The following is a 238212-nucleotide window of genomic DNA, read 5'->3' on the forward strand; positions in this document are numbered from 1 at the left end:
GGGGTAAGCGAAGGGTGACTCAAGCCATTCGGGCTGACCCCGCTATCCAGTGATCCCCCGCAGTGCTCGCACACACCAGACCCTCACCTGCCCAGACACCCAGCAGCTCCAAATTAAACAAATTATTTCAACCTTCTCCCCTCTGCTCCTCTCACACTTCCTCCCTCCTCTCTCAAAGGGGCACAAATAAAAAGCAGAGCAGCAGTGAAAGGCAGCACAATGAGCCGAGGACTGGCTATCATTAACAGGGTGAGCTCGTCTTTCGTTAATTAACACTTTCATGATAACGCAAGGCTCCTATCTGCACGTTGGTGAAGGAGTGAAAATTTATTTTTTATTTTTTCATTTCTTTCTTTTTTTTTCAGCATGACATTAGAGTATTTGCCTGTGCGCAGCCATGTCTAATTTGGAACAAATTGTCAATTTGTTCTAAATTTATGTGCTGACCAGCTAAATAGAGTGCTTTTTATATTCAATGAATTTCTCATCATTTATTTCAATAAACGAAATGTATTTAAACTGTAAAGAATGAGTCAATTGTGACTGAGATGTCTTTTCATGTATAAAACAATTACATATTCATGATTAAAAGAATAAAATATAATAATTTAATCTTTAATAATTATGATAATTATATTAATTATAATAATAATAATAATTATTATTATTATTATTATTAATATTTAATAGTCAATAGTGACCAATTACATTTAATTTAATTATAATTATATTAGTAACAAATGCCATACAGTTGTTGTTTTATTATTAGTAGTAGTAGTGAATGTATATTTTGTCATGTTAAATAAACAATTTTATTTTAGTGTAACTATATTATAGTAAAACAAACACTATACTGTTTATTATTATTATTATTATAATTATTATTATTATTATGTATTTCTTTCATAGAATAGGTATTTAAATAACATTTTGTTTTTAAAATTTTAGCAAGTTCATATTATTGGATAATAATAATAATAATGGTCATAACTGAAGGGTATTTTGCTGACCACGTGATACTTACAACAACTCTACAGAGATTATACAAGCTTGAATGTCTTAGCATTAGCTTTTTGAGGTTGGTCTGAAGGGAAACGGGGAAAAGAGAAGCCTACACTTCATTAACAGTATCCATATCTGTACTCCTCTGAGAGCAACAGCCCAATGAGAGTGTGTTGGGTATAACAGGATAGCTTACCTGTAATGTCAGTGCATGACAGTGTTAAATCATTGTTTAAAGGAAAAATGAGAGGAAGAAATCTGATACACAAGATCAGACGATCTGTGTCTCTTGTTGCAGTTTGCGTGGCTTTTGCCCTCATGTACCCTTATTCTAGTCAACACCACACACAGTGGTCATTCTGCATCAGTGCCTCACAGGAATGTTTGCCCTGAACACAGCGTGAGAGGAGACATTGGTGGTCAATAGGGCACAGTGCCACCCACAATCTAGCTTTCCTGCCCGAGGGACACTGACTCAAAGCACCATGGGTAATGTGAGGACCTCACATTACAACAGCCAGCACATAGAGAAAGGTAGAAATCGAGAGAAGGAAAGATCAGGGGCTTCTGGAGGGCAGCAAACAAACAAGTCACATTCTGCAGCTGATGAAAAGAAACCCCACACTGCTTTGAGACACTACAAGCTACATTCAAGGGCAAATGTATGCATCTACAATAACAGTAAGCTTTCATTTTGCCTCGCTGACTGAGGTCTTTCTGACTTGCAAACAGAACAGCATGAGCATGCTGATCAGTAATTACACACTCACAAGCTTTCACACACACTGCCAAACTGAAGGAACTCTCCAGAGGGTCTCAGCAACCCCAGAATCACACTTTCTATTGGTAAGCTGGTGCAGGCACAAGCCGCTTATGGACATCATTCATATGTTAAATGCAATTCACACAATGGCCATGTACGCTACTCCATAGGGTTGCTTCTGTTCTTCGTGTCACCCGTCATTCCAGTGGTCTCTCCATCACTTATTTAAAAATGCATAAAGCACTTCGGCTGCCTTTGCCTCAGTGAGGGTCAATCAATTTTGGGAACTTATTTTGGCATGGAGCGTTAATTATCCTGCCAAATTAAAGTGTGTTGCATTTTAGCTAATTACAAGTGCACTTTAAAGTTGGAAATATGCAAATTGCTATTCATCTTGCTCACCAATGTACTAATTTATGGCTTTTTAAAAATGTATATTCATACGGATAAAATCTCATTCACTGTCTCCATGGGTTGTGGGCCACATCAAAAAAAATTATAGATTCAGAATATTAAGATTCCTTTTTATTGGCAAGTCAAATCAACACAGTGTGTAATTTAGCAGGATATAAAGTGTGATCAAATCAAGCATGATGTCCAAATGTGTGCTTTTTCAGATATATCTTAAATTCGAAGAATTAATTTCACATTAATTTAACATGTGATACTAATTTTTTTCACCGCACCTGTCATATTATGTCTATTAGCAAATACTTGTCAAATTAGGCAGTGTCAGATAACGATGCAAACATGTTTTTCCATTTCCCTTATCATGCACCAAAGCTGTCCCATTTCCTTTTGCTTACATGTCAGAAATCACATTCATTGCTAAAAAAAAAAAAAATTACATAAAAATTACAATAATATATTATTTTCCCAGCTAGTCCAATTTTCTCTGCCACTACATTTTTACTATTTCTCCCTACTTTCTGAACTTAACAGAACATTTAAACTAGGTTTAACAATGTTGGCAGTCTACAGCTTAAATCCAGGGTAAGAGTGCATGTAAACAATTTAGGTAGTTAGTAAGGTAAAACAATCTCCCCAAAAATGTCAGCAGCTTATCAGCTTCCTTGATACATCCTACTTTGCTCTTTTAAAGCCACACCAACATTTCTAGCTCACTTCTCAGGGAAAGAGAGGAAGAGAGTAATTACATAAATATATAAGTTCAATTCAGTTTACATTTTATTGATCACATATACATTACTGCACATTATTTCTTTATTCTTCGCATATCCCAGCTTTTTGTTAGCAGGCTGAGGTCACAGCACAGGGTCAGCCATTTTTACAGCACCCCTGGAGCAGACAGAGATGAGGGCCTTGCTCAATGGCCCAAAAGCAGCAACCAAGCAGAGCTTCAGTGACTCAGAGCTACCACCTCTCCACTAGTACAGTATGTAGACTAGCAGGGCTCTTCACTCTTTAACTCCCTCACAAGCTATACACCCCTACCACCCGGAAACCCCCTGCATGTGACCAATTACCCTTCTTGACAAGAGATAAAAAATCAGCTTCTATCATCTGCAACCCTAAACTGTGAGTTTAAAAGGGTGTAACAAGTGTGCCATGTTAGCATCCGTCACATGGTGGCATTGGCTGGTTTTGGTCCAAATAGGTAGTGCCACAGTATGTAGTACTGGAGGACCACCAACTTGAGGACTGATTTTTTCGTAATGATATAGATTCTTAATGCAGATCCCTGAATGGTCACTACATTGGAGGTAAATAGAAAAAGAGCAAAGTGACGCAGGCCAGCAGATAGAGTGCAGCTTTATCACTCACAGGGATTCATTAACATTGGTCCAACAACTAGACCTGAACAGGTATTCATTTATCATCTGTAGGCTGGTCAGGTCCAAATAACAATGTACAAATGTACAAGAGCATACTTAAATTCCTAAAAACTGTCTCACCACCTTTAGGGTCTTGGATCATGGGCTTGCCACAATCCTAGGAATGTTTGGAAGCACAAATATACACAGCCCAAATGGCATTCACCCATCCAATTGCAAAAATTGCTTTGTTTGTTATGAAGATGGGTTGTTTGAAGGACCTTATTACTGTCCTAACAAGACAATTATTACTTTAGATATGATGGTTATTCAACAGTAGCACCTGATAGGCCAGTGTCCAAAACAGTTTGGTTATTTTTCTTCTAGCGGCTTCAACTGTTATCTGTTAGTTACAGCATGGGTTCAGTGTCTGTGTCTGTGTGTGTGTGTATAGGTGTTGGCGAATTACTAACTGTGCTGGACACTAAGCCTCCAGGCCTGTATTAGCAGACCCCTCCTCTAGATTATGTCAATTAAATAAACAAAGGAATTTGCAGGAATTTGAGACTAAAATCCAATCTGTTTTTTCTCACCAGATAACCAGGGACTTTTAACTGTTATAGAAGATTGCGGTGGTAAATGTGCTCTGCTCTTGTCTATTTGCAGCACCTCGTATTCAGTGGGGAGTAGTTCAAGTAATATTTATAGCTCCCTCTCCAGTGGAAAGGACCTATATTTTGGGTCCCCCATTCAGGTGTTAACCCACCCACACACACATGCTGTATGATGTAGAACTGACAGCTTATAGGTGAAAGTAGGCATTGACAAACACTTTAAGATTTATTAATATACTGTATTTTGAGAAAAAAGATAACAGGCGAGAATATATGGTTTACACTGATATAGTTTGATGTTGCATTATATGATCCTTTTAATGGAGCCATGCAATCTCTCCTCTCTCCCACTCTTTTCACAGCCCTGCCCCAATTTCCCTCTGCATCGGTGCATAAATCCATTCTCCATTATTTATTCTGCCCAGTGGGAGTATGCTATTATCCATGTGCAAACTTATAGCATTACATTCCAAAGTCTTGATGAAGATGATGACATGTAAAATATTCAATAAGGTGTTTAACTTTGTGCTGCAACCCGACCATAAAGCTTCCACAACCCAAAAGGTATCGCCCAAAAAAAAAGCAGAAGTTTCATTCATACTGCGGCGCCCTGGAGTGGCCCTTTATAAATGGAGCAGAGACGGGCAAAGTAAACAAATACTGCACTTCAGTGAAAGTAAAGATACCATGGGTAAAATATTACTGAAGTAAAAGTAGAAATCCTCCATTTACAATTCTACTTAAGCAAAAGTTCACAATAGTTACTTACTTTCAGAGCTTGTATTAGCTTACAGTTGGCACAATAAATGTATATTAGTAGTTTTCTGTATTTATTTAACATGGTTATCTTCTGTACTTTGCAATGCATTGTGGTCTAGTCATATTAATGTTTTAAATAACAGTACATTTCAGTATTTTTTGGGAACTGATTAGAGTGTATAAGTGCAAGGCTGATCAAATCTCATTACTGTTCTAGCGAAGGAATTTGTTTTGTGTTATTATCTTAAACATGACTTTTATGAGATGACTTTTAAAAGATAATTTTCAATCAAGTATATGTAAACTTGCTGCAAACAGCATTACTTATTTATAAAGCTTTTATTCTAAAGAGGACGAACGAGGAAGTCCTTAGTTTTTTAATGGCATCTGCACCAACAAACTAAACAGTAATTTAAAAATTTTTCCTTATTTTCTTGACAGTATTTTATTTATAAATGTTGTACTACCAAAAGCAATGCATAATGTTCATGTTTAGTAAGCTGTCGAGTTTGTGAGAATGTGTTTAGAACGTACTTCAGTGCTGACATATGAGTAACTCGAGCATTTATATTTTCATGGATTTTGCTCTCACCAAGCCTTATTACATTGTTTTAAATAGTTTTTTGTATGTTAAGTAGTGTTCATTGTTTCATGTTAAGTGTTAACAATCATTATCAACATTATTATCATAATTTTGGTGGCTTATGTTTAAAATGTAAGGGAGCAGATTGTTTTTGTGTATAATATATATAAACACGAATTTGTCATCACAAAATCCCAGACGTTATCATGCCCTTGAATGTAACTTTCCTTAGAATTGATCAAATATTGCATGTTAAAAGTTATTTACTATCTATATAGTGATTTATAACTATATAGTTATATACTATTATTTATGTTGATCAGGTACTAGTTAATCATATAGTTAATGATTTTTAATTATATTTGATTTCTCTTTTACTCTTTACATTTAACTGTATAAGTACTGTAAAATTGCAGTGGATTGCTGGCAACTTTGGTGCCAGTAATCTACTGTTATTTAACAGGAAAAAATTTTACACGAATAGTGGAGTAAATGTAAAAAGTTGTGCATTTACCATCTTATTAAAGCCTATCTAAATAACCCCATTATGTGGCTGTGCTACATAGACCCTCAACCCCCCTACCGCCAGCTTCTGGCGTGTGAGGAGTGCGCCCGTACTCAATTCAACTTACTGAGACTAAGCCAATTCTCCCGCCACACCACACACACTTACACACAGTCTATAATAATCTGTACTCGGGACATTTTTTGCATCCATACACTCACTCATCCAGTTTTGTATATTGTATATATTTTGTAAATATTTTGTTTGGTTTGGTGCACCCTTTGGTTAGGTTTGTTACTTAATACACTTTGTTTTTTTTTGGATAAGTTGTTGTTGTTTGTCTTTTCTGGTTCCGCTATACCTTTCAGATATGAAATATGTACCTGAATAAATTAACTAACAGTATTGACCATTAGAAATATATTGGCCAGGGCTTAAACCTAAAGCCAATTGGCTTAAAAGAAAGCCAATTATATTTTTCCCCAATTGTGGGTTCATATAAGAAGATATCCTCCACAGCTTGTTGTTTAGCTCCGCTGTTCTCTGGTTGGGTTTGGCTCCGCAGTAGCTTATTTACTCAACAGACACTGAAATGGGGTCATTTGGAGAAGAAGTAAAATAAATGTGGCTCGGTGGCATAGTGGTTATCACTTTAGCCGTGCACCTCCTTTGATTCCTGTCTCGGGTCTATACGCGTGGAGTTTGCATGTTTGCGGTGGGTTTCCCTTCTGCTGCTTTCCTCCCACGCCCCGAAGACATGCAAGGTAGGCTTATTGGAACTGGTATTTTTCCTGAGCTCTGTACAGAGAGCCACCCTATAAACTTTACTCTTTTATTGGAGGATGGTGCTGGTAGCCATCCTGTCAGCCTCTCTGAGCCCCTTATTAGCTGTGGTGTCGAGTACCATTGCAAAAGAGAAAGAGACTACACTCATTTTATCGCATAAATTCCCTGGGCTGGAATGTTGCTGTAAGATGATGATCTGTGACCATTAACGTGCTGCCCCTGGACAGCATATGAAAAATTCTCTGCTGCTTTTATGACTCATGATCCAGCAGTATTACAAATTCCATCGGAGAGAAGAGGGTCACAGCTGAAGGCCAACATCCCCACCCCAAACCCATTGTGTTCCTCCAACAAGTTGTCTGATGCACCCTTAAGTTGTTGGTCTTGTATTGTGTCAGAGAGACGAAGATGAGGCAACCTAAAAAATGACACAAGGCAAACTGAAAATGGGGCTAAAGACACCCAACCAGGAATAAACAAGACACAAAAAACATAAAGTAAACCAAACTATGAAGTTTGATCTACAGCTATAGAAGAATGCTGGGAAACTAAAGTTCATCTCAAATTAAAAGTCCCAAAGCAAAAATAAATAAATAAATAAATAAATCACATTGATGAAACAACGTGCCACCAAGGGAGACTACATTACGTACGTTTTAAATCCTAAATCTTACTCGCTCTGTGGACACCACGTTTAGGCTCCTTTAAGTAAGTCAAAGTCAAGAACAGTCTCACATCAGAAGACACTGACAAGGATAAAATGATGGTTGACATTTGTCACACCTGTCAAAAAGTCTTCTACCATCCATTCCCAAGATCTCACACACACTAATATTAAAAGCATAAGTGGCAAACGTGCCCAGAGTGGTGTGATGCAGAGCCCTTCACGGCTCTCAGCAGCTTACAGAAAGGCAAAAAACTGCCTAGATTTCCATATGGAAAGGTCGCAAATACCCTTCAGGCTCTGCTTTAATTAGTGACTAAATTAAATAAGAGAGAGAGAGAGAGAGAGAGAGAGAGAGATAGGTACAGTTATCAAGAAAAGAAAGAGTTACATAAGTTAACAGGAAGTGCACAGTGCTTTAGCCTTCAGGAAGTCCTTCTGAAGAGAAGGTGGAAAAGAAGAGAACAGGATGACAGGATGAGCCAGGAAAAGTGTGTTATCACAAGAAAAAAATATCACAACGCCCAGTGTGTGAAATGTCCTCAGATTTTATAGAATTTCTCTTTTTGCTGAGACTTCACAAGGCCTGTTTACCTTCTGTTGCCTCTCAAAGACCATTCAGTTGTGCCAGGCCTCTCTGGGCCTCTCTGGGGATGCTCACCGTATGATGTTCTTCAGATGACTGAGCTCCTATGATGTTCTTTGCCCAAACAAACAAATCAACCTTTATAATTCAATGTGACAAGCTGACATGGAAAATGAGTGCAACATTTTATACTTATATGAATTTTTGTGTCAGATCGCTGTCTGCTTGCTTGTTTCGCTCTTGCTCCATAGCCGAGGGCTTCAAAGTGCATATGCGAGTGCACTTTCCTTCCACGCCTTCAGACAGATCGCCCTTCGCCCTAGTGAATTTGGTGATTAATTTTGGACGCTTTCCCTAATTAGCTGCCCAAAGGAAAGGGGACACATACATAGGAAAAACAAACAAGGGATAGGAAAGATGACCCTGAGGAAACAGACAGGCAGCTGATGTCCGAAATAACATTACAGGAGCAATCTGACTCTCTTTAACTCACATTTGGGATATTTGAAACTAGATGCTTGTGATGCCCGAGGACCTCCAAGGCCTTTTAATCAGTGACTGGAAACAAGCTTCCTATTAGTTTAATTTCATTCTCATTCCTGCTGACAAAGACCATGCCACAGACCACACCATTACTGCATGTGTCTTTGCCAATGCTGGTGCCACTAGGCAGTAATTGGCGGCACTTGGCAGATTGGCAGTTGACAGACATGGATGAACTGAAAATGTGATATGTTCTCAGCATCAGAAGGAATTTTGGTAATTAGGTTTAGTGGACCACCTTCTTTCTCTCTGAAAACCAGCTCAAGTATACAAACAGCTTCAGGAAAAACAGACTGCTGCTTAACCATGGCACCAAGTGCAGACATTTAGAGAAGATGAAGAGAGAGAGATGGACAAGAATGACCAAAACAATCAAATTACTGACTATACTAAGTCAAGCAATGCTATAATTTTAATACTTTTACTGACTCCAGAGTAAAAATGGTGTTCATGGAAAAGGACTCAGCACTTAGATTCTAATTACATAAGCACATCAAAGGCATCATTGCTAAAGATTCCTTAAAGGCATCTTTGCTCATGCAATAGGCAAACAGTGCAATAGAAAAAAAGTAAACCTAATTCCATATATAGGTGTATGGTTTATCGTACAATTGTAGTTATGATGTAATTATGAGGTAATATGTTTATACCTGTGCTTAAGCCATTTTGTTTTCTACTAAAAGACTACAAACAACAAGATATCTAATTTAACACAAATTCTACAAGTGCAAAAATACATCAACGTCTCTGCACCGTCTCCTGCCAGCAAATCGGATCTTATACAGAAGCCATTAAAGGCCAGCTCACAGACAGCCATATAAATGACACTTTACATATCTCTAGGTCCATTACCGGCCTCTACTGGGGGCCATTAAAAGCTTGAGGTAATTATCCACACATGCGATCCCTTCAGTTTCCTGTAAGAACACCAGAGTGACACAATCATTCTCTTTGTGCTTGTGAGGGGGAACGTAAGCAAAATCCAGCCACAAAAGAACATGAAGTGCCAGTGTAATTGGGATATTTGGGAGCTTCCTGTTTCAGAGCCTGAAATGAAGACCGTAAGAGTAGAGGAGGCGGCTCACCTGGGTGACTCGCACCCTTTGGAGTGGCCATAGGCCAGGTCCAGGTTCATAAGCAAAAGTGACCATGATCAGGAGGTATGAGTAACAAATGAGGTCAATTAAGGAGCCGAAGAGGGGCACCTGGCTCGAGCTCTGGTTGCACTAAACCGATCTGCCTTCTTTGTTTCTTCCTTAAAGATTCCATTTTCAGGCCCATCACTTCAGGGTATAACAATGGCCTTGATTGTTCACGATGGATGGAGAGGTTTAGCAAGGTGGCCTCTTTCCCTGGACCTGAGTATCACTAGCATCAGAGCTCTCAGGGCCAAGGTAAGTTCAGATGCACTCTTTCTGAATCTCTCGCGCCCCTTCAGTGGCCCAAGGGCCCACAGTTCAAGAGCTTGACTAGCTGAATTTGCAACAAATTTGTAACTTCAACTTGCTTTAATTGAAGCAAAGTGGGCCAAACAAGGGACTGATTGAGGTGAATAATAGCACCTTTGGGGATTTCTGAAAGGACCAAAGGAGAGCAAGAGCGAGGCAAGAAAGAGATATGGAGAAAGAGAGGAAAAGACTGTATCATAGGCTGCCCTGTCCATCTACAACCTGCTCAGTGACCTGAGAATCAACAGCCAACGAAAACAGATATACACTGATAACTGAGAACCTCTACTGCATTAAAACTGCAGCCGTGATGATATCTAATGCCCAAAGTACACAAAAAAAAATTTATGCTTTTTTACTAGCTTTTACTGAACTTGGCAAGTGGTATACTGGGAATTGTGTAAAGGCAAAATAACAAATTATTATGTAATTATTCTTGATAATTATTTAAAAGCATGTTATGCGACTGTTTAGCATTAACAAGTAACTCAAATGTTGTTGGTCTTTCGGCTGCTCCGGGCAAGGGGTCGCCACAGCGGAATACCCAGTCCGCACTACAACTTGGTACAGGTTTTACACAGGATGTCCCTTCCGGACGCAACCCTCCCATTTTATCCGGGCTTGGGACCGGCAGTGCATCCAGTGGCTGGGAATCGAACCCGGGCCTTCCACATGGCAGGCTCAACACCTACCTACCTGTAGATAAGCTGGGAAATAAGCCTGGCTCGAGCTGACTGAAATGCTACAATAACTCAAACAGACACTTGTTACTTCTCAGAATGCACAACACAGTAGACCTTAAGGTGCATGGATAACAACAGCAGAAGAACACATCACCCTTCCAGCCAGGAACAGGAATCTGAGAATACAGTAGGCAGAGCTTAACCAAAACTGATCGGATAAAAACTTCAGTCTACAAGTTTTATAGCTATTACAATGTAGAGTTACCCTGTAATTCACCTAAATAAAGAATCAAGACAAGGTATGGTACTATTGAAAAAAAATTCATTCATAAAAAATTAAATAAAAAACGTCTGCATGTGCAGTTCTGAGACGCAGCAGCCAAGTTTAGCCTGGTGAAACCTTTCCTTGATTAGTGCTACTCATTTTTACTGTTATCTGGTATAATCGTCTAAATGGCCCATCTGGTAATTTATTATAGCCCATGGAAGTAGGGCCCAAGGAGAGCGAAATGAGCTCAGCTCACCCTCATCAAGCTGAACTGTTATTGATGAAGTGCTGTCCTGTTATCTTGTGGGCCCTTATTTGAGTTCAACAACTGTGATTTACATTTCAGTTGGCCGAATCCTTTTGAATGTACTGTATGTACCACTATGAAGTGTAGCAAACTGAAAAGACCCACCTCCTTCCTCCCACGATTACCTCCCCTCCTACCCTCCATGTTTTTTTGGCTTGGATTTCAAACGGTGCATTTGCAGTCCTTAAGTGGAGAGGATTACAATGACAATTAAAAATCAAAAGCGGCATCGCCCGTGTAACGACTGGACATCAGTCTTTGAGCTTTACTAAAAGAGGAGAAGGGAGGGAGGGGGTAACGAGGAGGAGGGGGAGGAGGGCGACACATCCAGATGCACCGCAGCTCCGTGTCATCATTAGGATGCTGCTCATCAGAATATTACGCAAGGAGTGTTATTTTAGATGAAAGTCGGGATGGTGAATGACATGTAAATGAAAATCATTTGGCAGCAGGTTAAAAAGAACACAGAGGCTGTTAACACAATACAGGACAGCTTGTTATTATTGATACTTGGATGCTTAAATAAAATAAAGTCAAATTAAATTAAATTTGGCTTTAAATATAAGAAAAATATTTATAAGTTAAATTATTTTTTTTAGTTTTTTTATGTATTTTTATTATGTTGATCCACCCTTTAGTAGCATTTACTGGTAATCAAATGATCTCCTTTTATATGTTTTTTTTTTTACACCAAAGTCTATAATGTATGTACAGAACATAATATTAATGTAAAACCTATATGCATTTCCAACACTATGATTTCTGCTATAAAACAGCAATTTTTATTATTATTTTGCAAAATTCATGCAAGCTGAGAGCTCAAATCAAGTCCATTTGGAAAAAAATATTGTAAGACCTTAACTAAACAAATCATTTAACTCTACTGTTGCTCTGTACTGCTGCAGTGTTATGCTTCATTTGCTGTGCAATTTGAAAATGAGTTGTGAACAGATACTGTCATTTATCATAAGTCTTCATGCCAGGTTGTACACTTATCATGCCATCAATGTTTCATCCCAGTATCAGTGTTTTATTCAGCAATATAATAAAAATATAGAAAATAAAAAAAGTTTATATACACTGCTTAGTGGTGCAAGATCGAAAAGAAAGGAACATAAAAGAAACGTAGTTAAGCGTATGTGAACGACTTTCATAACAAAGATAACAAAGAAGAAATGTCAAGTTAAACTGATGTACAGATTTCCCTGTCCTGTTCGTTTCATGGGCTGCTTAAGATTCAGCACGACGTCTTGTGAGGGGATCACACGGCAACTTCATATGCAGCAATAACCTATGATGGAAATCATGATATTTACTCTGCTGCTGATTATTCATGATCATTTTTTTTGTTACTAATTTCATTAGAAACAAAATGTCATTGAAAACAAAACGGATGATAGCATTAACATAATATTCAAATATGATGTTACTCTAAGGCTATTTCGGTTAAGGATGAAATTAGCAACGGCTTTTATTAAACTGAGACAATAAACACTACTGTTGTTTTCATTAGACTAAAGGAAGCCAGTGCATATTGTTCTGACAAATAGTTTCCTTTGGGGATAATTATTCATATTTCTGAGGTTGTACTACACATTTCAGAGAAGTAGTTTAAAGTATAAGCCTATATCATGAGTCAAGTCCAGGCAAGTGGTTTTTATTTAATATTTCCCAGGACAATAGTGCTACAGAAAGCAACATAAAAATATAAGCTACTCATAACTAGAGTACATAACAGAGTACATTCAACAAAATATGTGTGCGAACAGTGCAATACAATACAATCACTACTGGAAACAACACAATAGGCATTAAAAGGACAGTGCAGTGCTGAAGTTCTATGTACAGTAACAGTTACAGTAACCGGTTCTATGTGAATAAAGTTCCAGGAGATGTTGCAATATGGAACAGTAATAGTAGCAAATGAGTTACAGTGTAAAAATTATGTGAGTAGCAGAAATGCAGGTGGTACAGTAAATCGATAGATATATGATGTTTAGATGTATCTGCTACTCTTGCTCTGTTAAGTTTTTATAACGGCTCTATACTGAAATGCTGTTAATTAATGATTTATGAGGCTGGTAACTCTAAATGAATGTCTTCTCTGCAAAGTTAGTTTTGGTCTTGATGTCCTGGGATGGTCTTCATGAGAGCCAGTTTCGTCATGGTGTTTAATGGGTTTTTCAAATGCAGATTTTAGAATACTGTTTTTGCAAGAACTATTCCAGAAACTGGAACAACTGTTGTTGTTGTTGTTGTTGTTGTTGTTACGTAATAATTCCATATGAAATAACACATATGGAAAATTCCTTATTCCATATGTGTTATTTCATAGCCTTGAGTATTGTTGTAGAATATAGAAAATAAATTACAAAAACAAATACATTTGCAAAAATCCCAAACTTTCGGGCATTAATGTACATACATACATACATTCATACATGGAGTACTTTATTAATTCCAAAAGAAAATTATAATCATACAGCCGGTTCAAAAAAAATCTACAAGAAAAGATACACACCAATGCTATAGGGCTAAGGTTAAAAAAATGAAATTGCATAGAAAGATCATTTAAAGGATAATACCTATTAAGGTGCTTTAATGAGATAATGTGTTGCGTATTATAACAATCTAACAAAAGAATACATTTGTCCTTTGTATAGGATGTTCATATGTATAAGTTGAAACGTAAAAAAAAAAAAGGACATGGTGATCATATTGCATTCATTTGGATAATCTAGGAAACTCTGCGTTAAGGTGCATTCAAGGGATATTAACTGAGTTAATAGTATAGTTATTAACTATAGAACAGAATGTACAGGATCATATGTACAGTATAGTGATGATTTTAGAGAAAGAGATATTTCTCTCCTGAACCAGAGGAGAGTTATTGTAGCCGGAGATTGCGGTCAGAAGAAAGATTTTCTGTGGCATTCTTTGTCAGAGCTGTTTGTTGGTAATGTGAGGTGTTCTCATGATGTTCATTTATTTGTGCAGGATCCTTCTCTCAACACAGCAGAAGAGTGTCGTTTTTTTTCTCCCGTAAATCCCAAGTGATGCCAGAGTGAATGTAGCTGTTAGAATATACTGTGGGTGTACATCAAGCTTTTTTTAAGGATATATGATTAGAATAAGCTTGAAACAACTCGGAAGGGTGACACATGAGGGAGATGAAGGGATATCATCAATAAATGAAATACACATGTTACAAATATGGGCAATAGGTTTAAAGTTATAATGTAAATCATATTACTGAAAAAGCTTGATGGTAATTCATTGCTTTCTCTCTATCTCTCTCTCTCTCTCTCTCTCTCTCTCTATCTCTCTTTCCTGCAGTGATTTATGCAGTATCATTTTGTATACAAATGCATCTAAAGGTTACAACAAATTTGTGTGTGTGTGTGTGTGCGTGCGTGCGTGCGCGCGCGCTCTGTCTCTCAGTAGTGATATCAGACTAACACTGACTGGTATTGATGTTCTGCTGTTGCCGGTTCTGTCCACAAGAGGGCGTCTATAGTTTAACACCATCACAGGAAGATTATGACCTAACCATAAAAAATAAAATAAAATAAAATAAAATAAAATAAAAGATTTTGATTGAATGGATTTTTCTTTATTACAAACATTAGAATCTTTTACTGATAAATTATATTTAAAACAAGTACATATTTTGTGCTCAAATTGAATGATGTGTTTTATTAATGGATAATTTTAACAGTGACTCAAAGTGGACTTCACATTGTCCATGTCATGGCTTAACAAGCCAAGATTATCTTTTAGAGCCATCTAGTGGTTTAAAAATCATCTGGTCATCATAAAATTGATAAATCTAAATAAATAAATCTTATTTATACTCAAGGAGGCAGTTAGTGGCTTTTGACAATTATAATCACAGATGCTTCCTCTATCAAAAATCATGCTTCTTATTTTTATTTTTATTTAAAACATAATTAAAATAACATTAAATTAACTGGCTAAGAGTTTTTTATTATATTAATTGCATCAATCATGTATAACTGTTAAAAGACCAATGTCTGATTTTTAATTTACAAATCGTCTGTTTTATTTAATTTCTTTGAATTGTTGGCACAGACAAGGACCCATCTCTAACAACCAGTTTGATAATAATAATAATAATAATAATAATAATAATAATAATAATTCCTTTGGCCATATGAAAAAAGTGGGTGTGGTTACAGATTCAGAAAAAGAGCTACCTCCAGCCACCTCCTGCACTTGAATCGTATACCAAGACTGAAAGAACAAATGGACGAACTGACAGAACTTGTTCACCTGTCCAGCATGTACAGCTCATAAAAACGTATTTCAAGCATGAGACGAGAATGTAGGTATATGCCAAGGCATTTTTACAGACACATGGACATCCTTTTATGCAGAGGCACATAACCCAAAATGGATAAGAATGTTCTCAGACCACAAGCCTTGACCACCTACTACTGTAATAGTCAGACATTTTATTTATTCAATAACATACAGTGCTGCTAAAAGTTTTGCAAACCCTTTTCTTGAACTCCCAGAACACATTGCTACAAACCGATAAACATGGCTAAATAAATTTCCCCAGCACTCAATAGATAACTCACTTTTACAGTCACCTGATTACTGATTGCACACACCTCTTACACAACACTTAATCACCCACACACTACTTAAACACCAAACACATCAAACACCCCATTCATTACTCTGTAATGTTTTTTATTCCCTGGTTTTTGACTTTAACATTCTAGCTTTCCTGATTTGCTATTTCTTTTATTTTTTATTGCTAGGTCCAACTTTTTATTACATGACCTGTTGCCTGTTGTCAAAACGTTTTGTTGCCTTACATCTTTAAATATCTTTAAATATTTAACAAAATTAATGTATTTCTGTGTTTATTTAAATTACACTCCTAGAAGTTTCTACTTTTTTTCAGGTAATTAGTGTTAAACTGAATTAATTAAAAACTATAATGTTTTGACTCACTTTTTGAACTGGTCTCTTTTTACCTACTGTAGTTAATGGAGTTGGATAAATACAGAAATATAAAACATTATAAAGGTTTTACAAATGTTTTAGTCGCATTATATGTATATGTAACATTAATGACTTAACGATAAAAAATAAAAATAAAAAAATCCCTTTCCATTCAGGATCCAAGCTCAACTCTAAAATGTTTAGGGATTTTATTGGACTTTCTATCATAGAAGTGACATGAGTTTTGTCACGAAATGAAAATTGGTACACAATGGTACACATCCTGTCTTATTAACAGCACTGAAGTTAAACAGGGACTTTTGATTGTGCAAAATAACAAAGCACAGTTATGAGAGTAAATAATTCCCAGTTATACTAATGAACAAAATAAAAATTCTGTAAACACTGGCCTCCCAGGAAATCCTTTAATGACCCAACCATGTGGAAATGCTTGCAGCGACAGGACTATATGGGTGATGTGGCAGTAACTCTTAACCTTGTTTGCGTAAGGTGCAATGTGTTTGTGGATTCAATTCAATTCAATTTTATTTGTATAGCGCTTTTAGCAATTTTCATTGCCGCAAAGCAGCTTTACATAGTCAAAAGAATTATTTAGGTTTGTATGAAATGTGAATTTGTATGAATCAAAATGGTCAGTTTGTCCCTGGTGAGCAAGCCGAGGGCGACAGTGGCAAGGAAAAACTCCCTGAGATGGTAAGAGGAAGAAACCTTGAGAGGAACCAGACTCAACAGGGAACCCATCCTCATTTGGGTGAAACAAAAAGCAGTAAATGATCTGCATTTATACAGTGTGTAGGGTGGGAGGCAGTTCAGCTATAATAGCTGATGTTAATTGATGTTAATATGGAGTCCAGGTAGTTATTGAAGACCCAGGTAGACTTGTAAGAAGTTCCAGTCATGAACTATCGAACTGTCAAGTCCCCAGAGAAACAGTTGCCAACACCAGTCAAGGCCAGAACCATTTTCTAGGTAGAGAGAATCATTCCCAGACACCAGACGCATCCCAGAGAGACACACGGGGCATCCATGTGACGAGATCTTCAGCCAGAAGCATGGCACCAGGATGGGTCAGACAGGTCCGGGGGGCAGAGGAAGTCTGGATCACTGGCAGCTCAGGAACAACATGTGTAGCTCGACAGAGAGAGAGAGAAAGAGTGAAAGGGGGGGACAGGAGGAGAGAGGAAAAAGAAAGAGGGGGGGAAAGAGAAGAAGAGGAGAGATGGCAGTTAGGTATGGTCACAGTCACACAATGTATAATGTGAATGTATATTAACTGTAGCGTGCAAGCAGAGACTCCGGCAGGACTAACTATGACAGCATAACTAAAAGGGAGAGCCAGAAGGAAACACAATGTCTGACATGTAAAGCAAACAATCACCTCACCGTCAGCAAACCTGAGTGATCAATGAGAGTGAGGAAGACAGCATCCAAACATACCAGTTCACCATAATACTCTACGTCCATGAGTCCCCCAGATCTGCTCCTTTACCTATGGCAAATCTATTTATAAAAATGCTCGGCTAAATAAATAGGTTTTTAGCCTGGACTTAAACACTGAGACTGTGTCTGAGTCCCGAAGACTATTTGGAAGACTATTCCATAACTTTGGGGCTTTGTAAGAAAAAGCTCTGCCCCCAGCTGTATTTTTCATAATACGCGGTACTGACAAGCGGCCTGCATCCTTTGATCGAAGTAGGCGTGGCGGATCGTAAGACACTAGCAGTTCGCTCAGGTACTGCGGCGCGAGACCATTTAATGCTTTATATGTCAAGAGTAGTATTTTAAAATCAATGCGAAATTTCACAGGGAGCCAATGGAGTGAAGATAAGATAGGGGTGATGTGCTCATATCTTCTGGTTCTGGTGAGGACTCTCGCTGCTGCATTCTGGACTAGCTGAAGCTTATTTATGCATCTAGCTGAACAACCAGATGTGTGGATGATGTGTGCAGTTCCTAAGGCGTCTCTTCTGCAAGCTGGCGACGAGTTATTCATTAATTTTGAAGGATCAAGAGTATCTACTTGCTAAATGTTCATGTAACAAGCAAAACATTTGCACTATTCAAATGTTTCACTGAGGCTAAGAGTCTCGTCACCATACTCTGCTTGAAGTCTCCTGTAAATGTCAACCAGTTTGATGCCTTTATTCACATGAAATGTTATTACAAGTCCCAGTTTGACTTGAACACCCCTCGTACAGTATGTCAGTTGAATTCCTAAAAAATGCAGCATCTCTATTCTTAACTCTTTGAAGAACCTAAAGTCAGTCCCTCACTCGCGAGGATAAGAAGGCGCTCTCATCTCCACATCGCCTGTCATCATATTGCCAGGTTCGGGTTGGCTAAGAATAACATTGGCCCGCAACAAGGGTTTTAGAGAAAGTGAGAGGACAAAGCTCCTGCGGCTAGAGACGTATGCGTTAATTAAGGCTTTTTGTTACACACTTGCAGAGGAACAGGTTCAAAGAGACGCTTTGTGACGACATTGTTTGATGAGGAAGCACCGCCGCTTTGATGTCTGCCACTTGTGCATCACTTGTAGCTTTGATAGCGATGAGAACATGGGGGGGCGGAAGTGTCTGCCTCTCTGTGTGTGTGTGTGTGTGTGTGTGTGTGTGTGTGTGTGTGTGTGTGTGTGTGTTTGTGTAAAGACAGAAAGAACAAAGTAGATGAATAGCATACTCAAATACTCTTAAGCTGTTATCATGAAACTATTATTATTATTATTATTATTATTATTATTGGTGCAACATCTGTGGACATCTGAAATGCTCATCAGTTTGGCTTCTAATACCTTCTGGTCAGGGTGAGAGTGAATCCTGCTGCTCCCTTCACTTCATATATTATTATTATTATTATTATTATTATTATTATTATTATTAATATTAATATTATTATTATTATTATTATTATTGTTGTTGTTGTTTTTATTGTTGTTGTTGTTGTTGTTTTTATTGTTGTGAGTGGCACAGTGGTTACAAAGTAGCCTTGCACAGTGGCCTCACACCTCCAGAGTTGAGGGTTCGAGTTCCACCTTTTGTGTGTGTGTTCATAAAGTTTGCATGTTCCCCCTTTGCTTCCTCCAGGTACTCTGTTTCCGTCCCACAGTCCAAAAACAAGCAGATTAGCCTAACTGGTGTTTCTAAAATTGTGTGAGTTCCTAACTGTGTACCCTGGGGTCAATTTCAGATCCAATGCACCCCTGCTGAATAGACACTAAATTTACTAACTATGAACAGACTAATGGCCTGTGTAATATAATTCAGTAATTTGTGAAAAAGGGCTGGTGTGAGGTCAAGATTTTACCTATTCATCATAACTGTTTTGTGCTTGTCATACATTGTGCAGCGTTATGGTGGCAAAGGTGTGTACTGTAATTAGAGCTACACCAGCGTCGCCACCCGCTCTCTCCTCTCTGTGGTGATGAGCCACGCTGCTGGGTTTGTCTGCTATTGCTTAATTCCTGCTAACAGCAGCCGGTGTAATCACACACCCCAATTAGGCATCCCTGCTCCCTGCTTACCCCAATTGCTTCCTCTCCTCACCTCTTCTCACCACACTGCCTAATGAGCTTTCATCTATGGCGCTGAGCCCAAAAGAGCACCTCAGCCACTGAGCAGGCACTCGTAACCCAGCAAGAGCTTGATGAAACCCCAAGTCCTCACTTGCTCTCTGCTAACTGCTTACCTCTTCTTCTTGCACAAAGAGTACGACAAGAAAGAGTTTGCCGTGTGTCAGGAAGCTGTAACAAGAACATCAAGAGCTATGAAGAAATTGGGAGAAATAAATATATATTTAAAAAAAAAAAGCACTGTAGTAGTTCTGAAAGTATTTTGCTTGCTGTTTTTGATATGCAAATCATTGTTTTGGCCCAGCAGTAGTGAAGTGAGGAATAGTTTGTTGTCGAGGTTTGGTAAAATTGCCATCAGTAGTGCATCTGTGGCATGATTTGCAGTCTGTCGTTGCCATTTCAACTTCTCCATGACCTCAAAAAAAATATCTAAAGTCAAATATTCAGTTTGTCGTTTTATTCCACAGTACACCGTCTGACAAGGTCCGGGTGTATAAGATGTTGCTTTAGTATATGCTTACATTTTTGAGTTAGGAATGGATATAGGTTTAATATGGGATATATATAGGATTCCCTGCAACTTTTTTATCGTCAATATGTGCATCATACTGGCCAGCAAGGAAGTGTTTCTAACCATGTTTCTTACCATGTGTAAGTCTAAAACAATACCCATACTGTAGTATATGAAGGTCTCTCAATGCTGCTGGAAAAAAAAAATCATGATTTCTATTTAAGTGTAATAATGTTCTGCTAGGTTTTACAACCTGACAAGCACAGCACACTTTCTCTACCTGATATCTCGCTGATTAGAATCAATCCCCTTGAATGGGGTTATTGTAATGTACAGTATAGTTGATTTACATGTTGCTGGAAAGGATTATTGAGTAATCTCAAAGAGTTTAGATATCAATTACCATCAATTCACAATTAAATTTAGTCCATAGTTACTCCATAGTTTATACAGTAAATAGAAATAATTTGTTTAAATGCAACAATTTGTAAATCATTGAACACTAAACAAGTTTGGTGTCTATGGCAGGGCACCACTGAGGAAGCCATTGTTCTCCGCAGCATGTCCACACAATCCACAGCACTACTGGGAAAATGTTTTGTGGAAAGTGGAAATTTGTTTGAGAAGAAATCACAACAATTCGTATGGAGTAAAAAGAGCAAAAAATAAAACCAACCAACCTGAAAACAACATTCAGCCTCATCCATACAGCCGAGGAGGCTAAATGAGCATAATGTGAGGCTTCTTTGCTTTCTCTTGACCTGGACAACTCACTGTTGTGAAGGGGAAAATAAATTCCTAGGGTTCAATTTTCAGTATCCGTAAAATGTCAGGCTGGTTGTTTGCAAGCTGATTATCACACTGTAAACCCGAATAAGTTGGCAAAACTCAAAAAATTTGAGGTAATCAGTTACATCAATTTTTTTAAGTAATGATGTTTCCAGTTTTAAGTAAATGGAACTATGAGTTTTTGAGTTTGTTGTACTCATTTTTTTAGTTGTTGCAAATCAAATAAATTGTTGTTGGTCTTTCCGCTGCTCCTGGCAATGGGTCGCTACAGCAGACAATCCGTCCCGCACACAAGCTTGGCACAGGTTTTACACCAGATGCCCTTCCTGACGTAACCTTTCCATTTTATCTGGTCTTGGGACAGGCACTTCATCCAGTTGTTATCGAACCCGGGCCTTTCACATGGCAGGTGAAACACCTACCACTGAGCCACCAGTGCCCCATTGCCATGATGACATCAGACACAAAATCACTAGTCTGAAAGATTTTAAGTTGGTGGAACTTTAAGGTGACATTTACTGTCTTAAAAGATACATAAAATAAAATTTGTTCAGCTAACTTGAAAATTGTCATTTCTACAAACTCATAAATACCAAAAAGTTCTAAATACTCATAAAGGTCTATTAATTTGAACTAATTGTAATTATTTAAGTTAACAGTACTCAATATGTTTAATTACTTTGAGCATTAGGGTTTACAGTGCAGAAGAAGCTCAGTGATGTAGCAAGACAATGAACAATCTACTACAGGATGGTTTCAAAAACACTGAATTCACCTTTTGGAGCTGGCCTGTCTGAGCCGAGACTTCAACCCAAGATGCTGTAGAATGACCTCAAGAGAGCCATTCACATCACTCACTCATCGTCTATACCGCTTTATCTTGTATTTAGGGTCGTTGGAGGGGCTAGAGACTATCACAGGAGTACACCTGCCAATCCATCACAGGGCGGGCACGCTTATATACTCACACACTCATTCACACACTACGGGCAATTTTGGGAAGGCCAATAAGCCTAGACTGCAGGTCTTTGGACTGTGGGAGGAAACCGGAGGACCTGGAGGGAAACCACCAAGCACGGAAGAACATCTAAACTTCATGCACACAGAGACGGGAATCGAGTCTCTACCTTTTCTAGCCACAGTTTCCAAATGAAAGGTTTATATACAGTATATACTGTACAACTGATTTGACCGTTCGACAGCATTTATCTCATTTTGCTGTCAAACTGGCAAATCAGTTGTTCATTTAAAAAAAATCTCACCAGTACTCACACGTTTCCCAAACATTCAATGAATGGATGAATGAATTTACATTTAATGTCATTTAACTTAAAAAAGGGCAATGCAAAATGCCTCACGTTTGTGATAGGCCTGTCATATGCAGATTCACAATTACCAACTAATGAGCAATTTTAGCCTAAAAGTTAAAGTTTAACCATTTTAGGGTAAGAACAGTTTACTATGAAGAAAGTTATCTCAAAATCCATCTGAAGCAGTTAAAACTGGTTATTATGTTTGCACTTCTTCTGTTTTGGCATCTTTATGTCATGATAAACTGAGCCAAAAGATTTTTTTTTTTTATGCAGTTGTTCATGTCGCAATCTGGGATAACTTATTGGTTGTAACTGTATCTGTGGTCTGGCAAGCATCCAGAAAAGACAATAAATAGTTTTTTGGCCAAAAATGGGATTTTCTGCCAACAACAAAGTTTGACACCTTGACTTTAAAAAGCTACAGCTTTTTTTCAACTAAACATTGTGGAAATGGTTTTGTGTGTGTGTGTGTGTGTGTGTGTGTGTGTGTGTGTGTGCGTGCGTGTTTGTGTGTGTATGTGCGTGTGTGTCTTTTTTCACCTTGCGTTTCCAGAAGTTTAATAAATGAAAAGATTGAAAACACAGTGGAGAAGCAGAGACATTATGAAGCAAAGAACAAGTGATTTGTGTCAACAAGAGACATGCATGCACTGTGTGTGAGGCTGCTGCTCTGTGATGTCTGGTTCTGTTTGCTGTTACTGCGACAATACAGTATAAACCTTAGGGAATGACTGATAGACACATGGTTGGTTTATGCATGAACAGACGTCATACAGGGCACACATATACAATGATAGGCAGCTGTCATTTTTTACTGAAGTAAAAGTAAATCTGGTAAAGGAAGAAGCTGATGATGCTGAAAACTGAATGTTTTTTATTGCTTACAATGTTTGTCACAAAGTTAAAAAAAAATCAATTGAAAAGGATTACTTTTTCTTTGATCTTTCTTTTTAACTTAGTATAAAAATGACAATCAAAGCAAGCTATATTTTATATTATAAAAGTTATAGTTATAGTTCTTTGAAACATCATACAGAATTCATACTGATATAACACAAAAAAAATACTTTTATTTTTTATTTGTGCCTTTTAACACCATTGAAATTTCCAAGAAAAAAATGCACAAAAATATTATATGAGTTCAAAATGCCCCCTGTGCATCCAGAAAATTCCCAAAAGTGAAAAACTGTTTAAATTCATTGGGGAAAAATGCATCTGCCTAAAGATGTCGACAACCTTCCCAAAAACAGTAAGTGTAATCATTTCACACAGGAATAATCATAATGCTTTGATCAAGTTTTTTTAAACAAACATAAGGCAAATCAATTTTTTAAAAGTCACCAGCTGTTAACATGTTAATGTCCATGGTCAAAATGAAATCAAAAATAAAATCCTTATCTCAGAGACAGGGTTAGGAAACATGTGCAAGAAGTGTGATTAGGGAGACAAAGCTAAATTAAAATTGTTAGGGCAGGCAAACGTTACAATACAATCAGGAAATAGTAGGCCAAAGAATAAACCAAAACAAAGATGATAAGGCAGTCAGATATAACGAAAGCTCAGAACCTCTTCAGACATAACCTATGGCAATATTTTATAATGAGAATAAAAACCAGGGCTGCCTAAAACATTTAAAACAGGAAGTACTGTACTGTAGTTGTTAGAGGTCACACTCGTGCTGCATTTATAGTGCATTGTAAGAATAATTTGCAAGTTGTAATCACATCATTTCACACCTTCGGAGATTTGACGTGCAAAGTGTAGAAAATACACAGAAGTAAACACAAAGACACTGTATACTTTGCTTCCTTTTGTTAAAAGAGTGAAACATTAGGGAGTTTGCGGTATGAAATAATGGATTATAAGAGGAGTATTACAGCTGGAGCATTCACAGGCACACTTTGAGACCTATTATAACTTGTTAAAGAAATGAAAACTATGGGACCTTTACTTTTTTTTTTAAGTATAAAAGTGTTTTGCTTTGTCAGAGCATCTAAATCTCTTAATAAGCTATTTTACCCTTTTACAGTTATGGGCTTGAGTGACTTTTTGGACAGAATCTGCAGTAGTAACAATAACACAACATAGCAAGCATAGCATTACATTAGCAACAAAGTATGCTCTCTGTATGCATTGCCTGGCCAAAAAAATGTTTATTTTGATATTTTGTATTGTGTATAAAAGTGTTCAGGGGTCTCATTGCACTGATTGTTCAGTAGCAACAGGCAATTGTTTTGTGTATACAGTACAGTAAAGGGTTTTCTCAAGCCTTCAGGATTGAGCAACAGCCTCTCATTTGGGAACAGATGGAAACAATCCGATTCATAATTGAACCATATTTTTAAACTGGCTTAATGCAATCTTCTTATACTTATTCTTTTTCTCCTAAGTTGTCTAGATTTAAATCTAGTGCTCTCTAAACCATTCGGTGAGCCATCACATATGTTTCTAAAACATTACAACATTACACATATTGCCTTACACATCCAGGGTTGAGGGTTCGATTCCCACCTCTGGTCTGTGTACATGGAGTTTACAAGTTCTTGGTGCTTGGTGGTTTTCCTCTGAGTCCTCCGGTTTCCTCCCACAATCCAAAGACATGCAGATTAGGATAACTGGCATTTCCAAATTGCCCATGTGTGAGTGTGTGTATGTGTGTGACATGCGATTGGTTGGCACCCCATCCATGGTGTACCCTGTCTTATGCCAAGTGTCCTGGGATACATTAACATTTACATTTAAGTATGTTGCAGATGCTCTTATCCAGAGCGACTTACAAAAGGTGCTCTGATACTGTATTTCCATCATTGGATGGATCCTTATACTGGGTTACTAGTTTACTAAGGTTACTAACAAACTAATTATGGTTAGGCTCCAGTGACACAATATACTGTACTATAAAAAGCAATATAAACAATAATTAAATAAGTGCTATATATATAGTTTCCATAAATGTTCTTGTGTGCACCAGAAAATCCTCATTTTTACACATCCATGCCTGCACACCGAACGGCTAAACAGTACACTACAATAATTTCTACACAGATTATCTTGACGGTTATTACAGAAGTGTGCAGGAAGTTCAAAGCTTCTATAGTCACTGGTATTCAAAACACAGGTTTCCAGGCCACAGAAATCATAAGTTCTTCCCAAGTTTAGGATAAATTTTGTACAGTTCATAGTGGAGTCTTAGGTGAGTCATAAAGTCATCTTAAAGGTCCCATATTTTTCTATTTGTTTAACAAGTTAACATAGGGTTAAAAGTGTGCATGTGAATGCTCCAGCTGAAATACTCCTTAGATAATGCATGATTTCATACCTCAAAAAGGAACTACAGAGCTAAGCAACATCTGGAGTACAGTATTTGGATGAAACCCACCAAGCACATGGAAGACTTTTACTGTTAACCCCCTCGCATACGAGATACGCGAGATGGGAGTCGACTCTGGACATGCAAGGCCACTAACCACTATACCACTGCCACTGCAGATAATGTATTTTTACCAATAATTGTATTTATTGTTGTTTAACTTACTGATGCTATTGTTACAATTATTATTATATAAGCGATTATATATATATAATAATCCCTCTCTCTGAGGCACACAGCTGAGTTGTCATCTCAGTCACAGTAAGATTGATATCTGAGTCTCAATGAGTTGATAACTTTGTCATGTTTTTATCAAACCCCAGGTCATAAAGATCGACATCCTTTCACGCTGCATCTCTGAAATGAGACACAGGATGTTCGAACTGAAGGTAAAAGTAGCACCTCATAAAAAGCCAGAGAATTTGCAGGTGAAAGTAACACCTTGAAGGAATGAAAGGTGACTGATTTTTTTTTTCCCCCTGCCTAAAGTGGGTTGGCAGATGTACACAGGATGCTGGCCCTTAGATATCGCCTTGCCAGAAGTTTCATCAGCTGGAGACAGCTGTGTTCAAACCCATCTGAAAAACTCCGACAACTCAATAATAAAAGTGATCACATTAAAATGATATGCAAACATCAGACGCTGAAGGCATGTTCAGTGTTGGGCCAGGCGCTGCCATTTGTGTTTCGACTGAGTGAAATGATGCAAGAATCATTTTTGACAATGAATATGCATTTGGTGAGAGCGTTATTAACGACTTCTCATTACAAATTCTGTTGAATTTCAAATTTTTCTCTCCGTTTCAGTAATACTGCTCGCACGGGAAAAAGTTTTTTAAAAAGTGCATAATTGTCTGTCATGGGTAATGATGGCAAACAGATATGCACAAAAAAAATCAATGTTGTGGATCTGTTGCTTAGTAGAAAATATTTAGTCTTTTTTTATTTTTATAGACTATATAAGGTAAGGTTGTCATATCTGAGATAGCTGAAAATGTGAAAATGCTTTTGTTATTCATTAATTGCTAGTTTATTTTATTAAAAATATCCTCAAATAATGAATAATTTGAGACAAAAACGGATTACTTATGAATTTCAGAATTTATCAGTATTTGGTAATAATATTCAAGGGCATGGAAAACACTTTTTCTCCAATTGTAGGGTGGTCTACAAACATGGCTGCCCTAGACTGCAATCTTTTTCTGAAAAAAATATTAAACACAAAAAAATAGAATTAATAAAAATAATAATAATTAAATAAATGGGAAAAAAAACTTTTGCTGTTGAGGTTTCACGATTGGTCCTCAGTTTTCCACAGTCCTGTAATTTACGTCCAACAAATTAAGAGGACACAAAACTGTAAGACCCAATATAAAAAAGCTGACCAATAAGTAAGCGGCCTTTTAATACCTGCCAATAAAGTTTGGTTGTGCCAGAAGTACACATTTGCAATTACATATAATGTTAGTTTTTTGCTTTGAATTTATTTATTACTCACTTTCAATTTATTTTAATATATTTAGGTCTCTCATTTTTGTTCAGGTTTTTTTTTTTTACACAAATCTAATTCCATATGGCCTTGAAAACCGACAGATAATCAACAGATAGCTCTTCTACAAGAAACAACTTGGCTGGGAGTTACTGCCACATTCCTGCCCTGACCTCATTGCAAGACATTTCACATGTTTTGGCCATTTTAGGAGTTCTTGGGAGGCCAGCATTTTAGATGTGAAGCAGGAAGACCAATCATGGCTCAGGGATACAAAGACAACTTCTAATACCTTGGTGGTATTCAAGCACTAGTGAAACACTGGAGTACTTTAAGTGCATTAGTGTAGCAGGAGATTATATAAGGAAATAAAGGGAGTTTCTATTCTATTCCGTTCTATCATTTTCCACAATCAAAAGTCCTAGTTTTCTAGTTCTATTGGCTGCTTACCTGGCCATGTGTTTACATGCAATTGTTTATTAAAAATGTCCAAACTGCACCCACAGCAGCATACACACGGAAACCTGTTGATCCTAAACACATGCTTAAGTGGAAAGGATAAGTCTTAAGGATAGTGCCGAAAATCATCCTATTATTTAAAAAAAAGGCATTGAATATTTCTTTTTTTTTCTTTTTTTTTTGTAACCTTCAATTTATCCCTAGTTTAAATTGTAATAAAAATAAATAAATTAATTAAAAATTGAAACAAAAATGTACAAAGACCAAGGGCTTAAATTTTGGAGTTATGGGACATAGCTTTTTCCTTAAGATTAAATTTAGAAAATCAAGCACAATCTTATTTATCCTGTTTATCTGCTTTCTTTTCAGTTCAGATGTCTGAAGAAAATACACTGGTTATATTTTGCTCTGGAGTGCAGTTTTCTGACCTAGATTGAGTCTGCGTGTCCCCTTCGTGAAGTTAAGTCAATGCAAATCAATATCAAAACATCTACAGTAGTGTGGGAACATCTAATAGAAAAATGGAGTTTGTGTGCTGTTCCAGAGGCTTGTGGAATCTTTGCCAAGGACCATTAAATCAATTGCTTACTAAGACATTTTTTCCTACTTTAATTTGAAGAAGTGAATTTCCATATTATATAAAGAATGTTTTTTTTTTTTTTCAAGCACTGGATGCTATTGCCAAAAAGCTTTTGAGCATGCTTGTTTGACACCACTCATCACCATCAACAACTGAGGCACCAGGACATTACTAGCATCACAAGTCACTGACCTTACACTGCTAACCATACACACACTCACACACCCCCGTACACACGCACAGTCCCTGCAGCCTCTGCTGAGCTGTTTGTTTAGGAATCTCTGCCTGAAAATTGTATTCCATCGACCATGCTCGCTATCAACACACAATTATCTGGGTTAATCATGTGGAACAGTGGCAAATTCACCTGGGGCTTAGGAACTAATGACATTCGCGTCTGGCCTGCTTTAGTGAAATAGCCTCACACCTGCAGCAGGAGAGACGAGATTGGCAAAGAAAATTTGGTCTCATTTTGCCCCCTCCTTCTCTCTCTCTCTCTCTCCCTCTCTCTCTCTCTCTTTCTCTCTCAACCCACCCCCACTCCTTTCATTTTCTTTCCTCTCTTTAGATCTGCCTCTCTTGTTTTTTCTCTCTTTACTTTCTTATTTTTGTCCCCTTTTGTGTGTTCCTCCCCAGCCTCTTCTTAACTTTCCCTCTCTCTTCTGCCTTTCCGCCTCAATAAACATCTTTTTCTTTCCACCACCTTTCCTTATTTTTTTTTTCTTTTACATTTTTTTTTTTTTCATTTCACAGGGTGCTCTGGCACTTGTTTCGTTCGCTATCACTGGGTGCGTACCTGGACACATCTGATAAAACATGCATAGGATGGGGGCATCTCTGCATGCATAGACTGGATGCTGAGATGAGTTCACACTGCATAATTGCACAGAGATCGAGCGAGATGCTGCTAGAGCACCGTCGCTCGGGAGGCCCCGTGGCTTCACAGAGTCGTTTTGGCTACGTTGCCACCGCAGGAAGAAAGTATCATTGCTCATAATTATTTGTCGATATTGACAGGCTCTGTCATTTCACACTAAGCTGCGTCCATGTGTGAAATAGCAGCGTGAGGCTGGGACGAGAGAGTGCTCTGTGCTCTTTGCTTAGTTTGCATTGAATTGCGTTTCAACTTCAATCTTTAAGATTCAGTGACCTGCTCAGTTTTCCTGACTACCAAAGCACATGGTGTTAGTCTATTGTGAGCAAGCTGTATTTTAGCTTATGCTTAATTGTGTATAATCATTAAGTCCATGCATAAGAAAGTTAGTGTCCAACAGTGGTGTTGTTGCTTTACTTTGTACTCTGTATATTTTGTCATTAGGCTAGACTTGCTGTAGCTAATTATCCTATAGTAAATCAAAGAAGTATGTTCATAGTCAGCATAATAATGTTTCGTAACATCTTTTAATAAAGAGTATCCTAAGATCAAGTTGCATGCTTTTTGATTTACATGTGAACTATTAAATAAATTGGCATCAACATGATAGATAGTTGATAACCAATAAGTCTGTACAAAAATCTGAAAAATGCATCTATTGTGCATTTTTAAATGTAATACTAGAAGTTTTAATTGAATTTAATCAGAAATTCAGTTAAACCATGTCATGGACTTTGAAGCATAGAACGATGTCTCTTGTGCTATAAAATACATGCTTAAGCTTTTAAATTTGATTATTCCTCAGACATTCAATTAACAGGGTATTTGCTCTGGATGTGATTAGAGCCCAGGAAATTGCTGTATGCATGTGTGTTTTATCATGAAGAACAATTCATCAATCGACAGTAGGTCCATATATTAGGTGGCCATGGTTGCTCAGGCAGTTGAGGCTCTGGCTTGCTGATCAGGGGGTCAGGGATTCAAGTCCCAACACTGCAGGGTCACCACTGTTGGGTCCTTGGGCAAGACCCTTAACCCTATGCTCCATACAACAACTGCATGCCATGCCAAGTCCCAAGCCTGGGTAGAAAAATAGGAGGGTACAGGCAGGGCATCCAGTGTAAAACAAATTGCCAGATCTTGAGGCTCAAATGACCCAGTGTGGCTACTTCTAGAATAAAAGGGACAAAGACCAAAGCAAAAAGATAATAATCTAGGTCCATATAAATTGTATAAAAGTGTACTAGACTAAATGCCTATAATAATAAAACAGTTAAGTATGTGACAACACTTTTATTCCTATAACAATTTATTATTTATTTATCTTATTCTGCAGCATGTGGGATTCCCCTTGAGGTTTGAATAGAAAATAAAAGCCATGGGGAAAATCTCATCTTGAGACCTTAAGCATGAAACCCACCTTCTAATTCGCAAGCATTTGCCCAGTTTTTGCTTCCATGTAACATCAGATTTTTCCGTGTTTTATTCGATTTATGCTGTGAATTCTTTAGAAACCACACTGATTGTGCTACATGGAGAAGGATCATGTACTTATCATAGTCATTTAGCCTGAGTCACATTTATACACTTTTCTTCATGGACATAGACTGCACAGTGAAGATCCCCTAGAGTTCTCCAGGTTCTCTTGTCCAATCCGTTATAAAATCCTTCCTGTTGTCCACATGGAGAACAAGCATTCATCCACATGTTTGCTGTGCTCTGTTCATATCCAGAGCAAATACTCTGTTAATTGAAAAATGTCACTGAGGAATAATCAAATTTAAAAGCTTAAACATGGGATTTATAGCACAAGAAGGATAGAACACACAGCAGGGGCACGCTGGTGTGATCCTCCAAAGTCCATGACATGGTTTAACATTCTAGAAGAATTCATAAAACGCCCCTGAAGGCCCACATAATCTCTGTTTTTCTCCCCACTTAATGGGAGACAATGCAAGAGTGCACCAGATGAGTCAATGAGCAAGAGCGGCTTTAGTCTGATACTTAATACAGGGGGTCGGAAATAGATTCGTGATTCTTGGCAGCGCAGCGTGATACAGCCATATCCATGTCCTTTTAGTTAATTTCATTTCTTCAAAAGTGTTGATTCTTTGACTAAAGCCTGTTATCTCATTTAAGAGGCCTAGCATGGGATCTGGTGGCACCCTGACATCTGTATTCATTTTCCTCAAAATTAGTCCTGACACAAATTTAATGAAAACACACACACACACACACACACACACATACTACATAGGAGATTAGAAGGCAGGCCAAAAACATCTGAAAATGCAAGAAAAAAAATGTTCCACCATTATTTATTTATTAAGATTATTTTTATTATTTTAATTTACGGTTTATTTAAATATTTTAATGCTGCTTCTTGTTATGCTGTTTTCCAGTCTTCTGTGTATCGAGGTCAAATGTAAAACAAAGCAGCAAAAGTGTTGGTGAGACTTGTTCAGAGTTTTTGCTCGACAGGGATAAAAGGTTATAATAATTATATTGATCTGTTGCCTTATTAATATTCCAAACAAACCTAGCACAACAAAAGGAGCAGATGGCCAAACATCAATATCATCTTGCTCAGTACATTTCATCCCTCCTTCGTTTCTTTTTCATCGCATCCACATCCCTTCTGTAAAACACCATCCTCCCCTACATCAGTCGCAGCACTGATAATTCCCTGCATTGGAAAATAAAGACATGAAAGCAGTCAAGGATGAAAGATTTCATCTTTTTCGCTATTTCTTCTGCTCTTCCGCATACTAGATTTTTATCTGTTTGCCCTCCCTAATGCACACAACACTGATGAACTATGACTATGCATTGCAATTGGCACTTTTTCTGACACAATTACATCAAATACTCTAAGTGTTTAAATATTAATAAAGCTATTTTCTAATAAATTTGTGTTCTATATTTGACTCATCACAGCGGATCCATGGTTAGAGGTTTCCTACTAGGACCAAATGCATATCAAAGGCACCATCTTTTGTTTGTGATGTGTCAGGCGTTGAAGGAAACGAGGGTGTGCAAGTGCAAGCTGTACTTTATTTAACATCACATAACAAACACAAATAAGAACATTGCACAAACCTTAACCATGACTATGGGCATGAACTAAACATTAGCATGCGAAAACACAGACACGAGACAAAGCATAATGCAAAATCCTTAACCTTAAATGAGCATAAGCACAAATCAAGTGTACAATATGTAGTCTGGTGCCTCCAGCAAACCTGATTAGCTTTCTTTGACTATTATTACACTTTTATTACAGAACACTCAAATAAAATATTTAAAAATTTGTCAAAAAAATTTTAATTTAATAATACTTCAGAAATTCAGACATGTCGTCTGATCCTTCTTCATGCAGCACAATCAGTGTGCTTTCTAAAAGATACACAGCATAAATCCTAGCTTGTCCATCTATTATCAACTCACACATAAAAAATATATATATTCAAAAAATATTCCTATTTCTCCAGTTTTATCAAGATGGCAAGGAGATCGATTCTAAATCGAAAAAAAAAAAGATTACTATCTAAGTCTACTGTCTGCTCAGTTTTTCTCCTGAGACGAATGAGCCCAGTAATCTATGACTTTGCTTGAACTGCAGTAGAGATCTCTACTAAGTCACACACTGTTCTTCCAAATTAATGTCTCATGCAAATTCACACATACTACCAAGTTTATTCCAAGCACGCTTATCAATGCTCCAGACAAACATACATCTTTAGGAGCTTGGGCTACTAAACTTAAAATAGTAAGGAGAATTTAACCCTTTTATACCGCAACCAGGTGACCACATGTAGCCCGACTGATTTGTGTGTGAAGCCAGGAAATGGGGCTGTGGGTTCAATAAACCTAGTTACCTGTGCTTTGCTAGATGAATACTAGGGTGAGTGTCCTCGAAAACTTTCGACTCTAAAACTAACTTGTAACTTGTTAATGCTCATTGTCTAACGTTATCCAACTTTGGCTAGTTAGACAGCTGAGCTACGTTACATCCGTTATCACAGCACTGGGCAAGTTTCAAAAGACTTCAATGTCAAAATCAACACACACAGGGCAAAACAGATATTGATATCATACTTTAAAAAAATTTCGTAATTTTAACAGTAAAATACCGTATAAATGCTACAGAATAAAACCATTCACAAAACTTGGGACCTTAAATTTAACAGTTAAAAACATATGAAAATATGGTTTATTGCAGTAAAATTTATGATATACTGTATTTATAAAAAGGAGACTCTCAAAGAAGGTATTTGTTACTAATATCATGAAGCATCCGTTTATATTTTGTTGATAGATTTTAAAAATCAGAAAAATATCTGCTCTGGAAAAAATTAACTTTTTATAGTAAATTAAAAATTTTACAGTAAAAAACAGCATCTGTGTTTGCCAGAAATTTACCATAAAAAATACGGTAGCAATGTTATTGGTTGTACTGGATTGCACTCATTATACTGTATATTTTACGGTTTTTAATAGTTTTTTCTATGGTTTATAAATAAAGTGTAAATTTTACGGTAAAAAACTGGCAGCTGTGGTTACCAGAAATTTACCGTCAAAAATACGGTAGCAACGTTTTTGGTTGTACGGGATTGCACTCATTATAATGTATATTTTACGGATTTTAATAGTTTTGTCTACGGTTTATAGCCCTCTAATTTACATTAACCAAGGACTTCAAATTTGTGAATGGTATTCCGCCCCTTGATCACTGTGGCAAGGACAGCCGCTAGCATGCGACACTTAGCCCGCCACCACCGCTTACCAACCTGTGCCCACATGCCAGCATGGCACTGCCCACCAGATCTGCACGTGCACCTTTCCTTCCCTTTTTCCCTTCCTCCCTCCTTTAACCCTTTCCTTCACTAAGTAAAATTACCACTGGTATATGGGACCATGCTGATGTCCAAGTCTTTAATACATTTTGATGGGTTTTGATAATTTGATTTAGGTTTGTATTCATCAATACTCGATTCCCATCCCTATTTGCATGCGTTCTCTCCGTTCTTGGTGGGTTTCCTCCAGGTACTCCTAGGATAAAGTTGTATAGAGAGTGAGTTCTTTACTGTAAAACAGATGGAAATAAACCATTATTATTACAATATAAATCTAAAATTTAGACAGTTCTGAGCTGTAAAAAACATGGTTATGATCCATATTTGTTACAATGTAAATCCTGGAAGTTGACTGGTTTTTATAACAACATAAACATGTTAATTAGACAATTATAAACTGTTTTAAATCTGTAAAATATACAGTATAATGAGTGCAATCCCGTACAACCAAAAACATTGCTACCGTATTTTTTACGGTAGAATTCTGGTAACCACAGCTGCCGTTTTTTTACCGTAAAATTTACAATTAATTTTTTTTACCTTTGTGAGTAAAATGTATGGCGACTGATAGCAATAATATCCCCAGTATTTATCTTTAAAGTCCTATTCAACTGATCGTTCGAACTGAATTGGTTTCATCCAAATCTTAAAAACATGTAATCCTGAAAGTAGTGTAAACTTCAATCTAATCATGTTCTGTTGAAAAACAAAACAGTTTCCTGGCACAAGTAAATAGACCACAAATACTCTGCACATTTAAATATTGATCTTAATACAATACAAACGTGCTGTAAATAAATCTGTACTGATTTATTTATTTTTTAATTCATGAGAATACTTTGCTACAGTACCATTAGCATTTCTATGATTAGCACTTGTTTTTTAAGCATCTTTATTTCAAAGGGTGCTTCACCTAAAAAAAAAAAAGTTTTAGATAAGATGATATGTCACAAGAAATCATATAACTGTGTCAGATTTCCATCACTGATGTACCATTACATCTAGGTGAGTCCTTGAGTCATGATGACACTGAGTGTTTATTGTGACAGCAGGGGGTTGCAAAGGGGGACAATGAGAGACACCTGCACAGCACTGAAGATTTCTCCGTGCACTAAATAAGACAGGCAACAAAGAATGAAAGTGCACAGAGATAGAAAATTATACTAATTCTGGAAAAGGATATAAATTATATAGGATTAGATGCATAGGGTTGCAGTAAAGCAGTTTAAAATTGACTCTGGCGGTACAGTTTGTATGAAGGAGGGAAAAAATAAATAAATAAATTATGAAACTGCAATTCTATATAAATTGTATGGGCTGCACAAAAGACCACCATATGCTGACTGTCACCAAACAGTTGGCACAAAGTCATAAGCAAACAATATTATTTTGTACGCTGTTTATACTTTGCAACATCTGCCAGCATGGCAATACCCCAGTGCATAAAGCAAGCCCCATAAAGACATGGTTTGTTGAGGTTGGTATGAAAGAACTCTAGTGGCCTGCACAGAACCCTGACCTCATCCCAACTGAACACCCTTGGGATAAATTTGTTACAAAAATATCCACAGCCACGCCTCAAAATGTAGTACAAAGCCTTCTCAAAGAAGTGTAAGTTACAAAAGGGTTTTGTGGTGTCTATCAAAAACACATTCTTATGCTAGCTCATTAGGTCGGGAACTAAGAGCACCATCTGTCCAAAAGCCCTGTTGGGGAAATTACTGGAGTATGCAAAGAAGACGACATTGGGGTTTTTTTTCTTAATGGATGCTCATGGTGCTCATTCAGGTGCTTGATAAAGAGGTAGGTCTATAGTCTTCATTTATAAACAGCCAAGTGTCATTTTTGATACAGAATTTTAACCTTATGCCTTTCTCCTGTTTATATGAAAGCAGGCATGCAGCACTTACTCCTGGGATGACCTGAGGAGCTGACGTCCAGACACGACAGTGTCCCACAATGTGACCTCAAGAGGGCTCACTAATAAACAGAGAGTGCATTTCAAAAGGTGGGGGTTATAATTGTTGAAGGGACACTGGTCCAACAGTCGGTCCCCAGGTTGAGAGGTCCTGATTCTAGAAAGTATAATTTCTTCTGCTTGGCTGAGCATGGGTCGTGTGGTAATTGTACCCCCTGGGTGGCTCCTCGGGACCATCGGTGCCATCCAAATGAATTGCGGGACAGCAGAGTTTGAGCTGCAGGCTATCACAATAAAGAGTAGATAATCAAGGACATGACTAAGGGTATGAACTTTGTCACAGCAACATTCTTTTGAAACTTTTTGTTTAACTTAGGCTATACATTATTATTTCTTAACTGTACACTATGTGGTCACGATTAACCAAATAAATATATATATATATATATATATATATATATATATATATTTTTTTTTTTTTTTTTTTTTTTTTTTTTTTTTTTTTTTAAGAAAGCCTCCCAGAAAGATTCAAAGGGAATTGGATTCAAACCAATGGTGTGCATCAGAATTGGGGTGCAACTAAAATGGTGCATATACTGTAGTTGGGAGTGTTTAGTTTTAGATATGAAGGTGAAATATGAAGCAAAATAATTACCATAAATTGCATTTACAGCTTTTCTTACATTATTCCCTGGATCTGATCTGTAGCATGGTTTAGTCATAAAATGTAATTATTATTATTATTATTATTATTATTATTATTATATTTGAAAATACTCTAAATTTGTTAAACTAAACTTGAGCAGTGTAGGTGAGTTTGAGAAACTGAGTCAAAATCAGAGCTATTTTGTTACATTTAGCCTTAAGCAACAACTTAACCCAGATTTACACTAGATCTGGAAGTGATACATTTGGGCTGATTTGGACTTTCTTTTATTTTTCAGTCAATGGCTGTGTTGTTAGCAAATGCACCAGTACACTTTTATGAAACATTCCAGAAGTGGCTCTCTATGCCACTCTGTTACAAATATGTGCATAGTCTATTTTTGCTCGAAGCTACTTTTAGTACGCTTCAAACTGCAATTTAACCAACCAACCAACTCAACCATACAAACAAGAAAACACAATACAGATCAAATCAATCGTCAGATGAGAGGCATATTTTTCATGTTGAATAATATATATACAAACAGTTTCCATAATTTCTTATAGGAAAATTTGATTTGATTTACGAGTGTTTTGAAATACGAGCCCACTTCCGGAGCGAATTATGCTTGTAATCCAAGGTTCCACTGTTTATATATATAAAATTCATTTGTGCGCGCAGACGCTATGTGTGTGTGTGTGTGTTAAGCTACACGCGCACAAAACGGAATCACTGCTGTAAAGTAAAAATAAAACAAATTACCCTGCACTTTACAGTACCTTTAAAAAGAATCGCAGCAGAGCAGGGTTTCTGCTCTCAAACACTCTCAAACCATGTTACTCTCAATCTAAGGTTTTACTATATATTTCAAAATTTTAGGTAAAAAAAAAAATATATATATATATATATATATATATATATATATATATATATATATATATATATTTACCTCAAAGTAAAACAAATGTTTGCTGTGTGGCAAGATGGACCTCAGTAAGGGGAAAAGCAATGTTTACCTCCCCATGTACTCTCCCTGTGAGCTTTGTCAACTCTTTTAATAGCATCTTGGCGAGAACCTGTGAGAAGATTAAAACGCTGTCGTTAAAGCTCCTGAAGTAATTGTTCTGGACAGGTCTATCACTGCAGGACAAAGGCCTCAGTGATGAGGGCAAGCAACAAACGTGTGAGTGCTGCATGTGACACTCCAGCAGTGGGAAGGAAGCGCACAGAGAAGAGGGAGGTGTAGCGGGAGGGGGGGGTGAACCAGTAATGAATCTGCCAACGCATTCCGCACCACAGAATCATGGAAAAAAAATTTAATCTGAGAGATATGAGCGAAAACGAATATCCATATTCATTAAAAATCTACCTTAAGACACGATTCGTTTGGGTGGTTTGACAAGGCCTGTGCTGACAGAGATGTTCAGGTTGGTTTAAGCAAATGTGACAGGTTCAGGTAAAGGCCTGACTGTAGGCAGTTTGATGGTGGCTGTGATGAGGAGTGCACATATTAGTGGAACTTGAATGTTTTGCAATGAGCTATTCATTAAGACTTTGCCCTTACCAAACAACTCCTTTAAATTAGCCATCTAATCACTTTTTTTTTCCATTACCTATACACTAAACTCTGTAAGCTAAACCTTCACATCACATTTTATTGGATGTTATACAGTAGTTAGTTTTCTTTCAGGCTTTGGTTTGGCTCTCTTAGCTGAATTGTACTGTTGCCCATGTGTCATCTTCACAAAGTCTTATAAAAACATCGTACTGTACTGTACATATCATATGCGTGTGCATTAAACACATTGCAGAATAAATGCATCATTTGCAGTATTAAATATAATAAATCTTTAAATACATTCAATACTCTAAATGATAGATTTATTCTGCTATATGTTTAACATGTCTAAGGGTTGCTTATTTTATAATGTAATATAAATGTTCTTTCCTGTAAGTTTAAGGCAAACTGTTGGAAGATTTCTACAGATTTCTCCTAGAGTGACAAAATTGAAGATCCCATAAGCATGCTAGGAGCAAACCTTTCTGTTTCATATTTCCTGGCAGTGATTTGGACTTTCTTTTTATTTTACACATCTAGTAGATCCATATCCCAAAGCGTTCTTCAGTTTGTTGCTCTGGGGGACCCTGAAGGGCAAATACACTAGGACTGTAATGAGTTACAATCCGACTATCTTGAGTCACCCAGAAGAGTATGGGTTCCCTTTTGTGTCTGGTTCCTCTCAAGGATTTGACCTTAATTAGTGTCGGGAAGTTTTTCACCTGCACCATCACATCTGTAAACCCGCTTCGTGAAAGCACTATATAAATGATCTGGATTGAATTAAGTAAAGTAAAATTCGTTGAAAATGTCTTTACGAGGGTTTTTTGTCTCTTTAAAACAAAAACCTGGGATGGAAGGTAACTAAGTATGTTTACTTTATTACTGTACGTCACTTAAGTAGTTTTATTAGTAAATGCATTTTACTTTTTCCTTCACTACATCCAACCATAAATATCTGTTCTTTCTATTTCACTATATTTGTGCATGTTGTTGCATTACATAACCAGAGCGGTGATATCGCCACCTGCTGACTATAACTCCTAAGCTTGACTTGCCTTTCCTCTGGGAACCGCTTAATCATGTAGCAGGTGTTTAAAATCAGATGTGGAAACAGTTGCAGAAACATTACATCTATATTCAGGATAAAGGGGAAAAAGAGAGAGAGAGATTCTATTACTATATCTCTACTTTTACCCAAGTAAATTATTTGTGTATTTAGCCTACCTATAGGATCCATTTAAAATATGAACATTAAACCATGAACCACATTTTTTCCCCACTTTACTCATTAAAATTAGACTGAAGATGACAGAAGCATAACGTCTCTAGTACATTATCTCCTGATGCACAGTTTATGCTATCACTACTACTATACAACAGTGTTTAGGTTTACGGTACATATCGCTAGGTGTGTTGTTGAATAATTTATTGTCTGTATTCATTGTATTTATTGAATTTTGCATTTTTTTTCCTCTTGCCTATTGTTGCATAACACTGAAATTCTCGAGGAACTATATTTCCCATATGATATGATTGAGCATAAATCTTTTGATTTGAGCTGATTGTTAATAGTGATGTTGTACAAAAATAATCCACATGTTCATATTTGAGAATTGATGCCTGAGCATTACACCTACATGTGGAACTTCCTTAATCTTTTGCCCCAAAATTAGAAGTACACAAGTCTTTGTATGCTGTAGAATTAAACTTCACTGGAATTCCATTAATATTAAGGGGCCCAAACATGTTCCAGCAAAACTATTCCCCTGTACACATAGTGAGAGCCATAAAAATATGGTTTGCCAAGGTTGGTGTGAATGAATTGGAACGCCAAATGCATGCCAGGTCTCCCCGACAGACATCAGTGCATGACCTCACTAATGCATTTGTGGGTGAATGAGCGCAAATCCCCCGAGCCACATTCAAATATCTAGTAAATAGCCTTCCCAAAAGAGTGCTGGCTGTTATCCCAGGAAAAAAAGCATTGACTCCATATTTTCTATTTTATCCATCCTATTTTATTTTTCCTACCCAGCAGTGGTGGTGGGAATCTGGATACCTGGATATCACATATCACATGGTGGGAATCACATGGATACATTTTGTTTGTCCACTTGCATGGTGAAACCTTTGAACAAAAGACCTATAATGAATTCACCTGTCAAACCCCCATCCTTCTCTTATTAGTTTCTTCTTCTACAGATGCTGGACCACATGGAACTATTCACTTAGCAATCTAATCAGAGCTACAGTTAAATTGTGCACCAAGCATAGTAGTATTATATTGGTATATTACTGGTATATATTATATTAGAGGGCGCTGGTGGCTCAGTGGTAGGTGTTTCGCCTGCCATGCGGAAGGCCTGGGTTCAATTCCCAGCCAGTGCCCAAACCCCAGCCACTGGATGCAGTGCTGGTCCCATGCTCGGATAAAAATAGAAGGGGTTGCATCAGGAAGGGCATCCGGCGTAAAAACCTCTGCTTAGTTATATATATAGTTGAAATTCCTTCTAGTTAACAATAAGGTCACTTTGTTGAAATTACCAACTGTTGATGACTCCTATTCAAAACTGTCCATTGTAATGTTAGTGCTAAACTAGGGCAACTGCAGTCATAAGCCATCATTTCTTTAAGCTGACCATATGAGGCCATCCTCAATAGCAGGGTCTCCAAGAGATAATAACTCCACCCAGAATGTGTGGAAGCCACTTTTAGGATTATTTTAGATCAAATAAGATTAGCTAGGTCACAACGTGTGGTACCAGCTTCTTTAGGGGGGAAAATAGGATTGTTGACTATCAGCTGCAGAGGTAGTCCCAATGGTCTTGCTCGAGCTATAAGCTTTTTAGAAATGGGTTATCAGCCTACATCTGGACTTCAAACACCACAAACAGAGTAATGTCCTTGTTTCTTTAAAAGTGGCACAGCCTCTCGGTTTCTGAGGATGTCAAGCTTTTCCAACAGTTGGGGTCCAGTTAGGAATGGTGTCCCATTGAGAACATATTATTATCAAGGAAACTTTATTTATTCATAAAGGCCCACAAAAAGCTCTTCAGTTGTTGTTGTTGTCGTTTTATTTTTGACCTTTTCTGAGATTTTGCCACATATTTGTTTGATATATTACGTATTAGAGTGACAAATATTAAAGTGGTTGGATAGTTCTTACTGACCGCTAGCTGTTTGCCTCACAGCGAGCAACTCATAAATCTGGAGATTTATCTCCAAAATATACATTGGAGCAGTAGGAGAATTGTATTTAGTCCCAGTAGTATCCTCTGGGAAAGGTGCCAGGTCAGGGTACCTGTAGTTTTGGTCCATCTGAATGAATCAAAAATGCTCCTGAATGTCATTGACCATTATCCTGAAAAAGCTGTTTTGTGGGAAAGATGGCTATACAACAGTGATTCATTTATTCATTTATAGTCTATACTGCTTTATCCTGTGTATAGGGTTGTGGGGAGAGACTTAGGGCTCCAGGACGGGGTGCCAAACCATTGCAGGGCACACACATGCGCGCGCACACACACACACACACACACACACACACACACACACACACACACAAACAAACAAACAAACATTCACACACTAAAGAAAATTTGGGAACACCAGTTAGTCTAACTGGAGCTGCCAGAGGAAACACGCCAAGCATGCAAACTCCACACACACAGATCCTGGAAGTGCAAAGTTACAGTAACCAATAAGCCACCAATGACCGCGATGTTTATTAAAAATACCATCATAAGTCAAAAGTTTATTGAATGGCCTCAGTTCTTTAAAGATACCCAGATGATTCTGAATGACATTTTCTAAATGTGAATAAAATATGAAAAATTGATACATTTCAAAGTTCCCTCTATTTTTATATTAACCTGTTCCTACTTTGTTTTTAGTTTGTTTTATTGTAGGTATGATCATATCATCATTAATATGTGACTGTTGTAATCATTAGAGCTGGCCTTATTGTTATTAGGAACGATAACAATCAGGCCAGCTCACCTGATATTACGTGCATATACTGTATGATATATTTATATTCAGTTTATCACTTAAAAATATTGTATACAACTGTTACTGGCTTAATCAGGTACTTACTGGACATATAAATGTTTCATGGAATACAGTGTAACATAGATGGTAACAGTAAAATGTAAAAAAAAAAAAAAAAAGTGTAACAAAAAAATCTGTGATGTTTTTTCATTCTGCAATTCTAAAGCAATACTGCACCCTGGTGGTAGGTTGCTATAACAAAAATAAAAACAGTAGATCCAGTCCAGGGGTCCTCTGGTCTCTAAAGGACCACACACACACACACACACACACACTTGTGTTCAGAAGATTGTATTTTAATAATTAGCTGATTAGTTAAATCAGGTGGGCTGGAAGCAGAGAAAACACTAAAATGTATAGGGCAAGGGGTCATACAGGACCAGGGTTAAGGACCCCTGATCTACTCCACACACTAGAATAAGACAGCGAACACTATGCTCAGCTTTTGTCTACTCCATGCTTATGATTGCCTCCTACAGTTTGCTCCAAGTTATAGTTTTTTCTAAGAAATCTTCCTTCAGTGTGAATATCAAAAAGTGCAAACCAATAGAAAAACCTAACTGTTCTTTAACTGTTCAGTGTTGTTACTCCGGATTGTTCACTTCCTGTTCCTTCTGTACAGATAAGGGTTTGTTTTCTGCATTTGCTGATACTGTTTGTGAGGCAGCCTGTGTGAGTAGGAAGATGCCACAAAGGATGCTGAAGAATGAGGCAGGGGGTGCCAGCATGAAGGACGGTCCATAGTACAGACTAAGGTGCAGGTCCGGGCACACGGAGGACCTGTGCAGAAGGATGTAATGTTCCAGAGAGCCTGAGACCTGCACCCATACTACAAATGTCACCACCACAACCAAAAGCAAGAATCCTATAGAAAGACATGGAGGAAAAGTTTTAGACATCCTTTAGAATTTTCGGGAAGAGGAAGTGAGAAAGATGATGAAAATAAAAGTGAAATGATAAAGGTTTAGGTATGTGCTGATTTTTATATTGCAGTGATATTGTATGTATTAGCATAACTTTCAATGTATTTCTGCCATTGATTTAGACATATATTGCCCTGATATTGATAGCTAGTTCCAGAATTTCTTTACTCTTTCCATACATTTGTAAACAGCATCTTTCATGTAGTGACAGAATTAAGGTATTGTGGGGTTTTTTTTGTATGCAAACCATCTTAGAAAATAAAGTGAACAAAAATATCAATATTAGTGCGCATAATACCAAAATTCTCTATGGCCAAATATTATGGTTATGTTATACATCATTTTTGTATCTGTAATCCTGAATGCAAAGTAAGGAAGGAAACAGATATGATGAATTAAAGATCGCAAAACAGCCGGTATGCTAAAGGAAGAAGAAAGCAAATCTGAATGCATTATTAGCCAGGAGTGTATTTACCACCAGTCATGAAAAGAGCACCTCCAGCTTCATAAAGGCGGCGGTTGGCTCTTGGGACACCGCAGATGGTAACAAACACCCCAATCATAACCATGGTGAGTCCCAGAATAGACATAATGCACCAAAAGGTCCTATGCACTGGGAGAACAAATATTAGATGTAAATGTAAATATGTGATGGATGTCCATTAGGTTTATAAATCAAGTATGTTCCAGAAATGGGTCTTAAAGGGAAAATTCTATCTTGCTTTTATGCGCATGCAGGTTAAGATTAACTGAAATTCTCACATGTAGTTGTATCTGCATTTAAAGTGCTCCTTCTTTTCCCAGGTAGAGGATCTTGGTTAAGGTACACAGGCATGCAGATCTTTTCTGTGGGTTGATTTGCTGTTAGAGACGACATATAGCATGAAAATGAATCATTCATTTATCAGTAACACTTTTCATGTCATCAGTAAGGCTAAGGATCAACTTCCTTGTATGGTCACCTACTGATCCAGAAATCCAGTATGCTCTCCTCTACTTTGTCCGTTCTGTAGGAGCATCTCCAAAAGATGCCTTCATGGTAGGACAGGAGTGTGCTTTTAGCACCATCTGGGTCTTCTTTTAGGTCATCCTTCTCATTTTAAACAAAAAACAGTTATATGTAACAGAGGTCTGCTTATTTCCTTTGTTACAACTAAGCACACAGTAAAGTTGCAAAAACATGTTAAGTACACAACTGAACTGGATTAAAGTAAAAGTGATTGTAAAATGACTTTGGAATGAAGGGGTCTCAATGCGAAATAAAGTAAACAGAGGGTATAGTATAGATTGTGTCCCACTGAGTAAACTCACAAATTTAAAAATACACACAAAAAAAAAAAAACAATAAGGTGGTCAGCAATTAAATGGTGAGAAATGAAACACAGGAAATGGACAGTATTATGAACTTTACCATGACTTTACAGTCATATATTTGAACAAATCCAAACAAGTCTTTTACATTTAATAAGAAAAATAGCTCATAAAATCTGTCGCTTCTTTAAAAACCCGAAGGAGGTGGAGAACATGATAAGAACTAAGTCTAACAACATTTTTAAAGTCCTTTTGGTTGTAACACAATATGAAAATTTTCAATGACTCTTTCACTGTCATTTCCTTTCAGGCTTAAAAACTTACTTATAAGAAATTGTGCAAACAGAATGGCACAAATGCTAGACAGGTTTTTGATATCATTCAGGCAGAAAGTAAATTTAAGACTAGAGTCTAAGTAGCTATTAATAAATATAAGTAAATAGTGGCTTTAAGTATTATCACTTGTTAACTTAGACATCTTTTGTTATTTTCCAGCTGCTTAACACATGGTATGTCTGCAGAACAATTCCTGTTATCCGTTATCACCCAAATGAGGATGGGCTCCCTGTTGAGTCTGGTTCCTCTTAAGGTTTCACCCTATTGCCACCTCAGGGACAATCTGATCATTATGATTTATACCCATTTTTCTCACTCATACTTATTTCCATAATTTTCTTTTCATTTTGTGAAGCTTCTTTGAGACAATGACCATTATTAAATAAAATAAAATAATGTTTAAAAGAAAGTTACGTGCTGATGTCAAGGATATCATATTGAGTCTAATACCAACAATAGATTCACGCACAGCTGTTCCAGGATCTCTAAAGAACACAGTTACTATTCACTTTCTAACCCAACTTTAAGTAAATATAGTTTAGTCTCTTGTATTGGTAAAGTGTGTGTCTTTTAGTATATATTAAATACTAATATGCAGATATTGTTCCTACCTTTCTAATGACTTTTCTTATTTTTTCTTGTGGATCACAAGACTCTAAGAATAAAAGCCAATAGTCTGTACCAAGAGAAAACAGAAAAAACATGCATCCCAGAGCTCCACAGAAGCCAGCCATGAACTGAAGCACTGCTAACCGCATAACGAAAGACCTCAGACGCAGACGTGTACTATAGCAAGACTTGTGTTTGCCTTTCGATATCTGTTTGTCTGTTCATCTCCCATGTCTGAGAAGTGCAATGACAGCTTGTGATAAAGTTTCAGTTGTTGCCCTCCTATTTCTGGCACCCTCATCACATACCAGTCACAAAACCCACCCAGTTTAAATCTGAAGACTAGTTCAAAAATAACAACTTAAGAATGGAAGCAATAGACACACATGACATATGAGGTGTTGCATTCCTCATGGTGGGTGCTATATAAGGACGCCGGGTGCTAGAGATGAGGTAATAGCAAGGATTTTAGAATCTGAAACCAAGAACTGCCAACTTAGGTTATTGTTAATAGTCATTTTCCGCTATGTGGCCTATGTTACCATGTACTGTACACTGTATTTATTGAATAATAATGCAGTAATTAATTGGTGTACAACCCTGCTGTGTTATTGGCTTCATTAAGGGGATGAAGGAGGTGCAGAAGACACTGGGTGACACCAAAGACGCTCTTGGCACTCGATCTTGACCATGCTTTACTTGGTATTCCTTAACAAGAACTTTATGTACAGCATGGAACGCTTCTCCTCCTACAACACCTAGGACTAAACAGCATGCAGCCCTCTGTCCAACATGTGAGACAGCATAACAAAAGGAGAGAAAAGGCAGGAGAATACAACTGTGGGTCTCCATACAAGACCTAGCTGAAAGCCTGTCTGCACAGCTCTGTCCACTGGAATGGAACTGGTGCCCCTTTTTTAGTGAGATCAGACAGCAGGCTGGTGACATCTGAAAAATTTGCTGCAAACCTGTAAAAATAGCCAGCCAGCCTCAGGAACCACCTCGGTTGTTGATGTCTTATCAATTTGGGAAGGCCATGGCCCAAGCAGAATTCCTGTTAGGTTAGGTCTACCTGCCAATTTGCACAGTGCTTCGGGTTTTCTGTGAGTCTCTCTTGTTTAACAGATCTCAGGAACTGTTGTAAAAACTGCTGCATTTAGTGCATTTTTAACAGAAGATAGTAAAGTCAAGGAAATGTGGCAACTGACCCTGTTTAAGTCCAGTGCTGAATAAAAGCTAAAGCAACTAACTGATCAAGCAGTTCATCAATGACATTTATTGTCATATAGACAATATAGACAATACATTTTTTTTTTTGCTTAGGTTGAGTGGTTGTATAGGTGGCTGCATACAACATTTGGAGGGGTCTCTGTGCTCTCAGAAACACACAGGAAACAAATCTATTTCCTCTGAGAGAGTGAGAGGTGGAGCCTTTTTTCACCAGTTCCTTTTCTTATAGCCATCTGTCACTACAGCCAAAAGAATCACCTCTGTTCACATTTTCAAATGAGGCTTGTGGGAACTTGTGGGAACTCTGAGGTTTAATTCCATACAAAAATGTTATATATACAAATCTTTTTTTTTTTTTTTTTTTTTTTTTACATTTGTTTCATTTATTTGACAAGTTTGTCTTGGGATATGATGACGTACATGGGACAGAAGTGCCCTATGACTCTTCAGTACAAGAAACTTGGTTAGAGTTCTCTTCATTAGTGTCATGGATGATGCAATATAACCTATCCTAAATAATTAAAAAATATAGGTGGAATAGTTGAATATTATGCTGAAATTGCTGAACATCAGTTACTCTCACTTGGTCAAAGTTGTGTCTCAGGGTCCTATCACAAAACTGGTTTTTAATGAGAAATCCAGGTAGAACACTGGTGTATAAAGGTGTAGAGGAAGACTGTTTGCTGTGTGCACTATTTCAGTTTGCACTTTTCAATGTGCATTAAAAACTCAACAAGAACAGATCTGTCAGGTTCAAGCGGATGTTTGATGCTATGTGGGCATTCTTGCATTTCTTACAAATCATTCCTCACTGGAGTCATTAAAAGCACAAAGAAACACACAAAAGTAAACTCAGGGTAATAAGACATAGGTGACGACCATCATGGATTACTTTAAATTTTCAACCCATCACCACCCATTATCCAAAAAGGTCAGTCAAGATGAGGAGTACAGTATAAAAGAATATTAAAAACATATGTACCAGTGGAACACCATAAAGGTCATCATCAACAAGTGGAGAAAACGGGCACCATGCTGTGACATTACTAAGAACAGTACACATCCCTCCAAAAATTGGTAAAATGACAAAATGAAAAACTTTCTCTGCCAAGAGAGCAAATACGTCTGGATTATGGGGTATGATGGCTAGATGAGAGACTAACGTAGGACATTTTGGTCATAAAGATATTTTTGATTCAAAAGCAAACCTGATTAGCAAAGGAAACTATACTCATGTGGTTGCAGGAAGCCTTGTGCTATGGGAATGCTTTTCTTCAACTGTGACTGGGGTTCTATTTCAACATTAAATATTGTTGAGCTGCATGTGTTGAAAGCTGATGGCCGCAAGCAGATCTTCCCCCAAAACACTTCTTCTCGGACCCTTGAATCTAACAGATGGCATACAAACCTATCCCTATGTTATTCTGCAGGGTGCCCAACACTGCTCCCACATTTCAAGCATGTGACATGACGTGGGCCTATGATCAGGCCTATGATGGGCAGACATGACTCAAGCAGGCAGATGGTGATCTCCAAATGCATGTGAAACCTTTTTAATATACTGCATGATAATTTTGCAAAAATGTTTCCTCACAGCTTTAGGGTCTCTGGTTCATTCATGAGCTCAAAGTACTATCTGTGTTGCAGTTTTGTATGTTTTTTTGTGTTTGCATTTTGAATTTTCACATTGGAAATTTTTCTACCTTGTTCCCTTTTTTCCAGAATTAGGTTCTAGATCCACCATAGGCTTAAATTGGATATAAGAGGTTATTGAAGATAAATAAATAACGAAGGAAGGAAGGAAGGAAGGAATGTTTTTGGAGATCTCTGGAAGGAGATGTTTCAAATGTTTGGTTATTTTGACTCTCAGTGAATACACAAAGAAAATGATCAAACAAGGTGTCTAAGGCATGAAGTGTCCAGCAATCAGTAACTGAGTTTTAACCACGGAGACACCACTACAAAATCTGAAATGAAAATCTGAAATTCATGTAATTTTTATTGTATTTTAGTACAGAATTTTATTCTATTATTAATCATTTATCCAGGAACAATAAATGTGACAATTTCAAAGGTTAAAAAGCAAAAAAAAAAAAAAAAAAAAACAGAGATTAAAAAGGATGATGGTAAATGTTAAGCAAGCTTATTCTTAAAATGTGTTTATGGGTAAATAAATCTGATTGTGTCACATTAGTCCTTTAAGGCTAAAAAATTTCTTCACTATGTAAAATGTTGTTAATTTAAAACTTGGCCGAATACCCCAAAAGCATCAAATCACAGTATTTGTTAAATAGTAGAATGAATAAGTATTAAAATAACTCTCACTCAATCACTGTCTATACTGCTTTATTCTGTGTATAGGGTCGTTGGTGGGGGGGGTGTCCGGAGCTTATCCCAAGAGACTTGAGGCAGGGTTCACCATATAGGTGCTCATCCATCGCATGGCACACACACACTACGGGCAATTTGAGGACGCCAATTAGCCAGCTTCAAATTCATCCCAATTAAAAATTTACATTTTTTTATTTGAATTTCATGTTTTAATGTTTTTTTTTATATAAAACAGGTTACATAGCATATACCACATTTATTTAAGATGTTTAAAAACATTAAATACTTACAACAAGTAAACACATGATGGCAGCAGAGCTCTAACTCCTAAAATAGACATTATTCAGTTCATGGAGTTCATACAATTGATATTCAGGAGTCACATATAGGTCTGTTTATTAATGTACATTTATACATGTGTAGATCTGGTACAAGGTTAAAATTTTCTAAAGACCAAAAGCATAGAATAGAATAGAATAGAATAGAATAGAATAGAATAGATTTTTATTTTCATCTTTATCTTTTGACCTCAGGATATACAATAATAATTAACTTGTTTCTTATAAAAAGAAGACATATTTAAACATCACAAACTAACTAAATACACTCATTCTCTCGCTCATCGTCTATACTGCTATATCTCAGGAGACTTACAACACAACTTACAACTCACGACTTACTTACACCCTGTATGGAGTGCCAATCCATCACAGGGCACACATACTGTACACACACTCACATGCTTATCCACACAATATGGGCAATTTGGGAATACCAATTAGCCTAGCCTGCATGTCTTTGGACTGTGAGAGAAAACCAGAGCACCCGGAGGAAACCCATCAAGCCTCAGGAGAATATGCAAACTCCATGCACACAGACCTGAAGTGGAAACCCAGAACCCAGACCCTGGAGGTGCAAGACAACTGTATTAACTGCTAAGCCACCGTGCTGCGACTACATACAGGGACATTTTATGCCAAAAAGCATGTGGACACCTGAACATCACAGCTATGTTAGCATGTCAAACATATTGTTGCTGAACTAAGGCTATAAATATGGAGTTTCTCCAATAGTGCATGTATTTAAGTAAGGAAAAGCAAAGAAAATTATGGAAATTATTTGTTCAATAATTTTCCTGGTTGGGAAGTGACTCAAATGCAAACACAGCTCAGTCAGACTTTGCACTCTGACTCTTATACTGCAATCATAAGATGTGATGTGAGCTGGAGAGCTGTACTAAGTGCAGGAAATACCCTTTTTTAAAGCGGTCTTTAAAAAGGCGCCACGTCCAGTGAGAAATTCACTAAGGTGGCAGCAGCGAGCAGATTTTTACATTAAAAAAAAATCAGTGCAAATAAATGTAAATAAAAAAAAAAGACTTTTAAACCGTGAGTAAAATAAGACATGCAGAGAAAAAAATGTCAAGGCTTAGGCTCTAGGAGGCACGCGCGTACTCGCTGACTACACGTGCGCAGGAGGCGGGGTCAGATGACGAAACGTCACCCTGGAGGGCGGGGCTGGGTTATGCGGCGGCGCAGGCGGCAGAGCGGTCTGCGTGGTGGAACAACATCATGTCTTCAAGGAAATAAGAGGAGTGGGACCGTACTGGACTCAAACATGGACTGAGTGTGTGTCTCCGTTCAAACAAACAACCCGTAAGTACGTTCAGCTTACTGTGTGTTTTCGGTTAAAGGTCAGTTTGGGGAACGCCCTCTGCGTCACCGGACATTTTAACGGCGGTTGTGTTTACTTGGATGCTTGTAAATACAGGGGGATGTGCGCAGCGAGACTAAACTTGGTAAACAAGTAAACATCTAGGGCGATTAGATAACGCTTGATTATTTCACTTCGTATTGTTCAGACTCTATTTAAAGGCGGGGGAATGTGGGAATGTAAACGCAACTTTGTGCACTCAGCAAAAGCCTCGCTAACATGATGGAGGGCTGTGTTTATGATGAAGCATGATCAGATAAATAAACAGACGCCACGTGTTATGATTTGGTCAGCTAATACAAACATGGCACAGCATGCATGAGCAGTCATGCTTTACCACCATTATTTACTGGCAATTTAAGCACATTTTCCTACTTGGAAGAAATGACTCATCAGGATCCCACCTGAGGTCAACTTTATGCCACACAACACAATGAAACAGATATTATATGTGTATATATAATATAAAAAGTGTAATATATGTTTTATGGCAGAAAACACTCCTGCTAATACTGTGGATCTAAGCGAGGTTAGGGAAGCTGGTGATAACATCAAGGCCAATAGTTTCTCATGGCATGGATGTCAAAGTTCAGTGAAGCATTGCAGTTCATTGATCCTTTATAGTACTTATACTGCATATTAAAACGTAACAAGTATTAAAAACATTAAAATAATTCCATATCTCTATAAATAGCAAACGTAGAAAAATAATAATTAAAACACACTAAGTTGTTAATGACATCACATGTTGATCGATGTTGTTGTTGTTCGTCTTTCGGTTGCTTCTGTCAAAGGTTTTCCACAGTGGACCATCCGATCCACACAACAACTTGGCACAGGTTTTATGCCTGATGTCTTTCCTGACGCAACCTTCCATTCTGTCTGAGCTTGGGATCAGCACTTCATCCAGTGGCTGTGGTTTGGGCATTGACTAGGAATTGAACCCGGGCCTTCTGCATGACAGGCTGGGAAACTTACCACTGAGACTCTAATGACAATGCAATTAGTTGGATAATGTTTTTAAATAATTTGTCCTGAGCCCTAATAACCCTAAGAAAAAAAAAATAATCTTTTTAATATTTTATTTGTGCATTAGCAATATTTGACATAGAAATTATTTAATGCTGGCACACTTGCAAACCAAACTTCTTTTTTCATGTTTTGCAAAATATCACAAGCATCATGGCAACATGCTTTAAGACAGTTTCTGCTTTTTGCTCATTTATAACATCTGTGGTACTTCAGTCCACATCACACGCTTTCATGGCATGAAATACAGCGGTGGATAGGATGGATAAAAATCCCATCCAGTCTGAGACTGGTTCAGTGTTTTATGGTGTGGATCAGAGCAGTGAAAAAGATTTTTAATCAGGTTTACTGAAGGCTGGCAGGATGTTGCATAAACTTTAGATGAGAAATTTAGATTGAGAAATGTGGTGTGCTTGCTCTCACTCCACAGGGGAACCTGGCTTGGTAAAGCTGCTCTGAGTAGAAATTTGTATTTGAGTGCCAAAAAGTGCTTAGAAATTAGGTCTACGGATGGGAGCAATGCAGAAACATTCATTAGTACTGCTCTGTGGATATGTATTTAAAAGTGCTTCAGAGATTATTTTAATGCAACAACAAACTTCAACAATACAATAAGAAGCAGCGTAGGGAGTCATTAGGTTTCTCCGCAGTACAGCTTTATACAAAGCATTAATCGCCTCTGCTGTTTCATGGTAAACTGGCTTTCTATATACTCCCATCCATCCCTCCATCCATCCATCCATTATAAGTATTATTTTGGTATTTGGTAGCTTAAATTTGGTAGCTTATTAATTGTGGGTTATTTATTTATTTCTTGGACTTACATAAATGAACATGTAGTAGTTGTAGAGGTGGTAGTAATATTGGTGGTAGAGTTAGTGGTAATAGTGGTGGTGGAAGAAACCACCTTTAATTGTTACATATACATTACACAGTGAAAATGTTAGAGAACTTTGGTCAGCATGCAGGGTCAACCATCATCTGTCACCTGTGGAAAAGACAGGGTTAAGGGCATGGGCATCAACAATAACATCTTTGTGGAGCTAGGGCTTGGAACCACCAACCTTCTGACCAGTAACCGAGAGCCTTAACCCGCTGCCCCATAGTAGTATTAGTAGGAGTAATAGGTGAAGTAGATTTACTCCTAGTATAAACTTCTTTTCCTTACTAAGAGTTTCTTTGAGAACCTTCAGTCTAAAGAGTACTTACTCAAATTTATAAAGTAGTCTTGATGATTACTTATGGAAACTAAGCTTGTGTAAGCCTCACACACCACTAATTATGTCAGGAGTATATGAGACTATAAACTGTTTAGCTTGATCCACTGGTGGATTGTGAATGAGATTTGTGAACTACTAAATCAAGACCATACCTACAGGATGTTTTAGACTGCTGAAAAAGGGGGATGGAAGATTAAAATAAGAACTTGGTGAATAAGAAGTCAAATTCAGCCTCATAAAATGAAATTATTTTTTAAAGATGGATATGTTCATCAAGACAATGACTTTAAAGTTTCTGCCTTGAATAGCTTTTTCTGTGGCGACTAAACACGTTGTACCTTCCAAAAATCCCCAGTGTTGGTTTTAATACTTATAACATTTGTAATACTTACAAATGAATAACAAGTTTATTTGAGTCCAGTTAGACCTGTATGAACACTGTGCTGTGTTAATTCAACACTGGGGATTTCGCAAAGTATTAAGGACTTAATTATTAAATTAATAATTATGTGTTCTGCATATGGGGTGAAAAATAAGTATTTTATTTAAATAGAAAAGTTAAAAAATAAATAGAAAAAAAACAGTATAAAGTTTCCCTTGGAGTTCAGCCATCCTGACTTTTCTCTCTTACTTTGACAGAAGCTCAGAGTTTCATGGTAGGTTTGCAGTGTATAAACCCTACATTACAAAGAGAAACGAATTCACTAGTGACACAGTGACGGTGATTCTGCGTTGGTCTACAGAGATGTTTGGGTTGCGGGGAAGCAGTGTATTCAGATGAGTCATGCTTCACCATATTTTCAACAAGTGGGCTAATGTGAGTGCATGTTTACAGTGCATGCTTGACCCCTATAGTGAGAAGTATAGTGGCTGTACTTAGTTATGCTTGTGGGGGCTTTTTTTTATACATGTATATATGTATAGTTTTACTCTGATTTTGCACTTACAAGGAAGCACCGCTGCAATTGCATGACCGATTACCTTTGTTTCTATTTGGATGTGGGCGGCCTCTTCCAGGATGACCCTAACCAATTAACTGGGTGGAAGCTTTAATGAGTTTAAAATAATGTCAATCATATGCTTTGGTCTACACAGGTATCTGATTTCACCCCAGAAAAACAGCAGTAAGTTTGAGAGCAGTTTTTCACAAATTACTTTGGGGAATACCTTTTGGAAGAATCTGGTTTCTGTCTACAGTACAGTTTTAGAGATTTGTACAAGGGATTGCCCAAAATCTTATTACATTGCTTTGCATCTGGGGGGCGCGGGCGGGGGTGGGGGTGGGGGGATAGGGGGGAGGAGATCATTCTAAGCTGGGCAATCCATCCATGTCTCATGCAGGTGAGTGAAAGGTGAGCAGGTGAGTCTGGCCATAGAGAATCAGAGGTATTTTGCAATGCAAATAATTTTTTAAATAAGCCGGCACTGAGGCCTTGAAGCCTCCCAAATATACCTGAAACATTATTGCCTTTCCTTTGTTGTGTAAAATCTCAATAAAACTGTTTTCTCTTGTCTATGCACTTTTGGAGATTTTGGACCTTTTGAGATCAGTAGTGCTGCACAATTAATTGCATAAAACTTAAGATTTACTTAACCATAAAAGGCCTCAATTTATTACAGGAAATATATGCCTAGTAGTGTTGGTCAAAAATGTAAGTTTTTTTTGTTAAATAAATATTGGCCAACATGCTCTTAATTAGATCATTTATCCAATAATTTTAGTTTTATCCAGCTGTTTTTACTTACCTGTTAAAATCCAGGTGAAAGTTATAACACCAACATTGAGTTGAGTTGAATTTGATGGTGACCATTTGTGAACTGCAGTCCTCCACAAATTTTCAATGAGGTTTAAGTCTGGACTCTGACTAGGCCATGCAAGGACATTTACCTTTTTCTCCTTCAACTACTTTGTGGTCAGTTTTGTTGTGTGATTTGGGTTATAATCATTTTGGATGGTAAACCTTCTTCCCATTAACAACTTTCTGGCAGAAGGCAGCAGATTTTCCTCGAGGAACTTGACAGCATTTTGCCCCATCCATTTTTCTTGCCCCTGTGTAAAAGTGCTCTAGCCCCTGCTGCAGAGAAACACCCTATAATATAACCTTTTCCATGCTTTACTATAGGAATGGTGTTATTTGTATGGTGTGATAAATTGAAATTCTGCCAGACATATTATTTGGTGTTGTGTCTGCGTTTTTGCAAAGCTTAGTTGTGACTGCATGTGGTCTTTTTGGGGACTGGCTTTTCCTTGCAACCCTCTCATACAAGCCACATTTGTGGAGAATTTGTGATAATGTTGTCACATGCACACAACGACCACTTTTTTATCATAAATTCCTGCAACGGCTTCGGAGTTGCTGTAGGCCTCTTGGTACCCTCTTGGCCCAGTTTCTTCCTGGCACTTTCATTCAGATTGGAGCGACGTCCTGATCCAAGGGGAGTTGTGTTATACCGAATAACTTCTACTTCTTAATAGTAGAATTCACTGTGCTGCTAGGCAGTGATAAAGACTTTTACTTTTTTTTGTATCCATCACCTGACTTGCGCCTATGCACAACTTTATCCCAGAGACCTTTTGATAGGGCCTTGCCACCCACTCTCACTCACTCATAATCATTACTGCTTAATCCTGTATTTAGGGTCGCGGGGAGCCTGGAGCCTATCCCAGGAGACTTGGGGCATGAGGCAGGGTACACCCTGGACATGTGTCAATCTTTCGCAGGGGACACAGACATAAACACAAATTAGGGGCAATTTGAGAACACCAATTAACTTACCCTGTGTTGGTTAATAATTACCCTGTGTCAATTAACTTGGACAGTGGAAGGAAACCGAAGTACCCGGAGGAAACCCACCAAGCACGGGGAGAAAATGCAAACTCCATGCACACAGAGACGGAAATCAAGCCTGGCCGGGAATCGAACCCGGACCCTGGAGGTACAAGGCGACAGTGCTAACCGCTACACCGCCATGCCGCCCCTTGCCACACATAGTTGATTGTTTGCTTCAGTTGCACTACCAGGGACTGAAATGCTCCAGCTTTTTTAAAGCCAGTCAAATGGCTTTAGAAGGGATTAGCTTCACCTGATTGAGTTTACAAGTCATTTAAGATGAGGGGGTTCCTTTTCCAAATCAGTGACTCTTTCTCTTCTTCTATTTTTTCTGACATGATTGTGTTATTCATTTTTATTGGATGTTAAAAGTTGCACTGAGTGAATAAAGCTGAATAAAACAAAAACTGCCTGTCAGCCTGCAAAGATACAAAATATTAATTGTAATTAATTAATTTTTTAACTGAATATGAGTTTCAGCTGGGTAACACTCAGAGTCTTCACGATACAGACTGTTTTTTTTTTTAAATAATACATTTTATTTATCAGATTTTTTTTGTTTGTTTCATAGCTTGATCCATCCAGTAATAAGTTAGTTGTTTAAATGTTAAGTAAATTTAAGTAAATCAACTTTCGTAAATTGAAAGTTTGATTAATTATTTTAGGTGTTCTGTGTTTATAGTTGTTTAACGAGTATTTAAGGACCGTAATGGTGCAGTTCCATCTCCATCCACACCCGCTTTTGTAGTGTGCCTTTAAAGATGACTTTGCAAATTATCAGAACAATGTTACATAATGCTGATCCTGGTGCTTCCATGGACAGAATTCTCTCTGTAGTCACACGGTGTCTAGCTCACATCTTGGAAATTGTGTCTTGTGATTAATGGAGAACTGTCTACCAGAGCCAGAATGGACAACTAGGGGTGTGTTGAGCAATATGTATGGATGCATGTGTAGATGGGAAGTTCTGCCAAATGGGAGAACTTCCCATTTGGCAGAATAAAGACAGGAGACAGAAGCTGAAAGAAATTCTGTAATAAAGCAGTTATAGTTCAGTTTAACTACAAGATAGTCAAGAAGTCTTCCGTCTATGGTATATGTTTAGTTGTTCAGGTTAGGGGTAAATGGCGGTGTTAGAATGTTTTCAGTAGACTTAAAAAAAAATTTAAGCCTTATTATAGTTTGACATTTTCTAAAATGTTTGTTTGTATTATGACATAAATTAAGTATTGACCCAGTAATTGTCAAAATTTTGCCATATTGACATCTGACATCACCCTATTGACATCTGACAGCTTTTCCAAGATTGTTTATACAGTAGGTATCGTAGTAGTATGAATCATGTTTATCCTTTTGAATCATTTATTATATTTGCAATGTAATTATTGCAAAGTGTTAAAATTAAAATTGCATTCGTTTAACCCTATAGTTTGATTTTCTTTTTTTCTTTACCTTTGTGAATCAGGGTACAGCTTGAGTCAGTTTTTTGCATCAGTAATTTACTGTCTGTGTTCAGCTCCTACTTTGCATGTCCTTTTAAAATTGCCTTTTTTCCCCCTGGTTATTCATCATGTTTGCACTTCCGAAATGTAAAATCTGAATCTATAATTTTAGCCGAATCGTTGTATATATGATTAAAGATGCGCTTTACCGTGACCGCCATGCCTGCATTACTATTCTATATTTAAGATTTGTGAAATGTGTGATTTTTGCCTCTTTTTTATATATACAAAGGATTAGATATGTCTTACATCAAGCCCTCACTCAATTTCAGAAGAGCAGTTTAGTACATTTAGCCCTACATTTAGTAGGGTTTTATGCATCCTTATGCAAGGTTAATGATGCTAACCACAGCTCTAAAGTTGTGTCAGCAGTAAGCACAAGTCCCACATGCATCCGTACATCTGTGCTTCGACGGCTTATGTTATGATGACTGACCTGACCACATGCATAGGTAGGGCTAATAATAAGTGGAATCTAGTAGCCAAAATGGTAATTTGTGGCTGTGGGATGGCCAAGCTCATGCCCCTGAACTCCACCTTTCCAACCAGACTCTGATCTTAAAATAAACCTTGCAAGTTACTCTCAGTTATAAATGAAATAAAAATATTTACATTGTTGTGGATATTTAAAAAATCATATTGCATTTATTTTCTTGGACAGATATTGCGATTTAAACTGCAATATTTAACTATTAACTATATCATTTTTGTATTCAAACATATTTATCTAGTTGACCACCAAATAATTTTATCTTCAGCAAATACTCATGTTTTTCCAGAGTATCACTGCTTTGAGTTTATGGACAAAATGTGGAGCAGAAGACTCTTATGGAAAGAGAAATTAAGGCTTTGTACAAGATATTACATTTAAACTGACAGCAACATGTTACAGAGTTAAGGTGTTTATTAAATACTTTTAGCAGTTTTTAATGCTTCAAACCCTGTATAAAATATACCTGTTTGAGTCAAATCAGAAATAAACATTAGTGTAATCGAATTGAACATCGCAATGTCCAAAAATCAAATTGCAAAGAAATTATTGAACAGTTTCAGGCATTTAACATATGTGTAAAATGTTATTAAACATTTGGTAATAAAAAAATATAGAATTGTAGGTCTGCCACAGATTTTTAATTTTTTTTCGTTTTGATTTATTATTAGGAAGCCGCAATGTTTTTTTTAAATAGAATCTACTGTGTAAACATAAGAAATTCTCAGTGCTCGTTTCACTTCCGCTGTTGTAACAGTGACGGCAACGATTTCAAACGAAGCCAGAAACTTCCTGTTATTTTCAGACTGAGAGCTGAAGCAGTCAGGTTTCTCGTGTTTTTCCTCTTACCTACCATCTGAAAGGAACTCATATGACACCTTAGAGTTTTGGCACAAAACAAGCAAAGAAAAGCACACAAGTTTTTCTTTGGTCACTCATCAGTCACTTCCCAGATCGCCCCTACTCCAATACACCAATCGATGAGTACGTCTCCTTGATGCACAGCTATTATAGAACACATTTGTTGTGTTGCACTTTTGGTCAAGCACACAAAATGGCTTTGTCAATATGTGTCGCGGAGAGGCTTTTATCTATAAATTGATTGTAGTGTGACATTTCAGGTGATGGAGCTCATGTCAGATCTCTGCTCTTCATGGTGAGATAAGCTCCTGTGTGTCTGGCTGGCTATGGACATATTCTTATGTTTTGGGAAGCTTGTGTGTTTGTGTGTGCATGTAAAAAATACATAGAGAGAGCAATCTAAAACACATGCTGCTGTAGGAAGGATGACCGACGCTCATTTTCATGTGAAAGGGATGCCTCTTTTGAGGCTTTCTTAAGAAATTATGCATGCTCTACTTTGAATAACAGACCATGTGTCTTTTTTTTTTTTGCTGTTGCTTTCACAATACAAAGAGTGAGGGGTCCGGGATGCGTTTGTAGCACCAGCACATGATCGATGTCTGCCATCTGGAGAGTCTTCTTGTTGGAGGAACGGAGGCCTAACAATAGAGAGCTGCGGGCCAGACGCTAAGAGTTTTGGGGAAGCCGCCAAGTCGTTAATGTTGAGCCTGGAGCTGACAGGAAGCTTGCAGATGATGTAATGAGCCGATTTATGTTCTGTATATTTTTGGGTTTAGGCTCATCCTGATTTGTATTAACAAATGTAATAGCTAAACCACTGAGCAAGTCAAAGCTCTAATGTGCCAAGTCTAGCGGGTACTTGCTTAAATGTGGTCTATAAATTCATGTAGTAGCATACAGTAAGGCAGTTAAATACAGTGGGGCAAAAAAGTATTCAGTCAGCCACCAATTGTGCAAGTTCTCCCAATTAAAAAGATGAGAGAGGCCTGTAATTTTCATCATAGGTATACCTCAACTATGAGAAACTAAATAATAAAAAAAAGCCAGAAAATCACTTTGTAGGATTAATTGGTAAATTCCTCTGTAAAATAAGTATTTGGTCACCTACAAACAAGCAAGATTTCTGGCTCTCACAGACTTGTAACGTCTTTAAGAGGCTCGTCTATCCTCCACTTGTTTCCTGTATTAATGGCATCTGTTTGAACTCGTTATCAGTATAAAAGACACCTGTCCACAACCTTAAACAGTCACACTCCAAACTCCACTATGGCCAAGACCAAAGAGCTGTCAAAGGACACCAGAAACAAAATTGTAGACCTGCATCAGGCTGTGAGGACTGAATCTGCAATAGGCAAGCAGCTCGGTGTGAAGAAATCAACAGTGGGAGCAATTATTAGAAAATGGATAACATACAAGACCACTGATAATCTCCCTCGATCTGGAGCTCCACGCAAGATCTCACCCCATGGGGTCAAATAAATCACAAGAACTGTGAGAAAAAATGCTGAGTTGCATCCAAAGAACACCATACCTACTGTGAAGCATGGGGGTGGAAACATCATGCTTTAGGGCTGTTTTACTTTAAAAATTCTTTTAAAATCCTACAATGTGATTTCCTGGATTTTTTATTTATTTTGTCTCTCATAGTTGAGGTATACCTATGATGAAAATTTCAGGCCTCTTTCATCTTTTTAAGTGGGAGAACTTGCACAATTAGTGGCTGAGTAAATACTTTTTTGCCCCACTGTACATTATACAAACTAAGGATAATAAAGTAGTATGTTTTTGTTATCTTTGTCTAACAAAGTGTCTAATCATGTGTGTGTGTGTGTGTGTGCTCATGCATAAATTATGAGAACAATACATTTCCTGTTTTTATGTCGATTTTGGCTATTTAACCAGAGAGTTAAATTTTTCCCCTTGTTGTGACTTCATATAAGTGCCCCTACCTAGCCTGCTTCTCAGCTCTGGTGTCGCGTGGCTCAACAGAAGCTCGTTTGTATAGACACTTGGAAAAGGAGTAAATCAGTAGAAGTTTGAGATCTAAAAAACAAATTCATTATCCGAGAGGTGAAACGGTCATGGTTGGCAGGAGCTCTGAGACCTATGTCTATATCTTAAAGAAATAGTAAAATATGTGAATATGGGAACTGCACTAAGACCTAATTATGTTTCTCTTCAAGTACCGCGTGTAGCACAGTAGCACATGTGAGATTGCAGCCTTGTCTGTGCTTTCATTAACCCCTCATCGAGTTTTACAAAGGAAACAGCTGGGAAAGTTTGACACACTGAGATGACTGATCACTGCGCAGATGTTGTGAGCCCTGTGTCCCACTTCAGAGAAACCCCCGGCTGTAGAGTTAAACAGTTGTACAAGGGTGCAAGTGGTTTGATGTACGGTTGCAGATTCCACACATTTTTCTTAACCTGTAGTCGGACATGTTACCAGTCAATGATTGATCAGTTATTAATAATTAACAAGAACCAAAGGCACATTTCCTGCTCTGGTTAAGTTTTATTTAAACAGCTCTGCACCATTCAGTGTTTCCCATACATAGGTTCATTTGTGATGTCATGCCAAAGTATCAACATTGACTTCCACATATTCGGTTTCTGTTTTTATATTATTTAAAATGGGTAAAATCTTATTATACACACACACACACACACACACACACACACACACACACACACACACAATCTGAGTTGTTAAAGGTACCACAAACCTTATCAGGTTTTTAATCTGTTTAATCCTTAAAGGCAACAATTAATCCTTGACACTTTAATTTAAAAAAATAATATTGAATTTGGATTAGTGTATTGTATTCCAGTCACTCAGATGGCAGGGTGGGTGAAAATGCACAAGTACATGTTATTTGGATTTACTGTTGCTACCAACAAATTGTTGAATATACAGGGCAAAAGTTTGGACACTAGTTTAGATTTATTTTTTCTCCATTCTACCATAATATTAGAGATTTCAAAATTGAAATAACATATGGCATTAGGCTATTGAGTAACAACAATAACAGTAAGTTATAATAACAGACACGAAGGTCAGCTAAACTGGAATAGTTTTTGCAATAATAGTATTGTCAAGTGCATTTGCAAAACCCATCAAGGACCGTGATTAAACTGGAGATGTTAATTTAGAGTCACCAGCCTCAAAAATCACCAGCTCCTCAGATTAGAGCCACATTAAGAAGACTTTACAGAGCCTAAGTAGAAGACATATCTCAATATTAAGGAAATTATTGTATTTTTGGATGCCTTTAGCATTATTTAACAATATAATAAATATCAGGACAGACCACGGAATTGGAAGGTGTCCAAACTTTTAATGGTAGCGTATTTACTGTACCAACACGAACTTCTATGTTCTACCTGAGCCTCCAATAACAAACTGGTTAAGTTTGTTAATTTGGTCGTTAAGTTAGTATGGAGTATATTAACTTAAAGACATCAAATGTTATATCGAAATTCCAGCTGCTAACACACAGTATGCCTGCAAAACAATTCCTGCTATCCGTTATCACCCAAATGAGGGTGGGTTTCCTGTTGAGTCTGGTTCCTCTCTAGGTTTCTTCCTACTGACAACCTTAGGTAGTTTTTTCTTGTCGCCCTCGGCTTGCTCATTAGGGACAATTTGATTATTTTGATTCATACACATTTTTTACTTTTCATACACATTTCCATAATTTTTATTTGATTTTGTGAGCTGTTTTGCTGACAATGACTATTGGTAAAAGCACTATAAAAATAAAATTTTATTTAATTGAACTAACTTCTATTATATTAAAGACCAACATGCTGTTATTTTTTATTATTATTAATAAGACAACTGTTGTGTAAAATATAATATTAATGTAATTATTTTTTTATTCCTAAGAGTGTTGGATTAAGACTAAGCTCTACCTATTTGTGTATGTTTCCTAGCCCACAGGAACAGGAAGTCCCCTCTACACTATGTGCTGCCAGTTGCTTGTATACAGAATATTCATTATTTGATTAGGTGTAGCAAAAAAAAAAACATTATATCAAATTGAAATGATGATTTGTGTGTTTGTCTGTGTGTGTGTGTGTGTGTGCATGCAGGCACAGAGTGACTGTGCAATAAAAGTTGGCGCACGTGGGCAGACGACCAAAGACCTGCCGCAGAGAAAAGCTTGTTGAGTTTAGTGCTGCACTTCTAGTATCAGTGTAGGAGTGTTGGATAAGCGATGAAATGTCATTTCTGAGGGTGGTTCAGGTCGCTCTGCCATCCTCGTTGTTAATCTCTGAGTATGTGCGCACGCATGAGCGGGAGGTTTTGAGGGTTGGCTCGCAGACAGAAAGCAAAAGTAGGGTTTGCCCTTTTATGGTCACTGGGGCTCTGCTCTCAGCTTAGCAGCATGTGGAAAATGAGACTCTTTACACAAACACATCGTCACTTTATCATCCCCGTCCGTTGATATTGGATAAACGCGACTTCTTGTGTTTATCTCGAGTGCTATTCTTCAAGGAAAGGGATGCTGTTTAGTTCCAGTCAGAATTAGTCTCTCATCATATGCAATGCATTTTTAACCAGAAAGTTACAACTCTGTCTGTTGGCCGTTACAACATCTTGGATTAATTTAAAGGTCCCATATTTTCCTATTTTTTGAACAAGTTAACACAGGTCTCAGCTCTACCCAGGCGTGTCGGTTGATGCTACTGCTGAAATGTCCGTCACATAGTGTATATTTATCATGCCTTGATCTCGCTTTATTCCACTCATTTTTCAAATGTGCCATTTCAGTGTCTTTGTAAATAAGATACGCCCTACCGTAGAACAGCAGAGCTGAGGAACAAGCCAGGGGAGGGGGTCTTCTTTTATGAAGTCATGTTATTTGCTTGTTTAAACCCTGAGCAATACAAAACTGGCGAAGAAAAAAAAAAACATATAAAAAGTTTTCCTTTAGGTTTTTTTTGAAGGTATAAATATGACTAAAAGGTGGATTTTCCAGAATAGATCCTCGTTCATACTTACATATTTTCTTGTAGGTGTTTCTATTTTGTTGTGTAACCAGAACATCTACATACTGTAACTTGCACCAAGAGCTAGCAACAGAGCTGTTTTATTGTACTTAACACTATAAATGCAGATTTTAAGTTAGCGGAAAAAAAAATATATATATATTTTACTTACATTAACGCTATGCAAATCTCACCACTTCACTATAATTTCAACATTTGCATGCTAAACTTCTTGTGTTTTACTTAAAATAATCCAGAGACATAATGTAAGTCTTTCATGCATTTTATATTTGATTTAAGTCTCTTGTTACTTGATGTTGCATACATTTTTTGAATGATTTCTAATGAACAGATATATGAATCATGGTTAGACTCACAATTTGCATTGTTGATAAACAGCATAATTGATTAAATCTCACTGCTCTATTAAAAGCTATTATTAGTTTCTACTTAGAAATAAAATGCTATGCAATCAATATTGCACAACACAATAATCTTTTTCTCTTGACAATCTTCTGCTGTACTCTCCGGTCCAATAGGTGGTAGGATTGCACCAATCACCCCATAAACTTAAAAGAAGAAAAAGCAATTCTTTTGCAAAACATGAATATTTGAATCATGTGGTCCAAGATGCAAGCCATCTGTATTTTCTGCAAAAGTTTGGTATGGATACTCACTCACTCTTTCATCATCTATACCGCTTTATCCTGGATTCAGGGTTGAGAGGGGGCCTGGACCCTATCCCAGGAGACTTAGGGCACAAGGGGGGCTACACCCTGGACAGGGTACCAATCCATCGCAGGGCGCACACACACGTTCTACGAGAAATTTGGGAACGCCAATTAGCCTAGCTGGAGGAAACCCCCCCCAGCACGGGGAGAACATGCAAACTCCATGCACACAGGGAAGGGAATCTAACCTGGCCAGGAATCGAACCCAGACCCTGGAGGTGCAAGCCGACAGTGCTAACCACTACACCACCGTGCGGTCTGTGGTATAGATAACTATTGTAAAATTTACATAAATACATGTGTATTCATGTGAATTAATTCTGATTCGAAAACTGACTCATCAGTTCATTTACCTGAATTAACCAGAAAAAGCTGGAGAGATCCGTTCAATTACTAAATTAATTAAATCGCACAGCTCTACTAATGAAGGGGAAAAAATTATATGACTTGTAAGGAAAGTAACCAGACATTCTTTAGCTCTAACTGAATCCCAAATTCTCTTGTCAAGGGAATGTATATACCAAGTAGGTTCAAAGATGACAATAGGAAATACCCTGTGAAGTGTCCATAAATAGCGAAGGCAGTACTAATAAGGTCATTAGAATTTGACATCCTAAGAAATGCAAAAGCCAGCTAACAGCAATAAAAATTTCTTTTAATAAATAAATTAATTAACACATACATAAATAATGAATCAGAAGGGAAATTTTGCTATAATATTTATATTGCATAATTTGAGTGCTTTTTGTCCCCCCACAAACGTGGTTGTCATGTTATAACTTTAACGTAGCCAGTATAATGATTTCCAGCCGTTAATTGCTATTTATTAAAGGCTGTCATTATCACTTGAGGCTCTAATAGAGGTGAGAGGGTAGCTTGAAGTTAAAGACGATTTTATGCATTGTCTTGCCCGAGGTTCACACATTGAATAACATTAGGGAGAAGACTTTCACACCATTCCTCCCATGAGTGTTTTAGTCTACTCCAACAGGCCTGCTACTTAAGCCAACTCTTAGCAGATTTCTATAGTAAATTTAATAATGTACACATTCTCATTAACATAAAACATTCTCACCCTGCAAGTATGGTCTCCAGGTCGGGTATGTGTGCCACTTTCAGCATGTCATATAAAAAGTGTGTTAGGCAGTCTGTGGGGGATTAGTTTAAAAAAAGCTTTCCCCAGATTCTTGTTCTAGTTCACAGAGCCCAGAAAAAAATGTCCTAAAAATGGCTTTTACTCATTAGTCCTAAGAGTTTAGTTTTACATATGTCCAACCATGATCAACCATATGATGTGAATTTACATCACTGTAGAATTGTTTTCTAAAAAATAATACTAAAAAAAAACGGTACGGCAAGCTATTTGGATTGCGATGGTGACATTGTCTGATGGTGAAACTTGTTTTCTCAGCTTTCTGCACGCGAAGTGCTGTGAAATCTAAGTTCTTGAGATTTTGAAAATAAGGGCATTGGTTTTGCGTGTACATGCTCGAGATGCCCCAACTGCGCAAGCCCAGGCATTTCATCTAACACCCAAAAAAAGGGGGAGAAGAAAGGAAAAGGAAAAATAAATATCCTAAATATAAAGTGGGAATGTGCTGCATGATTGTGATTCTCTCTCTCTCTCTCTCTCTCTCTCTCTCTCTCCTTGTTTCTCCTTTGTGCACATGCGATTTACTCTTAATCACGTTTGTTGGTCTTTGTTATTCATTTTAACCGGATTACGCAAATATAAGTTCTTTCCACTTTTCCACAGAAAACTAAGGTGCGGAGCATCATGCAGGGGTGCTCTGGCCGCAGTATGTGAGAGATTGCAGGCGCGACATATGTCTAATCCTCCAATGCCTATAGGTCTGTTTCTGTCCGTGAATTGGACGGCATGTGGTCTTTATCATATTGTTAACACCTTGGTAATGGTTCATAATAGACAGTAGTGACGTTACGCTTTCGTCATTTCTTTAGGGCTCAGTACCTTTATCACGTTATTATGTTGCTAACACTTAGTTGTTTCCTTGTGTCAAAATACGCTGTAGAGTCATTTTCATGTCCTTACGGATTCATTTCAATTGTAAACAGCTCGATGTGGGGTCACTGCAATTTGGCAGCGACCACGACTATTTCAAACCGATTTCAAATGGAGAGAGGTCGGGAGCAAGTTCAGCACAGTGGAATTGGGGGTATTAGATTAAACAACATAGAGATATCTTAACTTTGTTAGGACAGAAATCTTAAACACTGACTCTACAGTTTAGCATTGACAAGAAAAATGCATATTTACATCACTCGCCCGATTTAGCTGCCTCACATGTTGCTAACAAAACACAAGCATGGGGGCGGCAAGTTTCCCACTTCATCTGTTGAATGTGCCAATGTTGAAAGTGACATAATTCTGACTGGCACATTCATGCTTAGGATTATATTTTAAATAAATAAACCTGTTTTAAATCTATTTCTCTGAAGTGGTGATTTAAACATTTTGCTACGAGCTCTCCCCTTAGCAACTTATCCATATATGAACATGTACTGTCATAATTAGAACATTTGAAAATCACATTTATACACTAATTACAATGAATTTATTGAGAATTGCCCAGCACTATTTCAGTATACACTTCAAAACCGTAACCAGTGTAACATGAACAACAAATGACTGTGGTTTTCATTCACCATTCTGGTCTCTACTGGACTGTAGGTTAAGATCCTGACTTCCAGATCTTAAAAGGGAAAGTTTGAGAAAAGTAAAATGCACACAGTTTTCCGCTTGATCTAGTGAATCATCAATTTAAGTCTGCTCTCTATCTTGCTTTGGAGCTACAATCTTTATGAAACTGTATGGAAAGTAATTCATTTTTATTAGGGATGCACCGAAATTTCGTCCGCCGGTTTTGGCCGAAACGTAAGAAAGCGCCGAAAAATAAAAGCCGAAATTATCGCCACGCCTCTCCCATCCTCCCGTCTCGTTCGCGCTGTCATTACGCATCAAACACGGAGTATGTCGGCGGTTTGGAAGCACTTCAGAGTTTCAGATGAGGACAGCAAAGTTGCAATATGCAACATTTTTTTAATACAAACAAAAAGAAAATATTTTAAACATGTTTTTTAATGAAGCCATTTTCGGTTTCGGTATCGGTTTTCGGCCAAGTGCATCCAAAAATTTCGGTTTCGTTTTCGGCCCAGAATTTTCATTTCGGTGCATCCTTGATTTTTATAATTACCGATTATTCACACAACATTCTTTATGACCCTACATGTAAAGTAGGAGTAGCATCATAAAAACTAGTGGCTTCATAAACCAGACAACGAATGCATCCAGTAAACCCTGCTGTGAGGATGGTGACTGGTCGGGGAGGTGGAATAAACAGTAAGGTAGATGGGTAAGAAAAGCAGACAGATGATGGGGAAAGAATGTAGGCTGCATCTTCCAGTTTCTCTTAGCTAGTTTACAATGGCCCATGAAAGCTGGCATGAATGATGAACACTGCTAAGGCTTGGATTGAACATGGCAATTCAATTGAATTAATATTATCACCCTGGAAAAGACTTGGAGAAACTGCTGTAGACAAAATATCATTCATCCGAGGAAGGCTGTTTATTGAGCTATAAGAAACGCACGCAAGACATCAGCTTCCTTGCTGTGTGCTCTCAGTTCCAGAATCAAACTTTTTGCCTGAGCCTGTTTTTTCTTTTTAAATTATGTATTGAGATTTCAAACAAGCAAATTATATCCCCCACTTAATCGGACATCATAAAAGAAAATACTCTTCCCCCTTGTTACTCAGCTCTGCTATTCTCTGGAAGGTTGTGGCTTGGCAATAGGGCATTTTGCATAGACGCTGTCAGAGCCCCTAACACCAGACAAACACAGGAATGCCATAACAATCAGATGTCATAAAAATAACAAAAAATTTAAATGAATAATCTTCCCCACACCCTTTTTTACAGTACAGTATTATCTGTGTTCATGCCCTCAACAAAAGTTAAGAAGGACTGCTAAATATTATAAAATGTGCCAGTAGACCCTCTAACTGTATACTTAATTTTCTCCAGTTTAAGGCAGTACATCACTTCCCCTATCCAGTGGCTAAATGTTGGTGGATCAGGGTCTTTCCATTTAGTCAAAATTAATCTCCTAGCCAAAAGGATCTCCTGCTTCTCCTAGCAGAAGGCCAATATTTAAATTTTCCTTCAGTTAAAACTAGTGTTTTCTGGGGGCACACCAAACAAAGCAATAAATGGAGTTGGCTCTACTGTCTTTTCAAATATTCCAGAAAAGTCCCAAAAATATTGGTCCAGAACATGTAGTGTTGGACAAGTCCAGAACATATGCAGCAGAGTTGCAGGAGCCTGCCTGCATCTGGCACATGTGGTGTCTATTAGGGATGCTCATATTGACCGTTTAACCGTTAACCGAAAGAATGAATTTTGACCGATTATAACTATCAGTTATATATATACATATCAGACGTATTTTGTCGGGCAAGCAAAATGAAACGAGCGTAAAGAGATGCCTGCTATTTTTTTTTACCGAAAAAACTCAGTAGCCAATGTCTGAAAAAATTTGCCTATGCCTGATCATCAAAGCTTCAAAAGTATTTCAGCGTATTTTCATTTTGTAATCTTAATTTGTTATTTAAGTAAAAAAATGTTTAGTGCAGGTCTTATTTTATTCTTTTAATTTATATTACTTAGTTTTTCTGTTGTCGGAAACGCTGCAGTTGCGTGAAAATTTGACAATGTGTGAATCCAGATTCTGTTCTTGATATGTTCTGTGTTCTGTTGTTCGCACATTTTAAAATAAAAACTGAAAAAAAATGTTTGCATATTTAATCAGACACTCCTCAGTTTTATTTTCATTCAATTCATCTAAATTTAAAATTCTAATCTGATCAGTTAACGATTAATGTTCAGATAACGAACAGCTATTTGGGAAAAGCAGGTTGGGAAAATTAATCGAAATGAGCATCCCTAGTGTCTATATCTGTTTTAATTTTAGAAAGTCTTACTTTTGACCAGTGTAGACATGTCTAAGGATGCCGAGAAAATTCCCTGTATTATTTTGTGCCAGATTTCCTCTGAAATTGGCTCATCTAAATCTGTGTCCCATTTATTTCTGAGTAAATCTAAGGGTGTTGAATCATACATATTAAGTAGTTCATAGATCCTTTACATTCAAATATTGAATCTAATGAAGAAGTGGAGGGCATGATGGGAAATTATTAGAATTCAATGCCACAAAGTACCGAAGCTGCTAAAGAGTAATAAACTTTTGTACTCGAGTATAAGTACTGTTACTTCAGTGAAATTTTACTGAAATACAAGTAAAGTTACCATTATAAAGATCTACTGTAGTAAAAGCAAAAAGTAACTTATAAAAAATTTGGGGTGGGATAGGGGATTCTAGTGTAAAGGAGCTGTAGCTATCGAATATTTTAGTGATCAAGTATTCTACCAAAAAAAATGCCATCGATTAATCAGATAAAATTTTATTTTGCTTATTAAACAGCAATGTAAAATATATAAGAGAAACAAAGATTAATCGGTTTAATCTTTAAAATATACTTTTATTCTTTAAATGCATACAGCATTTTAATAAAAATACAGTAAACATTGTCATTATTCACAATACAAGGAATAGCTTAAAATTGACGGAGTTGAATTAAGTGCATTACAGTGCCATACATTCTTATTTTAAAGCCTTTTTATGGATGCAAAAACAAAACAAAAAAAAGGTTTTTAAAATGACTTTAAGTATCAAAAAAACTAATGCACACTGTTATGCGCTAAAATGCCTCCCTGCCACGGATTAAAACCAACAAATTTTAATTTTTCACGTGCCTAGGATTATAATAATATATTATATTTTTTTATAATAATAATAATATGAATTTTTGTTTGTGGTATCCTTATATATTTAATAGAGATTATGTGGGGGGGCAATCCGTGACATGGGAGAATTTTAGCGCATAGCACACACATTAAAATAAATAATTGTCATTTTCAATTGCTGGTTTCTTCTTCTCTTCACTCGCTGATCATTTTATCGCCCCCTTCCATTTTGCAGCCCGCAACAGAACGCTCCATCAAATTAATACACAGCTAACTGTTTGCGTCTCCTTCCGCTTTGTGGCTGGCGCTTCTTCGTCAGTGTTTTCTGGCGGCTTGCATTCGGAAGCGCGCTGTGTCACACCAAACAAATAATTACGCAAAAACATAACGCAAGCTTTTAAAAAGGAATTTAAAAAAGCTTTGAGGCAGAAGATTTTGCCTCGATCATTTTTTATAATCGAATTACTCGAGTTACTTGAGGAATCATTTCATCCCTATAGGGAAGTTTATAAAAGACAAGAGGATATAAATCTCAAACTTTTTTTTTTTTTTAATCAAAGGAACACTTTTGCATTATAAACCTGTTGCCTTCCTTCTGCTTAAAATCAAAGTGGTCGCTTAAATATGGTGTGACGCTTTGCGTAGCCGAGGGAGAAAAAAAAAACAGAGCCAGGAATAATGTTCAGCACTAATCTTTTCTCGGCCTCTTTCAGCATCACAAAATTATAATATAAAACAAAAAGTAAAAGTAAAGGAAAGGGTAAAAGAATAGAGCAATTCGGGGGTGAGCAGCACACCTGAGCTCCTACTCCGTTCTCTCTTTCTCACGCACACATCTCTGCAGCACACACACTGGGGGAGGGGTGGCAACTCTTAAAAGGGCAACATACATACACAATGTGGTATACTGTACAACATAGAAGTGGGACTTACAATGGCCAGGGGTTTTCTTTATAAGAATTTGATGGCATTTCGCTTTCAGCTGGGTCTGCATCACTGGCATCTGATTTGTCCGTCTCCATGTTCTTGTGAATTTAGCGTGGTTGTTTCCCACACCCATCAATGAATCAGTGCAGTGGTTTTCGAAATGCAATTATTATTATCTTTTTTTATTTTAATTTTTTTTTTACTCAGTTGCGAATATGATTTAGCGAAGTACATTACTTCAAACAAAACATACTTAAGTAAAACTAATTTTTACAGTAATAAAAAATGTATCAATAGGAACATTGTATCCAAGGAACATATGTGTCGCCTGCCACTGAACACGTTACGCCTAAAAATGTAATGTCTAATGTTCATCTACACTTCCTAATAAAGGTCCTGTGCAGGCCTGGTCAAATTCCCATGAATGGTTCAGGAGAAGTTGCGGATAGGGGAAAGTGTGACACAGAGGACAATGACACGGATGAGGGATAGTGATCCCTATGTGTCACTTATGCTTTGCAAGAAGGTGACAATTATTAATGAATTCAGTAATTCCATGTTACAGACTAGTTTGTTTAAAAAAAACTATTCCTTTAAAGAAGAGGTCATGAACCAAACCGTTTAGTCACTTGTGTCTGCATTAAAAAACAGCTTTGTATTTATTTAATTTGAATTTTAGTTAGTTAGCACAACAGTGTGGGACACAAAGCTAGAGACAGGACCCTTCACACAATGCTACAGTCTGCGAATTATCAAATAGATGCATTTGCTCTCTTTTCTATACAAAAATTAATTATTTAGTGGAAAAACAATCAGTGTGTAAACCACCCAAATGTTCTTTCTTTCGTTTCTCTGGTTACTGCTTTACTTTATCGTGCATCTGTCACAGATCTGAAATTAACTTGCCATGCAGGAAATGATCCCCACACCCATCGAGAGAAAAAACAAAAGTATATGGTATGTACTCGTAATGCTTCATTTGTCGTGTGTGGGTGCACATGGTGTGTTTGTGCATGACTAATTCTGTGTGTGTGTGTGTGTGTGTGTACTGCTCTTCATGTCTGACTCAGACGACTCTGACACCTCTGATATCTAGTCATCATCCTCTCCTCATAAAGATAGAAATACTTAAAGCTGTATTGTAGGACTATGCTGTTACATTTAAGGCTGTTTTGTGCAGTGTATGGTGCAGACAGGGGACTTTATAATAATCTCTCTGCTCTTTACTTTGAATTGAATTTATTTAAGCCTATAGTCACATTTTACAATTTCAGCACAGGCTCTTAGACTTTTTTTTGTGTGTGTGTGTGTGTGTATTAAAGTTGGTGCTCGAGACGGCATTGATTTCTATGAGTCATATACTGTAGTTAGCCACAGACGCTGTATCCTAAACATGATTTAAAACATAAGGACTACCAGGATAAACAGGTGATCAAAGTATTAACTATCTTACTTGGGTAAGTACAAAAGTTATGGCTAGCTTAATCAGGTGTGGGGACCTCGTTAAGTAGTTCATTAAAATAGTTTTGGGAAGCTAAGTATGATTTTCAGTGTATGTCCACTCTACAAACCCCTTTATACCGTAGTCTTTGGATTGATTTTTACTAGGGATGCACCGAAATGAAAATTCTGGGCCGAAAACGAAACCAAAATTTTTGGATGCACTTGGCCGAAAACCGATACCGAAACCGAAAATGGCTTCATTAAAAAACATGTTTAAAATATTTTCTTTTTGTTTGTATTAAAAAAATGTTGCATATTGCAACTTTGCTGTCCTCATCTGAAACTTTGAAGTGCTTCCAAACCGCCGACATACTCCGTGTTTGATGCGCAATGACAGCGCGAACGAGACGGGAGGATGGGAGAGGCGTGGCGACAATTTTGGCTTTTATTTTAGGCGCTTTCTTACGTTTCGGCCGAAACCGATAATGCTATTTCGGCCGAAAATTTTCGGCGGCCGAAATTTCGGTGCATCCCTAATTTTTACACTGATTGACATGCTCAGGGTCAGGGGAAGAGAGTGGGTCAGCACAGGTAGCAAACAGATCCTTATCAAAATGTTGTGTTTTGCGCTGAAGGCAAGGTTCTTCCATTTCGCCTGGGAGACCTGGCTGGATGTTTTCAAACAGCCTGTTTTGGGTGATGCTGTGACAAAATCTGCTTTATCCAAAGTTTTGAGTGGGCACATGCATATGTCTTAGGTATAAATATAAACTTTTCTATATTCTCTCGTTCCCATTGATTGTTGCCGTGAACTAGATAAAGTTTCCACAGATTCCTAACACTTAGCCACCAATCCAGTGAAAACCAATACCATATAATGTCACACCAAACAAAATGTTGTGAAATTACAGTTTTAAAAAAATTAAGGGATTCCTATTTGTTGCAGGCAGACATGTACGAGGGCTTCAACCTAAAATAATATCTATAATTAAATTAAAGCTGATCAGCTTATTATAGCTTAAAGCTATAACCTATTATAACTATTTCTACAAACTTAACAACGGGTTCTTCAGCCAGTCATCAACTTTATACAATAGAAGTCGAGTGCGCTAGCAGCTACTTAACCAGTGCACTCTGTCAGTTTGAGGTTTGAGACTTTGGAGGCATTTAAAGCAGTAAAACGTCATTTGTTTCTTTATAATCCTGCAGGTGGTAAGCTCTAAACAGTTCACAGATTGTCATCTCGGGTGATAGGAGCAAGTTATTTATAAATTTGTTTAGAAAGTTTAATTATTTAGTAAAAAGTATTTGCAAAAATTGTTTTAGTTTCATTTAATTTTAAGTCAAACTCTTGTATTTGAAATGAATTTAAACTGTTTAAATGTAAAGGCTGCCTTTGTTTTTTAAGGCAGGAAGCTAATGCTATATGGAATGGGCTACATTTAATTACTCATGTTCAGTTCAGGACAAAACTATGGTATAAAAAGATTGAGGTTTTTTTTTCATTTAAATTGTAAAAAAATTTTTTGAATTTTGAATTTTTAGTGTTTATAAAATTGTGGTAGTTACTGAACTGCTATTTAAATGAAATTGGCTCCTAGGTATTTATAAATTTTTATCTGGTGGTCATAGGGGATTTCCATCTACTGTATATTGAATATCTTACTTTGTAACTTTTAGTCATCTAATACTAAAATAGAGCTTTTTTACACTTAACGTGTCTCTAACATCAGTACATGTGTTTATTAGATAATCTGTTATAGTAACTGCATGTATTATCTTCAGTTCAGTTCAGTTTTCAGTGTAAAACAGCTCAAATTATGAAATTTAAATGCCTGCAGTCAGTGGATTTATTCAATTTGGGATTGACCTTCCATTTGAACCGAAACCATGGGAGAGACTTGATGACTTGACGCATATAATGTGTTTAAAAAAATTTATAGTCCCCTCCAAAAGTAGTGAAATGAAACAAGACAAGAATTTTTAGGCAACGATTTAAGACTTTTGAGTTTGAGATCAAAAGATGAATGAGATGAATATTTACATCTAGACATGTTGGACAATCTATAACACACCGTCTGTCCATTTTTCAAGTGATCAAAAATATCGTACCTTGTGACTGGCAAGACATGGTTGTTACCCAGGGGTGCCTTATAAGATTGATAGAACAATTCATTAATAATTGTTCTTTGTTTAAGTCCTGTGTTTTGCCTGTAAAGAGTGCTTTTTGAGATCTACAATATAATAAAGTTTAATACTGAAGGGGATGTACTGGCATCCTGTTTTCTTTGTTGTAACACATTATTCTCAGATATAAAATCTGCCTGTTTTGGGCTGCCCAAGCTATTGATTCTTTCCCCCCACCCTGCCTAACACACAGCTGTCAACACAAGAATGTGTTTTTTTGTGGTGTACAGTACATTGCTAATAAATAAACAGACTGATGATTTGCCAGGAAGCATAAAATAGTGTCCTGAGCTATTATTAATTGGCCAATGATGGCATCAGGAGCATTTAGTTCTTGGTGCATTATGGAATGCAGACAATCCTGAGCTACCAAGGTTAGGTTGTATGTACACATAAAATAATAACCATGCTGAGTAGTAATGGGTGTAACTGACTCGAGTTTATTTCTGGTTGCCTAGCTACTGCACTGACCATGCTGATAACTGATTGGTATGTGTAATTAAAAACTCAAGACTGGTATGTTTAAGCAGCTCTATGGGCCTCTGTCAGTCCTGAGCTCAGGTTACTGCTTATGTGGAGTTTCACTTGTTCTTCCTGTATCTGGGTTGTTTTCTCTGGGATTTCTGACCTCATCCCACCTCAAAAAAAAGAAAAAGAAATGAAAAGAAAAACCTACCAGTATTCCTACTTGCCCCTAGCTGTGAATAAGTGTTTATATAGGATATGCTCCCACCCTGGGAGTGCCCTGTGTACCTGAAACAGCCACCAGATTCTCAGTGATTTCAAACAGGACAAACCAGATTCATATATAAATGTTGTAAAAGTTAGAACAGTTCTGTTGGATTCTACGTCTTTCTCTTTCAGGTTTCTGAGAAGGAAGCCACCCCAAGCCTGCCCTGAGGAGTGTGCGCTTGGAGGAGTGTGCTTCTTCCCTGCTACTTCTCCAGCTTGAACACACACACAGGCAGGATGTCTGTGAGAGAGCGACAGCGTCCTTGGTCTGTGTACAGAGCTTCCACGCTGGACCATTCCTCTGAAATGCTCAGCCTGGCACTGGCAGGTCAGACTCCTGTGCAGTAATGTATACTAAATATTTTATTACAAAGTTGTCTTGTTTTTATTATATGTTAACATTGTCAAGCTTTTGACCGCGATTTATTATTATTATTATTATTATTATTATCAGTCAACCGCTGGATGTTGATTTATGGTATTATATTTTAAAGGTCTCACATTTTATTATGACTTAAACAACTTTGGAGGAACACAGATATCCCCAAAAGTGCGTCTGTTAATGATCTAGCTGAAATGCATTTTTTTAAATGGCTTTAATATCTGTCATTTTAGTGGCTATGTAAATAAGCTACACCCTAGCGGACTTGTGTATTTCCCCCTAATGTGACCTTATATATGAAGAAAGCCTTCCCCATGCTGCTCCATCCGGCTACCCTCTGCAGATCAACCAGCTGGGGGAGGATTTCTTCGTACTGTATATGAGATCACATTAGATGGAAATACACATTTTCTAATGCACAAAATTAAAAATGACAAAAAGCAGTAAATGTTTAAAATAATCTCTTCTGTGTCTGTACGTACATGTCTGTCACTGTGGGCAGAGCACAAGATTAAAGGACTATTACAGTCTTATGCAAAAGTTTAGGTACCCCTTGATAAATAACAGATTTTGGTGATTTTTTTTAATTGAAAAGATATTAACACAGTCTTTCTTGGAAATGGAAAAAAATGCACAATATTTTCAGCAAACATTGATGCATAGTTACTTCTTATGCCATATATTGAACAAAAATTAAAACATTATTATGGGACTGTGCAAAAAAGTTCCAGAGTCTCAGATTCTTTTTAGAAGGTTTCAGAACTTAATCAGCTCGTTGGATCTGATGCATGGCAACAGCTGTCATTAGTAAAAGCCAATTTCAAAGCATTACAAATACTTTGACTCTTCAAACCTCGTGCACACACTTGCGGACACTTACCAACCATGGGTTTCTCTAAGTAGCTGTGTAAGATTTTGAAAATGAAAGTTGTTGATGCCCACAATGCAGGAGAAGGCTACAAGAAGACAGCTAAGTGTTGTCAGGTTGCAGTTTCCACAGTAAGAAATGTAATTAAGAGATGTCAGTTCAGGGGTGCTGTGGAGGTCTAGGTGAGATCTGGAAGAACAAGAAAACTCATAGAGGGAACTGCTCATATGCTGGTCAGAAAGACAAATCAAAACCTCCTATTTGACTGCAAAAAAACCTGCAGGAAGATTTAGCAGACTCAGGAGTGGTGGTGCACCGTTCCACAAGACCTTAATGGAAGAGTCAGCAGAAGAAAACCTTACCTGTGTCCCCATCATAAAATCCAACATCAGAAGTATGCAACAGAACATCTACAGAAGCCTGATGCGTTTTGGAAACAAGTGCTGTGGCCTGATGAAGTTAAAATAGAACATGTAATGTTAAGCATAGATGTGGATCTATCATCCTTTGGGATTGTGTTGCAGCCAATCGCACAGGAAACATTTCACAGGTGGAGGGAAGAATGGATTCCACTAAATACCAGCAAATTCTGGAAGGAAACATCACACCATCTGTAAAAAAGGTTAAGGTGGAAAGAGGATGTCTTCCTAAACAGAACAATGATTCTAAACATATGGAATACCTCAAGAGACGCAAGCTGAAGGTTTTGAAACGGCCATCACAGTCCCCTGATTTAAACATCATTGAAAATTTGTGGGTAGATCTTAAAAGAGCTGTGCATGCAGGACGACCAAACAATATTACAGAACTAGGAGCCTTTTGCAAGAAAGAATGGGAAAAAATCTTAAGTACAAGAATTTAAAAGACTTTTAGCTGGCTATAAAAAGCGATTGCAAGCTGTGATACTTGCCAGAGGAGGTGTTACTAAGTACTGGTTATGTAGGGTGCCCAAACTTTTGCTCAGTGCCACAATAATGTTTTTTATCTTTGTTTAATTTATGACATAAAAAGTAACTATATGTTTGCTGAAAATATTGTGCATTTTTTTCCAAGAGAACATCTTTTCATTTGGTGCCCAAACTTTTGCATAGCTTAGCCCTGCATTCAGTAACAAAATGGCTTGTAAAGTATTCGCAGACGCATGACATTTGAATGACCCGAAGAACTGCCTTATGCACTTTCATTATTGAACGAAACGTGTGTTGAGTCTGCAACTTGATTTGTGATCAATACATGTTTGTGCAGGGGACGTTCACTACTTCTGACTGTCAGTCACAAAATTAAAACATTAGATGCATTGTCACCCATTTCTGTCGCTATTTGGGGCCCTGACCAGAAAAGCTGAATCTAAATGTGAAAAATAGGTTAAAGAATTTTTCCTTTTAGTATAAAGTGTATGAAAAGTATGCTGAGTTGCCTAAAAATACTCTTTCCTTGGCAGCCCTTTTCTCTTTGGTTTTCAGAATAAACACTTGAAAATATCCTCACTGTTCCAAAGTTAACAGTCTCATTCTTCCTTTTAGGGAACAGTCAGGACCCAGACGAGCCCGTGTTGGAGTTCAGCCTTGGTCAGTACATTAGCTCTTTGGCATTTTATGAAATTATACCTTAATTTACATCTCATCTGTCATGCGCATTTTCATATTAGCTTACCTATAACCCATGAATCCTGGCGTCTGTTGTTCTGATATCGTCTTAATAAAGGCACTAATGCACAGAAAAGTTTTTAAACCTCAGCCAATGTGAGGCTATCCAGAAGGGAATTTTGTTGACGTGTGTGTATATGTAAAGGATTTTAATGGCAGTACCTGGCTAAAAGCTTATGTGCTTAAAGTTTAAAATTTCTCCGCTCTGCTACATCTCTAAATACATTCCAGTATGCAGTCAGGGGACGTTCTTTGCAGCCGTGCCTGTTTTGTATAAACTAAATGCTATATGGAAATCCTCACCCTGTTTAGACATTGGCGTGATGTCTGTGTGTCTGTGTCTGTAGCCTGCAGTGAGCTGACGACACCGTGTTCGGACCGTAAACCCAACAGCTTTGTAGCTGTGAGCTGTACAACGCCACCTCAAGTCTTCTGGACCAAGTATGCACAGACGGAGATAATCGAGGTAATTAAAGTGATTTAAACTGATTTGATTAAAATATTTACAACAAAAATGATTATCATGCTTTGGACAAAGTTCAGTTTTTTTGTTCTACAAATAATTTTAGAAAAAATCAAAAAATTGATACACCTTCCTCATACATAGGGTATGTAAAAAATTATCTAAAAATGGAGAAGTATGCATATAATAATGTGTATTGAGCTTAAGAATAGCACAGGACTGTTAAAAGCTTAATTGTTATTGGCCGACGGCCTATGAAGGCAGCTCAAACAGTAGTTCGAGCTGCAAGGTTTATATACCGCCCACAATTACTGCAGTGATTAATATGTTTCAATGCTTTTACCCTAACTGACGCTTTAATCAAAGCTTTTGATTACATAAACAACCTTGTCAAAAGACATGTCCTGTGGTAGTGAAAAAGAAATTTTAGATGGATCAAATTATTGCTGTTTATCTAAAACACATAACATCTTTTTCACAATCACAGAACATGTCTTCTGACAAGGTTGTTTAAGTAATCAAAAGCAAAGAAACTAATGTGATTGCTGAAATTTCTGGAATTGGTTTAAGAACTGTCAATCTCATGGCAAAAAAAGTCTGAATGACTTGAGTGTTCAGGTTATCACGTTCATAGAGTTTATGTGCTACAGGCATATCTTAGGATTACAATATCGGGATTCATCAGGCTCAAAGTGTGGTTCAGGAAAACAAAGACAGAGTTCAGATTCCTAACCTTAACTTATGTGAAAGGTTTTGGGATGTGCTGGAGAATACTTTACAGGTTGTCTATGTCATGGACAAAGAACCTTTATACGTACTTGTGTACAGCATACAGTAAACAAAGTAAAAAAAAAAAACATTTGTCGTAGTATCTGTTATGGTAAAGTTTTCTGCAATTAGATACTTATTTAGCATCCTTGGAATGGGTTTTTAGGATCAGAACTTCAGTAACAGAGGGAAGTCTTTTTCTGTTGTTTATGTTGGTAAATTGCAGTTGGATTAGAAGAATTCAACGCTTCAGGACATGTTAAAAATAGGCAATTTCAGGGTGGTAAATCTGCAGTAAATCTGTTTTGTATCTACTGCGGTGCTTAATATTATCCCCGAACAGCAAATCATATTTTAATGTTTTTTTTCTTATCAATTGTACTATGTGTTAAATAATAAAAAATTTAAGGTTTTCTTCAAAGCATTCATCTGGATATTCTGTAGTTCTACTAAATTCATTGAGAAGAAGTTGTTTACATGTCACTCCCAATTCTTGTTCGAGTTTTGTTCAGTGTTACTGGGTACTGTTTTTCAGGGCACGATGAATCCCATCTTCTTAAGCAGTGTGGCCTTCTTCCAGGATTCCTTCATCAATCAGCAGACGCAGATCACACTCTCCGTGTACGACGTAAAGGACCGTTCACAAGGCACGGTGAGACATTCACAAAAAACAGATGATGAAGTGTCATGAAGATGACATGACAATTGGTAAGGACAGAAATTGGAAAAGGTGCATAAGTATTCAGTTCTGGTTAAATGGATTCACAATGGTGTATGCCATGTACTGTAATATAGTTCTTCCTGTGGGAAAAATATGTGATGTCACCAGTTATTTCGAGCCTGTCTGGCTAAAGACAGACCCCTGGGGGCCAGGGGTAGCTCAGTGGTTAAGGTATTGGACTACGGTTTGGAAGATCCCAGGTTCAAACCCCACAACCACCAAGTTGCCTCTGTTGGGCCCTTGAGCAAGGCCCTTAACCCTCAACTGCTCAGATGTATAATAAGATAAAAATGTAAGTCGCTCTGGATAAGAGCGTCTGCCAAATGCATAAATGTAAATGTAAATGTAAAGATTGTGAGAAAAAAAAATTGTGGGAAACTTTCTATGTAACAATGGTGTTCAGCTTCTGGTGGTCATCTCCCGAACTAAACCCAATAGAAATCTGTTAGACAATGGTGATAAAGGGTAGCAGTCAAGAAACTGACTTGCTTACCCTAACCCTACTAAACGTCTTCTATGAAAGATGTTCAGGAAGCAATCAAGCAGGCATACAGTAGGTTGAGCGAGTGACACCAAAGTACTGCAGATCTCTTTTTGACTCTTTGCCCAGCCAGATCCAACAGGTTTTGAAGAATAAAGGATTTCCCACTAAATATTGATTGTATAGCAATTTAATTGCATAAAATAATAATCTTTTTTTTTTAAATGATAATGTTATTAAAACATTGAATTTCACTTGTGCCTCCATACTTTTGGCCACCACTGTATGTAAGATGGAAAGGTTGTACTATCGGTAGTGCAGGACGTTGTGCCAGTTGTGATAACCGCAGTTATCTAGAGCAGGGTCTTATTTCAGCATGCTATTTAGTGCGTATAACAGCATTTGATATTCTGAGGAATGATAATGTGCTTGAGGCTGTGCTGTGATGAAATATTATGAATCTGTGATAATGTATGAGTCCCAAGGCTATGATTCTAAATCAAACCACCAGCTCTGACTTTGAATTACTATTTTAGGCTTTTTCGTAATTATTTTTAAAGGTGAATTATAGCACCGTAAGAACAACACGTTTTAGCTTAGTGTTTCTCCATGCTTTTAAAGAAATGAGGAACTGACTATTTCCCAATAAGAAAGGTTTCTTTGTATAGCTCTATCAGGAAGCTAAAAACATTTTCCTACTTAAATATCCCCTTTTCTCAGAACGTACCGAAAAAGCCAAAAAAATGCAGTAAACATGTTCTCTCTTTCTGTAGATGTATTTATTAGGCTCAGCGATGTTCACAGTGAAAGAACTTCTGCAGGACAAGAACTACACACTCCACCTGCCACTATGGTATGATCCTTTTGAAGTCTTTTGAAGTTTATTTTTAAAGCATTCATTGTAAAGAAAGTAATGTAGGTCAATATAGGAGACAGTTCATGGCCAGAAGGGCTAAAATCCCAAGGCTAAAATCACCAACCAGGGAGGGCAAAAAGTATGTGTTTCCTCTTAGAGAAGTAACGCCAGCCATCCGCATCTTTTAAAACCGCTTGCTTAATCATCAGAGGGAGCGATATAACACGCTCAGAGGATAGCTTGGCCATTATTTTTATGAACATATGCACTAAATATAATGTTGATATTTGTTTTGCATCAGTTCGGCCGAGAACAAGCGTGTGGGGAATATCACAGTCATCGCCTGGCAGCTGGAGGAGAAGAGGGAGCAGCGGGCACCACTTACCCATCTACCAGATACCAACAATGGCAGGGTTAGACACACTTTCTAGCATAAACTTAAACTGGTGTGTGTGTATATATATATATATATATATATATATTTAAAATGTGCTTACAGCTATTAATGCTGTCAGAAAAACAAAATAGAAAATTAATCATCACAGTCCTAACTGTAAATTTAAGACCTCTGTAGTATAAGCAAAAAACTAGCATAATTTTTTTTCTTTCCACAGACGGTCCTTTCTGTCGATGAGAGTCTGACAGAATCAATAGGAGTTCGAGCCAAATATGCCTCTTTAAGTAAAGACACGCTCCTGCGATCAGGTACGATTTCTGTTTTTGACTGATTATGGGTCTTTAAAACTATTTTAATTTTCTAATTTTCTAATTTTCTTTTGTCCTTGTTTGGGGGAAGAGGAATAATTACGACTTCACTATAAGCACCTGTCAGAAAAGGTTATTATCCTAATGATGAGTTTATATTAGAATTTCTGAGAGAGTATGGAGTTAAGTGGTATGTTATGGGGAATGTAGAAAAGTGAAATTTATTTGTACCATTAACTGTTGTTGTATTGTGTATTTATTGCTCTTTTTGATTAATTCTGTCAGGGAGATTTAGTTGTTTATACAGTCAAAAATTCACAGGGTCAGTCCGAAAGACACAGAATGCTTATTAAGTATGTAGAAGTGGGGAATTATAGATTATAAATCTTAGTGCACTGATTTTCTGGGGTTATTTTCATATTCATAAAAGTTCTTTTACCAATAATTAGTTTAAACCACAATAATTATATATCCTGTATGTATATATACACACTAAATATCATCTAAATATTATTATAATAAGAACATTAATGTAAATGTAGTGATTTAGTTTAAAGCTAAAGTTTCTGTCTTAGGAAATTATGAGTATTTCAGTGTCTAAAAGTAGACTTCCTCCCCACCTCATACTGACGGTTTCAGTATTAAAGGACTGATATAGGAGTACATGAAAACGTACATTTTTCCTTTTCAGTGTTTGGGGGAACCATGTCTCGGATGTACCGCTTCCCCACCACTGACGGGAATCACTTGCGTATTCTGGAGCAAATGGCTGAGAGTGTGCTGTCTCTCAACGTCCCACGGCAGTTTGTCAAACTTCTGCTGGAAGAGGACTCTGCCAGGTACGCATGCATGCACTAGTGCTGATAATCTTATACTGTATGAGTAATAAGAAATAATCATGGGCACTTCACTATAACTTGGGTTCTCCAGGATCATGCAGTTAATAATGGGTCCAAATATCTGGGGCCACTAATTCAAATGCTTCTATTTTGCCCAACAACATGAGTTAAAAGTTCAAATTCAGAGTTTTCATGTTCAGTGCTTCCATGACAGCGTGCACCCAAGCTGACATGGGCTGCACAAGACGAGTGTAATCTTGTGATTTTAGATTAATTCCGTCAGAGTTGTATGAACACATACTTTAATGGAAGAGATGTGTAATTAGGAAAATCTGATCTTCACTACACAGCATGGCAACATGGGCAACAATACAAATTTTGGGGAAAATCAGGGGAAACATACAGTTTTAATGTTTTTTTTTTTAAACACATAATGCATTTGAGCAGAAAAGGATGACTTGAAACACTTTTAATAATAGGAATTTGTTTATTCAGAAGAAAAGTGTAAATATTGAGCAAGCTTTGTTATAAATCCTGATTCTTTTGTGTAGGAATTTACATATGACATTTACATTTATAATAATAATGAATCGGCCAATCGGCCAGTGACCAGGTGACGGTCTCATAAGTTGTAAGTCTCCTGGGATAGACAATGAGTAAGAGTGAGTGATCAGTGTGGACATGTTGATTTAGGAGAACGATTAGTTAGGTTAGTTAGGGAAGGATTTAGTATATTGAGAAGACTACCCTAAGTTGACAGATTGAAATATCAAGTTAAGGGGTGTTCACAAGTTGTAGGCAACATATTTACATGTTCCCTTGAACTCAATTTTAGTTCAAAAGATTTCGTCCTCATTCCAGCTCATCTTTCCTGTCTGGTGTGCACATTTAAACACAGCAGCTTCCCCAACTTCAAATTTCATGCTGATATCCATCACCGCCATCTCACTTGTCATCTAGTGGCTCTCTAGCCGAGCCAAGTCTCTGGCATAACTAATCACAGCTTTATCAAATTACATCCTGCAACACTGAGTCAGACTTTTGTGGGAGGTGTAGATTTCCTATTAATATGACGTTCAGATTGAAGCTGGTGCTTTTTTCATATTGATACCAAGGGGAAAAATAACTTATGATTTTGGTGTGTGTGTGTTTGTGTGTCCACAGAGTGTGTGAGCTGAAAGAGTTAGGAGAATTATCTCCATGTTGGGAGAATCTCCGGCGGCAGATTGTAACACAATACCAGAGCATTATTCTCACCTATGAGGAAACACTGAAACACCTGCAGGACTACAAGGGTGGGTGGAGTAACTGGAAGCAATGTGCACAGTCAGCCTCAAAATTATTGACACCTTTGACAAAATATATTTGCAATGGATGATATTTTGGATTTACTCTGACTCAAGGTGAAAGTATTAGTTTGAATTTCACACACACACACACACACACACTCTCAGAGCAAACCTATTCAATTGGAGATCATGTTGGTGGAGGATGATAGCAGTCACTGAATTGATGGAACAGTTATTGATTCAGGATCGATCACACTTTCTAAATTATGGTATTATCCAAACTCCCATCTGTTATAAATAGTGTAAAACTTCTGAAACTGCACTTTGTGCAATGTACCGTACCTTTCCTGATTAATTACTTGATCTTGTCAGTTCATCATCAGTGAAAGGCCCTAAAGTCAAATCAAATTGACACACAACCTGTCGGTTTAGTTTCTGTTTTTGATATATTGGCACCCCTATGATTAAAATCTCATGAAACCTATCTCTCTTAATTTCTACCATAGATGCTTGTGGAGACTCTTGTTCCACTGCTTTATGCAAAACGTTTCACGCTTCTGTACATTCTCTGTATTGTACATGTGGAGTGGCATCTTAATGGAGTGATTCAGTCCATGCAAATCACGAGTCTGAGATGGCCGTTTCCAAACATACAGTTGGAGCGAGGCCTGTAATGGTTCATTTTATAAAACAGGAAATGAATTAATGGCTGATAAAGCTCACCTGCGCTGGGAAATGAGCCCAATAGTTTTTAGTTTGTTTCATTAACAGTGTTTTTGGTCCCGGAGTTGAGCTTTCGCGAGGGAATCCCGATGACGCGTTGGGTCATGTGACCCGACATTAAAGGGGAACCGGCAAACAGGTCGGGGGGGGGGAGTATGAGGAGACAAGGAGGCGCTGTGTTTACCCAAGAGAGAGTGATATCTGTGGATTATCCTGTTATCATTATCGGACTCACTAAAGTCATTCCGGAGTCACTAGACCTCTTGCTCCGTTTTCGTGCTCCCGGACTGAATTTATCTTACCGGTGAGACTGAGCCTTTCCCGCCACACACTCGCAAATACAGGCAACAATAAACTGGACTTTGGACATTTTTTCCCATCCACACACACACACACACACACACACACACACACACACACACACACATCCCTTTCGTTATATTTAGTATATATTTTATATATGTGCTTCTTTCTGTTTTGATTTTGGTGTCAGTTTGTCAACCACTAAACTTAAACCTAAACACACACACACGCAAACGTAGGTCTCTTTATTAGGCTGCAGCCCCCTATGGATACTGACCTACATAGACGACGTACTACTAGCTATCAGTTCCACTCCACTGGCTGATATGTAATGTAGAACATAAACACTGTGTGTGTGTGTGTGTGTGTGTGTGTGTGTGTGTTTGTAAGTCGAATGTTATCTTCAGTATGTACGTTGTGAAGCTCTAAACTTAAACCTAAACTATTCTAGCATATTAACAGCATCCATAGTCCACCACCAACCTTTTTGGGAGATTAATTTTAAATCTAGGGATATCTCCACACATACACACAAATAATTCCTCTCTAACTCTGTGTGCATCTCTCTCTTCCATTCAGGCCCCTCGTTCAAAGCAAGCAACCTCAAAGCTGACAGGAAGCTGGAGTTCATGTCCACTAACCTCCACATGCAGAGGATGAGAGTGCAGGACGACTCCGGGTTTGGTGAGACTCCACCTCGCTCGTCTCTGATCTCCTCCTCGCTCATCCTTCCGCCAGAGCGCTTCGAGGAGAAGCCGGTGAAACTCGGCAGCCATATTGGCAAAACTCCCAGACAGTTATTTCCAGTCTTATAAGCCCAGTGCAGAGGAATGCAGAGAATCCCAAAATGTAGAGAAACCCAGAATAGACCAAAATGATGAATTCTTATGTAGCTTACAGTCGCGTTTATTTATAGGTAGGTTTGTTTATTTCTGAAGTTGAACTGAAAGAAACCGAGTAAGAATTGGATCAAGGTTTAAAAAAAAGTCTTTCTTGTCCTCTGTTGTTTCTCCCATCCCTTAAGCATCTCTGGTTTATTTGCACAATAAACTGTGGGAAGCGCTAATCAGTGCATTTAACACCAACACACACGCGCACACACACACACACACGCGCACACACACACTGTCTTGGCAGTTTCTCTTTTTACAGCTTAATGGGTAAAACGTGCAGGCTCAGGGGAAACACTGGGACACACATAGATTATTATTTATGCTCTACACACACACACACACACACACACACACACACTACTGTGAAATAATCTCAAGAGGCCTAATTTAAATTATGAAATTTCCTTCCGTTTCTCACTCACAGATGCGAGTGCACACACACACACACACACGCACAAATGTAGGTCTTTTTAGGCTGCAGCCCTCTGAGTACTGACCTACATTAGAAGACATACCAGCTATCAATTCCACTCAACTTGAATGTTATCTATCTACATTAATTCTTTAGCTTGTATCTATTGAACATGTTTTGGATGTTCTGGAAGTTTTGCTTGTGTTTATTGTTTTGTGTGTTTAATGTTGTGGTGTATTTGTGTGTGTGTGTGTGTGTAGATCACACATACGACGTGGTGACGATCGGCGCTCCAGCAGCTCACTGTCAGGGCTTTAAGAACAACGGCCTGCGCAAACTCATCCAGAAATTCGAGGAGGCCAAGAAACAGTAAGCGACAGCGTTTAAAGTCTTGATCGTGCGTGCGTGCGTGCGTGCGTGCGTGTTCAAAGAACAGTAGTAGAGTATGGTGTTTATGTGTTACAATGGTGTTAGGGCTTGTGTGTGTGTCAATTTAAGAGATAATACTGGAGTGAATAGTAGGCTAAAAAAAAATTAACATCATTATTAAAGTTGGGTGAAAAGTGTAATAAAATTTTTTTTTTTTGTCACATTTAATGGCACCTCCGCCAAAAAATGAATCAGTTTTCAGCAATCAGCGTGTACTGTATACCCTGGCATTTGTGTGTTTTTGTGTAAGATAATGAGAACTTAACTTGTAAGAAAAAGAGCTTGAATTTCTGGAATGGATGTCAAAATAATGTCAATACATTTTTATCCATTATTAATTACTGTTAATGTTGTAAAATGACTCTAAAACAGTGGGTTCCTGGTGTCATGTAAGGTATTACAATGATTCACAAAAATCCATTCTCAAGACTTTTTTATAATGAATAACATAAATTGAGCTAAATTGAATCTTATGGGATCGGTCCAAAAACAAATCATAGTGGTGTTCACTCACTCACCTATTCTCTATACCGCTTATCCTGTACAGGGTGGTGGGAAGCCTGGGGTCCATCCCAGGGGCCCCGGAGCACTCGACAGGGTACACCTTGGACCTGGCTGCCAATCCATTGCAGGGCAAACAAGCACACACACACACATCACATGACTCTCTCAGTCACTTACACACGGGCAATTTGGAAACACCAGTTAATAGACTGTGAGTGAATAGAAATAAATACAGATCAACAACCTGCGTCGACTCTTCAGTACACTTCAGTCTCTCAAGGCTCCAAAGTGGGACTTATCTGATTAAAGACGAACGTTTTCATGCCCAGCATTTCCAAGGGTGTGTGTGTGTGTGCGTTTGTGTGGATCTAAGAGAAAAGCAGAATTGCTTTTATACTCTGCTTGGTAACAGGCTGGTCTGTGTAACACAGCATCCATAACTGCCCACTCAGCATTGTTGTGCATCGAGCTCAGCACATTTGCACAGCTCACGTGCTCATACACACCAGAGCTCTGAAGTCACAGCTTTTTACTCAACTGATAAAACCAAATTATGCGATAAGATTCTCATTTACAATGAAACTCCTTTACATTTGCAGTCGTAATTGCACACTATGACTGAACATCACACCTAAGGAGCATTTCATTATGCACTTACTATTGCGTTGTGTATTATTGCATGTTGATTTGATTTTCATCTTCGTTACCTCTCTTAATCTTTCTTTTTCAATGCTGCTTTTTATAAACTTTTGTTTTCAAGAATGAAATTACTCATTTGTAGTGATGCCGGTCTTTTCCTTTGTCATTTGTTTTCTGCTCTTTAATTTCTTTTTTTTTTTTTTTTTTTTGCAATCAGCATTTATGAGGAGGAATGGTGAGTTTATTTTAAGTTGACAAGTTTTCCCCACTTTTTGATTGTTTTTGTATTTTTTTTCTTTCCTTTCCCCCCTTTTTTTTTTTAAACAATATGGTCCAAAACCCTGAATCTAGTCTCAGAGTCTTTTTTGACTCCATCAGTTATAAATAATAATAATAATTCATTAATTTTAATAGTTTTGTAGTTTTTTTTTATAACTGATGAAGCAAAAACAGTTCTTTATTATAGGCTGGAAATTTCACATCCTAATCTGTGTCTGTGCATAATTTTTATTTATTTTTTTCCCATGGATCCATCCCATAAGTGTGACCGTGTGTGTCTAAGAGATCCGTACCTCATACACAAAAATGCACACATTTCTGTTTTGTGTTTGTTCCTGATGTCTTATATGGAGACACGTACAACCACATGTACTACAGGCCATAATATCTGTAGAAAGAGAACCAACAGCATGTTTTGAAAGGGGCTACTTAAGTGTACCCCTATCACCCCAATGCGCTGTGAAAATTATGCTCAAAATTGTCTTGTGACCCTTCCCACAGCACGGTGGGGCGATGGGGGTTCACTTGTGTAGCCCCTTTCTGACAGACATGCTACTGGTTATTGACAAACAAAATGTGTGTCTATAGTTTAGTGTTTGGTTTCTACACACTGTAATTATGTGTATGCGTGTTTAACGTCTAGTTTTTGCTTAAAAATGTACTTTAACTCTAAGGAACTAAGATATATTTGGTGTCTTTATTCATGCTTTGGAGTTATAATAGTAGGGTTAACAAGCAGAGAAATAAAAAAAAAAGACTTCCTCTTTTCCAGTGCCCAGGATTTTATTTAGATTCGGGTGTTTGTGGTTTTCAGGATGTAGTTGGGCTAGAAGTTTTGCAGAAGCGAGAACCTAATATCGAAAATAGGTAAACCATGGGAAGTAAATGTAGCCAAGAGGATGACTGTACTGTACAGTATGTTAACTTTTTGCTTTCATAGGATTTTCTTAATTAAAAAAATAAATAAATAAAATAATGAGATGGAAGCTATATGTGCCTCTCAGCACAGATTTGTTTTGCGAACTCACATGCAGTATTCGGCTAATTATTCGAATATATGCAGCAAGGTAATGATCTTGATACCTTTTAGATCCAGGGAGCTTGGTACAGTACTGTATTTTAACTTTTCACTTGCAGTGCATGTAAGATTTTATTTAGGCATTGTAGTTTAGTTCCACTGTAACTAAATTTAAAAGTCACAGATCTACTGGCTATACTTGTTTCCATGAGCCCATAGTTTAGGATATTGCTGATTTAATTCATTACCAGTCTCTAGTGGTAGTTCAGTAGTTTACAGTTCTCTACTATTCACCAGAATGTTCTGGGTTGTAGATGGTGGGTTTGGGGTTTAATTTGGAGGGTTGGAGCTAGTTTGTTAGGAATGGAGGGATTGAGCTGATGGGTTATAGAGAGAGTAGGTCTAATGGAATAGCACAAAGGAGCTAGAGTGAATAGGGCCAGAGGGATAATGCTAGAATGGGCAGTGGTGGTTCAGGTGGTTGAGGTTCTGGGATGCTAATTGAAGCCATAACTATTAGGCAACCTTGTGCCCATATAAGCATCACAAGGGGAGGCGAGATCCATCAATGGCAAAAGGTTAATCTGTGCGAAGTGGACAATGAAACAGCGGATTGAGATCGGGACACCTGGAAAGCTGTGCTTTCATGCCCTTGCTTGAATCACTACCCCCACCTGATGACGATGACCTAACAAAAAGGGATTTAAAGGGATAGGGCTAGGGCGATTTGGCTAAACAGACAGGGGTGGTTCATTACGGCTAGTGCCTCTTTTAGGACTGGAGGGTTATTGATCATGGAATAAGGCTCATGGGTTAGGGATCGACAGTTGGATATGGTGGGTTAGAGGTTCTAGGTGTAGAGAGTTAGTGCATTAGTGTTAGTGTTAGCTAGAGGGTTAGCTAGTTCAAATATTAGGACAGCATGGGATACATTGTTAAACCCTTTACTAAGGTTGTTAATCCTGAATGTGCTATTCCTTGTTTGGATATAAGTACATTTTTACTTTTTGGATCAAGATATGGGTTTTTGTTTTTTGACTTCCATCTTTAATTAAGTTAATTGAATAACCCTAGCACCTATGAAGCATAATTGATGATAATATTGTGAAATGTTGTTCAAATGTATTTTGACACTTGTCTAGTTATACAGATCTATGATGACTCTAATGTGTGTAACCTGTGTCCATGCAGCAGTTCTCAGAGCAGCTCCCAGTCCATCATTTACATTCCTCAGGATATCATTCGAGCCAAAGAGATCATAGCACACATAAACACTTTAAAGACTCAGGTCAGCTACTACGCCGAGCGTCTCTCCCGTGCCGCCAAGGAGCGCTCCGCCAACGGCCTGGAGAGAACACTCACAATACTGGCAGACAAGGTGAGCACACCGATAAACACAAACACTTATGGTTAAAACCGGATAATCAAGAACTGTCAAGTTTGTTTATATGTTGTAGCAAAAAAGTTGGGCACACCAAAGAAACATTTTCAGTATTTGTTTTTACTAAGAAATGTTTTTACCAAAAAAAAAAATTCCAATGATCTCATATGAATCTTTTCATCGTAAGCCAAGTTATGCTAAGGGTATGGGAAAGATAGACAAATAAGTGCCTCCAGAAGAAATTATAACTGCTGTTCTTCATGCTATTAGACTGAATAACAGGGGTTTGCTTTTTCTGAAGAATAAGTGCACATTTTGGTGGCTCATGTTTTTTGGAATATTTTAAAGCTCTAAATCTGTCTCTCGTGCAGACGCGGCAGCTTGTGACGGTGTGTGACTGTAAGCTACTGGCATCGGCTGTGCAGGCCCTAAACGCCGCCAGGCCAGAGTATATCGCCTCTAAGAACTCACCTTCAGCCGATTCAGAGCACGTGGTACTACGCAATGACCAGGACACACTGCTAGCCAAGTGGAGCAACAACTGCTCATCCCTGCACGCCGACTGGCACGAAGAAGAATGGGTAAGAGCACCACTGATGCCAAACTGGGGGAAGTTAATGATAGCAATTAGTCAGTTACTTGGAAGCTGTGCCCTGAAGTATATTATAAGCTCTGTGTTGTCTCTGGTGAATGTTTAATAGCTTGTACACTGTCATACAAATTATTGTAAATCAAACAACAACCAATTTTTATATTGATAAGTACAGTATTTAATTTGTGTCTTACCAGATATCTTTAAAAGCTACAATCAATAGTAATGGAACGACAGGACCAATTCTTTGAAAAAAAAAATTCCCATAAACCGAAAAACAATTGGGTTTGAAATAAAAAGAAGAATGTGAGATGATGAATCAGAATAAAATTTCTTGATATTTACATCTAGAATTTATGGTGGCCGACCACCCAATTTTGGGGGGGAGCAAAAGTATTGGAACAAACGTCCTGTAGTAAATTAACGCAAATACCATCACATATTTGCATAACCTCTTATTTGCAATAACTGCATAACGCTCATTGACATTGAAGTCTTGGCCAGTCTAAAACCTTTGCCTTTTTCTTCCTGATAAAGTCTTACGTTATGCGTTTTATGCTTTGAAGCATTCTCATTAATTCTGGAATTCATTTTGCTGCTACCATCATGACTTACATAATAAATAAAGATTAGTGCACCTACTCCATAATCTACTTGCATAATCTGGTTTATAAGCAGATACTTTCTTTCTTTACTCTTTGGCATTTCCATCACTTTAGTAGAGGTTAATCTCGGTTCGAGAACGTTTGTGGTTCTTCTCTGCATTTCTTTATACTTTCAGATCTGGCTTTCTACTTCTTACTGTTTATAGCCTTTTTTCAGTAGTGGATAGTGATACCGTCACCTCTGCCCTGTGGAGGGTGTTGATAGCACTGACTTGTTTTCTTCACAGCCCATGCAGTGTTTCTGTTGTTAAATGCTGCTGGGTTTCTTACCATTTCAGCACAGTCCAAATTGTTGTATTGGCTTTGTGCAATGGCTCAGACTGAGGTTCCCCTCTTTTCTCAACTTCAAATTGGCTTCATTTTTTTTTTTTGTTTGTTTGTTTTTTGCAATAACCAGCTCTCTCTCTGGTCCTCATGTTGGTAGGGTACACCTGGAAACAAGAAACACCTGTCAGTGTTTGAAATGTTAATGCAATTTCTTTTCTTGTTTATAACAACCATCCCATATTTATCTCAAATGTCTTCGGTGTATAGCACAAAGAATAAGTACCCACTCAAGGGACTGTAACTGTTGTTTTCCATCAAAAAAAAAAAAAAATAATAATTAAAAAAAGGCGGGCACACAGGGCGTTCCCACAAGCAACAGCAGTAACCATGGCTACATGCACATGAGAAAAACTGAAAGCAAGGTGAGAAACCAAAGTGTTAGAGCCAGTGGATGTTTTGTCTTAAAAGTACTTTAGTTTTATCATGTTGTCACTGCCCTAAAATGTCTGTGACTAACATATGATAATATTTTATGTTATTTGTACCTTTTTTTTTTACTGTGTAATTATATTATAAAGCATCCTAAACAAAATATATAGTATTGTGTTTAGGATTTTTGTTGTTGTTGTTTTCATACTTTACTTGCAAGATCTTATATCTTATTCCATTTGTTTAAATGTACTGTACTATGGGGTGTTCAAATCAACCTGGGACTTTTGATTATGCAGCATAACCAGACACAGTTCGAGACTATCTTTATATCGTAAATATCCCCCTGCTACACTCAGGCTTTTATCCCAGCGTTTCACTAGGGCTTTTATACAATCAACATAGAATGTTTTCTCATTACGCCGATCAAACTGTCTGCTTCATGTCTGAAACGCTGGCCTCCCAGGAACTCGTTTAAAGGGATCATCCAGAAACATTTTTCATTAAATTTTAATATGATCTTTAGGGTCCTAATGAAAAGTTTGTAATATATTTAATTAAAAATTCTAAATGGTTGTGTAAAAAAAACACTACTTTTAACTGGTAAAAACTAGCTCTGTTCTCAGCAACCTATTTCAGTGCATGTTCCTTTAAATGCTTATGATCTCTGCTGAGCCCGCCCCCCCAGTTCTGTGGGGCGTGTCTTGACAACACACGTGGGGTATAGCTACGGGAGTGTAGTCCAGTGCGGGCAATGCTTTGGACTGCATTACCCACAAAGCATTGCCCACAACGCAGTGCTTTGTGAATAATGCAGTCCAAACTGGAAAACGCTGGAATATAGAGCCTGAGCCTGTTTTCTTAAGTAGTTTTTGGTTTAATTTAAGTACGGAACCTACGCAGAAGTTTGTAATATCGCCTGACAACGCAGAAATTAAAAGAATGGACATGCATCGACTCGATTTGTCTTTCTCATCACTGCATGGGCATGAATTAACGGGCCTTTGCGCTGCCGCGAGCAACAACAACATAAAGCGGAGAAGCTTACTGAGAGAGATACGGACGCAATGTGTTTACTGATGTGTTTACATGACTTCTTAATCTTCGACAGACATCGTTATAAACCATCTAACGTAACAAAGGTAAGCATAATATAGTTTTGCGACTACGTACACCGTTTGCAACTAGACAATCACCTTAATGCATTGTTTATTATAAACGGGCGATTAGGGATTATATAGAGACGGATGTACATAGAGAAGAAGCCATAACCATGTTCTATGAGAGTATAAGTTAACTTACACTCCGCATTCATCGTGATTATTAGAAAAGGCGATCTGCAAAGATTAATAGAAAAAGAAATTACTCACTAAGCCTGGTGAAGATGAAGCAGGAACACGAAGCGTTAGTACAGATCCATTTTTTAGGAGCAGCTTCCTAGTAAAACCTGCTTTATAGTGACCCGCGTTTATAAAGCAGTCTGGTGAAAAATGATTAGGGCAAACATGAACGCATTTAGTTCAAGTTCAAGTAGGCTTTATTGTCATTACAACCATATACAGTTAGTACACAGTGAAACGAAACAACGTTCCTCCAGGACCAAGGTAGATCGGCGGGGACGTTAGCTTTAAAAACTAAATTCAGCCACTGCGTCCTCAGCGGCTCAGATGTCGGTAGTGAATGACGACTGCTGTGTTCGCTATTACACCCAACAACTGTACACCACACTTGCTTAGGCGCCATTTTGCTCCAGCGGCGAAAAACAATGGCCGACAGCTTCTTCTCACTCGGGGCAGGTCTTTGCTAAAACACCAGTGTCAATCAACTAGTGTAGGAGCGGCCTCTTGTGGTGTGGCGTCACATCGACAGGCATTTGCGATTGGCCTGATTTCAGAAGGGGGATGTTATTGTAATAAATGAAAAGAAAACCACTGGGCGGCTCTTTATCATCGTAGAGTGGTTGTGTACGCACTCTCCTAACACACAGTTCAGTCCAAACTGCTTAAAAAACTGCATGTAGGCCTGTATGACCCCTTTAATAGCCTAAACATGTGAAAATTGATTGCAGGGAGGTCAGATCTCTACGGAGAATGTGGCAGTAACTCCCAGACTCAGTTCCTGTGATGTGCAAGTGGTGCAATGGGCAGTATGAGCTCGTGCAAAAACAGAACACCTTTCTGAATGTTTTTGGGAATGATTGCAGTGGGCTATAAGCCACCTTGACCAGGATTGTTATTCTGGATTGTCCAGCTTTTTTATAAGGCTATGCATCATTCAAATGTTTTATTGAGGCTCATCACTGTGCTGTGCTTGAAATCGTCTATAAATACTGTTTGTAAGTGTGTAAATCTGATTTACGCCTTCACTGACAAAGTCCCGGTTTGACATGAATACCCCTTATGTAAACTAGTACTTGGAATATTGTAGATGTACACGTGATTATATGTGTATTATTGAAGTTGAGCTGTGACAGCTGCAGCAGTAATTAAAAACAGTTTACTGTAACATGACAAGAATATAAAGCAAATATTCTCCTTTCTGTTCCTTGGCTCTCAGGAGAAGGTGTGGGTGAATGTGGATAAAAGTCTGGAGTGCATCATCCAGAGGGTGGATAAGCTCTTACAGCGAGAACGATTGCGCAGCAGCAGCAGCGAGGACATGTTCCAGGCCGACCAACAGAACGCTGTTCCTAAAAAAGGTAACGAGAGGTGTCACGCGTTCTGGATCAACCCAGTCTGCACAAATGACTGTCCATCAGCAGCTTCACCGGAACAGACTTCTTCATCTTCATCACCACCTTCACCTTCATCCTCATCATCATCACTGCCTGCTCTGAACCCTGCATGCCCCCTTAATCCAGAAATTCAAGTCTGTAGGTGGCACGCTCACACTGTTTCGCTCCTCCTTTCATTTCTTTCTTTCCCTGCCATGTGCACTTTAGCTGGGATCCAATATAAAGCTCCTTTATGGCTGTTTTCCAAAGGTCATGAGCACAATGAAAAATTCACAGTTGTTGTTTTTTTTGCTTACATCCAAGAGCACATATGCACACTGGAGTCAGATCATACACCAATCAGCTATAACATAAAACACAAAACTTTAAGCCCAATATTGTGTAGCTTCCAATTTTGCCTTTGGCATGACCCCACAAGACCTCTGATTGTGTGCTAAAGTGTCTGGCACAGGGATCTTAACGGCAGATCTTTTGGGTGATCTTTTGTTCAACATCCCTGAACAGCCCGGCCTGCTAACCCCTGTACGCGGTAATGCATGGATGTTCTAATACCATTCTATCATGGCCAGCATTGCCTCTTTTCAGGTATCTGTGCTACATTGGCTTTTCTGTGGGATTAAATTGGCAAAGATGGGCTAGCCTTTGGTCCCCACACACACAGATGAGCCTTGTGTGCCCATGATCCTGTCACTAGTTCATTTATACATTACCAGTGAAAGTTTAGACACACCTCCTAATTCCATGCTGTTTCCTAATTTTAATGTCTTTCTTCATTAAAAACAATGCTGAAGAAATCCAAAATATGCAATAATCTCCTTGAAACAGTTAAGATGCGTCTGCTACTTACTCTCTGTAAAGCCTTCATAACGGCTCTAATCTGAGGTGCTGTTTGTTAATTGGTGATTTCTGAGGCTGCTGACTTTAAATGAACTTCTCCTCTGCAGCAGATGTAAGTTTTGGTCTTGCTTTTCTGTTAAAGTCTTCATGAGAGCAGTTTCATCATGGTGCTTCATGGGTTTTGCAAATGCACTTGACAATACTGGTCTTGCAAGAACTATTCCAGAACAGCTGACCTTTGTGTCTTTAAATAAGAAGTGACTGTTGTTTATACTTAATGCTATAAGTGTTTGTAAGATCTTTTACCTAGAGCGCACCACAGACACACAGACATGAGGCGAGGTCTTACAGGAAAAGGGTTGTTTTATTAGGGAAAATGGGGTCACCTGCCTTCGAAGTCCCTGGGGTGCATGGCATCACCCCGCTTGCATGCCACTTTCCAGTTTAACGTCCGCCTTACGTTCTTCTCATTCCCAAACTCTGGATTTGGATTTTGGAATCTAGACCTTGAGCTAAGTCCCATGGCTCACTTTTATAGAGCGGAGCAAGCCCGAGATAAATTACAAGCATCACCCGCCAGCCGTGCCCAATGTAGCAGCCCCGCCCCTTCACACACCTGCTGAAGGGGAGGCTGCCTACCTAATGATCCTTTGGAGTGAGCAAGGGTTACTTACACATTGTGTGTGCATGATGTTTGAATGTTCTTTTTGTGTGAGAATTTTCCTTCCAGTACTCTGGTTTTCTCCCGCAGTACATTGGAATGCTCTAGCACCTAAGACTTATTCAATTCAATCCAGTTTTGTTTGGGCGGCACGGTGACTTGGTGGTGGCACTTTTGCCATGCACCTCCAGGGTCTTGGTTTGATTGTGTGCATGGAGTTTGCATGTTCTCTCCGTGCTTTGTGGATTCCCTCCGGGTATTCCGGTTTCCTCCCACAGTCTAAAGACATGCAGATTATTCTAACTGGCATTCCCAAACTTTCCATAGGGTGTGAATGAGTGTGTGAGTGTGTGTCTGTGTCCTGCGATGGATTGGCACCCTGTCTTAAGTCTCCTGCGATAGGCTCCAGGGCCACTGTGACCCTAAATACAGGATTAAGCGGTATAGACGATGAGTGAGTGAGAGCGATGAAGAAAATTTTATTTATGTTGCACAAATTCTGAATTTAGGAATTCAATTTGCTGTGGTCTAATTCAGGATGCGCCATTAACAGAGAAATTTTTTTTTAAGTTGGCACTATAGTACCAAACTCTCTTCAACACAACTCTCAATCATATTTTCCTGTAACAACTAGTTGTGTTTCCCCATCAGTGAGAACATAGGGAAGTAGTAACAGCTTTGCTGGTTGAAAATCAGAGTGTTAGCTGAATGTGTGAATGCTAAAAGTAAGTGTCTGAGTGGAAAACAATTGTGCATTTGTGTGAACATTTGATTATGTGCAAGTGTAGATTTAAATGAGAGCAAACAAATATCTGTCTAAAAACAGACCAAATCCTGCTCATGATCTTCACTTCTGGCAATACAATTACATCACACGCTTGCTCTTCTCACACACACAGATGCGCCCATGAATCATTTCATGTTCCTTATCCTCACCTGCTCATCAGAGTGCATGCTGCCATAGCAACAGGCCTATTGCCTGTTATTAAGTGTGTCATTAGTAGCTTTTATATAGAATACTGGTCAAAAGTTTGGACACACATTCTAAAACAAAAACTATGAAATAGCACATAATAGGTAATTAAGTAACAACAACAGTCTGTCGTTATTTTAAGACACAATGTTCAGCTGTTCTGAAATAGTTCTTGCAAGAACAGTATTGTCAGATGCATTTGCAAAACCCATCAAGCATCATGATGAAACTGGATCTCATAAAGAACTTCCCAGGAAAGCAAGACCAAAACATACCTCTGCTGCAGGGGAGAAGTTCATTTAGAGTCACCAGCCTCAGAAATCTATTTAAATGCAATTAACAGCACCTCAGATCATTACAGAGCATAAGTGGGAAACACATCTAAACATAAAATGTGCTTGTAAAGGTGTATATATATATATGCATATACTGTATGGACACATTCGTAAAGAAAGAAATGTCTTTACGAAATGTTTATTTAAAAACATTTCTTTCTTTACGAATGTGTCCATTTTAGAATCCTCCATCTTTCCACTGACACTGTTGCAGTTACCCAGTCCACGACCTTGTTTGTGTCTGCGTCTGAGTATGTGCCAGAATGTTAAACAGTTTATATGACTGAGTCATGTTTTCGTTTTTTTGTCAGCGCATCATTTCTCAGCTCTTGGGAAATTTCTGTCTTTCATCTAAGCTTGTGTAATCATATGACAAGTACTGTAGCTCGGTTAGTGATTGGCGTGCTAGCTGGCCCACACTCTGGGGGTGTGTGTTTGTTGCTCCCGGTCTATTTAATCTGTGCCAGCTAGGCAGCTGGTATGACTCAGAAATAGAGTATACTGGGAAAAACAAATAATTATACCTAGAATCAACCCATAATAGTCAGTTAGTAGCAATAAACAGAAACTTACACCCATAACATATAAATTAGCTGGAAATTGTTAAATAGGAAGATCAGATTTAAAAGTCTCGAGACTAAACTAAACTTAGGAATAACTAACAATCCAGCATCACAAGGCCTGGGTGTATCTGCTATTGGAAGCATATTTGTATCAGGTTAAAGAATAACATCCGACCCAGAGATTTATATTTATTAGTTTATTAGATTTAATGTCACATCCCAGCTGTAGGATTCTTGCTTCAATCCAAAGCACAGGTTGCTGTCTATATGGAGTTTCTCTGCATGATCTTCCCATGTCTGTGTGGTTACTGCTGGGTTCTCCTACTTTCCTTAATACCTGCAAAAATACCTGCCTTTGATTGTCTATAGTAAATTGTACCTATATGTGCCCAATCAGTAGTGTATTTCTACTTTGTAGTCAGTGTTTGTAGAATAGACTCCACATCCAACACAACCATTACAAAACTAAATATAATTTCATACAGTTTATTGTTTTATTTAGCACAGCTTTAATATTATATCTGAGCTGAATCTTTTGGCCTATACAGTATCATGTCTATGGCCAGTGTTTTTGTGTTTGTCTGTGTGAGCTTGGCAAGGCCAGCTTGTATGTGCTGGTTGTGCTTCCTAACTGTGCATGTTGCCCCTCTAGATGCCAGTAACAGCAGAGAGGAGAGTTACCCAGGTAAGAGCCCCACCAACCCCATATGACCCCCTTATCGCTGATGTGCTTATGCTAAATGTTTACAAAAGAGTCTTTTTTTCCATAATTTCCCTGTGCTTTTATGTTGTCTGTTTTTATGTTGGTCTGTAGCAGTAGAAATTAAGCCACTATGTTACATAATTACTACTTTATAGTGAATAATACTGATTTGTCTGTTTATTGAAATGGATGTGTGTCAGGTGAGTGGAGTGAGGCACTGTATCCGCTGCTAACAACGCTAACAGAGTGTGTGGCAATGATGAGCGACAAGGCAAAAAAGTCAATGGTGTTTCTTCTAATGCAAGACCGAGCACCGACTATCGCCATGGACCTTAGTGTGCAGTACCGCCGAGACGTGGTCTTCTGCCAGACAGTGAGTTTAAATGCAAACATCAGGTGGTTTAAAAAAATCTAAAATCAGTAAATCAATTGTTTAACATTGTGTAAAACCAAAGAAACTACTAAAATAGCCTCGGGGCATCTCTACACTGTTACAGTAACTAACAGTGCTGGGAACTAATGAATGTGACTGAGGTCAAAAAATAGCATTGCTAATTTGGCATATTTTTCTTAGTGGATAGTTAGATTCGTTAACAATCAATAATTAATTATTTGTGAATTGTTACAAGATGCACTTTTTCCAGCACCACAATCCCAACAAATTAGTTATGTATGACAAATAAATTATGCCTAAATAGTTTAAGCTAACAGAATAAAATAAAATAAAAAAAACATAGTTGGTCCGTGAACTAGTGGCTCTCTTCTTAAAGTTGGCACGGATGTGAACCACAGATGAATTAAAAGTGTAATCAGTTTTACTTCCACTGCATGGTGGTGTTTGCTCTTCATTACTGAGCGAGAACTCGATATATTTTCACTTGCTAAAACTGTCGTGCATACACGCTCATGTGCCCTGTGCTTGTTAGGGTTGTCAGATCACACTGTAAAAATAAAACAGTTGATGTGAAAACTGGCCCAAATATTAACTGTAACTCACCTTTGGTATTTATAGACACGTACATTATTTCACTAAAATTAGCCTTATATTGATTATCAGCCCTAGACACATTTTTGTAATAAAATTAGCCCTCTTAATGGAAAACCTTGGTCACTCAACATTTCACACCTTGACAAGGTAAATGTTTCCAGACTGTTTTTTTTTTTTCCAGAATGTCAATACCCATTTCCTTCCAACTATATTAAATAGCCTTGGAGTTTTGTGTTACACAGTTACTGCTGTTGTCTTTCTGTCTTCATTCAAAATCGTGCATCACCTAGAATTAAAGTTCACCCTTTTGTAGCGTGCAAGTAAATATTTATATCAACTGAAGTGCCACCTTGTGCTAAATGGTTAATAAGATTATTTTCAGCAATTAATTGATTAATCATAAAACATTAACGATCCTAGACATTAGACATTAACAATCGTAGACATTAATGACAAAATCACTGGGAAACAAACCACTTTAACCAGATCTTATATTTTAGCTGACAGGCTAATGCTAGTTGACAACTTTGTTCTGTCTTCGTCTCGGGTTGTACTGCTTATGATACACCTTCAGGTACTAATTAGTACCTTGGGCACTTGGTCTTATTATTATTATTTTTTTCTTTTTTACAACACATTTGTTGTATATTACTAGGAGATAATGTTCAAGACAATGCATTAGCTTGTATAACTAGCTGGGTATGTTATTAATGTCTGATAATGGCTGAGGCAAGCCTGTGTTTAAAGTTGAGGAGCTGTTAAGTTCACACTAGAATTAGTGACTAAAAATGTCATCCCAAGGGTCCTGTATTTTTTAAATAATGTGAAATAATTTAATACGGGCTATAAGGTATATGATACATGTGTCATAAAAAAAACACTTTTTCGTTTTACTCCATAGCTTACTGCTCTTATATGCGGCTTTATTATTAAACTGAGGAATTGTCTCCGTGATGACGGTTTTCTAAGGCAGTTATACACCATTGGACTGCTTGCTCAGTTTGAAAGTCTACTGAGTACCTACGGTAAGTACACAGACAATATTAACCGATGTTGGTGTCTTTTCTATACCCCCACTGTATAGATATACATAGAAAATATATTTAATTTAAATTTTTACTTTAAATGGTTGAATATGTGGGTTAAAGGTTGTGAAACTACATCTAACGTATGTGCCAGGTAACTACTGTTAATTTCTTATGCAAATCTCTTAAGTGTGTGTGTGTGTGTGTGTGCGTGCATTGTAGGAGAGGAGCTAGCGATGCTTGAGGACATGAGTGTGGGGATCATGGACCTAAGGAACGTGACGTTTAAGGTGACACAGGCTTTGTCAACATCCTCTCCAGACATGCTACCTGTGATCACAGGGAACCGCGACGGCTTTAATGTGCGCATTCCACTGCCAGTGACCATGTTCGATGCGTTGCCACGGGAGATTCAGAACGGCATGCTACTGCGCGTACAGCCTGTTCACTTTAACGTCGGCATCAACGAACAGCAGACGATAGCTGAGAAGTGAGTTCTAGATTTGTAAAGTTGCAGTGCCAATGCTTAATATATAATAAAACCTTAATAAAAAAATCTATATTAATTAGGGCTGTTAATATTAACCCGTTAATGCATGTGATTAATCTGAAATGAATGCCTATTTTTTTTGTTCGCCCCAAATGGCTTCCCATAGTCTTAGCGCAGTTACCTAGCTGCGTGTGATAATGACACGTTTAGCATGTACTGTATAGTAAGATGAATGAGGAAACATCGCCTGGTGTGCTGAACATCAAGTTTCATAGTTCTAGAAAAAGTTCTAGATGGAATTTTGTGTAAAACTACAGTTTTGCGTTTGAGCTACCTTCATGACGAACTATTTTTGGAAGAATATGAAATGTGGTGGCTCAGGCGGCTAAGGCTCTAGGTTGTTGATTTTTAGATACGAGTATCCTGGTTCGAGCCCCGCTGTCGGTGGATTGCTCATGCAACCCCAATCCCATTTGAGAGATTGTAATTTAACATTTGTTAAATGTTAATGTTTTAGATATTATAAAACTGGGAAATCTCCTGCATAATTAGTTTCCTGTAACCATTTTGTCATGCATTTTTTTTATTTCAACATTGCACTTTTTTATAATAAAAGTATATCTGAGTATTTTAAAATTGTGATTTTAGGAATTCTAGATAAAAAAAAATTATGGATTGGCAGCACTAATATACATAATCTACATAATCTACATAATATAATGCCAAGTTAGACAAACCTTCATAGTTGTGAAAGGATTCAGAATCGCCTAACATTGGTGTGTGTTTAGGATTGGAGACACGTCTTTGCAGGAGATCATTAATTCTGAGAGTCTGGGACGTCTGAACTCCTACTACGAACAGTTCAAGGAGGTGTTACCAGATGACTGTGAGTCACCACATCTTTGTGTTATACCAGTTTGCTTGCACCCAATTTAAACCATATTACTAACAAATGATGACATGATCTTGTCTGACTAAAACAATATCTGTTTTAAAGCCTGTTCGTTGGACAGTAGTGTCAAATATCATATTTAACTTCAACAGTAATGGTGTTGATCTGCCTGTCTGTTCTGGCTTTCTTGCTTCTAGGTCTCCCTTGTTCCCGTAGTCAGACTTGTCTTCCAGAGCTCTTGCGCTTCCTTGGTCAGAATGTTCACGCCAGGAAAAACAAGAACGTTGACATCCTCTGGCAGGCTGCAGAGGTAGATAACGCTTCTGCTTATTGTTGTTTGAAAGTACTACATTAGTACGTTTGTCACAATTCTAAATAACTATCTCTTTGCAGTTCCATAACTGTCATATTTTCTGAACATGTCTATACTCATCTTCTTAGTTAACTTAGAACAGGCTAAGAAAGCATTTTATTTATTTATACACTTGTATGATGTAAGATTGTTTTTGAAAATAAATAGAGAATTTTATAATAATACAATGCTTTATCTTTGTAAAGATCACAGTTCTAGGGAGGTATTCCACTAGATTTTGGAGGATAAATCCATTCGGGTACAAGAGCATTAGTGAGGTCAGGTACTGATTTTGAATGAGGAGTCCTGGCACAGGCCTGCTTTCCAGTTCATCCTAAAACTGCTTAGTGGTGTTCAGGTCAGGGCTTCAAGCAGGACTTTCAAAATTCTTTTATTTCATCCCTGGCAAACAGCCTCTTTATGAAAATCACTTGTGCTGGAGTAAGTTTGGAGTCTTAGCTCCAGAGAAGAGAAACTAAAATTCTGTAGCATATAAAGACATCTTGTAGCATACAAAGACATTCTGGCAACAGTTTAGGGGAGTACCATAAGGGTCTGGTAATCAGGTGTCTAAAATGTTTGATCATATCTGGTGTACGCATATATGAAGGAAAAGTTTTTGCAGTGTCAAGAGTGTGGGCAGATGTGTGCAGACGTGTGCAGACGTGCATCGTCATGAAAGATCACAACGCCCTTGGAAAGCCTTCATCTTTGTTTAATCTTAACAATAAGCATCTCACTTTAATTCAATTTATATAGTGCTTTTAACAATGGTCATTGTCTCAAAGCAGCTTCACAAAAAGAAAAGAAAATTTATGGAAGATGAGTTGGACAAAAATGTATTTAGATAATACTGAGTTTGTGAGATTGTCCCTGATGAGTAAGCCGAGGGCAACATGGCAAGGAAAAACTCTCTGAGATGGCAATAGAAAGAAACCTTGAGAGGAACCAGACTCAACAGGGAACCCATCCTCATTTGGGTGATAACGGATAACAGAAAGTATTTAACTACATAACTTTGCTGGAAGTTCAGTATAACAAAAGTTGTCCAAGTTATCATGGAGTCCAATTCAGCACAGGGACAAGTCAACATGTGCAGAGGTCAGAGAGGGGTCTGTATCACTGGGAGCTCAGAAGCAGCATGTGTAGATCCAAACCATCATGAATGCCTCTTCTTTAAAAGTTTGCAAAATTACAAGTGGGGTGTCCATTTTTGCTGATGCAGCAGTGACTGGGGAGACATTAGCCTTTCTATGTGAACTATTTCAACCACATAGTTCAAGGTTAACTTAATATCCAAAAGTGCAGTACAATCCAGACAAACCAAGCCTGTGCTGACTTCGCTATACTTGTAGCTATATTATATCTGGTGTAATTCATTCTTTTATTTCCGGTATCAGATCTGTCGACGGCTGAATGGTGTACGTTTTACAAGCTGCAAGAGTGCGAAGGACCGCACAGCCATGTCAGTCACGCTGGAGCAGTGTCTCATCCTGCAGCACGAGCACGGCATGGCACCACAGGTCTTCACTCAGGCCCTCGACTGCATGCGGAGGTAGGACGACAACACGTGCCTGTTCAAAAACAAAGAGCTTACCATGTCTCAGTAATGACTGAATGCCAATCATACAAGATCAAAAAGTCTGAGTCTACTACCATCAGCTGTTTTTATTAGTTACATGGTTATATACTACTGGTGCACATTAAAAAATGTGCAAGTCAGCAAAGTTATGTAACTCTCCACAGACAAAGGCACTCGTTAATAAAAAAAAATATGAGGAGATAACCAGTGTCAAGTTATCCCATAAATTCCATATTGGTTCACTTCACTTAATCTGTATCGAAGCACAACAGAGCCTGGTGAAATAGCTCATGAATTTGTTTATCCTTAAATTAAGTGCAAAAATAATTTTTAAAGGTGGGCAATTATATACAGTAGTACCTCGGCATACAAAGGCCCCACCTTGAGCATTTTCACCTTAAGAACAAAAATTTTGCAAGAAATTTGCCTCGGCATATGAAGCATTTTCAGCATATAATTAACCAAGCTGGTTGATAAAGTAACTGGAAAGCTAAGTGATGTTTACATGTTTTTAGTAGGTTTTTTTTTTTTTTTTGCAATTTGTACAAGATTTAGTGAAGACATAGCACCATGGGTCCCAAGAATGGTTCAGTTCAGTTAGTTTTTTTAAGCAGCCAGTGCCAAGAGGAATCATAAATTAAGCTTAAATTAAGTTTAATGTCTATTTGTTTTATATTTTATTTTACTTAATTTAAATGTCTTTTCTAAATGTTTTTATTTTTTATATGCAAAAACATAATTATTGTGTTGGAAATTGGTAATATTGCATTGGAATTATGCGTTTCATAATTTTGAAATTTCGTCTCTGTACTCACCTCCAGAACGGATAAAATTTGTATGCCCCTGTGTATAATTTTATATATATATTATTTAAACTAAAACTAAAAATAATTTTAATGAAGAATAAATTAGGTTCAGACTTTTTGACGCTGCTCTATATCTCTCTTATAATTTATCTGCTTTGTTGCTTCTGTAAAATTATCTTGAACACCTCATCCTCTTACCTGGACATCCCATGTGTCACTGCTTTAAAATTTTGCTCCTGCTCTTGAAACTGCTGTTGCTTTTGTTCTTGTTGCCTTTTTTCTGGTCCAGTGTCAAGCGTTATCTCCACCAGCCATCTCACCCTGCCTCTTCATCCCTCCTGCTCTTTGCTTGCTAAACAGATTAAATGCGTAAGCTGAGCCAATCACTTTGGGGTAGTGAACAAAAATTTAGAAGGGACAACGGACAGTTAATTTAGCATGTACATGTGCAATGGGTTCATCCCAAATCATCCTACCCCTTCTTGGATCCTCTCTGAAGCGTAGAGGGAACAACGTGATGGATTTCAGAGAAAGGAGCAAGACACGGGATTGTTCTGTTATATAAGTCATGTAGGCTTGCCTGTCTCACCTGGTGATCAGTATTTGTATACAGTGGCTTTGAACAAGTGCATAGTTGCGTCTAATTATGTTTTGGTTTCGCGCATGGGGAAAACACACTCCCTCATCTCTTCAGTAGCACTAAACACCTTGGTGGCTCTATACTGTAGATGCATTTTTTATTGGGTCATGTTATATGATCATGCCACTGCAGTGGATGTAAAGAGAGATGGGGTGTGTGTTTTGCTGCATTAGTGACTTGGAACTGTTGCATGCTCTAGTTTGCACGGCCTGAAGCTGTTTAAGTAGCATACGGGAAATGTTGTTTCCTGATAGGTCCTTTTATTGTACACTCTCAGAAATAAAGGTAATGAACTGTACTTTTTTTTTTGGGGGGGGGGGATTTCCTCCTGATTTTTTTCTCTAATTTAATCTGACAATCGGAGGACAGCGCTATCTGATCCTTCCACTTGCATGAGCTTACAGACGCCCCTGATTGGCTGTAGCTCTCTCTAGACCCTCTGCTGCAAGGGGCTACAGTATCACCCGGGGATCGAACCCACGATCTCCGGATGATAGGGCGAGCACTTTACCACTACTCCACTTGGGGGCCCCGAACTGTACAGTACTTTTCTTTGTTGCTGGAATGGTGTCCCCTTGATGATGTGTTTTTTGTTTTTTAAGTTAGGGTGCATGTCTTCTAAATTTAAGTACTGTATTGTTTTGTTTTTCGACTGTCTTTAGGCTTGACTACTGCCCACAACATGGTGGTCACCAACTCTTAAGAAAATGATTTCTAAAGCTCCCAGAACCAATATTTCACCATTTTTAATTTTTGGTATGCAAATTTTGATGTGATAAGCTGGTCATTTAGGTCATCAGCTGACTTCATATTATTGCTACATAACATAGCTGACTAACTGTGGCAACCCCAGATCATAACATTGCCTCCAGAGTCTTGTAAAGTGACCACTGTGGATGATGGGTGCATCGCTTCATACACTTCCCTTCTTACCCTGATGCTCCCTTTGTCGTAATTTCAGACAGCATATTGGATGGTAAAAAAATGTGCAGCTCTGATGCCATTTCATTTGGATTTCTAGGTTAAATAGAAAAAAAATAATTTTTAAAGAATTTAAAAATACTGTACATACCAAAGGAATAAAAGCTGTGCAGTTATTTGTAATTGAAAATTACAGTTTGGTCACTTTATTTCTGAGAGTGTACATACTGATGAAGAGAAACACTGTTCTTAATTTACTCTTCTTTGCTTTCTCTCTCTTTCCATCTTGTTTATATGCGTCGTCTGTTTTTCTTTTGTTTTATCTGGATTTGTTTTTGTTTTTTGTGTTCTCATTTGTCTCATCCCTATATTTGTTACAATATATAATTTTATTTATGATTATCTATAATTTTCAATTCATATCTGATTTTTTTATTTGTCTTCATCAATGTCGGTCCCGGTGCGGTTATTTTATTCAAAAACCTCCTGTATCCGTGAACACGCCCCCCCCTTCTTTATCCCCAAACCCCCTGGCTGCAGCGTTGGTACCCGTGAGGGCGTGACGCAGAAGAATCTGAGCGGCGTGTTGCCCGTGCGGGAGTTGAGGCTAGAGCCCAACCTGCTGTACTCTCTGCCTCTGCTCGCTCTCAGCCCGAACCTGCTCATCGTCTGGCTCTTCCTCAGCGTCGCCTACCTGCTGGCCAAACTCCGCTGCAGCTGAGCCCACAGCACTCCCCAAGCTTTTCTTCTTTCCTCTTTTCTTGTTTCCTTTCTGCCCGTTTTCTCTTGCTTTCTTTCATTCTTTCTTTCTTTCTTTCTTTCTTTCTTTCATTTCTTCTCTGTATTCTTTCTTGCTTCTTTTTAATTATATTTTTTACCTTTTACATATATATTCTTTTGCATCTTTACTCTTTTTTTTCTTGTCTTTTTCTAACATTTATCTTCTGCTGTTTTTTCTTTCTTTCTTTCATGCTTTATTTTTCCTTTTTTATTTACTTTCTTATATTTATTTTATTTTGTATATTTGTGGGTTTTTTTTCTCTCTTTAAATCCTTGTTTTCTCTTTTTACTTTTTTGTTAGTTAATTTATTTGCTGGCTCTTTTGTTTGTTTGCTTGTTTTGTATTCTCTTTTTACATTTATTCCCACCATTTTCAGTTAAAAAAAAGATTTCTTCCTTTTTTTGCTCTCCTATTTTCTTCCTTTTCATATATTTGCTTCCTTGCTTTCTGGTATCCCGAACAAGCTGTTTGTTTATTTGTTTGTTTTAGCTCTACTTAATAATATCCTCTTTTTTATTTAATTTCATCCATTTCTTCTTTTTTTATTTTATATATATATTTCTTTCTTGCTTTCCTTTTTTTCCTCATTGCTTTCCAAACTTTGCCCCTCGTCTCTTCTCTGATTGGCCGATTGGCGGATGAGGCGGTTCAGTGGCTGCACATCCTCTATGTGTTTAAAGGTCTATGTGTCCCTAGCAATGCATTTCTGCCTTACTTCCTTACTTCTTTAAATAAGTGAGGTCTAAATCTCAATGTGTATATATATACATATATATATAGTTTATTAAGTATAATCACGCAAAGTCTAAGAATTTCCGTCTATTCTTTTCCCTGCACCTGCTACAGATATGCTGGTTATAAAGACCATACATACAGTATACCATAGAGATACAGTTTCTTAACCGAGATCATATTTCCTCAGTGATTTGTGATTGAATTTCTATGTCTTCCATGTGTTTGTATTTAAATGCAAAGCTAACGGCTTGGCCAGAGCTTAATCTAGAACAGTATCTACAAATCCAGTGCACTTTTACGATGAAGTTTTAGCGCCGGGTCAATTCGATTGTACATTAGGTCAGGGGAACTTTTAATTATGCAGTAAATATAGCTCCGTATTTTTTAATATGATTATTTTTATTAGCCACTAATTTGTGCACTATTCCCAGTTTTTCATTCGAGGTAAATTTAAATAGGTTCCATTGGTTAATTTAATATCTCTGTATATTTGAGCCTTGTTTTAGATGATGTGAACCTAAACGTGTTGCTTTACACTAAGGCAAATTATGCAGCAATCATAAGCAGAATGTACTATTTATCTACTAGTGCCAAATATATAACTAATTATGTTGCTTTCTGTGTGCCATAATAATATTATTCAGGTCCCAAAGCTTCAGAGCTCTTCCTGGGTTTTCCCAGCACATTATCTTAGAAGCACTATTTTTGCTATAATGATATTTATTTATTTATGTATTTATTTGGCAGCCACTTTTAGCACAGGAAAGTTAAGGGATAATTCAAGTGGGGCTTCCTGGCTGTACTACAATTTAATTCTACAACCTTTACTAGCACAGAAGGTTGCTGTATGAGCTTCCTCTGCCCTGTATATCATTTATATTTTAGGCATTTATTAAAAGATGCCAAATAAATATGACTTCTTGATGTTCTATGAGTCTGGTTTAGAACTGGATGCATCAGTGCTTTTTTTATTTTCTCTCGAGACAGTTTTTAGTACTTGAATGAGTAACATACTTTGTATTATTTGAGCGGAGGCATTGAATGTTTTTTTTGGCTGTGTTTATTTTGCTACAAGTTTGTACATGATAAGATTTTTTATGGTGGGTAAAGAGAGAGAGAGAAATGTGCAGTCTGCTTTGCTATGATTGCCATTGTTCGTAATGAAATATGAGGGGGGTTCAAGCCAGACCTGGACATTTTTCATTATGCAGAATAGCAGAACACAGTTATGAGAGTAAAAATCCCTTTAGTTCTATATACAATACCCTACTACACTAATGCACTTATCCCAGCGTGTCAATAGTGCTTCAAGCACTAGAAAAGTTTTCCCAGAATGCCGGAGCCATTATCAGACTACCAGCTTCACAAATGAAACACTGGCCTCCCAGGAACTCCTTTAATGGCCCAAACATGTGGAAATGTCTTGAAGCAAGGTCAGGACTGTACTGGGATGGAGCAATAACTCCCAGACAAGTTTGTGTAATGTGCTTATGTTTGTGAATTATTGGTATGTAACAGTTCCCACAGACAGGTGCATCTCTTCCTTAAGTTGGCGAGAAGTTATCTGTGGATTTCCAAGGATCAAATGTTCCACTTGCTGAATGTTTATGGGAACAACTGCAGTGGGCTCTGAGTCACCTCGTCCAGGGTCGTCACGGATGAACGGCCTTTCGTAAAACGTTTGCAATGTTCCAATGTTATACTGCAACTTCTCTAAATGTCAGAAAATTGCTTTTGCACCTTCATTTAAAAGAAGTTTGTCACAAGTCCCGGTTTGACTTGAACACCCCCATATATAATATTCGTTTGCGTACATTAGGCATGCTTCACATATTAAATGTTGGGTCTTGAGTGTGAGTAAATAAGCATGATATTAAATCAAAACCTGACAGCAGTATTGATGCTTGATGATTTAGACCATCCTGGACAGAACATCCTTCTACACAACACACAACCAGGCAACTCCTTTATCTGACTCGCGTATTGAAATTGACTACTTTGTAATATCCTCATATGGAAATCATATCACTTTGTTAAATTCTCCTGTCTAAAAATATGCTTGGCAAAGTCCTCATACTGTCTATTTATACACTTAGAGATGGGTCAGAGAGAGAGAAACTGAGTCAGTAGGACTTTTAAATCCTTATAAGAGTGTGACATGTTATATTATACCAAGATAGAAAAAGATGTTTGTTAGATTAGGTGGACTTCGTTATATAACGACGCACGTGGGAATAAGGACTTCTGGATACTTAAGATTAGCTTTAGGTGAGATTAGAAGTCCTAAACTGAGGGTCACGGACATCAGTGTATAAGATTTTGGGATTTAAGTGATTGAATAGGTTTTAATTTTAAACTTTTTGTAGAGTATGATACTTATGATACTGTTATTTCCTTGTTTTTTTGATGCATGAAGTTGCAGTGCCATATACTGTATGTTAGATGGATTTACACTGCATTTATTTTTCTTTTTTTTTGTATGTTTATTGGTTTTCTTTATTACGATTTATTGGGATTAATAATGAACTTGTATGGTGCTTGAGGATGGAATAGCTTACATTCACATTAGCAAGCGACACAATGATCGACAACCAATCAACAGAAGCATTTTTCTAGCAACAGCATGACATTTTGTTCTGAGAATTTTCAAGTTTATGGCAAACAGGTATGATGCGGTAAAACCCGAATGATTCCTTGAACCAATCCTATGCCATGTGATGTTTCTTAAGTGTCTCATTCATAACCTAACCTCTTAACTGTTCTAATTGAAGTTAGAGCTCAAATGGTTTGACAATGATTGACAGCACACCCATAATCGACAACAGTAGCAAATGTAACACGGTTAGATGACACAAACCGCAAAATAATTATTTGCTTGCTAGTGAGAATGTCAGTGTTAAGCTTAATGGATTTAGTAGGTTGATAGACTCTTGGGTACTGTTTGCATTCGGCTTGAGCTTCCTTGCTTAGAAAATCTTTATGTTCGTATTTAGAAAAATATGATTCAAGTCATTTTTTGAGGATTGAGATATGTTAATTAAACTACCTCTAGATGTCCTGAAGTGTGCAACATGACAATTCAGAACACTGGAAAGCTATGCCACTATGACGTAGGATGTGTTTGATAGAATTTGATGATGGTGCATCTACATCGATGCTCTGCTCTTCAATATTATATCTGCACTTGTCAGTATAGTAGAATTGTATCATAATCAGCGGGACTGTTTAGCTCCAGTTACAGTCTTGCTGACATATCTTCTATATGAACCCACATTATGAAGCTGGTTTAAATTTTTCTATAGATTTAATGTAACACATGGTTCATAAACAGTTAGACCAACTTTTAAGGGTTTTCTGTTGTTTAGTTAAAAACTTTTTTCTTTTTTTTTATTGTGGTCAAAAAGCAAAGGGTATGGTCCTGGACACAAAATATTTAGTACTGCACTTAAATGCATTTTCAGTCTTTAAAAATACTGCCCAAATTGCAGCTTTGCTATTTCTTCCTTCAAGTCTAAGCTTTAAACTATTGATCCACACAGACAAGCATTGGCTGAGCAACTTGTTCTGCTTGCTTTTTACAGTCCCATTCTCACCCCTCTTACAGCCTCCCCATGTTTCACTGCCTACCCATAACCCCACTGTGCCGTGCTTCTTGATTGTCTTGATTTTTCTTTGCCTATGTTCTCTAAACATGGCCCCTTGTTTATTTTTTATAATTTTTTTTAATTGTCATTATACACTTGCTTTCATAACCCCCCTCCCCTCCCCCGCAGTGAGGGTTGCCGACGTGAGAACACGGTGAAGAACGTCGGAAGCCGCAAGTACGCTTTCAACAGTTTCCAGCTGAAGACTTTCCCTAGGCATTACCGCCCTCCTGAGGGGACGTTCGGAAAAGTGGAGACGTGAGCATGACTTCCAGGCTTGTGCTAAACAGAAATTAGTCCGAAGTGGATGAGTTCATCATAGACAAATCACTGTGTAGCTGGTATGTAAAATATGCTGTAGTCAATCCTGATTTCTCACTGATATCGGTATTGGTGAATCTTACAAGACACTCACTTATCCTGCATATAATTGTTCCTGATTTCTGATCCCATATTGAAATAAAATCATTGGCTTTAAATAACATGATTTCCAGATTGTTACAGCATTGCCAAAATCGTACAGCTTTGGGAGGGGGAATCTTTTTCCCTACGTAAATATTCTCAATATTATTAGCATTTAAGAACAGTTCGGTCCAAAATTTAGAGCTATATATATTTTTTTTATACAATTCCCTCGTCTAATTATTACATGCTTGGTGGCCTGGGGGAAAAAATCCTTCATGTGGTGACTTTTTGCATTTCTGACAATTACTGTGTTACCCAAATTGAACAGTCAGTAGGGAGGAAGAAAAAAATACTTTTTTTAGTCTTTCTAGTATCTTCTCCTGAGGTAAAAATCGTAGCCTCATCATCATCATCTGCCTCATGCTGAAATTGTTTTACTGGCAATTAGAGCTATGTTATTTCATTTATTTTGCAGTTGTGGTCGATTCAATTTATTGAATTATTTTCAATTCAGAATCAATTCACATTTCTTAAATTATTAAAGTAAATACACAAATGTAAAAAGGTCTAAAGTTGAAGGTTTTTTTTTTTCAAATATACAAGAGCCTCAGTAGAAAATATCAACCGTATGCATATTTTGCTTATACTTGTCTTTTGGAAGCATATAGCATTTATTTTTTGAGTTTATGGGAGCCTGGTGCAATATCGGCCCCTAATGGACTGGATTTTGGTGCAGAAGATAAAAAAGGTAATAACTTTGTACAAGACATTTTTAACAATCAGTCAAATTTATAAGACATGACATTTAAACAATCAGTCACACAAGTTGCACACATTTTTTAATTCCAGTATTTATAATTTTAGTGTTATCGAATTGAAAATCACAATGGCCGCAAATCTAATTGGCTCAACGCTTTGAGAGAGTTCCAGAGCTCTATCAGCAAATTTTGCCATTTAAATTTTTTACAAATACTATTTTATGATTTAGACTGTTTACAGACTGAACCCCTTCTTTTTCTGTTTGGTGTTTAACCACTGACTTGTTATTCCCTGTGTTAGGAAAGGATATGTAAGTATTTGTTAAGTTGATTAAAACATCATCTTTGGTTCTGTTTTGGGCTGTTTTGCCAGGAATTCAATCACAGTACCCTCTGATGGGTTTTTCCATCCCACCATGCAGCCATTCGTTTATATCAATTTACTACAAACAAATAAAATTTAGTTTTGTATGCAATTTATGTCCATATCCATTCAGTACTTATTCACACATAGTTTGCTTCATCTTTCAATAATCTTATTAGACTATAATGGGAAAAAAAAAACAGTGCTTGGTAATAAACTGTTTCCTACTACGTTACAGCCCATTAGAGTGAAGAGGGCTTTATAAATACTCAGCGCACTTTTTGTGCGTCTTAAAACCCCTCACACTCACTACTTCCTGTATTGCCCAGTATATATAAAAGGTACACCCCAGGCAATGTTCCCAGATAAAATTATGCAATAAAGGTACAAGCCACATGGCCTTGTTTGCACCACCCCAACAAATCTTAATATAGGATGTAGTATGGATTTAAAATAAATCAAATTAGTTAATTCTAATTAAATAGAAATTTATAATACTATCATAGTCATAGTATATTATGTCTTGCTTTATTCTGAGTATCTTGGATGAGGTTTTATTTGAATTCCTGTTTTCTAAATCAGAGATATTCAGTGGCATCTCAGGATTATTACTGATTATTTACTCAGACTCGTATACTGTATCTGTGTCATAGTCATATAATAAATCTATTATATTTAGAGCTATATTTAAATGTTTGAGGAAGTGATTGTCTGAATTTGTTAAGAACATGGGATGCATTATGTTGTTTAACAACTAAAAAGTCATTCGTCCGATTCATGCTGTTCTCCAGATCTCAGAAATGCCTGATTTAATTTCATTAAAATATCATAGGATTGACAGTTGCTGCAGCAGTTTGCCTGAATGCATATTTTCAGAAATCATATCAGAAAGTATCTCATTCGCCTACATGTTCATCTGCAAACCCTTTCCACAAAGCGTAACTCACTACTATCATTTTTTATTTGGCACCATGTTACCGTATGAACCTCAGCTGGCAGCGCGTCAGCCCGACTGTGAAATGCAAGTTCAGCATTGTTGCATTCGTTATTCTTCATTTTACTTGATGCTTTTTTAAAAAATTATTATTATTATTATTCATGCATTTTGTATTGTTGCTGTTGTTATTTTTACACACGTTAATGGGTTCCGGTGCATATAGTTTATAAAACCTAATGTATTGAAAAGATTATGTTCCCAGATATTTGAATTTGATTTGTATTTATTCCTGTAAACTTGTATCTTTTATGAAGCTAAGATGTACAATGTGTACAATGAATTTTGCTGTATAATAAGCTGTCACGATGCAATTAAAAAGAAAATTAGCTGCCATTATTGAGTTAAGAATTTGTCTCTTGTGTGTGTACATGTGTGTGTAAATGTGTGTGCATGTGCTTGTTTTGGGGAGGTTACTGGGAAAACTGTGATCTTTCTCTGAATAGCAACTCTGTCACAAACAGACGAATAACAAAAAAATCTGTAATTTTGTTATAAACTGTAAGGATTATGCAGTAATTTGGATACCGGACCTAATCAGAAAGCAGTATCTCCATGTTGATGAGCTCACATATACCCTGGATTGGCTAGGGATGCTTTGTTTGATAGTAGATTGTATGCCACCCTTCTTATCCAATGAGCACAGGCAATTTTGGCAAAATGATAGAAGCCAGTCTCAAATGTTTACAATAATAACCCGGCAATGCAACATCCTAGAAAGTCAGTGCGGATCACAGCATTGTAAAACCAACCTAAACAAAATGTTCATGAATTGTTAAGACAGAAGTGGGATATTTTTGTAATATCCATACTCTCATACAAATTTTGTTCATTCATCAAGAAAACTATCACACGTCATGCAACCAAACCAAACAAAAATGCCTCTCAAACCCTGTATGGACAAAAGTAGTTGGCCAAACCTGCAATGACATTGTATTCTTATACGTCCTTCTTTTTCCTCTATAGCAGCTTCCACTCTTCTTGGAAGACTTTGCACAAGATTTTGAAGAGTTTCTGTGGGAATTCGTGCCCATTAATTCTGTAGAGCATTTACAGTATGAGGTCAGACATCGATGTTGGTTTCAGGGCTCTGCGCAGGCCATTCAAGTTCTTCCACACTTAATTCACCAACCCATGTCTTTTTAGTTCTTACTTTTGTAGTGTTGTAATAAAAATTTAACAGGTTTCCGCAAATACTTTTGTCCATATAGTGTAGATGTGCAAGACGTTTTCTCCATAATGTGCAAACAAATTTGACTGCTAAGTCACCCAACAGTAAGTGAAGCCAAACCTCAACAATGATTTTAGGTTATTAATTCATTCTCTCTCTCTCTCTCTCTCTCTCTCTCTCTCTCTCTCTCTCCTTTCTATTATTGTCTTTGTCTGAAACTATCTCTGCTTTTGACTTTAAACACTTGCTGCTTGATTGAGCATTTCATGGAAAGAAGGCAAATCATGCAATTTTGTATAATTGTCAGCAACTGGTGATATTTTTGCTTCAAATGCTACACACAATTTTGGTTATGTAAGGCAACTCCCAGCACCAATTTAGTGAAGTAAAAAGTAGAGATATTTGTTGTAGGATGCAGTGGATCAAAACAAAAAAATTATACACTAATTAAAGTACGGACGCATGGAACGGATACTTAAGTACAGTAATAAATATACTTAATTACCTTCCACCTTTGCAAGCACTGCATTTAGAAACTTTATTATTGAATTAATGTTGACAATGGTTAATCAAAGTTTTTAGTTTTTTTTTTTTTTATAAATTAACACTTAATTAGAATTTTTAGATTATTACAAATAGGTTATTTGAATTGAAATTTGAAAAGGGTTAACACCACCTCCATGTCACTGTTCCTGCTTCACTTTAAATCCCTGAACACGGTCGTGTTTTGCGCGGAGTAGAAGCCCCTCTTGGGGCAGATGCTTAACGTGGTACAGCTCCATGGGAACGATGGTTTGGGTGATGCTGTTGATGCTCTCGCACCAGTTCTGAAGCTGAAGCAGACCAAGGGAGCTGTGGACACTCAAAGGGGGTAAGAATGAAAAAGAGAGCCTTCTAAATAAAACACAGGTGGATTTTTTTTTTTTTTTTTTACTGCATAAGGGCATTTTAACAGCCTGTAATGTTATCGTTGTTAGCTTATTTGCTTATTACCATAATAGTAAGCATAATCTTTGGAACTTTCTTGACACTTAAATGTTTCAGAATTGATGTGTACTGCATCAGTAGTGACAAGAACTGGGTTATGTTTCTATGTACTAAAACACTTAGTCATTTAATATAAATGTTTAAGAATGCTCATTAAATTTCATCAATAAATACTTATATACATAACTCCTCTGTTTTGTTTGGTTTGAAATAACCAGTGAATGTTTCTGTAACAGGCGGTGTAGTGGTTAGCACTGTCGCCTTGCACCTCTAGGGTTTGGGTTCAATTCCTGGCCAGGCTCGATTCCCGTCTCTGCGTGCATGTAGTTTGCATGTCCTCCCCGTGCTTAAGGGGTTTCCTCCCACAGTCCAAAGATATGCAGGTTAGGCTAATTGGCATTCCCAAATTGCCTGTAGTGTGTGAATGAGTGTGTGTGTGCCCCGCGATGGATTGGCACCTTGTCCAGTGTGTACCCTGCCTTGTGCCCTAAGCCTCCTGGGATAGGCTCCAGGTCCCCACGACCCTGAATACAGGATAAAGCGGTATAGAAGATAATTAAGTGAGTGTTTTTGTAACAGCTGCCCTGATGGCCGTTTCTGGCATAAAGCATATTGTAGGTTTGTACGCCTGTCTGCAAAAGTTTGGATACCCCTGGCCAAATTACTGTACATATTTTAAGTAAACATAACCGATGTAGGAAACTATTAAAATACAGTATTTACTGTATATTGCAAACAATAATTGCAGTCAGCTTGGAGTTTTCTCATTGCGTTTAGTGTTTTTTTTTTTTTACACACTTTTTCCTGCAGAATGCTAAGATAATCTTTAGAATTTGTTATTTGGTTTGGGATTTTTTATTTTGTTTTGCATTCTTGGCCTCCAAGAATGCAAAATTAACTAGTAGAACTTACTGTTCTTGATGTTTGGATCAACATTGGTTACAGTAATAATTTTATATAAATCCAACAAAGACTCTTAAGATATCACACTAATCAAATATAACAAACATTTCCACAACTTGTAATATTATGGAGCCATAACATTTATATAAATGCAGTTACAGTAGGGCAAAAAGGTATTTAGTCAGCCACAAAGTGTGCAAGTTCTCCCACTTAAAAGGATGAGAGAGGCCTGTAATTTTCATTATACAGTGGTGTGAAAAACTTGCCCCCTTCCTGATTTCTTATTCTTTTGCATGTTTGTCACACAAAATGTTTCTGATCATCAAACACATTTAATTATTAGTCAAAGATAACACAAGTAAACACAAAATGAAGTTTTGAAGGAGAAAAAAAAATCCAAACCCACAATGGCCTGTGTGAAAAAGTAATTGCCCCCTGAACCCAATAACTGGTTGGGCCACCCTTAGCAGCAATACCTGCAATCAAGCGTTTGCGATAACTTGCAACGAGTCGAGTTTTACAGCGCTTTGGAGGAATTTTGGCCCACTCATCTTTGCAGAATTGTTGTAATTCAGCTTTATTTGAGGGTTTTCTAGCATGAACCGCCTTTTTAAGGTCATGCCACAACATCTCAATAGGGTTCAGGTCAGGACTTTGACTAGGCCACTACAAAGTCTTCATTTTGTTTTTCTTCAGCCATTCAGAGGTGGATTTGCTGGTGTGTTTTGGGTCATTGTCCTGCTGCAGCACCCAAGATCGCTTCAGATTGAGTTGACGAACAGATGGCCGGACATTCTCCTTCAGGATTTTTTGGTAGACATTAGAATTCATGGTTCCATCTATCACAACAAGCCTTCCAGGTCCTGAAGCAGCAAAACAACCCCGGACCATCACACTACCACCACCATATTTTACTGTTGGTATGATGTTCTTTTTCTGAAATGCTGTGTTACTTTTACGCCAGATGTAATAAGACACACACCTTCCAAAAAGTTCAACTTTTGTCTCGTCGGTCCACAAGGTATTTTTCCAAAAGTCTTGGCAATCATTGAGATGTTTTTTAGCAAAATTGAGACGAGTCTTAATGTTCTTTTTGCTTAAAAGTGGTTTGCGCCTTGGAAATCTGCCATGCAGGCTGTTTTTGCCCAGTCTCTTTCTTATGGTGGAGTCGTGAACACTGACCTTAATTGAGGCAAGTGAGGCCTGCAGTTCTTTAGATGTTGTCCTGGGGTCTTTTGTGGCCTCTCGGATGAGTTGTCTCTGCGCTCTTGGGGTAATTTTGGTCGGCCGGCCACTCCTGGGAAGGTTCACCACTGTTTCATGTTTTTGACATTTGTGGATAATGGCTCTCACTGTGGTTCGCTGGAGTCCCAAAGCTTTAGAAATGGCTTTATAACCTTTACCAGACTGATAGATCTCAATTACTTTTGTTCTCATTTGTTCCTGAATTTCTTTGGATCTTGGCATGATGTCTAGCTTTTGAGGTGCTTTTGGTCTACTTCACTGTGTCAGGTAGCTCCTATTTAAGTGATTTCTTGATTGAAACAGGTCTGGCAGTAATCAGGCCTGGGGGTGACTACAGAAATTGAACTCAGGTGTGATAAACCACAGTTAAGTTATTTTTTAACAAGGGGGGCAATCACTTTTTTACACAGGGCCATGTAGATTTGGAGTTTTTTTTCTCCCTAAATAATAAAAACCATCATTTAAAAACTGCATTTTGTGTTCAATTATGTTATCTTTGACTAATAGTTAACGGTTTTTAATGAGCAGAAACATTTAAGTGTGACAAACATGCAAAAGAATAAAAAAAATCAGGAAGGGGGCAAATAGTTTTTCAGACCACTGTAAGTATACCTCAACTATGAGAGACAAAATAGGGTAAAAAAAATCCAGAAAATCATGTTTTAGGATTTTTAAAGAATTTATTTGCAAATTATGGTGGAAAATAAGTATTTGGTCACCTAAAAACAAGCAAGATTTCTGGCTCCCACAGACCTGTAACTTCTTCTTTAAGAGGCTCCTCTGTCCTCCACTCATCTGTTATCAGTATAAAGAACACCTGTCCACAACCTCAAACAATCACCCTCCAATTGGTGGCTTTTTTGCCCCACTGTATATAAATGTTTATTTTCAAATACCTTTGAATAAAGTAGTCATGATTTTATAGATTTTTTTAAAGACATCTATTAAACGCAAGGAGATAGATAATCTTTATTTTCTGTGGTAATCATGTATACATCTGAAATGTAGATAGATTAAATAGAACTTTGTGCAATATTCCATTTTTTTCTCTTTGTCTACATTTATACAGTACATTTAATTTCTCTCCCAGGTATCACTTGTAAAAAAAAAGTGTCCTTTCTGCTTACTAAAGCATAACATTAATCTATAATCTATATAAACTGGAAAAACTTGCATTTTTAGCATCTCCCAGATTCAAAACGTTTGGCATGGTCTGTATTCTACCTGCTGCTACAGTCTGTAATGTATTTATCAACGCAGCTGTAATTGGGACAACTAGCTATTACACTCAACTAGCTTGGATAATTAGTTATGATAATGCTAGCTAACGTTTAAGAAATTAAGATTAAAGCTCCAAATGTTTATCTGAAAAATATTAGGTAGATATTAGCATTGGATTCTTGCCTGTGGTAATCACGCATACATTTAAAACACACACTGCCCAGCCACAAAAGAGGTGACGGTAATATTTTGTTTGACTGCCTTTATTCTTGACTATGTCATGCAATCTGTAAAAATACTCCAAGAAATACTCCTTCGCAATTTGAATTCAGAAATATGTCTGTGCCATAAGGGAAAAAAAAAAAACTCCATTGATGGAATAATGCTGAGCATAGACTTGACCAACTGAAGCAACCCCAGATAATAACACTGCCTACAAAGGCTTGTACAGTGGGATGATAGGTGTATCGCTTCATGAGCTTTCCATCGTATCCTGACACCACTATCTCTCTGGAATAGTGTCAATCTGAACTCATCAGACCACATAGTCTTTTTGCATTGGCTTTATGCTACTTTGAGCTAAATTGGACTCTTTTTTTATCAGTCCAGCTGTTTTGTTCCAAACCTGTGAGTTCTCATTACATTGTGTATGTGTGAAAGCACTCTTACTTTCATTATTAAACATTTTTTTTTTTTTTACATTGCAACTTCAACAAAGTCATCTCTGATCGCAGTCATTCCTGATTTTTTTAAGCACATTTCTTCCGCAATGCTGAAGGTTCACCGATATTCTTCCAGGGTTTAATAATGCATGGAACTGTTCTTAACTCAATTTCAGTAACTTTGTAAAGTCTGTTTTCTTTGCGTAATGCAGACCACTAATTTGACCCTTCTGAAACAGCTGCTTTTTTGGCCAGGCAAATGTAATAGATAAAGATTCAATTTGACTTTAAGAAACTTTGTGCACTATTCTACTTTTTTCCCATCTGTCTAAATGTAATAATCTCAATTCACTCCCAAACGTCACATCTGGTCACTGCACCTTTAATAAACCTTGCTCTTGCTGTAAGAATCAATAACAAACTTCCTGACAAACTGAAGGGCCTCTTCATTATGAGAGTCAGGGTTTTATTGCTTAGTATTGGTGTATAAATTCGAAAGAATAAGATTTTCAGTTAACTGAAATGTATTTTATATGTAATATGATTACAACTTTTTTTTTCACAAATGCATAAATTCTTAATTCAGATTGGTCAGATTTGATTTGTTTTTTTTCCAGGGTGGCCCCGCAACCCGGATCTATAGATCTGTATTCAAAAGTATAAATGACAGCAAATGCTCTGGTTGACACCCTGTAATGTCATGGCACATGTGTATAAGCTAAATATAAAATTGTTGAACATTTTCGAGGCCATCTTAGGTCTGAAATTAAAATATGAGTCAGCCATACCAGCTCTTTATAACAGTCTGAAGTGTTGCAATGTCTTTCTAACATGACAAGCAGAACTCTTTTGTCTACAATAAATTACTGTTTAATGCTTTTACCATGTATGTGATTAGAGGAACCAGTTTTGCACAAGGGAGTTTGTCTGTCTCTACAGACTGTCCTGGGTGAGTCACATTGGTCTCTAGCTGACATCATCGTCATCAAATCACGACTCAAAAATGATTAATCTTTTTAAATCAGCTGGAAGCAAGGACACAGTATCTCATGTGCTTGTTATAGATTTCTTTCACACTTTAAAATGTTTCAGATGCAAATAACATTTTTGTTTTGTTTCATTTATATTTAAATAAAAATAAGTTCGTAATTCTTTTCTTTTCTCTCACTGATGCAGTCAAATTCAGGACCTCCAGGAATACGGGTAACAATAACTGAATAAACTTTTTTAAGTTTTAACCAACTTAAGTTTTCACTAATGTTTTCACGTATTACTTAGATCTTACTATTGGGAACTGAAATCAGTTTACACTTTTAATACTTCAACTTCAGTGAAGAATATTGAAGGGGAATTTTGAAGTACTTCAGCTTTAAAAAGACAATTTATTAAAATGAGTCACTTTAATTTAGCAAAACATTTGGTTACCTTTATGCCACTTTTGACTGTAAGAAAAAAATCTAATAACTATCTCTCTCCATTCATTCATTCATTCATTCATTCATTCATCTAGAGACTTCAATAGTCCAACTATGGACCATGGATGTGACCATTGTATTGTATGACTCACGAAAATTCCCCTTTTTACAAGGTAGGACCTCCAGTCAACATTCAAACGTGCTTTTACACACTACAGGAAATTTTGGAAACACAAATTAGCATGTCTTGGGACTATGAAAGGAACTCCACCAATCACAGAGAGAATATGCAAACTCAATGCAATCAGATCTCAATGTGGGAATTGAAACCCAGATGTGCAAGGCAACAGTGCTAATCACTAAGCCACTGTGCCATCAACTATATCTGTAGTTGTAAAAAAAAATATTTTTGACCTTGAATGACCTTATTAAAATAAACTGGTGTGCAAGAACTTGCATGCTTTAATGCTACAGTTAGTCTTTAAGCTGTTCCTTTTTGTTTCAAAGACTGATTGTTAATTTAGTTTCATTGACCATATTGCTATAATGATCTTATTAGTGGGCCAACAATCATAAGCTACAGCACAAATAACATTGAATTATCTTCATCCTTATTGCTTGAAGCAGATAAAGAAATGCACATAAATATGCAGGAAACAATTGTTACAGGAAATGAAGATTAAAATACTTATATTGTTTTAATTTTAAAAAGCTAATAGGCTTCATAAGGCGTTCCTCTAAAAAGTATTGATCCATGACAACTTCCTAGTTTTGGCTTGTAGCCCTGAGTGCACGCCTGTACCTGTGAGGGCCAGCAGATGGCTGTAGTGAGCTGCATTTGACACGTCATCAACCACATGAAACGTGAGAAACTGACTGTTTGCTTTTAATAATCCCTTTACATCTTTTTAGACAAATTTGCATTCAGTGTAAATATAAATAGCACTCAGTCTTGCATTGAACATAAAAAATGTTCCAACTCCTTAGTTAGGTATTGTTTTGTGCTGAGTGGGGCGCCCTCTGCTGGATCTCAACACGTTCAGATACTCAACTGAGAACAAGAGATAAATCTCCAAACACTTGTTTAAAAAATATATTTAAAAAAATGGACTAGTCTCACATTTTCCTGATATGGTGCAGACTAAAATGGCTAACAATTAGGTGCACTAGAATGTGTCTATTCATTATTTACATCTTTAAAGAACTTATTAAAAGCATATACGTCTTGTGTGTCTTTGTATGAAATGAACCTGGACAGCCCTAGCCAAAAGCCAAAAGACTAAGCAATGGCGTAAAGAGCGATAAGGAAAAAATGGAAGTAAAGGAAAGAAAAGGATAACGGGACAGGGAAATGAAAAATATAAAGTGTATGCACAGTAAAAATGAGAGAGAGAACGAGAGGGAGAGAGAAGAAAAGTGCGAGAGAGAGGGAGAGAGAAAATTGTGTAAAAAAAAAAAAAAGTTTGCAGGAGAAAGAAAAATAGTACATGCAAGGTAAAGAAAGAAAGATATGAAAATGTAGTTAAAGGAAAAAAGATTGTGTACAAGGGCAAAAGAAAGCAAAAATGTGTATGAAATAAGAGTGAAAATTAAAGAAACTTGTGAAAAAAGAAGGTAAATTGTAGGAAAAGGGAAAATAGTACATGCAAGGTAAAGAAAGAAAGAAAGAAAATTCTGCAAAAAAAGTAAATCCCTAGGAAAAAGAAAATGCATGCAAGATAAAGAAAGAAAGATATGAAAATGTAGTTAAAGGGGAAAAAGAGTGTGTAGGAGGGAACTAACGAAAGAAAAAGAAAAGGAAAGGGGGAATTTTAGGAAAAGAGTAAGAGGTATATGTAAGAGAAAGAAATAAAAATGAGAAAGCATGGAGCTTTTTTTCCCCTGACGTGCTGAAGCCGGACTCGTCGTAAGCGCGTGCGTCGCGCACACCGTCACGCGCACGCCTGCACACCGACCTGCCTGTCAGTCAGCAGTGTGGAGCGGCGGCGCGCGCGAGGCAGCAGCAGGAGTAACTCCAGTAGGTTTTATTGGGAAGGTGAAAGCGCAAACCGGGCGAAACTGGAGCAGACCGCGAGAAACCCTCCTAACCTGCCGTGGGGCGCAGCGGCCTCGCAGCCGCCCGTGTGGACCGATGTGCTGGCGGAAATGTCACGGCACATCTACATCCGCAACAAGATCGGAGAGGGCATCCAGGCGCCCATATTCCAGGTGAAGTCCGTGAGCGCGCTGCACACGCCTCCTGTTCTCAAGCTCAAAAGTGCAGTTGAGTCGATTTAACTTATGCTATAGTTTACTGCATCCATACAGTCTGCTTGTGTTGCGAGTCAAGGTTTGCTTTTGTTTGTTTTGTAGTCAGTTATAAATTAGGATTCACAGTGAAATGTCTCAGGCTGCACACAGAGATGAGTTAATGCACCATGCTTTGTTGCTTTGTTACTTTATATTTGAAACTTTACACTTTTAACAGTTCATGTTATCGCATGTATTGTGTGTATATAATTTCCTAAGTGTTGAAATTACATTCCATTTGCAGCCACCTGGACACACACACACAGATGGAGATGTGTTGTTATTAATATCAAACTGAATGTTTATTCACCACTAAGTGAAATTTATATAAATAATCTTTGTACAGCATCCACTTTAGCTGGACGTAGATCACACATGATTACTGACCTCTGGAGGAACATCCTATTTGGTGTCCTTAGTGAAATGAGCACAGTGACCCACTTTGACTTGGCCCTGTTTAACAAAACTCAGGGAAGAACGATCAGCTGGTGTCTCGGCTCACGTTCCCTGATGACTCACGAAAATGGATCAAATGAAGACTTCCTAATTAACCTAGCCCACAGAGGATGCTATTCGTGGCTATGTTGCTATAGGGTGATGGGAGGACAGTCAAACTGGGAGGGATTCAGTGGTATAAAGATTAACAGGAAATTAATTGATATGTTTTATATATTTTATTCCTATCAAATTACATGGATTTCTTTAGTGTTTTGTTGCTCTTTTGTGACTGAATGAATGAATGATGCTGATTGGGTCTTAATGAGTGAAATAATTTCGGTAGTCCTAACAGCAGCTCTGTTTTTGCTGTCAAGATTTTTTCATGTTTATCGATCACAGTAAACAAATTACACATTGGCTACACCACATCAACTGTACATGTATGCATAAATGGAGAATAGTTTCACCGTTTCAAGTTACACATTTGGGCAAAAATCGAATGAAATAATCTACATTTTTGTTGTCAAAATATGCCGTAATTGATCATTAAATTTGGCATAATATAAAATCAACAAGAAAAATGTGACTTGTTTTCTCTCCCCAAAACTATTCCTTTAAAGCTCTGTACTGGTACTGTAAAAGGAATACTAAGTTCAATAACCAAATCCCAGAATTAACACACTGGTCTCTTGGCTCTCCTCTGCTCTAAGCTTGGAGTAGTCTTGAGTTGTAAGCTGCTCTGGATAAAAGTATGAACCAAATCAAGGAATCTAAACAGTTTAGAGGATGCAGACGGCATGGGGAAAAACAGAAATGAAAAGTATGGAAAAAGAAAAGTAGCAAAGCATCTAAAATCTGATGTGCCAGCTCAGATTGCTACAGTATGTGAAGAACACAAGCTTTTGACCACCATTCCAACACCTGAACTACTAAACTACAACTTACCGAAATAATTTATAGCTTATAAGTGAGACTAAGAGACACACAACAGTGAAAGACGAGTTTAGGGGGCTTGCTCAAGGGCCCAACAGAGGCAGCTTGGCAGTCTGGTGCCTTAGATCAGTAAACCAAAGGCTTAAACACTGAGCCACCACTGCTCCTGTGTCTTATTTACAAATTATATAACTGTAATAATGCCTTGTTTTTGTCCTTATTTTAAGCTATGCTTGTGTAATTTCAAGTTCACTTTAATTTAGTTATTTACCTGCATATATTAACCACTATTTTTAATATTTTCATTCTTTCACATATTTTATTAGTTAATGTAGAAATAAAGTTCCATAGTTAAATCATGCTGAGTTTTTCTTTGCTGCCCTCACAGGTGAACAGAGGAACATACTCTAGACGAAGTCGCCTTAAACGATCTGATGGCAGCACCACCTCCACCAGCTTCATCCTCAGACAGGTGAGCTCATCTTGCTTCTTCATCGAAAAAGCAGTCTTCATGCTGATCTATTAGAAAAATTCTTAGATTCACAAATGAAATCTAAGAATTTAGATTCTCTGATTAACATTAGAGAATCTATGGAAGATGGATTTCTGGCCATGATGTTAATCAGATTTTATGCTGCTTTTCTTTTTTCCTTTTATGACAAACTGAAAGTACAGAGTCAGATTTAGAAACATTTTACTCACCATCTGCAAATTGACCTTATTACAGGACTATCAACACTTCTCTATTATATCTCATTTAAACAACTATTTAATGTAACTGTTGAGTGTATTTCCAGTGTATTATGAGTGTAATCCAACATAGACCAATAACTAAGTTCTAAACAATAACCAAGTTCTAAATAGCAGAAAAATCTTTACCGGAATAAAAGTGCTGTTACTCATTACGCAATGAGTATGCAAATAATTTCTCTTATAAATGTTGTAGCACAATTTCAAATTCTTGATCCAAGAATGTTAAAACAGGAAAGATTAAACACATTTATGAAAGCAGAACATATAAAAGGGAAAGTAACTGAACCAGAAATATTAATTAAATAATAGAAGTTAACCTCTAATTTTAGTAACAGAATCAGGCAACATTGGGCGGCTAAAAACAATAGCTATATTTCTAACCGCTGGAATGTTAGCTAGTATGATAATAACCCTGATCACCAAACTAGCTATCTAGCATTCAAGAAATTAATAATTAATTAAGGCTGACTAACAGGAGCTTTAGTCCTATTCTCACAGCTAGCATGAGAACTCAACTAGCTATACAACTAGCTTAATGCTAATAGCCAGCTGTAACAACACAAATTGCATTAATAAATGTAAAGTGTACAGTAAATAGCAGCAGATAGAATATAGTGATGATGCGTATAAGGTCTCATTTGTTTGATTTATAGGAATTTAGATTTTATAAAGCAGTCTGATTCTAAAAGATGTTTACTATTTTATCCAAAAAAAAAAACTGGAATTTGGACAATGTCTGCTCAGACTAGCATTTTCCTCATACACATTTTAGGAAAAAAATTATAATAAAGTAAGCAATCAACCTCATTTTCATTTATTATACATTATTATATATACATTTGCCTATTATTATCTGGTATATATACTGCTGGTGATTTCTTTCTGTGTTAGTGAATTAGCTAAAAAAAAGGGGGGGGGGGGACATTTCACATTACCTGAAGGTCACCAAATGATACATGAAACTAGAGTCTGGAAAAAAATAGCCCCAGTGTCACTTTGTTCCACAAATATCCAGTGTTGGATGCAGTACACAAATCCTGTACATAAGAATAAACAAGAGTTACCTTCTCCTTATACTACTTAAATAAGTATAAAGTAGAAGTCCTCCATTTACATTTCAACTCAAGAAGTACCTACCTTCAAATTTACTTAATTATCAAAAATACTGAGCTTGTATTTGCTTACTGTAAACTTTAAGTCATGGAAAAAGTCTCTTTTTCTTTTTCCAAATTTTAAACACCTGCTATATGATTAAGCATTTTATAGAGGGAAAATCATGCAATTAAATATAATAGTCAGCAGGTGGTGATATTAAAGCTTTAGATTTTACACACCACTGTTATGTAATGCAATACCATGCATAAATGTAGTAAGGTAGAAAGTACAGATATTTCTAGGATTTAGTGGAGAAAAGCTAAAAAGTATTCAGTAACAAAACTACTCAAATAAAGTACATTTCCTCAAAAACTGTACTTGGTAGCAGAGTAGAATAAGGCTGTGATATAACAAAATGTGGAAAAAGTGATGCACTGTGAATACTTTTCCGGATGCACTGTAAATAGACTTAGTTACCTACTCCCAGCTTTATCATAAAATGTGATTGGATTTTTATTTATTTATTTATTTATTTATTATATTTTTTTCATTTTGTTTTTTGTACATAAAATAATAGTTTGTAGGGCACCTTAGATTGACAGCACATCTATCCATCTCTGGCTATAGATGATAAAAAGAAAGAGATTAAAATAAAGTGTAGTGCAAATGAGAAATAATTCCTTATATCATTTCATTTAAGTTTTTGATTTTGTGAAGCAAGAACAAGAAAACTTTCTTTGGTAAACTTTGATACACTTGCTAGTTAGGAATTAAAATTAAGGTCATAATTTGTGTTTAACTTCTAACATTCCATTTAGCCTTAAAAATACTGTTTCATTAAATTATTATGAATGTCATACAAGAGCTGAGCAGCAAAGATTTTAAAAGTAAAGGAAACATTTGGAATTGCTTTATGGTAATACAGTTTGCACCAAAATTTCTACATCAAATATTTTCCTCAAAAGTATTTGAGCATCAAGGCCAGTTAGCTTCTGTTATCAGCATTTCTTCGGCAGAATGTTCAATGTCTGGTTGTTAGTCAATCAATTCTTTCTTGAAAAAGACATTGAAAATGGTTGAATTGGCTATTCCCGATGCTTATAAGTGGCTCTGAGCTTCAAGATGGCTTGCTTTTCTCCCATAGACAGCTCTTTGGTTTTCATGTTGGTTTATTCAAGGATCAACCAGTGAGTGGACATTCAGAGCAATTAATTGTTTAAAAAAACATTTTAACAGTGCACACCTGGGGAACAAGAACCCCCTGTCATTTTCCTGTTCCAATATGTTTAATCACTTGCAACAAAAAAGAGGTTGATTCATACAAAATGTGCTTTGTTTTTAGCGGATGTAAATATCATGCAATGAAAAATTAAATAGTGTTCTAGTATTTATTCGTTGTTTTATATTATTTGTGTATTTGTGTATTTTTACATTTTTTCTTTTTTTATAAATTAATTTACCTACGTGGTTGAACATTATTCTGGTCACTTATGGCACACAGTCTAAAGACCATATTCTTATAGATTTCTTTTTTTGGGCAGATCTAATTATAGAAATTTTTTTCCTATTCATCAATGATAGCCCAGGTTATGTTTTCAGATATAATCTAAGGTCAGTGCCGTGTAACAGAGTGCACTACACAGAGCAAATGAGCCTTATTACTGTACATTGAAACCCCATCAGAGAATATCTACTGCTCCACAGCCAAGAAGAATATGCGTCATCACCTGCTTGGCCAATCAGGATTGAGCTACCCAAGTGTGTCATCAGTCTCAGATTGAGGAAGGGTTCTCTCTTTCTCTCTCTCTCTCTCTCGTTTCTCTTTTTCTCTATCTGTCCCTCTCTCTATCTCTCTCTCTCTTTCTGTCTCTGTCTATCTGTCTCTTGGTGGTGCGCTGAGCCATCCGCGTCTGCATGTGCATGTATGCGTGTGTGTACTGAGGGATAATGAAATGCAAGCATCGAGCAGCGTCCGGGGAGCTTCTCCCAGCCTGAGGATGTGAGAGAATCGGAGGCTGAACGAGGGATCTTCTCCAAACTGCAGGCCAAGCCTTCTGTACGGGCCTGCCTCCTTTCCTTTTCTCTTTCTCCTCCCCTCTCTCTACCTTTCTCTCTTTCTCCATTCAATTTTCCGATAGACATCTCTTGCTTTTTTTGCTCCTCATCCTTCCTCTTGTGAGCAAGGGGATCGTCATCCCCCTCATCAACCTTTTTTTTTCTTTTCGTGGTGGTGGTGGTGTTAGTGGCTCCCTCCTCCTCCCCCACCTCTCCACCTCCTCCCCTCTCTGCCTTTTTTTTTTCCTTCTGTTCTTGAAGAGGATCTCTCTGGAATAGCAAACCTCCATGTATGACAATTTGTACCTGCATGGATTTGAAGACTCGGAGGCGGTGAGTGTGAACGTTTTTTTTTTCTTTTTTTTCTTTTCTTCCTGACTGGGATGTTTTTTTTTTGGGGTTATTTTTTGGTTACATTCTATGTGTGCATTCTGACTGCTGCTGCTGCTGTTGTAATTGTGCGACAAGCACTGGCTCAGTTGTGTGCTGCACACACAGGCCCTGGGAGATTCACTGTAACACGATATTCAGAGATGCAGCCAGCCGATCATTGGGGTCTACATGTTCGGTGGAGCTTGATGCATCTCTGCTTGTGTGTGTATTTGTGTGTGTTCATTATCACTTTACATTTACATTCAATTGTGGTTTTATTTTTAGCACTTATCAAAAGAATAACAGAATAATTGTTTCTCTGTAGTGCAACGATTTGCATCATACATATTTTTTTGCTTGATCTTGCCATCTTGATCATGATAAAAGCTCTGGCTATCAGAAAGCTGCATTCACCGTGACTGTGTTAAAGGGCCAGTGTCGTGTTCCGTGCTCGACTGGCCAGGTGATGATGATGATGTGTAGAGTGGAATGAGTCACATGGTTTACGTGGTGCTCTTGAACACCTGCTATAGGGGACAGAAAAAGCTAATGTGTGTGTCAGCAGACGCTACGTGAGTTCCTGCTTGTGTGTCACGTGGTGTGATGTAACATTCTCGGTGTGCTGTCACGATAGAAGATATTTTGGACAGTGGTGCATCAGGATTCTGTGTTTGTATCAAAATGAATCCAGATTTTGATGTGTATTTGTCTTTGTTGGATGCTTTTATGGCATAAGACGAGAATGGCAATGATATGCTCTTATGCACATGGAATTCAAATCAGTTTCATTATTAAAAAACATTTTCATTTTATTAGTCATTGGGGCAGTGGTAATGCAGTGGTTGAGGAATTTATGACTTAATGGTTGAGGATTTAAGACATCCTCTCAGATAAACTTATGTAGGCTCTAAACACTTTGGACTGTATGTTCATTTAATAAATAGATTTTAACAAAGAGTGATAAAAGTATACATTTTGTTTGGGTGTCCATGAGCTTTTTTTAGTTTGTCTGTGTTGGACAAGACTTGATGTTACTAGTTGAGAGTATTAAAACAGATTAATAGGAGAAATTACAGAAGACAAAATATTTAAGACATAAAACCTACTTGTCCTAAACTCCTAGACTTCTGAGTCGTCCACAACTGCTTCAAAATCGTTTGGGCTAAGATACCTGCTCTCACTTACTCACTCATCGTCTATTCCGTTTTATCCCATATACAGGGTCGGAGAAGACCCCGAGCCTATCCCAAGAGACTTAAAAGACACAAGGCAGGGTACACCCTAGATGGTGTGACAATCCACTGCAGGACGCACACATACACGCACTCACACACTCTGAGCAATTTGGGGACACCAATTAACTGACACCAATTAATTAATCTGCCTGTCTTTGGACTGTGGGAGAAAACCCACCAAGCATGGGAAGGATATGCAAACTCTATGCACACAGACCTGAGGTGGGAATCGAACCTGGACCCTGGAGGTGCGAGGCCACAGTGCTAACCACTAAGCCACCTTACTGCTGTGTTGTGTTTTTTATAGAGAAAAAGGGTCGGGGTCAGCCAGGATACTGCACTCCTGGAGCAGATAGGGTTAAGGCCCTTGCTCAAGGACCCAACAGTGGCAACTTAGCAGTGCTGGTGTTTGAAACGTGCTTGAACTCTTGACCTTCTGATCAGTAACCCAGTGCCTTAAATGTTTGAGACAACCCTGCGCCTTTAACCCCACTTTGAAAAGAAAAACTCACTTTTGTAGCGACACAGAACCTTTACAGGTTCCTCCAGACAGATCAGTTAGAGAAGTTTTTAGCCTGTTGGATAAAACATTTTTCTCAGCAGAAAGCAAAGCTCAAAGTAACCAAGAATGTGTTTCATTTTCCATCTTAATGGACCATGAAAAGGCAGAAATAAAAGGAATTGCTTCACAGAATCGCCCCAGTGTTAGAAGTTTCATAACAATCCAATGAAAGATTTGAGAAGAGGTGTGTCCTGTCTGTGTCATCCTGAGCCCTTTAATGTTAGAGTGTAAAGTTTTAGTTTGAATTTTTCCTACCATGTAGTCATTATGGGTTGTATTTCAAGTTGAGTGCATTGGGCAGTGGTACCTCAGGCGGTTGAGGCTCTGAGTTGCTGATTAAAGGTTTGGGGTTTGAGCCACCAATGGCTATATATAATACCCAGCCACTGAGATGCAGCGCATCCTCCAAAGGTGGGTTCTGGCAGGAAAACTACTGGCATAAAACCTGTGCTAATAACCTGCAGATCACATGATGCAATAATGAATTAATACTGAAATCTTGTAAATGGAAAGCATTTTTTATACCTCAGATGTCACAGTCATGTGAGAATGAACTTAAATTTTTCTTGCTCGGTATAAACTCTAGGGTGCAGTATTAACCGTGGAGATTACCAGAGGAGTGGTTAATTCTCATTTGCTGTCAGTAAGCTTTCCAGACATGAGACGTCTTCCAATATACTGTAATATCTAAACACTTATCTAACAATGATTTCAGCTGTACTGTATCTATGGCAACAGGTAATTAGAGAAGAGGTTTTAGATTATTACTAGTAAATCAGACAGTTATTACTGAAATAGTATTATAACCTTGGGAGATGGGAAAAATCAGTGTTAAAATTAAGCACTATGTGAAACTATGTACAGTAAGAACTTTGTTATAGTTCTAGCACAGCTGAAGGTAAACTGACTGGACATGCTTGGACATATGATGTGTATACCATGCATGCATTTTTAATGTGTCCTCACAAAGATGAAATTAATAAAAGAATAAAGTGCTTAAGGTACTTAACTAGAAGTTAGAAGACCAAGGGACACTGACCAAACCGTACATAAATATGGATTTGTATGGACCTGAAGTTGTCATAATTATTATTTTTTCCCCACCTACTGCCCTCTCAGCACAGGCGGTATGTGTTGTGTAGATCATGTTTAGTTAACATGCCTGCTACCCACACTTTTATAGTGCTGAAGGCACCACGGATAATGAATATCTGTATTTCTTCACTTAATTCTTATAAACAATGCAGCATCTGAGTCCTTTATCCTTAGCATGATATTGAGGGATGAATGTCAGCCAAACATTCTTTTATATAATGTCTCATAGTTTTCTTTATTAGCCTCTTGAATCGTACATTATGAAAGGGAAAAGCATTCCTGATGACTTTAGTGGACAAAACCTGTGTACATAGTTAGACATACAATATGCTGTCTACTCTAATTTTATATAGCTGTATCGCCATATAGGGCATTGATGGAAGCAGGGATATTAGGGACTTTAAGTTGGTCATGCATCTCTTCATGCATAAAAGCACCAGCGTCTACTAGCAATGAAAAGTAATAGGGTTTAAAGCACCAAAAAAAAATGATAGGGTATACTTTCAAGTGCTGGAGTAGGGTGATAGACATGCTGAGTTTTGCTGCCTCTGTGGTTCAGAAGCCTGATTAAAAATACTGTACCTCCTGGAATTAGTAGAAGTTTAAGGATTGAGATGGCAACCAAAAAAAACTAAACACTGAAGAAGATATGGGTCAAAACAAGATCAGGCATCAAACGACAAAAATTCTAAAGGATATCTGAAAAACTAGTCAGACGAACAAGTCTATCAGGGATGAACAAGGTTTATATATCTAGAGAATTAGAAAAATTTTGCAAAGAGACAAGTGTACGACTGTGATCTTTAATATGTGAACAAGGGAAGTGAATAGTTCAAGGGGGTTCCCTAGAACTCAGAAATGCCTGTTTACAGGTAAGGGCAGTAATGCCTTTAGTTGGTTTTGTAGCTGTTATAGATTATTGCAGTTAACAGCAGATGAAAAAAAGACACTATATGCTTTTTCAGTCAGCGTTTCTTTTCCCAATTTTTTGGCATTAAAGCTTTGTGCTTGTTTTTACAGGCAGTGGTATAGTCACTATTGTAAACCTATTCTTAAAGACCTGATCTGGACACCAGGAATGAAACATTATTAATAGTCAAAAAGTTTCAAATAATCAGATTTGCTGTTCTTTTTCATTTAAATAGGGAAATGTAGTAAATCATGGCATGTTGTAACTGCAGATGCAGAAGAAATGCCTAAAAAAGGAAACAAATCTTGTTTGAAAGATTTGAAAAGTCTCAATATACAGTAATTTAATTTATAAATTGGTTAAATCTTTTAAAATCACATGATTTTAAAGGATTTAGCCAATTCATTATTGTTAAATGAGCAAGACTGATTTAGCATGTTTTCAGCGTAACACTAAAAAGTAATATGAAAGCAAACCTAATAAACTGTATATGTAAGGGGCACAAGAACAGGATTATTAATGGCATATTAAATCTGTGAAACACATCATCTGACCCCAAGATGTCATTTTGCAGCAGTGTTATCGCATCGAAATCAAAGACAAAGGACGTTCATTTGAATCCTAGCTTTTTTCCCAGAATCATCACTTCTGGAGGTGAAAGATAAGCATGCATGTGCAGTTCTCATTTCCCGAATCAGGCGTTTTGTGATTGGACTCGCCGTACTCAATCGGGTCCCTGCTGAAGTAAGCCTGAACCGAGCGCCTGCTGCTGCAGTGGAGGAAAAAGTGCTTTGACATGGCTGGTGTGTTGAAGTGTATGGGTATTTTTTTCTTTTTTTCTTTTGCCGACTGCAAGGTTTTTTTTCTCTCTCTCACTAATACGATATTGACCCAACCACTGAGTTCACTGACTTGAGCTAATGTCGTTTCCTGTTGGATTTTCACAACAAAACTCATCCAGAACTTGTGCGTTCACTCATAGCGTTTCCTCGAGCCGTACCGATCAGGATATTCTTAATAGACTTGGTTTTTGAAGTTTTGTTTGATTATATTCTGGCTGCGTCTTTCCTTCGTGGATCATGGCGATGGATCTTTCTCAAGACCTGATGGAGATCCCAGATGAAAATGTACAGATTTTGTATTGCGAGGTCTTTCATGGTCCTGAGAAGGTACTGCATTGCTGACTTAGACAGTAGTAGGCTGAAAAAATCTTGCTGGAATAATATGATGTCAATTACTTGTCTATTAGCATCGTCTATTTATTGCACAGGATATGTTCACTCAAGCTTCAGTTACGTGTAAGAGAGCTAATGAAGTCTTCTCAAAATGCCCTTTCAATACTGGAGACTTAAGAAAACAGAGAAAGAGAGAATTATATCTGTATATGAGTCATCATTTTCTTTTCTTTTTTTCTTTTTTTTGTAAAGCGATTAAAAGGTTGTGGGTGGAAAAACATATAAATGGCATAATATTCAACATTTATTGGAAATGTGCTGTCATTAGTTATGCTTCCAGTGGTAAAACATCCTGTAAAAAGATAATGGAAGATATTAAACCAAGTAAGTCTTAAGTATCGGGAATTGTATTTTAACATGCAAACCTGGAGATTTTATTTATTTGCTACTTTTAGATTCTCAGATTACAGACATTCAGCTTCTTTTTCTTCCATAACTCTTGAGAAGTTTAAGTTTTTATGAAGTCTGCTTTAGAGAGTGCAGTTGTCATACTGAGCTGTGTGAAGGAAGCTACATGACTTTGGGTATACCTTTAACTGCTCAGTTTAACTGCACCATTTCTCAAAGGGTTGAGATAAATCCGTTACACTAGTACATGTATGCGTGAGTGTGTAAGTCATCTTCTATTGTCTTTCTTTCCAGGGCTCAGCTGATTCCTACACTAGCAGGCCATCCGATTCGGATGTGTCATTGGAGGAGGAGAGGCAAGATGTGGGGAGCCAGGGCCGGCAAGAACGAGAGCAGCAGGCTGCTGTTCAGCTGGAGAGGGCAAAGGTCACTCTACACTATACTTTACTATATCCTAATCTCCTATATCAATGTTCATATCAATGGGTTTCATAATGCCAATAATGCTCTCAAGTTCTATATACGTTATACGTATTTAAATGTCACACCGTTACATAGACGTACAGAGTTCTGGATCCTGAGTCATGTTAACATCGTTTTGTTTATGATTATAGTTGTGTAACTTTGTGTCTTATTTTATTATGTTACTACTGTCATTAATGTATCTGTTGTGCTGTTACAGGCCAAAGCGGTGGCCTTCGCCGTGAAGACTAATGTCAGCTACTGTGGAGCGCTGGATGAAGATGTGCCCGTGCCAGGAACAGCCATTTCATTTGATGCTAAGGACTTTCTGCATATCAAAGAGGTATAGTGGCCTCATAGCATTTATCTCATGACGATGATTGCAACCCAATAGAAATAGCAAGAGCTGTTCAGTACTTTAAAAAAGTATTAGTTGGTTATCAATGAAACCATCAGTCTTGAGCAATGCATTATATCACATTATATATATATAAATAATGTGATATAATGCATTGCTCAATATATATGATATATATATATATATATATTAAATATATATATATATATATATATATATAAATATATATATATGCTGTACAGTATGAAAATGAATTTATACAGATATAATGAAATGAGATTAAACACTGTACATCAAAGAACAATCAGGTATTATTGGGGCTCCCATGTGGCCCACGATTGTCAAGAGATCACGAATTCAGATCATGATGGTGCTAAAGCCATCTGTGGCCGAGCGTGAAGAGAGAAATTGGCTGTGCTCTTTGAGTGGGTGGGAACTGGCAGGTGACCAAAGTGGGACGAAAAATGGCAAGAAAATCTAAAAAAGGAAAAGGGTCTCAATGCAGAATGTTGAAGCACGCAATTTAATTTACCTATAAAGGCCACTGCCATTCAAGTAGAACTAAATATAATAGAGGGCATACTGTACATTGATGGGGGGGTATATTAACAAAAAGATATATTAACTGTGAACTTGCTACATATTGGTGTACTCACTTTTGACATTTTCCCAGGCATGTACTTTCATAGTTCCCTTATGCTTTTGCACTATGAAAATGTAATTACTTTTCGTGTTTAATATTAAACTAAATAAAATAATAGGAACCTCCCAAAAGATATTTTCTCCTTTTTAGAGTCTCCTTTTTAGCAGTTTTTTTCAAGCCAAATTCACATGTTCAATAATGTATTACATGTATAAAGTGTATCCAAAGTAAAAAACAATATATATTGGTTTAATAATAATATTAATAATAATGTTAACAAAAAGATAGATGAAAAGAAAATACATCACCACAACACACACTGTCTATGTTCCCTTATTCCATCAAACTGTAGAAGTTTAATAATGACTGGTGGATCGGGCGACTGGTGAAAGAGGGCTGTGAGATCGGCTTCATCCCCAGCCCTCTGAAGCTGGAAAACATCCGCGCCCAACTGGAACAGAAGAAGAGCCGTGTTCAAGGGTAAGCGCCGGGAGGGAATTAAATAAATAGGTTAGAGCATTTGGTTTTCTATAAAACTGTGAGGATTTTTTTTTTGCAGAAATTAAATTGTGAAAAAAATGTAATTATTAATGATGACCAATTTAATGGCATTAACAAGTTAATAGCAGGGGTAGCTCAGTGGTTAAGGCGTTGGACTACGGATCGGAAGGTCCCACTTTCAAACCCCATCACCACCAAGTTGCCGCTGTTGGGCCCTTGAGCAAGGCCTTTAACCCTCAACTGCTCAGATGTGTAATGAGTTAAAATGTAAGTCGCTCTTGCTAAGTTCATCCGCCAAATTTATTAATTTTTCTGTAATGTGTTTTAATTATTGTCATGAAGCTGCAAATTTTAGCATTTTTTTTATTTAGGAAAACATTTTCATGGTTTTTGTTTTGTACTGAGACAATAGTTTGGTTTGGTTTCTTAAAGTAATTCTTTCCTTAACTGCCTTCTGCTACTAGAAAATCAAATGCTCTCCATAGATATAGAGATATGTAGAATATATGTGTAGAAATAGGTAGAAATAACAATGTATATGTATAATGTTATGTAGTCTGAAAATTGTTACTCTGTAGTTGGTTTGACCATCGCAGAAAAATTACAGCCAGCCTCGTAAATTTTGTAACAAAGATACGTTTTTTTAAGTCACCACCACATTGAAAGTGAAATGAAACACAAGGCTTTGGGCTTAGTGGCATTACCCATTCAGGAAATTGTAGCCATTTTCATACATAAACACCACCATTTTGAGAGGCTCATATATAACGGAACAAAGTAACATGATTACAAACATAAGGACTGCCTTTAATACTATTCTATGTGGCCAACAATTGTCTAATGCCTGGAACCAATAGACATGACCAAATGCTGAGTTTCCTCCCTTGGGATGCTTTGCTAGGCCTTTACTGCCTTCACTCGCTTCTTGAGAGTTTCATTTCGAATCGGTGTGGTGATGTACAGCAGCCAAATGGCAAAGAAACTTATCTTTGGGGCCTGACTGTATTTCAAGTGTATTTAGTACTAAAATGTTTTTATTCTAAACACATTGCCATATATCACTGATTTTAGAAATTGTTCTTGTCAGTGGGGTTTAAGGTATTTATTATCATATTTGACTAATCAATATTAGTTTAAATCACTTGGAAATTTCCACCCATTGTTCTTGTCAAATCAGTCTCTCTGTCACATTTGTAGTTGTTTTGTCTTAAATATGTCTGAAGTTATTTCTTGTTGCCTTCCATAAGCATACAGTATCCTAACCTTCATCCCAGTATAAAGTAGTACTCCATATAATGCCTTTAATAGAAAAGAATGGAATTTCTTTGTTAGACATATTTAATGTGTTTCAGTTTTATAATAGTATAACATGATAAGGACTGCGCCTAATTGCTGTAATAGTAATAAGCAGTGACTGATGATATATTAACATATTAGCCTATAGTTGTAGTTTATACTCTATAGATTAGCCTATTGTTGTGTATAAAGAGGCACTAATACTGTGCTCTCTGTGTCTCTGTTTGTTCGCTCGTCTCTTTAGTAAGTCCAGCGGAAGCTCATCCTCCAGCTTGGGGGATGTGATGTCATCAGGTGAGCCTGTGGTCTGGGGGAGGGGCTTTGAGAGATTGGGGGTGGGGTGGGGTCACAGGAATCACCACGAAAAACATCAGTGGGCGATTTTACTGCATCACTGCCCTGCGTAAGGCTAAAGAAAGAACAAGCAGCTTCTTGTGAGCATTGGGCAGCGAATTATAATGATTTGACTGGCTGCATGAAATTTAGACATTTGCTGAAGCCAGAACAACTATACTGATGTGCTGTTTCTTTTTCTTTTTGCAGGCAAGCAGAAACAAAAAGTGGTAAGTGTACAACATGGGTAAAGTCTTCTCATTCTGTATTGAGTACTATGAGCTGAAAAGTAAGCTTAAAAGCTGATATATTATTCAGATTTACTTAATGAATTAGTAGAATTATTTGTCCTGTAATACAATTGCAATGTATAGCAAAATAGTAAAGTAAAAAGCACAAGAGAGTAATTAATAATTTAAAAACATGGAAGTACAATTTATTTACTAAGCCTTTCCTCAGTAAGGATTAAAGCCCACCTGTGTAGGATACCAAGTCAATAATCATATGGGATTAACCCCCCTGGTTAATAACAAAAAAAAAAAAAAATTTTACAAACTTTTTAAAAACACTAACTGTGTTTGACCGATGGCACTTACTAACCTAATAACCAGTGTAAGTATCTATCCAATGACGTAAACCTAAAAGCACTTTTTGTAAGTCGCTCTGGATAAGATTGTCTGCCAAATGCCTAAATGTTGTGGGATGATGTGACCCAATGCAAAAAGTTAGTGTTTTCACCACAAAGTTAATTATTTCACACCAGACAACAGCAGAGCCAGACAGTACAGGGTTTCCCTTATATGAGATCACATTAGGATGCAAATCTAATTGGTATTGACCAATACAATAAACACACACACTGGAGACACATCTTAATGTCTTAAAATGACTAAACAGTGATTTTTGCATAATGGGTTTCCTTTAAAGTGTGACATATTATACATTTACAGGTAATCTTCAACTTATCAACATTCAAGTTATGAATTTCCACAGCGGTTCTACTTTCGGTTCAATAATGGAAATAGCTCATGTGTATTGTACAGAAAAATAGACACTGCAGTGCTCCAGACCAATATTAACAATTACATACAATATTTTCAATGTGTAAGTGAATGTATAAAATGGCTGTCCTGTAAAGCTGTCCCAATGGTGAATAATCCGAATTTCGGAAAATCCTCAATCCTTCCATTCTGTTTTTTCTCTTACTATTGAAGTGATTAAGACACAAACATGCTTGTCATTTAACAGGGAAACTACAAAGCCCTAGTTCCTTTGTTAGGAAACTAGTTTTACCTCTTTATGTACAGTAACTTGCTGACATTAAGGAATAATTTAAAAAATGCAAAATAAAATAAATGCTAAATCTACTCACAGACTACATGGATATTTTTACTATTCAAGTCTGTTTGGAAGTTATTTTATTTGTGATAACATCCAATTTAGCACATTAATCTTTAATCATTAATCTTAAACTTGCTACTTACTTTCTTACCAATCATAATCAAAAATTCAACAGCACTGTGGTATAAAATAACAAAAATAATTATTAACACACTGAAGTAAAAGGAATGTCTCCATATCTATAACTCTTTTTAGACTGAGCATGTGCCTCCCTATGATGTCGTGCCCTCCATGAGGCCTGTGGTTCTGGTTGGTCCATCACTAAAAGGATATGAGGTACGAAATTTTATTGTTCTAATTATCTCGATGTCCTTTATTGGGGTGAGATGAGATATCAAAATTGCTGAAATTTTTTTTTAAATCTAGTTATATATATACAGTATATATTCAGTGGAACCTTGGATTACGAGCATAATTCGTTCCGGGAGTGAGCTTGTATTCCAAAACACTCAAAATCAAAGCAATTTTTCCCATAATAAATAATGAAAATTCAAATTATTCGTTCCACAGCCCAAAAAAATAAATACATAAAAATAATTAACACAGAATATAAAGTAAAAGTAAATAAGTGTTTATTCGCACAGGCGCTGTGTGTGTGTGTTTTTTTCTCTCTCTTGCGCTGCAGAGTGTGTGCGTTATGTGCACGTAATTTGACACCGTGCCAGTTCACACACTCTCTTTCTCTCTTGCAAGACTTGTTCGTTTTCCAAGTAAAAATTTATTAAAAATCTTTGCTCGTCTTGCAGAACACTCACAAACTGCGTTAATTGCAATCCGAAGTTTTACTGTATATATATATATAAAGCAGATAATTCTCAATACACAAATAGTAGTGTTATGCCACTTATTTTCCTGTTATTTAAATGTGACATAGTAATTAGATATCATTATACTGAAATCTGTATTCATTTTTGTGGTTAAACCACAGTAACCCTCAGTTAATATTAACCTTAAGCCTTTATGGTACGTGCAGGTAAAAATGAGTCTTCTTTACGTATTTGTAAAATTTGAAGACACGTTTAGCTGGATCTAATAGGATGGATTGATGGATGGATGGATGGATGGATAGATAGATAGATAAATAAAAACGTACATATGTTCTTACGTACATGCATACATACATAAATACACAGAAAAGAGCACAGATTTTCCTTCATTTTATAACGATATAATCCCAAAATATGAACTTTGTTATGGACACAGTTAATGCATGACTTTGCTTTCATTTTGTGCACCTTTTATACACTAAAATGCAAAGTTAAAATCCCATTTTTGGTAAATATATAAATGCGACACCGGCTGAATTCTGAAATAGATTCTGTGTGTCGGCTGTGCGGACTTTTTAGGTTTTTCCCCTATGTGTTTGTGTATGCATGTCTGCGTTTTGCGAGCTGCAGAGATCGCTAAATCTGTACACCCCTCTTAGTCTACATGCGTGGACAAAACAAAAAAGCATGCCGCTCCTCCGCTGCTCAGTTGCCATGGCAACAACCTTTCAGTATCCGAGAGACGTCAGCGGTTGGAAAGTAGAGCAAGGTTTGAAATTAGAAAATGAGGGAGTGAGAGAGAGAGAGAGACTGAATGAGAAAATTCAGGCTATATATATATATATATATATATATATATATATTCAGGCTCTCTCTCTCTCTCTATATATATATATATATATATATATATAATGAGAGAGAGAAATAGTGAGTGAGTGAGTGATGGAGCTAGTGATAGACAGAATGAGAGGAAGAGAGATGAAAATAGAAAGAAACTGAGAAGCTGTCAGCCCTGTCTAGCTATGACAAACACCGAACCATAAATAAACAATAAGCACCGATATACAGTATACACTGATACAAATATACATACATTTATTCACATTTATTAATTAAGCAGATGATTATATTTAGATTTACAGTTGAACAAATTGTAAATTAGACATAAAGGCAAAAACCAATACAAATCTAATATAAAGATAAACAATAAATGTATTCCATATATGGCCAGTTACATGTGCAATGTGCTTCAAAAAAGATATGAAGCAGAACTTATCTCCATGAACTTAATGTGTAGTAACTTTTACCACACATCCTAATCACAGTCTGGAACAAAGAAACAGTATGCAGCAACTGGGAAAAGGATAATCTACAGTATATTAGTAATGCAAAACAGACAAGCTTACAACAACATAAGAGATGGATGCAGGACTGGGAAGTGAAAATGAAGACTGTCCCAGGAAGAGGATGGGCCAAAGCGTCATGCTTAGAGGGGATTCATGACAACTCAGTCGTCACCTTACGACTCCCTGCTTCGGTTCTGTCCTTTGCTCGGGTTACGATGCATGTGGTGTGGTTTATGTGGTTCTCCAGTTTCCTTCCACCTTCCAAAAACATACCAATGGGTAGACATACTTATGTAACTTATCCCTGTGGGAAGATGTGGGCATGTTACCCTGTGATGGACTGGCTAAGTATTCAGAGTCTCATGCCTAGTCTTGCCTGAATCTACTGCAACCCTTTCTAGGATAAAGTAGTTTCTCAAGATGAATGAACTCACACATACACAACCCTACAGCCGTATAGTCACAAATAAGTGAGAAATGATCCACAAAAACATCAAGATCAGCAACAAACCCTGGACAATGACCTACTTTTCAAATATCAGCACTACTTAATGCATTCACACACACACACATACACTCATTTATCTCTTCTATTGCATGCGTGTGTGTGTGTGTGTTCATAGGTGACTGATATGATGCAGAAGGCTCTCTTTGACTTCCTGAAGCACAGGTTTGATGGCAGGTGAGAAACTAGATAGATTAAATACTTTTAATGACTTTGTGCATACACTGTACACTTGCATAAGCCTACTGTAAGTGAGACCAAACCTAAATGCCTGTGTTGTTTATTTGTTTGTCCTATTTAGGATATCCATTACCCGTGTAACTGCTGACATCTCCTTGGCTAAGAGATCTGTGCTGAACAACCCGAGTAAGAGAGCCATCATCGAGCGATCCAACACCAGATCGAGTCTAGGTAAGAAAACTAAAATGCAAGTCTAAACTTGTTATTAACATTTGAAAAAATGTGATCTTACATCAATCATAGCAACACTAGCCAATCGTCAATGGCTGTAAGCTCATGCATGCGGAAGGGGCGTGAGTAGCAGTTTGAGAAGACGAAGTTGGCTGGTAACTTGTGTTTTGGAAGAAGCAGGTAATAGTCACCCTCTGATGACGGGTAGGAATTAGGGAGAAAATCAGGGAACCGTCCCCAAAAATAAATACACAAATGAATTAATGCATTTTCCTGTGCATATAGTGTATGTCATGATATGTAGCACTGTTTTGCACGTGGTATTCGAATTAAAGCAGGTAAATCAATTTCCAAATGAGTTTATTGTAATGATGTACAATAAACTCCAGACACAATAGATAGTCTGCCTTAAATAAATTACATAATGGTCATCAGTATGTCACTTTATGTCATGCTGTGATACCCTGAAAACATGACATTAGGTTATATGGGTATTCATGAATATTAAAATGCTGTAAGTTTTTTGAAAATGTCCATTCCTTCATTTAGTGACTCTAATTAAAATGTAATGCTGTTTATGCATCGTCTACGTCTGCATTCCATTGGAAGCCTATTATGTTCCCATATATTTTTGTCTGCAGCTGAAGTGCAGAGTGAGATTGAGCGTATCTTCGAGTTGGCGCGCTCCCTGCAGCTGGTAGTTCTGGACGCAGACACCATCAACCACCCGGCTCAGCTGATGAAGACGTCACTAGCTCCCATTATAGTTCACGTCAAAGTGTCTTCACCGAAGGTACTCCGAAATATCTTAAATTTGTCTTTTCCCCAATTGTGCTGTGAGAACATGAATACAAAGGCCATAAATATCTGAGCGGGAAAACTGTTTCGAAAGCAAGTTCATGATTGTCGTTTCTGCTCGGCAGGTTCTCCAAAGACTGATTAAATCCAGAGGAAAATCTCAGAGTAAACATCTCAATGTGCAGCTGGTAGCAGCTGATAAACTGGCACAGTGTCCACCAGTAAGTCTCTCTGTCTCTCTCTCTCTCTCTCACACACACACACACAGTTGGTGTTTACATATGTCCATCTGGACTCTATTTGAAATTGTAAGGACCATTTCCAACAGCGCACAAACTACTGAAACTTCTGGCAAAACCGACCAATTAACATCAGTGACTGATCCAGTAATAAAGCATACACTTTTTAGTAACTGCTCAAGGTGATTACCTACAACAACTTAAAAAAAAACATTGTTTGTTGTTAATTGCTTCCACATTATACCCAGCGCATTGTCTGAAACAAAAAATGTCAAACTAAAAGGCTCCCTAGTATCTCCGCTCAATTCAAACCTTTTTAAACTTTAACTATTTTTTTTTCTCCAGCATACTCTGGTAGTAAATGCAAAACTTCTGTACAAAGTTTTTAAGGACTGGCAGGTCAGGTACGGCCTTCTAAATATCCATAATCTTTGGGATTTGCTGTCTTACCCTTCTGCTGGCTGATGCAATTCTTTTCTTCCAGCATTCAATATTGTGCTATACTTACATTCTATCAACTAAATCATTATTATTTTTTAGTTTTAAAAAGCGTACAATGTTGACAGAAGTCCACAAAATTACTGATCATATGGGGTGCCACCTGATGGATCGGACAGACTGGAGTCTAAAGGCGTCTTTCCTGTTCAATTTATGCATTAATGTCACACAATGAAATACAGTATATATGGTAATGGACATGTAAATAGATATGAATACAGTCATCTTACCGTACCGATGTTTCTCCCATAATCCCTCAATTGCAGGAGATGTTTGACATCATTTTGGATGAGAATCAGTTGGAGGATGCATGCGAGCACTTGGCCGAGTATCTGGAGGCGTACTGGAAGGCCACACACACCTCCAGCAGCACTCCACTTAACCCACTGCTGGGGCGGAACCTTGGCCCCTCTGCCCTCGCCCCATACCCCTCAACTATTTCTGGTCTACAGGTCAGTAACCGCGCGCACACATTTTTATTGTACAGTGCTCAGCATAAATGAGTACACCCCACTAAATTTGTCAGAAAACCTTTAGTTTCCTTTCAGAATCAACATTTTCTATGAGATACTATACTACAAAATACTATCATAAATGTGGGCCATTGATTGCAAACAAGATTTGTTCATTTGAACACACAAAAAAGTGATTTTTCTAACAAATTCATTCAAGCCCATGTTGCAAAAATGAGTACACCTCAATTATAGTCTTAGGAGAAAAGCCACACTTAAGACTACAAAATTCTAATTAACAGACATTCAACCACAGGTGAGTCTAATGATTCATTTAAAAAGTGTCCAGCAGACAGGTGACTATAAAAGGGTATTACTTAACAAAGAAAAGTAATGCTGTCAGCAATGGCTCCACATGGAAGAGAAATGTCACAAAATCTGAGAAAGGAAATGATTTCTTTACACAAAAAAGGTGAGGGCTACAAGAAGATCAGCAAAGCTTTACATATCAGTCAAAATACTGTAGCAAAAGTGATCCAAAAATTTAAGTAAGATGGAAGTGCAACCATCATACAGAGACATTCAGGCCATCCATGGAAGTTAACATCTCAAAAGGAGCGTCTTCAAATGAAAAGGGTTGAAGAGAATTGCCATGCAAGTTCACTGCAGTTAGCTTAAGTAGTAGAAAGCCAAAGTGGAGTGACCGTTTCCCGTGACACCATACGGTGCACACTGCAGAGGAATGGCATGCATGGGTAAAAAGATGAAAAAGATGAAGACTACTGGGACTCTATACTTTGGAGTGATGAGATATAAAGATCACTCTTTTTGGAACTAATGGTTTCAAAACTGTATGGTGTCGTAAAGGTGAGGATTTCAAAGAAAAATGCATGGGGCCTACAGTGAAACATGGTGGTGGCAGTGTCCTTATGTGGGGCTGCATGAGTGCTGCTGGTGTTGGGGAGCTGCATTTCATTGATGGTATCATGAACTCAACAATGTACTGCTCTATACTGTAGAAGATGATGCTGCCATCACTCTGTGCACTTGGTCGTTGTGCACTTTTCCAACACGACAATGATCCAAAACACGCATCTAAATCTACTGTTGCATTTCTGAAGAAGAACAGGGTGAAGGTGATTAAATGGCCAAGTATGTCCATGGGGAATTCTAAAGTGACAAGTTGAGCATCACTCTTTATCCAGCATCCAGGCTCTATAAGAGGTTATTCTTGAAGAATGGAAAAAAATAGATGTTGCAATATGTCGCCAACTTGTTCATTCCATGCCTAGAAGACTTGGTGCTGCCCTTAAAAAATCACGGTGGTCATAAAAAATACTAGATGTAGTAGTTTTTGTTGCGGAGTGTATTCATTTTTGCTTCAACCCATTTAAGTAAAACTAAAGATTTTGTAATCTAAGTTATATTATTAACCTTAATTTCATGTTATGGAGTTTTAAAAAAATGTTCAATACAACGCAGCCTTGTGAAAATTTTGGAAATTGTTCTTTTGTTCATTGAGCTACTGATTAAATTAATACTTTTTAAAGGGGGTGTACTCATTTATGCTGAGCACTGTATTTCTTTCCAACTTCTAAAGCTCTGAGAATCAATTCTATAAATTTTTTTTATATGACCAGAGACCTTTAATTACTACTTCACTACAAAGACTGAGTCATAGAAAATTCTCAGAAATGATTAACATTAAAAAGAACTTTTCTTTTAAAAAGATGTGTGTTCTTGTGTATTGTATGGAGTAGTAGTAAGTTTTCATCAAGTGTCCTCTGTCTCAGAACCAGCAGGGCCAAAGAACGCGGCACTCCAACCACACAGGAGACCACTCCACAGCCAACGAGCGGCGCAACCTGATGACCCCTGATGAAAACTACCACAACGAACGCCCTCACAAGGGCCGGGGCAACCGCAGCTCATCAACACAGCAGGGTCGAGAGCACCACCACTACATGGACGAGCAGCAGGACCCTTACCAGGACAGCTATAAACCGCACCGCAACCGTAGCTCACCGGGGAGCTACAGCCAGGACTCCCACCATCGGCTCTGAGCGTCCCTTGCACTTGAGTCCATTTTCCTTTAATGTTGCGTTTCTTTGGTATGCATTGAGTTTTTTGGTGGACATCATAAGCTCCTACTAAAGCCCAGTCACCTGACCTGCATCTCCATCTGCACGAATGACATGCTGAGATTAATGTGGATCGTCCAGACTTCCAGCACTTCGCCATTCATGCGTTCTCTTCTTTCTTTCTTTCTTTCTTTGTACGTGTGTTCTGTTGCTGTTACTAAAGGCGAGATTTTCCCAGCCAAAAAAAGAAAAAAAAAATTAAGATGTTCAAAAATAAATATATCAAGTGATAGCCCTGACAGTGACCGGAGAGTAAACAAAAAGCCCACAGAACAGATCCACACTGTGTGCTTAATGCATGCTTTCTTCGGTGCTGTGACACACAGGCTCCTCAGACGGTACAGTCAGGCATAATATTGATGATATACCAACCCACTGCCAGTGATATTTTGTTATATTTACAGAGTATGAATAGCGGTCTGCGAGACCAGGATCTTAGAGTCTTCCACGGCCTCTGGATCTAGTTGTGGCGAAAGGGGATTTTTTTATACAGTTGAATAAAAGATAAGATACTTTTTGCGCCTTGAACACTATTTCGTTTAGTATGAGAGAGTAACTTCTGTGAAAGTGCTGCCTCGTAGCTTCCAAGGTCTCAATGGCCCTCTCAGCATAGACCACTGTTTGCTACATAGATAGATAAATAGATAGTTAGCCGCTTAACCAAGAGATGCACACCATATTTGCTGGTAAACAGTAGTGTTGCTCTGAGCTAGGTTATAAGACATATAGGTAACATTGCTCTTTAGATTTCAACCTTTTTTTTTTTAGATAGTAAGCATGAGCAGATCCCAGAATACAGTACATTTGCAGGACATGTCTTCATTATAGGTGCTGAGTTAGAAAAGAAAAGTTGGTACTCCCTCACTGTCGTGTGGGTACCACTTCGGTCTCGGCGACTGAAGTTGTGGTTGATATGCTTCAACAAATTCTCAGGCTCTTCAAGATCATAATGTGCACTGATCTTTTGAAGACAAACCGGATTTACAATTTGGATATTATTAGCTAAAGTTCTCTCTTTTACTTGAACGCGCCATAATGAAAATGCCAATCTAAACCATGGATTATAAGCATGCATGTCAAGGAACTTGAACGTTCGAGAGCCTGGATTTTCTCTCATTGATTTATGCTAGTTTGTGCATTAAAAAAAAAAAAGATATTTTAAAATAATAAGAAAAAAAAACATTGCAACCGCAAGACCTAATCAAACACGTACATTCTGTATGCAGTTGTCTATGAGCATGCTTCTCTGTTAATACTATAATTGAGGATGAATGAAACAAGTGGATCGAGATTCAAATGCCCATAACTCATCATAACTGCACTGAAGATTCATCTCTGAGTTTGCTGCTTGAGACAATCACACAGACCTCCTCTTTTCATCTGGAAACTTCTTCATCTCTTCCCAGCTCCATTCTGAGCTCTAACTCAAGAAAAGCAAAAAAAAAAAAAAAAAGATCCATATTTTTGCTTTTTGTTTTTCCTTTTATCTTTCTATTTTGTGAAATTAATGAGGGAAATGCAAACTGCATGCACAAAACATGATTTTAATTTATAAAAACAGATTTAAAAGAAAAAAATGTTTTATGGAAATAATAGTGTAAAAGATGACTCTAGCAGTATTTAAGTTTTCTTTTACAAAAAAAAAAGATTAAAGCGGAAGAAAAAAAAATAAATGGCCATTTTGAAAATGTGTCAGATTGTTTATTGGGGTGGAGGAGAAAAATAGCGATAAAAAAAGACAGAACTGTTGTTTTGTGTGATGTGTAAAATTCAAATCTACTAGAGTGACAACAGTTTCCACGGCAAACAATATGCTTCATAATTATAATTTTTGGTTTAAAAGATAAAAACTCATTAGAACAGGATGAAAAAAACTATGTATGAGGTAGCTGATATGCTACACAGTAAATGAAGAGTCTTTTATGCTACTGTATATATTATAGTACACTATGGTAAACTATAGTACGTTCCATAGTATTACATTGGCTTCTCATATATTACCTTGGTAGACACCATAGGACTTTATAGAGTACCAGGGCAGCTACTATGACTTTTCAGTGGGTACCATGGCAGTACAGTGCAGTGCGGTGCAGTTGTACCTGAATGTGTTACGGCTCTGAGTTTGTGATCAGAAGTTCGACGCTGTCTGCTTCATAGGCGCCATATCATGGCTGACCCTGCTCTTCAATGTACAAAAATGTTTATGTGACAATTAATGCCGACTTACTATAGAAAACACCATGGTCAGTACTATGGCACTTCCGTGGGTACTGTGGTAGTACTATGGCTAAGGGTGCTCAAGCACCTTTTATCCTTCTATGCAAAATGCAATTTTTGTTTAAAGGTGAATCAAGAAGAAGATTTACTATTTAAAATTCTTAATTAAGTCACTCCAAAATTTTATTTCTCCAATAAATACACAAGAGCCTTAGCTGCCAGTAAGTCGGGTTTGCAGCGGTATTGTGTGTGCATTGTTGTGTGCATTTCACGAAACAAAGTGTTTTTACACACATGCATGTCCCCAGATAACACCACAGTTGTGCAGCTTGGAAAAGTATTAGCAGGTTTTAAATGATGCCTTGTTTCTGTATGTCTCAATAACTCTCTTTGTCATAGTTCAAAATTATTTGTTATAAATAGTTTGTGCTAAGACAGTATTGTCACACCATGCTGCAAATCCCAATTATATGGATTAATTTTCAAAACAAAAAAATAAATGAACGGAAGAGAAATCCATATCAATATTTTGTTTGACTAACCTTTGCCTGCAAAACCAAAATAACCATCAGTTCTTCTAGGTACACTTGCACACAGAAGTCAGCAGGTAGGTTGTTGGACAAATCTCACCTGAATGTAGTCTCCCTTAAATCTTTGTGTGTAATCCCTGAAAGACTCGATATTTAGATCAGGGCTCTGTGGAGGCCAAACCATCACTTCCAGGACTTCTGTTTTTTTCTACAATAAGGATAGTTCTTAATGACATTGGCTGTATGTTTGGAGTCCTGCTGCAAAATAGATCTACGGCCAATCAACCTCTGTGATGGTATTTTATAATGGATAAGTATCTGCCTGGTTTTGAAAAAACGTAGCCCCAAACTTGCAAGGAACCTCCACCATGCTCAATGTCGCCTGAAAACACTCATTACCGCTCTAAAGCCCACTGTAAAGTGAACTGCCTCCTGCTACAGCCAAATATTGGACTCCACCCCAGTTCCTATGTTTTTATGCACATTTGAGTCGCTTAGCCTTGTTTCCACATCAAAGGTATTGCTTTTGAACTGCAAGTCCACTTCTGGCCAGACCTCTCATGACAGTAGATGGGTGTACCTGAGTCAAACTGGTTTCCACCAGCACTTTGCTGATGGCAGTGCTGAAAATCTTCTGATGTCGAAGGTAAGTTGCTGACCATTGTGTCCATGGTCCTAAGCATTGCCAGTTTCATTGAGCTTCTTCGAAATCTCCTGGAAAGCGCATCTTGCAACCTCAGTCTGCTTTCAAATTATTGCCTGGCAGAGACCTGGCTAATGCTCTAAAAATAATTACCCTATATCTTATTGCAGTGCTCAGTCTTGCCATAGTGTATCACCAGTGACATGAAACTCTTCCATAATTTCACTTTAGTAGCAGAATTTGGCTGTTTCTCACTCAGGTTTAAGCCTGTCACACAACTGTTTCTTTTTCAGTAAATGTCTGTATTTCAACTTAAGTATGAAATCTATGGGCGTTGGCACAATTTTTTAGGTAATGACTGTATTTCAACCTAAATATGAAATTGATAATCATTAAGCACCTGCCAGACTGTAAGTAAAAGAATTTATGCTAGTTTGAAGCCAAGGACTAGTCATACCAAACATTGATTTGATTTATATATTTTTTTGCTCACTTTGCATTTTGTAGGTTGATAAAAATGAACAAATAAAATATGTACTTTTTTAAAAATCATTCTTACTTTACTTCATTTTTTACATCTGCCTAAAACTTTTGCACAGTATTGCATACAGTGCTATGCAAAAGACACATGCAAATAAATACTGTAGGGCAAGGATGCCTTTAAAAAAACTATAAAGACCAGTAAATAGTAACTAATGAAACAAAGTAACTAAGTATTTGGTGTGACAACACTTTGAGTACTCTTTGAGGTACAATTTGTGCACTTTAATAAGGAAATTAGCTACTAAGTTTTACCAAGCAGTGTGCAGAACCACCCACAGTTCTTCTTAGGATTTTGCAACTGCTTTTTCCAGGAGCTTTCATTCCGTTTTTTTAATGAATTATATGTATTTTTTTATATGCAGTGGAACCTCGGATTGCGAGTAATGCGGTTTGCGAGTGTTCCGGAAGACAAGAAAAGATTTTTAATACATTTTGACTTGGAAAACGAACAAGTCTTGGTTTACGAGTACCAAGTATCATGTAGCACGCATGCGCTTTTTGTTTTGACGCTGAGCGTCACGTAGTCACAACTGAACCAATGTTTTTTTCTCTCTTTTGCGCTGCGGAATTGTGGGTAATCATCTCCCCTACTGGGTCTTTGTGCGCGTCTCTAATTGGTATAATCAACAATCAAATCCGTGCATGCATGTACTGTTTACTATAACACTGTGACCACGTGTGTCTACGTAAACTTATTTTATTTTGTGTTTGTACAGCGCGAGTACCGTTTATTATAACACACATGTGTGCGCGCGTGTAAAGCAAAAGAAAGTCCCATTAGTCCTCTGTGTGTCAGCATGCCGTTATGTGTGCGCGCGCCATTGGACACCAAGCCCCTTCACATACACCCAGTGTGAAACTCAAATACCTCTCACTGTAGCTTTACACACATACACACACGCACACAGCGCCTGCTCGCATAAACGGAAACACTTATCTGTCAGGATTTATTTTTAGTTTTTTTTTTTATGTAAAATGCAGGTTAATTTGTTTTATTTTTGCTTTATATTTTGTATTAATTATTTTTATGTATTTATTTTATTTTCTGCGGAACAAATAATTTGAGTTTCCATTATTTCTTATGGGAAAAAATCGCTTTGATTTCAATGTGGGTTAAAATACAAGCCCACTTCCAGAACGAATTATGTTTGTAATCCAAGGTTCCACTGTACATCATTTTTTATTTTTTATTTTTTTTTCTGGCATACACATATTATCACACTTATAAATATTAAAGTTATTAAATTATTTAAATACACCTTATAAACTGAGTAAAAAGCAGTAAAAAATCCCAGTAAAAAAAGTAGACCTGAATAACTTATTTAGTACAACAACGTATAAAATTGAGGATGTATAATAAAAAATGCAAGGTTAACCATAAGTTAAAACATTGAGTAGATAAAACTTAAATGCAAGTTAGGCTAAACTAAAAACTAGATAATTATTTAAGAAAAACAAATGTGCTACATTTAATAAGCTTATTTTTAAAACTGCATTTACTTTTTTACATTTTTTAAACTGTTACATCAATATCTAAAAAAAAACAAATTATCAGCAAAGCAGCTATACACAATAAGATTTTACTTAAACATTTTTTTTTTTTTTTTTATAAATTTAGTCCTGTCCAATTCTTTTTTCCCCGATTTTCTCCCCAATCTAGTAGTGGCCAATTACTCCCCGTCACTAGGAGGCTTCCACACACATCAAGGCTACTACAACCACTCAGTCGGGAGGACGAAAGCTATCCCGTGTTTCCTCCGCACCACGTGACGCGAGCCGACCGCATCTTTTCGAACTGCTCGCTCACGCAACGTTAGGGGCGGAGTAACACACTCGGGGGAAAGCGCTAGCCGCTCCTTCCGTGTGTGCGAGCTCACAGACGCCCCTGATTGGCTGTAGTGCCGTGACTTATGTGGGAGCGCGAGTACCTCTCATCCCTTCCCCCTGAGAGAGCTCGGCCAATCAGCTCTCTCTGTGCCTCCGGCTGTGAGAGGAAAACAGCATCACCCGGGGTTCGAACCAGCGATCTCCGGATAATAGGGCGAGCGCTTTACCACTGCGCCACTCGGAGGCCTAGATTTTACTTAAACATTTATGTGCCAAATTTGACCAGTGTAACACATGACATGAAGTCTAAACTTAAGTTTAAGTGGTGTTTATGAATGGTTGTGTGTACAGTTCTCACAGATACTGTAGATCCCTCTCTTCCTAAAGTTGATGAGAAGTTATCCGTTTATTTTCAAGGACCAGACGTTCCAAGGATGACTGCTGTGGCCTCCAAGACACTTCGGTCAGGGTCGTCATTCACAGATATACTGTACAGCCTTCTTTAAACATTTGCGCCATTGAAAAGTTTTACTTGGAGTCTCATCTTACTGTGCTTGGCGCCTTCTCTCACAAGGAATTTCATCAACAGTATTAAATTGCACATGTTGGTGGAGCAACTCTTCCTCTATACAAAGGTTCTACTCAACTTCGTCTCCATCACAAGCTATGTTTTTGAAACCAATTCCCAATAAAACTCAGGAATGCACTGCTGTACTCAGTTCTTCACCTTCTCCGATACCCTAAGTCTTTAACCATCTTCTGAATGGCACTGTGACCACAGTCTAGTTGTGCTGCAAGCTCACGGATTGTGACTTGTCTGTCTGTGCGAATCAGTTCGTCCACTTGCTGGCGATTCTTGTCAGTGGTAGCGGTTGTTGGTCTGCCACTACGTGGTTTGTCTTCAATGCTGTTTTCCCCTTCTTTAAACTTCTTCATCCATCTGTGCACATTGCTCTTGTCAATGGTGCCATCTCCGTAAACATTCTGTAGCCTTCTGTGGATGTCAGACAGTCTGCACCCCTCCTTCGTCAAAATCTCAATGACCGCACGTTGTTTCTGCTTGGAATCCATTATTTGCCTGCAAAGACGAAGAACAGGAAGAAGAGTTCCTATAGAAAAAGATTTACTCTACCAACATGTGCAACTTGAACCAAGTGTGTCAGTAAATAAAATATTATGTCCATGTTGCATCACTTTTGTACAGTCCTCGTACATTGTTTGCTTTTTAGAGTACTTGAACTTTTGTCTTTTAAAATTTTGACCATGTACTTAGTACTTCATTTTGAGTAAAAAGTTTTTAAAAAATGTAATAAAAAAAATAAATAAATAAAATAATTGATATTGGGTTTGTCCCTTTTGTACAAAGCTATGCAACATTATACAACAATTGGCTTTCCATCACCCGTTTGCATGTCACATATTTCATGTCACCACATGGGTTAATTAACCTCGTAATTGCCCTGATTCTAGTCTGTATGTGGGCGAGGGAGGGGACTGACTGGGAATGTCTCTCATTCAGACGTATGAGATGAGGAGGGAGGGAGCTTGTGCTCGTCAACTTAGTTTGACTGCAGGAAAGCAGGGAGGAAAAAAAAAAGCGCATAAAACTTTATACAGCAATGCAATTAATAAAATCTCTAACACTGCGAAATGCCACAGAATAAATTACAGATTATTCATTACACTGTGATTATAAACTGAACTGTACAGTTTCACAGACATATTTCTTCCTTCTGTTAGGTGTAAAATCGTTAAAAATATCATACACCCGGTCTACACACCACTGAGGGGAAGTGGTTTAGTCGTGACTCACAATTTGAAGTGTGTAATATCCTGATGCTTGTCAAAAACAAACAAACAAAAAAAAAGTTAAAAGCCATTAGGGTCAAATTTTACTTTTACTTACTAAAAAATAAAAGAAAAAAACAGGGATGTACAATAGTTATCTTTTTATAATATTATGTACTTGGTGAAATATAGGCGAGTGTAAATATGTTTAATCAGCCTTGCTGTGTATAATTTCATATCCAGTGTCTTATGTCATAAACTTAAAGTTAATTTAAGGGGTTTTTTTTGTTTTGTTTTTTTGCTTTGCGCTGGACACTGAAGTGGGGTTGAGCGGCACGGTGGCTTAGAGGTTAGCACTGTCACCTTACACCTTCAGACTCGCGGGGCCGATTCCCGCTTCAGGTCTGTGTGCATGGAAGTTTGCATGTTCTGCCCGTCCTTAGTGTCCGAGTTTCCTCGGGGTACTCCGGTTTCCTCCTACAGTCCAAAGACATGCAGATTAGGCTAACTGGTGTTGCACCAGTTAACCTAATCTGCATGTCTTTGGACTGTAGGAGGAAACCGGACACACGCGCACACACACACACACAGTAACCAGCCTAACTGTCCTAGCCCCAAATTGCCTGTAGTGTGTGAATGAGTGTGTACGTGCATTTACGTATCTAGAATAAAAAAAGAATGATAACCTCATTAATTAATGATTGATTAATCAATTAATTAATAACACGCACACACCCATTTCTGTTTCAGGGGGTTACCAATCCTACCTAAAACATGCCTAAAACACCACTTTTATTTTAAACAGGTTTGATTCAGTATGTGTGTGATGTGGAATGTTACGAATGCGTTATTTATTTATTTTTTTTTAAATATGCTACTTTACCAACATCTGGCGCGTGTTAAATTACCACCCGTTTTACACGACCACGCCCACCTAGAAATCGGATGGAAAAGCTGGACATGCACGCGCATGCGGCACGGTCTTAAAACAAATGAATCGCTCCTTTTACACCAAATTTAAATTAGCTGTTTTAACGGTGCGTTAGCTATTCAGTTTGGTACAATAGACACCAGGACTTTGCTATGTAGCTATCCTGAACGTTAGCCGTCCAACGCGGCTGCGACAGTATTTATTAAAGTGATGTACACTCTATAAAGCTGCGCAGACCACTGAGTGAACATTTCGCTAACTTTTGCGAGCTGCCTACTCACCAGGATCTGCAACGAGTGCTCCAATAGGTTCTTGCGCGCTCCCGCCGCAGCGTGTGCGTGTGTGTGTGCGCGCGCACGCTCTTGTTGCTACGGATGTTGCTAAGCAGATTTCCCACCAGGATCCCGGACCCTGTCTCTGCGCGTTACTCTGTTTATAGCGGCTACGTCGTGACGTTAAGCGAGACGTGATTTAAAGAACTTTAACTGATCAGTATAATTAATCCATTCTCAAATATTCTGAAATGTATCAAAATATTAAATGTACAGTATGTTCAAAATATAGCTTATTAGTCAAAGCTAATTTCTTTCTTTTTTTATTGTGAAATATTTCAATAATATTGAAATGTCAATTTAAAACAAAATTAAGAGTTGGGTTGTTAGCCATTTATTTTTTACAAGGTCATGTTAATCATGGTTAATATACAGGTACAAATAATTTAGAGCAGAAAATTGTGCCTCATTCCTAGATGGAATGGAAAGTGTTGGTTCAGATGAGGAGATGAAGACAGGGCTAGAGTTAAAGAGCCAGAGACATTGAGCCTCTCTATTCTGTTTGAATGTGGGTCACAATAATTCAACAGGTAATGGTGTAAATTATGTTGGTTTATGGCTTAAAATTTTTAATTTTGTTCCATATTCTCCTGTTTACCTTTGACCAACTGCTCATCTAGGTGTCTTAGCAGTTGTAATACTCAGGGTAATACTATGGCATGTACCACAATGCTTTAGTGAATACTATGATACTTATTGCAGCAAGTATCTCATATGGCATATATGTGCACTACCAGTCAAAGGATTGGACAATCTTAATTCCATGGTCTTTTTAGATTTTTATGTCTTTCTACAATGCTGAAGGCATCAAAAATATGCCATATCCTCTTTTGAACAGTTGATATTGAGATGTGTCTGCTACTTATGCCCTTTAAAGCCTTCATAACAACTCTAATCTGAATCTGAGGTGCTATAAAATGATTTTCTTCTTTTGCTTTCCTGGGATGGTCTTCATGAGAGCCAATTCATCATGGTCCTTGATGGGTTTTTGTTTAAATGCACTTGATAATACTATTCTAGCAAGAACTGTTCAAGAAGAGCTGACCCTTATGTCTTAAAATAATAACCTACTGTTGTTGTTACTTAGTTACCTAATGCTTTATGTAGTATTTCATATTTTTGGAAAAGAAATTCAATATTGTTTTAGAATGTAGAAAATACTGTACCATATTAAATATGTTAGTACATACTACTGGCATAGTACAGGCAGCACAATATCGATTCCTGCTAAACTTTGAACCTTCCCACTGTGGTACCCAATAAATACCATGGTATTCACCTCAGTATTGTGTAGTAACCTTTGGAGTTTACCATAGCGGGTAAAATGATGCCATACTATATAAAAAGTAGCATAAACCTTTATAACATATTTTTGACATTATCCTGCTACGTCTTCCATAATAGAAGCATGTAATAAACTACAGTATATGAACTGTTGTACCATGGTAGAAGCATGTGATTAACTATAGTATATGAACTCTTGTACCATGGTGATTTTATTCTGTAAGTAGGTCTACCATAGTACTAGATACCATGTTACAGTTACCTATACGTTTATATAATTTCTTATGGGCGCTAGAGAATTATTTCCTTTGAGCATTAATATTTCAGTCTGTCTACAACAATACTCAATAATAACAGCAGAGGGCAGTATTCTTTTGTTTTAAAAAAGTCTCTTCCTGTCCCGCCATTCATCCGTTCCTCTTCAAAGAGGCAGATAAGGCCACTGCGACAAATTCTGTTGTGTTTCTCAAATGGGAAACACAGAACACTAATAAAAAAATGTAGGTTTCCTTTTTCCTCTTTCCTGTAAGTGTTATTAGATTTTATAGATAATGCATCCGAGCCCCTGAAGGTTTATCTGGTAAACTGTTAGATAAGTTGTCTTGACATTATAGGGCCATTATGTAGGAAATAACGAGGCACTGTGTTTTTTCTTTTTTTATCTGTGTTTATCTAATTAACCTTCACTCACTGAAATTACAATAAGATAAGGTCTCTGGGTTATCATTGCTCTTTATATTACATTTCCACTTTAAAGGTAACTGTATTAGTACTATGAAACACTCATTGTTAGTATCCTGATGAGTTTAAATTGTAAAACTGATTGTTAGCATCCTGATATACAGTATTTGAGCCTCTTTAGCTAGCTTTCTCATGTTGGTAGTCTACTGAAATGTAAAACAAAATAACTGTACCTTACTTTTTAAAAAGCAGTTTTTTTAGGCTGTAGGATGTTAAGTAACTAGAACAAAGCACTACTTTGTTGTTGCCAAGCAACGCATTATTTCATCTCCTCCACAAAAATGTTGGTGTGCTGATAGAGAATGATGTATGGCCTATACACAGGATAAAATCGATGCGCTTACTGTATTATTTAGCATCAGAACATTTTGTTTAACAGGCATTTGTGTGCTTTCCGTAAGTGATAGTTTCATAGGTAACTCTTTGAACACCCATGTATGGGAAGAGAAATAGGTAGTGATGTGTGGGGGAAGATTTGCATTAAAGTGTTCTTGAGGGATATATTTGGTAGTGCTTGCCCTTTTGGATATAAAAAGGACAATAAGGAGGTCTGATGCCCAAATACCAAATGTTGAGTGATTTGATCTTAGTGATTTAATTTGATCTTAATTTCAATCGGCTGTATTTCTAATGGAAACTTTTAATGCTCTTATTCTCGGTTTTATAGTAACAGCTACAAAAAAGGTACAAATTAAACCAAGCTGTCTCCAGTGTCAGCAGCGCGTCTGTAACAGACAGTAAGTTAAAGCTAGGGGTAAGTGTTCAGGATGGAGAACTTTGCACTACCTAGTTTCTCAATAAGATAGCAAGCTGTCATTTATCATTCATTAATAAATTAACATTTATAATTGTTGGCAAGGCATTTCAGGAAGAGATATTATCTGTATAATATCATTATTATCGCTACAGTAAACTAATTCTGCTTAGCATGGAAACATTCCAGCAATGTTCCATACCTCTAGTGCCATGGCGGGGGGAGACCCTCAGGGTACAAGGCGATGGACACCCTGGTTGGGCTGCCAATCCAACACACATAAACACACCCAATTATACATTATGGTTATATTGAAAGCGTCAACTTGGGAGGAAACCAGAGTACCCGGAGAAAACTCCATGCAAGTGCACTGCAAGATTTGAACCTCCAACCCTGGAGACATCATGCTGCTGTGTTAAGATTATAGTGGATTATTCTCCATTTGTGATGTTTTAATCCTTACTCAAATCTTTCTTGGAATCAGTCACACTCTCTATAATTGTGCACCATGAGACATTTTAATAGAACCTTAAAAGTAAACACCCTCATAAACTATACAGAAATGTTAGCTATAAATAATCAGAGCAAAACTGTTTTTGCTACTTTGAAAATAAAGCTTTTTGTCTTTTCCTTGTTTCTCCAGCAGCTGTGCTGTTCATCTAGCCTCAAGTTATTGTTAACATTGTTAGCAGAACTGCTGAATGTATTTTTAACATGGTTTAAAGCTTGTAAAAGGCAATCACACCGAAGAGATCCTGAAAAACAGATATGACATATGAGACGCTAGGACTTTGGATTTTAAAACTATTGCACTAAGGCTGTTAAAAAATAAATGGACTTAGGCTGCAGTATAAGCCTACATGAACTGATGTGAATTGACAGCATGCTAGCACAAGCACAGATGGTCACACCTCAGGGTGCACTCAGTGACTTTTGCCAATGCATCATGGGTGACAAAAGCAACCTGGCTAATAACCTGACATGCTCCTGCGCTGCTCCAGTTTTTCAGGGAATTAAGGATGCATGAACCGCTTCATTCCCATTCTTTATTTTTTTAATATGTTATTTTTCTTAAACTTTTTAATCTGAACTAATAATTCCTTAAAAACTCTTCATACTCGAACACCAATTCTAGGATCACATACACCTTAATAAAGCATTTATACCACTGTGTTGTTAAAATCTCAAATGAGATCTGTCAGAAGGTGTTCTAACAATAGTTCGGACCCCAAGGCAAATCACAGGTATAGATTAATATGCTTGTTATAATACGGTATCTTTTCCATACTAACAGCTGAGATTTGTGCGGCAGACACTAAACATAATCTAATTCTAATAAACTAACTTTAAACTAAATTAGATTGGAAGAGTGTTAATATTTAGCAGCAATGAGACCTTTTACACCATTACATTTTTGGAAGGAGACTTCAGAGTCATCAACCTTGTTCCATTTAGAGGCAGTTTGGATTTTAATATATTTAACTTCATGGTGGTAGTAACCACAACACACTACATCTTTGTTAATTATTTCTTATAACAGCATACCCCATTGTTCTTTATCTCCTATAAAATTGTCCAGCATTTTTACAGGCGTATTATGATGCATTATTTGGTTGTTTTACTTTTTGCAACTAATTAAATTGCAATACATGGCCAAATTCACCTGGACAGAACAGATGAAGAACAAGCATCTGAACAAACTGGTTATTACGATGCCAAAAACTAAGTGTTTTGTTACTTGGTTAGTTGCAGTTTAATAAAGACTGCAATACAGATTTTAGTTAAATTATACATCCTGTATAAGCCATAAAAAGGGTACGCTCAGATGCTGGCACGTAAAATTGCTACGTTCACAGATGTGTGGAGAAAAACATCCGATTCAACGATCATAAAGCCATAAATGTGCCAATTACTGCACTAGCAAGTCTTTCATCAGGTCAAACACTCATAGAGGACTTTTCCCTTCACTTGTAGAGGAAGCTGTCTGCGTATCTTGAAATGATCACTTGGCATTTATCAAACCTTGCTCTGCGCCACACTGCCTTTGAGCATGACTCAACTTGAACTACCATCCCTCAAGGTATGACATTAAAAGTCTTCTCTGTACTGGCAAGCGAACGTCCCCTGGCTGCCCATAGATCTGTATCCCTGGCTGTACTTAAACAAAGACACTAAAAATCCTAGACTTCTGTAATACATTGTTTTGTATGTTTAGTGCTCAGCATAACCAAAAGGTTTTGGTTTCCATATACAGTAATTCACCTCCTGTTGGTATCATATATTTATGTTTATCCATTTAAAACCCATTATCTCATTATCTATTTAGTCCAAATACTGGTTTCCAATTCGGATAAATTCATACTCTCTAACACTTTCACCTTGATAATACTTTTTATAAGTTTTAGACCCTGACCTACACTACAGTAGGGAAAACCATGGCAAACTACGGCTTATGAAGTTCATCTCTTAGTGCCAGAGAAAGAAAATCTAATGTTCAGGTGTCCTTATAGTGTATTTAAACTAGTATAAATCTTAATTTTTTTAATAAGCCTACAAAATACGTCTGTAAATCAATCCGGAAAACTACATCTTACAAATGCTATGAAAATAAAGGTAAGCTGCATAGTTGGCCTACTTAGAGAAGTTAAGCAATAATTTACATTCTGATGATGGTCAGGTTCTATTATTTTATTTATAGAGTACCTGTTTTGGACTATGTACTCTTCAACGGTCAAACCAGTAGCATTCAGTTGCTTCTTAATATACAACCCATTAGTGACCTGCGTCATTAATGATTATTTGTGCTCACGCTGGTGATGACATGAGAGATGAGTAACGTCTATTTGTCTTGCTATTCCAAACCAGCCCATCAGTGACATCCTCCATCAGAGGTGACGGTAATGTCACTTTCTTTATGGACACTTCTCACCACTGTTCCTAAAGGTCATACTACACAACAGAGACACTTCTCTTTCCCCTTTTTGACATAATCGTTGTTTTTCATCAGCAGCGGCTATGTTTAACTCAGCACTGATACAATGATGCCATGACATTTCAGAGGACGTAGCTCATTTTCCCCACTTGAGACTAAAAAAGCAAGAAAGCTCAAAGATCAAAACGGCATTGTGGTTTTGGTGTGGCAGAAGACGAAAAAAGGCACAATGTGTGGGGGGGATAAAAGAATTCAGGAAAATTTATTTTAATATCAAATTATTTGTTTGATCCTGTTTGAGCATTCTTGTTTACCAGCATTTTTATGCCATGATACTGAATTACATTATCTAATAACTTTAAGCTATTCATCAGCACAAAGACTTTTGACCCATCTTCTTCATGCTCCACTTGATCAAACCAAGTCCCGTAGTCTAAATCTGAACCTTTCAAAAAGCATGGAGGAGGGGAAAGATGCGTGGAAGCATGAAGGAGGGGGTGCTGATGGCTCTCAAAGTATCCCCCCACAGCTGCAGTCCATTTGACTCGATGTGTGTACCTGCACAGTCCCCACCAAGATTTGGGTCTGGAGAACGATCTCTCACCTCTCACAACACAATGCCCTCCCCCTGTCTCATCAGCATGTGTCAAAGCTCACAGCTTAGACCCCCAACACATTGGGTTCAATGTAAATACGCTCAAATAAAGGGAATGACAATGGGAAGGTGTGAGAAGACTGCCTTTAGCAATCATCTTCTTGAATAATACTGTATAGAGCTTGTGCAGCTGAGATCTGGCAGAGCATCTATTTCCCGGCCCTGTTCTGTATACTAATATAATTTATGATTTTTGATGTTCAGCAGTTTAAAACACCACTACCATTGCTTAAATACTGGGACTGTGCTAACATAGCATACCATTTTCTGTCGATTAATATTGTTCATCTTTCTCCCACAAGGTTTAAACACTTAAATCATTGCAATTTAGGCTAACGTTCTTCTTCTTTTTTTGCTTTTTACAACACCACTGCCACATAAAAATAATTTGTAAATGTCAAATGTGTGTTACCATATATACAGTATATGCAAGGGGCGTTCAAATCAAACTAGGACTTGATTTCAAAGATCTCTGGATGATTATCCCGGAGACTTATTTCCACATACCCCATACAGTCCTGACCTTGCTCAAAGCCATTTCCACATGTTTTGGCCATTAACGGTGTTCCTGGTAGGCTAGTGTTTCCGACCTGAAACAGACAGTCTGATCATGTCTCGGGCATACTGAGAAAACTTTCTGCCTTGATGGTATCCAAGCATTAGTGAAATGCTGGGATAAGTGCATTAGTGTAGCATTAGTTTTTACCCTCATGACTGTGTTCTGTTATTCTGCACAATCAAAAGTCTCAGTTTAACATTAGTGCCCTGTGTATTTGTAAATGTTACCTACCTACTGCTTTTAGTACTCGAACAATAACTTGAAGATATGTGATTTTAGACCAACTGCACCAATTTACAAAAAGAAAAACAGTTTTCCTATTTGGGCAAAATAGAATAGTAAGATTCAGGTATGAGTTCTAGAAGTGTTTATAGCTTACTGTCAGGATTGGCTGAACTGAAAATAAGATGAATGCGCCTAAACTTGACAACAGCCTAAAAGTAGCTCCAGACACCCACATTATTATGATTTTGTTCAGCCAGCAAGAGCAGTGACTATGTAGGAAGTCGACCATAAAAATAACAAGTTAGGACATGCTAAAATGTGGAACATTCTGCTTTGTGCTATTTAAAACGCTAAGTATTTAACAGATACTGGAAGAGTTGGATTGAAGTCAAACCTCAGAGTGTTTATCACTTACTGTATAAGTGCTTCAAAAGACGTATTAGTCAGCTTAGCAATGAGTCAGAATCTCTCTTTCTCTCTCTCTCTCTCTCTCTCTCTCTCTCTCTCTCTGTCTCTCTCAGGTGTATCCATGGCTACCACAGCCATTCAGGTTGTTGAGGTTGTTAAAGAAAAAGGACATGTGGGTGAGGTGTTATCTGGATCCGCACTGAATGACAGCAGATGAATGAATTGAATTATGGTACTAAAGGCACCCATGTATATAGAAAAATATGTCAGTCAGAATTTTTTTTTTGTCATGTGAGATGTTATCTAGTGTTAGGAATGAGTCTCCCATGGCACTGCTTTTGTTCTTTATATTCATACCTGTTCAGCCCGCCCTAAAGCCCTGGGGCAAATAAATATGTTTTGGAAGTAAAGACAATAGTAGACAATTAAGCGACATCCTGACCTAACGTCTGCACAAATTTCCCACTGAGTCATCAGACTGCAACTAACTTATAATATCCTTTTGGGTCTCTTTTTTTTTTTAGTTTTAGAAATCTTTATTGACTCCTCAAACTTATCAAGGGTAAACACATATTTTGTACCAAGTTTTGTAAACCAAGTGATGACAATCACACATTTAAGGTGTTATGTTAAAACAGTCATTATATTTATTGATTAATCATTAACCCATAACCTTTCACACTCAGTGACTGTCACACTTCAGCTCCCTATCCCTAACTGGAGGACAAGGGAACTGAAATCAACAATGTATTACACCGTTCTAAAATGATTTTTATGCTATAAACACCACAAAGGTGTTACATAACAGCTATGTTTGAGATTGAGTCTATGTTTAGAACATGATTACACAGAAGTTAATGAAAAAAAAAAAAAAAAAAAAAAAAAATATATATATATATATATATATATATATATATATATATATATATATATAAATAGAGAGAGAGAGAGAGAGAGAGAGAGAGAGAGAGAAAAAAAAGAATCTTCACGGTACCGGGGCTCTGTGACATTTATCCAAGCAAACCAGAGAAATTGTGTTTTTAAAAAGAAGTGAATGAATTTTGTCTGAATATATCTCTGTTGCAGATACTGTAGGAAAGTATAAATCAGTAGTATACATACACTGGTACAGAGAAAGAGAGAGGGACAGAGAGAGAGAGAGAAAGAGAGAGAGAGAGAATGATGACTCATTACCTTATTTACAAGGATGCATGCAATATTCATGTCTTGAATGCTGCCATAGAGCAGAAGTGTAATGTGTTGAGTCAGTAACTCTAGCACACACACAAAGAAAACTCTGGGTGGATGATGTAAAAATAAGCAGAGTTACATCCCAAACTGAATATGCCTAGGTAACATAATCAAGAAAGTTCAACTACAGTGACAATGTGCTACATTTATGATGATCATGATTCCTTATGTGCCAGTCCAACACCCAAAACTTAACAAAAGTAAAAGACCCGATAGAGGAAAGTGAGAACAGATGTAGACCAGACTGCGCTGTCTGGCATGAGGATATACCATTCCTTTGAAGGCTAGACATGAATAATAGATCATAGACTAAAAAGGTTTCTTGCTGTGGTTTCCCCCCAGCCTTTTATGTGATTTAGATTTTACAATCGTACGTGATAGACCAGGACAGGTATGTCTGATGCAATGAGGCATATTGTTTTTTTTTACCCCCATAATGAGATATTTCCACTTCATTTTTTAAAAAGAATGATCTAGCAGGATGCTTGTACTCTTAATAATGATGTGTCATTATACACAAGATCATAGTTAAACAGTGTAATGAGCTTGATCTCACTATTTGGTGCACATTATGAATAATAGTCTTGTGTACTGAATTCATGTGTATTGTAGAGTTGATTTGTTACTTACTGAGGTGAAACGTTTAATGTTTATAAGGTTGCTAGACATTTCAAAAGTTATTAACCAACTTAAAAAAAAACTCGGGTTTGGGTTGTTTTGTTAGTTTAGCTTAGTCAAAAGCATGGTCAGGGAAAATTACTTCTGGACTTTTTGGAATATAAAGGGGGAAAGCTAGATTAAATAACGTCTGAACTGGAATCTAATCTGAGTCGAAATCTAATCTAAGTTTAACAAATTTGTTGTTTTTTAAAAAAACTTAAAATTCTTGGTGTCTGGCCCTTTAAGGGAATTATCCACCATGGAGAAACATCTGGCTGTTGAATGAAACCCAGCCATTCATAAAAACAGGAAAGGGCCTCGCTGCTATTGGCTGCCCCAGGTCTCATGCGTACTTAAGTGATTCGCTAACGCCGATTGGTCAGTGTCTTGAATGATGTCCTGGATTAGCCAATTAGAGCGCACTCTGGTGTTAAGCACCAGCCCTGAGCTGAGCAGGCGATTCCATTGAGAAATTTTTTTCAGTCTGGAGAAGCTTGCTGTGATCGCGCAGCAGAGCGTGCACCCGAGGGTCGCGTGCTTATCTTGGGAGTGAATAAATAGCTGTTGTTGTTTTTTTTTTCTTGTTTGTTTTTACACTTTAAAAAGGATTAAATCATAAGAAGGGTGAGTATACTTGCATGTGATATAGTTTATACTTATGTACAGGCACAATACTTGCATTACTGTCTTTTTTGGTATGTTTTGTCTGCTAAGTTTTAGTCTGGATTTTGTTTATCCCCTGCTCCAGATTCCGCCATTTTCTTTGTGCGAATCTCGCGCCACCATTTTCTCCTCGTTTTTCTCGCGGTAGTTTGTTGTCTTTTGCTTAAAACGTGAGCTGATACGTGGGTTTTGTAATGCATGCAGGTTTTAAACAGAATTCCTTCTCGTCGTGCTCTGCTTGTGCTGCATGCAGAGTGTGTCGGGATTTGTATGAATGGAGTTGAGTTTTTTTCCCTCGCGCACAGGATCAAATTTCACTTCATTGAGAAAAACAAGGGGAGGAGAGAGAGAGAGAGAAAGAGAGAGAGCAGGGGGGCAATGGGGGACTGAACTTCTCGAACTTAAAGAGCATCGTATAGTTAACCCATTGCTGTGCTTGTGTGTGTGTGTGTATATATATTTTTTATTATTATTTTTTTTTTTACACAGGGCTGTTAAAGTTTGAAACTCGGTGCACCAGGACAAACTGCTATATATTTATCCACGCACTTGTATTTATATAGAGGGCAGAGCCTGCTGTTTGGGGCTCATGTCCTTTTCATAATCTAGATCAGAGGAAGCAATAACAGTAAATGATGGTTGTTTAATTGCATCCTATTTTAGTGCACAGCTTGCCAAGATTGCAGTGTTCTCATGACTTCATGGCAGGATAATACCTCTAAACCTTATGAAGGATAAAACACTCTGAGATACACCTACCAAGTTCTACTTGTCTCTGGTGTGTGATTTATTTGTTATTTATTTATTTTTTACTTTTGTGTCGTTTTTTAATTATTAAATTGACTTCATGGTGTTTGGCAGATGCCATTATCAAGAGCGAATTATTTTATTTATTTTTATATTTCTAAGTGGCCCTACATAGACAACTTCATGGTTTTGGGGTTTGAACCTGCAACCATCCGAACAGTAGTCCAATGCCTTAACCTCTAAGCTATCCTCTTCTTCCAGCTCTTGCTATAAGCTACCACAATATTACTTTTTCTTCAATTCAATTTGGTATACGAAGGCGCATGGGATGTGCCTTTAATTTGCTTTAATGCTCCAAAGTAAACGCTACTGTACATACAAGAGCTTTATCCCTAACTGGCAAGTACATTGTTAAATGTGGACAAGGGACAATTTGGTGTGTAAATAGTAGGCCATTAAAAAAAATATATCAGTGGTGCGTAAATGTGCAACGAGTCTCACTGCCTTGTGTGATTTATATATGAGAGAGAGAGAAGCCTGACCTGTACAATAAAACTAAGTCATATAGTCTTGCGAGTAATCCTTCATTCTTTGTTTGAGGTCAAAAGAGTTGCACAAACAAACAAACAAACCGGCGGGATACACAGCTGATCAAAGGAACAGTTGGTCTGGTCCTGTCATGAGATAAGATGATTGCTGACAGCTGCCCGTGTGCTTATCCTTCTCTAAGTGCCATTTTTCTCGGCTTTTAATCATTAGGAGCTGACAGGCGAGGAGATCTCCCCCGTGAGAAAGAAGGAAAAAGAAGGAGAGGACGCGTCTCCCTCCATCGTTTCCTTCCGTGTTTGATTTGTTGATCCCACAGCATGGACAGTTTTTACGATCAGCAAGTTCCTTTTGTGGTGCCGTCCAATGTAAGTTGCATCATACTTCCCTCACGGGTCCATGTTTTGTACATTTCAATATCAATCTTTGACCTTTAAGTAATTTAAATGCACAATCTTGAGAGTTATTTGTGCAAGCTGGAATCATCAATGCCAACTGTTTCTAATCGCCGCCATCTGTGTTTGTAGAAATGCCATGCCAAGGAGCTACCATGCAAGCCACTGAGTGATAGGAAGAGGAAGTTCATGGATCGTGAGCTCGCACAGGACACTGAAGGTAAACCATGGTCATTTCACTCACACGAATGAACCATGACCATTATATTATAATACAGTATGATTAAAACGAAGGAAGCTGTACTGAGTCACCGCACTTTCTCAAGCCTAATCCTGAATTATTTCTCTTTTTTCCCAGAGCTGTTTCAGGACCTCAGTAGGCTGCAAGAAATATGGATAGCTGAAGGTAATGTTCCTAATTTTTTTTTTTTTCATTATTATTTTTTTTTTAAGTACATGGTAATAACCACTGTTCACCATAAATGTAGTACTTTATATAAAAAAAAAAAAACTTGCTTTGGGCTCAAAGCTAACTAGAATGAATTCCACATGTTAAACAAGTGCACAGATTTAAATCTGTGTGCATATACTGGATAGTTTACTTTTGCATGGTTGTATACAGACTTTGGTACAAGACATTGTTTATTTTCTTCCCTCCAGCCCAAGTACCTGACGACGAACAGTTTGTTCCAGATTTCCAGGACAGCTGTGAGTATCTGATTTGGGAGTATGTGGGTAGAACAGGTTTAGGATGGATTGTACGGCTGTCAGTAGCTGTTTCTTTACATGTGACTTATCAATTATTAATGACAGGCTGTAGAGTAACAATCTACAGGTCATGGACTATAGACTTAACCATTGTGTACTTTCATGATATTGCCAGATAATGTATTGTAATTTTAAGTCATCTACATCCTAGTTGATGTATTTTTAAAGTATCGGAATATTAGGTATTAAATGGATAGTTAAGGTGCGAACACTTGTCCGCTTGGGGAATAACAGTGTAACTGTACAACAGTCTTTAATTCTGTTTAAAGAAACAAGACTCTGCTAACCGACAGTTATTCATGAGACATGCCAGACTTGTCGTGCTCGCCAAAGCCAGTTGTTTTTCATTTGGATTTTGGCACGAGGTTTAGGGTAAAAAAAAAAAAAACCCTGAATGGACCGCAGTAGACTCTCTATTGCCTCTTATTCACTCTTCTGGGTTGCAAAAGTGTGTGCGCTCGTGGAGGGATAGATATTGTGCAGTGGCCCAACATCCGACTGCAGTGCCGTAAATCACCACGGCCTTCAGCGCACTGACATTTTAATGGGTCAGGATACACACACACACACTTCATTATATTCCGTACACTAGTCCTTCTGTTTCCCTTGTTAAGCTTCTTTTTAAACCCCGTTTGACTTTTGGATATTGAAGTGCAATTATTTGTATGTTCTATAGTGATAATGTTCCTTTGTGTGTCTAGCGAGTACATGCACGAGTTTGCATAGGTGTGCGTGTTAGTTTGACACAGTGCTACAGCTTTGGCAGAGGGCCGATTAGTCTTACAGAGGACTCTTTCAGCATGTCTGGGCAAGAAAGACCCCATTTTCATTGAAAGCATGCATTAAATCTACAGGTTCCATGATGCATTTTATTCACACACAGAAATATCGCCTTTTAATTTTGTCATATAAATGGATAGAAAACCTTTTGTAGAAGTGTAACTATGTAATCAGTTACTTTAAGTCAATACAATTTGTTTCTGAGAAGCATTCAAACTTTGAGGTTAACTAGCATTGTTTGTGTCAATTCTTAGTGTTGAAATGAAAACTATTTTCTGCTTTTGTAGTGATGTTCCATGGCCAACCTCAAGCCAAAGTGAAGAGGGAAGTCAGTCCGAGCAGAAACTTTTCCCCCTGTGGACAAGAGCAGAGACTCTCGCCATATGGAGAGAAGTGCCTTTACAACAACTTTACAAGGTACATGTTCTCATCAGTCCTGCTCTCGTAGCTACGCTAAAATCTGCTGCATATACGAAACTGACCTTTGTTTCTCATCAGTGCCTATGAACAGAAGCCGTTTGGATTCAGCAAACCCTCAGCATCGCCCCCTACCCCTGTATCACCTTGCAACTCCTCCCATAATCCAGGGGCACATGCCCTGCAAAAGAGAGTCACACCTCCAGTCCATACTCAGACACGTGGGCTACCAGCTGTCACTGGCCACACTCATCAGAGAATACACAGCACAGTTCACAGCCAAAGTCCACCTTTTGCAGTGCCCCGTCCACCTGTGGGTCACCCAGATATCTCTTATGCAGATCACAGGTAAGATATTAGATATGATGCCATGGTAGTGTTCCTTAGATTAGTTCTAAGACTCCAGGGTTCTGACACAGAGTGTGATGCTGAATATCTGGTATATTTATGTCCGAACCCTGGTTTCCTGCCCAAACACAATAATTGAATTACATTAGCAGCTGATTAGTTGAATCTAATTATTTGGGATAGGGTCATCTTTATGTATTATGTTAATATTTATTAACTGCTAAGTCGATTTTCAACACTTTACTCAGCAGAAAAAAGTTAATTCTTATATTTTTGTTTGGATATTAATGATGAATGGTTTATTTTTAATATGTTTTGGAATCATTATTTAATACTACATGTCTACTCCTGGAGCATTTAGTCGTGTAATCAGCTCACTCTCAGTCTCCGGGTATTAACCTCTTAATGATTAAACACTATATTTATCCCAAAGGTTAAAAATCCTCTCTTGTCCTCCTTCCCAACTGTAGATTCCACAGACAGCTCTCAGAGCCATGTCTGCCCTTCCCACAGCCCGAAGCCTGCACTGGGACTCCATACCCACCACAAAATGGCAACCTATATCCCCGGGACAATCGGCCACACTACCACCGCCAAATGTCTGAGCCGGTGATCCCGCTTCCTCCACGGGGGTTTAAGCAAGAGATGGTGGATCCCCGGTACCCTGAACAGGGTGCCTCTAATGTTGCAGCCAGTCGTGTTCCATCGTTCCATCATATGTCCATCAAACAGGAGCCCAGAGAATTTGGCATAGACTCTGGTGAGTGTGGTATGTTTGCCAGTCACTGTAACCCCCCTGTCTCTCATGCACTTCATCCACTAGTGTGATATAACAACAAATCCTTCTGTAACACCAAAGCACAATTACTCATCCATTGTTCACGCTAGATCACAACGGCTATTTTTTGTTCCTAACCAGCATTTGGCTAACTTGATTAAGTTTTGTCCATATTGCAGAAATTCAGAGCTGCCAGTCATCCTTTGGGAAGTCATCAAACTTCTATCAGGCTAACAGTGAAGGTAAGATCATCTCGTATGGCATATTTAAACCCTCAGTTTAATGCGCTGCAGGATCAGTCTTTCCTGAGAGATGTCGGAGATTAACCTGCGACTCTGTTTCCTCAATCTCCAGGGTTCATGTATGACGGAGAGCCTCACCTCTATTACGAAGACGCTTGTGTGGTGCCTGAGCGGCTCGACGGAAAGTGCAAACAGGAGGGAGTGGGCTTCAGGGACGGGCCTCCGTACCAGAGGCGGGGCTCCCTGCAGCTCTGGCAATTTCTGGTCACGCTACTGGACGATCCATCCAACAGCCATTTTATTGCATGGACCGGGCGTGGGCTTGAGTTTAAACTCATTGAGCCAGAAGAGGTCAGTTTGCAACATGTAATTAGAGGATTTGTATGGCTGTATTTCCTGTACATGAAGAATTTATTAAGTGTGTGTGCATGTTTGTGTACAGGTGGCCAGGCGGTGGGGAATCCAGAAGAACAGGCCTGCCATGAACTATGACAAGCTAAGCCGATCTCTCCGCTACTATTATGAGAAGGGCATTATGCAGAAGGTAAAGGCACGTTCCCGTTCCAATTTTTTTCCTTCCTTCCTTTTTAAAAATATTTTAAGAAATAAATCAATATAATAAGTTGTAAAAGGTTTGTGTTGATGAAGGTATGATGATTCATCATCAGTTTATATGAAGCAGTTTGATAAGCAGTGAAATGTCAAGATTATAGGACAAACTAGCTGTTCTAGGATATTTATATCTTCCTCCCTGTTGAACAAAACCTCAATAGCGAAGCCTGATATTGCACACACTATTCAATATGATTCCAGTTTTGTCTAGGATTTAAGCTTAACGTGTCTTTCTCTCCAACACAGGTGGCAGGTGAGCGGTATGTGTACAAGTTTGTATGCGACCCAGAAGCTCTCTTTTCCATGGCCTTCCCTGATAACCAAAGGCCAAGCCTAAAAGTCGACCCTGATGGCATGCAGGTCCCTGAGGATGACACAGTCCCTCTGTCCCACTACGATGAAGCCAGCAGAGCCTCCTATGTTGATGGCAGGGATCAGTGCTTGTCTTATCCTGACGGCTACGCTTACTGAACTGTTTTAATCTCGGTTTGGACTCCAGAGTCCCCTTTGCCTGATGAGCAGGTCCATACAACTCCACATCCACATGCATGGTGATTTCCTCCTGCTACAAAAATCGCAATTATTTACATGTACATGTATACTATACATGCTTGTATCATTTTTTTTTTTTTTTTTTTTTTTTTTTTAACCCAACTTTCGTTTCTTTCTTCAGTTCATTTGAACTCCTTTCACCAAGCATGCACATTCTCTACTGTAATACACACTTTTTTTAAAAAAAGTAATTTGACACTAAAAACGCTGTATTTTTAAACCTACTTCAGGTTTACAATGTATAAATCTCTAAGTGACTATCCTAAGATGGCTTTTGTGCACTGTTTCTTATGTAGAACCTGCTGTGTACTTTTCAGCGCTGTGCTTAAGTGAGATTTCTAAAACTATGGCATCTTTCATGCTGAATTTATTAAAGTATGTAACTTGATTGAATGAAAGGTTTGCATATAATTCCAGCCACGCGAATGCACAGGCTTTATACTGTATGAAAATACGCAAGGGTTTCTGCTTTTGTAGAAATACTGAAAGAGTAAAGTCTATGTATAATTATATAAGTATATTTTTGCAACGTCTGCATTTGTTTTGACTGTTGTAAAAGCTATATACCAGACATTTCTTGCTCTAATATCTGTTTAGTTTACATAGTGGAACCTTAAGCTGTGTCTAAACAGGTATTCTAAGGGTTTATCTTTTTTAAAACTTAGTATCTGAGGGATTTGAATTCCTGCATTAAAAAAAAAAAAAACTTGTCTGAATAGACAAATGTGGATTTATGAGAAAATGTATCAGACAATCTAATATTTTAAGCATCGTAGTAGCTGTTTAAAGGTAGCCCAGGGTTTAGTTTTGTCCTTAAGCTCATGTTACAGAGACGTTCCAGTAAATGCTGAGCCATAGATCCTTGTACTTGTAATGTCATAACTTAGCAATGGGTTTTATTCAGCAGTAATCAGAACCTCACCTCTGTAACATGGGATTTATGGGTAACCTTTACATCTACTATTAAGCTTTATAATCTGTACTGGGTACAATAAACACTTTTCTGCTTCACTTAAATCTTGCAGAGTGGTTTTTCTAAAATACAATGACATCACTAAAATGTCACAGTGTTATATATTGGCCTACAATTCTGCAAACACTGCACTTTACTACGAGCACCTGTACATTCAGGCAATTATCTGATCACGTAGCAGCAGTACAATGCATAAAATACGGATATAGGTCAAGAGGTTCAGTTAATGTTTAAATCTGACATCACCATGGGGAAGTACTGTACAGTAGATGTTCTGAGTGATATTTGGCCATGGAATGTTTCTTGGTGCCAAACAGACTGGTTTTAAGGGTTTCGAAAACTTAATGTGTTCTATAAACTGAAACATGTAGTTAATAAGAGAGGTCAGTCGATAATTGCCAGGTGGGTTAATACAGTAGCTCAAATATAACCAATTAACAACTATAGTGAGAAGGAAGGCATCTTAGAACATGTAGCACTGTGAGGTACAACAGCAGAAGATCTCACTGGGATCTCACACGTGTGTGAGCCAAAAATAGGAATCTGAGGCTATAGTGTGCACAGGTTCGTTGATGCAGGACAGTTGAAAAACAATAGTTTTTAGCTTGTGTAAGCATGTATGACAAATGAATGCAAAGGTGAACATTTTGAAATTTGCCAAAATTTCAGCAACAGTGTTTGAAAACCTTGTGAAGACTTACAGAAAACGTTTGACCTCTGTCATTGCCAACAAAGGGTATATAACAAGGTATTGAGATGAAATTTTGTTATTGACCAAATACTTATTTTTCACCATCATTTGCAAATAAATTCTTTAAAAATCCTACAATGTGATTTTCTGTTTTGTTTTTTTTTTTCTTTCTTTCTTTGTCTCTTATAGTTAAGGTATACCTATGATGAAAATTACAGGACTCTCTCATCTTTTTAAGTGGGAGAACTTGCACAATTGGTGGCTGACTAAATACTTTTTTGCCCCACTGTATATACATAGTCATAGTTACCCTGTCCAGGGTGTACCCTGCCTGGGGCCCAAACATCCTGGAATAGGCTCCAGGCCTCCCGCGACCCTGAATACAGGATAAAGCGGTATAGACAATGAGTGAGTGGGAGAATGACTTATAGTTGTGAAGGACACTATCCAGGTTTAAAATGATTTTTTTTATTATTACTTTTTCACACATATTTGTAAACCTAAAAAAAAAGGGATACAATTGGCAAGCAAATAGTCTGGACGGTTTTGCCGGTTGTGCAAAAAGAACCACAGCTATGCTTTACCAAATGTGTTATAGTTGTGATGGAGGCCAATATTTTTATTTTCTTTCTGCCTAATGCATAATATTTGTTGAGATTCTGTTTCAAGGACACGTTGAAGGGATCATCAGAAGACATGTCGTTGGGACATGTCGCCCTCTGGTGGTTACACATGGCACTGCGTTTTAAAGACATTACAAACAAGCAACGTTAAGGCAAAGAGCTGGACTGTCCATACTGGAACAACAGACAGCATTTGGATATGATATAGCCCAATTCCGGCAAAGATAAGGCTCTGTCCGGCCCATTTGTGGAATTGGTGAACTAGATTTGAGCCTAATTTGGCTCACATGTTAAACACATATGGTTCAGATGTTACCAAAACACGTGGGCCACATATAACAAAAGTTACTCAACTTAACTAGATGTGAGTCTAAAATGGCCCACATTACACAATGCTGATGCAGCCCAGATGTTAACAGAGCACATGTGGCCCCCACGTAACATGGCATATGTTAGTCAAACTGGATGTGAGCTTAAAAAGAGACCCACTTTACAAAATGATAATACGTCCCAGATGTTTAAAGAGCACATGTGGACCACATGTAGCATGCCATAAGTTTAAGCAAGATTTAATTTAAACTTTTTGACAGATTTAAAAAATACAAAAATGGCATGTAAAGTGATGCCCTGGAAGTCTCTTGAATTTGTAAAAAAAATTATAATAATGAATGGTATAATCATTGTGATTTCCCTAAAATCTTCACATTCCAAACAAAGTAGTCAATCTTCACATGACCCAATCTTAGCTAGCCTGCTAAAATATAGCCAACATGGATCTTACCTTTTTCTTAAAATAAAGATGTAAATGTCCACATTAAATTGCATCATTAATCATGATCGTTCCTCACAAGGTAAAAACATTTTCCATCAATCAAAAAAAAAAAAAAACAAGTCAGAAACAAGAATATATGAAAGCTGAGCATAATTAGAGAAAAAGTATTTTGCAAATCCAATATGAAACCTTCAAAAAGTATCTCAACATTAACAATTTTGTAATAAAAAAGCCTAGACAAGCCTCTTTTTCCAACGTCATGGAGAAATATAAACAACTTCAGTGTCTTGTTTGGCACTGTTGAGAAACTAACTAATCCCTGTGTAGCAATAATTTTTGTGAAATCTTAAAATAAGTGCAACGAGTGTGCATTTTTTTTAAAGAAAAAAATCATAAGGATCAGACGTTCCATTAATCAATCTACAGTATGTAAAACAAAACAAAGCGTCCATAACACTATTGCTCCCACACAGCAACAGTTTGGTTAGAGTGTCAACATTTAATGCTATCATTGCTAAAATCTCGGAAGGGATTATTTAAATTCATTCTGTTTAGAAACCCTGCCGAGCGGCATTTTATCAGCTTTTGTCAATACCTCACTCTTACCTGAAATAAATGCAATTGTTAAGCCCTTAAAAAAGAAATGAACCTGGATCCTTCTATATTAAATAATTACAGGCCAATCTCTAACCTTCCTTTTACTGAAGAAAAAAAAAACCCCATTGGGAACAAATGTTTTAACTCAGATGAAAATCTTTTTAAATGCAAATTAAATGCTTCCTGGAAAGATTTCAGATGACATCACAGCACTGAGACAGCACTGATAAACGTCTTAAATGACATTTATCTAAATACCAAGTCAGGTAAATCATCAGTTCTGGTGCTGCTTGAGCTTAGAGCAGCATTTGATACTGTGAACCATAAAATCCCTCTTGACTGACTGGAAAAGTGTGTAAGGTTAAATAATATCTTAAAGACAAAGGCTATGTTGTTTTCATTGGTGACCCTAAATCTAAGCATATCACAAAAACATGTGGAGGCCCCCAGGGATCAATCCTTGGACCCCTGTTACTCAATCTGTGCATGCTCCCTCTAGGCCAAATTATACATGACAATAACATTGCTTATCACAGCTTTGCAGATGACATTTGGCTCTTTCATCAGAATGGCTATGGAACATTTGAGTCACTTTATCAGTGCTTAGACCAAGTAAAAAGCTGGTTGCAATTACACGTCCTTCATCTAAATAAAGACAAGACAGAAGTGATCATATTTGGCAAAGAAAAGAAAGGAGTAAAAGTTACTACACCGCTTGATTCCAGAGCTATCAAGTCAAAAACCAAGGTCAGGAAACTTGGTGTGAATTCGGGGTACTGTTCTTGAGCCTGGAATGATTGTGTTCTCACTGATTAAAATTAACTAGACATTGAGGTCAAATGTACTTAGAAGCGATCCCAGGGCCCTAATGTTAAAATACCCTAATTGACTCAAATCTGTAAGTAAATCATAAATCATAGCTTTTTACAATCTTAAACAAACCTTAAGTCTTAGACATCTCATGTCCAGACCAAATTTTTTAAAACTTATTTATTACTTCCCCTTTAGCAGGGTGGACTACTGTAATAGTCCTTTTACTGGTCTTTCCTAAAACAGCTATAACTCAGTCGGAACACACAAGAAATCAGCATATCAGTCCTGTTCTTATATCTCTACACCTGGCTACCAGATAACTACAGAATGAACTTTAAAGTGTTGCTGCTAGTTTATAAATCACTCAGTATAACAAAGTATAGATTCTTTTAGCCACTATGCTGCATACAAATGGAACCAGCTTCCTGTCGAAGTTAAATATACTTTAATATTAGCCAACACAACTTAAATAGCATTCCCTTAGCATGCATCATCCATTAGACCTTATTTTCCTATAGGTAAACAAACATGCTGATACTATTAACATTGATGATGGCAGTAACATTATAGCCAGTTTGCTAAAGCATGAAGGAGTCAGTATTTGGGAATAAGATCAGCACAGGACCCGAAATAAACTTTTTGTCTTACTGGCAAAGTTGGCAGGTTAGATAAAAAAAAATCCACCGGTCAAACATATTTTTTTACCAGCCAAAATATTTTTTTACTATTTTTGATACACAACCCCAATTCTAAAAAAAAAAAAAAACAGTGAATTGGTAATAATAAAAAATAGAATAAAGTCTCCTTACCTCGTATTATATAGAAAAAGCTACAATTAAATAAATACAAGCTTATTATTTGATGGTTTACCCTATAAATTTAATTATTGTTGAAAATATGCATCCGTTTTAAATCAGGTAGCTGCAGCATGTGCCAAAAAAGTTGGGACTTTTTTTTTTATAGATGCTTTTAGCTACTATGCTGCACACAAATGGAACCAATTTAAGACCAATTGCCAAATAGAAATTACAAGGTGATGAGAAACAAGTGGCATTAAACAGGCGAACCAGTCATGTTATTGTATACAAGGAGAATCAAAGAAAGGTCAAATTATCCAATACTTTTAGAATAGCATTCCCCAATGTTAAAACACAATGTCATCAAGAAATTCAAGGAATTTATTCTTTAATTTTATCCTCAAGAAATAAAGGGCAGGGTTAATAAACACTTGTGATAAACTATTTGTGATTTTCATTTTGTGGATGAACACCATTTACAAATGCTTTTTTACAAATTTACTCAAGGCTTAAGGAAACCATACATCAATACTGTCCAGAGGCTTCATAAACCTCTCTGGGCTCATCTGACATGGCACACTGGAAATGTAGTTTGTGGTCAGACGACAACATTTTAAATAGTTTGTGTCCTATTCTTTAGGTCAAAGAAAACAAGAACCATACAAGCTGTTACTGTGAGTACACAACGCAGAAATATATTTTCTTGCTGAAGCAATATATGTTTTCATGATGTCATAAGCATCAATAAAATAAATCAATAAACAAATAAAAAATAATCTCCCTCTTCTCACTGTTTTCAAGCATCAGCATTGCAGACACATCTTTAAAATTAGTCCTTCATTCATGTGGTTTTGGGTTTGTCATGTGTTTGAATTATTTTGGCCTCTTCACCTACTGCCTTGATCCTGGACTCATCACCTGCTGCTGTGGTCCTGGACTTGTCATCTGATCAAGTGTTTCTGGGCACATCTTCAGTTGAGGTGGTTCTGGGCTCATCATCCGCTGCTATGGTTCTGACCTCTCTACCTGCTGTTATAGTTCAGGGTTTCAGCGCTTAAGAAATTGAAAATTTCTTTAATAAACTTTAATAATAAAATTCACAATTAATTATTACAATTTTATAATTATTTTTATTATTTATTATTAATCACAAAAAGAAGCATTTATTTTCAGCACACAATCTATTCCATGCTCAATAAACAAACATCAATCATCTATAACATTATGACCACCCACCACATTGCTACCAAAACAGCAATGTGTCATATGTTCTGACACCGTTCAATTAAAACCAGCATAAACCTTTTCAGCAAACTAAGCTAAATTAGTTCTTTACTGAATTGGACTACACCAATGGACATACCAGCCTTCGCTTCCCACAAGCATCAGAAAGTCGTGGCTGCCCGTGACGATGATGGGGCCAGACATGCCTTTTGATGATATTTATCTCAATTAGGGATGGAACAATGAGTTAACATAATTGCAAAAACATTGACTGGCAATAAATGCATTGCAGTGTACACTGGTGTCACATGGTAAAAATGAGATTATGCGAAAAAGCCTTAACCCAACCTTCAGAGGTGCTGAAATTCTTAAACAGAAACCTGGTGATCTACACGCTTTCTAAAATTGAAATGGTATCGGAGAAATGGCATCAGCGAACAGTAAACATCTGCTATGCTTCAGCATCTTAAAGAAAAAACACCGTTGGGACCTCTGTCTTCAAAATAACCAGACAGCAGCCTAAATATTTATTACACTAAGTTTTGTATGAATTGTGGTATCAGTGCTTTGATGTAGCTGCTGCATCCTTATCTGTTGTGCTTCAGACAAGAACTCAATGAAAGACTCCCAGGAGTCAATGTTAATGACTAGTATGGCAACACTGCTTTCCTGCACATTTCCATGTGCTAAGCAGATTGTTTATGCACATATAGACTTTAAACATGAAAGTCAATTACTGTTATGCCATACGTCGATGCAAACAACCCTTTGCAGCAAAGAATACAATTGCATTTGTAGTTTATAAATGACTTTAACTACTTAAGTAAATTATACACACGCAACACTATCTAGAGTAGTTACTGGCAGATTAAAATAAACAACACATTTCTAAATTAGGCCTATGCTGCATGAATCATATCTTTGGTGAGAAATATTATACAAAAATTTTGTTCTGCCCGAGGAATCTGATTGGACCAGAGGCATTTTATGAGTAGTGATAACAGACGGTAATATCACTAGGACTATATGTATTGCACGGCATCACAGGTGTCCTGATAAACGTTAATTATACTAACTGTCTTTTGTGCAGCCTACTTGAAAAGTAGGTTGGTATAGTCTGCAGTACTGAGGAGAGAGCAACTACCTGCCAAATCCACATTCAAAACCATTAATCAAAAAACTTTCAGCAAGAAAACACATCTGATAAGATGTCATTTTAAACAACATTTTGTCTTCTTAATAATTGCTTCCAAGTTGTTCTGAACATCCTCTGAACCACCCATGTTTATTTACTTATGACTACACAGTTAACTAGTTTCTAACACAAGGATGAATCTTAAATTGTTCTCCAAAACCTGATCAGAGGCACTACTTGGTATTAACACACTTGGTACTGGTAAAAAAATTATACTGTGAACTGTAGGTTGCTAACTGTCAGTTGGCTTCACCTGTAGCGATGAGTTAGTTCTGCCAGTCATAGAAGGATATGTGTTGGCAGAGCAGAGCAAAAAACTGGTTATATAAACCATCAAATCATAATTTTTTGGTAATCTGCATGTCTTTGGAAACCACCAAGCACGGGTAAAAACTCCATGCACACAGACCCCAAGGCGGGAATCAAACTTCAAGATGAAGGAAAGTTGGAATTTGTTTAAGAATATAAATTCTGTTAATTGAGTTTATAACTCATTTTTAAGTCATTTTAGGGGGTGTGATCCTTTTCCAAACCAGTGATTCTGATTATCTCTTTTTCCCCCAGACATTTTGATGTTACTGTATATCTTTCACTTGTATGTTAAAAGTTGCACTGAGTAAATACATTGTCATTTCAGGCTGTAAAGCAACCAAATGGGATCAGTATTTTTAAGCGAGGAATTTTCACACTATATATTGAGTGTTTATTTTATATTATTGCTCTTATATATATATATAACAGGCCCGTAGCCAGGGGGGGTTCGGGTGGTTCGAATGACCCACCCCCCACTGCCAAAGGTCCAGAATTTTTTGTTATTGTTATTTTTTTATTTTTTTTTGTTCGGCATTATTTAAAATAACACTTTATTACAAAACAATTTACAAAAAAAAAAAAACGCGACATGTGACAAGTCCGCGCAGCAACTGACGTTTTTTAAATCTGTGAGGCGGCATCCAGCGGTAAATAATATGGGTCGAAAAGAGCAGGAGAGACGGAAGAGAAAGCAGGCAGCAGCGTCATTATCCCAGAATATTGAACATATGTTTAAAAAGACAGAGTAAGCAAAACAGAGTAAGTCTGTTACTACCTCAAGATCATATTGCTAACGCTAGTTAAGTGGTAGCTAATCGTCAACCCCACATCATTCACAGAATAGTTCTCTTGTGCCTTTTCTTGAGCAGTCTGAATGGCTATGACAAGTCTGTAACATCTTAAATAAACATTAACAGACAGTAGCCTATCTGATGGATCTGTGAATTTATTATGTTAAAAATGTTAATCCATCAACAAAAAAAAAAAAGAAAAGAAAGAACGACGAGTTCAATGCGTAAACAAACCTGCTTGACCATGCATAGTATTAGGATTTATTAACATTTTTTTTATTAATAAATTAATATATTAAATTTGTACATTTATTAAATTATTCTATTAACCATAGGCGAAGCTGTCTAGTGTCTATACGCGGTGTAGACAGCATTCGAATGAAGTTTATCATGAATAATTGTTAAATAAAACATAAAATAAAATAAGCCCACAAAAAAAAATATATATATATATATATATATATATTCATCCCACAGTCTTGTAAGTACATTAACTGATCGTCTTTTTTCGTAATATTTGTATATTATTATTATTATTATATTATTATTGGTAGTATTTTTCAAAAGCATGCACATTATGATACCAGCAGACAAGCTAATCCAGCACATGTCACTAAAATGCAGTATTTAAACCTCAAAATGAAATACAAAATGAGTAAATACTCAAATACAAAATACTGAGAAAAAAGGTCCACTTTAAAAAAAAAAAAAAGACCCCCCCCCCCCTTGCACCAGGCTGGCTACGGTCCTGATATATATATATATATATATATTTTTTTTTTATGTATATATTTTGACACTATTCATTATTACTAGGCTCAAAAAGTTCAGCCCAAAACACTGTGCCCTTAAGTGTTGCCTCGTGTTCAACATTCTATGAGGCGCCGTATAGGGCTTAAATTAAACTTCACTCATGCACACACATATATACTACTAACTGCCCAAACAACTACATATGAAATGCGCGCGCGCACACACACATACATACTTTCCGCCATATTTGCCACAGATTCAGTGCTTCAAGTTATCTTTTACTTCCGGTTACACTGAGATGTTTGTATGTGTGTGTGGAAAGTATGTATGTGTGTGTGTGTGTGTTCGCGCGCATTTCATATGTAGTTGTTTGAGCAGTTAGTAGTATATATGTATGTGTGAGTGTTTCATATATGTGTATGCATGAGTGAAGTTTAATTTAAGCCCTATACGGCGCCACATAACATTCAGTGAAGATCTAACCAATCATAGATAAGGCTGGATTCTTGTAACCAATCATAATGCAGGAGGCGTGATTTGTTGGGAAGTGGTTGTTTTTACTAGAGTAAAAAAAAAAAAACACAGACGTTCAGAATATTAACAAACATCTCAGATGTTGAAAATAGAATTCCATTGACGTACTTATTTAAATTACATTGCCATCAGCTTTTGCGTGCGAATCTCAACACTCAACACTTACCGGAGCCGAGTCAAAGAGCCGACTCGTTACAGAACGAATCATCTCTATAATTACGACACACAATGATAAAACAGCTTACATCTGCGAACCGACTCTTAACGTTTACTTAAAAAGAGTCACTTCAATCCAGACGAATCCATTTTAAACGATTCCATGAATCGACAGAATTGTCTCAAGCTTTCACTGAACACCTAAAGGATCCGATTCAGAAGCCTAAACGACAAAACAATCGTGAAAAAGTCTGCCTAATAAAATGATTTAAATAATCATGTGAACTGGCTTTTAATGTACATAAAATCAAAGTTTCTAAACGAGGCACCTAAAGGAGCCGACTCAAAGAACCTAATCATTTGGGTACGACACGACATTATATTACTATTATTAATTAAATTAGTTATTTCAACATTTTTTGATTCTGTAAAGCTGTTTGGTGACAACGAACGAATTTTAAAAGCATATATAATGCTGAATTCAATTGAACTATAACCCGAGACAATGCATGTCTCTTTTGGGAACCGACTCCACAATGCATGACTCTTTAAGGAACCGAATCGTTCGGTGAATCGTCATAGGCAGCGCAGCAGTTGAAAGGTCACACCGCCTGTGAGTGTGTGTGAGCTGATAGCCAATCGTGGAGCAGGAGGCGGGAGTTCTCTCTAAATATCGCCTGGGTAAAATCATAATCCGTCCGTGACAACACTTCTCACACTTTCAGCCAGAATTTCCTCTCTGAGCAGCGCGAGACATGGCGTACCCTTATGGCGTGAGTTTCACATACATGCACTGCTTTACACCTTTATACTGCGCATGTCTGAGTGAAGTTTAACACGGAAATAGGGGTTCTTTTATTAAGATATCGAATATTTACGCGAATCTCTCATATATCACACGTTCTAGTTTGGTGGTAAGAATATCGGATTGCTCAGATTGTTTAGACGGGTGTGAATAAAAAGTGTATACTGTTGAAATGCCCAAGCTGATGAGAGTGGGCAAGTGGGCGAGGGCTGCTTTCCAAACAGGGATGTGTTTATTTAGTGATTTGGCTAGCGGAAATGAAAGTAATCTGGGTATTTCTTTTAAACTGCATGGCTTAGCTGTAGTTTAAAGCAAGTGTCTACAGTTTGGTGTGTCATTTATCCTGACTGTATGTGAAAGAACAAAAACACCACCCTCGTTTTTTTTTTTTTTTTTTTTTTTTTACCAGAAATGCGTCCAAATCGACAAATAAAGCGGAAGTGTTGTGTGTGCACGCGCGCGTCCTTAAACCTAAAACTCACTAAATGATGATGATCCTGATGATCTCTGTGTGATACATTTAGTGTATAGTGTATTTTTTCATGGTTGGTACTGTTATTTTTTTTTTTTACTGTATAATTTCCTGTATAATTTCCCATAAGTGGGGGTGTGCTTCTCTGACGTCACATGAGGACATTATCAGAGCAGTTCCAACAATGCAGACGTTATGACTCGGTTGTTTAGAGTTACGTCAGAGACACCTAGAACACACCTTGTGAACTATATATATATAGTATAGGGTGATTAGGGTGGCACGGTGGAGTAGTGGTTAGCATTTAGGGCCTTGCATCTCCAGGGTTTAGGGTTCGAGTCTGTCTGCGTGGTGTTTGCATGTCCTCCCTGTGCTTGGTGGGTTTCCTCGCACAGATAAGCTTAATTGGCGTTCGCAACTTGCTCGTCGTATGTGTGTTGTAATTGTCACCCTGTCCAGGTGTACCTCCCTTTATGCCCTTAGTCTCCTGGTATAGGCTCCAGGCCACCACGGGCCCTGTACAATGAATGAATAAATAAATGAAATGATGGTATGATATTTTTCAAGGTTTGAAAGCTGATCTAAATGAGTGAATTGTATAAATGAGGATTGTGATAAAGTCAGACTGAAAAAAAAACCCCACTAATGCAGGTTGAGAATGATCTCATTTTTCACATCTGTGAATTCAGCAGAAAAAGTGGAACTTAAACTTATAAATGTTTTTCTTACAACAATTCTAGTCAACTAACTGTAACAGTTCATGTGTGTTTTCCCCAACCTATAGATTTAACAAAGCTAATATGATTGTATGTTGATTGATATAAAGCAACAACCTGTTTCTATGTTTGATCTCTGTGTAATACATTTAGTGTATAGTGTATTTTTTCATGGTTGGTACTGTTATTTTTTTTTTACTGTATAATTTCCCATAAGTGGGGGTGTGCTTCTCTGACGTCACATGAGGACATTATCAGAGCAGTTCCAACAATGCAGACGTTATGACTCAGTTGTTTAGAGTTACGTCAGAGACACCTAGAACACATCTTGTGAACTATATATATATATATATAGTATAGGGTGATTAGGGTATATACAGTATGTTGTTATAGTGTATATATGTTTCTATATATACTGGATTCTATATACTATCTAAATATATAGCATAATTTATGAAAAAAAGAAGTGCTATTTAGTTTTGACATTATGCTGTAAAGTAGTTCTTCGAAATTTAAATTGAAGTTGAAATGTTTTCTTTGGTTTCTCTTTCTTTGATTCTTTGGTAAAAATTACAAGTTAGGACCTGAAGTTAAACGCATATAAATCCTTTTAGCAGGTAGTCGAATGGTGCTGAGGGTAATGTAGGAAGCAGTTACTGAAGTAAAAATAGACTGGCATGTTTTAGAAAGATGTTTAAATATATTTAAACTGACCAAAAGTGAAAAAAAAGTTAATGTTATGGCAGTGTTTCCCAAAGTGTGGAAAAACCAAAATTTTTTTTTAAACTACTATACTATTTGTATAATTTTTCATTTTTAAACCAGAGCATGTTTATATGTCATCATTACTGAGGAAACCTAATTTATAATAATAATAATAATAATAATTGCAAAAGGAAAGCTGTTAATAGAGAATCATCAACTTTTTTATTATCCAGTGTCGAACAGTCAGAACACACTCTTAGCAATTTACTATTTGCACTTAAAAAAAAAAAACATTTGTTGCTTTAAACTTTGTGTATGTGGATTTATTATAACCTTGCACTTAATTGCCATAGGTCCATGAACATAGAGTTGCACTTTCAGTGTCCGGGTTCAATTCCCGTTTCTATGTGCATGTTCTCCATGTGCTTGGTGGGTTTCCTCCGGGTACTCTGGTTTCCTCCCACAGTCCAAAGACATGCAGATTAGGCTAATTGGTGTTCAAAAATTGGTTGTAGAGTGTGTTTGTTTGTATGTTTGTGCCCTGTGATGGATTGGCACCCTGTTCAGGGTGTACCCTGTCTCATGCCATAAGTCTCCTGGGATAACCTCTAGGCTCCATGTGACCCTGTATACAGGATAAAGCAGTATAGACGATGAGTGAGTGAGTCAGTGTATTGATCAGATATGTGATTAAAGGTTGGAGATTTTAAAATTTTCTTATTTCAAATTGGACCATTGCCGCATTAGGTTCCGGAATGGCTGCATTATGGAAAACAACGCAAAAACCATCAGATCATTTGAGTTTTCTGTAATTTCTCTTTTGGGGGTTTGATTTTGCATAAAAGTGAGTATACATTCCCTGTGTTCATTTAGAAATTCACGTCTGCGTTTCTTTGCCCAAATCACTCTGCCATATTTCCCACTTGCATAAGAATAAAGATGCTGTTTTGTGCTGTTGTAGAGAATGTGTACAGGTTGATTCTGCAGGTCTAGACCTGACTGTGAAACTGGAAATTCTTTGGAAAACCTTTCTTTGAGAATAGGTGTGTCCGTGGGATAACAGCAGTGGTCTGAAAAAGTGGCTTCCAGCTATTCTCGAGGTTTCCTTACCCATGCAACTTTTAGTAATTTCACTTTGATTTTAAATGGGGGTGTGGGGGGGGGGACTTTAGGACCCAAGTTACACAGATATCATATTGCTGTGAAACATCATTAATCTTTTTTTTTTTTTTTTTTTGCAAAAAATTGACTGTACAAAGTCTGTTTATGTACAAAGGCACAGAAATTTCATTTTCTCTTGCCCATGTAGTCATTCAGTTGACTTCCTAAAGAACTGCTTGATTGTATTTAAAACAAACCTAAACTGTCCTGTATAGCTACTTTCACAGATATTTGATTATAAGGAATCTCCTAGAATGGCACTGCTTTGTAGAAGACATTTGATGATGATTTAAGTGGTATACCACTTATATTATATGGTAGAATATATTACATTCATGGTAGAAGTGGTGTTTCTGAGATTAGGGTTCATCTAAGCATGAGATGATTGTGTGTGATCAGGCGGGTGAAACAAAAAATGTGTGCTGGTTTGGAGAAATCCAATCATTTGCAATAATTTTTTTTGGCACCTGTTTGCAATCTCCTGTTTTCAGAAGAGCCATCATCTCTGTTTTTCTCTATTTGTCTAACTCACTCACTTATCGTCTATATCTATCGCAGGGCACACACACTCATTTACACACTTTGGGCAATTCGGGAACGCCAATAAGCCTAATTCATTTAGACTGTGGGAGCAAACCGGGGTACCAGGAGGAAATGCACCAAACACGGGGAGAACATGCAAACTCCATGCACACAGAGACGGGAATCGAACCTGGCCGGGAATCGAACCCTGGAGGTGCAAGGCGACAGTGCTGCCCACTACACTACCATGCCGCCTATATCTTTCACAGAAAAATACTTGGCCATGTCCAACTTATTTTTTAGGACAAAAGGACAGCTCTCTTTTGAAGGTGGCCCAGTACACATCATCATCATCATCATCATCCAAGGCAAGGGTCAAATACAGGCAAGGCAAAGATATCAAAGTCTCATCTATAATCATGAAGTTAAACAGACACAAGGGTCAAAGTCACCATCGTTTCTTCAGTGTCTTCAGAAGTGTTATTTAAAAACGTCACTTTATACATTAACAGGATTATATTCTACATTTAAACATACCCTGTGTGAGAATAGGGAGAGTGGGCAGGGCTAAAGCTGTTCTTTCTGAAGAGTTTAAAATACTTGTGCAAATAATTTTCCCAATATCCAGACTATTTACATTTACAGTTGACTTACATGTGACTGGCTGTTCCTGTTTCACTGGGTTGAAAAAGGCTTCCTTTTTGCTGTATGTTTGAGTTATAACTAAATCTCATTCTCAATGTATAAGCTTTGCCATGTCTGGGTGGCATGTCTTTTTTCATTTATACACGCATTTAATTTGGCACATGTTTTAGCCTCGATTTCTCTCCTGATGCAGTTATCCAGGCACCAGGACCCAGTACTGAAAGTGCACTAACTCGTAGAACGCTGGTCTTCCTTGAGTCAGACGGAGATACTCCCACTGTGGATGAATGGCAGCATAATATTGTTTAGGGATAATAATACGGATGATGATGATGATGATGATGATTTCTCCATATCACTCAAACCTAATTTGTGTCTAATAGGGTATACAAACATGTATGGGTTCAGTAGTTTGTTTTTTGATTGACCAGAATTACATCAAAAGAGTCACTCGTCACATCAAATGTGTCATGGTTTATTTTGGGGTTAAAAAAATTAAGAGAAAATTAAACAAAAAGCATTATTTGTCATGCAGATTTCTTTGAACGGTACCTTTTACAGACAATTAACTTTTTATTCAATTTTAGACATTTAGATGCGTCTCCAGTGTACATCTACAAAGAAAAAATGTAAGGGAGGGAAAAACATCCCCTGCTTTTTGTCTTTTTTAAATTATTGTTATTATCGGCTATTTGATTTTCCTTATAACGTGGCCTTGTATAAGATCCCCTCGCCAGCTCTGCTAGTCTCTGGAGGGGTGTGGTTCAGTAATAGCTCATTTACATAGACACTGAAACAGCACATTTGGAGTAGGAGTGGAATAAAGATCGAAAAACATGCATTATCTAAGGTGTATTCAGATTTTTAAAAAGTGAATAAAAGTTATTTTTAGCATTTGTCCTTTCAGCTTACTAGCATAAAACACTTTTTACCTATAGCTTTATGAAAATTAGGGTTGAAGGTGAAAGCGGTAAGGTTTGGCTATTAATACAATATTAACACTTTCTTGACTTTTTTTTTTTTTTAGTTTTATGAGCAGTAACGTGACTAGGCGTGGAATGCGAGCGTTGTTTTCAATAGAGCTTTGACCAGCATGATGTCTTTCAGGAGGCCCAGTTGGACCAGGATGGGACTGTTGATGGTTTACCATTTCATTAAATTCAGCCATAATTCTGTTAGCAACAGAAAGGTTTTTTTCAGGATTGGTAGCTATTTGTCTCAGGGACAGATCAAGCTTGGATTTATAAACAATCTGGTGTCTGTAAAAATTAGAAAGTTCTTTGAAATTTTCACTTCTAGAATTGCTTGAAGGTTGGATGGACGGTTACAATCTGAAAAGAAAGAAACAAATAGTGGGCAAATTTATGGCAACAGTTTTTGGTGTGTTCAGTTAATCATCTGATTTTCTGTTTACTTGCTTTACGTCTTTGTATGTAAAGTATATCATAATTGTACTGAAACTGAATTGTACATCACTTTTGCTCTTATTTAATATCATTTTTACTACTGTTACCATATTCAGGCAAAAGTAGATCGTTCCTTGTTAGGTGGTGTAGCTCAAACACACTATAGACTCCTATTCTAATGAACATATACTTTACTGTATTTCAATGTAAAACCCTTTTTTTTCTTCTTTTTTTTCAATCAGTTCTGGGCGTTTTCTCCTTTAATTACTGTGAAGCTGTTCTTCCTGTTGTCCTTACAGGACCCCTATGTTCCATACTTCTAGTTGACTTCTTTGCACACATTTCCTGTGAGGTCTGTACAGCGGTTATAGCAACAGATGAGCATCCATTACTGCAGTTATTTATTTATTTTTTATCCCTTTGCTAGCATGATATTATTTAATAACTATTAAAAAAAAGGTATGTGGTGTAGTTACAGTGGTTAGTTTCAGGATGATGCCAGTAACAGAATGGGAAGTGGCGCATACAACAGGTTCAAACATGAAGGGATTCAAAACGTAATAATCAGAATGCAGACACTGAACCAGTTCTGACGTTTGTGGCATTTGTAACATTTACCTGTACCCTAAGGTTTTTTTTTTTCTTTTTGGCCCAGAGGTGAATCATGTGTTTAGACACCAGACATCACAAAAATCTTTGCCACTTAATTGTTTATATTCTTATTGTACGAGAGATGTTCAAGTCGAACTGGGACTTGTTCTCTCATGAGCCGAAGAATAGATTTGAGGGCATCCTGTTAGGTGGCGCAAAGGTTTCAGGCTGCAGAGGTCACATGCTAAACAAAATGGCATGCAAACGTGTTGGTGCAAGCATGGAGCAGCATGCTGTGATAAAATTTCCCATGAATGAAGGCGTAAAAACCAATCAATATTTACAGAAAACTTCAAGCAGGGGATTGTATAGAGAAATAATGGTAGTCCCGGTTTGACCTGAACGCTCCTTGTTATGTTTTTTCTGTTGTTCTTTTAAAAAATAATTGTATGGTCACAAGTGGACAAAAACTTTAGAAATGCACCGTTCTTGACATTTACACATATCACCGTTAAGTTTAAGGGTCATGAAACACATCCACAAATCCAACAATTTGGACTAACATGAGAGAAATCGCAATTTCTAGCAGTAATATCTTGCATAACTGGAGATTCCACTTAATCAGGCTAGTCTAATATGCTGCTCATATTCATCACTAAAGGCCAAAACCTGCTCATTCTGCAAATATTGTTGCCTGCAGACTTATTTATTATTATACTAATAATACTGTGGAATGGTCAGATGGGGAAAGACTTCATGAGAGAAGGTGTTGCTCATGGTTTCTCTGTAACATGACGAGCTGCTTTTATTTTTACTTTATTCTTATGGGAGAGAGAGAGAGAGAGAAAATAGGCTGTTAACTATTTATAGTTGCTATAAAGTAAGTGATAACAGGATCTGAAAGTATTGAACATGGAAGTAGGAATTCTAGTCTAGTTAGTAGACTATTATGTGTTAGTTGTCATACTAAGGCAAGGGGTAGCTCAGTGGTTAAGGCATTGGACTACGGTTCGGAAGATCCCAGGTTCAAACCCCACAACCACCAAGTTGCCCCTGTTGGGCCCTTGAGCGCGGCCCTTAACCCTCAACTGCTCAGATGTGTAATGAGATAAAACTGTAAGTCGCTCTGGATAAGAGCGTCTGCCAAATGCTTAAATGTAAATACTGGTGGGTAAAAATAATAAAATTGTTTTATTCAAAGCACACCAGCTTTTACTGTATATTTTTCTATTATTATTATTCATATATATTTAAAGTTAAGGAAATAAAACTAGTTATTAAGGTAAATGAATCAAGAATCTGTAAAGGAACACAATGCAAAGGGTAGGTAGTTTTTTTTCTGACTTGTGTGAAGCTTATTCGTTCTTTTCCAGTATTCTGTTGTGTGTATCATTATTTCCAGGCTTATTTTTGGGCACCGTACACTGTGTTTGTTATTATTCCTTGAAGCAACAGGGTATGTTTGTGTACATACACTGCATCATTTTGGAATTTCTTTCAAGAAGTGAAACTCGTATATTTTAGATTCATTACACAATTTTTCAAGCTTTTTTAAAAATTTAATTTTAATAATTAAGGCTTACAGCTCATGAACTCATGAACACAGAATCCAAGTAGTTTGAAGTCCAGTGTGAAGATGCTGATTTCCTTTTCCAGCAGCACCTGCCCACAGTGCCAAAACTACCACTAACTGGTTTGCTGACCACCTCACTTGACCTGAATTTTGTGGGGTGTTGTCAAAATGAAGATCAGAAACACCTGACCCAAACAAATACAGAGAAGCCAAAGTTTTCTATTAAAGCTTCAGTAACGCCTCAGCAGTGCCATGGGCCGAACGCGTCCGTTCCCTGCTGCAGCGATGCAATAATTTGTGCTAAAGGGTCCGTGCCCAAGTTTCGAGTGCAAACATGAACATACATTTCAGAATATGGACAATTTCGAATTGTAGGTCCTTTGTTTAAAAAAAAAAAAGATATTCTAATATTTTGAGATACTGGATTTTCATAAGTTGTAAGCTATAATCGACAAAATTAAAACAAAAAACAGCTTAAATTAGTGGAGTGTAGAAGACATGATGGTTATTTTATGAGATTTATTGTATATATTCGAGAGAAAAAGAGAGAGAGGTTAATTTGTTCAAAAGGAATTCACAATGACAATTTTCTTTAATCCATTTGTGCACACCCAAGGAAACAGCAGCATAAGTAAGTCTGGATGTCTCTTCTGCCTTTCCATAGCTTTGCTCAAAAGGAAAGGTTCTTTCCTTCTGCTTTTAGTCTTTTCCAATTATCCAAATCAAACATCATTTTCTTTGGAGAGCCTGCATCTTAACCACTATATTTATTTATTTTTTTTATAAAAAAATTTGTGTTAAAAAAAAAAAAAAAAAAAAAAAATTATTAATAAATTTGTCCTTATCTCTAATGACATTTTTATGCTTTTTGGTTAAAACCAGAAAATTATTAACTACTGAAATATCAGTTAAAATCATTTTGTAGAAAGACATTTTTTTTTATCTCTATTCAGGTGGCACAACAATCGTTTCAAGTATACTCCTCTTTAACACTTTCATTTCTTTTTGTTTTTAACCCTGCCTTTCTGCCTCTTGTTATCTCTCAGTATGGTGGTCAGATGCCAGGAGGCCCAATGGGTGGCCCTCCCCCAGGATCTTTCCCAGCCCAGTATGGCAGTTATCCTGGCACCTTTGGGGCACCTCCTGCCCAAGACCCCATGTGGGGTTACTTCACTGCCATAGCCGGCCAGGTGAGAATAGAATCTAATCAATTACACTGCATAGTTTGTGCTGACTGATCATTGCAAAACTAGAATTTAGATTTTGAATGTTTTTACGGATCCTTTACTTTCTGTGTAAGTGAAGATGACAGGAATCCCTGACCTGTGTCTTGAATAATTATGCGATTTTGTGTTGGAAGGATGGTGAGGTGGATGCTGAGGAGCTCCAGAGGTGTTTAACACAGACTGGCATCAGTGGCACATATGCTCGTAAGTTAAGAGGAATTAATTCTAATTCTAAAAAAAAAAATGTTTTTTTTTTTTCAGAGGTGCATTTCCTAAAATGTATTGGAGAGATGGCAAAAAGATGTATTATATGTTATTGTGATATAGTGACAAACTGACAGCTTAAAAAAAAATACATCATGTTACGTTATTTACTTCTGCAAGAGAATTAAATTGAATGCAGTAAAAATGTGTAAAATCTGTGCAATTTATAAATCTGGAACCAAAGATATGTAGAACACAATGCCCCAGTGCCATACTGACTTTTTATAGGTTAATATTCACCTTTAATATGTTGTAACACATCCTTTAAGCTATTAAATGACAGATAGTGTATTAATCCATGTTTGATATTAATAATGATTTTTTTTCACTTATCAGAATATAATTACCTTTAATTGTTAGCCATTTGGTTCGCTATATGGTGATGATGATGAACCAGCAGGGGAGACTGTCGAGTACCTCTCAGTGACAGCCAGCAGTAGTTTGACCGACCAGCTTGTTGGCTGAATATTTAGTTCACTCCTTGGTGCAAAATAAATGCCACACATTTTATAGGTTTATATACATATATTTAGCTAAAAAATGTATACACACGCTAGGAAAAGAAAGGTAGTATGATCTATATTACATAAATCTAATATTATTGATATTATATGATCATATAATAATAATAATAATAATAATAATAACAATTTATAACATATAGCAATAAATTTAGTATTCAAATATTTATACAAGTTTTTCTTTTCCTGAAGGTTGTATAAATTATTTTTGTCTGACTCTGTACGTGTCAGAGCTACATATAAATGAAAAGCCTAAACAAAAGTAGAAAGTCTCTTAAAGATGCGTTGATGATTAAGGTGAAAAACCCTAGACTGAAATATTACCCAGAAGTAAAATAATGGCTATATTTGATGGTGTACAGTAGTTAATTTATGCTGTAGCACTGCTGAGTTCAACAGTTACACAACAGTTAACAGGAAGTTGGTGCAGCTTGCATAAAACAAATGTAGGTTTGTACAAGACTGGAATTGCAGTTGAAATGAAAAGTCTACATAACCTTGTTGAAATGTCCAGTGTATTTTAAGTAAAAAAAAAAAGAGAGACAAATAATTTAGAGAGAAATGCAGCGATAAATCAATTCAAAACCTGTACAATTCAACTGAAATACAAATTAAACAGTTTTAGAGAAAAAAAATACTGTAGAGGAACTGGTTGCATAAATAAATCTTTATCACACACACAGCATGCGCACACACACGCGCGCACACACACATGAACATCTTAAAAGAAAACACCCAGATTGACAAGACAGCAGGCTGAGTGAGTATTGGAGGGAGTTTATTCTGAGTGTTGCTGGGTCTAAGTGCCTGGGAGCCAAGATTCCCCTGAGCAGATGCTAATAACTAGTCTGCCTATGCTGCTTTTCAGCATATTGAAAATGATGAGAGATGTAACCTGTTTGTTTTATGCACGTATAGACTTTAAAAAATTAAGTGACATAGAAGTAATTTTTTTTTAACGCTTGCTTTCTGACATATATTTTATGTTAAAATAAATGTTAAATGCATGTTCTTTTTTTTGTGAGGATTTCAGTTGAATTTATTCATAGACTTATTATTAATTTTTTCATGAAAATATCATCATAGGTTTTTGTGGGCTCATGAAGAGGTTTTTTATATATATTTATAAAAAAAATTTTTTTTAAATATTAATTCTGTCACTAAGCGTGTCCCACATGGCTGCTGCATTTATTAATTTTTGACATTATTATCATCTTTTTTTTATGTCCGGTGTGGGGGATGGTTTGGTTTGCATAAATATCCAAATTGTGAAATGGACACAAGTCAATATACAACTCCATAGCATAGTCAGTTGTTTATGTGGAGTCGCTAATTTACCTATTTGTTTACTTTCAAAAATTTATTATAATAATAATTATTATTTTTTAATGACTTGCTAAATAAATACATGCAAACATCCTCTACATTACTACATATGAATACTTAGTGGTGCATTTAATAGTTACACATTTCAGAAATCACAATATTTGTCAAAATAACCATAATATGATGTATTGGTCAGAATTAGCCTTAAACCTGATCATTTAGACCACACCTCTTTTAATCAGTCTTACTAGCCAGTGGTTTTCTTATAGACACAGCTGTTTTTTACTAATCGTATGAGTTCTCATCACACCATGTTTGTGGAAATGCTCTTTCACCATTAAACATAGCTGTGATTTCTAATGTCGTCTTCTTTTGTTTTTGAACGATGCAACTTCAACTAAACAAGTGTTTAGTGTTTAAGTGATCTCTGATCACGATCATTCATGTTTTGTTTTTTTTCCCCTTGACATTTCTTCTTGATGGTTCAGCACCGTTTTTACAGATTATAACGTATTGCAGAGTTCCAGAGTCATTTCAGCAAGCTTTGACAGTTGTTTTCTTTGCTTAATGCCAGCCCTTTCTAATGGTTATTTAATTAATTAATTAATTTTTTTGGCCAGACAGTGTAGTTTGTTAAATTAAACAAAACGGAATCACTTGCAAAACAAAGGCTGATGAGTAACTTTCTTTGTTAGGAAATGCACCCCAGAAAATTAGGGTGATATTTAAATTATTTAATAAACATATTTCATTTCTTTGCAGCCTTCAGTTTGGAGACATGCAGGATTATGATTGCCATGCTGGATGTATCCTTTAAACATGGAAAATGTGGGATTGGATTTTATACTTAATTGCTTTTACCGGATGATGATGATCATCATCCCTATTATTAATAATAATAGTACTAATAATTATTTTTTTGTACTTATCAGTGTAACAGCAATTTTATGTATACCAGTACAGCATTATGCAACTAACAACCCTACACAGTGAAACTGGTGTCAACAAACCAAAATGGACTTTTTTCCAATAACCTGCAGTATTTGGAAAGGGTCGTGTTCTGGCTTAAGGAAGGAACTTAAATAAGGACTCTTTACAATCATGGTGAGGAGGAAAACATCTGAAATGACATGTTGGTATATACAGTACTGTAGGTTACAATAGCATGAGACCACATCAGGAGCCCATCCTGTCCAGATGTAAGAAATTTACACAAATCCTGTACTTGAGAAAAAGTAGAGATTCCCTATGGCGAACATTACTCAAGTCTAAGTGGAAGTGCTCAAGTGTACTTGAGTAAAAGTACAGAAGTATAAAAAAATCTCTGCCTCCCCCTTCCCCCTCCCTCACGTTTATGAATGTGCTGTTTTTGTTGCGGTCTGCAACTCGCTGAGCTTTTGATTTTAAACACCTGTTCTTAGGTGTGTGTCAAAGGAAATGAAAGTCATGCAATTATGAAGAATAGTTAGCAGGAGGCGGAATTCCTGCTTTAAAAATACTACACACTAATGTGTTTGCATGAGACCACGCAATGCCATGCAGAAATATAGTTAAGTTGGAGTACAAATACGGTATGTGCCAAAATATACAGTACTGAAACTTGCGAATCTGGGACGCACATACACCTCCAAACACGCTTGGTCCCAGTAGGAAAAATAAAATTGTGTTGTGCAATTGTTGTTGGAAATCGGTCCCTCGACAGCGGAAACAGTATTCATAGTTGAGTATTGTTTAAAAAGGTAGCAGAACGCATTCCTTTTCATACCTGTCTCATTCCTCCGATCTTGCACCACGTGATGCCTACTTGTGGGGGGATGTGAAACGGGAGTATGTTCAACTGTGAAGATCCGCCAAGAACTGTGACTGCGTTAAATGAGCAGATCGTCTACTTTTGCAGGAGTCTAGCACCCTTTGTTCCGGGACTCCGGGTTGAGAATCTGCGTGAATGATATGAACACTGTCTACAGCGATGCATTGCAGAGAAACATCTGGAACACTAATATTACACATTACGTGTTAAATCAACATGCTTCAGGCGAAATAAACTCTCAGATGACAACAAGGTGATATTGTTTGTCTATTCATTTCAGTACTGTATATTTTGGGGTGTACTGTAAAAAGTGTCCTCTAAAAAAAGTACTCAAGTGAAGTATAGGAACATGAAATATGTACTGTACATAAGTACAGTAACGAAGTACTCGGTTACCCCCCACCTCTGCTCCTGTCACTCAAGAACAGGAATCTGAGGCTACAGTGTGTGCAAATTCACCAAGACAGGGCATCTGAAGATAGTTCTATCATGTTTTAAATATACCATAGTACTCTACAGCACTAAATAATGTTAAAAGGTGTATAATCTGCGAGTTTGTTTTCTGTATGATGTTTTTCCTACTTTGGTTATCTGACTCCAAAAAAAATCCAAACTCCCACTGTTGACATGTACAAATGGCAAATGAAGTCTTGAATCCTGTTGTAAACTTTAAAAGGCTTTCCTGCTCACCATGTTTGTAAAGAATGCTCACTTGCTTTACACTTGCCTTCCTGTCAGCTCATACCAATCTGGCCATTCCTCTTCCTCTTGTTACTTTCATCAACAAGGCGTTTACACCCATAGAGCTACTGCTTTTTTTTTTTTTTTTTTTTAATCATTTATTGCCTTTTTACTTCTTGAGAATTTGAGCTGTTAATGTTCAGTCAGCAGCAGGTTGATTTCCTTAACATCACTTGTGAAGAGAGATTATTCAGGTAAGATGGGCTTCAATGAGTTTAAGGAGCTGTTTTCTGTGCTAAATGGCTGGAAGCAGAACTTCATTATGGTGGACCGAGACAACAGTGGCAGTGTGGAGCCTCACGAGTTGTCTCAGAGCATTACAAATATGGGTAGGTTGATAAACGTGACTAAGGGTTTAAATATAAGAAGTATTTATCCTGATTTCATCTCTCCCTGTGAATGTACAACAGTGTTGGGCAGTAAACCTACGGTAGCCAGTCAGTAGCAGGTTTCTTAGTTACCATTCTTTTTCGTGTGTGTGTGTGTGTGTGTGTGTGTGTGCAAGCTACCGTTCAAAAGTTTTAGAACACTTGCAAATTTCTTTTTTTTTTTCTTCTTTTTTTTTTGTGATTTATTTTCTACATTCTACAACAATACTGGGGATTTCAAAACTTTAAAATAACACATATGGATTTAGGTAATTACGTAACAACAAGAAAAACTACAGTTAGTTGTTATTTTAAGACACAGAGGTCAGCCTTTCTGTAATAGTTCTTGCAAAAACAGTGTTGTCAAGTGCATTTGCAAAATCCGTCAAGCACCATAATGAAACTGGCTCACATGAAGGCCATCCCAGGAGGGCGAGACCAAAACCTACCTCTGACGCAGACGAGAAGTTCATTTAGAGTTATCAGCCTGAAAAATTACCAATTAACAGCACCTCAGATTAGAGGCGAAGTCTTTACAGAGCATAAGTAGCAGACACATCTCACCATTAACTGTTCAAAGGAGATTAATGCATTTTTTGGACGCCTTCAGCATTCCTTTACATTGTAGAAAGAAATTAAAATCAGAAACCATCATGGAGTAAGAAAGTGTTCTAAAACTTTTGAACGATAGTGTATATATTATTATATCATATATTATTATTATTATTAGTAGTATTTTTTTTTTTTAAAGAATGGTTAGTATTAGTAGTACCAAAGTTAATCCATTCTTGCTGCCATGCTTGGTAACATTCTTGGGACCCATGGTGCTATGTCTTCACTAAATCTTGTACAATGCCAAAAAAATTATAAAAAATAAATTATGCAAACAAGTTTTAATGTAAAGACGTAGCCGGCATTCAGTTCAGTTACTCTTATGCCAAAAGATCTTTGGATGACTGCGCACCAGTGCACACAGCAAGGTTCATAAAACTGGCCTGCACAGAGTCCTGACCTCAACCAGATAGAACACCTTTGGCATGAATTAGAGCGGAGACTGTAAGCCAGACCTTCTCGTCCAACATCAGTGTCTGAATTTACAAATGCATTTCCATAAGAATGGTCAAAAATTTCTTGTGGAAAGCCTTCCCAGAAGAAATAAAGCTGTTACAGCTGCAAAAGGTCATCATATTAAACCCTATGGATTACAAATTGGATGTTACTCAAGTTCATATGCATGTGAAGGCAGGCGAGTGAATCCTTTTGAAAAATAGTGTATTTGTTGTATAAGAGTTCATAATGAATAATGAAACAACCTAGCATGCATGGATAAAAAAAAGTCAAGGATTAACAGAATAGGTGAACACAATCAGATAACAAACTAGTCAAGGACAGGAGCTTAAAACAGAAACCAATGGGAGTTTTCCTCAACAGGAAATCCTGAGCACTTGCAATTAAAGTGCAATTAAAGTCAGGTTGCAAGAGTAGCACTGAAATAATGTTTGTGTGATGTGTTGTTTGTTTTTTTTTGCAGGGTACAGAGTGAGCCCTCAGGCTTTAGGGTGCATCATTAAACGCTTTAGTCGAGGAGGCAGGATCTATTTTGATGACTATGTGGCTTGCTGTGTGAAACTCAGGGCTCTAACAGGTAGGTGGGAAAGTTGTATTGTAAGATAACTAGCAAATCTCTTGAAATAATAATAATAATCATAATAATCATAATAATAATAAAAATCTGTTCCTAGTGCTGTTTCTTGACTTTAGTGAAGACAATGTTGAATAAACATTCAGCAGATTTTCCTGCTTTTCATTCAGCTTTACAGAAGTGGTGCATTTACATACTATTCTGTGATTACAGCAACATGGAGTGTAAGCAAGTGCAGCTTAATGGTGCATTATACAGTTACATTTTATTATTCTAAACTTCTTGAGCCCAGCGTTGTTTACAAAGCTCCTCTCCTAGGATTTAGTTATTAACCAATATACAAATTTGTACAATTTACAAAAATGCCAAAGCTTAAAACCTTATTTTTTATTAAAAAAAAAATAATCATTTAACATTATTTTTTAATTGACTATTGCAACTTTAAGGTAAACCTTGCCATGAGATATCACACCTAGCCAATGCTCTACTAAGCCAAAGGGCCTTGAGAAATTCTTCGATAAAATCCAATTTCTTCTCCAAAGCCATGCCGTCCATAACCAGTGGAGATTTTTGTTTTAGTGATTCCAACGGCTCTCTAGCGCACATTTCATTCAAGACTATATTAGGAACCAAAGTCAGTACAAATGGGAATTTATAAATCAGCATTGTTCTGTTAAGGTATGGAGCAGCCACAGGTCAAGTGGTAAAATAATGAATACAAAGAAGACACATGCATGTCTAAGAGTAATACACCTCCATAATACCAATAATCCCATTTAAAACTCGTCACACCAATTGTTCTGTATTTTTTCAGTGATGTTTGCTTTTTTCTATATATTCCATGTCCCATATATCCCATATACCTCATGGTCACCTCCAGCTTGTTTTTAAGAAAATGAATTCAAAATTCAAAATTTTTTTTCTGAAGGTACTTTTTAAAAATGTGTCAGCTATTACATGTGCTTATATACATTAAACTAAATAGAGTTCTATTGTCATGGAAATGTTAAGCCTTTCTCTTCTTTGAGAGTGCTACTATGCATCGAATTTACCAGAATGAGCTAACATCACGTTGCTGACTATTAGTAAATTATACTATTGGTAAAGTGCAGGATTTCAATAATATATTGTAACTCTGGTATTTACCAGAGATCGCGTTATAAGCTGGAAGTGCAACCTGTTTTCACACAGTTTGTGTTTTTTTGTCTGCAGAGAATTTCCGGATGAGGGATGTTATGCAACAAGGAGCTGTGAACTTTCGTTATGATGATGTAAGTCACTCATACTGTTGCGTTATTGCAAGACAGATAATTTAATCTGTTTGAAATGTAAAAGAAAACAGTTTTTTTCTTTCCTTTTACGCTAAATAATGAAAAAGCCATTTAAAAACTATTTTTCAAAAATAGTGTTGATGACTTTACTGTAAGGACGAAGCACTAACTGTAGTCTCAACTTTAAATTAAATATATGAATATATGTCACATTATAATGTAATATATATTTATATCTCACTTCTGTTTTAGTAACAATTTTTTAGGGGGAATTTTTCCGTCTCATTGTGCATATAATCTTTATATAAACAGATTGTTTTTTGGAAAATGTGTTTAACACAGAAAAAGTGTACTTTTGTACAACACTGCAAACGTCTGGAGCTACCCTTATTTCTTCATGTTAAATGATGTAGCTTACATTAAGGAAATGGGAACAAATGTTTTACTGTGACAGCCTGCAAAGTGCCTAAAGATACAATTTGAAAATGTATTGTTTATGTAACAACCTTAGCATCAGCCTCGTTTCCCCTCTTGTCTGTTTCAATCACTTAGCATTCAGCATCACCAGTATACTAATCACCGGCCTGATCATCTGTCATTATCTGCACCTGTTTCTCACTGGTTCATGCCTTAAGATAGATATTCTTTATGCTTGAATGATTCATAGGTCACTGTGTGGCTTAACAAACAAAAGCATTCCTCTGAAACTGGTCAGGTACAGGGACTGGACTGAAAATAAGAATATACAATATTTATTAGTCTCAAAACTTGCACACATTGCACATTGACTTTATGGGGAACACTGATAAATCCCCATGAAAACGAAAAACAAGGAAACAGACGAACAGCATAATCCAAATTGCAAGGTAAAACTGTAACATTGTAAGGTTATTTGTAAGGAGATCATTTAATATGTACAGGAAGGTTTTCCCTCCTGATTACACAACAAGCTGATCTTCTTAGCCTGTGAGTAAAAGAGGAGGAGAATGAGACGGGAAACCTTCACATGGAAAAGCAGGCATAATTCATAAGGTTCTTACCAAACCAAACTAATGCACTAAAAATACACTGGAACCTTTGATTACCAGCATTATTCGTTCCGGAAGCAGCCTTGTATTTCAAAACACTTGTAAACCAAATCGAATTTTTCAATAAGAAATAATAAAAACTCATTATTCCTTCCACAGCTCCCAAAAAACAAATACATAAAATTAATTAACACAAAATATAAAGTAGAAATAAAACAAATCAACCTGAACTTTACCTTTACAGTAAAAAAAAATTCAGACTGATAAATGTTTGTTTGTGCACGCAGGCGCTGTGTGTGTGTGTGTGTGTGTGTGTGTGTGTGTGTGTGTGTGTGTGTGTGTGTGTGTGCATGTGTGTGTGTGTGAGACGCTAAAGTAAGGAGCTTCCCCTCTTTCCGTCTTCCACAGTTACTCTTCCTCCACTCTTTTCACACTCGCGCGCACACAACGGAAACACTGTTTTATCAGAAAAATAACCCAAAAATCTCTGTAATGACACTCGATTGAGCGACAAACTAACGAAAAGTAAAAAATAAAACAATTTAATCTGCACTTTACCTTTAAAAGGAATCGCGACAGTGCAGTGTTTCTGTGTAGAGCAGAGAGAAAGCGTGTGTGTGTCTGTCTGTCTGTAAAGGCGAATGTAGGAGTGGTCTGTGTGTGTGTGTGTGTGGCACAGTGTCCAGTGTACACACAAAAAGCAGGCTGATACAGAGAAAGAGAAAATGGATCTTTAACCTCTCTAATGAGAATTGTTTTTGCTTTACATGCGTGCTGTAGACACACACGCATACAGACACAAAATTAAATGTGTTTTACGCACACACACGTGGTCAGTGTAAACAGTACACGTGTGCACGGATGTTGATTATACCAGTAAAAGACGCGCACTAAGACTTAGCAGGGGAGATGATTACCCACAACTCTGCAGCACAAGAAAGAAAAAAAAACGTTGGCTCAGTTGTGATCAAGTGACGCTTGGCATCAAAACAAGAGGGGCATGTGTAATACATGATACTCGGTCCTTGTAAACAAAGACTTTTTCGTTTTCCAAGTCAAAATTTATTAAAAATCTTTGGTTGTCTTGCGGAACACTCGCGAACGGCGTTACTCGCAATCCGAGGTATAACTGTTATTGGCAACTACAAATGCTTATATTGACCAGAGATAATTATAATGCTTACATAAAATGTACTCCACTACAAGTAGTACCACTTAATTGTTTTTACTCATTTCGAAGTAGTTGGTACATATTCTAAAATGTTTAATTGCTAAAGTAGAAGTACTCAACAAATAAACTATTTTTTTGGATATCTATCCAACGGAGTTACTTGTGAACAGGATTTTAAACATAAAGGAATGAAAGTATACTTTTTTGGCCAGAATGAAAGGCGCTACAAGAGAGAAAATGTTTTAGGCCAACACATTTAAAATTTTAACATAAGTTGTATAAATTATTTGACTGGTTGGTTTGGAAAATGGGAGTTAGGTTTTTAGACAAAAGACATAACAGCTAGAATGATGAATAACTTGCAGCATTGGTGACTTTTTTAGGTTAAAAATAACTTGTTGAGTAACTGTGTTTAAAAAAAAAAAAAAAAAAAAAGGGTCATCGAGTAACTTTTAAATTTTTTTAGTTTAAGCTTCTAATAACCAGTGCTGTTTAAAAAAAAAGGCAAATAAAAAAAAAACTGGGAACAACTGTTTTGCTGCAAATATATACTGTATATGATGACAATAAATAATGACTTATTATATAATGTCTTGTAACGGTAACTTTCAAAATATACATTACTGTGAAAAGTATTGAACCACCCCTCATTTTCTTCTTGTACAAGACTTTCTGATATTCTTAATTTAGTATTGAGGGATAGATCTGCAGGCTTCCTGAAGGTCTCTTTTGTCTCGTTTCCAGTCCAGTCCCTGTACCTAAGCAGTTTTAGGGGACTATGTTTGTATGTTAAACCTTACAATGACCTATGAACATTAACTTAAGGCATAAACCAGTGGGAAACAGGTGCAGATGATGACTAAACACCAGGCCTTTGATTAATATACTGGTGATGCTGAATGCTGAGTGATTGGAACAGAAGAAAATAGAAAAAGAGCATTTAAATTTAATGTGAAGAAATGAGGGGGTACATGAGACATTTGCATGGGACTGTATATTACAAGTTGTTGATATATCACTGAGAGATGAAAGGAATAAAACTCTCCATTACACACATTGGAAAATAGTAAAATTTGTTGTGGTAGCAGCATATTTCTATCACTGCAATTTCTTCCCCCTAACTATGCTTTTTATGTTTTGTTCCTTACTCATTTTATAGAAAATAGTCGAGCAATAGTAATGACATCATTTACATTTTCCCCTTCAGGAAATCTCTTATTAACACCATTAACACCAATGCATCATATTCCCTACAAGTTCCATGTAAAAGATCTCACAAAATCATTCATGCATTACATTGTGTTTTTCTCTTGCAGTTCCTTCTGTGCACCATGTCTATCTGAAGAAGATTGGACAGACAGTTTAATTTCTGGAGGAATAGAAGTATAATAATGTATATACAGCCTATAATATATGTAGATTGGGCTAGTATAAAATATCTATAAATATTTACTAAAATGTGCCAGTTTTTTATGCATTAGGAGATTCAGTGAAAAGCATTTTATGATGTAAAGCCAATAACTGGTAGCTTCTTTATATAGAAAGACAGATCACATCAACATGCTTTTTTTATTATTATTTTGTGCCAACATAATATTCATATAACTTGTAAACCATTTTTGTCACCAAAAATCACTACTATGTAGATTTTGTTAATAAATTTCCATTTTAAACTGGTATAATGTATTCATAATGATGTCCTTTATCTGTTGAACTACTGTAGCATGAGCAAAGATGTAATGAAGATCGCATGCTTTTCTTGGTTGATTCATAATCATCAATATTGAGGGCTAGAAGCAGTAATTAGAATGAATAATCTTGCTTATCATCTTACATTTGGAGCAGTTCATTTGAAGCTACAAACCCTGAAACAGCACATTTTATAAAATGAGCTAGGAAGCACAATCTGAGTTGTTTTTTAGTTGTTTTTAGAGTGATGCAAACCTATTTAAAGAGGAAAATATGATCTTTAAATTAGTGTATGTATATATATATATATATATATATATAGCTTGAGCAAAGATGTATAGAAAATATGTGCATATATATATATATATATATATATATATATATATATATATATATATATATATATATAATTTCATTCTGCGCATATTTTCTATACATTGTGACAAGTGGAATACAGTAAAAACCACATGTACACGTGATGCTGCTGCATCACTACACAGAACTGTTTTATTAATCACCACAAAATACAAAATTAATTTATATATATAATTACTCTGATACATATTTTTTTTAATCTTTTTTTTATGCTGAAATGCAAGAAGAAAAGAACAATTACAATCAAGAAGGTCAGAATGTACGGGAATGGGGTATAGAGAAGACAGAGGAACAAAGTGAGGTCATTCAGTCACAATGAGTAGGAACCATTTTCCATCAAACACCTTTCACCCACCCAGTTGGGTCGTACCGGATCGTGACCTGAGGTCCCTAAACCAACCCACCCTCATGTTCACTAATGCAACTGCAGGCAAGAGAATCCTGGAAAAAACACACAACAGCACTGCTGAGGTAAAATTGGAGACAAACCATCACTATGGATACAAGAGTAATTGGAGGCAGAGCAAATACGAGGAACGTAGGATTACGCAACTCGTTCCATTTTTTATACCGAGACAATCAATAAGGAGTAATCCTGAAAGTACAGGTTTGATTTCCTGAAATAAAGTGTCTCAGTGTGGTTGAGATTCTTTATGTTTGAAAAACTGCAGATAATTTTAGGAAAGAAGTCAGGCTGGGTGCTGGTTGTACAGGTGTGTGTGTGTTTGTGTGTGCACACTCGTACATGCTGGAGTGTTTTGGATGCAGAATCGGACACATGAGGACTAGGTAGTAGTTGCTCATGCATGAATGTATTTTGTATAGACCGTGTGTGTCTGTCTTTGTCTGTCTGTGTGGTTTTCAGCAATATGTTTAGTTCTCACTGGGGAAGAGCTTTAAGAATGGCATTGACTTCTTCAGCCACAGCGGTCAGAGCGAACTCAAACTGGTCCTGAGGAGAGACAAGAACACACGCATCAGCCAAACAGCAAAGCTTGCATCATTCAGTATTTCTTTCAGTAACTAACCTTATCTTAAAATACCCGAGTTACTATTGCATCTATGGTGGACGAGTGTTTTTGTGCCTTAAAATATAAGAGCCAATCATGTCCTAATATGCAAATACAGACTATGAAGTGCAGAGTAAAATAGGAGGGTGTAGATTTGTAGATTCCAGTTTCATTATAACATCTTTTCCCATTGTCTATCAGTACAGTATGTTTAACAATATTTTGTCCATGAATATAAATTGTACAGTACAACATAGCACAGGAAAACACATTTTGGTCATGATGGGAACGCACCACTTTCCACCCTGAGAAAGAACTTGGAAATATGAAAATACTCTATTTGTTAAAAACCCAAGAAATGGAAAAATACTAGAATAAGCAATTTATCAAAACAAGGTTGCTTGCTCATTGACTTGCTACACTTGTCATTTAAATTGTACAAAATTTTAGGGTACTCGTATTAATTCCTAAGTAGGAATATTTTGAAAACTTACTATTAACAATATATTTTCTGATGTGCTCATACTTGTCACCAGTACATTATCAAAACTGCTTGTTTTGTGGTTGTGTTACCTTTGTGCGCACCATTCCTGGTCTCTGGTCACGAATATGCTCCAGGGTTGCAGCGATATCTATTTCCTTCACCCCTAAGCCACAAAAACAACACACATTTCAGACATGGCATTTCCCAGAATACTAATAGACCTGAAAAGGTTATCCATTATAAGAAAAAAGAGAAGGAAGATATTGGATGACAGACCAAGCAAGACCACAGGGTAATTCTTAATTTTAATTAAGAAGGGTATCAAATACATGTATTGCCACCGTGTCATTACTAAGACACTTATTTTATGTATAAGAAGAAATAAAAAAAATGTAATGCTGAATGAAAATTATAGATAAAACTGCATGTACGAATAGTAATATAAGTATCCGAGAATCCACCTTTTGCCATGCGGTTCAGAACCATGTCAATCAAGATATATGTTCCAGTCCGACCTGTCCCATCACTACAGAAAAAAACAGGAGTAAAGTCATAATGGAATTCCAGACTAAACCAGCTGAATTTGTATCAGAAAAAAGAAAAAAAAAATATATATATATATATAAATGCAAGGTATATATACATTTTTAAATGGTTTTGAACGCTGTACCTGCAATGGACAATAATGGGGCAGGAGCGTCCTCTGTAGCATTTATTTACCTTCCTGTGAGAAAGAGGCAGAAGGACACAAAATAGAGGAGAAAAATGCCGACCATTTAGGAACCATTAAACATGCAATGTTTACATCCGTGTCACAGATAAAAAATGACATTATAATTCAGTAAAGATCCAAAAAGCTAAGCCAAGACCTACGATCAAACAGCAGGGACATTCATAACTACACTACGAGAAAAGGTGACCAGACTGACCTTGAAGTACCCCTAGGCATGTCATTTTAAACTATAAAAAAACAACTGATGAATAAAATATTGCTTGTTTTTTTTCTTAAAGAGCAAAAAAATATTTAAATAGATTTGAAACAGCATTAAGTCTTACAATAATATATATTAATGCAACAATTTATCAGTATGTAAAATGTTTTTGTGGTTTGACAATGAGGACAGAGACAAGAAGAATTTTTGACAGCCTTATTATTATTATTGTTGTTGTTATTATTATTGTTATTATTGTTGCTATTATTCTTCTTCTTATTATTATTATTAATAACAGTAGTACTCTATTTATTCATTTGGGCTTCAGCACTTTGTTTTACATAACATTTGTTGGGAATATGCTGAAATTGTTTAAATTAAACAGTTCATCTTTTTTATTTAAGATGTTTATTCATAACCAATTATTATAGTTATTATATACATTTATACTTAACTGCATAACTCTTGGTAAACTTGTTAACTTAGCTCTATTTAAATCAACATACTTTAAACAACTCATATATTTAAAAGTCAATCCTATTACTAAATAACAAAAATATAATTAGTATTGGCTACATGTTCTAAACTAACTGAATTAGTACACATTCCATCTGCGCAATTGCCAAGTCTTTATCTTATCATTTTTACATTTAACTGAGATATAAAAAAAAAATCTTAAGACTAAAATCATGTCACTATACTTAAAACATTTAACAGAAGTATGTTATAGGAAATGCGCAGGAAATAAAAGTTCCGTTTAGACCAATGTGTATAACTGAAGTCATCCACCCTAAAAGTAAAAAATGCTGTTCGTGCATGCAGGGGTACTTCAACAGAAAGATATGAACAAATTGAAAGATGCATAGTTCAGAACAAGAAAGGGCGAGGATGGGTGAGATACAGAGAGATGGGACGGAGAAGGAGGGGGATTTAAGGCGATGGAGCGTACCATCAGCGTTGCTCTTGCTGCAGCCACACCTGTCCGTGCTCATTTTTGTGACTATGCAACTGGAGTCAGATTACTAGCTGCAAACCACAAAAATGACACAGACAGCTGTGCAATACCATGGGCCCCGCTGCGCTCCATCGCACTTGGAGGGAAAGAAAGTACAAGAAACAGAGAGAGACCAAGGGCAGTGGGATGCAGAGATAAGTGCGATGACAAAAGACATACAGTGAAAACCAACATAAAAGACGAATGAGGATACAGAAAGAATGATGTCTAGATGACCCAACTGACTATGAAGAAAAAATAGAGAACATGAGGGCTTATAGCAAGGGGGCATATGTTTGCTGTAAATGTACATGCAGTACCTGCGGAAGTCCAGCAGAGGGCGTGTGGAGGTTGGGATACCCTGTGCAGGCCAGCTCAGAAAGTGGAACTGGGTGAGAGTGCGTGTCTCCTGCGACTGCACATTTTTCAGGTAGAAGCTCCGTACTAGGAAATCATTGCACCAGATGTGCTCGGACACCAGGTTCACCTGTGCGTGATGTGACATTTACGGTCAGCTTACAATTTAATGGAAAAGATAAGTCTGCATAACAACAAGATATTTATGCAGATTTCAAAACCCATCTGACGAACACGAACACATCTACCTCATAGATGTGGTAGAGGGATGAGCCCTCATCAGGCCAGTAGCGATCACACTGCTTCTCTCCGTCCTCAACAAGCGCGGTCATCATCACAATCACAGTACATCCATTCTCCCAGACCATCTACAGTAAATTACACGAAAAAGTAAAGCACACACACATTGCTCTGCCTTTCTACTTAAATAAACACTGAACATACATCAGTGCACTCTTTCCATATAATCATCGTCAATTTACCCTGATACACTAAGCTGGGCCATTTTTGCTTTTAGTATAAAAATGATACAAAATTGGATCCTATACAGAGTACAAGAATAGCAAAATAATGCAAAAGATCGGTGGTGTTATTTGTATTCCACAACCAATGATATGGGTGCTACCAGCGTGAAGAGACGGGTGAGAATTCTGAAATTCTGGGGTTTAGCTGATTTTTTAGCAAAAGGATGTCTGGCACTAATTAGCTCCTTGTTTGTTTAATGTAATTGCACAGCACAAAAGATTAGACTCAGAAACTATTAGCTAGAACTACAGAATTAGTTTAATGTGAAACACCATACAACCCCCCCCCCCCCCCCCAAAAAAAAAATAGAATAATGCTTGACAGTGTGTATTATTTGAGTTACAGTACGTTTGTCTTGCTTTATTATACGCACTGAAGAATGCACATAATCCCAAGCTCTATTTCTTATATGCCTCAGTCTCCTTGTTAGGTAACCATCTCTTCTCTTTATACTTCACAACACATTATATATTCATATATTCACAGCCACAACGAACAGCATGATGTTGCTCCATAGCAATCACTCTGTGCTCCATTTCAGCGAGTTCACCTCATCATTTTTTGGTCGGTACTTCATTTGAATGAAATCCTAGTGAGAAAAATATCACCCAAATGTCACCTTTTCATACTGATGAGGAGAGGTAATAATACCTCATATGGTACCGACTCTGCACTGATTTTTACATTAACCATTACCTTATCTTTGAAAAAGGTAATCACTTGCAGTTTTCTAAACTAGTTAATAAATAATCAAATACGATTAGGCAGATCAGGCAAATCAGAAGATGCTTAAAAATTTTTCTGTTTTTTTATTTCTTTCATTTGCTGCAGGTGTACAAATGATGGCACGCCATATGTCTGTCTGCCCTTTTCTACATTCAAGAGTTCAAAGGTGCCGATGATCGGCTAGTATCGCTGTAACAAAAAATTTTGCATCCTTGGCTCCTGAGAGAACAGAATGGCTGTGGCATTGTCAGTATACCTAAAAGGGTGAAGGCTTTTCTGCAACTCTCAGGCACCCGTATGTCTTTCTATAGTACTACTTACCTACTAAGTCATACATCACAGTCTTACTCACACACCAAACTTCCATAATTTGAAAACTGGGTTAGCTGGGTAGCTGGGTTAGAATTAACACATTTTAGATAGAATAAAAAAAAAATAATAATAATAATAAAGTGGTGTGATTAGGAGTGCTACTGGGACATCCACTCAAACCAGTACTTGTAAATCCAAATCGTCTTTTGAAGACCAATTGCATGATTGCATCTCACTGCAGTGATATCTTCCTAATAATTTTGTATAGTGGTTAAGACACCACACTGGCAATGTGAGTGTAATCTTGGCCCAAATTGTGGCAAAATGCTCCATAACCTTAATACACCAAATACACATACATTTATAGATTTGGGGGTTGAAAAATAAAGGAAAAAAATCACTCTAAACAATTTGAAGAATAGCAGTAAAATAGCAGTTAATTTTCTGTCTTTATGAAAAGATGTATTGAATTAAAAAAATTATAAATCATAATTATCAGTTTGTCCCTGACGAGCAAGCCAAGAGTGGCAGCAAGGACTGAAATTGAGCTGGAATTCAAAACAGCAGGAATGCACAAATACACATAATGAATATCCTACTGGTTTCAACTATTAGTACCTAAAAGCACTTTTTGGCTTTTCTATTGCTCTTACATACTTATAAACACAGACTGACCTGCCAAAAGTCAGAGATGGTATGCGAGAGTGGTCCTTGGGTGGCGATGTACGCTGGCATTCTGGGGTCGTGTTCAATCTAAAAGGTCAAAAACGAAGCAAAAGAACGTGGGTCAACGCGTTCAGCTCCTTCTGACCCTAGAATGTGCCTATCACCATGGCAACAAACTATTCATGTGATCAGTGCACAGGGCGACTTAACAGATGATCCGCTCTTGCTACAACGGAACAGCGGGGATTCCGCTCCACCTCCGTCCAGAGCTACATCAATACACTGTAGCCATGGCAATGGCAAGACGGGGGATTCCGGAACCCAAGACACACTGCCATGAAATAAATCGACTTTGTCACCTTGGCAACCAAGGGGGGGGTGGGTGTGTGTGTGCAAGTGTGAAAGTTTTAGTTGAAGATGGCAAAGGAAGAGCAAGGTTCACTGTTAGATAAATGAGACTGTGTTCTGAAGACACGCTTAATGACTGTACAGAGGCAAAAAGTTCCTTTTTAGGACACAAGACATGCGCATGATCATAATTAGCTGTTTACATGAAAATGCTTTAACCTACTATGGTGCTTGCATTAATGTAGTCAGCTCTTGAGGGGTTAACTTCTGCCTTTAGTTTCACCCGAGAGTGATCATCTGTAGGGCAAAAAAATTGTACACAATTAACACCTGCAGAATAGCAGAGTGAATTAACGTATATCTACTAAAAACATTCTGTACTAGTGGGATTTATTTACACATTAAATAGTTAGGGGAAAATATGGTTTTCTATGGGGCACTGGTGGTACAAATGCATGAAAGAGGATGGGAATTTGCTCCAGTGGGAATTCATTAAGATGGGGAAAATATATGCCACCGAAGCCTTACATGGTACAGAGTCAGGACAGCGGTTCTTTTTAATGTTTGATTCATTTTGAGCGACAGACACGGTACTGGGTTCTGCTTGGTAGGAGCACAATGCTTCCCACTCCTTCAGCAAGCGATCCTTATTCTTCACGTGGTCCTCCATATATGCCTACAGAAAGGAACACAGAGAGGGAGAGAGAGAGAGAGAGAGAGAGAGTGTATTTGTGCCTCTTATGCATTTGAGAAAAAAATTGGCATCAAAAGTGAAAAACATGGTGATCCTGCCTTTGTGTTTACCAGTATCATGTGGCCAGTGGAGATGTCCATGTTTGACTGCGCTGGCTCCTCACACCAAGATGGAGTGCTGCTGTGTGAGCTGGGGCTGGCCTGTGGGGCATCACTGAACTGAGACGATACGCTACTGACCCTCGAAGTATCCGTTCCGCCTCCTCCTACTGCACCTCCTGTCCCGCTCCCTCCTGTAGAGACCCCACTCTCTTCCCTTCCCGAGGAGGATTTAGCAGCCATGTGCTGCCTACAGAGATCCTAAAAGTGAGGCAAACAAAATAACTAGAAAGGACGACTTGACAAATTTAAGTTCATTTACGTTCATATTATCTTAGAATGGTTAATAATACAATAAGAGAAAAAAATAGTATGTTGTTGATCATAGTTTTCTTTACAACATCAAATATAGTTTAGTTTAATGCAGAAATTGCCTACAACTTACCTGGTACGCATAGTGTGTGGCACTGCCTGCCTCTGGACCCAGACCTAACTTCCTGGAGGCCAGTTGTTGAGCATGGCTACGCAAACATGCAATAGTTAATGAGCCCACTAAGAGCCCACCCACACAAGCCGCGACCACAAACATAAGAAACACCCACTGGGTGCTTTTGCGCACACGTGTTGCCACTGGCATTCCATCATTTTTCTGCAAGGAAATAAAAATAAAGCAAAAAATGAGGAACAATCGAACTAGAGTATGTGCATTATGTGTATTGACAGGAATTTCATCATTTTCCCTGTGTTCAAAAGGATTGGTAGATCTATACACTAAAATCATTATTATGGCTCATTCTTTATTTATTACATTTTTTATTTTGTATTTGCTACCTGTTGTGGTATCAGAAAAATAAGATACTCAAAAACACCACTTGGCATTGTACACTGTGTTGTTAATTATTTGCATGTAGCATGGCTCTGTCATCTTTAAATCTTTATACATTTTAAACACAGTTTGATGGAACTTTGGCTTAACTTATAAGCATGTTTCAAATAACTCCATTATCCCTTCTTTTTCTCAGTAAGAAGATTCATCTCATCATCCTTTGTCTTTGTAATCACTTATATGCCACATAATCAGCAGACACAAAGATGAAGATGAACAACGCTGCGGTGTTCATTTAAGGGTTGTGTGTGAATGTTACATTGCTACAATGGACCCTCAATCAAGCTGTCAAGACTATTATTATTTCTCACAACTGCATAGACCTTAGGTGTACATCGTTTTTGAAAAAAAAAAACAAGTTAATTTAGTGAAACCAATCGCATGCAAATTATAGCTTTAATAATGGACAAGTATGCCTGGACCTCTTTTCAGTGGTGGAATGAGTTAACTCCTCGTTCTAGCAAGAGACCACCCAGGCAACTCTATTCTGATGGAATTTGAGGAGCGGGAAAGCGGGAACAGGAACACACACACAGGACAGACCGAGCATCTCAAAAGGAGGTTGCACCTCCCACCCTGTTGTCTGGGTTACCATGAGGCTCAGTGGGGGCAGCAGTTGCTATGGTAACATCAGAATGCCTGATGTAAGCCCATCGGCCATCAAAAGCGACAAATAAAGAACAAGAAAATGTGAAAGATTAAAGGGGACGAGAATGAGAGACAGGAGAGTGCCATCAGGTCTATTCTGTAGCTCAACTGCTTCTACAGCCGTATAATTAATAACCTACTACTAATCATTCCTAGATCTGAAACTCCTTCTGTATCCTAAGCTCAAGATATGCTATCATTTTCTATTTTTGCCTCTCTTTTGGTATGAGGCAGACCACACAGTAGTCGGGGCATTACATCACTGTGCTCATGGCAACTGAGCTGACCTTGTCGCCAGAGCAACCGCCTCACCTGACATCACTGTCTGTGAAGACACTGCACTAAAGTGAGGTGCGTGCACTACAGGATTCCCTTACCTTCTTCCAAGAATTTGCTCTTGTTTTCATTTATTTGATTAGATTTATTCACTCATGACTAAAAAATATTATACAGATCCTTGTAATTTAACCATATATTAAATATTTGTTCTTAAATATATATTTATATAATTTAAAAGATAAGGATAATATAATAAAAATAAAAATAATAATTAAAAAGAAAAAAAGAAGAAGAAATTAAGGAAGGAGGTGGATTATATAAATATAGTTTATATATTGCTAATATTGGCCTACTACTTTTAGAGTCAAAATATACAGACCCAGAAAATTATGGATTATATAGTATGATTTTATATTAGCAGATTTTATATTTTTATGATTAGCTGATTAGCTGGTTGTATTATATATAGTAAATTACTGAGAAAGGTATATGCATGCACACACACACACACAGACACACACACACACACTATATTAAGTTGAGCATATAGATTATTATTTAATTTAATGGGTATACTGTTAAACATCAGAATATAAAAAATTTATATTTTATGAAGTAATAATAATCATCATCATCATCATCATCAATCATCATCATAATAATAGTAATAATACAATCTTCCTGCAAACAGAGGGACTTGGTTCTTGATCTTAATCTACAATTAAAGCATTAGGAAAGTTTATTATTATTTTTTTTTTAACCCACCTGTACGACACACACAGTCTCTGCGTGTGGACTGTCCCCGTCCGCGATGGACACAAACCCGAGTCGGTGGACAAACGTAACGCCCTCGAGCGATATTTAAGTCGATTTTCCAGCCTCATCCTCTGGTTTCTTAGCTGTTGTAACCCGAAATCAGACACTAGACGAGACGAGGTCGTCACCGGGGACGGTAATAAACCAGCGAAACGCAACACATCGCGCTGGAACAGACGAGCTTGCGGGACGCCGAAGCTCAGCCGCGCGCGAACGAAATCCCGCGCGCGCCTGTCAGTTTGACACTTATGAAGTCGTCGTCATGGCAACAGAGCGAACGGTGACGAGGCGGGATATAAAGGAGGGGAGGGGGCGTTAATGGCTCTTCAGAGCAGCTCTGTCAGGGTCTGAATGACACGAAATAATGCGACGAGAATAAATGAAGCGAAAATACTAACTGTAGACAAATGGTAGCGTTATTTATTTAGGTGTGTTTTTAAAGATAGCTGAAGATTCTGCCCGAGTTTTAACACGTGATAGTTCCAGTCATGGCAATGGGATTTTACCATATTTCATCCGTGTGCAGTATTTGATATTTGGGTCCAAAGCAGCTCTGCTTTTGATCATGCCAAAGACATGGAGCATCTTGCGAAGCTTAGGATGTGCCCCTGTTCTCGCAGACAGATTCAATGAGCTCATCGCCATCATTCCAGGGCGGTATATTGGTCAGACAAGGTGGTAGGAATAGCCCCAAGATTACGCTGTTACACATTTCCTATCATGGACTATGCAAATGTTCATGCATATGTTTCATATGAATACATTAAAATGTGTTACAATAGAACCTTAGCATTTATGTCTAAGCCATGTGTAGACGCTGTAAACATACCTCTCCAACACCTGCCTGCAGCACATTCAGGCCAGTTTCAGACTCTAGAAAGTTCTTCTCAGCCACTGCTCAAAATGACAATAAAGAAATAAGATGACATCAAACTAGAGCTAAACGACGAAGAACGTTCAAGTCAAACCAGGATAAATTTCTCACAAATAGAGGCATGAAGACTTCAAGCACAGCACAGTGATGAGTCTCTTAGCCGCAGTAAAACATTAAAAAGGGTCAAACGTTTTTAAGACCGCACGTCCGTGAATGACGATCCCGGCTGAGGTGACTCAGAGCCCACTGCAGTCTTTCCCGGTGAACATTCAGTAAGTGGAAGACATAATCCTTAAAACTCGACGCATAATTTGATGCAGAAGAGACACATCTGTCTAATGGAACTGTTTACGGACACTATTTGCAAATTACAGGGATTGGGCTGGGAGTCATTGACACATTTCCCAATTCAGTCCTTAGCCATTTCCACATGTTTGGGACTTTAATTGGGTTCAGACATGAAGCAGGCCGTCCAATCATACCTTCATGGTGTCCAAGCATTAGTCAAATACTAGGGGAAGTGCATTAGTGTAGCAGGGGATTACATAGAGAAATAAAGGTAGTTTTTACACTCATAACTGTTATTCTGTTATTCTAATCAAAACTCCCGGGTTGATTTAAAAGCCCCTCATAGTTCTAAAAACACTGCTGGATAATGATTAATAAATACAAATACAAGCATTTGTGTCTAGCTTCACAAAGGTAATCTTTCCTATGGATCTAATGTTTGCTTCAATATTTGACAGAGAATTGCCATCATGTTCATTCATCCACACTTACCAGCCTTCTCTGCCACTTCAGCATTTGACAGGTTCTGGCTGTTTGGGCGAACTTGGAACGTGAGAGCTGGACCTACCACGCTGCAATTAGAAGTAAACAGTCATGCACCAAAAACAAGCACAAGATACAGAAACGCAGGGGATATGAGGTTAGTGGCAGAGTCAAGGATCAAAGGGTCATAGATGAGCTTGATTCATGCCATTCATTCCGTGTCACCACATGGTTCTCCACAACACTGGGGACCCTATGATAGGCCTCCACCTCACCACAGCTTGGGAATGGGATACAAAAGCTTTAGAGGGTCATGGTTATGGGGAATGTGTTGAGTCATCACTGAGTCAAATCAGTGGTCTATTTATCCCAAATTGACCCATTAAACCTCTTTACAGTGGGAAAATCATAAAAGTTTTTTTCTTACATAAGATTTTATGTGCATAGCTACTGAAGGTTTAAATCTGTTTGAAAAAATCATCTTTATATTACACTGACAATCTTCACATCTTCTTGAACTAAGAGTGACAATGTTCAAATAAAGGGTTTAAATGTGGACTGTGGAAAATACAAAACAAAATAGTCCTTTAAAATTCGGGCCATCTCTTATCTGCACACACTTGCAAGCGGTGAGGCTTTGTGTGTCTTTTTGTTTAAATGTTGTTTATACTGTTAACAATCAAACTCTCTCCTGAAATAGTAACTGATATTACCTGATGTTTATAAAAGAGCCAATGGTGAGATGGATCCTCTTAGTCAAGGCCACCAAAAGACGAACGCCATCAAACAGAGAGAGGGGACTGCAGAGACACACATAGACGTGCCACATACAGTATCAACACTACATAATACATAAAAAAAAAACACAGACAAAAACACAGAACAATAATCCATCCAATATGAAGGGATTTATTGCCATTAAGAAGAATGGGATGGATGAATGGAAAAGGTACAGTGATGAACACATATGGCAACGGCTATACCTCTTGTTTGTAACAATATATCCATATTCTTCTTTGTATTTGGTTTGATTCTTTGCGGGTGTTGTATTGGGGACTCCTTTCCACCCCTTTTCCTCTACCTTCCACCCTTTTTCCTGTTTTAGCAAAGCTGCAGGAGCCTCTACACTTGCTTCCTCTTTAATATCATTGCTTTTTGTAGATCCATCAATGTCTGGGCTCTCCACAACAGCAGAGGAAGTTGAGGAGATGGCTGGAACTGGAGCTTTTTGTGCCCTGTGGGTCATTTTACCCTCAGAGATCATCTTAGAAAAGAAAAGACAAATTAAAGTGAAACATTATTGTGGCCAGTCATGACCTGTAATTCATAAATGCACAGCCTTCATTTAATAGCTATACCCTCCACGATACACAAGGAACAATGCAAATATATATCTACTTGCATAAGAAAGTTACCAGTTTCTGTGCAGTTGATGAATCGACAGTATGATCTATGGAAAAAAGAAAGAGTTACTACTGTGCTCACACAAAAAGCATGCAAATAAAAAAGGTGATTCCCTAAATGAACAAGTTAACAGTAATTAAGAGTGTAAGCGGCTCACCCTGATTCTGTGTGTTTGGAGGTTCATTCTGCAGAAGATCCAGGACAGTAAAGAGACGTTCCATCTCTCCAGGGTTTAGATGAGTCAGATCAAAGCCATGTTGCAGTAGCAGCTCATTCAGACTCTGCTGAGTAGGGTCTGCACAAAACCAGTCCAAACTCAAAAAATACTAGCAATTTACATTTTTTTTTACTGGAGTTTTGCTTTATGAATTTACTTTGTATTTTGAATGCAGTGTGCAACATAGTGGCCAGTTCATGTGTGAAAACATTAGCTCATGCTCCTAGAACAACTCTTTTACAGTTTAAGTCAACATAATATGTCAACACAATATGCCAGAAAAAAATACTTTGATGGGATAACATTTAGCAAATACAGTATAGCTGATTACATTTTATTGCCCCATAATGGTGCTGAGTGTAGACTTGACCAACTGAAGCAACATCAGATCGCAACAGTGTCTCGAACAGTGGGCATGCCCATCACTCTGGAATGGGGTTAATGACCTTTTACCAATCTCAAAAATCCAATGGTTACGTTACCTAGAAATTTTTTTTTCTGATTAGCTTCACCCCAACCCAAACCCCAAAAACGGCTGTTTTTTTGTATGGTCACACACTTATTTAATCTTGTCGCATTGTGTGTGGAAATGCAAACTTTCACTGATAAACATAGCAATGATTTCTACTGTCAATGTTTATAATGCAACATCACCAAGCATTTTATTATTCATCAATCATGATTTTATTTGTCCACACTTTTAGTGTTCAGTACTACACTTTCAGGCTACTGACAGGTTCTAACCCAATTCTAGTAATTTCATAATTCCTTAGTCATTTTCTTTGTTTCATTTTAACAAATAAAATGGCACAACTATCTTAACAATAACATTTGTCAAATTCGTTTTTTTTTTTTTTTATTTAGCAAGAGCCCAGGTTTTGAGAATTCTAATAGCCAGGACTGTAATTTCTGTCAATAATCTTAAAGTGTGTGGTGTGTGGTGTTTTATGTTGTAGACATCTTTTAGTATACAGAGGCTTAAAGACTGATGACTAGAGGTGCAACAATTAATCAACATTGTCTATCAAAATTTATTTAACTAATCAAATAAGTTTACAATGATTTTCATTGTTGATTCGTTGATGACACCAACGCGCTTGATACTCGTGTGAAGTGTGAACTCTTCTAGAACTACTAGAGTGATGTGAATAATAGCGTGATGGCAAACACCTTCACAAGCAAAAATCTCACTCTTAACTCGAGCAAAACAGCCGCTAGTGTCAATGTGAGAGGGAAATTCCTTGTTATGAAGAACGCAAAAGTCAGGTAAGTGAGAAAGGATTCATACCTAAAGAGAATGTGGATAATTAGTGACTGTTGCTATGAGTGTTTTTATTTTCAGTTCTCCTTAATTGACCATTCACACACACACACACAAACACACACGTGACTTATTGCTGCCTGTTGACCTCTGCATGAGTGTTTTCTTTTTCCATTTCTTAAACTGTTGAACACTCCTTTTTTTCAGCTCATAGCATACACACAAAAATTAGTCATATTCTCCTTAAGTGTGAGTCCTTTTCCCATTTTCCTTGCTCTCGGGCCCTTCACACTTCACTTCGCTTGACCCCACTCACCAGTTCACCACGTTCTTTCACCATAGACTCAATCTCAGTTTTCTTAACATTTCATCTTATGTCCAATAATTGTCATCCTATATCCTTAATAGTTAAATTTTTTTGCTGCTAGTTTGCGTTTACTTCATTTAAAATTTAGTTTCATCAGGAAAGTTTATTAAAAAAAACTTTTTTCAATTAAGTATTATCTTGACTGTTAGTTACAACATGCACAAACAACCTCAAGCTAAATTTAAAAACTAGTTGCTAAATAATCGCCGATTAATCGACTAATAGTTCTAATAATCAATAGATTAATCGATTATCAAAATAGTCATTAGCGGGAGCCTTACTAATGTCTAAAACACAATCTAGAAAATGTAATCCATGAAGTCTTGCACGGATATTAGGATTTTTAATCTTCTAATGTTGCCCAGTCAGATATTCATTTCTTTAGTATCATTGGCAGGACTTATACAAATTTTGTTGGATCTAATGTCTCCCTAAATTGAGATTGAGTGGTCAAATTAGAGCATCACATCAATTAACGCAAATAAAGCAGGGCTAGCGTACACAACGATACCAATACCACAATGTTTCAGTAATAGTATGCAGATAATGAACCAACATTCTTTTCTTCCATAAGTTATAGCAGACTGTATTCCTAAGGATTACAGGTAAAACCTAAAAAATTAGAATATTGTGCAAAAGTTAATTTATTTCCGTAATGGGAAAATTAAAATGGGAAACTAAAACAGTGGAACCTTGGATTACGAGCATAATTTGTTCCGGAAGTCGGCTCGTATTCCACTCATAAACCAAATTGAATTTTCTCATAAGAAATAATAGAAACTCAAATTATTCATTCCACAGCCCAAAAAAATACATAAAAATAATTAACACAAAATATTAAGTAAAAAAAAAATTAACCTGCACTCTACCTTAAAAAAAAAAAGAAAATATATCCCGACAGATAAGTGTTTCCGTTTATGCGCGCATACGCTGTGTTTGTGTGTGTGTGTGTGAAGCCCCTCCTGTCCCAAGAGAGAGTGTGTAAACCGGTACGCTGTCAAATTACGCTCATGCACATCCACACTCTCATAAGAGAGGGTGAGGGAGAAAATGGATTTTTAACCATCTAATAAACCTTTATTACACAATAAACCTTTCTTAAACCGTTTTGTCGGAAATTTGCAAGGAACGTCGCTAATGACACTCGGGTGAGCGCATACTAACGGAATCACTTTAAAATAAAACAAATGAACCAGCACTTTACCTTTAAAAAGAATCGCGACAAAGCAGTGTTTCTGTAAAAAAGCAGAGAGTGTATGTGTTTATGTTTGTGTGAAGCAGAGAGGGGGTGCTTCTCACACACACACACACACACTTAAGGCGAGAGAGAGAGAGAGAGACACACACACACACATAAGCTGACACAGGCTGAAACAGAGAGGCTGAGGGAGAGAAAATGGATTTTTAACCTCTAATTAGACTTTTTTTGCTTTACACGCACACACACATGTGTGTTATAAGAAACAGAAAACGTGCGCTGTACACACGCGCTTACAAACACAAAATAAAATATGTTTTACACACGCACGTAGTCACAGTGTTATAGTAAACAGTTTACGCGTGCACGGATGTTGATTATTCCATTGAGAGAGGCGCACTAAGACCCAGCAGGGGAGACGATTTAACCACAATTCCGCAGCGCAAGAGAGAGAAAAACTGTTGGCTCAGTTGTGATCACGTGAAGCTCTGTGTTAAAACAAGAAGCACATGCATGATACATGGTACTCGGTTCTCGTTAACCAAGACCTGTTCGTTTTTCAAATCAAAATTTATTTAAAATCTTTGCTCGTCTAGCAGAACGCTAACAAACCACATTACTCGTAATCCGAGGTTTTACTGTATATGATATAGGCTTATTACATGTTAAGTAAGACAGTTCAAGCCATGATTTGTCATAATTGAGCTGATTATGGCTTACAGCTCATGAAAAAAAACCCAAATCCACAATTTCAGAAAATATGAATATTGTGAAAATTTTCAATATTCTAGACTTAAAGTGTCCTACTCTAATCAGCTAATTAAGAAATAACACATGCAAAGGGTTCCTGAGTCTTTAAATGGTCTCTCAGTCTGGTTTAGTAGGAAGCACAATCATGGAAAAGACTGCTGAACTGACAGTTGTGCAGAAAACCATCATTGACATCCTCCATAAGGAGGGAACACCTTAAAAGGTAATTGCAAAAGAAGTTTGATGTTCCCAAAGTGCTGTATCAAAGCACATTTATAGAAAGTTATGTGGAAGGAAAAGTGTCTAAGAAAAAGTTACACAAGCAGAAAAGGCCATTCAAAAGTGTTGGGGACTTTTACAAGGAATGGACTAAGGCTAAAGTCAGTGCATCAAGAGCCACCATACACAGACGGATCCTGGACAAGGGCTTTAAATGTCGTATTCCTCTTGTCAAGCCGCTCCTGAACAACACACAACGTCAGAAGCGTCTTACCTGGGCTAAAGTAAAAAACTTGGCACCTGCCCACACTGCCAAAAGCACCAAAACCTGGTTCGATGACCATGGGATTCCTGTGCTTGATTGGCCAGCAAACTCACTTGACCTGAACCCCATAGAGAATCTATGGGGCATTGCCAAGAAAAAGATAAGAGACATGGGACCGAACAATGGAGAAGAGCTGAAGGCCCCTATTGAAGCACCATAACACTTCAGCAATGCCACAGGCTGACAGCTTCCATGCCACGCCGTAATTACTGCAAAAGGGGCCCAAACCAAGTACTGAGTACATATGCATACTTATACTTTTAAGAAGTCCGATACATTCTATGTACAATCCTTGTTTTATTAATTGCATGTAATATTCAAATTTTCTGATATTGTGGATTTAGGGTTTTCATGAGCTGTATGCCATAACCATCTCTATTATGACAAATCACGGCTTGAACAATGTTGCTTTGCATGTTATTAAACAATCTATTTTTTTTTGTTTCAACTTTTAAGTTGCATTACTGAAATAAATGAACTTTTGCACGAAATTCTAATTTTTTTGGGTAGTCTTAGACTCAAAGGTGCCTGACTACTGACAAATTTTCTTTAAACATTAAACACTAAATATTCAGCCTCTAGGTATTGTAATAATCAAAACAATAATTATATAATTGTTCCATTATGGATTGCACTTTAAGTTATATTCTAATTATGCTATATATCTAATTATATCTAAATATTTGGGTTTACTATGGCAACCCCCAGAGAAATGGGTCATTCTTTGCAATCCTTACAGTTAACCCACTTCCCAAGTATACAATGGTACATGTTCCCAAGGTGTACTTACCTTCATAGTCAGGCCTATACACCTTGGAGGACTTCTTTTTCTGTTCCTGGCTATTGGCCCTCACATCCTGGGAAATGTAGTCTTTGCTATAATCCAGCGGGAATTCAAGCTCCTGGAAGAAAGGTGAAGTAGAGAGGGGCGTCGCCACCCGGTGGCGAGTGGTGGGCTGTGCAGGAGAGGAGAGCAAGAGGGACATTAGGTCCTGAAAAAGCTGTGTGTCCTTATCCAGAGCATTAGGGCGAGGCCTTGTCATTTTGGAAGATGATGACGGGTACATGTTTCCATCCACCAGGTTTAGAGAGCGTTCCTCTTGATCTTGGTAACCGTACTGCATGGTGAGAATTGAAACAGTTAAAATAAATAAAAATGCATTTTAAAGAAAGCATTGGTTTACAAATGCAGTCAGCCATAGATGTGTGTATGTCTATGCATGCATGCGCATGTTCTAACCTTTTGGTAGGTATAAGGTTCCAGCCTTTGCATGTGAAGTGAGGACTGAGGAGGATCAACAATGGTGTAGTCCATGTAGTGCTGGAGTTTGGGGTTTATCTGGTCTGTTGTTCCTCCAACAGATCTGGCCAAATGAAAAAGAGAATGGATGAAATAGGGTCCACACATTGCTTATAAGTCAATGTGCAATTCATAGCACATTGTGCTTATTTTCACTGAACGTATTTCAGTGCCTGCAAACTTAGCCACAGATCAATCATTGAAGAAAAGAAATGAGAAATCAGATCAGCTTTACCATAGACGACAATGAAGGCAATCATCATCAAGTGAAGGAAATTAGGCACCACATTAACTTTGAGAAGAACAGGGTATCTCTTGCTTGCTGAATACAGCAACATCAAAGAAGCTGCAAGAACATCTGGCACATATTGGTCACCTTCTGCATGTGAGAACAATCTCTTATATTGTTCACATGTATAGCTTATGGGGTCCAATGGCTAGATAGCCCTTTCTTACAATCCACCAAAATATTTAGGCCCACCAAAAACCTTGTGGGAAAAAAGCCTACCAAAAAAACAAAAAGATCACTATAACCACAGTGAAGCATGGAGGTAGCAACATGTTTTGGGGGTATGCTTTATTAGCTAGCAGGTAGAAAGATGAAGAGGAATTTCTTATTCAATGGAGTGGCTTCACCAAAAGATTTGGAACATTTTGGAACAATCTTAGACAGAATTTAACTGATGTGTGAGGTGACCTGAAGAAGGAAAAAATAAACTGATAAGACTGACAAAAACTGACAGACTGAGAAGAAGAGTGAGTTCTGTAATAAAATAAAAGACATGCTTCAACAAAGTATTAGTTTGTTTGGATAGAACATTGATACTAGGTTATTGCACAATGTTTATATTTTACTTTTTTCCTCTAAAATCTTTTTGATTTTTTTTATTTACATTTATGGGCTGCAATTTCAAATAAAAAGTAACACCAGAATAAAAAATTTGAAAGTTATTATTATTATTATTATTATTTTTATGTGGACTTGTTATTTAATGACATCTATATTAATAGATGATTTGGAAGTTCATGATGACTGGCTTATTCACATTGAAAGTAGGAGCTTGGATGTACTGTAGATCTTTAGTGCTATTTTATGTTAGGTTGTACTGGATTTTCTTTTTTTTTTGGTGACCTAGTTCGTGTGGTGCTGGTAGCCATAGGGCAGACCAGAAATTAAATCTTACATGTTTGCGTTTAAAATATTTTAAATATAATTGGCTTTACCTTTTATACAGCAAATTATCCTCCTGTTTGCTTTTGCTGAGGCGGAAGAAGACAGGAGGGAAGGGTTCAGAGTAAACGAATAAAGATGACATTGGATACTTCCCTAGAGATCTTTCTTATAGAGTTATGCAGACATCTAAGAGGATAAGGCTGACTGGTGTGGGCAGTTTTTTTTTTTTTGGTAAATTAATTGGTCTATCAGGGAGGTTAGTCCAGGTCAGCAGCACTGTCAGCAGGAAAACAGACTGTGAGCTGGGTAATGTTTTGTCCCTATAAGAGTGCTTTTACGTCTGGGTGGAGGGGTACATTATGCCTTCCTGTGTACTCTGAATTTACACATTGAAAGGAGCTTGTAATAGAAGCTTATAGAGTTTTAGGATTGATTTCTTGAACTTCAAGTAATTTGCTTGATTTACTGCATGTAACCAATTATGTAAAGTAACCCAGGAACTGTGACTTTTTGGCATACCTGTAGATGTATGCAAAAAACATAAATACATGTTTTTTAAGATATAAACTAAATTCAGGACCATAATAAAACCAAATTATACTGCCTGACCAAAAAAGAAAGTCATACTCATTAAGATTTCGTTCAACTCTCTGTAGCTTTGAATACAGTGTGCATGGAGGTCAATTCATGTGTGAAAATGAATTCTCATTCTCCCGAAACTATTATTTTACAATTTGAGCCTTGGAATACGCCCGTGCCATCTAAGAATGCATTGATGGTATAACCTGGTCATTCAGTATAATCAGGCAGTCAGATGACCTCATTTTATTGCCATATAAGGTTGCTAAGGCTCTACCTGAACAACTGAAGCAACCCCAGTTTCATAACGCTGCCTCCACAGGCTTGTGCGGTAAGCACTATGCATGATGGGTGCATCGCTTCATGCGCTTACCTTTTTACCCTGATGTGCCCATTTCTCTGAAATAGGGTCAGTTTGGATTCATTGGATCACATGACCTTTTTTTTTAAATCTTTATGCTCCCTAGCACACTGTTTTTCTGATTAGACTCACTAACATGTATTCCTCATGGCCACAGAACTGCGCCATTTTTTATGTGGAAATGCTCCTCCTTTTACTATACATACAGACATATACTATACAAACATAGCTATGATTTCTGCTGTTGTTGTTTTTTTTTCAATGCAACATCCCCAAGCTTTAAAGTCATCTCCATTCATGATTGTTTTTTTGTTTTTTTTAATTAACAACATTTCTTCATGGTTTAGCAATAATTTTTCCAGATTTTATTAATGTGTTGGACAGTCTCTAACCCAATTCCAGTCATTTTAGATCTCCCTAAGTGTTGGTCAGGCAAAAGTGTTGGTCTCCCTAAATTCTTTGGTCAGGCAATATACAGTATAGCAAGTGTATGTAAAGTATAACAGTAAGGAGACTGAAGTTAAAATATTAAGATAAAATTAGACCTTGAATATACTGTATGTTTTTATAAATTAAAGACGGGCCAGTTTACACTTTAAATTTCCGTTCTGTTATATCTTACTTAGAGGAGGGAGCATTCTTCACAACAGATGACAGTGGAATCTTCTCAACCAGGCCAAGTTCCTTATCTATGATTGATTGGGTGGCTTCATCCTGCCAGGTCAGCCCTGGAAAAAAGTATGGACAAAACAAATGTCAGTCAAGACAAAATATGCCTACTCTATCACATGTGACATGTGACCTTTGTTTCCATGGTAACATATTTAAATTAAAGCAGATAGAACATAACATTTCATTGTGGCTACACTGAGTGCTGTTCTTATGGAATTAAATACACTTATGAGCCCGAAGGAGTCTCTGTGGTTAATCAGGATTACAGATATAGGATCAAAAAACCATTATGAAAATGTGTGTGATGGACCTTTTCTCATGAGCATTTGCAATAAAGATTGCAGTCTGTCCAGTAAGCCTGCAGTCACCCTGTAGCGAAATCTCTCTTGCTGCTGTGTAAGGCACTGCCCAAACAACTCATCTGGAATTACAGAGATAGCATATACGTAAGAATGCATGCAGATGTAAGGCATATCTTGCATATAATCTTGCATAACTAGTTGTATAAGACGATTTCATTTTGAAGAGATTATGAAATTCCTTACAAAAAACGTCTACTCGCATTTTCTAATTGGTCATAGTATTATAGGGTTGCCAAAATAGTAGCACGTCATTTTCTTTTAGAGCCACAAGAAAGCAGAATGATTGAGTAGAAATCATCAGACGGACTCAGACAGAATTTATTTCAAATACCTTAATAGCTTAATACCTTAACTCTCTTGGTGTTTCAAAATAAGTACTTAAATCACCTATAAAAATAATAATATTTTCATTATAATTTTGTGTCCATTACTGAAGGTACAAATATAGTCTGTGTGCAGCAACGAAACATTAATTGTATTAACAGTGACACCAACCATAAATTAATGTCCAAGGCTGTACAATATATAAAAAACGATTTAAATTATACCAGCATCATGCCTTATTGCTTTCTATTCAACCTATCAATAGCTTTGTAGGCAATAATAAATTTATGTCTTTAATCAATATTTGACGCTATAGGGTTGAACATGATATAGATCACATAATGCAGGCTATACAACAGTCTTCCTGGTTGTTGGAGGAATTCTGAATGGCTTGCTATTTAAAGATATAATAGATGTCATGACTTATAACACAGATTCCCAGCCTTGCTCATGGAATATTACATATCTTGCACATTTTACTGTTAGAGCAAGAGAAAGTGTAGGAAGTGAAAGAACTGTTCACTTTAGAGAGTATGAAAGAAAAAGACAAAGCTTAGAAATACTAAAAAAAAAAACTCAATGTATTGAACAAATACTTAAGAATTGATATTGTTTGAGCCAGTCTTAGTCAAATTTCTTTACAAAAACAGACAGGCTAAAATTTTAAAAGAATTCAACTGCAACCAGTTGCAGATATTTAGACATTGAACACATTTAGACAACTAAGAACACATGCATTTTGTATTGCTTTATACACTGTATACTTGGAGTATTATTGAACTTAAATACCTAAATATACATTTATAGTAATAAATAATTTTCCCTCTCTCCTTAATGGAGAATGTTAAAAAAATGTTATGTTAGGTGCAGTGATGTCACAGTTGCCATGGAAACGCTTTAAGGTCCTCATCAACGGGTAAAACCAGGTGATCATAAAAGGCATTGTTTTGAAGCATAAAACGCATCAGTTTTTTTTAAAGCATTTTAAATACAAAAATGGGCACAAAGAACATAAAAAGCACATGTACAAAAATACCTATAATGGAGTATAATAGTCTCAGCAAATGCTTACAGTTAATTAGTTCAAAGGAAAAAATACAGAAAAATAAAAAGGAAAGTGATTATAAATGTGTTGCAGATTTATGTGAAACAGGACGGACACACAATGCAAATATTTGAAATACTTTTCATTTCCATGAAACTTCCACTTAACAGAAGACCAGTTTAACTATGTATTCAGAATGGAAACAGTGAAACGTTGTTTGCTTGCATACTCACCATCCCAACAGGCCTGCCCACTGGAGCAAAGACCCCCATCAAACAAACAGCCTGGGAGAGAGACAGAAACAGAGAAAGGGGAGAGAGGTAGACAAGTGAGAAAGAACAAACAGAGGGACAAACGGCAGATCACAGAAGCCTAAGTAACCAAAAGTGAGACGGTAGACTACAGATAATTAGCACTGCAGACCAAAGAGAACTGCATGTTTTAGTACATGCGCATGTGTGTGTATCCTAAATGATAAGCAAAATTGACTTTTAAGCCTTTCTGCTACCTGACAAAATGCAGAGTATCTCATTCAACTGGTAAGTGTTAATGACAATCATGTGACTGACCCCCCGTCCATATCGGATGTAAATATTCCACTCAGTAACATAACCTTTAACCTCAGCAACCAAAACTGATTTGCCAGTGGCAGACTTGGCAGGCACTGTCACTCACTCGGCACCATAGTAACGGACAAACAGTGCTTACAAAGGGCATGGTCACCATCTGGCAAAAGCAAACATCTTCAGACCTTTTTATTATAATATGAAATCTGAACCATGGAGATCCTATAAATTTTCCTCCTTTCATAGCCATTCAGTCTGGGCTAAAGTACTGGGATCTTGTTCATAGATGCACACATTCCATGCATAATTAATTCCAAGTACTAAACTTGGTTATGGAGTGGGAGTTTTCTGACATTTTCCTCTGTGTTCTGTTTTTAGACCCTGCAGTGGGCACCTCCTCTTTACTTCATCTCTACTCTTCTGGGCCTGACTGAAGAAGGAAGTGTGTGCGAGAGAGAGAGAGAGAGAGAGAGAGAGAGAGAGAGAAAAAGACAAACACAGAAAGAAAAGATGTGAAAGAAAGATGCAGCCGGAAAAAGGGTGAATGGACAAAGACATTGACAGAAGTTGTTAGAACATCCCCTGGTACCATATAAATATAAAATCCCCTTTTGGTTTATTAATATGTGATGAGCCAAATTTGTAAAATCATGTTTTCTGGCACAGTATCTCAAAATTCCCTAAAACAGTACTGGAGAGATGAAAACTCTTCTTCCAAAAATATTCCCCAACTTGTTTCTTTATTTTTTGTCCAAAACCTCCTATCGATGTGGTGGAGATATGGTTACTGTGAAAGATATAGCATATAATTTACATATGAATCAAACAATTCTGTAAATTTAAATTCGTGGCTTTGTGGTCTTTTTAAAGATTCACAGTTTTTTCCATCCAAGGTCGTGGTTGCAACCATGACACTATGCCGTAACCCCCCCCCACCATGGGGAATATCCATACTGGATATGAGCTGTTTGACAGTAGCACATAATAAAAAATGGTCATTTTGGACTTTAATGGTCAATTACAGAACAGATACTCTGTAATGTACATAAAACTGGGCATTTTAGAAGTTTTGGGCGAAGCATGAAACCATCATGACATCGCCTCTTTCTGTCATATGATCAATCAAGTAAAGATACTTCCTGTCTAACACAGGCTGCTGTGAGTGGTTTCAATATGTTCGAAGGGTTTTCAGAGATTGCTGAAGCCAAGAAAAAGGGCATTTACACACCGTTGTTGCAGTCGCTCTAGCAGTATCAATTGACATAAATACATCACTTAGCGTCTGTGATGCATTCTCTGAAATAGGCTATTATGTTCACTTGGGTGCTATATACTTAAACTATGTGGGATACTGTGGTGATAGCCACAGTATCCCACATAGATGAAGAAATAATAAAAATAATTACAAAACTTAAAATATAAATGAGCGATTTGTGTACAAAAAACATGAGACAGGCTAAACAGTGTATAACTGTACTATGATAGTAGCTTATCCTGTACCAACATGAAACTAAAAACTAAACTTAAGAAGGAGGTAAAATTTTTGTATTGTTTATAAGGTTTATAATGTATTCATGACTTTCAACAATCTTTTAATTAAAACGGTTTTGTGTGGAATAAAAATAACACTTGCCTTGATGCCACTACGTGCTGTTTGATTCACAAAAAAAATCACAAAGTGTGAGTTTGCTATATATTTTTATCTAAACGCAACAAACATATTATTAATACTAACTTGATTTGTACATTGTGATAACACTGTGGAAGATGGAGTTAGACCTTTTTGAAAAATCATTTAACATTTACACTAATATGACCCAAACAATTTTGGCATTTGTACTTTTGAAAACCCTTGTGAATTGAAGACATATGCACAATTTCTTTTATATCAATTCTTCTTGCTTTATTTGTCAAAATAAAAACCACAAATCATTTTGCTGTCAAACTGTTCATATTTAAGTCCAATATGAACAGTATTCATTTAGAATGTTTTGCATTTAGAATGTTTTATTATTTTTTTTGTAGTTTTGTCCGGTCAATAGACCGGATAGCTGTTACCTAAATTGAAAATGGACCAGTGAACCCAAAATGCTTCCCATAGCATAACAGAGCCTTAATTTTCCCTTTAATTTGTCTTACATTTTTATATCTGACAGTATTATAGATAATGCTTGTGTTTTGTACATTAGGGCTATAATGAGGTGAGCACTCAGCAAATGAACAACTCTTAAATGATTTTAGAATAAAATAATTAACTACACTTTTCTAAATGTTCTGCACCACCACCACAGCTTTCAAGAGTAATTCAGACAACCCAAACAGCTGTATAAACAATTGTACACAAAGGCACCTTATCTCACTTGCTTATTTTTACATGTTCACCACCGTTAATGGGCAGTAGACCAAACATATGAAATGTCCAGATACAAACAGATTTATTTTTTCTGCGTCCAGATACAAACAGATTTATTTTTTCTTGGAGTCTGTTTTGTTCCAGATACAACATGTGAGCTACACATTCCTACACTGAAGGTGTGATGGAAGCCAGTGGTGAGTCAGCCAGCAGAAGAGACCAGATTGCAGGTGCAGAGCGCATAAACATAAAGGTATCTGAGAGTCTTTCACTCTCACAATATCACACATACTGTGCACGGCTAACTGGTGTACCATATGCTTTGGGAGTACAAGGCGGGTTCCACAAGGGATTCACACACACACACACACACACACACACACACACACACACACACACACACACACACACACACACACACACACACACAGCTCTTATAGGCCAGTCCTGTATATGTGGGACCAATAGGATTGCAGTCACTATCCATGGTGCTGAAATACGTCTGTATACAACTGTATAGCAATGCCTTGTCAAGGTGAACTGGCCTGAAGCAAACTGTACTTGGATTTAAAAAAATGTTTGGTTTTCCATTTATACTTGGGCTTTTGAATTTATGCAATATGTGTTATTAATTGATTTTTTTATTTTAGCTTTTGTAATTGAATTTGGTATTAAAGTAATCCTGAAAGTCTGAAGTACTGCAGCAACCTCAATGCCCTCACTTCCTGCATCCTTCTTTGGACATAAATACATGACAAACCCAAATACCACTAAGATGATTCAGGTCTGTATGTTTGTTCGGATTTCATCAGTCTTTTAAGATTACTATTTGTCATACTTTGTTGAGAGAGATGAGAAAATGGTCTGTATTTTATTTCTGGCTGTGATAATGTTTAAAGAAAATGACTTCAACCACTTTACATTTTCTATCCAGGCTCAAGCAAAAATAGAAATTAATAATTAGAAACATTCAAGCTTGAGGCAGTAAAGATGGTTTTTGTTCTTTTAGTTTATTTTATACTATAATGACTTACTGTCATTACAGTAGCAGTTCTGTGAGTTTCACAAAACCCTTTGCTGGAGGATTTTTTGAAGTTATAGCATTGTAAAAGTAGTAGATCAGAGATTTTATTATAATGAATTTAGACACTGCAAGAACTCATGAGAACATTACATTACATACAGAGAACATAACGTTTTCTTATGGCCATAGCGGTTTAGTCCTAATCCTGTGAATTTTTATCATATTGCATGTGTATGGAAATGCTCTTAGTTTCACTTTCAAACATAGATATGTTTTTATTGTTTGTTTTTTTTATTTTGCAACATTAGTGAGTGTTTAAGTAATCTCCATTCATAATTTTTTTCCAACCATATATCTTCCAAAAAGTTGATGTATTAGCACTCTCCTTCCAGGGTTTGATAATGTTTTCAAGGGTATTAATCCAGTTCAATTTCAAATAACCAATTATTTAAACCTTCTGAAATGGCCTCTTCTTTGCCAGGCAGTGTATGTTACAATGTGCAAGTTTTGTTTCCAACAACAAAATCAGCAATATTATAAACCTGGCTTTAACCGTTTTGAACAAGATTGTTTATGGCCATATTACATTGCTGATAACCCCAACCTCAAGCAACATACAACCAATTATACACTGGGAGATATGGAAGCCAGTGGTGGGAAACCAGAGTACGCACAGATAGAATATGTAATCCCCATGCACACAGAATGGAGGTCACAGTCGAACCCCATCCATGGAGGTGCGAGAAGACAGTGCTTCTGTAACTCCTAAGCCACCTCACTGCCACACATGATCTTCACAGTTTCTGCGCATTATGCGCATTACATTATCAAACTAAACACATGAGTGGCTGGAACAGTGCTGATCTGCACTGCTGACTTAATGGCTTGCCACGAAACACATCGTTTACAGCTATACTTAAAATCGACACCTTTTCAAAAATATGTATAAACGCACTCTACATGGAGAGACTGAGCACATCACTGGCTCGATCAGCCTTGCTTCACGGATGAGTCATAGTGCATGCAGAAGGGCCTCTGGGGGAAGAAAAAGGGATGCCATCTTTTATTGCAGAAACTCATCTCTTTTTTGCCGACAGAAAATGCAGGGTAAGCTGTATAAATAGCTTGCCTTGCAACAGTTGTTTACAACAACAAAGTCTTTGCCAAGTCCCGGCCGTGCAGGAAATGACACGGTGGTACGGCTTAGAATTTGGATGCATGTTATATTTACAGGTTGGAAGCTCTAAAGATGATGATGATGATTATGATGATGATGACGACAACAAAAAACAACAATAAAAACATCAACAACAACAAAAATAATAATAATGATAGATAGATAGATAGATAGATAGATAGATAGAAAACGTTTTTTCCTGTTGGTCACAGATTTCGACAGCAAGCACTATTTTAATAGCCTCCTGACGTCAGTTCTATTGCATTGGTACAATGGACAGTGCAGTGGGCTGTAGACTCTAAGCTGTCCATCCAGCTGCAGTCACGATAAAGGCATGAATATGGATACAAGAGAAAAAAAAACAACAACAGGAAAGAGTTTGTTTTTTGGTATATTCAAATCCAAAAACATGTATATATAAAATCTAAACCGCAAATCTCATTATTTATGACGTTTCTTCAACTTTAGCCTAAGGATGGTGAGAGCTCCAAGGATTTAAATGTAGGTTACGAGGATTGTTTGTGCGCTCTGGGTTTTAAACGCAAACCCGCAACCCGTGCCCTAAAGCAACTGCGCGTGTTTCATGACGTACCGTATGTAGGAGAAGTGGTCGCGAGCTGCTGACATGCGCTCATCACCCCGAGGAGGATCCACAGGCGCAGGGACTTCATATTCACTCCGGGAAACGCGCAGTCCCTTCTGTCTGTCTTAACGCTCACGCCGACATACCGAGTGTTTACTAGAGGCTGTTAGAGGAGCGATGCGATGCCGCCGTATAGAGAAGAAGAAGAAGAAAAAAACCTCACACACAATCACAACACGATGCTGCGAGTGACTGAGAGAAAGCAGAAACAAGAAGGGAGGGAGCGAGGCGGGAGCAGAGAAACCCCGCCAAAGTTGCCTTGAAAATTCTTCCCTTATAACCCACTTGCCTACACAAGGAAATGAAATGAACTGTAAAGTTGCTTCGCATTGCACATCACATGGCTCGATTAATTCTTAGTTTCTTGCATATTTGTCACACTTACAGTACACGTTTTAGATCACTCATTCATTCACTCCTCCATAGCACTTTATCCTGTATACAGGGTCGCAGGGGGCCTGGAGCCAATCCCAGGAGACTTCAGGGCACCAAGCAGGGTACAACCTGGACAATGGGTGACAATTCATTGGCACACACTCATAAGATAAGATAACATAAGATAAGATAGGATAGGATAGGATAGGATAGGTCTTTATTAATCCCGAAGGAAATTGTTTCTCCAGTGGCTGCATAATTAAAAAGAGAAATAAGATACAATATAAACAGATATAAATAGAATAAAAAATATATAGAAAAAACTAAAGACTGTACAGAAAGGTGTTTGGTAATTGTCTCTTTTATTTTATATTGTCTCTTTATTTATATTGCACATAATATTTGATATTGCATTTAGAGTACTAACTATGGGCAGTTTGGGGACACCAATAAGCGTAATCTGCATGTCTTTGGACTGTGGGAGGATTAATAGCACCCAGAGGAAACCCATTAAGCATGTGGAGAACATGCAAACTCTATGCACTGGGACCGTAAGGCAAGAATCGAACCCGATCAAGGCGACAGTGCTAAGCACTAAGGCACTGCAATTTGGATCATCAAGGAAAACCAGAGTAAATACAAAATAGTACTTATGTGAAAAAGTGATTAAATCTGATTAAGATCCTTAAACAGGCTCATCATGCTTAAAAACCCTCCAATGTAGCTAAATTAAACAATTCTGCATCGAAGAGTGGGCCAAAATTCCTCCACTGAAATGTGACTGACTCATTGCCAGTTTTTGCAAACACTTCATTGCAGTTGTTGTGGCCAAGGGTGGCACAACCATTTATTAGGTTTAGGAGGCAGTTACTTTTTCACACAGGGCCTTTTTACAAAAAAAAAAAAAAAAATATATATATATATATATATATATATATACTTTTGCATCTCATTTGGAAACAAAGGACCCAGAGGCTGGAGGAAGAATGGAGAGGCACAGTCTGTGTTAATTTGGGGGGCCATGTCATCTGCTGGTGTTGGTCCACGGTGCTTCATTAAGTCCAGGGTCAACACAGCCGTCACCCAGGAGATTTTGGAGCACTACATGTTTCCTTCTGCAGACAAGCTTTATGGGATGCTGACTTCATTTTCCAGCAGGACTTGGCACCTGCCCACACTACCAAAAGCACCAAAACCTGGTTCAATGACCATGGGATGACTGTGACTTGATTGGCCAGTAAACTTGTCTGTCCTAAACCCCATAGAACATTTATGGGGAATTGATAAGAGAATGATGAGACATATGACTGAACCATGCAGAAGAGCTGAAGGCCGCTATTGAAGCATCCTGGTCTTCCATAACACTACAGCAGTGCTACACACAGGCTGATAGCTTCCATGCCCCGCCGCATTGAGGCAGTAATTGATGCAAAAGGGGCCGAAACCAAATACTGAACACATATGCATACATATAATTTTCAGAGGTTCGATATGTTCTATGTACAGCCCTTGTTTTATTGATTGCAGGTAATATTCTAATTTTCTGAGATTGTGGATTTGGGTTTTTATGAGCTGTATGCCATAACCATCTCAATTATGACAAATAACAGTTTGAACTATCTTGCTTTGCATATAATGCATTTATCTCATATATCAGTTTCATCTTTTAAGTTTCATTACTGTAATAAATGAACTTTTGCATAATATTCAAATTTTTAGATTTTTAACTTATACAGTATATATGCAGTTTTATATATATATATATATATATACACACACACACACACAAAGAGTTTTTTGCCCACAGAATTGACCATCATACCATGCTGTGTAAACTTTAGGGACTGCTGTGTATGAAAATCCTAAGACACCAGAAATTTCTGTAATAATCCATCATGCAACAATAACATTGCTTAAAGTGGTGCTATCTTTTTCCATATTGCACTACACTAACATGTTGATCAACAATGACAATGGAATTGGCACATGACAAACCCATGGAGCAATCTGATTAACTGCTGCCTGCTGTATTTGCCTTTAATTTCTCAATTTTAAGAAATTCTTAATTTGTTCTGCTCTCTTGGCTTGCTTAGTGTAAGTAGATTTTTGCTTCCGTCTATAAAATAAATGTGAGGCAGTACTGCAGAGATAATGCACCAGTAATCAGCATACCAGTGTTACAAACTTGTACCCATGGGAGCTGTTGACTCACCTGGACAGTGGGGAAAAACAGCATTAAGGCAGATGGTAAAACAAATGGCTCAGTGTACATTGTTAGTCTCAAAATACTTTAAATTAATTATATAGTTTCCAAAAACTGCACTACATGAGCATCCTCCAGCAAAGAACAACCAGACACTGAGCTATCTCGAGGGCTCTGTTGACAAGCACTAACCCCCCATTGTGTACAAATTCAGCTCCAAAATCAACTATTTCGGGTGAACTGCCAGGAAGCCCACAATGCCGTCGTACGGCTTTTAAATACACTCATAAAATTATGAGCTATCTATCAGTAGTCATAGAATGAATCAGATTTTGATTAATCAAAAATAATTAAATAAAAACACAGAAACCGATGACTGCAACGCCAATGTCACTGCTGTGCATCGAATGCTTCGTTTTGTAGATAGCTAGTGAGGAGGATCCTAGGGCTGTGCCATTTACTCTGATCAGCCATAACAATAAAAGCACTGACAGGTAAAGTTAATAATTTTGATTATCTCCCTACATTGACACCTGTCAAGGGGCGGAATATATTAGACAGCAAGTGAACAGTCAGTTCTCAAGGTTGATGTGCAAGAAGCAGAAAAAAGGCAAGCATAAGGATTCCAGAGACCTTAACAAGTGATGGCTTAAAAGCTGGGTTAGAGAATCTACAAAATGACAGGTTCCTGGTATGCACCCATAAGTACCAAACAAAAGTACTCAAAAGAAAGACAACCCATGAACTGGTGACATGAAGGCATGGCTATCCAAGGCCTATGAATCTGCATGAAAACTAAAGGATGTCTTTTTTTTGGGCCAATATCACAGATGAGCAACTGAGCACAATTAGCTAAAAATGCTATTTCTGTCTATGGTAGACAGGGGTCAAAACCCACAGTGCAACAGTGCTTGCTATGGAGCTCCATAGCCACAAATTGGAACAATGCTGACCCTTGTGCACTCCTGAAAGCTCCTACCATGGCCATGTGAATGTTAGAAGTAGAACATAGAGCAAAGGAAGAAGGAATAATTTGATAAATTATGTTTTATTTTACATTATGTGGATGGCTAGGTGTGTGTGCAGCTTACTTCCCTGGGCAACAAAAAAACTCTGGGGGAAAACAACGCTGCACTTAAAAATCCTGGTTCCTGTCATTCTTGTGGATGTTACTTTGACACCTACCAAATTTACTGCA

At 37.3% G+C, this 238212-nt stretch overlaps 7 protein-coding genes across 17 annotated transcripts; 4 read left to right on the top strand and 3 right to left on the bottom strand.

Moving 5' to 3' along the window:
- Nucleotides 1–42584: 42584 nt before the first annotated feature.
- tmem182b (transmembrane protein 182b) lies at nucleotides 42585–45679 on the bottom strand. The gene is given in 6 exon segments (XM_053499361.1): nucleotides 42585–43133; nucleotides 43667–43804; nucleotides 43954–44052; nucleotides 44158–44281; nucleotides 45450–45611; nucleotides 45614–45679. Coding segments are annotated over 6 exon segments (870 nt in total). The 3' UTR covers nucleotides 42585–42852.
- A 4847-nt stretch (nucleotides 45680–50526) lies between these two features.
- On the top strand, nucleotides 50527–115569 carry inpp4ab (inositol polyphosphate-4-phosphatase type I Ab). Of its 4 annotated transcripts, none has more exons than XM_053497941.1 (23): nucleotides 50527–50663; nucleotides 75631–75826; nucleotides 78272–78316; nucleotides 78742–78860; nucleotides 80161–80277; nucleotides 81601–81680; nucleotides 81985–82096; nucleotides 82298–82388; nucleotides 83080–83227; nucleotides 84392–84522; nucleotides 86122–86226; nucleotides 87108–87216; nucleotides 90908–91094; nucleotides 91469–91678; nucleotides 95607–95922; nucleotides 99806–99838; nucleotides 100057–100229; nucleotides 101746–101869; nucleotides 102092–102359; nucleotides 103148–103245; nucleotides 103449–103561; nucleotides 105004–105158; nucleotides 112842–115569. In XM_053497941.1, exons 2-23 carry the CDS (start codon nucleotides 75736–75738, stop codon nucleotides 112972–112974), a joined length of 2958 nt encoding a protein of 985 aa, XP_053353916.1. In that variant the 5' UTR covers nucleotides 50527–50663; nucleotides 75631–75735; the 3' UTR covers nucleotides 112975–115569. The 4 variants fall into 4 exon arrangements, with proteins under 4 accessions (XP_053353916.1, XP_053353919.1, XP_053353917.1 ...); XM_053497944.1 differs by having other exon boundaries at nucleotides 95607–95748; XM_053497942.1 differs by having other exon boundaries at nucleotides 90911–91094.
- A 9203-nt stretch (nucleotides 115570–124772) lies between these two features.
- cacnb4b (calcium channel, voltage-dependent, beta 4b subunit) lies at nucleotides 124773–149979 on the top strand. Of its 3 annotated transcripts, none has more exons than XM_053499245.1 (14): nucleotides 124773–125099; nucleotides 126886–126969; nucleotides 136452–136583; nucleotides 136840–136962; nucleotides 137973–138100; nucleotides 139662–139711; nucleotides 139961–139980; nucleotides 141347–141427; nucleotides 143888–143946; nucleotides 144071–144180; nucleotides 144822–144973; nucleotides 145104–145199; nucleotides 145982–146167; nucleotides 147961–149979. In XM_053499245.1, the coding sequence occupies exons 1-14, from the start codon at nucleotides 124983–124985 to the stop codon at nucleotides 148228–148230; spliced, it is 1608 nt and encodes a 535-aa protein (XP_053355220.1). In that variant the 5' UTR covers nucleotides 124773–124982; the 3' UTR covers nucleotides 148231–149979. The 3 variants fall into 3 exon arrangements, with proteins under 3 accessions (XP_053355220.1, XP_053355221.1, XP_053355222.1); XM_053499246.1 differs by having other exon boundaries at nucleotides 124773–125045; XM_053499247.1 differs by lacking the exons at nucleotides 124773–125099; nucleotides 126886–126969 and adding an exon at nucleotides 130152–130733.
- Nucleotides 149980–154630: 4651 nt separating this feature from the next.
- LOC128526123 (protein GVQW3-like) lies at nucleotides 154631–157100 on the bottom strand. Its single transcript, XM_053497710.1, has 2 exons — nucleotides 157069–157100; nucleotides 154631–155146 (listed from the first exon to the last, which is right to left on the bottom strand). The coding sequence occupies exon 2, from the start codon at nucleotides 155137–155139 to the stop codon at nucleotides 154792–154794; it is 348 nt and encodes a 115-aa protein (XP_053353685.1). The 5' UTR covers nucleotides 155140–155146; nucleotides 157069–157100; the 3' UTR covers nucleotides 154631–154791.
- Nucleotides 157101–167069: 9969 nt separating this feature from the next.
- On the top strand, nucleotides 167070–174447 carry etv5b (ETS variant transcription factor 5b). 3 transcript variants are annotated; one of them, XM_053497635.1, is made up of 12 exons: nucleotides 167070–167212; nucleotides 168758–168912; nucleotides 169072–169159; nucleotides 169298–169345; nucleotides 169600–169647; nucleotides 170775–170904; nucleotides 170986–171252; nucleotides 171723–172012; nucleotides 172210–172272; nucleotides 172385–172623; nucleotides 172715–172822; nucleotides 173131–174447. In XM_053497635.1, the coding sequence occupies exons 2-12, from the start codon at nucleotides 168865–168867 to the stop codon at nucleotides 173353–173355; spliced, it is 1554 nt and encodes a 517-aa protein (XP_053353610.1). In that variant the 5' UTR covers nucleotides 167070–167212; nucleotides 168758–168864; the 3' UTR covers nucleotides 173356–174447. The 3 variants fall into 3 exon arrangements, with proteins under 3 accessions (XP_053353610.1, XP_053353612.1, XP_053353611.1); XM_053497637.1 differs by having other exon boundaries at nucleotides 172715–172816; XM_053497636.1 differs by lacking the exon at nucleotides 167070–167212 and adding an exon at nucleotides 167936–168029.
- Nucleotides 174448–184281: 9834 nt separating this feature from the next.
- gca (grancalcin) lies at nucleotides 184282–205304 on the top strand. The gene is made up of 8 exons (XM_053498936.1): nucleotides 184282–184440; nucleotides 193310–193453; nucleotides 193624–193693; nucleotides 196363–196406; nucleotides 198333–198480; nucleotides 200051–200164; nucleotides 201374–201432; nucleotides 204948–205304. The coding sequence occupies exons 1-8, from the start codon at nucleotides 184423–184425 to the stop codon at nucleotides 204972–204974; spliced, it is 624 nt and encodes a 207-aa protein (XP_053354911.1). The 5' UTR covers nucleotides 184282–184422; the 3' UTR covers nucleotides 204975–205304.
- Nucleotides 205305–205813: 509 nt separating this feature from the next.
- Nucleotides 205814–234625, bottom strand: ptprnb (protein tyrosine phosphatase receptor type Nb). 4 transcript variants are annotated; one of them, XM_053497749.1, is made up of 23 exons: nucleotides 234386–234625; nucleotides 228907–228957; nucleotides 227253–227363; nucleotides 226893–226998; nucleotides 224097–224220; nucleotides 223647–223974; nucleotides 218677–218814; nucleotides 218531–218565; nucleotides 218099–218379; nucleotides 217829–217915; nucleotides 217125–217204; nucleotides 216300–216364; nucleotides 213287–213490; nucleotides 212854–213102; nucleotides 212578–212725; nucleotides 212273–212346; nucleotides 211711–211788; nucleotides 209721–209840; nucleotides 209436–209602; nucleotides 207860–207913; nucleotides 207651–207715; nucleotides 207279–207352; nucleotides 205814–206647 (listed from the first exon to the last, which is right to left on the bottom strand). In XM_053497749.1, the coding sequence occupies exons 1-23, from the start codon at nucleotides 234462–234464 to the stop codon at nucleotides 206576–206578; spliced, it is 2790 nt and encodes a 929-aa protein (XP_053353724.1). In that variant the 5' UTR covers nucleotides 234465–234625; the 3' UTR covers nucleotides 205814–206575. The 4 variants fall into 4 exon arrangements, with proteins under 4 accessions (XP_053353724.1, XP_053353723.1, XP_053353728.1 ...); XM_053497748.1 differs by having other exon boundaries at nucleotides 216300–216367; XM_053497753.1 differs by lacking the exon at nucleotides 217829–217915.
- Nucleotides 234626–238212: the final 3587 nt, after the last annotated feature.

This window comes from Clarias gariepinus, chromosome 6 (assembly GCF_024256425.1).
Source record: "Clarias gariepinus isolate MV-2021 ecotype Netherlands chromosome 6, CGAR_prim_01v2, whole genome shotgun sequence".
In the NCBI taxonomy this organism is placed as follows: Eukaryota; Metazoa; Chordata; class Actinopteri; order Siluriformes; family Clariidae; genus Clarias; species Clarias gariepinus.

Coding starts and splice junctions, on each gene's coding strand:
- ptprnb (XM_053497748.1), bottom strand. CDS start 234,464: ATGAAGTCCCTGCGCCTGTGGATCCTCCTCGGGGTGATGAGCGCATGT. Junction 227,364..228,906: donor TGGGCAGGCCTGTTGGGATG/GTGAGTATGCAA, acceptor CTGTAATTCCAG/ATGAGTTGTTTGGGCAGTGC. Junction 212,347..212,577: donor CTGTCCTGACTCTGTACCAT/GTAAGGCTTCGG, acceptor TTTGCCCTACAG/ATGATCACTCTCGGGTGAAA.
- cacnb4b (XM_053499245.1), top strand. CDS start 124,983: ATGTCACGGCACATCTACATCCGCAACAAGATCGGAGAGGGCATCCAG. Junction 141,428..143,887: donor CATCACTAAAAGGATATGAG/GTACGAAATTTT, acceptor GTGTGTTCATAG/GTGACTGATATGATGCAGAA. Junction 146,168..147,960: donor CAACTATTTCTGGTCTACAG/GTCAGTAACCGC, acceptor CCTCTGTCTCAG/AACCAGCAGGGCCAAAGAAC.
- LOC128526123 (XM_053497710.1), bottom strand. CDS start 155,139: ATGGATTCCAAGCAGAAACAACGTGCGGTCATTGAGATTTTGACGAAG.
- gca (XM_053498936.1), top strand. Junction 193,454..193,623: donor TCACTGCCATAGCCGGCCAG/GTGAGAATAGAA, acceptor TTGTGTTGGAAG/GATGGTGAGGTGGATGCTGA. Junction 193,694..196,362: donor CATCAGTGGCACATATGCTC/GTAAGTTAAGAG, acceptor ATTTCTTTGCAG/CCTTCAGTTTGGAGACATGC.
- etv5b (XM_053497635.1), top strand. CDS start 168,865: ATGGACAGTTTTTACGATCAGCAAGTTCCTTTTGTGGTGCCGTCCAAT. Junction 169,346..169,599: donor AGAAATATGGATAGCTGAAG/GTAATGTTCCTA, acceptor TCTTCCCTCCAG/CCCAAGTACCTGACGACGAA. Junction 172,013..172,209: donor AGAATTTGGCATAGACTCTG/GTGAGTGTGGTA, acceptor TCCATATTGCAG/AAATTCAGAGCTGCCAGTCA.
- inpp4ab (XM_053497941.1), top strand. CDS start 75,736: ATGTCTGTGAGAGAGCGACAGCGTCCTTGGTCTGTGTACAGAGCTTCC. Junction 87,217..90,907: donor TTCGAGGAGGCCAAGAAACA/GTAAGCGACAGC, acceptor GTGTCCATGCAG/CAGTTCTCAGAGCAGCTCCC. Junction 105,159..112,841: donor GCCCTCGACTGCATGCGGAG/GTAGGACGACAA, acceptor CCTCCCCCGCAG/TGAGGGTTGCCGACGTGAGA.